The sequence below is a fragment of the Rhinolophus sinicus genome, chromosome 17 (genome assembly GCF_057876585.1).
Source record: "Rhinolophus sinicus isolate RSI-liver-muscle chromosome 17, RSI-T2T, whole genome shotgun sequence".
Lineage (NCBI taxonomy): Eukaryota > Metazoa > Chordata > Mammalia > Chiroptera > Rhinolophidae > Rhinolophus > Rhinolophus sinicus.
The window spans coordinates 160,106,102-160,386,194 of record NC_142517.1 but is presented as its reverse complement, the minus strand read 5'-3'; the positions used below and the strand labels follow the sequence as shown (position 1 = coordinate 160,386,194).

Sequence of the window (280,093 nt, the reverse complement as noted above, 5' to 3'; positions counted from 1 at the left end):
GTTGGCTTGGGTATTTTCCCCCACTTGTCAAAGTACACTGTAAATGCTAAAGCACTGAATACATGTAAGGTATTGTTATTAATAACAGCATTTACAGTTTACAGTCTACAAGGCAGCATACAGAGTACTCCAGCAACAGAAACGTTTTCAATGGTTTTATGAGATCTTGTGAGAAAGACAGTAAGATGCTTGGGAGAAGTATTGTCTCAGAGTCAGACAGGAAGCATGGGTCCTAGTTCCTATTGGACCACTTAGCTACCCTTAATTTAGCTCTGAGTTCCAAATTTTTTATATACTACACTTTTATTTACTTCATTATTACTTCATTTAATCCTCAAACTCCTATGAATTGGTTTTTATTACAACCATTTAACTCATGAGGAAAGGACGCTGAGACATTGGATAACTTGCGCAGGATATCAGCACTAGTCGGTGGTAGAACCACAATTTGGACCCAGAACTGTCTGATTCCAAAACCTTTATTCTCATTGGCACACTTTTAATTGATAGGATCAAATGCTGCTCAAAAAGCTGCTGGAGAAGAAAGAGGTTCTGAATTAAGTGGAGAAATACAGCAACGGATGGGAGTTTGCACCCAACAACCTTCAAGATTGTGGCTCATTCTAGATCCAGTCTGTGAGTCTATGATATAAGAAGGTTGCCCGTGTCCACAGTAACAAACTGGGGAGAGAAGAAAAGGAACCGAGAGGAATGACAAAGCAAAGGCTTCCAATCAGTTCCTTTCAGTATTCTGTTATGTTTAATTCTGCTCTTGCCCCACCCACTTCAGGCTCCAGGCTTCAACCTTCCGCTTGGCTGCCTTCCGGAAGTACAGCACCCAATACTTGCATACTCCTCACTTAAAGAAAAAAAATTAGTGTGTACTGCAAGCGGGGGAAAAAGTCCTTAAAATGTCAAAAGTATTCAACTCTAGTGTAATCTAAAATATGTGAATTCAGGAAGTGTCAATAATAAAATATGAGTGAAAACATCTTTATTTAAAACATTGTACATTAATGCCAATTCAAGCATGATATATTGAGCATTTCTTGGAATATGGTTTGGGATTTGAGAGGCACAAAGGTACCAGCAGGATGGCTTTGGTATAGTTATAAATATAAATAGGAGTAAAATAACAGTTGCATCTTCATTTATAATGAAATCGATATTATGTCCGCAAAGCTATGGAGGAGAATGGATGCCAAAATCTGTCTTTCGTTAACATATGCCTTAAGTGACAGGGAACAGTGTTGAAGACAAAATTTCTTTTTCCTCTGAGTATGAATCAGCAACATGCAGTAACTAGCAAGTAATAATAGTTCTGCTGTGAGTGCCTCCAGAGGGTAAGAAAAACAGCATCAAACTGAAAAAGCAAGTGCACCTGCAGGAGGGGCCCAGGAGGCTGCAGAGCACGGCTCCCTCGAGCACCGTCCTGAAATGTCTGAGCACAGTGACCCCGACCCTAGCAAGCCAGGTTGGCATGAAATGGATGGAGCACATTAAAGCCTCCAGATGGTCAAAGACAGCCAACCCTCAGCTGCCTCTGGAGCTCGTCAGAGGCAAGCTGCAAGGTACTGCTACTTGTCCAAAAGTCTAAAACAGCTGCTTGGATTCTACAGTGCGTGTGGTTTCACAATCACTTAACCTTTAGTATGGAACAGCGAGAAGCAAGTAATTAACATTTGCGGGGGAAGAAAAATATTTTTTTCCTCTACCCTTCTAGGTTCTTGGCTAAGATACTCCTGTAATAACAAGATAGATTAATGGAGAAAAACAAAAGCTTAATAACATATATACCTCCTGTATACAAAGAAAAGACCCCAGGAAAACTGAGTAACTGCAAAATGGCTGAAGCCATCACCTTACCTTCCATCTCCAGCTAACGATGAAAGAAGATGTTGGAGTTGGGGAACCAGTTGTGGGAGGTGACCCAGAAAACCACAGTAAACAAGGGTAAGGTTATGCAGACTGAAGTCCTTGCCTTCTTCATTGATGAGAGTTTCTAGAGATTTAGGCTCATCCTCCTCTTGGTACAGAGAGGGAGATACTTTACAAAGGGAGATTTCCCTTATATATGTAAATGTCTCTTAAGGGTAACTACTACTCAGTGTACAGAGCTTTCCCTATGTCTGCTGTTTCTTAAAAATAATCAGCCTAAAATAATCCTTATGCCAAAGAGGCATGTTTCCGGGGGACAAATTCTGCTCCCCTTCACATGACATAAGGAGAAAAACAATCAACACTTTAAGAGCATCAGGACTTCATATAGTTAACAAATAGCATCCACTGAGCTGGGTCCTTGGTGTCCTAATGATTTGCATCTTTTATCTTTGCGTTTCTCCAGCAGACAGGCACTACGTAGAGCCCGGGTCCCAGAAAATACATGCTTTTCTATTAGTTGTTACCTCCCAAGTTAGGTGAGCCATTGATTTCCTCCTAAGAAGCTCTAAGCATCATCTCTCCCACGTGGGCCGATGTTGTTTTGGTTTAGGAAAAGTATGAGTTGCGTTATGCTTATACAAAGTCTTGGGCAGCTTTCAACCCATTGATCCTTTCTGCGACACCACCTAGTTCATTGCAGAAAAGACAGAAGTTAATTTTGTTCTCAGTTAATCTTCATATATTGATTATTGGTTGTTTCCCCAAAAATGCTGGGGCACAGCAATGACCCTGTGGGTCTTAAAGACTTTTTCATTGGGTAAAAGTGCTAAAATTGTGATTCCTAAAATTAATGAGATACTGTTGAGTCAATTGTATTAGTTGTGTGTTTTTTTGTTGTTTTTTTTAAAAACCGTCATGTACTTAACATAAGCAACACTATTTAATTGCTGCCTCATTTCTCTCACCTCTGGCCTCCCAAGAGTAACTTGTCTTTCTCCTGAGGCTGTCCTGCTGAGCAGAATGTTTAGCGAAAAGAATGGAATAGCTCTCCATACATCTTTAGTTATGCTCCACGCCCTCAGGTGAGCTGAGACAGTGTCCCCTCAAGCAGCATTTGGAACTCAAATCACTTGAAAGAGAATGGCTGAAATTGCCAGCATCACATGCTGCATTGAAGCAAGGAAATTTCTGTCTCCAAGGATAATTGCTTTTCTCGTTGCTCATACTTCTTCCTTCATAGCCCTCATTTATTTTAAAGCATGTATTCCACTTTGACTCTCTAGAAGATATGTTTCAAGGTTTTTTAAAAACCCAAATGAAAGATGAAATGCAGGATCCAGAAAAGTATTTATTCTATTTCTCCTTTCCACGAATGTATTCTTAATCAACCAATCTTTCTGAGCATCACTCCATTTGCAGCTTTGTTTCCTAATAGAACACTTGGGCTCTGGAGATTAGTGAAACAAAGCTTCATTATAACCGTCCTTGTTTTACTCTCATTTCTTATGTGCTTCTCTTTCTAACTCACTCTCCAGGTGCTTCTTTCTGTTGCCAAATAGTGCAAGGAAATACTTTTGCAGATCTTTTGTTTACTTTAGAAAAAAAAAGCACTGATCTAGCCTTTCCCATTCAGGAGTGCTGCTCATTTCCTGACTGGCCTTTAAAATTTGGCTCAGTAGCAACTTGGGGATTTGTTTTCTATCCAGAGTGAAAGGAGCTGGGTGCCCAGCAGCCCCATGCTGGAATGAGAATTAAGTTCTGCTCATTGCCTGGATAAGCAAGCTGACGCTTTCCTCGTAAATCCCCCCCGCCCCCCATTCCTCAAAGTTTTAATGTATAGTCGTTTAGCTTTGACTTTTTAAAAGATATTTTAATAGGGTTGTTTCTCCTCCAAGTGAGCGCAGAAGCTGATCTTGTGCACAGGGAAACACGCAAGAATAATGAATTCCCTGTTTGCCATTTTTCACCTACAATACGACGTGCAGGGCTCACTCCTACTCCAATTCCATTGCCAGTCGCCTTGTCTGGTACAGGATGGGCTGGGACACCGAAGGAATGTGGCTTGGGCTACCTCACGTTGCAGGTCCCCAAGACTGCCGAGTTAATGAAGTCTGGGTTATTACTCAGTTGAGCATGTTCTTATTTCATGTAAGTTTTGTAAATCCTTGGTGCTTTCGTCCCTTTGGCACATTTACATTAAATTGTATTCTAGTTACGCAACGGTATCTATACTACAATTATGTTTATATATGAATATAAGCTACTCGTGGTTCATCCTACCTTGGGGAATTTATTCATAATTTGTTATGAGGTCAGTAAATTTCCAAAGAGACAGGCTTTCTAAACATAGAGCCTATAATTTTATGTATTACTGCATTTTTACATTAAAAGATGTTTGGACTAGGAAAATTGAATGATAAAAATAGAAAACACTAACTGACAAACAACCAAGTCAGGAGTGGGTGTTGTCTTTCTTTAAGGCCTTAATCTGTAATATAAAGTACTGTGGCGAATAAAATACCTTATTTGGGGGAGAGGAGGTGCAGACAAAGGCAAAGCTATTGGCACAGACAAGGCCCAAATGCAAAGTGTGCAATCGAGTGAAAGCTTGAACTGCTTGCCACACAACAGCCAATAATTTGAGTGACAAGGAGTTGGGGCAAGGAAAGCGACGTTATTCGGAAAGCCCGCAAGCTGAGAAGATGGCGGACGAGCGTCCTAAAAAGTCCATCTTGAGAAAGTACAGAATTCAGGCTTCTTTTACATCAAGGGAAGGGGCAACAGGAGAGGTTGAGATCAGGAGGTGACAGATGACCGCAGACACCTGGACGTCAACAAGGGTCCAAAGTGGATGGTGAAACTTCTTTTCTTTTGGTCAACAAACTCTGGTTGCTGTGGTCCCAGTCACGATGTCCGAATTAATCTTTTGATAAACAATCATTATTTTTGTACATACCTTCCTTATCACCTGGGAGGTAATTTCAAGTAGGGAGATTGTTTCAGTAATTAATAGGCTTCAGGTTAGATTCCTTTAATGATTAGCATATCTATGTGCAAAACTGAGTAGAAGTTAAGCGGACATGTTATGGAAACTGAGGCGGTTCAAGCAAGATGGAGTCAGAAAGACTGATTATTTTATTCTATTACAAGTGTACCATGTCAGTATGGTGACAAAGAATCCAGGGTCAATCATTCCTCTAAAGCTCAGATAGGCACAGACGGGCGCCACTAGGAAAGGCTACCAGCAGAAGCTAGCCACACTCTGGCTTAGAAAAACTAGGCAGTGTTCACGGGCAGATTAGCCAAACACTGCTCCAGTGACCCAAAGAAAAATGCAAGGTCAGAGAAGATTGTAGCAAGAGTGACTTGTAACTGAATCTCAGAGAACTGGACTGTAAGCTTAAATGCCCCTTGGCCTAGCTCAGGAAGAGCCAAAGTGCCCTCCCTAACTGAGCCTTTGGAACAGAAAGGCTGCACATGCCGAGAGCTTTCTTTTCTGCTCACCTGAGTTATACAACAGAAATGGCTAGTAAGACATTTTGTTCTTGATACTTCTTAGGAGAGCAAAGACTCACCTTTATATGATACTTCCTTTTGATTCCAGAGCCTTGTGTTTGTTTTCTACCGTGATATGTCACAAAGTATGAGTTTATTGCTCTTCAAAAACCTGAAAAGATGGGGCACAGCTTTAGGAGGGGTGCAGGTGGAAGGGGACACTGACCAAGCCAGAAGATCACCCTCATTCCCCAGTGTGAAAGAGGAAGGTCTAGCTCCTATTTTGCAAAACAGAACAGATTAAGTTATTGGTATAATGGAGTCACCAAGTCACTGAAGATCTGCTGCCCCTCTGCAAGGAAATAAATGGAGGGCAAGTGAAGAATATAGTCCAGAATAGCCTATGAGACAAGACCGCAATGTGCAATCACTGCCATCTGGTGAGGTGTGAGAGGCCTAGTAAATAACAGTCCTATGTTTCTTGCTCAAGTTTTAAACCAGCTGAGAGAAACTAAGGTGTCAACTGATGAAGATTAAAATGTGTGTTTACTGATAAAGCTGATACTGGAGAAAATGGCTCAGGGTATGTGGAAACAATTGCCATCCTGGTACCGAACCCAAGAATCAAGACCCATAGCTGAATAGGCCCATGACTCTACTCATAGGAGGCTGCCCCTGTACAGCTTTTTACAGAATAGCTGCATCCCAAAGAGACTGAAGGAGAACTAGGTTAAACATGCCTAATTCACCTCTCAAATTCACTTATTAGATAAGTCACTTCACCTCTCCCAGGAATGAGTAGGGCAGGTCTAAAGACCAGGTGCTGTCCCTCCACATGGCGGGAAACAGGAGTGGGAATTACCTAAATCTTTTATAAGTGCTGGGTAAAGCATACCCCACATATACTGAAGCTACAACAATGAGGAAAGGGACAAAATAATTTGTCCCTTTGTCACTTGCTGAATTGTCTGCTCTGAGAGATACACAGTCAGTGGTTCTTCAGCATTTACCTATGTGTGTGGCAGCTTCCCTGCTCTGTAAGCATCTGCCTCAGTGATGAATGGAACCTGCAGGGTATGTGTGGACACATGTACATGGTTAGAATACTGGGAACTGCAAACAAAATGAATTTTCAACGTTATAACCAGTGACTTATTCTGGGAACTGTACTACACTTCAATCTTTACTAGACTGCTAAATAAATGGCCAGGAAGCCTAGCAACTCTGCTAAACACCATTTCTACATTAACTCATGTGGGAGTCCCGAACAACTCACCCCAAGATGTGCCTCTGTGGTAGCAGATTGTTTTGAGCTAAAGGCAACTTGAGCTGCAGGCTCAGGAGAAACTCCTGCCCCCTCCCCTTAACTACCTAGGAGAATTTGAATTAGAGGCCTTGCCCATAAGAGATTATCAGAGATAACTTCTTTTGACCTATCTTTAGGGCAGGGCAAACTTCTGTTTACTAAAGTTCTGCTCTTCTTATCATCCTGCAATGACCTTTTGAAGCCCCCAAGGTGCATTACCTCATCCCTAGCTCGGAATGTCTTACATACCCATGTTCTCTTTCTGTTTCTGAAACTCTCTTTCATGTGGGGGTCTCTGACTCTCTCATGTATGTGGAGTTCCCATACAGATGTATGTATTAAATTTGGTTATTTTCTCTTGCTAATCTGTCTCATGTACTTTTGGTTATTAGACCAGCCAGAAGAACCTGGAGGGTAGAGGAAAGTTTGTTCCTCCCCCGCACTCGCAGAATGAATAGCTGACTCTAGACCAGTGCTTCTCAAACTATCTCTGAGGTGAAAGGAGAGTTGTTGCTTTTCGTTTTGTTTTGCCCATTTCCAACCTGTCACAGACCAATACTTTTGGAAAACACAATAAAGATTAATTTCTCTGGGGGAAAAAAAATGTACTCTAGTTCCTGGCATTGTGTTTCCTGGTCTCTGCCCCACAATCTCATTACCTCCCAGCCAGCCAGCGCATACCAGCTACACATCAGGCACTACTCTAGGTTTTGGGAAGGAAGAGATGAACAGGAAAAGGTAAGACAGACAATATACAAGTCCAAGGGTTTTATTAGATTCAACCAATATAAATGTACTCAGTGTCTTTACTTACCTATCAGACTGGGAATGAAACAGTCCATAGACCAGCACCTGCCCACAGCCCACACCTTGAGCTGCTCTACTCTCTAGACCATAGGGAGACTGAAAACACATAAAAATTCATAGCTTTTGTCCTGCTTTGCCTTTTGAACCCTGTGGTCTCTCTGCACTTCAGGATGTACAGTGCTAAGACCTGGGCTCTTGCACCTAGAAAAGATTTGGTCCAGTGCTCGGTGCTTCTCCCTGGTATCCTTTTCATGCAATTGGCTGCATTAAGCACATGAAACGCCTCACCACGGAGCTCTCACCAGGACTCCTGGTGGTTATTGTTCCCTTTATTTGTTCACTTTTAAAATTTTGACTTTTTGTGAATATGTGAATAAGTACAAAATAGTTTCTATGCTGACTTACAATGGAAAGGGACACGATTCTATTATTTTGGTAAGTCAAAACTTGTGATTTTCCCCCCACTGAGTGGTATTTTAAAGGTTGGGTAGATGCCAAATTCAAAGAACATGGAGAACTTGAGGAAAGGCCAGAGCCAGACAAACGATTATTAATAGTTTGTTTCTAAGGGCCATAATTAGAGGCTGCAGAAAATGGGTTCATTTACCTAGAAGAGCACACTAGAAGATGAGAATGATAGTTCCCAGGTAGAAAATGGTAAAAAAAAAAAAAAAATGGTTCTCAGAGAAGAAACGTGGGACCCATTTGGATATATGTCCTAGATTCACTAATGCTGATTGTGTGACCTTAAGCAAGACACTGAATATCTCTGAGCCTTAGCATCCTCAACTGTAAACTGGAAATGATATTCTTATCTGAAGATTGTCGCAAGGACTAAATATAATGCACACCAAGTGCAAGGCATGATGTGTGGAGGTGATTGGTGCTTAATAAGTGGTCACTAATATCATTACTAATAGATTTTTCTTTTTACAAAGCATGGTGATTAAGTCTTCATCTCTTTTGAAGAGAGGAGGAGAAATGGACTTTTCCTGCAATATTGACTATTTAAACTTACAATAAGTAACTGCTCCTAACTATGAAGACTTGAGTTTTCTTATTTCAGAAAGCTACTGCAGTTTCCTTGGCTTATGTTCAAGTCAGTTCAAACATTTATTAAGCATCTACTATGTACCAGAAAATGTGCTGGACATAGAATATTGGAATGAGTAAGACTTGGCCCTTGCTTTTTAGATGCCTGCAACTTAGAGTGGATGCCCATTTGGCATCCACTGAGATGTAGTATCTCCCACTGAAATCTATTGACTCCAGCTGTCTAGCAACATTTGACTACATAGTCAACCCAACCCCGTCACATCAATTGGCATCTTCATTGCTAGACCTTTTTCAAGGTCCTTCACGAATAAATCTGGTCATGTGCTACCTAGCAGAAGCCAAACAAAGCACGTGAAACAAGTCCTCAAGTTGTAGTCTTTGTACCACATACCCTCTGGTGTTCAAGGTCGCTTTTAAAAATGCTGCTCACACCTCTACACGTACCACCTCCTGTCACAGCATTTAGGGCTGCCACCCACAGTACCTCACAGCACCATTCAGCATAACCACAACCCATCCAAACAGTCACAGTTGAAATGAGATTTGGGCTGCCTTCAAGAAATGTGCAAGACTCCTCCTTATAATGCCACGAGGTCCCAGCCCATGCATCATCAGCCTATGTATGTTTTAAGGCTGAATCAGATTCAGCCTTAAAAAGGAAGGACATTATGACACATGCTACAACATGGATGAACCTTGAGGACATCACACTAAATGAAATAAGCCAATCACAAAAAAACAAGTATGAGTCCACTTATTTGAAGTACCTAGAACAGTCAAATTCATAGAGACAGAAAGTTGAATGGCGGTTGCCAGGGGCTGGAGGACAGGCAGAATGGGAAGTTATTGTTTAACAGGTACAGAGTTTTCATTTTGCAAGATGAAACACAGTTCTGTGAATGGATGGTGGTGATGGTAGCACCACAATGCGAATGAATGAATGTACTTAATGCCACTGAGCTATACACTAAAAATGGTCAAGATGGTAAATGTTATGTTAGGTGTATTTTACCATAATTAAAAGAAAAAACCTAGCCCTTATGTTCAACCTGACCTTCCAAAATCCTGAACTTGCTGCCTTGTATCTCTAGCTCTCTGCCCTTCCCGCCCACTTTCTATACACACTATGCTGTGTCCCTCCATTCCTCACTCCACCCAGCTAGCCCATTTGCACTCAGCGTACCACTTTGCATACTCTCATCTGCCAGCCCTAGGAGAGACAGCTTAAGTCCAAGAGCTCCCAGGCTCCTATCACACAGTACCGTCTTATAAACCCCCACCCCTGGGGTAAGTATGGATCATCAAAACCCTTTACCAAGCAAACCTGGAAATTTTCAACCCTTCCATCAACTCTTATGTTTGGGAGTGATGGGTAAGTGGAGAGGGCCTGAAGCGAAGGTATTACACTTGACTCTCCCACGCAGTGTGCTGGCAAAATAGAAAATAACCCTAGCATTTGTTGAGGGCCTTAGTTGGTTTGGAATGTTTGGAACCATATTTTTTTCCAGCTCTCCAGCCCCCTGCCTTGTGACCAAAGTATTCATTTACCTTTTTCTGATCTTGCATCTCCCTTCAGAGTTCATACTCATCTTACCTATTACCTCGGCTTCTGTGCTATTTCAATCCAAATGTCCCCTCCAATTGCTACCTTAAGCTTGGTCCTAGGGGGTGTCACTCCCAGCAGACTCTTCTGAACAAATATGACATAACGGGAAGTCACATAAAGCAAACCTGTGAGGTAGGAGGCAAGAAAGGTTCATGCTACCAATTCCAGTATTTCCTTAACTTTCAAAAATATTGAGATTAAGTAACCTAGTTAAAAGATTTGGCTGTATAAAAGAGGCTTACACATGCTTTCTGTTTTGCTCTTTTCTATAAAAAAAATTCATTGTTTTGTTAGTTGTTTATTCTATTCTGGAATTAACCACCTATCTTAATTTCCATAGATCCCTTCTGTTCTCGAAGGTGGTTTGCAGGCTAGAAGCATCAGCATCATCCAGGGAAGTTGTTAGAAATTCAGAATCACAGGTCCTACCCCAGACTTATCAAATCAGGATCTGCATTTTTAACAAGGTCCCCCTGTAACTCATATGCACATTAAAACTAGAACAGTTCTAGAAAGTTTTTAATTGCTCTCATTGGAGCAGTGGGTCTCTACCTGTGCTGTTCATTAGAAGCAGCTGGGAAGCTCTGACGGCATCCCAGGCCTACCACCAGATTCCGAGTTCATCCGCAGGAGCAGTGGGCATTGGTATGTGTTTGTTTTTTATTCTCGGAGATTTTGATGTGTAGCCAGGGTGGAGAACCACTGAGTAAGCGTGTGACTTAAAGGAAAATATCACAGAGAATTCCATGAATTTTGAACTGGTTTAGAGTTGCAAAAAGCAGAGTCAGATCGTTAAATTTAAATAGGCTTCTTAACCTAAATACATGAGTATTAACTGGAAACTGCAGATTTAATGTAATAAGCGATTCCTCCTTAAAAGTCGTCCTCTTTTATTCCTCATTTTTTCTCTTATTTTCTGTGTCCTCAGTTCTTAGAGTGTGTGCCAACAGCTCCCTTCTAGTAAATGGCATCCGGGGCTATGCACCCAGGCCGGTGAGAGGACCGTGTTCCTGTGCCAGGGCTGCTTCCTGCTGCCACCGACGGATCAGGTACAGGGTATGGGGGGAGCTGCCATCACGGTCACTTTGGCTGCTGGTGCGGTTTAGTTTGTGGGGGCTAAAAAATAGAATACTTTTCCTCCCACCTCCTAAATTCCTCTAGCTAGGCTGATGAATTAGCAGAGACAGATTAACAGGAGGAAATAAAATTTTACTATGCGTGCATGGGGAATTCACATAATCATGAAAATTCCAAAGACAGTGAGGTAAAATTGGGTATATTTGTCATTTTGGACGAAGGAGTAAAGAGGAGGTGGGCAGTGATGGGATTTCAAAGGAAGAAGGCAATTTACAGGCAATTGAGGAAGAGTGAATATACATGGCAGTCAGAGCCTTGCTTCAGTGGGACACAGCGGGTGATCTGGCTACCAGACCTCTGCTAGAGCCCTCCCACACGGCATACTCAATTAAAATTCCGCTAAGGAGCATATCCTAAGGTTTCCTTCCTGAAGCAGGCTTTTCCATCTGAATCTCTTAGGCAGGAAAGGGGGGAAGGGTCCAAGGTTCTTCTGTGTCTTTTGTTTCTTAATCACCAGCTTAAAATCAGTATCCCAAAAGGCACTTCACGGTGGCAAAACTTTGGTCCCCTTCAGGTTGACGCCCCCAGAGACTCACTGTGGTAAAGCCACTCTGCCCAGTAGTGGCCTCAAGTTGCCCTTTAACACACTCCTTGCAAATCAGCCTCGTGGGTGGGCTTGACGTAAGGCCGCCCCCCTCCCCACCCCCAAAAAGAAAAAAATTTGGGACAACTTTGGTCTCCTCACACCAATGTGCAAATTCCAAAAGTTCTTTAGCCTCTTCCCTTGTTTTCTGTTTTCATCTGTCCTTTCAGAGAGCCCAGCCAGAATCTATCAAAATCTAATGGGTTGAAGAGTTAGAATTTCACCTGCCAGGTAGATCTCACTTTTCCTGAAGACATGCTCTTCTTTTGTGGTCACAGTGAGTAGATGAGGGCCCTCTGCAAGGCTTATAGAAACATGTATTCATCCATAGTCTACATTTCTAGCCCAGAAACTAGTTTTTAAGAGGTATAAATAGACTTTTTTTAGTCAGTGTTAGAAAACATTGTTTTAAAATGCTTGCAAGTGAAATTCGATTTAATTGATTTATCAAATCTTAACTGAGTTCCTGCTGTTAACATCACAAGAAAACGGCTAACAGCTTTCTCATTGTTATTGAAATATACATCTTCTTTATATAAATATTTTGACATTTTTTGAAATGCCAAAAATATGCATGATGTGTACTATTCAGTTAAGAATTAGGGCTCTTGTTTTGGCATAAAGCTTATTTCAAATGGTGAAAGGAGGCAATTGCTAATGCAGATAAAAAAGTAGAATTGGGCTAACACAGTCGTTTTTATTGCTATGATATATTTCAAGATAGGGTTCTGACAACTTAATTTCTCTGCAACGAATATACCCTAAATGATTGTGAGTTGTTTTTGGGTCATGATTTCTGGCTCCTAATTAAATATGTGTCATTGAGCAAGTCAAACATTTTCTGCCTCAGAGTATCTATTTGTAAAATTAGGAAATCGTACCAAGAATCCAATAAGATCCCTTCCTGCTCTAAAAATCAATGATTCTATGAATTCACAGCTAAGTTATGTATTACCAAAAGGCAAAAACAGCATCAGCATATTCTTTTTTCTAACTCCTGGTTTTGCCACCATATGGAAGACAACAGAAATAAAGACAATTAAAAATAGAAAAACATGGTTGTCTACACCAGCAGCCACGCCTTCCAAGGGTCCTCGACACTCTGCAGATCTGAACGCAGGAGGATGGCATGGCCTTGGCACACTGCAAACCGGGCCACGGCCTCATCAAGGTCAGTGGACGGCCCCTGGAGATGATGGAGCAGCACTTGCTGCAGTACAAGCCACTGAAACCTGCTCTGCTTCTGGGCAAGGAGTGATTTGCCAGTGTGGACATCCACGTCCACGCGAAGGGTGGTAGTCATGTGGCTCAGATTTAGGCAACCTGTCAGTCCACATCCAAAGCCCTGGCGGCCTATTACCAGAAATTCGTGGATGAGGCTGCTAGGAAGGAGATCAAAGATCGTCCTTCAGTATGACCGGACCCTGCTGGTAGGTGAGCCTCATTCCTGCAAATCCAAAATGTGTGGGGGTCCTGGTCCAGAAATCCTACGGATAAACCTGTCAGGGTTCACCTTTATAATAAACAGTGGTCGTGGGACTTAAGATTAAAAAAAGAAAGAAAGAAAAAATGGACTTAAGATTGTGCCATCCTAATACCTCAAGTGTTTTCATTTTATGTTTCATTTTGATCCTTAATTATATGTACACATAATTTTACATAAGTGAACCATAAAACACATAAAATTTTATATTTGGCTCATTTCACTTGACTTCATTTAACATTTTAATATTACTGTTATCACTCATAATTATGGTTTAAATGGCTACGTAATATTTCATTGATGTACCATAGTTTAAGAATTTCCTATATTTGGAAATTTAGATTGCTTTCAATATTCGACAACATAAAGAATACTGCAGCAAACTTTTTATTCATGAAACTCTTATTTTGAATAACTTTCTTAAAATAAATTCTAGGGGTGTGATTACTGAGTTCAAGGGAGCCGCTCTATGGTTGTTGGTGAGTATTGATAAACAGCTTTCCTAAAAAGTTTACACTGATTTACCTTGTTGCCAGGATATCTGAGAATGACACTTTAACTACAGCCTCACTAAAGGTGTAGTATGAAATGCTACTTAATGTCTTAATGCCCATTTCTTTGATTACTGGCAATCTTGAACATTTTGTCTTTTATGAATGCATTTTCTCTTCTGTGAATTGTCTTGTTGTGCTCATTTCCGTCTATCTGGGTGGGCAACCATGGGTGAGTCGCGTAACCTCTCCATGACTCCTTTTTCTCCTCTGTAAACAGAATAATAATACCCATCTATAAAGTTATTGTAAGGATTAAATAGATTTCTAAATGTAGAGCATATAGACTAGTATCTGATACAGGGAGAACCTTCCAAAAAATGTTAAAATTAGAGTTAGTAGTAGCATTGGTATTAGTTACCTAATAGGATATTAGTGATTTTCTTTATGATTTATATGTTTTCTTCTAGTGCTTGTATAAATGCATACATATCTTTGATTAACTTATAAGAGCTCTTTATATAACATAGATGTGACTTTTTTGGTCTGCTGGATTTGGTATTTTACCCAGTTTGTTATTTTCATTTCTATATTAGTTTTGCATATGTATGTGTGTACCCACGCACACAGGAGCATATGCGTACGTATTTTCTCACAAGTCCAGAAACACGGTGTCTATGCCAAAGGGGGGGCAGCTCACAAAGATGTTGATTGCAGACAGTGCTCAGAATGGCGTGCCCAGCTCTGCTGAAGAAGTGTTCAACCAAGTCATTTAGAAAAACAACAAAAAAAAAACCAAAAGCAAAATCAAACTACACGCATACAGTCACTTACAAAAACAAAAACAAACCATGTACACACACACATGCACACGCACGCATTTCAAACAAAACTGTGGATGTTTTAAACCAGAGAGACGAAAGAAAGCCATGGAAATTTCTCTTTAAGAGTAATTGATTCTTTGTATGCAATCATTGCCTGATTCCTAGCATACAGAGGTCTAACTTTGACCATGCAGAGAAAGAACCAAAAGGTGGCATCAATAAATTGCCTATGGGAGTAAAAGAACCCATAGAGTTCACAACATCATGGACGGAAGAATCCTCAAGGAGGGAATGAAGCGCAGCTCAGAGGGCAATTAGCAGTGTTCAAGACCAAAGTTAATCATCATCCAGTGAATGAAAGGATAAAGAGCAATACAAAAAATAACAATATGTGTAATGAGAGGAACGGAAGAAGGCCGCGACCCAGATGAGGATTGGAAACTATTTAAACTGGATACTACAGTATGTGTTTTGGCTCTGAGAAAACAGAAATTGAACTTTTGAGTAGTAATCAAGGACTTGGTCTCAAAGTATTTGCAAATAGTGCTGGTATGGAGAACAGATGCTGACATAATTGCCAATGGGAATTGCAATGCGATAGTTGGAGTGAGAGACTGAAAGAAACCACAGGGAATTTTTGTGGAAAGCTTGGCATTGAAAATGATTTATGGTTGATTTAAGAAGGAGACAAGGAAAATAAGTGTATACAGTGTATACCATCTGACGTTGTAGACAAAGGATGTAAACAGCCATAGCTCTCCAACCTCTTGGAAATCAGAGCTGTGCTCATACAGAAAGGCGCCAGAATGTTTGCCTGAGTTAAGTGCATACTTCTTTTTTAGGATCTAAGAATAGTTATCCTCCTTTCCTCTCTCATCGCTGTTTGGGTATCCTTAAAAAGCCTCACCAGCTAGTAAGCACTATGGAGTCACTGAAAAGAAATCCGTAGGGTACTTTATTACTTTCTAAGGATCAGAGGAATCTTGCATGAGGCCGTCAGCTTGAAAGGTGGCTGTTCTGTTTTGTTATTGTTATATGTGTGAAACACTTTTATGCTAGAAAACAGAAGTTGGGGGATTCAGGAAAGTCAGGTGAGTCTTCCAAAAATCTCTAATGGAGTAGGTTGAGAAGTTGAGGCAAGAAAGATGTGCCCATTCCTTAATGTCACGTAAGTTATATCCTCCCTTCAGTGGGCAGAGAACCAGCAGTGCCTCTCAGACAGGAAATAAGACCTTCTTGAGTTGTCCTTTAGGGAGTCTTCATTTTGGAATGGGAAAAGACAGACATATTTGGCTAAAGGCCGCAGGATTTTCCTACGCGACACAGACTTGGGCGAATGTTGACGTTGGCCGTAAGTCCTCAGACCCACTAGAACAGTGAAGCTCATGTAATGACAAGAAATGAAAAGCAACAACAACAACAAAAGAAGCATCTCCAAAAGTTAGGAACAATGAGTTTTAATATCTGTCCAGTGACCATGCGTATTGAACAGCAAAAGAAACAGATGAGGTGAAGAAAATAAAACTGGCCTCTGTGCCCAGAAACTGAGCCAACTAAGCCAATCAGTGGCCAGATTTATGTTACCTTAGGAGAATGGATCCAGGTTCTCTCAACGTGTCCGTTTATAGGCGTTCTCCTCACACACGTATCTCACCAGCACCCTCCCGTTATTTCCTAGTTGAGTTTCATTTTAAAACTTGTCATCCCAGAGCCTGTGCTAAGACTGCAGAGATCTAGCCACACCTGGCCCAGAATAACTAGGGAGATCCAAGTGCACCCTAGATGGTCAGCATGTCCATCTTGGATATAGAATCAGAGAAGAGCGAATGTAGCCAGGCAAGATGGAAAGGTGAGGATTCCCTATCTGCATTGCCCTCTCCCCACTTGTGTTTTCTTGGCAGAATCCTAATCAGCATTCAGGAGCCACTCAAATGTTGCCTATTATCTCCTATCGCTAAATCCCAGGGGTAGAAAAAGCTCTAGTTCCATGGTATCTTGTACATAGCACTAATTATGCATTTACTAGGTATGTTGTTTTGTGATGGTCTGCTTGTCCAACTTTCTTACTGGACCATCAATTCCATGATGGTAGGGACAGTGTCTTTCATCTCTATCTCTCCAGCCCTAAAACAGTATCTAGAACTGCACAGTCCAGTAGAAAAGCCACCCGCTACATGTGGCCATTGAGCATTTGCAGTGTGGCTAGCTCAGACTGAGATGTGCTACAGTGTAAAATACATGTCATATTTTGATATGTGAATAAGAATGTAATATCTCATTAACACATTTTTATATTGATTGAACATTAAAATGATAATATTTTGGATGAGTTAAAAAATACTATTATAATTAATTTTATCTCTTTCTTTTTACCACTAGAAAGTTTTAAATTAGATATGTGACTCCCATTATATTTTTATCGGACAGAATTGGTCTGGAACATAACAGAGTCTTGTTCAAGTCAGGGTCTTCTTAGCAGGAAAAAGAAGATATACTTGATTTGGATTTTGAAGAGATGTTCATGAAGGGACAACTTACAGAAGTGTGAGCAGGATAAAGAAATCACAAAGGAGGCTGAAGCACCAAGAGACTAGCAACAGAAGGGAGCAGTTAACACTCCGCCAAAAATAAAGGGGAGGGAACAATGTTACGAGAGCTGGTGAGTGCTGGGGGTGCATTTATTGGATCTCCTAACTAGCAGGAGCTCAAGTTATAAAGGGACTCAGTCACAGCCAGAACCATGGAACTGAGCAGGGAGAGGACCCATCTTTGATCTGCTATGCTCCTACTGGCTGTAGGGAACCAAAAGCCTGAGGACAAGGGGTCCTGAATAATGCAGGCCTTAGGGGTCACCTCCCACTTCCCAGGGCACTAAGCGGGGAGAATAGATCAGAGCAGGAAGGGAGCAGGAGATGAATAAGCAGCACAGCGCTCAATTAATGTGTTAAATGAATAAATGAAATAAAACTGACCCATGACGAGAGAATGGAGGACAGTAATACATTTTTTCCCACGTGGGGTCTTTTAGCAGCAGTGCTTTTCAAAAACTGTTCTGGTATGACATTAAGAGTTTAGTGAAATTACTTTAGGGGTTCCACAGACACTTATTTCTTCCTGTGTTTTAAATAGATTATAGATATAGATACAGATATAGATATATAAATATGAAGGTCAGCCAATTAAGTTCATGAACTTTCCACAATGCACTTACATGGTGGAAAGTTTGTGAACTTAATTGTCTGACCTTTCATATAAATATATAGATAGATATAGATAGTTCTGTTTAAAGTACTCTGCTAAAACACAACATGCACACCCAAATGTGTTACATATCGAAATTTTGAACACGTTGGAAACAAGTCACCATCAACTTGTGCTGCCAGGTAAAACTGGTTTTGTGCAAGCCTAAAAATAAGAGTCCCTCTGCCTCTGCTGTACTTTTACTGAGTGTCTTAAATACATCATTAATTAGGGAGGTGTAGGTCTGCATTTGTCTTTTATAAAAAGTCAGGTCTACACATGTCCCCTTACATAAAATTGCACCCGTTAGTATACCACTGTATCACGTGTGCACAGCTCAGTGAAATGCCAGGCAAGGTTCAGGCACGTGTATTTGGCACATATTCCCATGTCTCCTCATGTTCTAGCACTTCTTCTCATATGTCTGTAAACATGATACGTCTCTGTTAAGGAATGTTACAGTTGCAGATATTGTTAGAACTTCAACCTGAATTGCACTCCTGGCCATTGCATCTTCTGCTCCGTACGCCTGGAAGTTTTTCCTTCAGTTCTTGGCAAGGTTGAGATTAGGACGTTCCTCGTCCTTCTTACCCTTTTCTCCTTTAGCGCTCAGCTCAAATGTTTATTCCTCAGGAAAGGTTTCCCTCACCACCTAGTTCCTTAATTAGGTTCTTCTCCCCATCCCCTTATTTTATTGTCATCATAGCACTTATCACAATTTGTAACTGTTTCGTCTAATTGTCTCTTCATTGCTTGTCTGTTCCTTAACAAAAATGTAAACTTTATCATTGCAGGGACTGGATTCCTGCTTAGCGTGGGTTAGAGCTTTACATATATTATCTACTCACGATAACCTTCTGACCCCCTGTTAAAGATAAGGACACGGAGACACAGGGCAGTTAAGTAATCTGGTAACGGTCACATAGCTATTCCATAAGAAAGTCAGGATTCAAACCCAGGAAGTACGGCTCCAGTTCTTTTACTCAATAGGGGCCCAGGCGGGCAGCAGCGTATTTGATGTTAAAGTCTTCACACTCCAGGCCCCAAGTGCCAACAGTACTGGCTAACAGTTATTGAAAGCTTCCTATGGTTCTGTGTTTTGTATGAATTATTATTATCACCACATATGGGATCGGTACTACTAGTATCCCCATTTTACAAATGAGGAAATTGACACCTAGAGAAATTAAGTACCTTTTCAAAGATCGTTACAGCCAAAACTATGGCAGAATAGGAATTTGAACGTAAGCTGCTACCCACGATGCTCTGTGGTCTGCCCAGAATCCTGATTCTGCTGTGCCACCCCTTTCTGTGTCTGCAAACGTGTGTGATGGGACATATATTTCTCACCTCTAATTTGGAAGAATATGGACTTGCTGAGCACATCTGGCCGGAGAGTTGGAGGGCAGGTTTCTGTACTAGATGAGTTCATCCTGAGCGGAAGTCACCCAGAAACCTTGCGTTTATTCTAATCTGTGTCCTTGTACTCTCTCCAAATGGTGTTTTTCTTGGGCCCCCTCCACTGAGGCAGTTTAACACCTTCATTTCCCTGTGGAAAATCTGGGAAGTTCACAGATATGTGGAATTTAAACACCACGTGCCTAAATAACCAGTGGGTCAAAGAAGAAATCAGAAGCTACTTTAAGATGGATGAAAATGAAGATACAACATACCCAAACTGATGGGTCGCAGCTAACGCCTCCTGTATACAGAACACATGTGCATGTTTATTTCTGTCCTCTCCTTCACTTGATTCACTTTCTTATCTGTTCAGTCAACACTCACCGAAGGCTCACTCAGGCCAGGCACTGTGCTGAGGTTTGGAGACACAGGTGACCGGTACACAGGCACAGCCCCCCAGGCATGAGCCAGGAAGACGGAGCACGCAAACTGATTGCAGCAAATGGTTAAGTGCTTACACCAGGATTCTGGTTGGCAGGGTTGGAAGAAGAGTGTTGCTATTTTGGTCTGTTAACACTATCTGATTTTGTCTTTCATTTTACTCTCTTCCAACTTTCTTTTTCTCTTGAGGACTTCCTTTTCTGGCTCTCTCATGTCCCTTTCTTTCTCTACATTTTATTGTTTATACAGCCAATTCCAGATGATCTCTTATGTGGACTTTATATGATTCACATTTGAATCTTGACTACTGGAATCTGGATATTTAATCTTCCCCATGAGGCCCCCACCCTCTGCTCATGAATGCTCAGGGAACTGGGATTAGTTGTAACGTTAGTCTGAGGAACGTGGAATTAGACAGTCACTAGTTCCTTACCACTCCCTAGTCTCTTGCTCTCCACAAAATTTAGGATCTCTTCCAAAGCCACATAGGAATGATTTTTTCTTTTTTTTAATTTTCTGAATTCTCTGCTCCACCTCCATTGGCACAGATATTACAAATAGATGTCTTCTGACTACTTTCCTGCTGTCTCTAGAATTGTGGAATGTTGTTTTGAAATTCTTCTTTGGATTTTTGTATCCAAATTTATATCCTCAATTCCTAGCATACTGTCTGGCACATAATAGATGTCCGATAAAGATATGTGAAAATAAATCCAAAGTAAAAAAAAGAAGGAAAAATCAGTAGATCGTTTTTTTCATGAACAATGTTGGTGTATTTAAACGTAGGGGTTTACGTGTTGGCTTCATCCCGAATTTGTGTGGTGCTCAAGAATAGAGACTAGTCTTTGTTCTCCTCTGTATCCTCCTCTCCCCTGCCTAACACAGGACAGAACAGAACCTTAACCACATTTGTTGAATAAGGAATGAATAGATCTCAGTAAATATCTGTAGTCGATGTGGATGGGGATTTATGTCAATAATGTCATCTTCAGTATTTTTCAGTACGAGGTATAAGCAAGTTCGGTAAATAAACTATAAATAGTATTAGAAGAAAGTGTATAGAGGAAAAGAGATGACACTGGTGTAAGCCCTGTCCTGGAACCCTTCCTTTAAAATGGGTGTGCCCACCTCTGTTTTATTCCCCTCCAGAGAAACTGGAGCCGGACTTTGGAAATGGCTTTGCACGTGAAGTGGGAGTACAAGCGTGTGAACATGTGGCTGTGGGATTTGTGTTAATGTAGTCATTTCCTTCCAAACACTTGAGAAATAGTTTTCTTTTATATTTCCTTTCTATTGCCACTGCCTCTGTGCTTTCTCCTTATTTTACATTTAAATTCTATAAACTGTCCAATTCATGTGGACCTCAATGCATAATAAATGGGCCCAGATCTTATTCTCAATGGAAGCCAGAGCCAGTGTCCCAGCCCTCGGACAGCATAATTACCCCCAAAAACATTGTGGTGTTTTCTGGAAGGGCTTTGATCAGTGTCTATGGAGCCCAGATGTATGTGTTTCACCATTAGACAAGGAAAAAGATTTATGAAACACCTATCTCCTCTTTCCTTGAGAAAAAAATCTCTTTTGCAAGGAGACTTAGGGTGTGAGTACACCCGAACCCTTAAGGGAAATGAAGAAAATTCTGTCAGAAATCTCTGCATGCTAAAATAATATTCACTCAAAATAGGGAAGATTGATTCTTTCCATATGTTCTTATCTTATTTCAATTTAAATTAATTTTGCAGGAGTCGTTAACTGTCTCCTCAAAATTTGCTGGGCTTGCTCTTAACGCTGGCTTTGGCACACCTGCAGCCGATGCATGTCTTTATGGTTAATCTGTGGGAACCAAAATTAATTTCAGTGAAACAGCTAAATGGTCCTCAGGAGTCCTTACTCACATGCCTGGTTAGCATTCACCAGGGGCAGAAAACACAGCCTGACAAGAGTGGTAGAAATGCTTCAAAGGATCTTTTCTAAGTCCTCTCACAATCTATTTTTTTTTCTTCTTCTTTTTTTTTAATTTGCAGGTGCAAAAATTCCATTTGTAATTCTTTAATTCCAAGGGCAATGGGTGTCTTGGGGTCTCAGAATTCAGGACGAGTGGCCAGCTGGGACACAAAATTATGCTTGCAAGTCATGGCAGGTGCAGAAGGAGGGCAAGCAGTTAAATGTTTGGCCTGCTCTCCTTTTCTCTCTTTTTTGTACTTCCTTTTGCTCTTCTAGACGGGTGTACAATTACACGAGCTGAATTTGTTATCTCCCAAAGCTGTGCTGTTGTACATCCAGGAAAAGGACTTGATTACTCAACCCATGTTTCCAGGAGCCTTATTTGGGTCCTTTTGTGCAGCAGAAGCAAAAGTGCTGAGTGCACCCTCTATTTGTTTTGCAGTTTGCCTACTGGGCACATTACTTGCTATCACTCTTGTTTCAATAGATGGTCTTTCCACTGAGGTTTTAGCACGTCTATATTTAGAAAACAATAAAAGATGTATAAGATGGAAAAATTAGTGGAAAGCAAAAGCACACTAAGGAGGAGCGAGAAGGGCAAGAGACAAACACAGATGCTTCTGATGACAGAAGCCACCTCTGGCATTCAGATTTGATTTCTTTCTTACTTTGCCAAGTATGTATTTCACTGTATGATGTGGAGTTATTACGAGTGGAAATGAGAAGAGGATCAATAGCCAAGGAAAACCTGACTCCAGTACTCCATGGCGTCTCAGGGTGAGCTTTGCCAGGGCATGCACCAGACACAGTGTGAGGATTCAGGGACCAGTATGTCACCTGCAAAAGGCATATATGTCTATGTGGCTGTTATGACCACATATGATAGCCTTTGTTGGGGCTTCTCAGCGCATGAGCTGCTGCTGAGGTTGATGACTTCTTTCCCTTCTAAGAGTGGTTTGTATGGCTTTTCTGCAAGCTACTGGCAGAAGCTTAGGTTTGGGGATTCCTGAAATGGATGTAACCAGAATAGGCTCTAGTTTGTCTCCACTCAAATATTGATGCTTTGAAAATATTAACAGGCAAAATACTCAGATTTAAATGGAAGGAAGGAAGGAAGGAAGGAAGGAAGGAAGGAAGGAAGGAAGGAAAGAAGAAGGATAGGAAGCCTGAAAGCAAGCAAGGAATGACGTTGAGATGGGCTGTATATACCTATATAGCTATAAATGCTTCATCGTCCAGTGTATCAGATAATCACAGGTTTATTTGATTGCCTGTGGGCTTGCTATATGTTTGTCTACTTTTACATGGCCTCTTAATGCTGTATAGAGTATTGTGAACATTTACTTATTTTTTTAACTCATTTTACACTATACCTAGCATAGGGCCATACCCAGTTGGGTACTTAACAAATAGATATGAGTCGCCATAGCTACCAACTTATATTAGCAGTAGGATATGCTTAGACATTTTCTTTGGTATGAAAAATAAAATGAATAAGGAGAAAGAAGAAAAAAGTCTATTTGGATGTGTGTGTGTGTGTGTGTGTGTGTGTGTATATTCTGTATTACCTTAAGATGTTTAATTGAACATGTATCCCTTCATCGAAAAGTTCAAGGCTCATAATCATCTGAAGTGATATGATTAGAAGAAAAGCAATTGTGTAAAGAAGTAGCTACTGTCCGGTTGCAGCTGACCAGTTAGACTTCGCCACATGAGTAGCCCTATCTCAAAACATTAGGTTCTGGTGTAATAAGAAGGTGACCCCAAAATGTGCACCCATATATTGGGGGAATATTACCTTTTTCGAGCGTCAGGTTGTCTTTTCATTTCTAGGCAAACATTTTTGGATGTAACTTTCTTAACTGACTCTTTCCAGGCCAGGCTCCCTGGACTTTGATGGGAAAAGAAGTGGGCCACCCCTTGTCTTGGCCTCCTGGCCTTCATGAAGACCAGCCAAGAGAAAGGATGGCTAGGAACCAACTCCTTGAGTTCTAGCCCTGCCTCGGCCAGTCTTATTAGCTGTAGGCAAATTAACTTCATTTTCCTGCACCCCTGTTCTTCATGGTATAAAGAAGTTTACTATTTTCTCTGGATGCCTTAAAAGATTACGTTACAGAGTAGCAGGTGACATTTATGGAAAGAGCAAAGGCTTTCAAGATTTGTTGTCAGGATTCAATACAGTGGCACTGAAATCACCTATTATACAGTAGGGCCTCAATGCTGTGTAAATGCTGTATAACAAATGGAGAAATTCTTTTTCAATGTGTAATGCTTGCTGTCTCAATATGTGAATTAGTACTTTCTCATCTCTCTTCTGTACTGTGGCTTGAAAGTCACATGCCATCACAGAATTATGCCGTTAGAGTTCATCACTTTCCTCCTCTTTACTTCCTTAAAAGGGACTTCATTTATTAAATAAATGCTTTTGGAGTACCTCAAATGCATTAAACACTAGGCTGGCCCTGGGGATATGAAAATACATGAGACTTTCCAGGCCTTACTTAGGATCATCTCAGTAAATACTGGGATTTCATCAGGGTTCTCACTTTCGGAGCTCTTATTCTTCTGGAGTTTATATGAGTTAACTTTATAGAAAGAAAGGAAAACAGCCCTCTCCTTGGCAAGTGGGTTAAGCTAAAGTTTTATTAGAGAGGCTGAAAGTTCCATCTATACGACCCCTGGCAATCTCTCTCTATTCAAGATGAAACAAATGCTAGGAGACCTGCTTCCTGTAACTGTCCCAGAGGTAAGCGTTCAATCGATCAATAGCTTTTGCAACAAGATAAAATCAATCAAGTTATTTATTTACTGTACCCAGTGATGTGACTAGTCTAGTTACAGATATTTCTGTATATAGGATACAAATAAAAGATAGAAGATATTCCAGGAGCTATAGATCAGTATAAGATGTGACACCTGCCCTTAAGGCGGGATGTGGAATATATGTATTAATTTACTCTTTCGTTTATTCAAGAAAAATCTGTTTAGTAACCATGACCTTGAAGCAATTGCACCGAGTACTGGGTCTACAAGTGGGAGAACCAACAAAGTGGGAGAACATTTATTGAGCACTTGCTGTGTACGAGATACTGTCTATCACTTTATTTATATCATCTCAGTTTATTCTCCCATCAACCCTAAAAGAAAAAGCTGTAAGCTTTGATCTCAAAGGGTTAACTGGGGTGTGACAAGACAGAGAACAAGAATACACAGTGTGAGAAGCAATGTGATGAAGGAACAGGCCCACAGCTGGTAAACTCAGTAGGGGAGAGAATGGTGAGCTATCCCCAGAGGGGAGGGGCAGGCTTCACAGAAGCGGTAGCGTTCTAGTTTTTAAGCAGGAATGAGACATGTGAAAGAGATCACTACTAGGTAGGCTAGGGTACAGAAGACCGACAGATAGATAGGGGTTGACAGCACAGATTAAGTGCTGCAGGAACTAGGGAAACTCCAGGCTCTCACAGCACCAAGTTACCCTTCCCTTCCCAAGCATTCACTTAGAGTCGTTGCCTCAACTGACAATATTGAGTTCTCTGAGATAATGACACTGGGACACAGATTTGTAGCCCAGTTGATGGTGCACATGGGGCCTCCTTTATAACTCATTCTGTTTTATGAAGAAAGTAGGTCCCTTCGTTCCAGGCTCTGTTTTAGAGTCGGGAGCTGATCTTTGCACGGATGTCATGCTGGATGGTGATGTGTTCTGTGTTGATGACGTTTAGGAATGAGGAGTGGGAAACAAACTGATTCTCTCCATGTCCCACTATTGGGTTTTGATGGTTTAAAAAAAAAAAGGCCTCCTCGAAGCTTTTCTTCTTTCAAATGGAAGGTATTATAAGATATGAGTTAAACCCTAAGTGGGAAGGCAGATTGACATTAAGTTCAAATCCCAGATCTGCCTCTTATTAGCTGGGTGATCTTGGGCATGAAATCTCTTCCCACAATTTTGGATCACAGGATTGAACCGAACTCTGAGAGGTGGAGATACAGCTCTAAATCTGGAGCTCTCCAAAGCAAAAGTCGGAGGATTCCTTGATCCTTTTAGTCCTTGAATAAACAGGTAAAACTCAGTGATTACATCTGCAGCATTAAAGCCATAAAGAAAGGAAAAGAAGACACAGGCTCGTCTCTGACTCATTTGCTCTCCATTGCTTAATTCAGCAAGCTAAACACCTAATCCTCAAGGAAATGGTTAGGGGTTTTTTCGGTTTGTTTGTTTGTTTGTTGTGTTTTTTTTACAATAAATATTGTATGCAGGCCCCACTGAGTCTTGGAGGTCTATGATTATATTCAGAAAACAGTTTTATTGAAATAGCTGAACTTATAAATATGTAGGAGGCTGGAACTTTAAATCTACAATATTAATAATAGTAATAATAGAATAATTTTGGGGGTGCTTATATGCCAGGTACTATGTTAAGCACTTTATTATAAATGAATACATTTAATCTTACAATCACCCTATGATGTGGGCACAATCATTATCTCTGTTTTAATATAAGGAAATTGAGGCACAGAGAGGGACTGGATTGCTGGGTGGGCAGAACCAGGATTTACCCTCAGGCTGTCTGCTTCAGAACCTGTGCTATGAACACTCTCCAGTTCTATCAGCCAACTTCTTTAAAAATAATTATAATAATAACATTGTATGTGTTCTAATTAGAAAAGTAAGTTATGGTAGGGATTTTTGAAAATAGGGAAAGTGGTAGAGAAGCCAAAAATATTCATATTTTTATCACTCAGGGATACTGTTTATTAATATTTGGGTTTATTAATAATTTCCTTTTGGATATTAAATTATATAATATTCTTTTCAAATAGCATAACACCACATATAACTTTTTAAATTTAATATTAAAATTTGAGCATTTTCCCCATGTTAGTAAATACTTTCATAATCCATAGATTTTAACGGCTGCAAATATTTCAGTTATCTGGAGATACCATAATTTACTTTTAAAGTCCCATAAAGTTGGACCATTAGGCTGTTTCTAGTGTTCCTGAGGCTTCTGTTGGTTTCTTGAGGATTCCTTAGCCTTGTTTTTTCAAGAACTGCCTGGGTTGTTAGAAGAGTGGTTTAATCTTCCATCGAAGGGAATGTGTCCACTACCTCTCTTAGGTAAGAACACTCCGGAGCCATTGAAGACAGGTAAAACTTTTGAAAAGTCTCTTGAATATTGAAATTCTCAATGAGAATCCAGAATTTCGTTCAACTTAAAAAATACTTGTATATTTTTTTTGCTAGTTTTATAAATAAAACTTGTATTTTGTAAAGAAAGCAGAACATACAAAAGAGCAAACAAGAAAAACAAAATCTAAAATCACACCACTGAGCTAGATGAACATCTTTCCACACATTACACTCTCTTGTTACCTGCTTGTTTTACTTAACAGTGTATTATATCCTTTCACAATGTGTACACTTATCAAATCATCATGATGTATACTTTAAATAGCTTATGATTTTGTTTGTCAATTATACTTCAATAAAGATGAAAAAAAAACCCAAAAAAAAAAAAAAAACCCAGACAGGTTCCAAGTGGTAACTGACTTCTTTCCAGCCCCTCTCCAACCTGGAGGCGTGATCCCTTCAGAAAATCACATCTAACTCATTTATTCTTACATAGATATAAAGCATTTTTCCTCCTTATTCATTTTGCCACACCTACCACGGACTAGTTGCTGTACTTTCAGAGAGGTACAAGTGGGCCCCTACCATCAAGGAGTCTGCCTTCTACTTGGGGAAACAAGACTCGTGTTCTTGGGGAAAAGACAAATAAGACAAGGCTATAAAAAAGTGACCCAAGGTGATACTTCCAGGAAAGGTATATGTGGGAATAAGGAAATATCCAGACCATTTTACAAACCCAAGCCCTCATCCCAGCCTATTGTGTCCATTTTTTGCCTCTGTCCCTCTAGCTCAAGTTGGGTGAGAAAGGGCATAGAGGTAGCTGTGTCCATAGATAATCCCCCTAATCAACTGTCTGCCTCTAACTTTTAAGGAAATATGTGTACCTCACCTTCCTAATTTATCCAAAAAGGTGAATCTTATCAAGTTGTATCAGAATCTAAACCTGAGTTTATTTTAAATGGCTGTTTTTGAAATCAGTAAAGACAGGACTTTGAGCTGCTCCAGTTTTCCCAGACAGACTTTATTATATAAAAATGTTATCTATTCCCAGAGGAATTATGAGCCTAGATATCACTATACTAAGGTTATAATAAGTGGTAACAAGAGCAGATGAAGCATAATCATATTGCTTTGTGATCAAAAGAATACTAAAAGAGTGAAAAATGGTTTATTTTGTAAGCTCTCCGAGGGAATAAGCAGTTTTAGTTAGAACTCTTGCAGCTCTCCCTATGCCACAGCTTCAGGTTGTTCCCATAGCATCCCTCTGAATTTACTTTTATTATAATTACTTATTATAGTCCCACAATATATTATTATTATTACTTTAAACAATCAATTATATTTTAAAGAAATTTTTAAAAATAACCCAAAAATGTCTTATCTACCCATATAGCTATAATTTCTGGTGCTCTTCTTTCCTTTGTGTAATCCAGATTTCCATTTGGTATCATTTTCCTTTTTCCCGAAGGACTTCCTTTAATAGTCGTTGTAGTGCAGACATGCTGGTGAAAATCTTTTCAGCTTTTGTATGGCTGAAGAAGTCTATTTGGCCTTTCGCTTTTAAAGATGTTTTCACTGGGTATAAAATTGTAGGACGACAGTTTTTTGTTTCTTGTTTTTTTTCTGTCAGTACTTTAAAGATGTTGCTTAGCTATCTTCTGGTTTGCATTTTTCTGATAAGAAGGTTACTGGCCTACTGTCATTCTTATATTTGTTTGTATGTAATACATCTTTTTTTTTTCTGTCTGCTTCTAACATTTTTCTCTTTTCACTGGTTTGGAACAATTTGATTATGATGTGCTTTGATGTAGTTCTCTTTTTGTTTCTCGTGCTTGAGTCTGTTGAGTTTCTTGGATCTATGGGTTTAAAGTGTTCATCAGATATGGAAATTTTTCAGCCATTATTCAAAAATGTTTTTGTCCTCCCATCTCTTCTCTTTTATGAACTGAGTTATGCTCCTCCCTGCCAAAAAACTGTTGAAGCTCTCACCCCCAATCTGACTGTACTTGGAGACAGAGCTTCTAGGAAGGTAATTAAGGTTAAACGAGTATATGAGGATGAGGTCCTAATCCAATAGCACAGTGTCCTTATAAGAAGAGGAAGAGACACCAGAAGTCAATCTCTCTCCACACGCATGCACAGAGGAAAGACCAAGTGAGGACACAGTGAGAAGACAGCTGTCTACAAACCAGGAAGAGAGAGCGCACTCACCAGAAACCAACCCTGAAGACACCTTGATCTTGGACTTCTCACCTCCAGAACTGTGAGAAGATACATGTCTGTGGTTTAAGCCACCCAGTCTGTAGTTTCTTTGTTCTGACAGCCCCAGATGACTAATACAATAGTACAGAGCGTTCCCATATAAGCCACCCCACTCATTCCCCTCCGTACATCCAGCTTCCCCTGGTACAAACATCCTGCATCAGTGTGGTATAATTGTTGCAATTAGTGAATCAATATTGATGCATTATTATTAGCTAAAGTCCATAGTTTATTCAGATTTCTTTAGTCCCCTACTAGCCTTTTTCTGTTTCAGGATGCCATTCAGTACACCACATTACATTTAGTTGTCATGTCTCCTTAGGTTCCTCTTGGCTGTGACAGTTTCTTGGAATTTCCTTATTTTTGATGACCTTGAAAGTTTTCAGGAGTGTAGTAGTCCCCCTTTATTCACAGGGATGCAATTCAAGACCTCCAGTGGATGCCTAACCCTAGTACCAAACTCTACATATACTATGTTTTTTGTTATACATAATACCTATGATAAAGTTAACTTGTAAATTAGGCACAGGAAGAGATAAACAACAATAACTAATAAAATAGAATAAAAGTTCTGTGAATGTTGTATCATTAAGTAAAATAAGGGTTACTTGAACACAGGTGCTGTGATACTTCAACAGTAAATTTGATAACTGAAATGGATACTAAGTGACTGACAGGTAGTGTATAACATGAGGTTATGCTGGACAAAGGGATGATTCATGTCCCAGGCGAACAAAGCAAGAGGGCTTGAGATTTCATCACACTACTCAGAATGACACACAATTTAAAACTTATGAATTGTTTATTTCTGGAATTTTACACTTAATATTTTCGGACTGCAGTTAACCACAGGTGACTGAAACCATGGAAAATGAAACAATGAATAAGAGGGTGCTACTGCTCTGGTTAGGTACATTGTAGGATGCCCCTCTATTGGATTTTATCTGATTTTTTGTTTCTTACAATTAGACTAGGGTTATGAGTTTGGCCATACCAAAATAATACCCTTCTGAGCACTGTTCTCGATGACACAAGGTTTTTCCTTTCTTGCTGCTGGGAACATGAATTATTCCTGGCCCTGTGTAATGTTTGAGGATTGACTGTCGGCTCCTTTCCAATGGATTTCCCCCTTATTTAGGTAGATTCTTCCTTCATCAGTTTGGTTCATGCTTTAGGCTGAAAAGGAACCCTAGTTTTCTGGAGTCCTTCCTCTCTCTGTGTGTCACTCTCTCCTTTCTGGCACTCTACCTTGTGAATTCAGTCTACCTCGGCCACTCGAAATTCTCATCTCTGGCTACTCAATTCAGGGAGATTGCTGGGCTCTGTTTGGGCTTTTCCTGTGCTATAGCCTGGAAACTCTAGGCACTAAAGTAGGGCAATCATGGGGCTCACCTCATTCATGACTTTTCTCTGAGGGATTATTGTCCGAGGTTTCATGGTCCAATGTCTAAAAACCATTACTTCATATTTTGCCTTGTTTCTCAATATAAAATAGGAGAGTAAATCCAATTTCTCAGTATCATGGCTACATACTGAAACTTAAGTTACTTTCTTGTTTTATTGTGATAAAATATATACAACATAAAACTTACATTTAGGGACGGCTGGTTAGTTCAGTTGGTTAGAGCACATTGCTCTTAATACCAAGGTTGCCTGTTCAATCCCCACATGGGACACTGTGAGCTATGCCCTCCACAACTAGACTGAAACAACTACTTGACTTGGAGCTGATGGGTCCTGTAAAAACACACTTAAAACACACACACACACACACACACACACACCTTACATCTAACCATTTTATTTATTTAGCATTGTATTTATTTATTTATCTTGACATTTAATATCATTTTATAGAAGTTTCAGGTGTACAGCATAGTGGTTGGATATTTATATAATTTAAATGATCCCCCTGACTAGTCTAGTACCCACCTGGCACTATGCATAGTTATTACCATATTATTGACTATATTCTCTATGCTTTGCTTTACATCCCCAAGACTATTTTGTAAGTACAAATTTGTACTTCTTAATCCCTTTCTCACTCCCCTCCAAATCCCTGCAATCTGGCAACCATCAAAATGTTCTCTGTATCTATGAGTTTGTTTCTGTTTTATTTGTTTGTTTATTTTGTTCTTTAGGTTCCACATATAATTAAGTGAAATCACACTGCATCTGTCTTTTTCTGTCTGATATACTCCCCACTCAGCACAATAACCTCCAGGTCCATCCATGCCGCTGTAAGAACCCAATCCCATCCATGGCCTAACAATATTCCATTGTATATATGTACCACCTCCTCTTTATCCATTCTTCCATCGTCAGACACCCAGGCTGCCTTCACATCTTGGCCATTGTGAACAATGCTGCAATGAACGTCCCCTTGAAGTAGCAGTTTTGATTTCTTTGGATAAATACCCAGAAGTGGTATTGTATCTTGTAACCTTTGTTTTAAAGTCTATTTTGTCTGCTATAAGTATTGCTACCTTAGATTTGTTGTTGTTGTTGTTGTTGTTCTTTGTTGGTTGGTTGGTTTTGATTTTCATGAAATATCTTTTTTCCCGTCCCTTTGCATTCAGTCTGTGTGTCTTTTAATCTGAAGTGAGTCTCTTGTAGTCAGAATACTAAGGGTGTTTCCTTATCCTCTATCTTTTGATTGGAGCATTTAATCCATTTACACTTAAAGTGATTAATGATAGATGTGTAGTTATTGCCATTTTATTATTCATATTTTTGATCTCCTCTGTTTTCTTCTTCCTCTTCTTTTTAAAGAAGTCCCTCTAACATTTCTTGTAATACTGGTTTGGTGATGATGAACTCCTTCAGCTTTTTCTTGTCTGGGAAACTTTTTATCTGTCCTACGATTCTAAATGATAGCTTTGCTGGATAGAGTAATCTTGGTTGCCCCTCTTCCTAGAGTACACTCTATTTCTCTAAGCATTAAAGTTGCCATAATTCAAATCCATCCCCACTGTGGGGAAGGGGAATTTACTCCACTCTGCAAAGAGTTTATATGGGAAATTTACCCATGGCTCCTTTAGAATTGATTTTGTAGGTATAGATAAACTGTTTCTAGGGCAAAGGATCAAAATCATCCTATTATAGAGGTCTTTTTACATTGTCCCTGAGGCCATATAAAAGTATCAGTGCATTAGTATCTAGAACTCTAATTTGACATCCCACACTTTGGGATTTATAAGCTTATTAGAAATCCTCTGATTTTTAGCTAAATCAAGTCATTCTTTTAGAAGTAAGCATTTTGAAAACATATGTCTGATAAAGGGCTTGTATCCAGAATAAAAAACAAACCTCAGTAATAGAAATTTTTTTTAAATAGGCAAAAGATTTGAATAGATGTCTCACCAAAGAAGAACATAGCAAATAAGTTCTTGAAAAGATGTTCAATACCATTAGGCATTTGGGAAATGCAAATTAAAATGGCAATGAAGTGCCACTACACAAGTGCTAAAATGGTTAAAGTAAAAAATGCTGGCAATACCAAGTGTTGGCAAGGATGTGGAACAACCACATTGTTTGTACATTGCTGGTGGGAATACAGCATGGTACATCCATTTTGGAAGACAGTTTGGCTGTTTCTTCTAAAAGTAAACATACACTTACCATCAGACTCAGAAATCCCACCCCTAGATAGTCACCCAAGAGAAATGAAAACATATTTCACCCAAGGTCTTATACTTGAATGTTCCTAACAGCTTTATTAATAATGGTCAAAAATGGGAATTACCCAAATGTTGTGTGAATGGATAGACAACATGAACTATATCCATACAATGGAATACTACTCAGCAATAAAAAGGGATGTACGATTGAAGCACACAACAACATGGGTGAATCGAAAAAGTCTTATGCTAAGTAAAAGAAGGCAGACGTGAAAGACCACACACTGTGTGATTGCATTTATGTAATATTCTAGAAAAGTCAAAACCAGAGTTACTGAAAGCAGATCAGTGGTTGCCTGGTGCCAAAGATAGGAAGAGAATGTATTATGGAAATGCATTGTGCCTTAATTGTGCAGGTAGTTAATAAATGTATATACTTATGAGAATTCATTGATTGTACACTTAAATTCTGAGAATTTTATTGTATGTCAGTTATACCTCAATAATAATTTTTTTAACTTTAAAAAAAATTTAATTAAATTTATTGGAGTTGTAGGGAGCGGGCTGTGAGCTGACAAGTGCCTTGCAGCCTGCAAAGTCATTCCCATGGGAAGCCTCACCTCAGCAATCTTCCCCGGAAGAACAAGATAACACTCATGCAGCCACAGACATACAAACTGGGCAATACGCAAAACAAAATGTTCTAATAATACCTGCTTGTTCTGATAATAATTGTTTGTGTAGACAATTATTCTAAGACTGTATGTAAACTGTGTGTGAAATAAAGACTGCCACTGCTCTGCCATCCGTGGACGGTGGACCTCCCGATCCCAGCTTTCCTGTCTCCGCGTCTTTTTTCAATCTCCTCGCCCTTCCCCTCAGGCCGAGCCCTCCTGGCTGCACGGGCCACGGCAGGAGTAACATTGATTAATTACATTATATAAATTTCAGGTGTACAACTTTATAATCCAACATTTGTATACTCTATTGTGTGCTCACAACACGAAGTCTAGTCTCCTTCTGTCACTATGTATTTGACCTCCTTTACCCTCTTTGTCCTCCCCTCAGCACCCTTCCCCTCTGGTCACCACCATTCTGTTGGCTATGTCTATGAGTTTATTTGTTTTGTTTGTTCATTTGTTGCTTTTGTTTTACATCTCACATATGAGTGAAATCATGTGGTTCTTGTGTTTTCCCATCTGACTTATTTCACTTAGCGTTGTACTCTCAAGATCCATCCATGTTGTCGCAAATGGCAATATTTCATCATTTTTATTGCTGAGTATTCCATTTTATATATGTACCATGTCTCCTTTATCTAATCATTGGTCAAAGGACACTTATGTTGTTTCCATGTCTTTGCTATTGTGAATAATGCTGCAGTGAACATAGGGATATATATATCTTTACAAATAAGTGTTCTCAATATTTTTGGGTAGATACCCGGAAGAGGGATTGCTGGGTCATATGGTGGCTCTATTCTTAATTTTTTGAGGAATCTCTGTACTGTTTTCCATAGTAGCTGTACCAATTTACATAGTCATCAGCAGCATACAAGGGTTTCCTTTTCTCTACATCCTCTCCAACATTTGTTATTTCTTGTTTATTGATAATAGCCATTGTAACAGGTATGAGGTGGTATTTCATTGTGGTTTTGATCTGCATTTCCTAATAGCTTGTGAAGTTGAGCACATTTTCTTATATCTGTTGGCAGTCTGTATGCCTTCCTTGGAAAACTATTCCACTTAAAAATTAAGTCTTTCTTTTTTATTGTCCCAATATTTTTATCCCAGTGTGTATCTGGTGTTAGGAACATAGTAACTCTTTTGGAAATTAATAATAAATAGCATCAGTTGATAAAGGTTTGACATGGGACCCTTAGAATGACCTAAATTGACTTTACTTTTTTCAGAATAAATTAAAAATAGAGAGAAGGTGGTTAACATAATGGAGTGGCTTGGAGAGAAGGCTGTGCTGTTTTATTTGATCTGAAATGGTGACAAATATGGGAATCGTCTTAGTTCAGATGTATCAAATCTCCTTATTATTCTAGAGCAAATATTAATGGGTTGAATGATTCTCAAGCTGTAGACATTTCTCAGGTCTATTTTTAAACTCAAACTGGCTCTTTCCCAGAAAGAAGAGAAACAAAAATTTGGCAATAAAGGCTTTACCTTTTTTCATTGAATTTTCTGAGGAGATTTTAAAAAAATAACTGAAAAATCAGAACAGATGGAACATTATGAAGAGCACTGCAAAACAGAATACTTTTCAGAATACTTAGGAAAAAATAAAGTGCTCAAAAAGACCTTGTCTTTTTAAAAAATCAATTGAGGAGAGACAAAGTATCAGATGTAGTAAATCTTTGCCTTTCTTTGAAGGAAGGAAAACAATAAAAGCGCAGTCACATTAAATTGTTCTCAAGGTTGGTTTGTAAGGCACCAGTCTAAAGGATTTCCATCTGAAAAGAGTTTGTAGATTTCTTCTTAGCAAACAAATAGTTGAGTGCTTTGGGTAAAGTTTGAGAGAATTGATTAACATGTTGCTTATTAACATTCACTCTCTCTTTTTCCTAACCAGAGAACTGTCCTTTAAATATCAGAAAAGTTCAATTGTAAACTGTCCAAGGGGAAAGGGATAGCAGAGAAAATTCCAGACATGGCAGCAATGTTTTACACTCACAAAGGTTTCACAGTCTCCACTTGTAGACAGATGAATAAGTTTTAGAGTAAGTTATCTGGCTTTTTATACCAGGTGAAAAATGTGAGATGGCCTGTACAAGGGTAGAGGGAGAGTGTGGAGGGCTCCAAGTGTCAACTCTAGATTCCAATTCACCATGACTCATTCATCGCAGGCGTCTTACCAAACCATTGGGAATGAGACAGTATGAGGGAACATGTTACAGCAGCCAGTGAAACAGACCAAAAAACTGTCAGTCCCAGGAAAAGTACTGGAGAGGGGGTTCACAAATGCAGCAGTATGTCTTTGCCAAAAAGATACAGTTGGTTTGTTGGTTTTTTTTTTTTTTAAACGTCACACTTGACAAATACTTCCTGAGTTTCAAAGGGAAGAGACAAATAAGCTTCCATTTTGCTAAAGGTAGCAGGTTGTAAAGGGCTTAAATACCATCTTAAGAATAAAATAGATAGAGGGAACATGGCAAGCTATCATAATAAGGTAAGAAAAAAAATAAGAAAAAGAAGTGCCGTGAAAACAATAAAAGCAAAATCTTCCTTGAAAGGAAGCTGTGAGTACATTTCCTTGGCTGAAGATCAGTGTGAATCAAAGAGAAAAGAAAAGAAAAGAAAAAAAAAACTTGATAAGGCCAAACGAAATGGTAACCAACCTTCAGTACTAATGAGATTGTCAAGAGGCTTTTAGATGAGTGACTTGTAGTGGTAAACACCTGATGCTGTTTACCAAGCTTAGAGAAATTGGCAAAAGTCTCAGAAATGCTTCCAAAATCACTTCATTGTGATTCTCTTTAGTTCAGGAAAATCAAATAGATGCCCATAGCTCTTAGGTGAATGTGACTAAAAAGCACAAATGTAGGGTTGTAACGAATCCAAAGTGTTTGGAAACCACTGTGTCTGTGTCTGTGTCTTTGAATGTTTGAATAGCAAGATGTTTGCAGAAATGATAACATAAAAATGGATGGTCAGTGTTGGTTGCAGATGGCTGCCTGAATGAAAATAGGATCCTGGGAAACCCATCACAGACCTCTCTGAGCTCCAGAAACCAGAGTGGCTTCATGACGTCACTTGCTTTAAGAGAGTGCAAGTGATAGATTGCTTTGATCATTTGACAAGCTTGCCTCCTCCAGGGACAGAGTGTGAGATCCATTCCAGATGTGCACCACGCCCTGCATTGAGATCAGGAATCTCAAGAAGGCTGGGAATTAGACCTGGGCTCTCCTGGGGGAGGATTTCTTAAGGGAATTATTTTTGTCTTGGCTAAAGAGACACACAGGAGGAAATATCTCTTCTTTTTCTGTATTGGATGAACAGATCATCTATTTATCATATTCAACAGAGATTTTCTCAGCACCTTCTATGTGCCAGACGCTGTGGTGGGTGCTGGGGATAAAGTAATGAGACCCTAATGGAGTTTTCATTCTAATGGAGGAGTCCCCACATAAACCAGTATACAAGTAACTTTTCTTATAGATTGTAAATGGGCTCCGAAGAAAATACATAGGGTGATGAGAGAGTGAATAAAAAGGTCACTAACGTGAATATAAGTCACTTTAGTTAGAGTGGTCCGGTCACATAGAGCCCAGTCTTTACGCATAAGAAACAGCCATATGGAAACCACAGCAATACGGAAGGAAAGAATGTTTCAAGCAAAGGGGAAAACAAGTGCAAAGGCCATAAAGTAGAAAAGAGGAGTATGCATCTAGTGTGGCATGATGGGTCAAGGGAGGTTGGAGAGAAATAAGGAATTAGGATTTCCTTCTGAGTGCTCTGGGAAGTGATTAATGGCTTTCAACCATGAGGAAAAAAAATGTGACATTTTGTGTAGATTGCTTTGGCTGTTATATGGGAGACATGTTGGAAAGGTACAGACATGGAAGCAGTGAGACCAGCAGGAGTTGCAAGGTGATGGGAACTTGTACCAAGGATGTCTATTCATCCCACTGAGAAATAGTACATACCCACATCCCTTCCCCCTGAGTCGGGGCAGGCTTGTCACTACTACTAGTAGCATAATGGTAGAAATGAACCCGGGACTTCTGAATTTAGACCATGAAAGGCCATGCAGCTTCTGCCTTGTCTGCTACAATCAACTCTGCTACAGATATTGCTCAATCAACCGTGTAAGCAGTCCACCTACCCCGAGGCTGCCCTGCTATGAAGGAACCTAGGTCACATGAAAGTACCATAAATACATGTTCCAGTCAACAGCCCCAGCTGAGGTCCCAGTTGACAGCCAGTTATCAACCATTAGATGCATGAATGAAGATGTCTCCAGATAACTCCAGCCTCCTATTGTTAAGTCAGCCCCAGTCTGTGAGTCATCCCAGGTGAGGCTCCAAGGAATCTCGGAGTACAGATAAGTCATTCCTGCTGTGCCCTGTCCGAATTCCTGACCTGTTACGATTTGAAGTGGTTTGTCACATAGCAATAGTAACTTAAACACTGGGAGAGGAACATCTTTGAAGGGATAAATTAAGAGATGGCAATGAAAATTGATGGCACGCCCATGAAACAATCAAGTAGAGATATCAAGTAGTTAGTTGGACACATGGATGTAAGCAGACAATTGGGCTGGAGATATGCAATTGGCCAGCAGAATATGGATCCTATTTACTATCCTAGGACTAGGCGAGTTCACCTAGGGCAGCAGGTAGGTGGGGGAAGAGGAGCTAGCTCAAGACCTCATTCTGAGGAAGCCCAGCACTTAGAGGTAGCAACGAGGAGGAAGGGCCAGAAGAGGGAACTGAGACCGAGTATCCAGGAAGGCAAGAAAAAAATGAGACAATGGTTTGTCACAAAAGCTGAGAGAGAAAATTATTTCTAGAACAAAAGGAGTGGTCAACTTTGTGGAAAGCTATTGAGAATCCAAAAAGGTAAGAGAAAAATGGTCATTACGTTTGGCAGGCAGCAAAGAGATCACTTGTGACCTTGGAAAAAAGTGAATGGGGCGGAAACATAATGGGGTTTTGATATCTGAGAGAATGAAGAGCGGTACTATTTCAGAAAAAATTGGATCAGCATGCCGTATGCAGCCAGCTTAAGTGCTACTGAAACTGCACAATTTACCTGCCTAGAGGAGCAGCGTAGTGTAGTAAACAGCACACATTTTTGGCATCAGAACCGGGTTGAAATAGCTATGGGCAAATTATTTAAACGCATCGAGCTTCAGTTTCTTCACTGTAAAATACAGATAATGGTCCTTGTTCATAGGGTTGTTATAGGCACAAAATGAGATAACTTTTTAGCACAGTGTTAGGCATAAAGACATTTGCTCAATGCTCATTCATTGAAAACACACTTATTGAGTGCCTACTGTGTGCCAAGCCCTGTGCTGGGGTGCCTGGGATACCAGGAGAAGTCTCGGTCTGTGATCTCCAGGCAGTTACAGTCTGGTGAGGACTTAAGTCTACAAACAGTTGCAGTAGAGTGAGATCATTCTGTCAATGGAACTGCGACAAAGGAGAAGAAAACCGGAAGTGTGTCTGAGGGAGTCCAAGAAAGCTTTACAGAGGGAATAGCATTTCATCTGTGGCTTGAGGGCACGGGGTGGGTTTGCCAGGTGGACAACCTGGGGAGAGTATTTCAAGCAGAGAGAACATCATGTGCAAAGGCTAAGGGATGGGACTCAGTATAGCATGTTCTGGAACTAGAGATAGCTGAGTGTTACGGGAGTATAAACTGTGAGAAATAGGAGGAGGTGGTGGAAGGAAGGTGGCGACAGATGAAGCCACGCTGATAAGAAGGAATCGGAGGATGAAGAGCCTCAGTTGTCACGTGGGAAGTTTAGATTTTATCCTGAAGGGATGAGGAGCCACTGCAGTACTTGGCATGAGGCAGTGACGGAACCATTCTCCCCTGTGGAAGATGGACTGAGAATCTCCTTTGCTTTGTAAACTGCCCTGACCCTTACATTGTAAAAAATGGTGCCTCTGACCAGTGCTGGGCAGGAGCAGGGCATGTGCTATCATTTGTTTTTCCATTTGTGACCGTGGACTGTTCTCATTCTCTTGTAGGCAAGAACCCATGGACCAGTGAGTCAGATGAGAGAATCCAGAAAGGGATTATGCTGGAGGAAAAGCACTTAGCTTTCTATTCTGTCTGTGGAGAAGGATGTCAATGCTATATGAAGTAGTGATCAAAGAGCACGTAGGAAAAAAGAGAAAAAAAAGTAGGGAAAAAAGTATTAAAGAGATGTAATCAATTTAATAGTGATATGATGAAATTATCTAGATTTTGTGACATCTGTGGTATTTGTAGTTTTATAAATGTGTGATTTGATATGCTTTCTTTCTCATTCTATATTCATTTTTGTACCTACTTTTGCGTCACCAATTTTGCATTCTTATTCTTAAAGAAGGTTTTAAAAATTGAATATGCTTTAGCCTCCACAAAACTTAGGTAAACCGTTGAGTACTGCATTATGCTGTATTGGTTTCCCTAAGCCTGCCTACAACTTTGTAAATAGTCATTTTCTTAAACTGTCCTCAGTTTTCCAGTTTAAGCACGGCATCCGTTTCCAGGACCATGACTCATACAGCAACAATCATGTTAGTCATCATCTTTGTCCATTATATTCTTTTGTCTGTATGAAGAAATCCACAATAACGAAAAAGAAATATGAGATATCTATATCTATCTGTCTTTTTATCTGCTGTGTGCATGTCCATATGTATACACGTATCTATAATGCTTATGTCAGTAACATGTATGGATTATTTATAGATTATGTCATAGTTAACCATGCTCCCTGGAGGAGAACAGAGGAACAAGGGACAGAGATTAGATGAAAAATTACTTTCATTTTACTCCCTTGTTTTATTGAATGCTTTTCATGTTTATATATTTATTTCTCAAATTTTGGGTTCATTTTTGTTCAAACTGATTTTCTAGATACTTTTCGAGGGGGTACAAAATGTAGAGTTGGGTTTCCCTCAAGGTTAATCTATATGTTTTTTTTTTTTTTAATATTTTATGTCCACCCAACATTTTCCTGTACTCAGAAAATTTCTGGGACTGGTGACTGAGGCCTAAAGAATAAAATAGCCTAATTCAGATCTTACCTTTGTTAGAAAATATTCTCTGAGATGTTTCCTATGAGGAGAGATTACATTACTAGAAAACCACTTTTATTTTTATTCACTTTTGAGGCTCTCCTTAGAGTTCCATAGTAATTTTCCGGCATAACTCAAAATGCCCACATTACTTTTCCCACATCTCCCCAGCCATACAACTGAGCCTTAGTTTCGCACTCTTATGAAGCAGGAACACATCTCTTGGGAACCTGGAAATGCAAAATCCATCCTGTCCCCATGCAGCTGACTGAGGCCAAAGCTTAATTCCCAGGCAGGAAAATTTGCTAGAAGTAGGGTCTGCAGTCCTAACTCATCAGCAAGAATTCCCTTCACAAACTCCACCTGAGTAGAAGACTAGAAAGCTATCTAGAATCATCCTGAGGAGAGGAAATTTGTTGGCTGGGAGCCTCTCATTGCAGAATAGACTGCCTCTTGGCCTGCTGGGGTAGAGGCCCTGGAGCCAGGGAGGCAGGGAGGTTTCAGAGATTCTGCTTGGGAAGGGAGGAGCGGGGTACCCCTTACTATGCAAACATACGCCCACAAACCCAGAAAAGAAAGAATGGAGAAATATGGCCTTCAAAGTTGAACCTGTTTATTGTTGTTGTTGTTGTTTTGGGGTTTTTATTTGTTTGTTTGTGTTGGTCCTTACTATCTTCTGCAAGCAATTTATCTGCTTCAGTCACTGAATGCCTCAGGAAGGGTAAGGATTTCTGGAATATGGTAGCTGAGAGTACTTTTGTTTCTTCCCTACACAAGTGATTTCATCATGGCCAGGGAAGTTTGTAAACTTCACTCTTCATCAATCAAAATACTTTAGATTTTTCACCTGCCTCCAATTCCTTTAATAAGACAAAGCCTTTTGTTCCACAATTAGAGACAACATGGACTTCCCTAGGAGGTGGAGCATATTGGCTTGAATACACAGGAAGGTTGTTATGGGATCCTCTTAGGAAAATCCCCTTCATGGATCCTGAAGACCCTCTGACACCTCATTGTAAAAATTCTTTCTTCTCATAGGAAGCAGATGGAATTTACAGGCCGCTATATTTGTCTATTGTTCTTAGGCAAGGCACATGTGAATCTCTTTGTCCTTGCTCCAAAGATAGGCTTTATATCTTGTCAAGGGACAAGAACATCTGCAGATACTCTACTTTGTTTAGGAATCATGCTGGCTCTTTATGTTTCTATAAAATGAAACAAAGAAATCTACCCACAGTGACTCAAATGAGATAAGAGAATAGTAATTGGAAGACCCAAAGGGTCTTTAAGTTCCTCCTTGAAAAAATAAAAAAGCTCAACACTATGGCCCCCACCCCTTCCTATCAACTTGGATGGCTTGCAAAACCTTGGCTGTAAGAGAACAGGCAAAACTCCACAAAGAACTACAATTTCTTGGCCTGAACCATTATGATGACTGAAAAATCAGCTTTAGCGTCAGGAGGCCAGACACAGTACGGGTAATGCCTAACACTGATTTTTAAAATAACTGGCATTTATTTTTTACACCTCAATTTTTTATTGAGGTATAATTGACATACAATAAATAACATGTGGTTGAAATCTATAATTTTGATAAGTTTTAACATATGTATATACCCATGAAATCATCACCACAATCAAGATAATTTAAATATATGTTACTCCCAAAAGTGTCCTCGTGCCCTTGTGTAATCCCTTCGTCTTGTACCTCCCCATTTCCTCATCCACCAGGAAACCACCAATCTGTTTTTTATCACAATACATTGGTTTGCATTTTCTAGGATGTTACATATATAAACTCAAAGAGTATATACTCTTTTTTTGTCTGGCTTTTTGGCTCAGTGTAATTATTTGGGAATTTATCCACGTTGTTAAATGTATCAATAGTTCACTCCTTTTTATTGCTGTGGAGTGTTCCATTGGGTACACATACCACAGTTTGTTCATCTAGTCACCTATAGATGGACATTTGGGTTGTTTCCAGTTTGGGGCTATTACAAATGGAGATGCTATGAACATTTTTATACAAGTCTATATAGATATGTGCTTTATTTTAGGGAAATTCTTATGGTGAATGTCTGGATCGTGTGGTAGATGTATGCTTAACTTTTTAAGAAATTGTCAAATTGTTTTACAAAGTGATTATACCATGTTGTATTCCCACCAAAAGCACATAAAGTTCACGTTGCTCTACTTCAAGTTTCTCTACTTCCTTGTCAGCACTTGGTATGATCAGTCATTTTAATTTTAGCCATTCAATAGGTGTATAATGGCATTTAAATGTGGTATTAATTTGCGTTTTCCTAATGACTAATGATGCTGACCATCTTTACATATGCTTCACATGCTTATTTGTCATCCATGTCTGCTCAAATCTCTTGCCCGTTTTTCTTATTGGGTTGCTTGTTTTCACATTATTGAGTTTTGAGAGTTATTTTGTGTATTCTGAATGCAAGTCCTTTATCAGACATAAGCAAATCCCATTTGCAAAAGACTCTATTTCCAAATAAAGATAATAAACCAGCTTTTGGTTCAATGATTTTCTCTATTGGTTTTCTATGTCCCAGTTCATTCATTTCCACTCTGGGTTTATTATTATTTTTTTTTTCTCCCTACTTTGAGTTTCAGTTGCTCATTTTCCCCCTAGTTTCTTAAGGTGGAAAACGAAGTCATTAATTTGGGTCCTTTCAGCATTTAGAGTCATAAATTAGCTTTTAAGCATTTCTTTAGCAGTATTGTGCAAATTTTGATATGTTGTTATATCAAGTCAAAATGCTTTCTAATTTCTCTTTTGACTCCTCTTTTCTGACCCATACTTAGAATGATGTTATTTAATTTCAAAATATTTGGGAACTTTTTTATTTCTAATATAATTCCATTGTGGTAGAGAAAATGTATTTAAATTATTAAGTTTATTGAGACTTGTTATATAGACCTTTATGCCAAGCTCTATCTTGGTAAATATTTTGTATGCAATTAAAAAGAAAGGGTATTTTGCTGATGTTTTTTGATACCAATTAGGTCTTTGTTGCTAATGTTGTACAAGTCATCTCTATTTGCTGTCAATTGTTCTATCAATTATTGAAAGAGTAGTATTGAACTCTCTCAATGTAATTGTCAGTTTCTCCTTGTAGCTCATCATCTTGTGCTATTGATGAATTGACACCTTTATCATTATGAAATTACCTTCTTTATCTTTGGTAATATTCTTTGATCTGAAATCTACTTTTTCTTTTATTTATATAGCCACTCCAGCTTTCTTTGACTAGTATTAACATGGTATATATTTTTCCATGCTTTTTCTTTTAACCTATTTGTGTCTATTATATGTAAAGTTGATTTCTTTTAAGCAGCATAATGTACAATCTTGCTTTTTTAGCCAACCTGACAATCTCTGCCTTTTAATTAGGGTGTTTAGTCCATTTACATTTAATGTGATTGTCATGGTTAGATTTAAATCTATCATCTTGCTATTTGTTTTCTATTTGACCCACATGTTCTTAATTACTTCTTTGTTTTGGTCTTCTTTTGGATTAAGTGAGTATATTTTAGAATTCCATTTTATCTTCTTTGATGACTTATTAACTATAACTCTTTGTTTTGTTGTTTTAGTAGCTGTTTTAGGATTGTTAGTATATATTTTTATTAAATGTATGTTATTACAGTCTACTTTCAAGTGACATTATATCATTTCAAGTACTATTAGTACACATTAAACTAATAAAAAAATTAATTAATTAATTTTAAAAAAGAATTTTATAGTGGTATACTTCCACTTCTGCCTCCCAACATGTGTGCTATTGTTTTCTTCATGCATGTTATAATGCCCACAATACATTGTTACTTTTGTTTAAACCATAAATTATCTTTTAAAGGTATTCAAATTATAAGAAAAACAAATCTTACATATTTCCCTATGTAGTTACCATTTTCGTTGCTCTTCATTCTTTGTATATCCATATTTCCATCTGGTGTTAGTTTTCTTCTGCCCGAAAGGTTTCCTTTAACATTTCTTACAGTGCAAGTCTATTATTGAATTCCTTCAGTTTTTGTAAATCTGAAAAAGTCTTTATACCACCTTCCTCTTTGAAATACATTTTCACTGGGTATAAATTTCTGGGTGACATTTTCCTTTCAGTAATTTAAAGAATGTGCTTCACTCTCTTATCCTTGCATTGTTTCCTTTGAGGAATTTTCTGTCATCCTTATCTTTGAATTTATGTACATAATGTCTTTTTTCTTTGGCTGCTTTTAAGATTTTCTCTTTATCGCTGCTTTTGAACAATTTGGTTCTGATGTACTTTAGTGTGCTATTTATCATGTTTCTTGTGCTTCAAATTCATTGAGTTTCTTGGATTTATAGGTTTCATCAAAATTGGGATATTTTCAGCTATCATTTCTTAAAATAGTTTTTCTGTCCTTCCCCCATTGGGGGACACCAATTACATGTTTATTAGGATGCTTGATGTTCCACAGCTCACAGATGTTCTTTCTGTCTTTTTAATATCCTCTTTTCTCTCTGTTTCATTTTTCGATCATTTCTATTGTTATATGAGGTCTGACAATTAAGTTCATAAACTTGTTGCAATGATATTGCTAACCTTTTTTATCACAGGGATTATTCATTATGAATTTCTACCAACTGGACAAACAGTTAACCAAGTTTACTATTTGGAAGTGCTGAAAAGTCTGCATGAAAAAGTCGACCTGAACTTTTTGCTAACAATTCATGGCTCTTGCAATCATGACAATGCACTAGCTCACATGACACTGTCTGTGAGGCATTTTGCAGTAAATAAATAACTGTATTGGAACATCCTCCCTACTCACCTGGTCTGGCCCCCAGTGACTTCTTTATTTACCCAAAGATAAAGAAAATATTGAAAGGAAGACATTTTGATGACATTCAGGACATCAAGGGTAATACGATGACAGATCTGATGGCCATTCCAGAAAAAAATTCCAAAATTGCTTTGAAGGGCGGTCAGTGCATAGCTTCCCATGGGGAGTACTTCGAAGGTGACCATAGTTATATTCAGCCATGAGGTTTGTAGCTCTTCCTAGGATGAGTTCGTGAACTTAATTGTCTGACCTCATATGTTCAAACTCATTTATCTTCTGCCATTATACCCATCAGTGTAATTTTTATCTCAGATATCGTTTTTAGCTATAGAAATTTGATTTTTTTCTCCACATGTCTCTGCTTGTTTTTTTTTTAACATCTTGAGTATAATAACTATTTTAATGTCTTTGTCACTAATTCCTCTATCTGTGTCAGTTTTATATCAGTTTCAATTGGTTAATTTTTCACCTTATTCTGGGTTGTGTTTTCCTGCTTCTTTGCATGCCTGGTAAGTATTTACTGGATGCAAATATCGTGAATTTTACTCTACTGAATGCTGGATATTTTTGTATTTTTATAAATAAATATTCTTGAGCTTTGTTCTGGGATGCAGTTAAATTACTTAGAAACAGATTGAGCATTTTACGTGTTGCTTTTAAAATTTGTCAGTTGATTCAATTCCCCACTAAGATCTTACCTAGTACTCTCCTAAATGCCCCGTGAATTTTGAGATTTATCAGTCTAGCTGGTGGGAAGAAGCAGTACTCCTGGTCCTGTGTTACCACTGGGCACCTTTCTTTCAAATCCTAAGACTTCTCTTTCTCCAGTTGGGGACAGTGTCCTTGCTTGCATGAGCTGATGAATACTCTGCTGAATGCTCACATGGGACTTTCTGCAGATTTCCAGAGTGCCCTCTCTCTGGAGTTCTCTCCTCCCTGGAACTCTACCATCTTCATTGCTCAGGGCTCTCAGCTTGCTCTCCTCAACACAGAGAATCTGCCATATTCCTCCCAGGTTCACCTCTTTTCACTGTTACCTAGAAACTCTCTCAAGGTAATAAGTTCGGCTAATCATAGGGCTCATCTTGTATCATTCAACGCCTGATGTCCAGTTTTTCTAAAGCCATTGTTTTCTATATTCCACAGGGGTGTTTTGTGTATTTGTTTGTTTGTTTTGCTGGAAGGGGGAAGATTTGGTAGTTCCGAGCCCAAAGGCAAACTGGTATCTGTTATACCATCTTGGCGAAAAGTGGAAGTTCCCCTGACATGCAATTTTAGAGAAGAAACAGAATGTGAAGAAACCCTTTGAAAATTTTCTTTCTAGCTGTCCCCAAATTTCCATGTTGTTGTGGTCAAAGGGAATCAAAGTAAATTCTGGCCCCAAGAAAGGAGGCAAATTCTAAATCCAAAGTGAGAAGACTGAAAGAAGCTGACCCCTGATGCAGGAAATTTAGCAAGGGAAGGAAGGAGAAACAGAGCATACCATGCCGCAGCAGAGAGGTTCCTAATCATTGAACCCCACTTGTCTCCATTTCCCTTTGTGTCAAAAACAATCTCTGGATACAGGAGGGCATGTCAAATATTGGAATGCCACCTGGGGATATTTCCCAAAGACAAAAAGAGTTCATTCAAGAGGTAACAATTCTCAGGGGAAATGGTAGAGGAGAAATGATGCAGGAACAAGTCATTTTAACACTGTGACTTGATATTAGATGTACCGTTATATATTTAAGGAATCCCCCACATTCTTGGTTCCACATCCCCATCACTGCAGAAACCAGACACTTGTCTCAGTCTCCCTTGTAGCTGTAGGTAACACGTACATGTGATTTGGGTTCTGCCAATCAGATTTACCCACACCAGACTTTGAATCAAAAGCATGTGTGCAAGTAGCAGGCACTGGCTGAATCAACTCTGTTGAGACACAAAGTACCACATTTCAGTTTACAGAGACAGCCGTACCAAGCAGTCTCATCCAATATCTGGTATTGCGAATATTAGCAGCTTCTTGGGGTAGTAGGAGTTGAGTCGCCCTGAAACAATTTATAATGTGATTTTGTGAATTTTCTGTGTGTAGCATGGTTCTCTAGCCTTCTTGGACAGTTGTGTGTTCTACCCTGTTTCCCCGAAAATAAGACCTAGCCAGACAATCGGCTCTAATGCGTCTTTTGGAGCAAAAATTAATATAAGACCCAGTCTTATATTATAGTAAAACAAGACCGGATCTTATATTAATTTTTGCTCCAAAAGATGCATTAGAACCGATTGTCTGGCTAAGTCTTATTTTCAGGGAAACACAGTAATATCCTTTACTACGAGGATTAGCAAAACTTTTCTGTAAAGAGATAGTTACTTTGGACTGAATTGTGTCCCCCTCAAAGTTCATATGTTGAAGCACTAACCCCCAGTGATGATGTTTAGAAATGGGGCTTTGGGTGTAATTAGATTTAGATGGAATCATGAGGGTAGGGCCTGAATTAAGGTCCTTATAATAAGAGATACCAGAGAGCTTGCTATTCCTTTGTTTCTGTCATGGAAGGGCATAGCAAGAATGCAACCATCTGCAACCCAAGGAAAAAGAGCACTCATCAGAACTGGCCGCAGTGGCACCTTGATCTTGGACTTCTATTCTCCAGAAGTGTGAAAAAATTAATCTCTGTTGTTTAAGCCACTCAGTCTCTGGTATTTTGTTATGGAGGCCCAAGATGACTAAGACATTGGTAAATATTTTAGGCTGTGTGGGCCATATAATCTTTGTCACAACTATTCATTTCTGCCACTGTACTATGAAAGCAGCTATAGACAATATGTAAACAAGTGAGTGTACTGTGCTCCAGTAACATTTTATTTATGGACACTGAAATTTGAATTTCATATAATTTTCATAGGTCATGAAATTATTTTTTTTTTCCAACTATTTTAAAATATAACAATTATTCTTAGCTTGCAGGACATACGAAAATAAGTGGCAGGTCACATTTGCTGACCTCTGCAAAAACATTCCTTTGTGCTTAAACAACCTACTGTTGGTTTCTGATTTGCAACTAAAAACCCTGACTAATACATTTAATCTGTGCCTGTTTCAAGAGAAGCTTATTCTTAAGCCTCTGAAATAGACAAATACCCATTCTGTTTTTCTTCAACTGCCAGAAAAGAATTTTCTACGTAAACCTCCCTGGGTCACCTGCTGCAATTTTTAACAACTTCTTGTACTGTCTGATATATTCCCATAGTCTCCTCATGAGGAGGAATTTTAAATATTTTTTTTTCTTTTCCTCTCCTATAGATTACCCTGACTCTGGAGAGCTGTTGCTCACCTGAGTGAGCTATTTGTTTTGTGGTCTTCTGAACCACTTGACTATGGATACACATAACTCAGCAACCATAGCCATAGCTCAGCTTTCCTATAGCTGACAGGAAAGATATGGGAAATAAGACACACAGAGATGGTAATAAAATAAATTAGGCTGCAAGATGAAAGCAGGTCATTCCATGGACTCATTTGTAGGTGGATTTAGGAAACTACCACACCATTCTGGAAGCTCAAACTGACCAAAGTCATTGTTGTTTAGAGTGTGTCCTTTTTTTTCCAGGCGCTTCACTACAAGACCCAGACTCTGTTTGTATTTTCAGATAGAGTAACTTGCCTAATAAAAATATGATGCTTAGCAACAGAAATGGATTACAACTATATTTAGCCAAACCAAAGCTGTATAAAAATATACTGGACAAAATGATTGACACAATTGGCAATTTCTCTTGTCCTTTCCTGACAGTATTACCTGGTTTATATTCTGATGTGAGAAGAGTCTCATCAGTCTGAGGTGATTTGATTTGTCAGGGGAACAATGAGAAAGCAGAGGCTTAGACAAGGCTCTCTCTGCAATCTCCTCGGTTGCAGGTCTGGAATTTATAGAATTGCTTCCTGCATTAGGAACTTGGTCTACCTTTGACTATTAGCTCGTCAATTTTACTTTTGAAATTATAACAATTAAATCATCAGAAGAGAAAGCAAGTCACTGTTACCCGGAAGAAGCTACCTAAAGTGAGAACAAAAGTGGACTTTGCAAACATCAACAGTGATAAATCATGTTAATAGTATGTAGCCTTAATATGATGTGATGACGATGGTACTTTACCTTAGTGGTCTTCCTCCCCCAAACCCATAACCCCAGTCAAATCATAAGAAAAACATCAGACAAATCCCATTTGAGGAACGTTCTACAAAATACCTGACATGTACTCCTCAAAAGGTCATCAAAACAAGGAAAGACTGAGGAACTATCAGAGCCAAGAGGAGACTAAGGAGACATGACAACTAAATATAAAGTAATATCCTGTATGGGATCATGAAACAGAGAAAGGACATTAGGGAAAAACTGAGGAAATCTGAATGAACTACAGACATTGATTTATAATAATACATCAATATTAGTTCGTTAATTGTAAAAAATGTACTAGTTAAGACGCCAACAAAAGGGAAACTGGTGTGGGGTACATGGGAACTCTCTGTACTATTCACAATAATTCTACAAATCTAAAACTGTTTTAAAATAAAAAGCTTATTAAAAAGAAAAGAGTACACCTTCCTTTTTACTAGACTTATTCCCCAGCCTTCCACAGACGACCAGAGAGACAGCCGTTGCTATCTGCACTGAGCTCAATCTGCAGTTCATTATTATCTGAGGCTGGGTAAATAAAGGATACAAATGATCAGCCAAACATTTTTTAACTGAATCTAGACAAAAACCGGAATTAAAGCTACGTACACAAAAGAATAACTTCCCAAAGCATTCCGTCATTTGTCAGTGTGAATAGAACATAATCTGTGTGAAACTCCAAGATGGAATCCAACCTTTTATTTTTAACACAACAGCTGAACTCGCAGCGGTTGCCTGCAATAACTACAATCATTGCCTATAGACAGCACCTCTTCCAAATTAAGGAACGTTCCTTGAAGTTCTCATTAAATGCACATTACTGTTTTGGGGTTGATATCCTGGGAGCTATGACTGTTCAAGTTACTGTTCACAGAGTTCAGTTCTTATATAAAGCAGAAGCATTATGTGGAAACTGAAATGTATTCTGCAGAGTAGGTTTGTTTTAAGTGTGTTATTCAGTACAAATATCTCCTTTGGGAATTGGACTAGAGAAAGCCTCTCTGATTACTACTCCATGACTGTGTTTTTAGTGGTAATTGCTCCCCTTAAGATAACCTTACAAGAGGTCACTTTTAAACAGAGAGAATTGATGATTGATTATCTTGTCACTGCCCTTCACAAAGGGTCACAGTCTAGGCTGGCCATAGAAAAAGGAGGACTCCCTTGATTTGCCTTTTCAGCCGGGGAAACAAGTGAGGGACTTGAAAGCCCCTTTCGGCTGCCTTCAGGTCCTATTTTCCAAGTGTCGGGGTGCCTTGACAAAAGCAGCTGCCTCAACTCATTTTAATGCTGGTCTTTACCTTTTTGCTCTTTCTATGAATTGAGTTCTGATTCTATGCCTTTCTCTCTGCTTTTCTTTGCTTTCCTAATATAGATGTGTTAAAGAAAGAAGGGAAAGATCTAGGACTGGATTTCAACCTTCTCAATTTTGTCATTAAATGGGCTTTGTTACTTGGACAGAGCACTTTGGCTCTCTGTACCTCAGTTTCCTAAGCTGTAAAATTAGATTCATAATATGCGCCCCAATTATTTCAGTGTTACTATGAGACTCAATGATCATAACAGATGTCAACACTTTTTTTAAAGTTTAAAATACGGGACAGAGTCCTATTTAAATGCTTAAAAAGAACTACTCAAAATTTCAAAGTGCCCTTCAAACCACCTAAAACAGCTATTTACTTGTGACCAAAGTGGCAGAGCTACAATTTGGTCACAAGTTTCACACAACAGAAACTAATTATGGCTGATTTAAGAAAGAAAAAAAAATTAAAGGGAGCATGCGAGAAAGAAATTTCTTGAAACCACATTGAGTAACTCCCACAATTGCCAATAACACAATAACAGGCTTGGGAAATGGTGAGAAGAAGGAGGGCAGAAAATAGCCAAGATCATGGCACTAACATCGCCCCCAACTTGATGTTGCTGCTGATGCCACCACCACTCCTGGGGGAAAAAAAGATTCTTTGCAACATACAGTTGACCCTGAAACAATGCAGGTGTTCGGGGCACCAATTCACCATGCAATGAAAAATCTGAGTATAACTTTTGACTCTTCCAAACTTAACTACTAATAGCCTGCTGTTGACCAGTAGCCTTACCGATGGCATAAACAGTTAACACATATTTTGTATGTCATATGTGTTATTTGCCCTCATAAGTCACAACTTGGGGCACAACCCAGAATGGGGGTTATAAGAAAAAATAATCCACATGGTATTATATACCTCCACCCTATTCCGTAATATTAACAAACAGCTCATTTTTGTGCCAGGATATAAGTGGCCCAAATTATTAGAATGGGGTGTGTTTTTAAATGAACTCTTATTCTCTCAGACTTTGGAAAAGTTGGTTATTTTCATGATCAGAAATGTTCCCTAAACAGTTTGTGAACGCATTCTCCTGATGGCGCCTCAGAGTGCCAATTAAGTTTTTAAGTTTCTTTTCACATTTTTATTTGATGAATGTAAAACTTAAGCCCTGATCTGAAGATGAGAAAGAACTTATCATATCAAAGTGTTAAAGAATGCCCCAAATTATGGAGATATTCACCAGGGTGGTAGCCTGACGGATGAGAGGGACACTTAAATCCAGGCAGCAGCGAGCTAGAAGGTCCTCTTTTCACCCAGTGGATTTGCCAGCCCTCTCTTTGCTTTTATGCAGCAAGAATCTATGAGGTGTGTGCCGCCAAGTTATTTCTAGAGCTGTTACAATTTAATCACTTCACTAGTTTTTTTGTTTGTTTGTTTTTTAAAATGTTTTCTTATTTTTAAATTTATTTTTCAATTACAGCTGACATACAATATTATATTAGCTGTAGGTGGACAGCACAGCGATTAGACACTTATATACCTTATGAATCACTTCACTGTTTTTAACCAGAGGAACTTTTTATTTATTTTACTACATTGAAACAAATGTTTAAATGGAAAGCTCAGGTAGTCCCTGACTTAGAATAATTAACTCAAACATTTCCTTACTCCTTCCTGCGCATGTTACCATTACCGCCCTTTGACAGGCTGCACACACACAGATGAACTCTCTCTTTCATGCACCCTTCAAGTTGTTGTTAGGTACCTATTTTGTGTCTGGCACTGTGCTAGGAAGAGGGGAATTTGATGTGAATCCAAAAAAAGCTTGATCTTCAGGGACTTACACTTTCATGGACTAACAAGTTCACGGACCTCTTTCAAGAGGTGCCTGGCAATATATTCACGTGGTCGTATGTTTTTGCAAAATTTGCAAAAGTAAAATATTTAAACCACAATTGTTTGACTTGTCTCTTTGCAATCTGACATGTCTTCTATCATATTTTCCCTGTCTCATTGCCTTGGAGAGTCCATGGTAATTTCAGATATTCATCTAAGGGAGGTTATGTTAGGAATATGTTTTATGTGGGTGTAGTGGGATAAGGTTATGGGGTTGGCAGTCATTTCTGGAAATAGTTAAGTTATTGCTGGCCATCTTATGCTTCAATGTGCCACCTTACCTGCTGCTATGAGGTGAAGATGCAGGACCACTCGTGATACCCTGGTTAATATAAGTATGGTCAATTCCAAGAATATTTAAGATTAGTCACTGCACAACATAACTTGAAATGCCATGAAATATTATAGCCCACATATTATGAAAGAAACTTGGTAGAGACTTTCTCGAATGAGACAACATGCTTAGAAATTTATGACATCAATAATGAGTTGGGAAACTGAAACTTCTCTAAATTATCAATAATATAAAATATGGTGATTAACTATGCCAGAAAAAAGAATGAGCTATCTTTCTAATCAGTACAGAAAATTATCTTATAAATTGTTGTCATAAGGAAAAAGGTAATCAAAGAGTATGAGTCAAAAAAGTAGGAAAAAATATATTATGGAGATGTATCAGGTAGTTAATAATTTAAAATATTTCACTTTTATAGATTTCATGGTATTTATCAGCTTTTTATATTTGTACTTTGTTGTGATTTCTTCATATCTAATTTTGTATACTTTTCAAGAATCCTCCCCTCCCTATAAGCTTCAGGCCCGTAAAACCTAAAGTTACAGCCTTTGGAAAGCAGATCATTTAGGGACCATTTTGATCTTCCAAGTGCTTACAGTCTAGTAGGTCAGACAGATAAGGAAACAGTTCAATGTAGTGTTAACAAATGCAATAATATGGAATCATCTTACCAATTAGTGGGAAATGGATCGTGTCTTACTGATTTCTATAACCAAGTAGCACACACTGAGTGGTTTATAAAAAACAGAAATTTATTTCTCACAGTCTGGAGGCTGGGGTCTGAGATCAGAGTACCAGCATGGTTAGGTTCTGGTAAGGACTGTCATCCAGTTTGCAGACTGCCGACTTCTCATAGCATCCTCACATGGTGAAAAGTAAAGAGGACGGGATCATCCTCTGGTCCCTTCATCCTCTTATAAGGGCACTAATCCCATTCATGAGGGCAGCACCCTCATGACATAATTACCTCCCAAAGACCCCACCTACTAATATCACACTCCAGGTTAGGATTTTAACCTATGAATTTTGGGGGGGGGGGGGGGACATTTAGTCCATATATGTTTTTTTCTGACACCAAATGTGTAGTTTCTTTCCCACAACAAATATATTGTTTCAACACCAATTCTCCAATTTTTCTACACCAACTGAATACCCAGCAATTCCATTCCATTCTGACACTAACTACCCAGAGTTAGTGCAGATCCCACAGGTTAAGAGCTCAGTCCCACAAAAGTGCCTCCACTTCCGATGCCATTTGCAAGCTCCAGGTCTCCAGGCTACTTGCACTTCTGTCTGACTTCCGGAGACTTTGCTAGAAATAAATGATAAAGATTTATTCAAGTATCTTAAGGTTCACAAACCATAAACAGAACCAGGCAATACCCACAGTGTTCTGAAGAAGAAAGAAAAGCTGAGGGTTTTATAGTAAAAAGTACATTTTTTGAGAAGAATCAGTCCTGCATTAGCCTCTGCGTTGGTCCAAGACAGCAATCCTCTAAATGACCAGTGGTCTGCACACTGGATGTCAGGTGGTCTGGATATGTGAATATTCTTTCCTTAGTCCTTCAGGGAGTAAGTAAAGTGTTATATGGAGGTTTGATATATATCCAGGCATTGCTGAAGGACTGGAAAATTCAAAAGTTTAAGTTCCCAGGCTAGTTAAAAGAATAGAATCATTTTCTCACTTCAATCTACTTGATTTTAGTAATTTAGCAGCTTGACTATAATGACTCCATTTTATTTTTTCACTCTGTCCCTCAGCTACAAATTCAGGGATTCCTATGACCCTCCTTCAGGTGTTATAGTTTGCTAGAACAATTCATAGAACTTAAAGAAACGCTTTACTTACGATTACCTGTTTATTACTGTTGAAGTCAATTTGTAGGCCCAAGATGACTCCACTCCTGCCTGGGGTGCCACATCAGCAAACCAAAACTTAGAGAACTTTTCTGCCCCTGTAAATGCTCCACTTGACAAAAAACGCAATATATGCAGTTAGCCAATCCCCAAATGCCACACCAACTCTAACCTCTATACTTACTTCCTTATTCCGTATTCATTTTCTATTTTTCTCTTTCTTGTTCCTTATTCTTTACCTTACAGTAGCTTCCCGGCTTTCCCCCTCCCCCAGTTTGTAATTCTCTGGACCCATGGGAACAGAGACTGCCTGCTTCATGAGGTGTTAAATGAAGTTTGTTTGTATTACCTAAATTGTCTTCGATCATTTTTAACATTATAAAGGATATAACTCAGGAACAGCGAATTGTAAGATGCATAGGAAAAGGTTTTGGAAGTAGGGGTGGGGGTTGGTGCAGAGCTGCCATGTCCTCTCCAGATACACCTCCTTCCCAGCACGTCAATGTCACTAACCCAGAAGCTTGCTGAATCTCGTTGTTCTAGAGTTTTTATTAAACTTTCATTACATAAGCATTGCTCCTAGTGACTGAAGTCAATCTCCAGTCCCCCTTCCCTCCCTGGAGGAGGGTGCTGGAAGTTGTCACCCTCTAATCACTTATTTGGTCTTTCTGGGGACCAGCTCCCATTCTGAAACTATGTAGGGTTCCCACCCTGAGTCACCTCAATAGCATAAACTCTCATATGTTTGAAAGGGGCTCCTTAGGAATAATAAAAGATGCTCCCATCACTCTGGAAATTCCAAGTGTTTTAGGAGCTCTATGCCAGAAACTGGGGGGAAAGATTGTGGAAGAAAAAGGAGCCACAGGCTAAACCTGAGGTCAGGGGAGGCCAGCCTGGCAGGCCCTACAAACTCAGAGACTGAAAGTAAGCACATAGGATGGGCTGCACATACAAATTCCTAACTACAAGTGAGTCTACTGCGTAGTCACATCCTGGGCCTGTACCTTCCTTGACAAAGGTCAATCTTTACCTTAAGTGAGCCTGTCTATTGTCGTTTTCCATCTAAGATAAAATACCTTTGAAATGTCAGAGCAATCTCCTTTTCCAGACCCCTTAGGGCACAACACACTGTACCAGAGTGCAAGACCACAGAACCCTTCACTGTTAGCTTGTTCCCTGCATACCATCTCTATGTGCTGCAAATGTTAATTATTAACTGTCCTGTACCCACCAATGTAAAAGAAATATGTCTCTCCATTTTACTTTTCATCCAATCCCAGATTTCCCGCTTTCCTTTTTCCCCGCCCCCTTAATCTACCACCAATGAATTTCATGTAACTCTTCTTACATCTCCTCCTTTAATTCTAATGTATAAAATAAGCTGCAAAACTGCCATCCTCTAGAGCATTTTCTCAAGCCATTGAGATTTTGCTTCCTGCAATTGTAGTCAGTTTGGCTCAAATAAATTCACAAAAGTTCTCGAGAGGTTTGAATGTTTCTTACGTCAACAAAACCAAATACGTATTTTTATTATACAACAATCCAACACCATTAATTTTATTTATAAAGCTAGGAAGTTAGAAAATGCAACAAAGTTTCCTGAGCCTGTACCCCAAAACTTTCCCCAAAATAGTCCCCAAAGTTACTTTCCTAAAAAGCTTTCCCAAAATTTCCTTTAAAAATTATTTTCAGTTCCTTGGCATAAGGTGTAATGATCCTTTAATTTTTGCTTTGCTGCAATAAATATAAGGAACAAAATATGAAGAATATTTAAAAATACTTTTTATAGTATGTTCATATGTTGTTATCATGAAAGTTGAAGTTGTATGTGATTAATTACTATTTGGATTACACATATTTTTGAAAACTATACACTATTCAGCATTAAATATATAATTTATTGACTGTGGAGTGTGAAGTTGCTGTTCCATATTTGTAAAATAGAAGAAATGGAGTCTCTAGATGATTTTTAAGGTTCTTTCCAGTTTCTCACTTCTTTCATTTTAATGAATTCCTAGCATTCATTAAATCATTGGCTTCAGGCCCTTAGTCAGATGCTTTATCTCCTTTCTATGATTTGCAAGGGGAAAATCAGTTTCAACTTATATCATGTTTATTAATATCACCATTTTTGAAAATATAAATCAAATGAGGTGCATAGACTATTTATACCTATAACTTTATCATGGTATAGCTTATTTTTAAATACCTCTGTTCTGGTAAGAAGTGTGTAAAGTGTTTTAATTAAACAAAAAGTTTCTTTGAAGATTCAGGTTGGCCAAAGCAAATTGTAAAACGTCAGCGTTTAGCAGAGAAGTCACAAAGCTAATTGAGAAGTAATGAAGGTGAAAGTTAATTGAGTGAATTAGTAACTTGGTTACTAGAGTAAATTTTTCCTGGTTGGTTGAAAGGAAACAAAGTGGTGAGACACAGACTTTGGACAGTGTGGTAGAGAAAAAAAAAAAAAGGAGGTGAATGAAGGCGTTCAAACATGCCACCCCAAAATATGACACTTTGGGATATGGGTTTTTTTTTAATTAAAGTTTATTGGGGTGACAATTGTTAGTAAAGTTACATAGATTTCAGGTGAACAATTCTGTATTACATCATCTATAAATCCCATTGTGTGCTCACCACCCAGAGTCAGTTCTCCTTCCATCACCATATATTTGATCCCCTTTACCCTCATCTACCACCTCTCCCCGCTTACCTTCTGGTAACCACTAAACTATTGTCTGTGTCTATGAGTTTTTGTTTCTCATTTGTTTGTCTTTTTCTTTTGTTGTTTTTGGTTTATATACCACATATCAGTGAAATCATATGGTTCTCTGCTTTTTCGTTCTGACTTATTCCACTTAGCATTATAATCTCAAGATCCATCCATGTTGTCACAAATGGTCCTATTTCATCTTTTCTTACCGCCGAATAGTATTCCATTGTGTATATATACAACTTCTTTATCCATTCATCTATCGAAGGACATTTTGGTTGTTTCCATGTCTTGGCCACCGTAAATAAAGCTGCAATGAACATTGGAGCGCATGTGTCTTTATGGATAAATGTTTTCAGATTTTTTTGGGTAGATACCCAGGAAAGGGATTGCTGGGTCATAGGGTAATTCTATTCGTAATTTTTTGAGGAACCTCCACACTGCCTTCCATAGCGGCTGCACCAGTCTGCATTCCCACCAACAGTGTATGAGGGTTCCTTTTTCTCCACAGCCTCTCCAGCATGTTACTATTTGTCTTGATAATAGCCATTCTAACTGGGGTGAGGTGATATCTCACTGTGGTTTTTATTTGCATCTCTCTGATGATTAGTGATGTTGAGCATTTTTTCATATGTCTATTGGCCATTTGTATGTCCTCTTTGGTGAAATGTCTCTTCAGGTCCTCTGCCCATTTTTCAGTTGGGTTGTTTGTTTTTTGTTGTTGTTGAATTGCATGAGTTCCTTATATATTTTGGATATTAACCCCTTATCGGAGGCACTGTTTGCAAAAATCTTCTCTGGGGATACAGATTATTTTGAGCTGAAGGCATCAAGTGCCAGCAGACTCAGGAAACGCTCTTTACCACCCCTTTAACTGCTTAAAAGAGAATATAAATTTCCCCATTTGTAGGGGAAATCTCCATTTTTAAAGGAAATTCCCATTAGAATGGGTGCCTGAACTAGGAAGAGAGTTACTACCAGAGATAACTTTTCTTCACCTAAAAGATTTATCTGCATAACAAGGCATCCTTTATTTACCATGCATTTCATCCTCTTATCTTCCCTTAACAACCCACCCCCCACCCGCACCATCTAGAAACTCAGAACCCCTATCTTTTTCCTTAGCTCGGGATGGTATAAATTTTAATTATCTAGCTGGTTTTTCAGTCTTATATCTTTGTGTGGCCCCTGTGCAAATGTACATAATTAAAATTGGTGTGATTTTTTTCCCTCCTGTTAATCTATTTTATGTCAGTTTAATTCTTAGACCAGCCACAGAACCTAGAAGGGTAGAAGGGAAATTTTTTCCTCCCCTACAAGAACATGATTTTTTTCTGAACAGAAAGAAGAAAGAGCAAGAAAACAAGCTAGCAGAGAAAGCATGATGATATTAAAGACATGGCAGGCATACAATTCAAAATTCTGAATTAACACACACAAAAGGAGAAACCCTGTGATGTTTGCGATGACTTTTAAAGAGTCATGTATTTATAGCATTCCACAGGCCTGGAAGCTTTAAAACTTGAGGGGAAAAAGCTTTTCCTGAAATGTAGAAGAGAAAAATCAAGATTTTGTTAAGGACTGGCTGTTAAATGACATAGTTAGGAACGAAAGTATCTCTCTAAGCCTGTTTGACTACATTTCAATTTGCTTGATGTTGCATGGCCTCTAAAATATGTTGATACGTTTGTAATCAGTGTTTCAGTTTAGTAAAATGGTTAAGAATATAGCCTTTGAAGATAGATAAGACTGTATTCTAAATAAGACTGGTAACTTAAACTCTCTGAACCTCAGTTTCTTACTTTGTAAAAGCAGAGTAGTAATTCATATTGACTGGCTGAGAGGATTGAATAATGGAAAGCCTTGACAATGTCTGGTGAGTCAGGATGCCCAAAGAAGAATTGGTTTATGCTTGAGCCTTTGAACAAGTTACCATTATCAAGTAGTTCTCTAAAGGACTGTCAGAGCAAAGCTGTCCCTTGGTTCCCTCAAGTGCTATGGAATCATAGGAAGTCTAGAGGTCGCCCCATCCATTCCCCACCAAGGCAACCACCCGGTCTCCAGGATACATTATGTGCACCTGAACATGTCTACTTTGGAGAAATCGCTGCTTATATGCTCGCCTATCTTGTTTTAGAATGACTGTATTGGAAATTTTACCTTATAGATAGTCAGCCAAAATTTGCCTCTCACGCCTACTCGCGGGTCTTTGTTCTGCCACCTGGAACTCACAGTCACTTCCTTATTTTAAGTCAGCAAATGGGCTCCTGACCCCACTGCCGTAGGCCTTCCCTTTCCCAGACTCTTTTCCCCTCAGTTCCAGTGGTGCATTTGGGGGTACATGAATAGAAGGAAAAGCTTCATGGGGAGGGTCCTTCTGAGCACAGTAATGAGAAGACTCTTTTGCAAATTTGTGTTCAGGCTCAGGATAGAGGGCATGATTTAAACTGACACAATGACTGTTCACATTATCAATCATCTGCTACATAATAAAATCAGAACCGAACTTCTCTCTCCTCTGAGAAAGTGTCAGTGGAAGAGGACAGAGTCCCCTCTTGCTGCTGACCTAGCCTTCACTATAGAAATCAAAGAATGTTGGGTTCTTCAATTAAGTAGAGCCCAATCAGGAGCATGGGAAAATAGAGCAGAAATTGGTCACTTGGTTCTCAGGGAGTGAGAAAGCACTGGATGAATGGGACCCATTCTCTGTCTCTCTCTGTCTCACTCTCTTTCTCTCTTTCTCTGTCTCCTTCTATCTTTATTCTCTACTCTGTCTTTATTTTACCCACTTAGAAGACATCTTTTGGTAGAGAAAAATATCAAGAATGGGCTCACAGGAGGGTTTGGATTTGCAAATAATTTAACCTTGTCTTCTTTTATAGCCCTCTGGTGGTTGTATTTTCCAGGGTCTGATTTTAATAACAATAGCTACCATTTATCAACCACTTACGATGAAACATGGAATTGTTCTAAGCAATTGAGCATATTAATTCACTCAATCCTCAAAACAACCTTTGGGAAGAGACTATTATTATCATGAGTTTATAGATGAAATAAATAGGGAAGGGAATGGTTAAGTATCCTGCATAAGGACACACAGCTAATAAGGAGTCAAATGGAGCTTCAAATTGGCTGTCCAACTCCAAAAACTGCACTTTTTCCATTATGTAGAATTCCTGTAAAGGAGAATGTTTTTTTCTAAGTCCTAGCCTAACAAAGTTACCAAATGATTGTGACAAACTATACAGCCAACATTTCAGGGCAGGAGATAGGATATCCAACATGAGCTTTGCTATGGCACAATCTTCTTTTGGAGTTCTGTTTGTTTATAAAACAACCATAAAGTAAGCTGACTGACCCTGGGTCTAGTTTTTGATTGGTGAAAGAAATTGCTTGAAGAACAGGTGTCCTGAAACACTCCTAAAGTTGTGTTTGGTCAAGTAAGGCAATCTTCCTCTTTCTTTTTCTTCTCTCTTTCTTTCTCTCTCCCCTTCCTTCCTTTATTTCCTTTTTTTTGACTAACAAATTCCTGTGACTTTTGCATGAAAAGGATTTCTTTCTTCCTTTTTTTTTAGGCCCCCCCTCAACCTCTACCTTTTGACAACCATCAGCTTATTCTCTATATCTATGGGTCTGTTTTGTTTATTCATTTGTTTTGTTTTTTTAGATTCGACATACAAGTGAAGTCATATGGTATTTGTCTTTTCCTGTCTGACTTGTTTCACTTACCATAATATCCTCTAGGTCTATTTAAGTTGTTGAAAATGGCAAGATTTTATTCTTTTTTATACCTTACTAAAATTCCATTAAATATATATATATATCACCGCTTCTGTATCCATTTATCTTTAGATGGACACCTAGGTAGCTTCCATATCTTGGCTATTGCAAATAATGCTGCAATGAACATAGGGGTGCATATAGCTTTTTGAATTACTCTTTTAGTTTTCTTTGGATAAATACCCAGAAGTGGAATTGCTGGGTTGTATAGCAGCTCTGTTTTTAATTTTTTGAGGAAATTCCATACTATTTTCCACAGTGGCTGTACCAGTTTGCAATCCCACTGACAGTGCACAAGGGTTCCCTTTTCTCCATTTCTTCAACAATATTTGTTGTTTGTTGATTTATTGATAATAGCTATTCTGACCGGTGTGAGGTGATATCTCATTGTGGTTTTAATTTGCATTTCTCTGAGGATGCTGAGCAGCTTTTCCGTGTCTGTTGGCTATCTTTATGTATTCTTTGGAGAAATGACTATTCAAGTCCTCTATTTTTGAATGGGATTTTTTGTTTTGGGGTGTGATTTTTTTTTGTGTGTGTTAAGTTGAATGAGTTCTTTATAAATTGTGGCTGTCACCCCCTTATCAGATGTATCATTTGCAAATATCTTCTCCCATTCAGTAGGTTTCGTTTCACTTCATTGATGGTTCCTTTGCGCAGCAAAAATATTTTAGTTTGATGTCGTCCCATTTGTTTATTTCTTCTTTTGTTGCCCTTGTGTAAGGAGACAGATCCAAAAAGATATTACTAAGACCAATATCAAAGATTTTACTGCCTACGTTTTATTCTAGCAGTTTTATGATTTCAGGTCTTAAATTTAAGTTTTTAATCCATTTTTACTTTATTTTTGTATATTGTGTAAGAAAGTGGTCCAATTTCATTTTTTTGCATGTTATCTGTACAGGTTTCCCAACACCACTTCTTGAAGTGAATGTATTTACCATTGTATATCCTTGCTTCCTTTGTCCTCGACTAATTGACCATATAAACCAAGATTTATTTCTGGACTCTCTATTCTATCCTGTTGAACTATACAAGCTCGGTCAATTAAGTTTGTGAACTCATTCTAGAAAAAGAGCTATATACCTCATTGCTGAATATCACTATGGTCACCTTCGAAGTACCCTGGGGAAGATATGCATCGACGCCCATGCCTAGTCCACCCTTCAAAGCAATTTTGGAACTCTTTTACTAGAATGTCCGTCAGAGCTGTCGTCATATTACCCTTAATGTCCTGAATGTCATCAAAATGTCTTCCTTTCAATATTTCTTTAACTTTGGACACAAGAAGAAGTCATTGGGGGCCAGATCATGTGAGTAGGGAGGGTGTTCCAATACAGTTATTTGTTTACTGGCTGAAAACTCTCTCACAGACAGTGCTGTGTGAGCTGGTGCATTGTCATGATGCAAGAGCTCCTTCAGGACCATTTTTGCACACACCTTTCTCATGCCAAGATTTTCAGTTAAGATTTTCCCAACTGTTTTTCTATCGATGTTTACTTGGTCTGCTATGCTTCTTGCAGTCAGACAAATGTTTGCAATGTTTTCATCAGCACTGCGTGTTACTGGCCTCCCTGACTGTCTCTTCATTAGTGACGCATTCTCTCAACTCAGAAAAATGTTTAATCCAGTTGTACACAGCCGTTTTCTTCATGGCATTATCCCCATAAACTCAGACTAACATGTTTCTGATTTCACTTACACTCTTGCCAAGTATAACAAGAAATTTAATTTTTGTTCATTGCTCTAATTCAAGCTCAGACATTCTTGCAACGGCACACAAAATCATGCAACAACAATAATGAACGCCACCAGCAAGACACTGCCACACGTTGACACGAGCATAGCTGTGAGACATTGGTACACCACGGTTATGGGACTTACTGAGCTCTTTGTACAGTTCTGCCAATGTACCATGTTTCCCAAAAAATAAGACCTAGCCGGACCATCAGCTCTAATGAGTCTTTTGGAGCAAAAATTAATATACGACCAGGTCAATATAATATAATATAATATAATATAATATAATATAATATAATATAATATAATATAATATAATACAATACAATACAATATAATATATAACATAACATAATATAATATAATAAATACTGTGTCTTATATTAATTTTTGCTCCAAAAAACACATTAGAGCTGATTGTCTGGCTAGGTCTTATTTTCAGGGAAACACAGTAAGCGCACGTAGAAAGTTCGCAAACTTAATTGTCAGACCTTTTGTATATCTGTTTTTATGTCAATACCATAGTGTTTTCTTTATTGTAGCTTTGTAGTATAGTTTGAAGTCGGGGAGCATGATGCCTCCAAATTTGTTCTTTCTCAAGGTTTCTTTGGCTAGTCAGAGTCTTTTGTGGTTCCACATAAATTTTAGAATTAGTTGTTCTAGCTGTGAGAAGAATGCCATTGACATTTTAATAGGATTTGCATTGAATCTGCATGTTGCTTTAGGTAGTAAGGATATTTAACAATATTAATCCTTCCAGCCCATGAGCATGGTATATCCTTCCATTTATTTGTATCATCTTCAATTTCTTTCTTCAATGTCTTATAGTTTTCAGAGTATAAGTCTTTCACTTTTCGTGTTAAATTTATTCCTAGGTATTTTATGCTTTTTGGTACAATTGTAAATGGGATTGTTTCCTTAATTTCTCATTTTGATTGCTCATTGTTGGTGTAGAAAAACACAACAAATTTCTATATATTGATTTTGTATCCTGCAACTTTACTGAATTCATTTATTAATTTTAATAGTTTTTTGTTGGACTCTTTAGGGTTTTCTCTGTATAGTATCATGTCATCTGGAAATAGTGAGAGTTTTACTTCTTCCTTTCTGATTTGGATGCCTTTTATTTCTTTTTCTTGTCTGATTGCTGTGGCTAGGACTTCCAATACTATCTTGAATAGAAATTTTGAGAGTGAGCATCCTTGTCTTGTTCCTGAACCTAGAGGAAAAGCTTTCAACTTTACCACTGAGTATGACGTTAGCTATGGATTTGTCATATCTAGCCTTTATTATGTTGAGATATATTCCTTCTATACCCACTTAGTTCGAAGGATGTTTAATTTTGCAAATGCTTTTTCTTCATATTGAGCTGATCATATGATTTTTATCCTTCATTTTTTTAATGTGGTGTATCACATTGATTAATTTACAGATGATGAAACCTCCTTGTATCCCTGGGCTGTATCCCACTTGGTCATGGTGTATAATCCTTTTAATGCATTGTTGAATCCAGTTTGCTAATATTTTGTTGAGAATTTTTGTATCTGTGTTCATCAAGGATATATCAAATAAGCCATCTTTATTCTTGGACCCCTGACTCAACACATTGTGAGATATCTAGACATTCCAGTAGGATACCTTTGCTAGTTCTCAACTTGTTGCCTCTCAGATCCAAATTCACTATTCATTGCCTGTGCTGCAAAAATAATGGGCCCTTTAAATATTTTTCCTTTGCCAATTTGACAAAACATTAGGCTTTTTCAGAAGGGGTTGCTGGAGAAAACTTATAGGAAGAATTTGCTTTCCTTCCTGGTTTCTTTGTGTTTTGCAGCAGGCTCCTGCAGTATAGATGGCTTCTCTGGCAACCAGTAATACATGAGTTTTCTCCAAAATTATGCTGTTGCAGTGCATTGCGGTCAGCAATACCCAGCAGCCAGCAGCTTCCCTTGGCATTCCACTTAGGCATATTTGTAGTAGAATACCTCCACGAAGACACCTACCCTTTAACAGCTTACCCCCCATCCACAAGGTGCATTTCTAGCATGTTCCCCTAGAGACTTTTGGAACCACAGAGACTTTTTTGACATTCAGTGACTCACATGCCACACCCACTTCAACCAGGGGTTCAGCTCTCAGCCTGGAAGAGCTTGGGGGACTGTTCCATGATTATTCTATCTCAGCCCCAGGATTATTGGCTGTTCCTTACAGCTGCTATTCCTAAAACTAAGACTTCTTTTTACTTCTAACTACCCATTCCATCATTACTCCAATCCTCTGTTATGGTTAATAATTCTTCATATTAAACTTCCTCTGTTCAAATTACTGTGTGATTTCTGCCTGCTGATTGGACCTTGACTGATACAATGCCTCTGTTGTACAATTTGAATGTTAATCCTGAACTAGATAGTTTAGATAATGAAAATACTCACTTTAGTTAAGACTCTTCTTGAAACAATTAAGAGTAATCTAACTCAAATGATGTTAAACAAAAAAAATGTATTGGTTCAAAACACAAAATCTCAAACAGAGCAGAAATGAGGGGTTCAGGGAATCAAATGAAATGTACCAAGTCTCTCTCTCTGTTCTTCTTTCTTTCTCTCGCCCTCCTTCCACTCTCTATCTTGCTTCTGTTTTTCTGCACATGGCCTCATTGTTTTAGGCCATCTATAAGTGTGCATCAAAAATCATGGCTGCATTTGTGTCCATGCTTTATAATTCTGTTTGAATCCTGTTCTATGCCTTAAAAAAATGTATTATTTTCTTTCACGTCCAGTTAGAAAAATCTTGAGAAAATTTTTTGACTTTGCTTGGGCCACGGGCCCATCATAGACAAATCACTGTGACCAGATAGAGGGACTGTAATTTGGCCCATCTTGGATCACATGCTCAGTTCTTTGGCCAGAGAAGTGGGTGCAGTGGTTAGCAGTGCCCAAAAGATTCACTTGTTTGGAGTGGTAAGAATTTTGATTTTCAAAAAAAAAAAAAAGGGGGGGATGCGGTTCTGAGCAAACAAAACTAGCATATTAAAGTATTGGCTCAAACTTCATGAACTAAAAAAGATAAAGTATTTCTGGTCCAAAATAGTGGCTAAATAATGATAATCCCCCTTCTTCGACTAATTGATTAAAGTAATAATTGTTAGCACATTTCCCCCGTCCAACAGGATTTAAGTGTAGCACATATGTTTGTTGCCTTTCAATAGACACAGTCACTCCCATATTGCTTACAAATGAAACCCTGATTTGGTTCACCCTTATCATGGACATGTCCTCAGAGGAGAACCCAGCCCCAGCCCTGAAGAGTAAGTCTGTTAGGAAACCCATTGTGGAAATTCCCACCCCCCTTTCCCCCCCAATAATTGTTTAGGAATGAGTGTGTGAGGCAAATGATACCTGAGAAAAACTTTTCTGGGGTGAGAGGCAGCTTCTAAGAGAGGTTGTCCTCTAATTGGGAGGGAAAACTGTACTTTTTAAAAGTCTCAACATTGCTGTATGAGGGGAAGATACCTGGAGAGGAGGACGCCACCTTGAAACCTTTATGAGACAAACAAGGAGACGAAAACCAAATCACTGGGGACAGAAGCAGAACACAAGAAAAGAGCCAGAATCTTTGATGATGCTATTGAGCTCCTAAATTAACCAACATGGAAATCACTCTATCTCTAGAATCGCTATAAGGAAAAAGAAATTCCTTACTGTTTAGGCCACTTTCAGTTGGATTTTCTGTTACGTCCAGCCAAAAGCATAGGATTAAAATCCAAAACCTCACTTCTCATCAGCGTTACATCAGGAAATAGCTTATTTCCTTGGAAAATCAGATCTTTTTATCTTATGAAGAAATAGCAATGGGAATATTAGGGCTAATAAAATCAGCTAAAGTATCACTAACCTTATAGTCACACGATATCATTGGGTCACTTACCACACACAATCTGATGTCTACACAGATTTAGATCTAATCCATGTAAGGCAGATGTGTCTCTCTTTACGAGTGAATATGCCCTTTGGGGGCACAAAAAGCCACCTTGTCAAAGCAATGTCGTGTGCCAGAGAGACAGACATAGATATTTGAAATCCATTACGCCCTTCACAGCCCATGTGGACATCTCTCATTTGGAATGCCGTCTGCTGAGCTCTTCCAAAACTGTACTCGACAGGTAATTTTAGCTGTAAGAAATGCATTCAACTGACATGCAGCTATTTGGTTTTTCTCAACAGGAATGAAGGGATATATAAACCTCACATTGATATCTTCTTTTTATAGTTTTTTCTGTACTACACAATATAGTCCTTAAATACGTGTATTCTGATTCTTCAGTTTTTACCTTTTAAAATGTCTCTTTTTGTTATAAAGATTACAATTTCCTAAGAGGCTACGTAGTAGGGATGCTCTTTAGTCTCAGAATCATACCGTGACATCTTGGTTCTCTCACTCACTGTTGTCATTGTAACTTTGGGCAAGTTACTTACTGCTGAGCCTCAGTTCCTCCCCTGTAAATATGAATAACGTGTCCTTTCACAATGGCATCACTCACTTTCATACAACATGTTTGTCTACAAGTTGTCACATTTTTCAGTTGTACTGATTTTAAGTCACATAGGGATTTGGCTGGAAGAGAATATTATTCTTTGACTTTTAATGCTGGGTTCTCAGTGGAAAGCAGTTGACTCTTCATTTCTTCTTCATGATCTCATAAGTATAGAGGATTCTGGACCCTTCCAATGCATCAGCATTGACAACAGAGTTCACAAAGTAGCTCTTCCCACTATAAACACATAGAAATGCCAGGTAACTATTATTAATTACTTTTTAATGGAAGAAGTAAATTAAAAAATAAGAGAAATAAAACAATTAATTCTGGAAATGAAGCAAAAACTCAAAGCCAGAGAAATAAGATCCAGAAATTGCTCATAGCACAGGGTAAGACTAAACCAGGATATTGGTCCTGGGGTATGAGTGCTGAGTAGCAGCATCTGTAGGACCCTGGGGCTCTATAAGATTTCTGAGTAGGGTAATCTACCTAGAAACATTGCAGCAGAATAGCAGAGTATTAAACACAAGGGGAAAAATCCTTTAAAAAACAAACAGAAAGGAAAGACTGATTGCCTACACTGGGCCATCTTTGGATAGGCAACAAAATAGAAGTCAGAGGCCAAAGGAATTAATGTCTTAAAAGTGCTAAGAGAAATTAACTGCCATCCTTGTATATGCCTTATAACCAAACCTCAAGCTATAAAAAACCAAAAATGAACAGGATTGCAAGAAAATGTATAAATCTAGAATCATGGTGGAAGATGATAATACAGATATCCAAAACTGATAGATCAGAGTAAAAAAAAATCAGTAAGCCTGTAGAAAATTTGAACCACACAATCATCACCTTTATATAAAAACAATATGTACTCTATTATCAAGATTATTCTTTTGAATTATTTTGAATTATTACCATCTTAATTCTTTTGAAGCACACATAAATGCTTTCAAAAATGAATTATATATTAGTCTATAAGAGAAATACCAAAAAATTGATGTTTTCTCTGAACAAAATTCAATAAAATGTATAATAAATTATTAAAAGATAGAAAATAAACGCTCATGAATTGTAGAAACTAAAACATACATTTTTGGTAATTTACTTTCCAAAGAAAAAATTAAGATAGAAATTTAAAATATGTAGACCCAAATGACAATGAAAATACCACTAATTAAAATGTGGATAAATCCAGGAGAGTATAGCCTTGAATATAATAGAAATAGTAAAGATCCATGAGCTCAATGTTCAGTTCAAGAAGATGGAAAAAGAGCAACAGGGTGAATTCAAAGGTAGCAAGATGGTAGCAAGAAGAAATAAAAACAAGAGTAGAAATTCATAAAATTAAAAGAATGAAAAATAGCTACTATCTTATGTTTTGAAAGACTAATAGAGAAATGTTTGCTGATAAACCAAATATATAAAGGAGATATAAATAACGATATTAGAAATGAAAGGGGCTCATAATTACAGATAAAGAAGGAAAATTTAAATCCACAAGAAATTATTATGTCAAGTCATATGAAATTGTCAATATTCAATTTTTTGACCTTACAAAACCACAATTTTATGTTATTCTAAACAACCATAAGCCCAAACATTTGAAAATATAATCAACCAGATAAATATAAATGACCAAAATTAACTAACAAGGGAATTTAAAAACTTTAATCTACTTATAATCATTAAAAAATTTGAATTTATCATGGAAAAAAAATAGTCTATCCCCCAAACAGAATAAGGCCCAGATAATTTATAGCCTAGTGTTAGCAAACCTTCAAGAAACTACAGTTTACACCTTATTCTCTTCCAGAGAATAGAAAAAAATATAGGAAACAAACAAAAAAAATAAATAAAGAAGAAAAGAAAAGAAAAATTATTGGCTCCATTTCAAGGTATCAACGCTAAAGAAATCTTCCCACATAAGGATAGGAAGCTACATCCTGGGGTGGTCACAAAGTTTATAATAGCCCAAATCATAAATGACTAAATTTCTTACAATGCAGATATTCAATAGAGCAATGGATAAATTATGGAGTATTCATACTGTAGTCAAAACAAATCAATCAGAACTACCTGTTTCAGCATAGATAAATCTTAAAATATTAATTTGCAGTGAAAAAATAAGCTGTAAAAGAAAATGTACAGGATGATATCCTTTATAGTAATCTTTTAAACTTATAGAGATAGTGTCTATAAACAACTGCACTTTCTTTATGGATACACAGGTAATAAAAGTATTAAAACATATGGCAGTGACACTTAGGACAGTCGTTACTTCTGAAGATGAAGTGAAATAGTTAGAATAGGATTGAGGAAGGAATTTCAATGATATCAGTGTCAAAATATTTGTAATGGTTAAAGTAAATCGCTGTAGTGGATTTAGTATGTTCAACCCCAAAGATATGTTCCACCAAAAGCCTATGAATATGACCCTATTTGGAAAAAGAATCTTTGTAGATGCAATTAAGGTAAGGATCTTGACATGAGAACATCTAAATTAGGGCAGGTCCTATATCCAATGATAAGTGTCTGGGGAAGAGAAGACAAAGGAAGAAGAAGACACACAGAGAAACTCCAAGGATTGCTAGCAGCCACCAGAGGTTATGATAGGGGAATGGAAAAGATTCTCCTTCAGAGTCTCCTCCAGAAAGAACTAACCCTCCTGACATCTTGATTTTGCACTTCTGGCATCCAGAACTTTGAGAGAATAATTTTTTATTGTTTTAAGGTATCAAGTTTGTGGTAGTTTCTAATGGCAGCCTATATTGGAAAAACCTACAGTTCTCCACCTGTGTGTCATTATTACTCACACAAAATACTTTACTTCTGACACTTCTGGTCATCATATGTGTGGGGGTTTTCACCCACCAAGCAATTTTCTGTGACACCAAGTGGGTACTCTACAATTTCACTCAATTCTGACGCTACATACGTACCTGGAGATACAGTGTCAGATCCCACAGGGTGAGGATCAGTCCCACCAGATTAGATAGATGATAGATAGATAGGTAGGTAGACAGACAGACAGACAGACAGACAGACAGACAGACAGATAGATCTAGATATATGAAGGGGAGGCCCATCAAGGCTATGATAAAATGTTCCTTCGTGTCTTCCAGCTGCTTTGGCTCCAGATGTACATGCCGACTTAATAGTGGAGAATAAAATTAGTTCTGTGTTTCATTTTCTCCTTTGTCTAACTCTGGCCACTAGACCAAAAATGTATTTTGTTTTTGTTTTGGCTTAAACAACAGGCATTTATTTCTCACAATTTTGGAGGCTGGGAAGTCTAAGATCAAGGTGCTAATTCTGTTCCCCAGTGAGGGAGGGCCTTCTTCCTGGTTTACAGACAGCCAACACCGAAAAGGTTTTGCAGTCCTTGCTTTTGGTGTTCTCCATGGCATGTTCAAAAAGTCTTGCATTAAACCCAGAATCAATGTTTTCAAGAATAATTACACAAAGTCTTGTATTTTTAAAAAATCATTTATGCAAAGCAATGAAGGGTTATTTAATGTGTTTTGTGGCAGTTAATGGATAAAGAGTTGGGTGGTGCACTTCTATGAATGTATATTAATTTTTTATATTAATCATTTTGAAAATAATTACCTTTTGTTAGTCTGTTTGTACTGTTAAGTTGCATTTTCCTGGAATATAAACTTGACCTGCAGCATAAACTTCTAAACAGAAGTGGCACCTTATTAACATGGGTAGAACCTAACAAAGGGAAGAAGATTCTCTGTAATCATTCAGCTTCCCCTCCTAATTAACTCATCATGCCTCTGACCCAACATGGCACAGAGTAGCTGGTGAGGTACAATTTTAGAAATTGTTTTCGAGGCATCTGTGTTCTTAGATGGAGACAATAACTAAACCAGGAACAGAGTTTCATTATTATGGAAGGAATTACACACACACACACACCCCAACCCCACTGACTTATGTAAATATAAGGACTATTAGTATGCTTTCTCATGAGAAAAGGATTTCTTGGGACAGAAGAACAAAGACACTACCCCTTTTCCCTTAGAATTGAAGTCCACTAACCTACCAGCATCATCCAAAATGGTCCTATCCTCTGGCAGAGCAGAGCACTACAGTTTTCAAAAGAGATGGCACCGAAACGGAAGGGTGAGTTCAAGGTGGTGACCTGAACTAAACACAGAATTCCGACAGCTGGATTCTCTGTGAGACCCAGCTCTCCTGGCATTGTGTTGAATGCACGGATGAAAGTGAAGACAGCTGATCTCAGGGGCTAAGCATGAGACCCCGGGCTAATGAAGACAGACAAGCATCCATCAGCCTGCACAAGACCGACACTGAACGGTGATACTGCGTGGCAGGGACCAGATTACATTGCTAGTGAACTAATCAGATTTCTAGTTCTCTCTTTTTGAGGTTTGACAGGGTGGATTCTTTTGCACCAAGAAAGCTCCTGAGAGTCTCCTCACAGGGGATGTCCTGGAAAAGAACATGTGAGAACTTGAGTAAATTATTGGAAAAATGAAAACTATAAGATCATATTGTTCTTTAAGCTGGAAATATGTGTCTTACAGGTAACATATATGGCTCTTCAGCTCAGGAATCTACCACTGAGTGAAATTTCCTCTGTGTCTCATATTTAAATTTCCAGGTAAGTGGGTCTAATTAGCTTGCCCAGGTCAGGTATCCATTTCTGGTCTTTGCAGCTAGGACACCAGGAAGAGGGGGGCCAATCGGCAGAAGTGAGCAGGCCAGCATCGACAGAAAGGTCAGTGTTGAAATAATATTGACACAAGAAGAGAGACAGGCAATGTTGCTTAGAAGAACACAGATTTTGAGCTAGAAAGACATGCGTTTAAAGGCTGAAGCTGTCACTTGTGCTCTGAATCACCTCAGGAAAAATTAATATATTTGAGCCTCAACTCCCCTGTCAGTAAAGTGGGAATAATACCAACCTAATAAAAGAGTTATGAATATAAAATAAGGTAAAGCTATAAAATGACTCATACAGTTCTTGGCGCATAGCTTATTCTCAGGAAAAGGTCAATGATATTTTTAACTCTACTAACAAAACTTAGATAGGTGTTCTTCCAAGGTGCCTTATAACCTCCAGAGTATTGTTCTCTGAAGTTTGTAAATGCGTTCAGATCTTTTGGGAAAATGTATTAGAATATTGGGAAGAAATTGTATTTGTGTTGTGTTTCTGGCTTCATAACTACTTCATAAAGATAAGACCAGGGAGTACTGTGATATTTTTCTGGCTGTTTGTCCTATAAGAACGAGTGCATTAGTCAGAATTTGTATGATTGCAAATGAAAGAAATCCAACTGGCTTAAACAACAAAAAAGGAAATGTACTGCCTCACGTAAATGAAAAAGCCCAGTGTATAGTGGCTTCAAGATTGTTTGGATCCAGGTACACAAAAGACGAAGCCAGGAATGTCTTAGTTCTGCTTTCCTCTGTATGGCTGCATTATCAGCCAGGCTCTCCTGAAGTGGTAGCAAAGATTTCAAAAGCAACTCCAGGCTTATAGTCTATTCATTGGAAAGAGAGTATCTCTTTCTTAATAGTTCCAATGCAAAACTGAAGGAAAACTCTCATAGGTCCAAGTTGGGTCACATGTCCACCTCTGAACCAATCATGAGGGCATGAGGTATAGTATTCTGATTGAACAGGTTTGGGTCATATATTCCTCACTAGAGACTGGGATGGCGGTGGTGGACAGCTCTTACCTGAAGCACATGGAGGGGTAGTGGTATTATTGGGACATATTTACTAAAAGAAGAGGATAAGGACGGTATGCTGGAGAGGAAAACAAACAGTTGTGAGAGGGAAAGTAAAACAAAATGACTACCCTCTTTTTTTGCTGCTCCAAAATAATTACATATCTACCTCATAGTGGGCACTGAAATATATTTGCTACTCTTATTTGAAAGAAATTATATAAACCTGGCCACTAATGTACTCTTGGATAAGAAAAATGAGGTCAACCACATGAAGATTAACTTATCAGAAGCTGCAGATAAATTACTTTATATAAGAGTAGTTTTGCTCTTATCTGGATGAGTTTTGTGTGTGTGACCACTACCCTAACCAGCTCATCCTATAACAAAGGAAATTGCCATCTGTCACTTTGCTTGTATGAAATATTTCTGGAGGTGGCTTGCCAACTTCAGCCAGAATTATAGAACTAATGAGTTTTTAGCTACCATATGCACAGAGTGTAATAATAGCAGGTTCTAGGCAAATGTTGTCTACTTGTACTGGGAGTGTTTCCCTCCATGATAGGAGCAGATGCCCAAGGCTCTATTAAGAATTCTGTTTTCTTCATAAATCTGTACAGTGACACAGAGACCTCATGTTCTAGTGAAGTGATTTTTATATGGAAAACATAGTCCTTGTCAACACATTTCTCCAGGGTTTTCAACCCTTATTATGTTAGACATGAGTACCAGATGCCTTTTAAGAAATTTGGCCACTTTGGAATTTCTGGAAGGTCTTCTGCTCTTTTGATGCCTTACTGATTTATGGGAAAGCAAACAAGATTTTAATTTCCTAATACTTCTTGCTACTTTATGTTAAAATGACTCTTTGTATCTAACCCAGTACTTTATGCATAATTACTGTAACTAACAGTCAAAATACATTAGATTATGTGGTTGTAAAAAATGACCCCAAATTTCAATGTCCTATAATAACAAAAGCTTATTTCTCATTCTCTGTACATGTTCCACCATTTTCCATAGGTTACCATGCAGTTTGTTTCCTTTGGGTTCTAGTATGTGGGATTCCACCGTAGGAAATTTATAAATATTCACAGGAGATTATAGGGGGTGGGTAGGTGAGTATCTTAAACATTTATAAGTTATGATACCTTTTAAAAAAACTAATACCAGAAACCCCAGCTCTCTCCACTGATAATGCTTCAAAGCAACTATAGCCCCGTAACAATGAACACCCCTGGTGCCCAGATCTTGGTTTCTAAATTCCATTCACCAGTGCTGAAAGAAATCAGGACTCTTCTGAGAAATGGCTGATTCTAGGTTTGGGTCAGGGAACGATCATTTCAGAAAACAATGAAGCATTAAGAACACATATGCACTCAACAATTGCTGGACACTTGGATTGTTTCAACTTTCTGGCTATTATAAATAAGAATGTATGAACATCCACATACAAGTTTTTTTGTAGATACGCGTATATGTTTTCAATTCTCTGGGGAATACAGCTAGGACTGGAAAGTTTAGGTCATAGTAACTCTATGTTTAACTTTTTAAAGAAGGGCCAGGCTGTTTTCTGAAGCAGCAGCAACATGCACATTCTCAGGGTCAATGTACAAATGTTCCAATTTCTCTACATCCTCTCTAACACTTGTTATTTTTGTTTTCTTTCTTATAGCCATCCTAGTGGGTAGAAAGTGGTATCACACTGTGGGTTTTATTTGCATTTCCCTAATGACTAATGATGTTAAGCATCTTTAATGTGCTTGTTGGCTATTTGTAGATCTTCTTTGGAGAAGTGTCTGTTCAGATCTCTTGCCCATTTTTAAATTGGGCTATTTTTCTTTTCATTGTTGAGTTGTAAGAGTTTTTTGTATATTCTGCATACAAGACCCTTATCAGATATATGATTTGCAAATATTTTCTCTCAATCTGTGGGTTGCTTCTCACTTCCTTGATGGTGTCCTTTAAAGCATGAAAAGTTTTCATTTTGATGATGTCCAATTTATCTATTTATTTCTTTTGCACTGTGTTTTTGGTGTCATGTTTAGTTCTTGCATTTAGACCTTTGATTCATTTTGAGCTGATTTTTGTATATAGTGTGAGTTAGGGGTCCAAATTCATTCTTTTGCATGTGAATACTTAGTTTTCCTAGAACCGTTTGTTGAAAAGATTATTCTTTATTTAATTATCTTGGAAACTTTGCTAAAAGTCAATTGACTGAAAATGATGTTTATTTCTGGATTCTCAATTCCGTTCCATTGATATATATGTTTATCCTTATGCGAGTACCACACTATCTTGATTATTGTAGCTTTGTACTAAGTTTTAAAATTGAAAAATGTGAATCTTCAAATTTTGTTCTCTTTTTCAAGGTTGTTTTGGCTATTCTGCATCACTTGCATTTTGATATAAATTTTAGGATTGGCTTGTCAAATCCTGCAAAAAAACCAGTGGGATATTATGGGGATTCTATTGCATCAGTACGTCAGTTTGGGTAACATTGTTGCTTAACAATATTAAGACTTCAGATTCATGAACATGGGATATCTTTCAATTTATTTAGTAGTTCACTATGGTCAAAGGATAAGGTTTAACAATTAGTCAGGAAATGCAAGGTTTGCTTCATTATGAATTTACTCTGAAATTTAGAAGGCTTAACATCACAAATATTTTTTTCTAATTCGTAATACATGTCCAGTGCAATTTGACTGGGGGTAGGGCTCCAAGATAGCCATTCAAGGATCCAGGCTAATGGAGGCTATGTCATCTTATAGCTGCATCATTTAGAATATATGTCTTCTAGGTCATGAAGAGAAAAAGAGAGAGAACTGAAGGGCCATGCACTGGCTTTTAAAAGTTTAGATCAGAAATGATACATGTATCTTTTGCTAACAACAGCAGTTTACAAGACTAGTCACCTGACCCTGGCTGACTGTAAGGGGTCTGGAAAATGTCAGGGAGCACATGAATGTTTAGTGAGTAGTAAATGTCTGTTGTGAACTGAATTGTGTCCCCTTCAAATTCATATGTTGATGCCCTAACTCCCAATATGACTATATCTAGAGATAGAACCTTTAAGGAGTTAATTAAGTCAGTCATAGTGGTGGGGCCCTAAACTGATAGGACTGGTTCCTTATGAGAAGCGGAAGAGGCACCAAAGAGCTCTCTTTCTCTCTCTCTCTATGTGTGTGTGTGTGTGTTGGGGGGGGGGGGGGGGTGCCAGAAAAGAGGCCATGTGAAGATACACTGAGACAGCTACAAGCCAGGAAGAGAGGCTTCACCAAACAACTGTATTGGGACCTTGATCTTGGAATTCCAGCCTCTAGAACCATAAGAAAATTATTTCTGCTGTTTAAGCCACTCAATCTATAGCATCTTGTTATAGTAGCCTAACCTGACAAATACAATGTCTCAGCCACACAGAGGGAGAGAAGAATGGAAAGATAGATTGGGCCATATTGCAGAATGTTTTAAATTAATCTATACCTAATTGTTAAGCAATAGAAAGCTTTGGGTTTTTTTTTTAACAGCTTAACAGCAACAGGTCATCTTTTTCCTCCACGGGATTTATGAGATTTAGGAGAGGAGTGGGTTGGCATCACACACACACACAACTAGGTACTGCTTTAAATGTTTGATTTATACAGATTATAGAAGTCATACGCAGAACACCCATGGGTTTTATTTATTTTTCCAGTCAGTTCTGCCTTCAAATCTGGCTCCTTTTGTTTGTTTGTTTGTTCTCTTATTCTTTTATGTTCTTCTCGTGCAGTTCCCTAGAGGAAAAATGAGGCACTATTACTACAGGACAATGAATACTGGGTAAGCAATAGCAACAGTATAAGAAGAGAGAGAGTAATTACAACAAAACTACACACTTTTTCCTTTGTGCGCCTGGGAATATAGAATGTTGTGTGCCACTCAAATCCATTTCTTATTGTCCAAAAATAACATCATTATAAGATTAATATTTTCTGTGGAATTTTAAAAAGCATATCATTTTATTCAAATGCATGAGTAGAAATAGGGTTTTTGTCAGTGAAGTGTCATTTGGGTGGGGCTTGGTTTCTTCTCCCGTATCACAATGTTACACATTACCCCACAATTTAATGACTTAAAACACCAATGGCACCAGCAGCATTTGAGAATTTAACAGAAATGCAAAATTTTAAGTCCTACCCCAGACCTCTTGAATCAGAGCTCTGGGGTGGGGTCTGGCAACCTGTGATTAATAAGCACCGGAGGCTATTCTCATGCTCACTCCAGTTTGATAACGACTGTGAAAATAACATTTGTTTAACTCACCTGGCATTCCGGAGTGCTTTGTTACGAGAGAGTGGAAGGGGTAAAGTTGTACACAACTGCTGCCCAGGTAATGGAGCGCAGACAGCTATGCAGGTGCACATGTCATTCTTGGGAGTTCCGTGTTAAATAAAAAGTAAATCATGGCTTCTTAAAAGAAAGACTTTATCCAAGGGGTCTACTGCAATGAGGTTTGTAATAGAGGAGAGAGATCCGACTCAACTCCGAATACAACAAGGACAAGTGGAGATTTATAGCCAAACAGCCGGGTGGGGATCAGTGTATGGAAATCTACTAGATGAAACTAATGGGATTCCTGCTAGACCTACTCAACAGGATTCTTGCTGAAGGCAGGCCAGGTGATAAGATTTTGAGGATAAGTGATGAAGAGTTTGATGTCAAGGGTTGGGGATTTTCTGCTAAACTGACCCAGCAGGATTCCTGCTAAAACTAAGATAATACTCAAGGACTTAGAGGAATGGGACAAGAGTTAGATCAAAGAGAGTTTTTGTCACCCATTAAGATAAAAGGTGAATGACTGATATCTCTTGATGCCTTTTTACTGATGAGGAACCTGAGGACAGAGGGATTACAGGACTTACCCACATGACGTGGACACTAAAAGGCAGTGCAGACACTAGGTCCCAGCTTGCCCAGAGACGACCAGCTCAGAACATTCTAAAACTACACACCACAGAGTCTGGAAGAGGACGATGGCCACTAGAGGTGGGACCCAAACTCCTCCTCAAGGGAGATATGACCCAGTGGAGAACTCCATAGTCTCATGAAGCTCAGACTTGGAATGCACCTACTAGTAGAACCTTTTGAAGATTAAACATTTTTAAAAAGCAAATTTTTATTTTTGTTTCGGTGAGGACAATGTTAGAAAGTAACATCTACTATGACCGTAATTTCATAAGAGAAACAATATTTTTACACCAAAAATAATTAGGTGTAATCTGAAGATACAGGACCAATTTTTAAAAATATTAAATACATTTGGCTTTAAAAACAAAAAAATTTTGACTGTGTATTTTCCTCTTATTTCCCCAAAGAGCAATAAAAGTTTGTGAGCAAATGCTCATATGGAGTTCGAATGAACAAAGCCACATAAGAGGCTCAAATGCTCTGCTTTTGACCCCTGACTGACTAACACGGGACCTGACTGCCGGCCTTCCCCCGCAATGTGCCATCATTTGATAAATGCCTACTTGCATTTGATAAATGTTCTTTGATGATAAAAATGATGAGAACAGAATGGATTTATAATATTTATTACAGTTGGGAAACAACATGCTAGAGGTACAGAGGACCTAAATTGCTTTTCCAAGGTCACATAACCAGTTATTAAAGGAGCTGGTGCTGGAATTTAAATCTTCTGTCTCCTCATTCAGAATCCTGCACTCTTAGACCACACAGATATTGATAAAGGAAATCTAATAAGATGTCTCTTATTTGCTTGGGGGAATATATTAACTTAACCAGGCAAGAAAGATATGATGAAATCAAACGTCAGGGACTTATTACAAGATATAAAATTAATATCAACCCAAGAGATCTTAGGAAATTTGGGGATGTTAGTTTCAAGTGGCAATAAGACAGCATAAGGAGGAGTAGAGTTTGGGGGTGGGAACAAGGAATGTTTTTCTATGATGAAACACAAATGCTAGAGTGGCCAGGTTGCACTTATGCAGATGCTAATCAATTTCTGGTGTTCTAAACTGGCCAGACTTGTTAGACAGGCTTTAAACTGAGAGGGAAAGCAGCAGGAGCATCCATCGTCAGATATATTTATCAATGGACTGAGGGTTGGTCAGTGGAAAAGAGCATTGAAAAATTAAACATTGGTGTACACAGCAATGAAGTAGCTTTGTGTATTATATTTCAGATGTATCAAAATATGGGGTAACCACACTGTGGCATCTTAGATGAGTTTAATTATGCAAGAAAAGGAAGAGGAAGTGGACTTACCATGACAGACAAGTGAAATGACTGTGGTAAAAATCAAAAGGCTTCCTACAACCAAAATCTGTTATGGAAAGTAAGCCAGGTAACTAATACTTGTTTAAATTACTAATACTTGTTAAAACAATACTTGTTTAAGTCTTTCTTGCATGGGAGGTTCTATAGCAATATCGTCTGTGTTACAGGACCTGACAACGATGTAAGATTCGAGTTCTCTGAACGGTTGAGCATCTCTCTTCAGAGTGCTTTTTAGTTTCTAAGAATGTAACGTGGGCAGGAAGTAGAGAAGTTAACCAGAAGTAAGGTTTTCATGTGCTCAAAGGAGGTCACGGCAAACATCATATGAGATAAAGGAGATGTGTTTTGAGAAGTGCCTTCTGGGCTGGCAGCTCATACTGCTCTCCCTGGTACACCCAGCTGTATATACTTGCTGGGTCGTTACTCTCAGCCCCTGGGATGTATTCAGGTTCAAATGCAGCTTCCTTTCTCCTACTGGTAACAGTCAGAGGAGGCTATTTCCTATTTCCTAGCTTTCCTCTTCACATTCATAGCATTCTCCATGGACTAACCTTGCCCTAATTTAATTAGCCAACAAGTTCTCCCTTCTAAAGGATCCTAGTTTAGTCACTAGACGGTTCAGACATAACAATATTGCCCTACAATGCAAAAAACGTCGGAGTTTAAGGTATCCCTGAACTTTAAGACTGGGTGCTTTTTGTTCATTTGTTTTGCTTTGTTTTCACACAGGGAAATTGTTTTTGTTCACTGTGCTTGTTCAGCTCATTAGATGTACTCGCTATGGTTATTTTTCTGATGATTTATGTGAAACACTTGCTTGTCCCACGTACTTGCCTAAGTGTGGTCTCCGGGAGAACTGGGGTTAAAGCTGGGAAAACAGCAGTGACGGTGAGACCTGAGAGGTAGCAAGGGGAGGTGGGAAGCAGCCCCAGCTAGGACTGTTACACACAAAGGAAGCAATACTGACCATGAAGGTGTGGGTGGCATTATAACATTATTTCTCCTTCAGAGGAGCACTATAAATACACACTTTAGTCACCACGCTCCAGCTCAGCTTTATTCATCTAAGAATAATCAGTTGGTTCGCTAATCATGGCAGTATAATGACATTCAAATTCAGAACAGTACTACATTTTAACATAAGGAAAATGTAAAGAAATGCAGATTGGGACATGATGCCGTAATTTGACTTAACCTAATTAGCTAGTAGACGGTATGAAACAGGTATTCTCATATATCACTGGTAGGTGCAAGCGCCTAAATTTTTTTAGAATGTGGATCAATAGTGTAATAGTTTCCTAGGGCTGTGTAACAAAGTATCACAGACTGGGAGGCTTGCACAACAGAAATGTGTTTTCTCACAATTTTAGAGGCTAGAAGTCTAAGATGAAGGTGTCAGCAGTGCTGATTTCTTCTGAAGCCTCTCTTTGGATTATAGATGACTATCTTCTTTCTGTGGTTTTACATGGTGTTCCCTTTATACAAATCTGTGTTCAAATTTCCTCTTCTTACAAGAGGACATCACTCAGATTGGATTGGAGCCCACTCTGATGACCCCATTTTAAAGTAATTACCTCTTTAAAAACACTACCTCCAATTACAGTAATATTTTGAGGTATTGGGGTTTAGGACTCCAATAATACACTTTAAAAAGGACACTTCACTGAGTTATTCTACTTTTAGGAAGCTATACTAAAGAAGTACATATAATTCCTTAAATCATAGGATCATACATTATTCATTTTCTTATTTATTATATGTTTTGAACAGTTCTCCATGTGTTTACACACCTACGACATCAGGTTTATTCATTATCTAGAATTCTATCATGCAGAACCATAATTTAACAATTCCCCTATTTTTAAGTTCATTTTTTTAATAAGAAATATATTCATATAGTTCAAAAATCAAAACAGTTTATCACCGCAAAACAGTTCTTCCCTACAGCCACAAAATGCACAATTGTGTGGATGAACCATAGTTTATTTAACCAGTGTCCTCAATGGAAGGTTATTTCTCATCTTTTTCTATAACAAACAGGGTAGGACGGGGCGAGAATAAACTTATACATATGTCGTCTCCTACAAGTCCAGGTGTATTGCTAAGATAAATTCCTAGGACCGAGATTGCTAAGTCAAAATGCATTTGTGATTTTGATAGACATACACTGCCAATCGCCCTGCATAGAGGCTGCAGCACTGCGCGTGCGAGAGCCAGCAGTGGATAGTCACTAACTCTTCACAGTGTCCGTCGTAGGATGAGTTGCAAATTTTTAGGTGCTTATCAATATCAAATGCCTCAATTTTGAACATTTAAGTTGTTTCTGCCTTTGCTACATTTAGCAACACTAAGATGAACATCCTCATAGCTGCACGATTTGCTCACATTTTAACGATTTCCTGAAAGTAAATTTCTCAAAGTTGATTATGTGATTCCAGGAGTACTACTTACATTTTTTAGGGCTTTTGATCTGTTCTGTCTATTTGGGGGGTTTATGAAGTCTCATGGGCTTTTAAGCAGGGAGAGGACCACTCTCCACGCCTGTAATGTAATTACTGCTCTACCTTAGCTAATAAACAAAACTTAGAAAATCAGTTTTCTTTAAGCATTTAAACAATGATTTTAACCTTGTTAATGAAAATCTCTTCGGTGATTTAAAATTTAATTACACATTTAATATAATATGAAGAATTATTTAGAATATTTAAATGATAATATGAAGAATTATTTAGAATATTTAAATGTAAACAGCAGTGGTAAAAACTTATACTTACTATTTTAAAATAGCCACATAATAAATTCGGTTTTTTAAAAATTTCTGTATACTTTTCCTTATACCTTCCTAAGTTTGCAATAATACTAATTTCTATACTTTCCCAGGATTATACTCTTCCGGTAATTTTACAAGAGCCAAAAGTGAAAAAAAAAAAGGGGCGGGGGAAGGAAGAAAGAAAGCAAAGAAGAAAAAAGACTGCCACAGACCAGGTTAGAGAGCCTGGGCTGTCAATTTAGTTGACCTGTAGTTGTGTCATCCAAGGTAATTTAAATCTAAATCATTGGTCATCAGAATACCTCTCCCACTTTCCCTTTTTAAAAATAGGATTTTTTTAGAGCAGTTTTAAGTTCACAGGAAAACTGAGCAGAAAGTACAGAAAATTTCCATATACTCTTTGTCCCCATGCTTGCACAACCTCCCACATTATCAATAATTCCTCCACCAGAGTGGTATGTTTGTTACAATTGATGAATCTACCTTGACACATGACAGTCACCCAAAGTCCATAGTTTACATCAAGGTTCATTCTTTGTGTTGTACATTCTTTGTGTGTGGACAAACGTATAATGACATGTATCTGCTGTTTTAGTGTCATACAGAGTCATTTCACTGCCCTAAAAATCCTTTGTGTTCTGCCTGTTTATCCCTCCCTCTCACCTGACCACTGGCAACCACTGATCTTTTTACTGTCTCCATGGTTTTGCTTTTTCCAGACTGTCATATTGTTGGAATCATACAGTATGTAGCCTTTTCAGACTGGATTCTCTCACATAATAATATGCATTTAAGGTTCTTCCATATCTTTTAATGAATTGATAGGTCATTTTTTTTTAGGGCTGAATAATATTCAATTGTCTGGATGTGCCACAGTTTCTTTATCTAGTCGTCTACTGAATGACATCTTGGTTGCTTTCAAGTTTTGGAAACTTTAAGTAAAGTTGCTTTTATGTGAACATACATTTTCAAGTCATTTGAATAAGTAAGCACCAAGGATCACACTTGCTGGATTGTATGGTAAGAGGATGTTTAATTTTGTAAGAAACCGCCACACTCTGTTCCCAAGTAGTTGTACCATTTTGCGTTTCCATCAGCAATGAATGGGAGTTCCTGTTGCTCCACATCCTCATCAGCATTTGGTGTTGTCAGTGTTCTGGATTTGGCCATTCTAATGGGTGTATAGTGATTTTAGGGATTTCCCAATTGAATGGTTGTATATATGGCCCAGTTGTCCTCTCAAATGCTCTAAAGTGAGGCCAGGCAGGGTTAGTGTTGATATTGTGGCTTTTACCAACCAAATAGTGGCTCTCCAGTAGTGATTTCAAAGAATGTTCAATAATGATTAATGATGAAATATCATGTGTATATCTGTAAACAATAAGATGGCAATTAAATAATAATTAATTAACAATCATTGGTGAAATGGATTTCAAATTAACTACAAACTTACTCTATGAATGCACAGGCTTTTGTGATGAAATAAGGGTAAGGAAGACAGATAGTATAAATGGGGTTGAGTGGGCTAGCCTAGAAAACTAACCTAAAAAATACACATGCATATCCCAATTATAACACTACTAAGAAATACTTCCAAGTAATACACAGCTTAGTTATAGATAACCTTTTGGGAAACAATCCTTTCATTCTTTTGAAAAATTAATTTTGGGTACATGGCTCTTTTACTAGAAACCTATTGGATGGATAGGACTTGATTTTTATTTTTTTAAAAATTCATATTACCAAAAAAGTTGATTCTGGTTATGTCAGAGCCATGCGTTGTTCGTTTTAATCTGTTAAATAAAGTACTTAAATGCAGAAATATACTATACATTTACTTTAAAATTTATCAACAGGTAAATACATAAGAAAGACCTTAAATTATAATCAGTAAAGAACTGAAACAATTAAACGTTTGCTTTTGTAGATGGGAGGATAAATTTATTAGGGTCAGATTTTTCTGATTACGCAGCGTTTTAAAGACCATTTTGTAATCATTCCTCACTTTCATCCTTCAGTTAATCAGACCTATATTCTGAGGCATTTTTGGATACTGATCTAACTTCCCATTCTCATCACTGCCAACCCAACCACCAACTTGACCCAACCCAGCTGCTCTCACAACCTGCTAATTGAATAGTTATAACAGCCCTTTTATATATCTTATCCAAACCCACTTCAGCCGTCTATACTGGCACATTCATTCTAAGATTTTTCCATTGTGGTTTTAAAAATGCTATTTTTTTAATGTTGAAAATTATTCTACTACCCCATAAGATGCAAATATTTTACATAATTTTTGCAATTGAGATTTTGGGGCTATGTTGATCCATTGCTATTGCTTAAATGGTGCTATTTCTTCTCTGAGAAGAAAAGTTTCATGCTTTAGTTAATTGGGCTGACACATTTATGGCACATTAATTGAGCTTATGCATTTATAGCACACATTAAATATACACATCAGCTACATTTATAATGTATTTCCACTTGGCCAGCCCATGTTCTTTGTCTTTTACTTTTTTCTCTGTACTTATTTTCCCTTGGTAACTATAGAACATAGATGAATACTTTCCTTAGGTAAACAACTGGACTTAAGCTGTGATTCAGGGCAGAAAGACCGTCTCCCCTATACGCATTGCTTACGTAAACATTTATTGAACATCTGCTCTGGGCCAGGCAGCATGTTAGGTTCTGAGGATACAAAAATGGGCACAAGTCTATTCTAGCCACAGGAAACTTTGTGTAGTGGTTCTCATGTCTTAGTCGTCTTGGAAGTCATGTGTGGGTGTTAGTTGAAATGCAGATTCTGGAGTTTTCATCTACCCCAATTTAAAAAGTTTGGGATGGGGCCCAGGAATCTGCATTTTAGCAAGTTCTCCCAGTAATTCTGATGCACGTTGTCCATTGATAACTTTAAAAACACTACATTAAATCTATTCAATGCTTTGTATTTGTGCCTGTCATTCTGTACTGTTATCACGAAGTCTAAAACACATGTTATTTAAAGGAAATGTTATTTAACCAGTTTCCTTTTCCATAAATGTTTTTTTCCTACAATTTTAAAATAAGAAATCTCCTCATCTTCAGAGATTACCAGTTAAGTATAAGAAGATCTAGAGTGTGAGTATTTTGCTAAAAACCTAGACATTTATCATATATCTTCTTAATTTTTTCTAACATTAAATCATAAAATTAAACACCTTATAACACTATTACAACAATATTATTACTTTGTAATAGTATAGATTTCAAAGTTTACTACTCTGAGTCTGTTTTTTCTTCCTAGATACTTTCCCTGCAAGTAGGGTCTCCTGCTTCCAGGAGAAAAGGAACATTTCGGCCAAAATGATGATTTACTTGAAATGCAGATTCTAGTCGTATGCCCACTACTTTGAAAGAGACTATGAAAATAAGTTCTCACAAAGCAAAATATTAAATGAATGTCAACTATAATTTAATATATATATATATGGTTACAGGATGTGGAATATAGCATAGGGAACAGAGTCAGTGGAACTGTAACACCTATATGCAATGTCTGAGGGGTAGTAGATTGGGGGAGGGAGTAATCACTTTGAGAAGTGTAAATGTCTATTACATTGTTTTGTACACCTGAAACTAATAAAAAAAAAATAAAATAGGAAAATAACCTCACCGAGTAAGTTTTCGGAGCTCTAATCATACAGGTAGAATTGGGTATTTTTCTCACTGATGTTTAAAAGTTTGATCAGACAGAATCCACCCCCACCCCCAATCCTGGTCTTAAACTTTCCTTTCCAGCTCATTGTGAAGTCTCTTTTACAACCAGGCTGATAAGGGCCTCAGGACTCCTTCCTTCATTTCATTTCAACTGCAAGCTTGCTTAGTCTTTTTTAAAGGATGCCCTAGCTTACCCTACAGAGAAGAAATCCATTCCCCTTTTTTTGCTCTACAACCTCTGTCAATGCAGCTGAGGGAGATACACACACACAAGTTCTCTCTCTCTCTCTCTCTCTCTCTCTCTCTCTCTCTCTCTCTCTCTCTCACACACACACACACACACACACACACACACACAAATTGACAGTTACTTGACTGCCATATGTGATATATGAACACACACACACGCACGCACACATATAATATTGGCATACATATATCAGTTTTTTGAGAGCATTAAAAAAAATCCCTGTGGATATGCTGTTTTCTAATAAGCAGGAGACAATTATCCACATTATAGTGAAATAAAATGAAATCGTCCCACCACATCTCTCTTACAGCAGCTATGCCTTTGAGCTAATTGGCATCTCAACAGAAAATCTTACGATAGCAATCATTTTTAGGTGTTTATCCACATACTCAGCCAAAAAGCGGTCTAAAAAAACAGCATCTTTCAAAGTGAACAATGTTGCTCATCCAGGGACAATATATAATCTCAGGAGCAAAAGATGAGGATATATTTAATTACACCCCCCTTAGAAAAAGGTATATATTTAACTAGATCTTGCTCAGGTACTGTTTTCTTCTTAGTGTCTGACATCTTGTTGAGAAAAGGTTGTTTGGGATTGTGAAGAATGTTTCATGTATTTAATGTTGAGAGCTAGAAGAATTTCACTACTGCAGTCCCTCTACTGACAGCAGATATATGAAAATGCATCTCAGGGAAATTTTGCTGCTGACTCCTACTTGCCAGATGCAGACATTCTGCATTTTGAACTGTTTGAGGAAAGGGATGTGTTAGAAAAGGAGCAGAGAATGAGCAGGATAATGATCATATGGTGGTTGCCAAGAACCTCACGTTTCAACCCCCCACCCCCAGCCTCTTATTTTCTAATATTAAAAAAATTGGTATTTTTCTCTTACTGGAAAATAATTACAATGGTTTTACTTCTAATTTTATTCAAACTTTATTTCACTGAATTTTTTTCTCAACCAGAAATATTTACTTTATTCCGTAATAAACAGTGTGTCACTTAAAGTTACATAATAAGTGATCAATTTTGTTTCATGTATGAAAAAAAAAATCACAAGATTTCTTCAGATTCCTTTATACAGCCTTCTTCAGTCCCAGCAGCCCTGTGCTGCAAGTATGGAAGATTGCAGCACAGGGCTGCTGGGTATATTTGTGCAGGTTGTACAGCCCACAACCTACACAACCATATGTGGTGACTCTGATGGCAAAGCCTTATTTTCCAACACTTCCTGAACATTGTGTTTGCAGATTAATATGAAGAGAAACTAGAGAAATACATTTCGTCAATGGAGAGATCTCTATGCATTGGCACGTGAGCCATTTGCTTTTAGCACAAGAGGGGAAAAAAGATCCAGATATACCAAGACCGGGGCAATTGCATTATTAAAGCAATACATAAATAATAAACCCAAACAAAAAATTAAAAGTCACCATTTCATGTCATGTAAGACTCAAGGGTGTTGGTCAGGTTTATGACGCCCTACTGGTAGTGGTCTACCCCTCCTAGAGTAGGTCTTTCATTCACTCCAGTACTGATATTTCTAAGCATGGCTACTGACTGGCCCCATGCGGTTGATTTCTTTTAACATCTGATGGTGCTTACCAATTTCCTTCTTTTAACAAATGTGTGGTTACCAATACTATACACATTTATACCTGAGCAGGATGTTTTAAAGAGCAAAGTTAAACAAGATTTCTTATAGCAGTTTAAACTGGATTTGTTATTCACCAAGGCTTTATACCTTAGTCATTCCACAGATTCTGTAACTGAAAACTAAAAAAGTGCATATGTTAAAGTGTTAATAATCTGTTAGGCAACTAATTCCAAATCTGAGAATAATAGCGCGGAAACATAATCAAGTAACAAATAATATCCTCCATTATAATCCTCTTTTTTGTAAACAGGCTCAAGACCTGCCTTATGAATGGTGAGGACAACAGTCATCAAGATGCTGGAGTTTGTTGTACAATGGTCCCCTCACATTGTCTTAAACTATCTTTAAACTTTTGATCACGACACCTTACATTCCCATGTTACAGATTGGTTTCTTTTGTTCCCAAGAGCTCTTTAAAATCCAAATGCCCTTTGAAGGCTTGTGCTGTATTATGAATACAATAATAATAACATGTTTGTACGTCTGTTTAGAGCAAAAATTCTCAAGATGCATTCTGAGGTAAAAGGATCCTATGGTCACATTAGACTGAGAAATGTGGCATCAAAGTCAACGCACTTGTATACTTCTCAAAGCTTTGAAGATGCTAGTGTGCACTGGGAATCTTCGGAGAAGATTCTAGTAAGCAGCATTACCCCAATTGATTATAGCAAAGAAGCCCAGATTTGTGAGATTGGTTTCATAGGACACCCTTAGGGAAGTGTGCTGGCCATGGTGGATAAACCTCTTACGTCCAGGTAGAAAGACTGCTAATATGGACCAATGACAAAAAGGTGTCTTTAAGGATACAATGGGACGAAGGGGGTTAGTTTTCAGTGGGAAAACTAAGAGAATTTAAAACTCATTTCCTCTTTTCTTCTTGCTGTGGCCCTGTAGTGGCTAGTGTGAATGGCTGACTATGATCTTTCTCCAGAAAAACTAAATGAACTCAGGGTATAGCTCACTGGAAAGGACACTTCAAGTGGGCATCTCTGGCCACCTCTAAGTATTATTTGAGAGGAGAACAGCACTCTCCTTACACTTTCTTCTCCCAGTGGATGTAGAGGTAAATCTGGATGGCTTCAGGCATTGCTTCTTGTTAGGAAACTCATTGGGTTTCTGAAGCCCAAGGGCCGATCCAGATTGTGTGGGGCTGGAAATTTACCCAATTTGGAGGTAGGGAGAAGTTGTTAATAGAACAAATATAAAATTCAGGACGAAAGTGACTATTTAAAATGAGAAAAGGAATCACAAAAAAATTAGATTGACAAATACCATGAATATCACAAAACCCAGAAAATAACATAAATCTGATTCACTGCCTGACATAACCTCTATTTTTTCAATTAGTTTTTGCTGCATGCTTGTTGTTTGCCTCTTCATACGGAGTTTTCAAAATTTGAAATAACATTTTACATAGAATTAAAAGACAATCCAGGCTTTCCTCTAAGAAGTTTGAATTTTTAAAAAATTATTTATAATTTAGAAAAGTTTATTGCAACATCTTAGCTTATTGGAGATGTCATGTAAAATTTTAGGATTATTGTCAAATGTTGGAAAATTTTTACCTAGTTTATTTCCTACATGAGATTTCAGAATATCTCAAGTTTTCTTGTCAGTGACTAACATAACTACTATGAGTTGAAGACACTCACTGAACAGGTGGTCACCAATGTGCTATTATAGCTTCTTATTAATGAGTGACATTTATATTGAGTACATTTATATTGTACCTTCACATCATGGTGCCAGATGAGTTAGGACAGTGAGAAGCAAGAGTATTTCAAAGTCTGGCAATAATTCAGCTGTGAACCTCCTTAATGTATGCTACTAAGTCCAATCTGAATGTATCTTCAACTTAGCTTCCACTTAGCTTGATCTCCCAAAACCTATGGCCAGACCAGCGACATTCACCTTGTGTCAGGAGAGGGGGAAAGTCAGAGTGGAAAAGAACAGTGGTATTAATTAATTGCAATTAAAATATTTTAGTTGTGCAAGTTTTACCAAAACATATGACCTTGTGAACATATTTCCAGGACATCTCCTAGGGCCTTGGAAGGGTCCTTGTAAGTAAGGGAAGCTGAAATTTCAGTTTCATTTGTGTCAGGATAAATTTGCCTCTGAGGCTCCTACCCTTTCACACCCGGTGCCTCCCAGTTGAATATTCAACACTACATCAACATGGCATGGTCTACTATGCATATATCCTACAGAAACTGAAAGTGTGGTAAAGTGCTGGCAAAACAGTACATTTCACAGCTCTCCTTGCAGCTTGGGGTGGCCATGTGAGGCAAGTTCTGGTCAATGAAATCTGAAGGAAAAGTCACTGAATGGAGGCTTCTAATAAATCTCTTACCAAGTTTTTGCTTTTTGCCCTTTGTCACTTTCTTCCTGCTCGGAACTCACATGCAATGCCAGAGGTGGAGCAGCCATCTTGTGACCACAAATGACATGAGGGCAAAAAACATATGCTAAGATGGAAGTATAAAAAGATAGAAGGCTCTTGGCCTGATGTCACTATCTCCCTTCAGATTTCTTGGTACATGAAAAAAATTGGTTATTTCTCTGTTATTTGCTACTGAATAATCACAAAATGAAAACACTTCCTATGATAATGATTTTGAATTATGGAGCTAGGAGATAGAATTTCTTTTGCAACCCTCCGTAGGACTTTGCAATGAAAAATGCAAGTTGTTTTCACAAGTTTTTCCTATACTTCTTACTGACATTTTAAAATAAGTGTATTTTTGAAGTCTTAAAACTATACTATCAATGTTTGAGTTGATTTTTCACATTTATTTAAAGTCCCTCACTAAAGTCTGGTTGCATGGAAATTTCACTTAGGATGTGGTATTGATTTAAGATGGTTTTCCTGATTGACTTACATTTCATATATCTGTATGTTGTCCTTTGTAAAATGGAAATAATTACTGATTCCAATTAAACACAAGTGATGCAAATGTAAGTTCTTTGTATGTCATTTGTATATCATTACTCCTATGAGATATTTTGCTTGCTTTTAATGGCATATTAGGATTCTGTAAAATAAGATTTTAAGTGTGCCTGGGATTATTGCTTAAGCTAATGGACTTTGGACTTTTTAAGGTAATACTATATAATTGATCTGATTTTTGCTGAGAGCCTACCAGATATTCTTCACTTATATCAGACATAAGGGATGAATGAGTTTCTCTTGACCTTTGCACCATTCTTAAGTGTTTCTTTTAATTCAGAGATATCTGTTTTTATATTTCATGTTACGCATGTGGGTTCCTGCTCCTTGCCCTCCATGACTTTGCAATTCAGTCCAGAGTTCACAATATGTCATCAGTCTCCCTTCAACATGAAATTTCCTTTTGTTGTGAATATATCATTCTATTATTTTACTGGTAAATGATTAGATCTTTTTATAGTAAGTTACTTATTATTCATTTATTCAACAAATATTTAATGAGCACCTCTATAGAGCAGGTAGAGTTCTGTGCACTGGGGATGCAGTACAATCAAAGCTGACATGGTTCTTGCTCTTATAAAGTTGACATTCAAGCAGATGCAGACAATAAACAATGTTGTTTTAAAACTAGTAATGGACCTAGGGAATGGTGGAGAGCTAGTTTCCTAAAAATCACGATTAGAGGAATCCAAAATCCAGCAGCTCAAAAAATATCGCCCACTTGTCTGAAATGGTCTTCCTAAAATTCTTTCTTGTACTTCAATTCATGGCAGTGATACAAACTGTAAACGCTCATTAATAGTTTAGAGTCATAAGTATATTTAGGAAGGACTTGTTAGAATATCATACTTTTAATGGCATTGAATCATAGAATGTTAAAACTGGAAGGAAATTTAGAGATAATGTAGAAACCATATTATCTGGGAGCCACCTGTTTTATCAGTTCAAACAATTACGATCTTGAATCCTGAAAGAATGGCATATCAAGTGTCCACATTCAAGGCCAGAATGTCTATTTCCTAGATGGTGCCAAACTTGAGAGTTTCCTGAAGAAAGATGCCAAAATATGAAAGAGAATCTTAGAGATAAGTGGATTGATGGAAGAAAGTACTGAAGGTAAACTGTTTTTTGTTTTTTGTTTTTTCCTTTTTTAAATTGGAATTAACCTTACCTGGACCAACCAAAAAAAAGGAAAAAAAAAAATCTGACTTGATGACTTCATTCCATTATTCATTTTTCATTATAGTATAAGAAAGAAATATAGAAGTAACTATGAAAGGTGATTACAAAGAAATGGACTGATTATTTAAGCCCACATAACCTACAAACCACAACGAGGTGTTCCTGCCTTTGCAGTTTCAGTTCAGAGTGGCTTTTAGTGCTAGGACTCTCCTAGCCAACTGGAAATTAAAGGTAAATAAAGTCAACTTCTTAATGGAGTCACAATGAACATTTAGGCAGGATAATTCTTTGTTATACAGGACTGTCCTACACACTGTAGGATATTTAGCATCTCTGCCTCCTAACCACTAAAGGAGAGGGGCACCTCTCCCCTTATCATTATGACAATTAAAAATTGTCCCAAACACTCCTACAGGGGAGGGAGCTATATTATCCCCTTGTTAAAAACCACTGATAATGGAAAAGAGATACTTAAATACGTCACTTCCATATGACATAATATGTGCTATGCTAGATGTCTGTTCATTGCTATGGGATCACAGAGGAGAGGCAGGCACCGAACTGCGCCTTGTGGTTCTCACAGGCATTCAAATAGGGGTTCTGCCTATCAAAATAATCAAATAATACCATTCCCAATCAAAATATTTTAGAAATTCTCTTCTAGATTACTTTTAGAGCCTGAGTCATGTCTTTTGAATTTATTCAACATAAAAAACTTTCTTCTTTTGGAAATATCCCAAAGTCACTTATAGCCAAGCCTCATGAATAAGATGAGTGAACAAGCTGGACAATATTATTTTTAGTCGAAAACAGTTTCACAGAACACAAAATTATGATCTGACACTTAGTAATTACTGAATTATGAAAAGCTGAATGATTTTATTATTTTTCTTATTCTTATTATTACAAGGTTGTTAGCACCCTGTTAAGTACTGTAGACACAGTAATGAAAGGCAGCTCCTGCCTTTAAGGATTTCATGCTCTAGTGAGGGATGGAGGCAAGTAAACCAACAACTGCAGTGAAAATATATAAGTGTGTGCTAGAAGAGGAAATTTTTTTGCTATTATGGTTGTGCAAAAGAAGGGTATTAGCTCAATCTAACAGTGAGGAATGGGCAAAGGGAAGCTACGAAGGGAAGTTGATGCTTCATCTGAGTTATAAGTGTATGGTGCTGATTGGCTTGGAGGAGGAATGGAAGGTATTATAGGCTGAAGAGCAACATACCCAAATATACAAAAGATTGAAAGTGTGGTGCTCTCTGTGAACTTCAGGTTCTTTGGGGTCTGGAGTTGACAGTAGCGGGAGAGGCAGGAGATGACACTGGTAGAATAGTTAGCATCATTTCATATCACTTTTTTGTGCCATACCAAGGAATTAGGACTTTGTATTGAAGATGAAGGACTTACATGGTAGATATCTGATTACACTTGCATTTTAAATCACTCCATCAATAAAGCCAAAATGAGCTGAAGGATTATGCTGTGGAGACAGAGAGTGTCTAAGATGCTAGGAAAGAGGAGAGAAATGATGAGGTTCTCAATAAAGAGGTAGGAATGGGGTTTAATAGGAGAGGAAGGATTCAAGACATTAAAAAAAACACCCAACTTTATAAAGTAACAGTAATTAAAATAATATGGTTATAGAAAATGGAAAAGAGATCCATTCTGATCAATGGATCAAAATAGAGATTTCAGAAAGCTGCATGTGCATGGGAATTATATATATAATAAAGATGGCATTTTACTTTAGTAGGAACAGGATGGAATACTTAATAAAAAAAAGTGCTGGTTAGAGGGGTATATTAGTTTTCTAATTAACAAAACACCGAAAACCTGGTGACTTAAACAATACAAAATTGTTATCTAACAGTTTGGTAGGTCATAAGTCTGACATGGGTCGCAGTGGGCTAAAACCAAGGTGTCAGCAGGACTGCATTTCTTCCTGGAAGCTGGAGATGAGAATCTATTTCTTTACCTTTTCCAGTTCTAGAAGCCACCCTCATTCCTCTTCCATCCCCAAAGCCAGCAACATTGCATTTCTCTAACCATCCTCCTATAGTCACATTTCCCTCTGACAACAGCCAAGAAGGGTTCAACACTTTTAAGGACTCATGTCATTAGATTGGGCCCACCCAGATCATCCAGAACAATCTTCTCATTTTAAATTTCATAATCTTATTCACATCTGCAAAATCTCTTTTGCCATGTAAAGTAACATAGATAGACTCTGGGAGTTTAAGGTGTGGACATCTCTGCCAGACCATTGTTCTGCCTATCATGGGTGGAAAATGTTGCTTTGGATTCCCATCTCACACTATCAACAAAGAATAAATTACTCTTGGATTAAAGCTCTCTGGACAAGAAAGTGATTCTATAGAAAGTAACCTCACAGGGTGATCTGATCATAAATTCCCAACTGGGCAGGTCATGGTGGGTAGTCAGGTCCCAGGACTATAATTTTTTTTTTAATGAAATGTGTTTAAACCAGCACTGTCCCTTGTTCTTGTGCATCTAGGTTAACACACCTTTGGAATGCCAGAAGTAATCCTCTTTTTCAGATCCCCTCAGAGGCGTAACCACCCTCAAGGGAGCACATAATCTTGTTAATCACCCTGTAATCCAATCCTTACTTTGCTTTCTCCCACCCTTAGGTAATCTTCCTTAGATGCCTCTTTAATTCCAAATGCGTAAAAGAAACTACAAACTGTCATTCTCCAGAGCATTCGAGATCTTGCTTCCTGGCATTTGTCATCAGTTTGGCTCAAATAAACTCTTATAAAAATTCTCCACAGGTTTGGACGTTTCTTATGTTGACAGATGGTATCTGCCAGGTTTCTCAACTGAAAAATTACTCTTCCATCTTTCTGTAGCTAATTAGTATTTTAAGGATGTACTTTGCGACTATGTAAAATTCTGTTCTTTATCCCACTTTCACCCTTTAGTATTTAGCATCCACTGATGCCTCTTCCCTGAATTATTACTATGCTTACTGCCAAAAGTGGTTTTCTAATTCCATCATTCTTCTACATGTATCAGTACAGAAAATGAAATTTCCCTTATAGCCCTATCCCCAGAGATATCCATTACTAACATTAATTTTAATAGTCTGGTAATTTTTTATTTTCTCTTCAGACATCCATGTGTAAGAGCTTTCAAAGGAGTAAGGAAGTTGATTGTCTTGGCAAGAGTGGGATTGAAGGGATGAATTGTGAGGTCTGGTGGGATAAATTAGAAAGTGAAGCCAGAGGCAGCTGACAGATTATGAAGAAATGGAGAGAGATGAGGACTTATAACCTTGATGATAACACTGTGTAGGATCAGCTCTGGAAACACACAAAGACGTTAGAGCACGTGGGTTTAATTGTTGGCTTGGTTTTTCACCTTGAATTTCTCAGATGCTCGCTAATGCTTCAGAGTCCTTATATGGACACCTCCTTGCTTAACCACGTGGAATAATTCATACTAATTGAAGTCAATAATCAACTCAACATTGCCTTCTCTCGAGAGTCTATAATTTTTGGGTCCTGGAAGTGAGAGTTTTATACCACCAACTTTGATGTTTTATTTCCCAGTCATAAAAGACACCATATTTTATTTGAGCCACAATTTTGTTTATGAGACATTAACTTTTTCAGTTTCTGTTGAAAGATCAGAACAAATGCAGACCTTTGTTGCTCTTGTTCATAATCTAAATAAAACTTTATTGTGCTCCAGTTTTCTTACAGAATGAATCCGTTTCTTGTCATAAATATAACTCCTCAGTCATCATTATCAGAGTTAATTATCTCTGAACTTTTCAACATTTTTTGTTAGGCCTATAGTTTTATATCTCATGAGGGGTATCTTCTAACCTAGAACTTTATGTTGAAGTCAAAAGTGCTTCCTCTTAGTATTGTTTTTATGCCCACATACTTCTAACATGTCAAGTGACTGACTCATTTGCAGAATTCACATGACGAAATTTGTTTCAAATCTTTGTCTAAATGACAGTTATTCATTTTTAAGCCAATATAGAAAAACCCTGTGTGCTACTGAAGCAACAAGTTAAAAAATGTTGCAATACTCTCAGCTCAGACAGTTCCTCCTCTGTTTCCAAGAATCATAGGAGAAAACAATTTGTCTTCTTAGTTTGCAGCACTATTATGTTGCCAATCTGTCGTTTCGATTATCCATACTCAAGAAGAAAGATATGGATAAAACAACTAATAATGTGCTGAGGTTTCCTTTCTCATCAGCTCGGCATCTGAATTTCTATGAGAAACACCATCTATTAAGACACTGAGACCTGAAAGGTGGATATGCTCTCCTGCCTTCTAAGATGACTGTTCTTTAATGACTCCTTTAACAATTCCTCATTTGTAAAATAATGAAATTGATGTATAGAACAAATATGGTCTGCTTGATTGTCAAACCAAAACTTGCTTCCTCTTCTCCTCCTTCTCTTCCTCCTTCTTTTTTCATAAAAGGAATGAAAGAGACTAGCTGCTTAAATGTTAGACTCATAGCAACAAAGAGCCTGGCCATGCTTCAAAGCCTCTGAAAGATGTCTAGAGGACAAGGTGAGGGCAGTGGTAGAATCCACACCTTCTCTAAGCTTCTCTTCCCTTATGCAGAATTCCAACTAGTACATCTGTCTGATTCTCTTAACTACTAGATTATAAAAAATTAAGTCTTTGAACTGAGAGTTAGAAAGAAAAAAATGTCATCATGTATGCTCATTTGTTTTGAGAATTAAAGGGTGCCCTATAATTTAGAATAAGAGACACGGATGACTCATTACAACTATGAAAGAAATGAATAAATCGGTCATACCACTACAACTGTACTTGTCATCACAGTAACATTGCCAATTTCCCTATACAGTTGGTAATTGCCATTCTAGATCTTCTTACACGGAATATGAGACCCATTCTGGTGTAACAATAAATATTAGAATAGTCTTCAAATCCATCATTAGATGAGGCTATAAAAAGCTGTAACTAGAGTAGGTACAAGCTACCTCAGAAACTTGGAGTCATTCAAAATTACAGCACTGAAAATGCATTGAATTATCCAATGCAATAAAAGGTATATATAAAATTTAATAGTCATCAGTGTAAAAGGCCATAATACTTGAAAATTAAAGTGTTTTGATAATGTTAAGTTAAATTGAGACCTCAAACCAAGGAAGTGGTACAAAGCCTAAACTCACATATATTTCTTCAGTTTAATAAATCTATAAAATATTTAACAAAAAGAATAAAGCAATATATATTACGGCAGTTCTGTTTGACTATTTAAACAAGTAAGATCTTAAGCTTCTCTATAGTTTTTTTTATAAAGCTCACTGAGTCTCAGTTCGTTTCAGCTGCTGCTTTGCTTAAACATGTCTCAGTTACTTTGATTGTCAGATTTGGAGTCGTCTTTCTACTTTGTTTTGTCTGTTCTATAATTTTTGTTGTCACAAGGTATGTGTGAACTCAAGTCTGTTTCCCTTAAATTGACAGTCAAGATGAAGAAAGTTGGTTAAGAAGTAGGAAAGGGTGAGAAACTGAGGAGCACACTTCCTTTTAGATCCAATCTGTAATCTGAAGCTCCATGACATGACATTCCATCCAGCAATTAAAAAGCATAGTCTGTGGAAATGGAAATACAGCTGTCCCTTGGTATCTGTAGGGGATTGGTTCCAGCACCCCCGTGGATACCAAAATCTATGGATGCTCAAGTCCCTTATATAAAATGGCATGGTATTTGCATATAACCTAGACACCTCCTCCCATATACTTTAAATCACATCCAGATTACTTATAATAACTAATACAATGTAAATGCTATGTAAACAGTTGTTAGCCTGTATTGTTTAGGGAATAATGAAAAGAAAAAAAAAGTGTGTACATGTTCAGTACAGACACAACCATTGTAGGCCTAACTCTACATAATATGTCAACAGTGTAACGTGTTTTTGTTGTTGTTTTTTTGTCTTTTCCACCTGAGTTTGGTTGAATCCTCAGATGCAGTATGCAGAGCAGTTGAAAGCATGGACTTTGGCGTCAAATAGACCTGGGTTCCAATTCTGGTTTCTTTCCTTAATGCCTACATGGCTTTGGACAAGCTCTCTAATCCTTCTAAGCCTCAGCTTTCTCATTTGTAAACTAAGGATAACAATAATGTCTATTGTCGTAGAGTTTATTGTTAGGATCAAATTAATGTAAACAGTCTACATGGTGCCTGGCAAATAGCAAGCATTAAAAAAATGCTTACTAATAAAACATTGGTACTATTAACATAAAAATGTTTTTGTTTGAAAAATACAGCATACCCTTGGTAGGAGATGCTCCTATAACCTTTGGGGGACTGAGCCTAAAAATGGTTGTATTTGCATCACTTTGGTAGTTGAGAAGAGACAGGTTCTGGACAAACCTTTGTCAGTATCTTGGATATTTCTTTGACGAACAGTTGTGTTTCAAATTTGGTTTCTTGTTTCAGTGACTCCCCTCTACACTGAAGACACATAGGGTTCTCCATGCCAAGGGCTCCCACAGAGGTGTTTGAGGTGCAACTCAGGGCTTTCTGCCCTCATCGCATCAATGAAAATCTCTTGTTTCTATGGTGTGTTTCCTCTATGTATATGGTAACCAGGATATACTTTTTTTGTCTCAGGTATATTAACATTTATTATTATTATTAATATGTTTATTCAGTGGCCCCAGCCCATTATGTTATTTACTGAGTGACCAATACCATATTTCATACAGTGTAAAATACATTGGCCATTGATGGGTGGGGGGCAGGGGTGAGGGTATTGGATGAAGGGAGTCTAAAGGTACATATTTTGGGTTATAAGATAAATAAGTACTGGGGATTAATGTATAGCATGATGACTATAGTTAACACGGCTGTACGGTATATATGAAAGTTGCTAAGAGAGTAGATCCTAAAAGTTCTCATCACAAAGAAAAACTCTTTTTTCTCTTTCTTTCCTTCTTGTAACTCTTTGAGGTGATGGATGTTAACTACACTTACTATGGTTATCTGCATGGAGATGGTATTTCAACCCACCCGATGTGATCCTCAACACCGGTCCCATGTTAGAATCCCTGAGCGTACTTTAAAACCTATGGAATCCTGGCTCTGGCTCCAGAGGCTCTGATACAAAAGGAGCCTATATTTGGTATTTCATTTGAAAAGCTTCTCAGGTGATTCTAATGTGTAGCCAGGGTTAAGAACCAGGGTGAAGGGAGTGAGGTAGCTGATTGTAGGAAGAGAGAAGCAGGGCATCAGGACTGCGCCTTGGTGGGCTCCAATACTTAGTGGATCAGAAGAGGAGCCAGAGGGTCCAGCAACAGACTGATCAAAAGAAGCCATAAAGGTAGGAGGGAAACCAAGATAGTGTCCCTGAGGTCAAATAAAGACAGAGGTTCAAGGAGGAGGGAGCAATCAGCTGAGTCAAGTACTGCTAGAAGGGCTAGTAAGATAAGGATGGAGAGTTAACTGTTAATGAGGCGTGGTGAAATGTGTTACAAACAGAATGGGAGATAAGTGCTCTTTCTGTCTTTCTTCATTGTATCTATAAACGTTAAGCAAGACTTGGAGTCGTAACACATTTGATAAATCAAAAATAATTTTAAATGGTAAAGGTAATGTAATATTACTAAAAATCGTATTCTAAATTGTTTTTGTTTTTTGTTAAGATGGTAAATCTAAATGAAAAAGCAGCCACAGAAAGTTTGGACAATTGAGCAAAGAAAAAATGTATTACCCATATTTTATTGCACTTACACAACTACTATTATTTAGTCATTCATTCACATTCATTGAGTGAATTCCTACTCTGCAGTTGACTCTGTACGGGGGATATAGAAACAAAAACAACAAAAATCTCTGCCCTCAAGTAATTCAGGGCCTAATTGGGGCGGTGAGCACTTAAAAAAATTTACAAAATAAAGTGATAAGTGATTAATAAAGGTTATATGCAGGATAGTGTGGGATCAGAGAAAATAGAGAACTTAATATTGCATGTTAAATGATGATTATGAAACAAACTAGGAAATTGCTCATGTTTTAATGTTAGTGATAAAAACAAGATGAAAAATTAGGTGTACCTCATGATCACAACTATGTAAAAATGTGATCCTCAAGGTTTCTCAGTCAAGGAAAGGCTTGAACTGAATCTTGGATCATGGGCCAGGGAAAGAAGGGAATTCTGAACTGGAAGAAAGCAAGGGAAGTGAAGCAGTGTATAACCTGTTTGGCCACTGTAATAACTTTGGTGTGGCTGGAGTGTGGGATTCCCATGAGGGAGTAACCAGATATAAAACTGGAAAGACAGGCAGGTGATAACAAGATTTAAAAAGATAAAAAAGAATCACATAGGCTGTGCTAGAGAGTTTGAACTTTATTCAGTCACTTCTGAGGAGCCACAGAAGAATTTTAAAGTGGAAAAGCATGCTCAGATTTGGTATTACAAATATCACCACAGCAGCTGAACTGAAGGGGCTGAAACTGAAGGCAGGAAAACTAGTTAGAAAGCTTTTGCAATAATCTAGGTGTGAAATGGTAAAGATAATGGCGATGGATGGATGGATGGATGGATGGATGGATGGATGGATGGATGGATGGATGGATATGAATTCAAAAGGTTCTTTAGGAGACAGTGTGGATTTAGGGAACTGTTAAGTGATGGGTCTATAGAGAATACAGAGTGGGGGAAAACAACAACGACTCTGAGATCTTTATTTTGGATAATGGAATTCCTATCCCTGTTCTTACTGTTTCCCCGAAAATAAGACCTAGCCGGACCATCAGCTCTAATGCGTTTTTTGGAGCAAAAATTAATATAAGACCCGGTATTGTATTGTATTGTATTATATTATATTATATATTATATTATGTAAGACCGGGTCTTATATTGTATTAAAATAAGACTGGGTCTTATGTTAATTTTTGCTCCAAAAATGCATTAGTGCTGATGGTCTGGCTAGGTCTTATTTTCGGGGAAACACAATAGTTAATGTGTCATACATGTATAATATCAAAATTAGTTTCCAAATTGGTTGTACCAGTTTATCTTTGATACCAACAATGTGTGGGAATGCAAGTTTAACTAGACAATTGCCATACTTTGGTTTTATGTATCTGTGGCATGTATATATTTTTATTATGTTCATTAAACATTTTATTGAAGTAAAATATACATGCACCAAAGTGTACAAATCTAAGCGTACAACTTGATGAATTTTCAGAATAAACACACTATGTAACCTGAACCTAAATCAAGAAACAACATTATCTGCATCTCAGAAGTCTCCCTCATACACCCCCAAGGGTAACCATTGTCCTAATTTTTAACACTATAGAATGGTTTTGCTTTTTTTTTTTTTTTTGAACCTTATATAAAAGGAATCATATAGTATGTTATCTTTCATAGCTATCTTCTTTTGTTCAACATTATGTTCGTACAATTCATCCGTGCCACTGTGGTAGGCTGTGATTCATTAATTCTCGTAGTCTGTTGCACAGTGTATTTATTAATGTTCCACAGTGTATTTATTCTGGCATTTGGGTAATTTCTGGTCTGGGGCTATTATGAAGAGTGCTGCTTTACGAACGTTCTTATACATGTCCTTTGATGAATGTATGTATGCATTTCTGTTGGGAATATACTTAAAAATGAAATTGATTGATCCTAAAACATGTGTGTTCAGCTTTCGTAGTTATTGTCCTCAGTTTTCCAAAGGTATTCCATACATTGGTGGGATATTGACATTTTGTCATTTTCATTTTAGCCTTTCTGGTGAGTGGTCTCTCATTTGGCTTTAGTTTGCATTTCTTTGTTAACTAAAGCTGTTTTATATCTTTTTCATATGTTTTTTGGCCATTTGGATAGTCTCTTTGAAGTAACTGTTCAAGTTTTTTGTCCACTTTTTTACTGCATTGTTTGTCATTTCATTATTGATTTGTAGGAGGTTTTTGTTATTGTTGTTTTACATATTCTGAATATGAGTCCTTTAACAGATATACGTATTGCAAATACCCTTCTGTTTGCTTTCACAAACTTAAATCAAGTCTTTTGGTGATCAGTTCTTAATCTTAATATAGTTCAGTCTGTCAAATTTGTTCTTTATGGCTAGCACATTTTATGTCTTGTTTAAGATACTTTTGTCTACATGTAGGTCACAGAGATATTCCCTATGTTTTCTTTTAATAGCTTTATTTCTTATATTTTCATATTTAAGATTTCTTGCCTTGAACTCTATTTTAACTTAACAATGCTATCTCTAATTTATTGCAAGCTTGCTTACTACAATTTTACCCATCCTTTTCCTTCTAGTCTTTTGTGTTGTTTTATTTTAATGTATTTTTATATGCAGAAAAATATTGGATTTTAATTTTTAACACAATCTGAGAGACTTTTTCTATTAATAGGGAATCTAAATTTAATAACTAAACTTACCATGCTTAGGCTACTGCCATGTTTTTGTGCCTTTGTTTTCAAATGTGAATGCTGTTTCTTTTCAATTTTGTCAGTTGCTCTGCAGACTTGGTTTTGTTTGCTCTTCTTTTCTACTGTGATATTTGAAGATAGACACTCCCTCTGGTTCTGCTAGGGGGTCTCTTAGAGTGTTCCACAAATACTTTTAAAACCTACATTTGTTTAATTTTACCAATAAAAAGCCAAACAATAACCTTTGGAAACCCTATGAAAAAGGAGGCACCAAACATTTTTTCTTTCCCTATCCCCTATTAATCTTCCTTTTGTTGGTCTTCATTAATAGAATCTGGGATAGTAAACCCAGTCATTTGAAAAAAAATACAGTTTTTTTCTGATAAAGTAGTTACTATTCCTATAAAACATTTGAACAACATCCAAAAGTACAAAGGCCAGCAACAACAAAAAAACCTGACATATTACTACACCAAGACAGCCACTGTTAATATTTTAATATATTTCTTTTCAATCTTTTTACTATACACGTTACATACATATATACTATAGTGTATACATAATTTTTATATGCTGCTTTATTCATTGAAATATCTTATGAGCAAACCAGTGTTTTTTGGTTATTAAAAAGTTTTCATAATCATTTTAATGACCTTATTATATTCTATAAAGTAGATGAGCCATAAGTTATTACCACATTTTTATTATTATACATTCAGTTTATTTTCAGTTTTTTATTATCATAAATAATGTTGAATAGAATTATCTTTGTGCAAAAGGAGAAAATACACTTTTTCCCCCCTAATTTAGGATTATTTCCTTAGGATAGAGTCCCATAATGAAATTAACAAGTCAAAAGAAATAAATTTTTTACTGGTCTCTTGATCCATGTTGCTAAATTGCTTTCCAAAAGAAATCACGTCATTATAAATAAAATGTCAATATGATTTTATTGTTACTATAGTTCTATTAGTATTTTAGACAGCCTCAATTCATCTCTCATTATTAGTGTTTATATCAACTTATATCTATAGCTAAAGTCTGTTTTAGATATCACCAACTCTCCCAAACCCCTATCTTTCAAATCACGAGCTCTTTTTCTGATTCAGTGATTCATGATTTTATGATTCATCAAATTGTGTCAAATCCATGGGAGACTGTTCCTGATATGCTTTTTGGTAGATCAATAAAGTTAATGCTTTCTTAAACTTAATTAGAAGGTTTCTTTTCTGCATGTTGTGTAGTCGGTGACTTAGTTTCACTAAGGAAAATTATTTTTTTGTTACTAGTGTCCCTGTCTTCCTCCATCCCATCCCAACCCATAGCGCAAGGAGAAGCCTATGGTAAATTAAAAGATGCTGTTCTAGGCGGGATTGCAAAGTCAGTTGAGGCCTCTAAACAAGGGGGTAAAGGGGGGGAAGTAAAAATTGAACTAGGAGCTCAAGACTCTGTGAAACTGAAATTATAATAAAAAATAGAATAGAGTCATTAGTTGGTGTATGGAATAGATCCAGACTCCGATGGATGTTTTGAATCTTGAAAAGGTAATAATAATTTAGATCACTTTGATGCACTTGAAGGCCCAGCTGAAATTGTTCCTCATTTAGGAAGCCTTAAATGTGATCTCTCTTGCCTCTACATTGTCCCATTTATCTATACTTCACTTCTGACGTGGATCATTTTCTTCTTTGATGGTGGTCATTTGCCTGACTGTTCTTTGCTCATCACCCCTAAGCTCCATGTCTGACTCACCTCTGCGCTCTCACAGCACCAGCAAATTGCTTTATCCAGATTAGGGCTCAACAAGTATTTCCTGAAATGAATGTCTATCAGTCCATAACTGTAATCAAAACTGAAGGATATACAGGTTGTAAAGCATTCCCAAACAACTTTCTTTACTAAGTGCCTGTAGTGACCAATAGTTAAGTAGATAAATATTTACTTAAGGACCTTCTCATAGTGTCAGTTATAGAAATATCATTGTATGTTTATTGATTTTAAGATACTGTTTTCTTCTCTTCTTCCCATAAGAAACCACCATTCATTTCCCCTTACATTAACATTTTCCTTAAAAAAAAATACTCCTTTTCATTTTCTCATTAAGCAGCAAATTTATTTTCCCTTAAATGTGTGTATAAATACTTAGAATCACAAATGTCAGTTTATTTTTCGTAAAAAAAAATTTTCTAACTTTTTATTCTAAGTATACAGTTTGATGAATTTTCACAAACTGAACACACACTTCTAACCAGCACCTGGATTAAAGAACAGAATATTCCTCGCATCTCAGAAAATTCCCTCTGGCTTCCTGGTGGCATTTTGACTTATTTGGGGTGTGGGGCGGGAAGGGGAAGGGGAAGAAATTCTCCTCGATATTTGACATTTCTGTATTGTTTCAAAGTTTCTAAATATGTATGAGGTTATATGTTATATATGTCTCTACTTATTTTTGCCATGTATCTAATTAAGAAAGATTTAGCATTTACTTTATATTTGCTGGGAAAGCATTAAGTGATTTTGAAAGTCTTTAAACTATGCACTTGGAAAGATTTTGTCAAAAATCAAGGATGTTTGGTATTAATTTTTATGAACAAGAAACAAATTCCTTTGCCTACAAAAAATTCCTATTCCAGAAACAAAGTCTAGCCTAAGGTTTTGGGAATCTTTGTTCTTATATTTTGGTTTAATCAGTAAAACTTAAAGTGAATGAAGTGTAACACTATATTACAACAGGTTTGATTTGTTTTCTTAGTCACTTTTCCAAGTAGACTGCTTTGTTAAAAGGTACATTGTTGATTTTAAATGTACTATATGAGCACTGTTTGCTTGTACTTTGTTTTTGTAAACATTTCATAATACGCATATCTTGGAGGACAGCTTCTAGGGCACTTTGGGGGAGGTAGTATTGTTCTAAAGTTAATTATAATTTTTTAACCTCAGGCAAAATGAATCAGTTTTGAGAATCCAATAATTCCAGTTTCTATGTATAGACCATGGCTTCCAGCCCTTTCCCCTACCTCCCCAAATGAGTTGACAACCATTTCCATTGCAGAGGAAGTATAGCTTATTGTGCACAAAACACTGGAACTATGTCTACAGGAATTTGGAAACCTAAATCTTCAAGCAGTGGCTTTGTGAATTGGGCAAGGCGGATAGAACAAACTCAGTGAAATGAGAATTCTTCATAATCTAATGCAATGGAGTCACTTGTCTAAGCATCTATCAAAAAGACTATTGAAGTGACATGTTGTGATGGTGGGTAGGCATCATTAGAGTGCCAACCTATGTGCATACATTTCAACAAAGAAGGAAATCAAATCTGGGGCATGAGTCCAGGCAGAAGAAATAGGGTAGCATCTCAGTTCACTCTCATTAAAAGACCCAGAACTCCTGATTTCCTAAACATATATAATGTAATATTTCATACATATAAGAGCAGATATAATGTATACATATAATTTAAAGAAAAAGAATAAGACAAACATACCTCCATATTCCCACCCAATGTAACAAATAGTGCATTTATTGATGCTTTTGAAGCCCCCGTGTGTCCTTCACGATCACATCCCTCATTCTTCCTGATGGAAGTAACTGCTCTGACTTTGGCTTCTCATTCCTTTTTTTTTTGTTGTTCTTTATCATTTTGCCACGTATATAGTCCTGAACAATATATTATTTAGGTTTTTAAAAATGTTTTTATTAAAAATATGGCTAACATACTTTATATCAGTTTCAGATGTACACTATAGTTATTCAACATAGTTTTGAATGGTTTTGAATATGTTATGAATGGAATCAAACTGACTTCATTCTTCTTTAATTTGTTTTTACATTAGTATTATGCTTGTGAGCATTTTGATTGTATAATATCCTATTGTGTGGATATACATAACTCTAGTTTATTTATCCACTCTCTTGTTGGTGGACATTTGGTTGGTTTTGTTTTGGGCTGCTATACCCAGTAGTGCTATGAACATACTTGTTCTTACCTTCTGGCACAGATAAGAATTCCTCTATTATATATATACTCATTCTTTGTAATTGAATTGCCAGGTTATAGTATCTTCAATTTTACTAGGTAATACCTCATTAATTATTTTTGGCTTAGTTCAAAAGGGCTAGGATTGCCAGATTTAGCAAATAAAAATATAGGACGCTCAGTGAAATTTGAATTTCACATAAACAACAGGTAATTTTTTTAGTATAAGTATGGCTCATGTAAAATTTATATTTCATCTGGCAACTCTAACAAGGATAATAAACTTTACCAAATCACAAACATTGGGCAATGAAGGGTAAGTGTGAGGGGTCGTAAATTATTTGGCCCTTTCTTCCTCTGCTAGAGTGGCCAACCCAATTGTTTACCAGCAGGTAAGTTCAGGGAACTCAAGTGCTTAGTTCAGGGAACTCCATTGCTTGCTAACTAGCTATGTGGGTAATTGATTGACTCAACAAATATATATTTGGCACCAACAGCATGCCATGCACGTGCTAGATGTTGGGAATATATGTAATAGACAGATAAGGTCCTTGCCCTCCCTAAGCTTTTAGCCAAGCTGTTTAGGAAACATTTGTTAGGAAACAAATGACAGTAAGGCAATGATCTATGTACTGTGAGAACAGTGGTATGCTGGTGAGGAAGCCCTTATTTGTAGTTTTTGCTGACTTTGGAGTTGTAAATACTCTTACCATGGCCAATTCAAGCTACGGATGTGACATCATTGAACTCTGAGTTACGAGAGATGTACATAATCTGCCCCTGCCCCCTGCCCCCAAGTCCTTAGAAAGGAGACCATCCAGTCTCTGGGCTCATTTCTGGTTGGTTTGGGGGAAAGGGGCTTGGGCATTATTTCATCAAATTAAGAAAGAATCAAATGTTAAGAGCTATAAAATGCATTTATTATTATCTATAATATTGGATGTTTTGTAAGTATTTTTACTATGGTATACAAATAGAAAAGAGTTTAATAAACATAGCTGTAAATTATGATCAGTCTACAGGACAGCATCCAGATTCTCCCTTTTGTATATGACCTTCTCTCAGGAGACCCTGGAAGACCTCTTCTGCATTGCGCCCTCACTTTTATCCCAGCTCATTGTTCCTCATCATTCATTCATTCCACATTGACAGAGCCCTTGATCTCTGCCACACACGGTACTAGGGGCTTAAATCCCTGTCCTCATGGAACACTCAATTCACAGAAAGAACATTCTCCCATCTCTTCCTAATTCTTTTTTTTTTTTTAATTTTTATTGGGGAATATTGGAGAACAGTGTGTTTTTCCAGGACCCATCAGCATCATGTCAAGTCATTGTTTTTAATCTAGTTGGGGGGGGGGGGGCGCAGCTCACGGCCCATATGGGAATTGAACCCGCGACCTTGGTGTTATTAGCACTGCACTCTAACCACTGAACCAACCGTCCACCCTCTTTCCGATTTTTTCTAGGTGGATTTACTGCACTCTCCTATCATTTACTCAGTTCACTCCTGTGTTTTCATGCTGGCTTCCCCCCGGGAATATTTCTCCAAGAAAGCTTGCCACAAACCCCTTTCTAATTATCTTCTCTTCCTTTTCTTGAGATTTCTGCTCCCTCACAGAGTGGCAGTTGCTCCTTTCTTCTCCGAATCAGGACTCGCCTGACTTTCGGTAACTTTTCCTATTGTGCAAGCTATCCCCCTAGCCATCCGCTCTACCTGTCTATCAAACGTTTTTTGAATGCTTATGTACTAACCGATGTGCAAGGTGTGGGGGAGCCTCTACTTACCACTTAAACGTTTTCATTAATCATAATCATTTTATAAAATTATGTATTTACACATTTGTATTCAGGCCCTTTTTAAACTTAAGTTACTTAATACATGACTCATAAAGTTTGAAAAAGCATAAAGGGGGAAAAGAGTAATGATGTAATTTCACAACCCTAGGCTAGCCTTTATTAACGTTTTTGGGTGTATCCTCTTAGTCATTTGTTATGTATACTTACAAATTGGGATCATACCCACTTTTTCACTTATTACTGTATGAAAATTTTATCTTTTTTCAGTGTTCTTTGAAGACATGATTTTAAATGATGTCATGACATTCCATTTTCAGGCTAAGCCACAGTTTATTTAATTAGTTCCCTGTTGCTGGCAGTAGCCTCTTTATAAGTAAGTCTGTTGACTATCTTCATCCTAAGCTGCAAGAAAGCAGGAATCAATCATTTAAATGTCCTTCCTTGGCAGCACTCATAACAAAAACATAGCTAAAGTAATTGAATTAAGTATATGCTGTGATCCTCTAGTTACCACTTAAAATAAAAGGAGTTAGTCTGCATAGTGTTACCCAGGTTGGTATAAAGGTAACAAGAAGCTCTGGAGAGAGTTGGGAGAAAGATAACCTCAATCTCTTTGGTTGGGTTTTTTATTTCTCTTGAGGGGAGCGGAGCTCTGTATAAAGTCTTGGAATTGGTTAAGAGCTTTAGAGATCACCTAGTGATTCTAACGTCTTTTTCAAAGATGAGGAGATTGAATCAAGGATTGTTACCTGCTGAGACTAAAACCCAGGTCTCTTGACTTTCCTTCTGTCTTATGCTTTTTTCACCACCATCAGCTAAGCTCTTTTAAAATACAGAAATAGCATACATTTACCTACATGTTGTTATAGGACGTTTCCTCATTGGAGTGTGCGCATACTTTGGTATATAAATCTAATGGTAAGGCCCTAGATATGTATCCATGAGAAAGGAAAGCATGTAATAAGCCAAAAAGTGGAAACAATGCAAATGTTCAACAGGTAAATGGATAAACAAAGTGTGGTATATTCATACACTGGAATACTCAGCAATCAAAAGAAATGAACTATTGATAAATATAGCAATGTAGATGAATCTCAAAATGATTATGTTGAGTAAAAGAAGCCAGACAAAAGAGTACAAACTGTATGATTCTATTTATCTAAAATTCTGGAAAAATGAAACTAATCTAAGTGATACAAACCAGACCTGTGGTTACTTGGGGGGTGGGGGGGGGGATGGAATGGAAGAACCACCTCAAAGGGGTAAAGGAAACTTTGGAGGCTGATGGATACACTCACTGTCTTGATTGTAGAAATGGTTTCAGGAGTACATATATGTCAAAATTTATCAAATTGTACATTTAAAATGTGCAATTTATTGTATGTCAATCATATCTCACTGAAGTGAGATCTACCTATTAAGTTTGAAAAGCAGAACAAGACTAGAAACTCACTGAAGAATCTGAAGCACAAGAAAACTAAAATTACTTCTGGAGATAACTGACAACCAAGTTTCTAGGCTAATATGATGGTTTATCTGAACAAAACATTACTGTGAGAAATGCAAAGTCATAAAAATAAAAAATAGAAATGACATTTTTGTCCCCCCGTTAATCATGCCATTTCCTCATGTCTGTACAGTTGCCCTGTATCATCATTTTAGTGTTCTATTCAACTTGGTTTTTTAGAGAGTAATAACTTTGTATTTTTCCTTATTAGACGGCTCTTTTATATACAAGACGTCCAATCACTTATGTGTCTGTACGTATGTGGGTGTATAGAAAACTACACTGTATCTATAAATTGTAGCAAATACTGTATTTTCCTTTGGAATTTTGTAGTCAGGACGCAGCAGCGGCACTGCAAAGAAATTGGAACTTTCTGGAAACCATACCCTCTTCTACAAGATGAACGCTGCATAGTTTCCCTAAATATGTGAAATCAGTAAGCAAAGTTTTCTATTTAGGTTTTCCACTCACTGTTTCAAAATAAAGAATTGCTATACCACACATACAGTGCACAACACCGTCGAAGATTCTTTTTAAAGGAAACATTCATAAAGTTTTATTTCCACACTCCACTTCCGACGTATTTTCTTAGCTTTTACTCTGTAATCACTCCCATTCTACAGACTGGGAGACGCACACAGGTTTTTTTTTGCATGGTACAGATGGCTAGGAAAGAAGCAACTCTCAACTTTTCAGTTCCATTTTGAGAAATGATCGCATCGAACTCGTGAGAAACGACCGCGCAGCGAGCAGCAGCAATCTCCCCAGGCTGGGTGTGGGGCAGGAGCCAGGCGCGCGCTTCCGCGGCAGAGGGGGAGTCAGGTGGCAGCGGAGCAGGAGCCCGAGCGGCGCGGCCAGGGTGCGTCTCCCTCTGGCCGGCGCGGGAGGCCACTCCCGCGCACGCGAGTCCGCCGGCCCGAAGCTCCCGCGCCGCGATCCGCGGGTGCACCAGGGGCGCCCGCGTCACCTCCCTCCCCACCCCCCGCCCCCAACCCCTGGCAGGTCCCTCCCCCATGCCTGCTCCCGCGGCCGCCGCCGCCGCCGCCTCTACCGGAGGCGCAGGAGCCTCGCGATAGTGTTTGCACAGGCGGCGCGTGACGCCGCCGCCGCCGCCTGTAACTGATGCAGAGGTTACCCCGCTGCCTCAGCCGCCACCCACCGCCTGCCGCCGCCGCTGCCACCCGGGCGACGCCGGGGGCCGACGCACTGCAGAGGTGCCGGCAGGTTCCGCCCGCGGAAGTCTCCTCGGCCGGCGCAGCCCGCGCTCCGCCCGCGCTCCGACCCCGGCACCGGCGGACGCCCCCTCGACGCCTCAGCCACCTCTCTCCTTCCCTCCGCCTCTTCCCCGGCGCGCCAGCCTGCTCCCTCGCTTCTCCCCCCTCTCCTCCTCCCCTCACCTCTTCCCTCCCCACCTCCCCCCTTCTCGGCTTCCTCCCCCATCCCCTTGACTCTCCCCTCCCTGCCCTCGCTCTCTTGCTCGCCCTCAGCGCGGCCCCCGCCATGACGGAGGCGGGTGCCGGTGCCGTTGCCGCCGCTGCCGTCGCAGGGGGGGAGTTGGGTTCCCAGAAAGTAGCTTGATGAGTGTCCAAAGTAGCAGTGGAAGTTTGGAGGGGCCGCCATCTTGGTCCCAGCTCTCCACGTCTCCAACCCCGGGCTCGGCGGCGGCGGCCAGGTCCCTGCTGAATCACACGCCGCCATCCGGGAGGCCCAGGGAAGGTAAGCGCCGTCGCGCCAGCGCCCGCTCGCGGGCCTCCCCTCGCGCGCTGGGGACCCCGCGACCCCTGGGTCTCTTCCCCGCGACCCCGGGGTGGGGGATGGTGGCGAGGTAGGCGCGAGGCCGCCCGTCTGCGGGGAGGTGGTGCGCTGGCTGTGGGTGGTGGTTCGCGGGTGGCGGAGGACACGGGAGACGGGGTGCGCGCTGGAGGGGACGGGGCGAGGCGAGGGCACAGACTCGCCTGGGGTTCTTAGGAGCCAGTCCTGCTAGGGTGGAGAAACTCCCCCCGGACGCGAGCCCCTTTCTGCTCCATTTGCTAGTACACTCAGTACTCTTAACCTCCTGGCCTCCGGTCTCTGGTGGGTTTTCCCTCCCGTTGAAGCATTCATCCTCGAGCCCCCTCCCCTTCCCTCGCGTACTCCTCCCATAGAGGCGGTCCCTGCTCTGCAAGCTTTGCTGCCCGGGACCTGAAGGATGCCCCTCGGTTGCAGGGTCTCTGCCCTTCGGGGAGAGCCGCTAAAATGATCAAAACCGACTTGGATCCCTTGCTTAGCTCCCTAGAGCAATTTAACGGATAGACTGATTCGCGTGCAGGCTTTTTAAACCACCTCTTCAGATGGTGGCAACTTTCCTTCGGCATCACCTCCTGTGTGTGTGTGTGTGCATTATCTCTCCTGCAAGTAGGCTGCTGTTCTCTGACAGGGTCGTGGGTTTTGTGGGAAATACCCGCTTAAAGGTTTACTGCAAACACGCACCAGATCGGTTACAATTGTTTTCTAAGTTTTCTGGTTTCTTGCATGTAAGTGTGCTGCCACCAGATGTAGCAGTTACACAGCTAGTAAGACACCAGAGTGCTTTTTACTAAAATTTCAACTTGCTGTATGTGTTTAACTTTAAGTATACCACATAAAACGATATTTCGGAGAACGCACATTTGGGGAAGAATAAATGTGCGTGGAATCGCGTTTAACGCTCTTTTGTCTGGAACACGTTGAGCGGCATTTATCAGCATTTGGGCTCACTCCCAGTTGTGTCACACGAGATTGTAGCCACCGTCTCAAAAAAAAAAAAAAAAGACGTCTGGAAGTCCTATAGTCTAGTAAATCATTTAAAGAAACCAGGAGCTTTGATTTATGTAGGAATCGTGGGATTAATTTAGTTTGAAAATATCTGTCAATTTTTACTACTTAGAGCCTTGACAATTGTTAATTAAGTGTTTTGTGCCCTCAATCCACTGGTTCCGGCATAGCATTCTTTGTCATTTTGTTCCTGTGAGCATGTGTGAAAGTGACAATAGGCTCAAAGATTGGCATGAATTTGCTCTAGAAAATTCATGGAAAGGTTTGATTTATGGCATCCATTAAACATGCTAAATACATTGACAGACATTTTCCCCTTTCCCATCTCACCCCCACACTGAGTTCTGATTATTAGAATATAAAAGTTTTATTTATTGATTAACTCAAATTTAGCCCATTTGGTGATTTTGTTTTTTGCACTGGAAAATTTGTAAATGAATGTTGTAAAATTTATTTTGTAAATAGAGCAGTTGGCGCTTTCAGCATGCTTTTACTTTTGTCTGTAGTTTCATTAAGATGCTTAATGATAGTGTTATGAATGATAGTGTAACGAGTGATAGTAAGTGATGGTTTTGGCAAAGACTCCTGTTTTTTAAGGCTGTACCTTTCTTCCATCCATCCATCCATCCATCCATCCATCCATCCATCCATCCATCCCTCCATTTATTTTTTTTTCAAATGCATTTATTGAGCCATTTCTGTGAGACAGGTGCCATGCTGCACACCGAGGATGTAGTATTTAATTGTTCATCTGTAACATCTAATCCGTATTAGTAATTTGGGGGCTGCAAAACTTAGATTGTAAGTTTTGGAGTTTACTTCAACTTCAGTTTAAAAAACTTCTATTTTGCACTTTTCCTGATGTTTGAAATTTTTGAGGGGTTGGAATAATTTAGCTTCAACTTCCAAATAACCAGAATTTTTCCAGCAGTTTAGATTACAATTGATTTTTATGAAACCTAAACTAGTGAGTCTCTCTGTTAATTAATGAAATAACAGTACATGCTTTTGTGAAAGTAATTCTTCACCCCAAGTACCTGTAAGGCCACAGTCTTTTTGACCAACCAGCATGTAAGTTAAAATTACGTTAATTGTCCCTAGGGTTATATATTTATCTTGAAGCTATAGTCTCAGATTTCACTAATAGCCACAGGTATCAAGATGGAGACATTTTCTTTTGAGTGCGATCTCAGTTTTTATTTTAACAAGTGTTTAGCATATTTTCCAGGTATACATTTAGTATGTTATGTAAATTGATGTTAATTGAGAGAGTGTTCGACTTCTGGTGACTGCTAGTAAGAACTATTAATATAAATGGAACTTGACTGTATGTATCAAGAAAGAGAACAAACCTTGTTCCTTGAAAAATTGGGCCAATTTACTATATAATAGGAAATTTTAAATTTAAAAGAGACACACGTATGTTTCCACATATAATGGTTATATGTGATGAACTTTTAAGAAAACTTAACTTTGAAAATGGGCTATTTTTAAAGATGTGCTGTAAGTATCTGAAAAAATTAATTATTTTGAAGTTTTGATATATTTGAAACCGAAACTCTAAGATTATGAGCTAATTATTTTTAATGCTCCATACTTTGACTTTCTTCCTCCCTTTCTCATCCTATTCTCATTATCATATGAATATAATTTTGCTTAATTACAAATAAAATACAATTAAATATTATAAGATTTAGGAATTTATTAGAATTTAGGGATTTGTATTATATAGTATTGACGACTATTTATCTTGGGAGTCCCAAAACTTTTTCTTTATCAGTCTTGAACTTCTCTGAGAGTTTCTCACAATGTAGCTATAGATTTCATGTTGGATCTTACCTGTGGTCCCTGTCCCATTTTTATCTTCTAATAATCAAGCAATTAAGGAGGTGGGAAGTTAAAAAATTAAGTACATTTTCAAATAAAGGTCAGTTTTGCTTTGTTAAGCCTAAAAAACAGTGTCATATTGCTTAGGTGAGCAGATTCTCCCCCCCCCCCGCCCCCCCCCATGGTACATGGGTACTTTCAAATGGGTTATAGGTGAATTAAATTAATGATTATACAAAAGACTTGTATTTTCTGTGGTTTTATCTTACCAGATATAAATTGCTTTATTTTTATGTAAATAGTAAAAATAGTTTGGTTAAAAAGAGTATCACAGTGTAATTAAAGTGTTGCTTTCTCTATTTCCATGTTTACAGACTGCAACCCTTAGATAGAAGAATTAGAGTATTTGACTCCAGATGATTTAGTAACACCGGTAGGGAGATGTTTAAAAATAAAAGAGTACCAGATGGCCATTTAATTTCTTGAAGTCACTAGCTATAAGAGGATAGCATTGTATGTTTAAGGATTCTAGTTCATGAATATATATATGTGCAGTAGGCAGGTATATTTCTTTTTGACCAATTAGCATGTAAGTTAAAACTGTGTTAATCCTGGGGAAAAAAAAAGAAAAAGGAAAAAAAAAAAAAACTGTGTTAATTTTCTTTAGGGCTATGTATTTATCCTGAAGCTATAGTCTCAGATTTCACTAATGCTAACAGGAATTACATATATGAAGCCCCAGGTATCAAGATAGAAATGATTTCAGAGGCACATTTACATATTAGAGGGGAGAGAGAAAGGGAGAGAAAGGGAAAGAAAGAAACCCAGGATAAGAGGTCTGGGAATCTGCCCCTGAGAAATAGGCTTGTTTTAGGATTTTGGTCTCAGGACCCCTTTACTCTCTTAAAAATTATTGAAGACTCTGAAGAGATTTTATATGGGTTATGTCTATTGATATTTACTATCTTGGAATGAAATAATTTCAAATATATTTATCTAAAAATAATAATAGACTGGTTACATGTTAACAAATTTTTAGATGAAGACTATTCTAAAACAAAAACTTTAGTGAGACTAGTGGGTTTTGTATTATATTTTACAAAATCACTTTAACTCTGGCTACTAGAAGACAGTTGGATTTTTGCTTCTGCTTTCAGTCTTGTGATTGTTTTGATTGAGGTATGTGAAGAAAATCCAGTTTCATGTAGATAGGTACTTGGAAAAGAATAAGTATTTTAATAGCTTTTTGAGAAGGATATATTTTTTGATATTACACCAAAATTTGACAAGTGGCAGGTTTTTTTAAAAGTTACTTGCAATATGGAAATACATTATATTCTAGAATTGTCTCCAGGGCCCACGAGAAATCTGTGGACCATACAGTTAGCCTAAAGAAAACACTACTTAAAGGGTGGGAAACATGATAGCTGTCTTCAGGTACTTAAAAAACATAAATAGAAGAAAGAATAAATTCTGCTATTTTAGAAGGTAGAGCAGCAGATGGAAGTTAGAAGGCATAAATTGAATTCGGTATAATTTTTTGACAAGACTGCAAGAACTGTATAGCAACTAGACTTACCCCACAATGGAAGGAATTGCCTCTTGAAGTATTACTATTTAGCTATAAGAATTTAAAGCAGGTGACAGACATTTTGGGGGGAGGCAGAGATAAATTGTGTAGATTCTTATTTGGGGTGCTCTTGGATTAAGTTACTTATGGTCCCATACAATTTAAAAATGTATACGTTCTGTGATTTTTTTTTTTTTTGAAAAATCGCTAAACTGTACTTATATATATATTCATGAAGGTTTTTGAAGATTCTCTTGTCAGTAATATGAAGCTATTGTTGACTTTGTTACTATTTTGCATTTTTATTGTGCTCTTTCTCTGAGGATTTTCTTGTATTTTTTGGAATCAACACTATCAGTCTTCCCGAAATCTTGCTAAATTCCCAGTGAAATATAATAAGCTTTGAAGGTATTTTAGGGAATCAAATGCTGCCTATGATACAGTTTAGTAGAGTTGTAATATATTTGGACACAATTTTAGAATACTGTGGGGGGCTAATTTTCAATTTTGAAAGAGAAACTATCAACACTCTGTAGTCTTTTATTTGTAATTGTTTATGTGATTCCAGAAGTAATATGCTTAATCTGTTCTAATGGTTTTAAAGCTAGGGAGTCTGGAAAGAGGGCACATGAAGGAAAAGTATTTAAATTGATCTCTCCTGAATTTAAAAATGCACATTACGTATATATAATCTGGACAGAAAATAAAATGACAAATTTTGATTCTCATCTTATTCAGAGAATTATACATGTAATATTTATCATTACCTATAACAATTCATATTTTAATTTTATATGGAACATAATCTCCTGTGAATTGGATTGAAAGGTTAGATTTTAGCTGGTGGAAAGTTAAGCATAAATTCCCATAACTTTCTTGAGGTCAACTTACTAAGTGCAGTAAGTGACACACAGCTTGAGACTTCATGTACTTGTTCCACTTGGATTTAAAGCTCATTTTCTATAGAAGAGCCATAGGAATAAGTCACTTAGTGTTACAAAATCCTTAATACAGCGTACTTATTAATAATTTCCAAAAATCTTAGACTAATTTAGGGAATAGTATAACAAAGTAGGAGAAACAGTATGGTACAAATGAGAAAGTGCGTTGATTGTATGTAATTGGAAGCCTTACTTTGCCATTAACTAGCTGTGTGACCTTGGGCAAGTTTCTTATCTCTGTTTCCATTTCATAAAATGGGAATTACAGAGCTGAAAGGGACCCTGGAAGCGGTTGAGTCCAAACTTCTCATTTTACAGATGAGGAAACTTAGATAATTTGCCTAGGCTTTTACTGTAAGGGAGTTGGGACTACAATTCAGTTTTCTCACTCTCGACTTAGTGCTTTTCCTGTTATACTTTGTAGCTTCTTTTCATCTGTAAAATGAGGGGGTTGGATTTGAGGCTCTCAGAGGTCTCTACCAGCTCAAAAATACTATTCTTTTGACATTAGTCCTAACAGAATTAACTGGAGGAGAGTTTGTAGCTTTTTATTTATTGGTGAAAGAAATGTTTTTGAAGAAGCAGTGTGACCTTTTCAAGGTTATGATTTGGTTTTTTAAGAGAAGATAGTCATCTTCATTATTAACAAAAGATTTTTAAATTTATGAGCATGGTAAGTAGTGTGGTGGGTGACCTTGTTTTTTTAATCATCTACATTCTAAGACACTTATGAATATATTAAAAACTATGTAAGTTACATAACAGTGTGGTTCTCTTAAGTGAAATAACTAGGGGATTGCTTCTCAAATTATTTCTGGAATGTTTGCCCCTGAGTTAGGTGCCTGTATATTAGTGTCCTATAGGATTGTCTGTTTCATAGCACCTCCATCTTGCTAGCTTTTACTATAGTTTTATTTATGTTGCCTACTAGACACAAAGGTCTTGAATTCAGAGACTGTGTTTTATTCATTTCTGCATTCTCAGTGCATAGTAGGTAGGATGCCATCTATCGATTTGGCACACAAAAAAAGTTTTGTTGAAGGATAGTTAAGTTTTCTTTAAAGGATAGTTAAGTTTCTTTCAAGTTTTCTTTAAAATATGTGCATATGTTAATATGCACATATTTCAGACCCAGGAAGATGCTTATTTTAGTAATTCTTAGACACGTTATGTTTTAGAGAGTGATATAGATAGCAGTAACAATATTAGCTGAAGCTTATTGTTTGCACATGTTAATTCATTTAGTTTTCATAGGTCTCTGAAGTATATGCAATGATTCTCATTTTACAGATGAGGAAACTGAAAGAGCCTTAAAGAAGCTTGCCCAGTGTGATACAGAGTAGTAAAGGTTAGTGCTGAGATTGGTACCAAGTCTGCACTTTTAACTACTAGGATATATTGCCTAAAATATGGAAATTTGGTTTTGGGTAATTTTTCAGTTGGTTTTCCTTAGCAAATTTTAATTTACTAATCGGTCTTTTAGGCTCATTCAGTTTACCTTTAAACTTTTGTTAATTTTTTTTACATGAGTTTTATACATGTATGAAGATAAGATGTTTAAAAAACCACAGAAAACCTGAAACCAAACAACCCAATTTGGAAAGTTGTACCAGCTGTTCAAACCTTACTTACATTTCATTTTCTCAGATGTGTTTAGTGCTTTCATGGTAATGTTAGAGGTACACTAATGAAAAATCTTATTTTCATGTTTAATAATCTAAATCGGAATGTCATTTATCTTAATATTTTGGCCTCATAAGCCCACTGTAGCCATAACAAATAACATTAGAATTTGAACAAAGAATTTTCCAGTGTTGCTATAGGAGGAGCCCACTTATTTGTGGAGCTTTATAACCTGGTGCATGAGGCTCTGAACAAAAGGGAGATGCCTTAGTGGCAGATCTTTGACTCTTACTAGTATTTAATGTGGGCAGGGAAAGGAGGCTTGAAGCTCAATCTTTAAGCTCATGTAAGAAGTATTTTTAAAAAGCAATTTTAGTTACTCTTGCATATAAAACAAATCCCTTGGTATAATGTATTATTTAGTAAATCTAATGAGAATCAGAGAATTTGAATGGGTTGATAGGAATTCAAAGCATGGTGTGGAAAGATATGCAGTGCTGAACCAGATACTAGGATGTGAAATAAATCATCGCCCCGGTTCCAATGGTTGGTTTAAGAATTAACAATTAGAATACAGCAGCATCAACCCAGAACTGACATGTGGATTTCAGAAAAGAGAAGTTGTCTTTCTAGTGTAATTGCTGAGCTAAAGGTTACGTGTCTGGGGCTCTAGAGCCATTAAATGGTCTCAGTGTGGCTTTATTGTTAGGTCTGAAATTTTGTGGATCTCAAGAAGACAAGTTATGTCTGTATGTAATTGTGAAAATGCTATATTCTACAAAGATACATTACAAAGCCAACTATGAGTGGTTTGAGGGGATAACTTGTAATATTTGTTCTTCATTTATGTGGATTAAGAATTGGTTGTACTTACAAATTTGTGCCTTTCCTTGGAAACTAATTTATCTGGAGAAAGTGACAACTTCTAGGTTTAAATTCTAGAGCTTTAACCTGGTAAATTCTGGTTAAGTGTGATGCCTTGTGTGAGTTCATGAGTCCACATTTGACACTATGTTTGTGCTTCCTGAGATGAATATACTGCAACTGGGGAAGGTCATAGGGGTTTGTGTGAAGCCAGTCAGATACATTCTGTCTGTGGTGAGGCAGCTCGTGTTTCATTTTTTTTCTTTCTGATGAAATGTGTGTGCTTGCTTCTTAAAAAATATACTTTCTCCTTTTTCTGTGTACAGATTATTAAAAACATCACTGTAATTATATGGTGTAGTCAACTTTGTATGTTGCTTTTTTAACTTATTTAAAAAACACATGCATGTATTAATGTATTAATGTTAGGCCCTGTTCAAGGCACTTTGTAAATAATAACTCTTTTACTTTTTTTTTTTTTTTTAATTTTATTGGGAAAGGGGAACAGGACTTTATTGGGGAACAGTGTGTACTTCCAGGACTTTTTTTCAAGTCAAGTTGTTATCCTTTCAATCTTAGTTGTGGAGGGCGTAGCTCGCTCCAGGTCCAGGTCCAGTTGCCGTTGCTAGTTGCAGGGGGTGCAGCCCACCATCCTTTGTGGGAGTCCAACCGGCAACCTTGTGGTTGAGAGTCCGCTGGCCCATGTGGGAATCCAACCGGCAGCCTTCGGAGTTAGGAGCACGGAGCTCTAACTGCCTGAGCCACCGGGCCGGCCCAACTCATTTACTTTTAACAATCATGAAATAAGTACTACTATATCTCTATTTTACAGACATGGAAATTGAGGCACAGAGAGGTTAAGTAATTTACCTGAGGACACGTAGAGAATGTGTAGCAAAGTCAGGATTCAGACTAGGCTCCTTAGTACATGCTCTTAACACTGTTCTGTCAACGTTATTCTATTGAATGGATGTACTATCATTTGCTTAGCTGTTCTTCTAGTGTGTTAGTCCTGATTCTTTTACTTACCTGTGATAAAAACTTAATATAAGTTTTGGTAATTAAAAAGGTACTTTATTGGTTCACATAACTGGGAATTGTATGTATGGAAGACGATGGAATGGTTTTGGAAACATCTTAAATCCAAGATCTCAACTAATGTCATTGAGCCTCTTTGTCTCCATCTCTGGGCTCTTCTGGCCTCTTGCTTCTAGAGCCCCACGCACATAGCTTTTAGCTCAGCAATTACACTTGAAAGACAGCTTCTCCTTTCTGATGTACACATGTCAGCTCTGGGTTTATGTTGCTGTATTCCAATTGTTAATTCCTAAACCAACCATTGGGACCTGGGTGATGAAGTGTGGCAAGGTAGCCACGATGGCTGTGGGGAGGGTGAGGTGGGGTACCAACAGAAAGCCACGACTGACAATCCCTTTAAGATCGCACAGATTAGGTGAGTGGTCGTTTCCTAAGGTAGGGATCACGTGGAACAAAAAAACTACTACAATAGGTAGTTATTTAGGTTATATCTTTTTATTTTTAATTTAATTTTTGTCTATTATAGGTAATGACATAATGAATATCTTTGAGTAAAAGCTTTTTTCACTTTTTTTTTTAAAGGTGATTTCCAATGATGGAATTATCAGGGCAAAAAATATAAAGCAATTTTAGGGCTTTTGATAAATGCTGCCAAATTATTTGAAAGACTGTACTCAGCTCATATACCAGCAATGCATGACACAGGCACGTATTTTTGACCTAGGCAGGGTTCAACTCATCCTAGGAATTACTGGGCTTAAATATTAACATAGTGCTTTCCACTTAACCAAAGAGTTCAAACCTAACGCTGAACATGTAACTGATCCAAAAACCCAATCCTTTATTATATTTCCTCTGGGCAATTCTTTCACTATTAAAAAAAATTATTTTATAGTGTTAAACAACAGCAAAACTAAAAGGCTAATGATAAGTGGCAGCATCCTGCAAGCTGCTGGCTCCTATTCTCTTGCCTCTCAGTGTTTCCCTACTTTTCTGAGCTAATTGACAGCATTTGGATATTGATACCATATGTTAAAAGCATTATTATATAGAAAGTTAGTGTAACATAACTTAATGTAATTAACAGTTAGAAGCACGTTTCTTAGACCTGGGTTCCAGTTTGGGTTTCGCCACTTACTGTAGTAACTTACCCTCAATGCCTCATCCATAGTTTGTCTTGATTGTAGGAAGGGATAGTAATCCTACACTGCTTCACAAGGTTGTGAGAATTAAATGAGAAATTTGTGACCCATTAGCCAGTCAGTATGTGTTAATGATTACTATTATGTGTAGATATAATGATGCTTTACAATTTAAGTTTTTTCTTTGTTTAGATGGCAAGAGTAGGGAACTCGTACTATCTGGATAAAGGTCCCTTGCAGAGCATGGATTGTCTCCCTGGCCTGTTGAAGAAGTCTAGCAGAGTTATGTTTGACAGGAGCAGATTTCAAATGATGTTCTAAATTGCTACTTTCGTCATTTTAGTTCTTGTAATTTTTTATGGCTTGAGAATTGATCAAGTTTATGAGACGTGCTTATAACATTTAAGCAAGCACCAATCACTAGATTTGGATTAGCAGTGTTTATGCTTTATCTTTGTTATGCAAAAATATACTTTAAAGCATTTAAAATTGTAAAAGGGGCCTGCGTTGTGTTTGTGTGTGTTCTTATTTGTACCACGGAGAATGCTTCGTGCGCACTTACTAGTGGGTATGTAGGCAGTGGGGATGGACCTCATCTCCATTTGTATTCTTTCTCCATCACTTCTGAGTTATGCGACCTTGGGCAAGTTACTTGCTGTTGTGTGTGTGTGTGTGTGTGTGTGTGTGTGCGCATTTGTGAACTTTAGAAGAAAAGCAGGGACAGAAAAACCAGCTCATATTAGAGAGTCATTGAAAAGTAACATTTAGGTTTTATTCCCTCACTTGTACATGTTTCCACATAGCACATTATTCACAATTATCTTTTAAATGAATGTATACTAATTCATTTAGTTGATATCTATACCAAAATTTAATCATAATTTTAGTCTCATTTCTTTTCACTGTATAATATTATGGCATTTATTATACATATAATTATTTTTCCTTTGAATTACTTTTTTTTTCTTCTAAATTTTTATTGGGGAATACTGGGGAACAGTGTGTTTTTCCAGGACCCATTAGCTCCATGTCAAGTCATCATTTTCAATCTAGTTGCAGAGGGCGGAGCTCAGTTCCAGGTTAAGTTGTTTCTCACCGGCCCGTGTGGGTTGAGAGTACACTGGCCCATGTGGGAGTCGAACTGGCAGCCTTCGGAGTTAGGAGCATGGAGCTCTAACCACCTGAGCCACCGGGCCAGCCCCTATATTTTCTCTTTTAATATAGGCATTTACAGCTATAAATTTCCCTCTGAGAACTAAACTAGTTTAGCACGTAAGTTTTGATATGTTGTTTTAGTTTTATTGATCTCAAGAGTTTTCTAATTTTCCTTTTGATTTCGTCTTTTGATCTATTGGTGATTTAGGAGTTTGCTAATTTACAAATTTCCCAAATTTCTTTTTCCGTAATTGATTTCTAATTTAATTCTGTTGTGATCAGAGAACATACTTTGTATGTTTTCGATTTGTTGGTGCTTGTTTTGTGTCCTTGCACATAGTCTGTCCTGGAGAATGTTCCATTTGTGCTTTAGAAGAATATCCTGTTGGATAGAGTATTCTCTAGATGTCTGTTAGGTCTAATTGGTTTATAGTGCTTAAGTTTTTCTATTTCCTTGTTAATCTGCCTAGTTCTGTTCGTTATTGAAAATGGAGTATTGCAGTCTTCCAACTGTTGTTGGACTATTTCTCCCTTTGATTCAGTCTATTTTGCTTTATATATTTTGAGGCTCTGTTATAAGGTGCATATGTATTTATAATTTTTATAACTTACAGATGGATTGGCCCATTAATTGTTATAAAATGTTCCTTAAACATTTTAGAGATTGTCTTAGTATATCTACTCCAGTTCTTTTATGATTGCTGTTGGCATGGTGTCTTTTTCCATCCATTTACTTTCATCTTATTTGTGTCTTTGAATCTAAAGTATGTCTTCTGTAGACAGTATTTATTGGATCTTGTTCTTTTTTAATCCAGTCATACAGTCTGGGCCTCTTGATTGTATTGTTTAATCCATTCACATTTAATGTTACTGATATGGTTGGATTTATGTCTGCCATTTTACTTTTGTTTTCTATATGTCATATCTTTTTGTCCTCCTGTAGTACCTCTTTTACTGCTTTCTTTGCATTGAATATTTTCTAGTGTAACATTTTAATTAGTGTGGGGACAGAGCCCCAGAGAGCAGTTTCCAGGCTCTCGGCCTCACGTGGAGGGGTGCTGGCTCAGGTAGTAGATGGTCATCAGCTGTTGCTAGTTGGCTGTTAGCTGTAACCAGTAGCCATTGGCCATTAATATAACTGCCATGGCTTTGCTAGCAGAAAATGGGGGCTAGCAAGAAGATAGATGGTGGCTGAGCTGGTAAGCGCGGATTGCAGTTAGGATGGCGGGTTGCAGACAGTGTGGATCCAGTCTCCAGTGAGACTGTAGTGCCGCCAGCGAGAATATAGTGGTATGACTCCCCCATCTATGGCTCCGTGGGTGTTCCTTTTTGGCCTCACCATATCCTGTGTTCTTGTGTGGGGAGCGTGAGCTGAGTTCCTGCCAGACGCCCCGCACGACAATTCCTTTAGTGACTTTTAAACTATTTTTTAAGTTATTTTCTTAGTGATTGCTCTAGGGTTTACATTATACATCTTATCAGAATCTACTTCAGATTTATACTAATTTAATTACAGCGATATATAGAAACTTTACTCCTGTATGGCTCTACTCCATTCTCCCCTTTTTTGTTATACATATACATATACATATTGTTATATGTTACAAATCCCAAAATACATTGTTATAATTATAATTATTACTGTATCTAACTTTGTGTCTTTTAAAGAAATTGAGATAAAAAAGGAAAATATACATATCTATAATTTTCGTACTAACCTTATTTATCATTTTTGGTTCTCTTCATTTCCTCCTATAGACTTGATTTACCATCTGATATCATTTCCTTATTCCAATAAAGTTGGTCTCCACCTGCCTTCTTTGTGCTGTTATTGTCAAATATACGTATTACATTTCTATATGTTATAGGCTCAACTATACAATTGCATACAATTGCTTCTCAAATCAGTTAAGAGAAGAAGGAAGAAATATGCAATTATGCTCTGTTTCCGTAAACTCATGTTTTCTTATGTAGATTCAGATTACTCTGGTGTAGACAGAAGGACTGCTTCTGACCCTTCTGACAGCTCCAGTCACTGTTCAGCCCCTGTAGTGAATTTTTCATTTCAGTGATTGTACATTTCAACTACAGAATTTTCATTTGATTATTTTGTATAATTCTTCTTTTTAAAATAAATTTTATTGGGGAATGTTGGGGGACAGTGTGTTTCTCCAGGGCCCCTCAGCTCCAAGTCGTTGTCCTTCCATCTATTTGTGGAGGATGCAGCTCAGCTCCAAGTCCAGTCGCCATTTTCAATCTTTAGTTGCAGGGGGCGCAGCCCACCATCCCATGTGGGAATTGAACTGGCAACCTTGTTAAGAGCTTGCGCTCTAACCAACTGAGCCATCTGGCTGCCCCTCTGGAAGCTCAGCAGCCGCTCGTTGTCTTCAGTCTACTAGATGTGGAGGGCGCAGCTCACTGGCCCACGTGGGAATCGAACCGGCAACCCTGTTGCTCAGAGCTCATACTCTAACCAACTGAGCCATCCGGCCGCCCCTATTTTGTATAATTCTTATCTTTTCATTGATATTCTCTATTTGATGAGATATTGTCACAATACGTTTAATTCTTTAAACGGTTTTCTTTAGTTATTTGAGCATATTTATAATAGCTGATTTGAACTCTGTCTGCTAACTCCCACATCTGGGCCCTCTCAAAGCTATGTGCTCAGTCTCCCTGACCACCAGAGAGGACTTTGGTTTTGGCCCTGTTCTCTTTGTTTCTTTCCCAGTCTCTGGTATCCCAGCTTTTGCTTGTGTGTCTTGCTGTTACACCCACTGTCAGCCTCCACGAATTGCTAGCTGATTGCTCTGTTGTTTTCATCAACATCCTGGGGCATAAATTGCTCCACACTCTGGTTGTATTGAGTCAGGTCTCTGCAGAAGCTAAGTGTTGCCAGTCTTTGAGACTGTGCTTAAAGGGTGTTCTTAATTGCCTTTTTCTGTTAAACTTCTACAGGGTCTGTGCCTTTGCTTGTTGCTACTACTATCTGGAACTGTGAGACCCTTTTTAGCACACCCCCAAAGTCTCCGTAGTTTTGGACAGTGCCCTTAGGAATGAACTTCCTATTCCAAATAAAGTCAGTTCCCTTAGGTGGAGAACAGAGCTTTCTGTTCTAAAAGCCTGCCTTTTCCCCTGAGAAGACCATCTGCCTTGCTTCAGTGGAGTTAGGGACAGAGGCAGGAGATCAGATCACTTCTCTTGAAGTGATACCTCCCTCTTAGGAGCACTGGGTGAGGACCGTAGCCCCGTTCTCAGCTTGCCCCTTCTGGTAAAGAACTCTGCCTTCAGAGCTGGGACCCAGTATTTCTGGTCTGTACCTGGAGTAGAGCTTCTGCCTTATAAGCAGGGCCTCCTGGTCTTCTCATCCATGCCTGCCCAGCATAGAGTTTCTGCAGAATGGAGCTCGGGGCTGGGACACGTGGGGAGTGGAGCCAGCAGCCTTCCCATCCCAGGGTGAAACTGTGCTGCTAGACCTGGGTAGGGGACCTCCTGCAGCACCCATCGGGGGCAGCATTTCTGTCACCCTGAGTTGTGGGATGTGAATGGGAGTGGCTCATGGCTCAAATGTCATAGATGCTTGTTGTTCATACCTCAGTTTAGTATGTTTTCTTGAATAAATGTTTCTCCTATTACTGTATGTCCTTAAGACAGTTTCTAGAGACATTAAATGGTTTAAAAAAAATTTTTTTTTACCAGTTAAATGATTGTTTCATTGGAGAGATAGTCCACTGAGCTCTTCATGTCACTATTTCTGAAGTCCCACTCTCCTGTATTATTTTTCAGAAACTTTGTTATGCTTTTTATATTTAGATTTTTAATCCTCTTAAAGTTGATATTTTTCTATATTGTGAGATGGCAGTGAGTTTCATTTCCATCAGGTTATTCTGATGTCCCAGTACCATTTACTGAAAAGAATTGTTCTTTCCCACTGTTTTGCAGTGCTACCTTTTTTTTTTTTGCCAATCAAGTATCTGTACCCAGAAACAAGTCTGTTTCTAGGCGCTGTGTTCTATATCATTCGTTTGTCTATTCTTAGGCCAGTACCATACTGTCTTAATTACTGTAGCTTTTTTGGTAGGTGGCCTTCTAAAGATGTTCTTGCAAGATTTCTGTCCCCTGATTATTCAATTGAATACTAATCTAGGTAGTGCTGTGAAGGGATTTTGCATATGTAATTAGCAGACTTCAAAACAGTGAGAATATCGTGGATTATTTAGGCCTAGTGTAATTATACAAACCCTTTAAACAAAGAGACAGAAGAGAAAGAAGGCAGAGAAGGAAGCAGAAGAGAGATGGGGCAGAAGGAGAGGTCAGAGGGATTTGACTCAAGAATGGAAAGGACTTGACCTGTTGTTGCTGTCTTCGAAAGGGGGCCATGAGCCGGGGCGTGTTGGTGCCCTCTGGAAGCTGAGACCAAACCCCCCTTGCTGGACAGTAAGGAAATGGGGACAGTCCTACAACTGCTTGGAACTGAATTTTGCCAATATCCTAAATGAACCTGGAAACAGATTCTCTCCTAGAGTGTCTAGACAGGAACATAGCCTGGCTGATACCTTGATTTCATCCTTGGGAGACTCTAAGCAGAGAACCAGCTGAGCCATGCTAGGTATGCTGAGATTTCTGTCCCACAGAAGCTGGAAATAACAAATGGGTGTTTTAAACTGCCAAGTTTGTGGTAACTTGTTAGGACAGCAATAGAAAATTAATACACACTTTATTGATTTTCTTCAAGATTGCCTTGGCTATGTTTGGCTAAGTTCTACAAACAAAATACCAAAAACCAACAAACCAATTAATCTATTGGGGTTTGATTAAGATTGCACTGAATCTGTTGATCATATTTTTACAATAATGAGTCTTGCAATCCACATAAACAGTTTTATCCCTTTATGATTTCAGTATTTTATAGTTTTCTCCAGTAATCTTTCACAGTTGTTAACACTTCTAGATGTTTTATTATTTTTTGTTATTGTAAATGGTGTCTTTTTACCTTTTATTTTCTATTTATTGCTGATATGTAGAAATTCAGTTTATTTTTGCATTGACTTGGTAATCAGCAGCCTTGCTTGTAATTCTGATAATTCAGCTCAGCTACATTCATTTTCTATAAATATATGGCCTGTGAATGATAATTTCATTTCATCTTTTCTAATTCTTACACTTTTAATTTGTTTTTCTAGCCTTATTGCAGTGATTACGACCTCCAGAACCATGTTGAATAGATTGGTTATACATAGGAGAAATTCTTGTGTCATTATTAATTTTAGAAGTGGAGGAGAATTTTTCAGTATTTCACAGTTTAGTGTACAGGCATTTTGGATCTATCCTTTCTCAGATCAAGGAAATTCCTTTCTATTACTAGTTATCTATTTTTTGTTCACATCATGAATGAATATTGAATTTTATCAAATGCTTTTTCTTCATCTACTTAGGTAATCATTTAACTTTTCTTCTGATTGTTTTTTAAAGTGGTGAATTATTTTATTGCTCTTTGAGTATTAAGCCAACCTATGTTCCTGGACTAAACCCAATTTAATTGTGAGCTGCTATTCTTTTTATACAAATTACTTGAGATGATCTCTCATTTAGTATTTTTGCACCTACATTCATGAATGAGGTAGGTCTGTAACTTTCTCATAATGTTTTTGTCAGGTTTTATATCAAGGTAACACTGACTTCAGAAAAATGAGTTGGGAAGTGCTTTTTCTTTTACCATCATCTGAAAGAATTTAGGTAAGAAGAGTGTTAGAGCTTCTTTAAATATTTGGTAGAATTCACTGAGGAAGCTTTCTAGGCCTGGAGTTTTCGCTATGAAGAAGTTTTTAAGTAATGGCTTCAATTTCTATGATGTCATAGTACTCTTTAGAGTTTCAGTTTTCAGTTTTGGTAAATTGCGTTTTCTGGGAATTCTCCATTTTATCTAAAATTTCAAATGTGTCTGCATAAAATTGTAAATAATATTCCCTTGTAATTTTTCTGTGTCTAGGATCTTTAGTGATGTTCTCTTTCATTCCAGCTAATCATTATCGATGTCTTTTTTTTTTTTGGATCTATCTTACCAGTTTATTAGTCTTTTCATGGAACCAACTTTTGGCTTTGCTCATTCATTCTATTTCATGTTTGTTTTCTATTTGACTAATTTTTGTTCAGATTTTTATTATTTCCTTTTTTGATTTTCTTTGGGTTTCATTTGCAGTTGTTTTTTTCCCTAGATTTTTGTGACAAATACTTAGCTCTGGATTTTCAGCCTCCACCCACCCAATATGTATTCAAGGTTATAAAGTTCCCTAAGCATGGATTTGGCTTCTTTTCTCAATTGTTTTTCTTTTTCTTTTTTAAATGAGGTGAAATTTATATAACATACAATTAACCATTTTTAAAGTGTATAATTTTGTTTCCCCCTTGCAGGTTTTGGTATGTGAGTGTATGTCCGTGTATATATTTGTGTGTGTGTGCATATTTCATTCAGCTCAAACATTCTTTAATTTCCATGATTTCTCTTTGATCCATGGATTATTTAGAAATATACTGCTTAATTTTTTTTTTTTTTTAAGATTTTATTGGGGACGGGGAACAGGACTTTATTGGGGAACAGTGTGTACTTCCAGGTCTTTTTCCAAGTCAAGTTGTTGTCCTTTCAGTCTTAGTTGTGGAGGGCGCAGCTCAGCTTCAGGTCCAGTTACCTTTGTTAGTTGCAGGGGGCGCTGCCCACCATCCCTTGCAGGAGTCGAGGACTCGAAGGGAATCGAACCGGCAGCCTTAGGAGTTAGGAGCATGGAGCTCCAACTGCCTGAGCCACTGGGCTAGCCCTATACTGCTTAATTTTTAAACATGAAGTATTTCTAAAGGGCTTTTTGTTACTTATTTCTAACTTAACTCCACTGTAATAAGAACTAAATATGTAAGATTTTAGTTTCTTAAAATTTGAGAGTTGCTTTATGACCCAACATATGGTCTTTCTTGGTAAATATTCCTTGTATACTACAAAAAAAAATTTGTCGGCTACAGTTAGTTAGATGTGGTATGTTATGTATATCAGTTATGTCAAGTTTGTTTCTTTGTACAATTGTTATCATTTTTGTTTGTTGTTATTCAGTGAAAGATTGTTAAGATGTCCCAAAATGATTGTAGATTTGTCTGTTTCTCTGTGTAGGTTCTATCATTTTGTGTTTTATTATATAGTTTGAATATGTTATAGGTGCTTACAAATTAAGAATTTTTGTTTCTACCTGGTAAATCAAGCCTTTTATCATCATGAAATGTCCCTCTTTACCTCTAGTAATGCATTTCGCCTAGTGGTGTACTTTAGCGTTAAGACAGACAACATTAATTCTCAGTTGCTAAGTGTTTGCATGGTGTATCTTTTACTTTTAACTATTTTTTATAGGTTGCCTGTCTCTTGTAAGTAGCAGATATTCTTTAAAAAAAACTAGTTTGACCACGTTTGTGTTTTTATTGGAACATTTAGTAAATTTACATTTAATATACTTATGATGTATTTGAGTTTAAATTGATGTTCCTGATAAATGATTCCTATTTACCCAGTTTATTTGAACTTTCTTTTATCTTCTTTTAGATTTTTTTTTTAAAGTAGTCATTCTAGAAATTAAAGTATGTCTCCTTGACTTGTTGAAGTGTAAAATAAGTCAGGACTTTTTTCTCTGCCTGGTCAGTGCAACAACTTTAGAAAACGTTAACTGTACATTTCCCTCTACTGAATTATATGCTGTTACTGCATAGTTTAGTTATATACAATATTTTAACCATTCACAAGCTATTATTAGTGTTTTGTAATGTTACATTTATACTTATATATTTACCTTTTTTAAAAGCTCAGCTGATTTTCTGTCTGCCTGAAGAGTACCCCTTTATTTTTATTAGGTACTGTTTTAATTAAATTACTATTTTAATTAAATACTATTTAATCGGGGCCTGTCTGGCGAGGAATTTCCTGTTAATGCTTGTCAGAATTTTTTTTTCTTCCATTTTTATTCTGGAAACTTTTTTTTTTGGTCTGGACATTGGAATCTAAATAGACAGTTATTTTCATTCAGCATATTGCATGTTATCACACTGAAACCTAATTTGCATTGCTTCTGTTCGGAAGTCACCTGTTGGTCTTATTATTATTGTTCCTTTGGTAATCTAGCTTGTAACAGCCTTTGGTTGCTTTTTAGGTTTTGGGGGTTTATTTTTGGTTTTCAAGCAGGTTTACTATGCAGTGTCTAAGTGTGCTTTTCTTTTGTTCTACTTGGTGTTTGTAGGACTTCTTGGATCTGTGACTTGGGTCTGCATTATTCAATGCCACTAGCTATATGTGTCTATTTAATTATCATTTAAAAAGTTAAAAATTCAGTTTCTCACATTTCAAGTTATCAGTAGCCACATGTAGTTATTGGCTTCCTTAGTCAGATGGAGAACATTTTCATCATTGTAGGAAGTTTTGTTGGACAGCAATGTTGAGGACGTTCATAAGTTTTGGGAAATTCTCAGCCCCTATCAGTTCAAATAGTGTTCCTATTTTGTCGCCTTGTCTCCTTCTGGGACTCCAGTTATACACACACTAGACCTTCTTACCTATGTTTCTTACTCCCTTTTCTGTATTTTCATCTTTTTATTGTGTACATTTTTAAAGATGTAATTTTCTGAATTATCTCCTAGTTCATTAATTCTCTTAAGCTGTGTCTAATATGCATCAAACTCATCTACTGAGTTCTTAGTTTAGGTTCTTTTACTTTTTAGTTTCAGATTCTCCGTCAAAGTTCTCAGTCTTAATATTTGGCATAGTTGCAAAAAAAAATATTTTAAAAAATTACAGTAATCATCAAGGCATGAAAGGCAAAGGTATTTCTGCTTCAGTTTAAACCTGCAATTCCAGATGGCTAACTGCTCCACAAATTGGCCCTATTTACTCTGTACATAACCAACTGACAATTTAAACAAAAGAAAGAAACTGAGGGAGAGGAGGAAAAAGAGACTTGGGAGAAGAGGAAAAAAGTTTGTGTCTGATGACTTTATTATCTAGACCCCTTTGGGTCTTGTTCCATGTTTTGTTTTATTTTCAGTTGTGTTATTTTCTTGTTTCTTTTCTTTTTTAAATTGTGTTTGGGGTATTTCTTTTTAAATGAAAAACTATAGAATAACTTGAGGCCTAGAATGGTGTTAATCTTCCATGATAGAACTTTTATTAATAAATTACTGGCTAAAACAGAGGCATGGTTAGTTACGTTTGAAAGCTAACACGAGAAATTACAATCCTAACCCCTAACTCGGTGAGCTTGCTTTTAGCAAGAAAATGATAACAGTAATGTAGACTTTACATTAATTATCATGAGTTCTCAACAAGTTTGTTGCATATTTTAACTTTTATTTAGGATACCTTTCTAAATTTGTGTTAAGTAAAAATGACTTTAGCCCAGTTATTTGAGAAGACAAAGTTGTGTGATTAAGTAGTTGTATAAATCTTACATTTATTAAAGGTACCCAAAAAGCTTAATAACTAATGAAAGTTCACCCTAAGATTGAGGCTTACTCCAGGTAGTTCAGGTATTAAAAATAAAGCATGTGTGTATGTGCTGGTGCCCGTATGTAGATGTCTTGGTAGAAATAAAATAAAATAAAATAAAATATGAAAGACTGGTTTTTTTATGTTTAAAAAAAAATCACTGAATCACATTTTTAAATTTATGCTTATTTGCTTTATTTTATTTCTGCTTTGCACCTATTCCTTATTTTGGAATTAGGTGTAGAGCATGAGTTGGCAAACTCTTCTTTAAAGGTCATGCTAGTAAATATTTTAGGCTTTGTGGGCCATATGGTCTCTGTTGCAATTGATCTCTGCCCTTGTGTAGTGCAAGTGCCGCCGTAGACAATATGGAAATGAACCGGTGACCTTGATGCTATGAGCATTGCGCTCTAACCAGCTGAACCAGGCGGCCGCCAGCTCATGGCAGCTCACGCTGGCCACTGGCCATTCATGGCAACTCACGGCAGCTCACCTCTTGGTCAAGCCGTTGTTCTCAGTCTAGTTGTAGAGGGCACAGCTCACTGAACCATGTGGGAATTGAACCGGTGATCTCAGTGTTATGAGCATAGCGCTCCAACCACCTGAGCCACCTGGCCGCCCTCCCTTACTTTTCAAATTCAGTCTGGCATCAAGTCCTGTTATTTTTTTGTCCTCTAGATACCTTTCTGATCTGCTAGTGCTCTAGTCCAAGCTATTGTTTTCTCTTACCTGGATAACTGTAGTGACCACTAACTGGTCTCCATGAATCCACTTTGGAATCTATAATTAGGCAGAAATACAGAAGTTACGGTATTTCAAGTAACTAAAGTAGCTCAGTTTGTATTAAAAAGTTTTTATCATTATGTAGGTTTACAGATTGAGCTATAGGAAATTATAATTCTTTGGTTTTTCTAAATAAGGTCTGTCATGTTATTGGGTATTTACCAGGAGGAGTTTACCATACATAGTATTGTATTCATGTTCACACCAGTAAGTTAGACGGTTGTTTTATTTTACGAATGAGGAAACTGAGGTTGACAGTTCCGAAGTGGTAGAGCTGAAATATAAATTTCTTTATGTTTTTTACTTATGTTTTTCTTTAATTCGAGAATTTGGGGATGCCTGAAAATAACCGTTTATTCTGTCAGCAAATATTTCTTGAGAGTCTTCTATGTGTTTAGCATTCTTTTAGGCACCTTGCTATCTCAGTGAACAAATAAATGCCCCAAAATTCCAGTTCTTTTGGAGCTTATGTTCTAGCGACAGGAGACGTGCTGGCTCATTCATCCAGTTGCAGACTCAGAATGACCACGTCTGCCAGGGAGTTTCATAACTAAGAAGCAATTGCCTGTCTTGGCAGAAGAAGGAGCTAATGTGAAATGAACTTACCTGGGGTCCTCCATAACCTTGAATAGCAGGGTAAATGCTATTTCCTGCCTAAGACTATGAACATGGCGCCTCACTAGTGACCAGGTGTTCTGTCAGCCTGTCTTAGAGTGGTCTAGTAGGTACTGTGTCAGGTGTCCCCAAGGCCACCCCATATTCAGAGATCTGATAGAAAGACTAATAGGCTCAGCATATAGTTGTATTCTTGGCTGAGATACATTACAGTGAAATAGTGAAGATACACAGCCAGAAGGACAAAGGCATAGGAAGAGCCTGTGTAGGCTTCCTTATGTTCTCTCCCTCAACGGAGGGGATACATGGAGCACACAAATCCGCTAGAGACTCTGCACTCAAGGTGTTTATTGGGGTACCATATACCACATTGTTTGCACAAACAGTATAGGCGCTGTGAGCCACCCGTACAGTTCGGGCAAGGTGGGGATTTCTTCGCTGGCAGGCCTGCTGTGTTCAAGTTTTCCGCACAGTTACCTATTGACCCTGGATGGAGATGGCTGGGGTGGTCTGCGGAGACATAAATAAATATTTACCTGTCGTTTTCTTACCATGCTTTGGGAGTCATTTTTGTAAGGAAATAATCCTAAATTCAAATACGGCATTTTAGGTAGAAAAATGTTTGTTACAGCTCTGTGTTTAATAGCAAGAAATTAGAAACCACTTAAATTACCAATGGTAGGAGAATAAGTATATTACCGTACATTCATGTAAGGGAATGTTAGGTAGCCATGAAAATAATGTTCATGAAAACACATCATAATGTGGAAAATTGCTATTGTATAATTGGAAGAATATAGGATACGAAATAGTCATTAGTGTAGAATGTTGACAGTAGTGATGGCTGCCGGACAGCTTTCTTAGTTCTGAAATTTATGAATGCTCTTAAAACACAAATTTCCTTACAGAAATATAAGAAAATATAAAATGTTAACTATTACAGAGAAAATTAAATTTATTGGAGTGAATATTTCAGTGAACCCTAAGGTACCCATCACACAACTTCAATAATCATCAGTTTTAACACAAAAGTTGTTTATAAGGAAGTTTAAATACATTTCACTAAAATGTACATTGTAGTGTTATTAGGGTAGCAACATAGAACATGCAGTGAATGAACTTACTATATAAAAACATGAATATCTGAAGCTTGTTTTTTTATGATACAGAACTGTACTGTCATTCTTATCATTTGATATTATTAATTGGGTTTATTTTGGGGGAATATTTTTAAATAGTTTTTTTGGTGGGGGGTTAGGTTAAAAAGTAATTATATGAGTTTCTGGATATATGACTACAGAGAAGGAAAAACAAACCCAAACTGAGAATTGGATGGAGTATAAGTTTCTCTAATTTAGCAGCACTGCAACAAATGATAATTTTATTTTGTCATCAACTTTCAGGGTCTTTGCAAATGATTGAAATTGTAAACATGGAAACATCTTTGAATGCCAGGAACTACTAGCATTCAAAGATATTGAATAAGAAGTATACAGAAAAAAGATGGGAAGAAAATAAACCTGAATTTTTGACATTGGTTATCTTTGAGTAGTGGGACTGTATATATGGGTGGGATTTTTTAGGCTCTAATCTATAGCATTTTTGCATTTTTCTTAACTTCGTAATTTTGGATTCATGACCAAGGATAACGGGGGAAAGAAGTGAATTTGCTTCTTTCTTGTTACTATTTTGTAAAAGCACATGCCCTTTAAAAAATATATAATTAAATAAATTGGCATTGGGAAAGAAATGTTAAGTCAGAAAAATAGCTATAATCAAAAGAAAACTCGGTGTAAGTCAGACTTTTTAAATCATTGTATAGGTTTGCTGGAATACTATGGTGTAAATTTGAGGGCCAACCTTATAAGGTATGTACTTAATAAAACTTTGCAGCTGTCACTCTGTTTTTGGCAACTTTGAGATTAACACACAAATAAAAAACGTATGAAAATGATGTGACCCACAATTTCTTTGAATCACTGAACACTGTAACACTGTAAAAAATGACAGTCATAATCATTTGTAAAGGTTTGGGGATTGATTATACCATAGGCTATTCTGGTCATTGACTGTTAGGTTAAACCATAGGAACCAATTTATTGGATTAACAATGGTTGAACATATTTCATGAAGTCCAATCAGGTAAAAAGTCGTAATTTTTCATCCTTGTTCAAGTTGATTTACCTAACTTGTATTATATATTTATCTAGTTACAGATTGGCTTGTCTATTAAGGTTGCAGGTAATAGAAATTATTACTAAAATTAAAAAATTTGGGGTTATTTTTTGGGGGATGATTTGGTCGTTGAAATGTGTCTTTCTAGAGGAACATTATAATCTTTATGGGCTTATGCACTAATTTATATGTCTGGAACCTAAACTTTTGGTATTCTCTGGAATTTTTTTTCTCCCATCTTCCGCCTCCTCCCCCCACTCCAGTTCAAGCCGTTGTTTCTCAGTCTTGTGTAGGACACAGCTCCCTGGCCCATGCTGGTATTGAGCCTTGCGCTTCCCCAGCTGAGGCAGTTGGTCACCGGTCAGCCACTCACAGCAGCTCTCACCGGCCACTCATGATGGCTGCCAGCCACTCACCCTCACGGCAGCCCCCCTCCAGGGAGAGCTGTTGTTCACAATCTTAGCTGTAGAGGGCACAGCTCGCTGGCCCATGTGGGAATCGAATGGTGACCTCGGCGTTAGGAGCACAGCGCTCCAACTAGGGTTTCCAGGCGGGAATTCCCACCCATTCTCAGGAATTTTTTTCCCTTTCCCTTTCCCGAATTCCAGGATTTAAACTGTTTTCTGTTCTCCATGATGAATCATTTCCACAAAGTGACGGCCAATACTACCAACCACCTGGGTTCAAGGAGTCAGTTTTCCCAATTTCCTGACCAACTTTTCTTAGGATATGAAAATGGAAAAGCGAAAAAATTCCCAAGAACGGGCGGGAATTACCCCCTGGAAATCCTAGCGATAAAGAGAAAAATGTCTAAGAGACACTGTGAGTGGTACGTTTATTTCCCATTGTGGGTATTACTGGATTCAAGGAGCCGATTTTCCCAATTTCCCGACCAACTTTTCTCGGGATTTGGGAATGGGAAAGCGGAAAAAATTCCTGAGAGCAGGTGGGAAATCCCGCCTGGAAACCCTAGCTCCAACCACCTGAGCCACCGGGGCTGGCACTATTCTCTGGACTTTTACAGCAATGTAGAGTTGGGAGGAATGGTTAAAGATTGTTCTTACTTTTACCAAACAGGTTAATTTGTGCTAAACACGTGGGTGTTCACAGCAGGTAGGATTCCTAAGCAGAGTAGTCTGTTCTGTTGGAAATCTTGTGGATTTATTAATTTAAAAACTTTATTTTTTTCTTCCTATTTGAAGGTTTAGGTTAAAGAAATCTAAAGTGAGTAAATTAGAATGCTCTGTCTGCTAGTAACCTTTTGTTGCTTTCTCTTATATCTCTTATTTGGCATGTGATTTGGGGCAACTTGCTTATTTTTCTGGGACTCAATAATAGTAAGTAAAAATTATTGATGCTATATATTCCAGGATTGCTATGGGCTTACAAGTATTTTCTCATTTAATTCACGTAACAATCCTGTTAGGTAGACTGTTATTACCAGGATTTTATGGATGAGAGGTCATTAAGTGGCACAGCTGGGATTTGAACTCAGTCTGGCATCAGAGCTCATGCTCTTAGCCCTAAAGTGATATTGCTACAGTAAATGTCCACAGAAATCCATTTTAGGTGTCTCACTGAGGATAGCATAGAGTAGATGCTGGTAAAATAATACTTAAGTTGAAATCACTGTATAAACATTTAGACTATTTTTATTTATTATAATACATTGTTTTAGATAGTATATCATTAATAGGTGCATAATGCTCAACTTGGACTTCTTACATACAGTACATGCAGCTTCCTTTCTGGTCAGAGATTTACTTCCCTGCTGTAGATGGACTGTAACAGAAACTGTTCTGTAGCCCTCCTTTCACCCTGTACTATTGATAGAAGAACAGACCAAGAAGGACAACTGTGGGGCAGTAAATCATCACCGTCCTTTTTAATGTTTATCCAATGGTTACCTCTGAGGAGTGGGATTCGGGGAGATGGGTGTATTAAGACTTTTAACTTTTGTATTTCTATCCTGTTTATTTCAGCAAGCATGTATTACATTAATAATGGGAAAGGTCATGAAACTAAAAAAGATTCTTAAGTAATTAGTACTTAGGTGTTAGGGACAGGATACCAGTTGACTCTCTGTTAGTGAGCAGGAGGTAATTACTAGGTCAGGTTTTACCAAATTCATATTTTGGAGCTTTCCTGGAGAACATTTCTTCGTATATGTTAAAGGACTCACTCTCTCTGTGTGTGTTCTTGCATTCTCCCCTTTCTTTTGAACTGTTCTTTTGGGACAAAGATACTAGTTGAGTGGATATAAATTCTAATAAAAGACAGTATAACTTAACCTCTCAGTCTTAACTTCCTTGTCTTAAAAATGAGAACTATATGTTAAAATAGAAAAATAGCCTAGTGTAAAAATACATGTATGTGTGTATCTGTATATGAGGTGTGATCAAACAATATGGTGACTGTTTAAATAAAAAAAATTTTTATTACAGTAAAAGACACATTGCCATTAATCCCCCTCAAAACACTCTCCCTCACTTCGAACACACTTATCCCATCGTTCTTGCCACTTTCTGAAGCAGTTCTGGAAGTCCTCTTGTGAGTGTCTTCAGTTGCGTTGTTGTAGCTGCCTCGATGTCCTGAATCTATTCAAAATGTTTACCTTTCATGGTCATTTTGACTTTGGGGAAGAGCCAGAAGTCACACGGTGCCAGATCCGGTAAATAAGGTAGATGAGGACACACCGTAATGTTTTTATTTGACAGAAATTGCCGTATACCAGAAGTGATGTGTGACACGGAACCTTGTCATGATGGAGGATGGTTTACGGCACACTTGAAAACACACCTTCTCTCAACCGTAGCTCACACCTGACTAACTGCACTGAACAAATTAAAACTTGTCACACACTGTTACTAAGGTTTGATGCACCACTTCCTGTATTGAGGATCCCTGCCTTTTTAGATGGCACTCGGCAGCAGCATTCACTGTATTTTGTGATCACAATGGAAAGGCTCTGTGTCACACATCACTTCTGGTATACGGCAATTTCTGTCAAATAAAAACATTGCAGTGTGTCCTCATCCACCTTACTCACCAGATCAGGTACCATGTGACTTCTGGCTCTTCCCCAGAGTCGAATGATTCAGAACATTGAGGCAGCCATGACAGTGCAACTAAAGACATTCACGAAAGAGGACTTCCAGAACTGCTTCAGAACGTGGCAAGAATGATGGGATAAGTGTGTTTGAAGCAGGGGGGGAGTATTCTGAGGGGGATTAATGGCAATGTGTGTTACTGTCATAAATTTTTTAAAATTTAAACATTCACTATATTTTATGATCATACCTTGTACATACAAAGGGTGCCAAAAAATGGATACACATTTTAAGAAAGGAAAAATCTATTAAAATTGTAATACATACCGATAACAAAAGGTGACTACAAGTCACATTTGATTTCTGCAATTACAAGAGGTGCTCAAAGTGGTTACCATCAGCGTCCAGACACTTCTGGCGAACTATTGCTTGAGCAACGTTGACCAAAGTGTCCACTTGTATACATTTTTTTGGCACTCCCGGTATATACACGTGAATTTGTGTATATATATACCGGGGGTGCCAAAAACATGTACACATTTTAAGATATGCTATCTATTACTTTTTGAAGTTGAATTGTAGCAATGTGTAGTATGAGGTTCGCTCAAAAGAAGGTGTTAATCAAATGAATGCTAGCATCATTCATTGTATTACAATTTTAATACAGTTTTTTCCTTTCCTAGAATGTGTATACATTTTTTTGGCACCCTCTGTATATATAGAGAGATTGATTGATTTTAAAAAAGCAAATTACTATAAGCCTGAAGTTAGAGGAAGAGGATTTATGTTACTACTACATTAATATAAAGAAATTAGGCATTGAAGTAGGCGCTGTTCTACTAACCTCAGGGAGAAAGCTGAAAGGAAGCTCATATTACGTATATTATATATGCTAGTGTTTGTTGAGCACTTGCATTTTAGCATACATATGTGCTTATAGTTATCGAATCCCTACTAAGTGACAGATTTAGTTCAAAACTTCAAATAAACTTATTTTATGCTAACTCTAAGGTATGTACTTTTATTATCTCCTTTTTATATACTATGAGGAAACTGAAACATGAAGAGGTTAGAACTTGGCCATACTTACATGACTTAACCTATCTGTGTGTATGTTTATTTTTGATGATAGAAAAATTAGCTGTTAGACACTTTTTATTTATATGAAGAAAATTAAACTACTTTTATTTTCTAAGAAAGAAGCAATAACCAGAGTCTCCATGCTTTACCTCTTGTGCAAGCTGTATTTCTTTTATGGATACTTTGGTCTCAATGTGTCGAATCCTTTGCTGTAAGGGCTGCAGCAAAAGTATTTAAAATGACTAAATAATAAGTTGAGGTATTAATCTGACTTGGAGGGATTCTTGGTCAGACCTATTTTCTCTTTACCACGGGCTTATGTTACTGAACGTGTAGGCTAGATTCAGGGACCTGGCTTTCTATGCTTACTCCTGTCAGTCATTCTAGGTGAAATATTTGGTGTGTGTGTGTATGTACAATACATATATATTTGTATGTGTACATGAATGGATTCTCTCTCTCTGTCTGTCTGGAATAGGTAGTTGAGTGAAGCAGAACAAAGCACAGAAAGAGCCCCATGTTTATATGGGAATGTGATAGATGACAGGAGAGGGTATTTAACATCAGTGGGGAAAGGTTGCATTTGTAAGAAATTGTATGGCATGTTCCTTTGGAAAATAGTCTAGATATATTCAATTGAATTCTAAATGGATTAAATTTACAAATGTTAATATCCACCAAGTCATTAGGAAAAAAATGTAGGAGATGTTTTAATTAGTTTCATGGGGGAGAAAAGTTATTGGAAAATCACGATATTGGGCTGTTTTTGTGATAGCTCATTTAACATGTTCGTTTACCTACCAAAAAATGAGAATATTTGGTTTTAAATAGGAAATCAAACTGTGGAATAAATGTTGGAATATAATGTAGTCAACAAAAGTGATTCTGTGTTCACTAAATACATGGTAGAAAATGATGTATCTGAAAATAGATATGTTCTGTTTATTAACCATGTAAAACTGGATGTTTAAAGGCAACAGTCAGAAATAATTCTAGAGTATTGAACAGTGTAGACCTCTTATTCTTTTCATTTTGTGTATTTTTAAATGCACTAAAAAACTAATGAAGAGGAATGATTTTAATGGAATATTTTACCTTGTTGAAATAATTTCTAACTTGATTATGGTATTTCTGTTTTTAATCATAGTTCTCTGCCTTATCAGGTATAATGTGAAAAGTATTAATAGAACAGAAACCTTAACTGTTTTGTATAAATCAGCTTATCAGATGTAATATGAAAAGTACAATTAAAATCTGGAATGAGTTAAGATATTTTCAGACTTCAGGAAGTTTTAAATTTAAAAATGTGAGGTGATTGCTTAGCAGCAGTTAATCTGCTGTTAGAAAGGTCTTAGTGAACAAACGTATTTCTTTTACTTTTTGGTAACTGGTGATATCTTTTTGAAAGCATATGTTCTAGTTATTTTGATACTTCTTTTTTTTTTTTTTACTGTCTGCCAAGGAAGATGAAGACTTAACGGTAATTAAAAAATGATATAATGAAAAACTGATTCATATCATAAAAAAGTAACATTGACTAACCTACATTATATAAGTTATATATAACTAGGAAACATATATAACTAGGTTATAGGTTATATATAATATAAAGTAGTGGTGACTAACCAGAACTAATAATATGTCCAAATACATGCATCCTTTTTTAGGTTGCCCACCTTGGGAGGCCATGCTTTCATAATTAACATTTATTGAGTGAGTTTTTGAGTGAGTGTCTGTGTGTGTGAAAGAGGGAGAGAGAAAATGTTTATTAGAAGGGGCCATGACAAACTGCTCTCATGAGTCAAATTGTGGTCTTCATTTATGTTTCCCTAGAAATTTTCTTCATAGGATAGGATGTGACTGATGAAGTTTTGGGTTTACAGTAGATTTTGGGGAATAGTTATGTAAGAGTAGTAGTGTGGTAGTATAATTAGGAGACAGATGGTTGTATTTTGAGATGGGGTATTACCCTTGAAGGATGGTATGTATGGTCTTTATAGTGGCTTTTCTAATTTCTTTTTCAAAGTGTACACACATATTGTATAATAAAGAATTTAAAGGATTATGGTGAAATTACATATTCTTTAGGAAATCTCACCTCCTGTAATTGGTGTCAGAAATGACAGTTTGATTCCATAAAAGAGTAAAATCTTTGAAATGTGTTAACTACAGTAGGAGTCAGCAAACTACCTATTTTTGCATGGGGAAAAAAAAAAACTGAAAGAAGAATAATACTTTGTGAGATAGGAAATTCAAATTTTAGTGCCCAGAAATAAAGTTTTATTGGAATACAGCTGCTTTTGCATTATAATGGCAGAGCTGAGTAGTTGTGACCATTCTCATCATTTCGTACTGCCTTTGGTTCACTATAAATTTCAGAGCTGCAGTTATAACTTCATAGTGTTTGAGTGTCATGTGTATTGCCAGTCTGCAATAATTATTTTGTTTTTTTATACCAGTGCATATCCATCATGTCAAAACAAGAAAAGAGAAAAATGGACTCTGAGTGGCATGCTTTTAAGGCTTAGTGCAGTATTGTTTTCTTATTGAATTACATAAGCAAAACATTGTTCTTATTATGCAGTGATACTGTGATAGAATACTTTATATGTTGACATTACTAGACTAAACATACACCACAGTATTCCAAACTCTCAATTTTCTTAAAGCAACAGTCAATTTAAAATGGCATATCTCATCACCAAAATTTCTTTGTAAAACTACAAATTTAAAATGAGGCTGCCACTAAAATAAGTTTTGAGAGGCTCCTTTGTTAGCCAGGTGAGGAAAGCCATATACTGATTGTGAGTTAATTAAATTATGTTTGATTGCATCAGTTAAAGAAATGTGTCCAGCAATAATAAACTTGCTTTAGACTATTTTTGACAAAAACAGTTGATTTAAGAGTTGAGGGCATTTGAAGTCAATTACAAAACAAGGCAAGTGATACAGAGTGGTTATCGGTGGCTCTTGAGTTGACAGGTGTTATTGATACTACTCAGTTATTGTTTGTTCAAGGTGTCAATTCCAAGTTTGAAGTGGCAAAAAAATTAGCCTCTGTGAATAGTCTGTGTAGAACACCTATAGGCAAGAATATTTTCAAAGTTGAGAAAACACGAAGTACAATCTGAAGTGGAATCTGCTAAGATGTGCTACAACTGATGGTGGTAAAAATATGTGTAGAACAGAAAGAGGCTTATTTGGACAGATTCACAAAGCTTATAAAAATGAGGTGTTCAAAACCTATGGTAATTCATGGTATTATTCATCAGCATGCATTTTGCAGAAAATATTTGAATTTATTATGTTATTGAATCAGTGTTGTCAGTGGTGAACTTTATTTGCTCTCATGGGCTTAACTAGCATCAACTCCATACATTTTTTTAGGAATAGAAGCTGAATATCCTGACTGGCCTAGCAGTGGTAATATTTTATTGCAAATTTTTCAGCTCAGGACTGAGATTGAAATTTTTCTGAACCAAGAAGATGGCCATCAAACTATTATTATAAAGTACAAATTGACTTTTCTGCAGACTTGGAGATGTTTTTAAATGAATTTAACCTAAAATTACAAGGCAAAATAGTGCTTACATAGCTACAGTAAAGTCAGTGGCAACTGTTGTTTGAATCACAAATAACATCAAGCTGCTTTACACACATCTCATGCTGTCAAAGTGAGATCTTCATTCCCACATGAACTTGCATGAATATATTTTCCAACCTCAAACTATACAGTTCCAGCAGTATTTTTCCAGATATTGATGCAATTGCAAAAAGTTTCCATATTTCAAAATCCATTTAATTGTGCACTTGAGGAACTTCTATCTAACCTTCAATTGGAAGTGATAAATCTGCAATATAATGACAGACTGAAAGGCAAATATCAGAAGAATCTAATAGACTTTTATAACTGCCTTTGAAGTAATGAATATGCTCAATTAAAATCATGTGCTTGTGGATTGATGTCAGTATTTGTCAGTATCTGTGTCAGAAAAGGTATTTTCAAATATAAACACATAAAATTTGATCAGCATTATCAGCTAGGCAACTTGAATTAAGTTACCCCCCAAATTTCATTCTTTTTATTTTAATTTTATTGGGGACCTTTGGGGGACAGTGTTTCTCCAGGGCCGCTCAGCTCCAAGTCCAGTCGCCGTTTTCAATCTTTAGTTGCAGGGGGCACAGCCCACCATCCCATGTGGGAATCGAACCTGCAACCTTGTTGAGAGGTTGCGCTCTAAGCAACTGATCGATCCGGCCACCCCTCCAACAGCTCAGCGGCAGCTTGTTGTCTTCAGTCTACTTGTGGAGGGTGCAGCTCATTGGCCCATGTGGGAATCAGACTTACATATTATAAAATATTATACTGTCATTGTATCTTGAACTTTTTCAGTAAAAAGTTTTTCTCTCATATAAGCATCTACATTTTCTTTTGGCGTATTGGCCTGCAAAGGCTAAACTACTTATGATTTAACCCTTTACAGAATAATTTTGTGGACTTTTCTATAGCAGTGCTTTACAAATATGAATGCATGTAGGAATTGGCTGAGGATGTGGTTAAAATGCAGATTCTGGTTCAGTAGGGCTGGAATGGGACTGAAGGTTGTGCGTTTCTTCTAAGCAGCTGAGGTGATAACAGGTGCTGCTGGTCAATGAACTGCATTTCGCGAAGTAAGGTTCAAGGTTAGGTTCTTAGACAGGAACACTAATATTTGGTAAGCATCCATTATGTTCCGGGAGTTATACCAGGGACTGTTTCATGTATTGCATCTTAAAATATCACAAAAACTTTTTAGAAGGTATTAAGCACTGCAGTGAGCTTGGCAACCCTAGTAAGGATTTTCAGTTAGAAACGAATTGTTTTGTGAGTGTTTTTGTCTGTCTGTTTTTTGCTTTGAGTATATTGCTTCCTTTAGGACCTCATGGGAGAGAGCTGAAGTCCTAGAGGAAGCTATCCATCTAAGAAACAAAACAATGAGAAACAAAGTACCATAGCATTAGTCAGTCCAGGTCAGAGTAGGGACCGGTGTCCTCATCTTCTTGCTAAATTCCAGTGGGCAGTCAACTGGTTACCAAGCCAAAGCGGGGACATCCAGCACATACCTGGCATGCAAACATTTTCTCCCAGTCTGTTGTTTGCCTTTTCATTTTTATAACCAGGTATTTTGAACTAGCAAAGTTAAAATTTGGTGAAGTCCAATTTATTTTTCATTTTTAAAAACTAGTTTTATAAATTGTGGTAAAATGCACATCATATAAAATTTACCATTTTAACTATTTTTAGGTGTATGGTTCAGTAGTATTAAGTATATTCACATTGTTGTACTGCCATCACCACCACCCATCGCAGAATTTTTCTGTCTTCCCCACCTGAAACTCTATGCATTAAACACAAACTCTCCATTCCACCACGCCCTTCAACTCCTGGCAACCACCACTCTACCTTCTGTCTCTGAATTTGACTACTCTAGAAACCTCATATTAGTGGAATCATACAGTATGTATTTGTCTTTTTGTGTCTGGTTTGTTTCACTTAGCAGAATACAGCGTCTTCAAAGTTCATCTGTGTTGCAGCCTATGTCAAAATTTTCTTCATTTTCAACACTGAATAATATTCTATTTTATGTATTTACCATATTTTGCTTATCCAGTTATTTGTTGGTTGACAGTTAAGTTGCTTGCAGCTTTTTTGGCTTTTGTGAATAATGCTGCTATCAGTATGGATGTACAAATATCTGTTTGAAAATGAGAAACAGAAACTCATAGACACAGACAATAGTCTAGTGGTTACCAGAGAGTAAGGGTGGTGGTGGGAGATGAGGGTAAAGGGGATCAAATATATGGTGATGGAAGGAGAACTGACTCTGGGTGGTGAACACACAATGGGATTTATAGATGATGTAATACAGAATTGTACACCTGAAATCTATGTAATTTTACAAACAATTGTCACCCCAATAAATTTAAAAAAGAAAAAAAAAACTGCAAATATCTGTTTGAGTCCTTGCTTTCACTTCTATTGGGTATGTACTCAGAGGTGGACCTTCTAGAACATACGGGTAATTCTGTTTAATTTTTTTGAGGAACTGCCATACCATTTTTTTACTGTAGCACTACCAGTTCACATTCCAGCATTAAAAAGGTTCCAGTGTCTCCACATCCTAGCCAACACTTGTTATTTTCTATTCGTTTAGTTAATAACCATCCTAATGGGTATGAAGTGGTATCTCATTGTAGTTTTGATTTATATTTTCCTAATGATTAATGATACTGACTCTTTCCATGTGCTTTTTGGCCAGTTGTCTGTCTTCTTTGGGGAAATGTTTATTCTAATGCCCTTTGCCTATTTTAAAATTTTTGTTGTTGGTGGTGGTGGTGTTGTAGGATTTCTTTTTTCTTTTTTCTTTTTTTAAGGAGGGCGCAGCTCACAGTGGCCCATGTGGGGATCGAACCAGCATCCTTGGTGTTATCAGCACCACACTCTAACCAACTGAGCTAACCGGCCACCCCCAGCATTTCTTTATACATCTGGATATCAATCCCTTATGAGATACATGATTTGCAGATATTTTCTCCCATCCTGTGGCCTATCCTTTTGCTTTCTTGATAGTGTCCTTTGATGCGTAGAAGTTTTTAATTGCGATGAACTCCAGTTTATCTATTTTTTCTTTTATTGCCTGTGCCTTTGGTTTCAAAATCCAAGAAATCATTGCCAAATCCAGTGACCTGGAACTTTTCCCCTGTGTTTTCTAATTAGGATTTTTATAGTTTTGGGTTTTATGTTTAGATATTTGATCCATTTTGAGTTAATTTTTATATGTGGCATTAAGGTAAGGGTCTAATTTAATATTTTTGGATGTGGATATTTAGTTTTCCCAGTATCCAGTTTTCCCAACACCATTGTTGAAAAGACTGTCCTTTCCTCGTTGAATGGTCTTGACATTCTTGTTGAAGATCATTTGACCATGTACGTGAAGATTTATTTCTGGGCTCTCTTTTATTCCATTGGTATATGTATCTGTCTTTATACCAGTAATCATATACTTATTATTATTTTTTACTTTGACAAAGTCACCAAGACTTGGTGAAACAGAATTTTGCTTTTTTATTTTGTAATGAATGATGGTAATAAAATAGGAAAAATACATGGGAAATAAAATCCTTGACCTCATACCACACACAAATATTAATTTAGGATGAATCATGGACCTCAACTGAGAAACATAAAACTTATAAAGATAATATATTTATTTTTTTACTTTGAGGCATGCAAACTTTTCTTAGAATAGAAAAATAATACCCATAAATAGAAAAATTAGGTAATTTTCACTTCACCAAAATTAAACGCTTCTTCTTGTCAAAACACCATAAAGAAAATGGGGGGAAATGTAAAGACTTAGAGAAATGTTGTTATCTATTTATCATCTATCTATTATCTGACATAAATAATCAACACATAAATAATTAGTACATATCAGTAACAAGCTAATAAAATATTGGGCAGCAGACTTGAAAATATTCTTAACAACATTGTCCATTTAAGAAATGTTCAAACCCGTAGAGAATTGTAATGAGTTTATTTGAGCCAAACTGACAATTGCTGCGAAGCAAAATCTCAGTGTATTAAGAAAATGCTCCTAAGAATGGCAGTTTTACAGCTTATTTTATACTTTAGAATCAAAGTAGGAGACATAAGGAGGGTTCCATGAAATCTATTGGTGGTAGATTAACGGGGCGGGAGAAAGCAAAGCAGGAAATCTCTGGGGTTGGATGAAAAATAAAACAGATACGTACTTGTTTTACATTGGTGGGTACAGGATAGTTAACGTTTGCAGCACATAGAGATGGTATTTGGAGAACAAGATATCAATGAAGGGTTCTGTGGTCTCCTGTTCTGGTGCAGCTGTTGTGCCCTGAGGGGTCTGGAAAAGATTACTGTGACATTACACAGGTATGTTATCTTGGATGCAAAAAGACAATAGACAGGCTCACTTAAGGTAAAGATTGACCTTTGTCAAGAAAACTACAGGCCCAGGATGTGACTACCCAGTATGACCCAATTTTAGTTAGGAATTTGTATGTGCAGACCATCCTATGTGTTTAATTTCAGTCTCTGAGTTTGTAGGTCCTGCCATGTGGGTCTCCCCTGAGCTTGTGAGGTTTAGTATGTGGCCCCTTCCCACAGCATCAACAATAGAGATGCACAAATTGCCAGTAAGCTCATGAAAAGGTGCTGACATCACTAGTAATCTAGAACGTGCAAAGCAAAATCAAAGCTGGATAGCACTTCACACTGCTGTAAGAAAGATTTAAAAAAGTCAGCATCAAGTATTGGTAAGCACATAGGAGTGTAAAATAGTACAACTACTTTGGAGGCTTTTAGCAGTTTTTTAAATAGTTTATATGCAATATCCCTATGACCCATCAATTCCACTTGTAGGTATTTACTTAAACGAAACATTTCTTTACAAAATAATGTACAAGAATATTTAAAGCACCTATATACTATTTTTAAAGTGTGATTTAATATTTTCAAAATAATCCTGTGCCAGGGTAGAATTGGGAGTTTTTATACAGCAGAATCTCTGAGTTGTAAGCTCTTTGAGGCCAGCCTATCTTACTGCTTCTTTATTTACAGTGCCGAGCTGAAGACTTCACTGACTTGACATATACTAGGTTTCGTTTGCGAAGCATCAGTTGAAAGCCAGAGGGAGTAGGAAAAGAGAACAGAAGGCTATATGGATTGACTCTTGGGAGTATTCATATTTAACAGAGAAGAAGAGAAACAGAAAAGACATGGTTGAATTCTGAAAACTAGAACTATATTTTAAAAACCAAGAAGTGATAGTGGGTCTTTGGGGGGGTGGGGGGTAGAGGGGTGATTCCCAAGAAAGGAACACTACACAATTTCTGATCTAATAGCAGCATCAGAAAAAAGTTAGAAGCAATGGTGATACTTGAAAGTACATTGTCAGGATTGTACTTATAATAGAAACCAGATTCCAGGGACCTAAGAAGAATATACCTATAAATCTCCAGTTTAAGGAAGGACTTAAATGATGATATTAATAGCATGGAATTCAATCTAAAGTGGTTTTTAAAAAACATGTATAAATGAAGGCAAAAGGAGGAAAGGAAGAGAAAAATGCAAGAGATGGGATTCAGGCAAATGCAAAATCCCTTGGATATCAAGAAGGAATGGGTTCAAAATCAAGAATCAAAAGCTTCAGCTTTTTAAAGGTGGTTACCTCTTTGAGATGAAAGGGAAGATACAGTACAGGAAGCTGTAGTCAGGTTCAGGGATGCAAGTAAACACGGAAGGAAGAATGGCCATTATCCTTCCAGTCCTCTGTCCAGATGAAGATTAAAGGTAATGAAGGAAACTTGAAATGAGGTCTGCAGGAATAGTTCTTAGCCTTTGCAAGAGGAATGTCGGTGCGTGGAAGGGGTCTACTGCTGTTTGAAAATGTTCCACATGTGATTCTAGATTTTGATCATACCATCCTTGTTCCCCTTGAGAATCATTCATTTATGTCAGCAGAGAATTAGCAGACATGGATAAAATAATTTTGTTTTTAAATTAAAATTTATTGGGGTGACAATGGTTAGTATAAACACATAGGTTTTAAGTGTACAATTCTGTATTACATCATCTGTATATCACGTTGTGTGTTCACCACCCAGAGTCAGTTCTCTTTCCATCACCATATATTTGACCCCGGGATAAAAGAATTTTTAAAAGTTTAATTGAAGTTTAGCTAAAATTTGTGGTGCTTTAGTTTGCATAGTAGCAATTATATAAGGGTGCTAATTTTTCTCCCTTAATTCTCAAGGTGATTTTTAAATAACGGAGGTTACCTCAATGCTCTGTTTAATGTATTTGTGTGTGTTTTTCATCGCTCTCATAGAAACTGAAAACTACCAAAGCTGTAAGTTGTACAAAAAAATCTTTGGGAATGTGACAGTGATAAAATAATCCTTCCTAGTATAAAATGGAGTCAGATAAAGTGTATATATAAACAAAATAATTAAGTAGTAATGTCAGTGCCAAAGTGTACAAGGTTAAAATAAGGAAATTATACTTTTAGAGTGGCATTTTTCAAACTGTGGACCCATGGTCCATTAATGTCTCATGAAATCAATTTAATAGTTTAACAACCAATGTTTTTTAATGGATTATAATAGACTAGAAAATATTGGTGTGCACTGCATGCAGTAAGAAGTATTTATACACATAAAATATGTATGTATCTGTGTACTGAGTTGGGTGGAAAATATATTTCTTAGTATGGATTGCTGTCAAAAGTGGTGGAAATCCACTGTAAGTCATTTCTGGTAATTGAGTGTGGACATTATAAATACCATGAAGTCTCTTACTTTCATCTGTTTGTGGAATTTATTCATTAAGTTTATATTGACATCTCAACTAAACACATGTATTTTGTGTTTGTATATAAAGACATATATGTGTGTGTGTGTGTGTTTTCTTAATAGGTGCAATGGATGAGCTTCATAGTCTGGATCCAAGAAGACAAGAGTTACTGGAAGCTAGATTTACAGGAGTCGCGAGCGGGAGCACTGGGAGCACTGGCAGTTGCAGTGTTGGAGCGAAAGTGAGTAACATTCTAACAGTTATTTGACAGTTTTTCCTTGTATGAAGTGTTCTAAAGTATAGTTTGTAAAGGAACCCTACATACGTGCTCAACAGTAAAATACTACTATAATTTTTATAATGTATAGGAAAAAATTCAGTGCTTGTAAACCTGATTAGGTTCAGGGGTAAAAAGGAATGTGGTAGATGGTGCTGCCTTTCTCCCTTTACATAATTTTTACCTTTCCTGTCCTCTGTGTTTTCCTTGTCCCATCACCCGTGTTCCTGTCTGTGTATGTTCCTACCTACCGGTAGCCACTGCTTCATAACACTCAATGGTGCAGCTGTTAGGCTTTTCAGTGGTAGACATCACGCTGTCTTCAGTTCCCTACTACCTCACACTGCAGTGAATTTCCTGTGCTTGTTCTCTTACGGACCTTTGTGAGCAGTTATTTAGGATACTTTTCCAAGAGCAGAATTACTAGGTCATAGGATATGTTTAGACTTAAGCTGAATAAATAGTGCAAGATTGCTACTCAGAACAGTTGTACAAAGCTAATTTGCACTTTGAGCAGAGTGCAGAGTATGTCTGTATCCCCACATCCTAGAAACACTTGGCGTTACTCAGATTTTTTATTCTTGAGAGTCTTTTAGTTATAAAATAATATCTCATTGTTTTATTTGTACCACCAGTTATTTTGAGCACTTCTTCGTATGCTTGTTAGCTTTTGGAGAGTCTTATAAATTGTTCTAATTCTTTGCCTGTATTTTGATCAAGATTCTTTTTTTTTTTCAAACTGATTTTTCCATGTTCTCTGTATATTCCACATGTTAATTCCATGTCGGTTGTATACAGTGCAAATAACGTCTCCCATTTCTTATGTCTATTAACTTTGTTCGTGGTGTCCATCATTGTACAGGATTCTTTAATTTTGTTGTAATCATACTCACCTGTTTTTTGCCTGATTGTCTACTTCTGAAGTTTTGACTAACGCTTGGTATGCTAAAAAAAATACATCGTCATTAACCATCTGGGTCAAATAGACCTTTTTGCTATTTTTAAGTTAATTTACCACTGATTTATAGCAGTAGGAATAAAGGTATAATGAAAATCAGCTTTATTAGAAATTTTAATAATTTAAACATACTGAAAGAAACCTCTTCATATCAAGTAAATCTTTGTACATAAAGATAAAGGATATTGTCATGAATCCTTTGAGCACAATAAGATGGTCCAGATTCTTGTTGCAGAATATTCTATGACGAAGTCCTTCAGTTGAATGACTAACTGATAAGAATACCATGTTTCCCCTTTTTCCTTGTAAATATATTGTCCAATTTATTGATTTTTGACTTTGAGAAAATGTGTCTAGGATAATGTCATTTGATGACTATGTTTGACTAATAGTGTCACCATCAGTTTTATAGTCTAGAGGTGCTGAAATGTCTCTTTGTATTTATTTTCTGATAATTATAAAATGTCTTCCTCCGTCATTTTCTTCTCTTTACCATCTTGGTTGGACGATGGATATTTCTTAATTCTCAGTTGGAGTCAGTGAAAGCTTAAAATCATACTACAAAGCAGGTATCTCTAGTTTTTTATACATTCTTGAAAGATGGTACAGTACTTTGGCAAGGCAAGAAGATAATTGAAAGGTGATAATTTATTTCACTATTGCATCATCTATTTAGGTCGTTAAATCTGGATTGTTTTTATATTTCTACCGTAATAAATGACCACAAAGTTGCTTAAAAGAACACAAATTTATTATAGTTCTGTAGGGTCAGAAGTCTTACTCTGGTCTCATTGTGTTAAAATCAAGGTGTCTGCTGCAGGGCTGTATTCCTTACTGGACACTCTAGAAGAGCACCTTTTTCCTTGCCTTTTCCAGCTTCTAGAGGCTGCCTGCATTCTTTAGCTGGTGGTCCTCCGTCTTCAAAACCAGCAGTATTGCATCTTTCTTACTCTTCTCTGGTGGAAGTTAATCTCCCTCTAACCACAGCCAAGAAAGGTTCTTCACTTTTATATACTCATGTAAGTAGATTGGGCCTGCACCAATCTGGATAATCTGGTGTAATTTCTACAATTCAAGTACTTAACCTTTAATCCATCTGCAAAGACCCTTTTGCCATAAAAGGTTATAGTCACAGATTCTGGGGATTAGGCTCAGGCATCATTGTGAGCCATTCTGCTGCCTGTCATACCATCACACTTCCATTTTCTTTTTATTTTAGTGGTTTTTGTTTGTTCATTTTAACATAGTTGGGAATAATTATAAGTAATGATGAAGTAATTTCTGGATGATTTAGTAACAAAATATAGGAAAAATGAGATCAATAAGATCCCATAATGTATTAAAGGTTTACAGAAGGATCCTGTGGACATCTGGTAATTAATTGCACGACAGAACGCATCTTATTTTTTTAAGGTAAATTTTATTTTTACTCTTTGGATGATCTCTAAGAAAGAATAAGTCCTAAAATGTCAGTCTTTACAAATAGAACTGCTTGAAAAAGAAGCTCAAAAACTAAAATTGGGTCCAGTGGACCCTGATGGAGTTCTAAGAGTTAAAACTTCTTGCCCAAACCAAGTCCACAAAATATTCTGCAGTTTCTTCTATTAATTTTATGGTTTCACTGTCATAGTTGCTCTTTAGTTCAGCTAGGCCTCACCTTTTATATAATACTGATAGGGATCCAGTTTTGTTTTTCTCCACCTACTGAGCCAGTTTTCTCAATGATGCTTCTTACATCATTTATGTTTTTCTACTGATTTGTGGTGCCATCGTTATCATATATTAAGTTGCCATGTATATGTACGGATCTGTCTGTGAAATTTCTCTTAATGTTCCAGTGGTCTGTGTTCTTGTGCTAGTATCACATAGAAAAAAAAATACTGTTGTATTTTGGTATGTCTTTTTTATATGGTAGAGCAAGTCTCTTCTTTAATCCTTTGTAAGGGTGACTTAGTTATTTATGGGTCTTTATTCTCTCATAACATTTGAGCATCTCTTCATTTGCTTGTTAGTGTTTGGGGATTCTTTTTTCTGTAATAGCTTATTTGTATCTTTTTTCCTCATATGATTCAAATGGAATTTTTATACTGAATGCATTGAATTTATAGATTAATCTATGGAGTACCGAATCTTTACAAGATTAGGTTGTCCCGCCCAGGTACATGAAATGTCTCTCCATTTTGTTCAATTTTTACAGAGTTCTTAAGAATTTTTGGCTAGTTTTTATTTTTTTATTTTTGGCTAATTCCTGGATACTTTAAAATGTTGCCAAAGGATTTTTATGATATTTTCTAATTGGTTATTGCTAACCTAGGAGGTTTTTTTGTTTTGTTTTGTTTTTAAAGGTTTTATTGGGGAAGGGGAATAGGACTTTATTGGGGAACAGTGTGTACTTCCAGGACTTTTTTCCAAGTCAAGTTGTTGTCCTTTCAATCTTAGTTGTGAAGGGTGCTGTTCAGCTTCAAGTTGTTGTCCTTTTAGTCTTATTTGCAGGGGGCGCAGCCCATCATCCCTTGCGGGAGTCGAACTGGCAGCCTTGTGGTTGAGAGCCCATTGGCCCTTGTGGGAATCGAACCGGCAGCCTTAGGAGTTAGGAGCATGAGCTCTAACTGCCTGGGCCACTGGGCCGGCCCAACCTAGGAGGTTTTTGATTTTTATAGGTTGGTTCTGTCTTGTATGCAACAGTCTTGCTGTTGGTCTCTTTTATTGGTTGTAGTAGTTTGTTGATTCTCTCCTAAGTTTCTCCAAAAGAAATAATTGTCTTCCAAAAATGATAGTTTTATTTCCTACACCTCATGTATATATATACTTTTCCCTTATATTGGTCATGACCTTCAGTACTATGTCTTGTTCAACAGGAATCATCTAAAGTTTCTCCATTAAGTGTAACGTTTGCTATATACTAGGTTTTGTATATATAACCATGACTAAATTAAAGAAGAGCTTTTCTATTCCTGGTTAGTTAAGAACTGTTTGTTTGTAAGTTTGTTTGTTTAAAAATTATAAGTGTTGAACTATGTGAAAGTCATTTTTTGTTCTTGGTTAAAAAGAATCATAAAATTTTTCTCCTTTGGATTACTAATGTGAATTATATTAATAATTTTAAATGTTGAACCTTATATGCATTTCTGGGATAAACCCTACTTGGTTATGATATACTGTTGTTGTTGTTTTAAGATATTATCGGGAAAGGGGAACAGGACTTTATTGGGGAACTGTGTATTTCCAGGACTTTCTTTTATTGGGGAACAGTAGTGTGTTTTTTCCAGGACCCATCAGCTCCATCCAAGTCAAGTTGTTGTCCTTTCAATCTTAGTTGGGGGGGGGGGGGGAATGGTGCAGCCCACCATCCCTTGCGGGAGTCAAACCAGAAACCCTGTGGTTGGGTGGAACCTCACGCTCCAACCACCTGAGGCATCCGGCTGCCCTGGAGATCAGCGGCAACTCAGCTGCAGCTCGTTGTCGTTATTCTAGTTGTGGAGGGCGCGGCTCGTTGACCTATGTGGGAATCGAACCCGCAGCCCTGTTACCCAGAGCTCACACTCAAACCAACTGAACCACCTGTCCGCCCGATATACTATTTTTAAAAATACATTTACTGGATATAATGTATAACTATTTTATTTAGGATTTATACATAAATGCTTATAGAAGAAATAGATGTACAGACCTGAAGAGTAGCAGTTTAGTGAGTTTTGACAAGTGTGTATACTCGTAGTAATCCATACCCATCTCAAGATACAGAACACTTTCATCACCCTACCTTACCTGTTTTATAAGTATGAATCAGTATCATGAGCCCCATAAAGTGAACTGCTTCCCCTTTCACTGTATTATCAACATCCTGTATATAATAGGAAATGTTCATGGGAAGATGGTTAGGCATTTACCCTTAAAACTATCTTGGCCTGGGGTTTGTTGGGAAGGGAGGTGTTTTACTACCATTTGATTTCTTTAATATTACTTAGTTTGTTAATCCATTTCATTTAGGCTTTTCAAACTTAAGTGTATAGTTATAATACTTTTAAAAACCGCCTTTGTTATTTCCTTTCTTTTCATTCTTTCATATTTTCCTTTTCTGTACATTCTTGCCAGAGCTCCAACTAACCACTATTTCAAAGAAATAGATTTTGGTTTTAATCTATCTCACTGTTTTCTTTCCCATTCATTTTTGTCTTCATAATTTACTTGTTACTTTGGGTTTGCTCTGTGGCTCTCCTTCCAGCTATTGAGTTGAATAATTACTTTATTTAAATAGAGACATAATTAATACACAATAAAATGTATAGATTTTAAGTGTTCAGTTATGTGATCTCCCCATGGTTTTTACTAAGGTATAATTTACATATAATGAAATTAGCGCTGTTTATTACATAATTCTGCTATAAGTTTTGACAAATATATATAATTGTGTAACCTCCACCACAAATTAAGATATAAAATAGTCCCCAAAGTATTACCCATGCCCTTTTGTAGTCAACTCCTCTAGGTTGCCCCTGGCAACCACTGATCTGTTTTCTGTTCTTGTAGATTTGCCAAAGAATGTCATATAAATGGAATAAGTATTGTAACATGCAGCCTTTTGAGTGTGACTTCTTTTAACTTAACATAATGCATTCATTTGAGATTTTTCTATGTTGTATGTTATCAATAGTTTGTCACTTTTTATTGCTAAATAATATTTCATTGTATAAATATACCACACTTTTTGTTTTTCAATTACAGTTGACATTCAGTATTATTTTATATTAGTTTCAGGTGTATAGCATAGTGGTTAGACATTTATATAATTTACAAGTGGTTCCCCTAATTAGTTTAACACCCACCTGGCACTATATATGTAGTTATTATAATATTATTGACTATATTCCCTATGTTGTACTTTACATCCCCGTGACTATTTTGTAACTACCAATTTGTACTTCTTAATCCCTTCATCTTTTTCACTCAGCCCCCCAACCCCCCTCCTATCTGGCAGCTATCAGTTTGTTCTCTGTATCTATGAGTCTGTTTCTGTGTTGTTTGTTTATTCTGTTCTTTTGATTCCACATATAACCATACTTCTTTTTAATACTTAGGAACCAAGCTAGGTTATGCTTGTTATGTGGTAGTCTCTTAGAAGAATGTTAGTCAACTGATGTAGAGGAATGTAGAATCAGAAAATTAGCATTTCATATTCCTCAGTATGATTATTGATTAAGGCCGGGATCGTCAATGGATGCTAGAACCATTTAGTAAAATGTTGTGGAGAACAAGGTCTCAAAGTTTTACCTTATAGATTGGTTATTAATTACAAAAGAGAATATGGGCCTTTCAAATGGAGAGATTCGTTGGTGTCCACCATTTCTCCTAAATGAGAAACTTTTGGGTTGTTTCTAATATTTTGAGAATTACAAACAAAGCTACTGTAAACTTTGTATATTCCTTATCTTAGATTTGGGAATTGTTTATGTGGTGTAAATACCACACAAGACAAAGAATAGAACAATTTTCATCCCTCCGAAGTTTTCTTCTGCCCCTTTCCAGTCATTGCCCACTTCTCAAACCCCTTTCCTGAACCCCTGTCTGATTTCGGTCACTACAGATTAGTTTTGCCTGTGTTTGAATTCATTTAAATGGAATCATGCAGTGTACTCTTTTGTATCTGGCTTCTTTCATTTAACATAATATTTTTGAGAGATATCCATGTTGTTGCTGTTCAGCAGTTCATTCTTTTTTGTGGTATGGATATGCCACAATTTGTTATCTATTTGTAGAGTGATATTTGGATGTTTTCAGTTTTTGCCTGTTACAAATAAAGGTGCCATAGATATTTTTGTACAAATCTTTTTGTGGATAAATGTTTTCATTTCTCTTGGGAAAATACTTAGGAGTGGAATAGGGAGGGTAGGTGTATGTTTTAACTTCATTAGAAACTGATAGTTTTCCAAAGTGTTTGTACCATTTCCTACTGTAACCAGCAATGGATGTAAGAATTTTAATTGTTCCACATCCTTACCACATTCAGTGTTATGATTCTTTCTTATTTTAGTGAGTGTGAATTAATCAGCTCAAGGGGTTTCCTTTTCTCTATGTCCTTGTCAACTCTTGTTATTTATGTCTTTTTGATAATAGCCATTCTGATGGGTAATGAGGTGATATCTCATGGTAGTAAGATTTTTTTCTCTTTATCAATGGTTGATGTTACCTAAGTATGATTTTCTTTATACTTATTCTGTTTGGAGGAATTAGTGAACTTCTTTAATCTGTAAATTTACGTCTTCCACCAAATTTGGGGACTTTCTGACTAGTAATTCTTCAGATTTTTTTTCTGTTCCTTTTTCTCTCCTGTGACTCCCAATACATGTGTATTAGAATGCTTAACAGTGTCTGGCAACTAATTTTTCTCTCTATTTAATTTAATTTCTTTTTTCCCTGTGTTCACCGTTTATTGGTAACACAGGGCAATATTAGAGATTTGGGTCATTAAATGAACAAACATGGTGATACAGTATTGACATCATGACCTGGATTATGGGAATAAGTGGTTTTCCAGGTCAGGAGTAGGAGAGAGAGCAGGTGTAAGATCCTCAAAGAGGAGAACCACATTACTCAGTCGCCAAAGGATTTTGGCTTCGGCTCATTAATGGCTGGGAGGAGAGCCAGTCCTGCCCACCATCCATGATCTTTGTCACAACAAATTGGAATCTCCACAGTTTTTCCAACTAATTGTAGGTACAAGAGAGAATAACTCCAGACTGACTTATATAAATAGACCTGGATGACTATTAAAGTACAGTCTATTCACAAGTTGGCAAAATCGTCTGAGTGACTGGCTCAGGGAGCCTTTCATGGACTCTCACTGTATAGGGCAGAGAAGCTAGTGTTGATCCCGTGCCCGTCATGGTTCCAGCTTCTGCTGTATTGAGGTCATCTTTGGCACCTCGTGTTTTCTCAGTGATACCAAATGCACTATGGAGCAAAGTCTGAGGACCTAGTATATTAACCCAAAATGCCCCTTGCCTCGTCACCATGTTCAAAATCTGTATGTTTCTTTGTTTGGACCAGTCCATGTTCTGGGTTTACTTCAATCCTAGCCTTAGACTATTCATTGCCCCAGTCTATTCATTGCCCCACATGCAGCCCCTGTCATACAACATCCTCCAGTGGTAAAGAAGACCAAGTCAGATCTGCCCCAGGTTTTATTAGCTCCACTTGGTAAAATAAACTCATCTGTGTCCTGCACGAGATGTCAGGGATCCATATTTCAATAAGGAAACAGGGTTCATACTAGTCAGCAGGATGCCGGCCAAATCCACATGTGAGTAACCAGCTCCATGGCTCCATAAAAGCTGTCCGACTCGCCTGTGGTTTTGTTGCCACTTCCCCTGCCGCGCTCCGTGGTGTTGCAGCAACCCTCCCATCTGCTGCTCAGGCCGGGCTCGTCTGTGTGGCCTCTGCTCCTCAGTAACAGCGGGGAGACCCAGGTTACCATGCACTCCTTCACGTGCTGACCTTCTGGGCGCCCGGGCCCTGAATAATTTCTTTCGATCTTTAGTACTTTTGTCCATTCTGATGTTATGCCTGTCCAGTGGATTTTATTTTAGAGAGCGAATTTTTCAGTTTTGGAATTTTCACCTGGCTTTTTTATATTTTTATTTTTCTGCTGAAATTTCCAATTCATGCATTTATTACAAGTATATTTTCCATTGTCGTCGTGAGCGTACTTAACAGTAGCTGCGTTAAAATCGTTGCTAATTCTAATATCTGTGTTATCTTGTGGTTGGTCTCTATTGACTGTCTTTTCTCTTGAGTATGGGTCACATTTTCTTGTTTCTTCATAAGTTTAGAAATTTTGTTTATATCCTGCACACTGTGAATGATACAGTATGGTGTAGTGTTTTTCTGGAGAGTGTTGATCTTTTTTGGTTATGTGTATTAGCAAAGAATTAACTTGGCTAGACTGAAATGTAAACTATGTCTCCCTACTGCGGACATCTCTTTACAGTTGTTTTAGCCTTGTCTGGACTACTTAGAGTCTGTTCCACTCTTGGAACAGATCAGTGACCGGCCAGAGACATGGGTAGAGGAAATAGGCAGAATTTGCAACTGTCTTTGTGGTGCTTTATTTTCTACCATAAGCCTTCTTACTTTCCAGCTGTTGTGGTAGTTCCAAACTCTGGGTTTTCAAGCCAGTAAGACTGCATGTTTTGATCCAAGTTTCAGCTACTCTGTGCAACTCACACTAGCATACTTCCCTCAGTCAAAAGCTGTAAAAACAGGAAACCCACCCAGTTCTATTCCTTTCTTCCAAATGTTATCTCTTACCATAATCTGCTGACTTTTGGTTGCTCATATACTTTCAGGTAGTTGTTCTTTATATTTTTTTCTAGAATTTTTAGTTATCTATGGGAACATTGGTCTGATAAGAGGTATTCTGTTATTACTCGTAGCAGAATTTGTATTTTTTAAAATTGTTTTAAAAGGTAAAAATATCCAATGAATTTATATTGATACTACCAATTCAAATCAGAACTATAAGGTTTTTATTTATGTCTGTATCTTCTTTCTTCTATACCAAGAATTGTGATTCTCAAGTACGTAAAGCAGATGATAGAATTAGAATATCACAATTATCTATTTCTTTCTATATCCCCCACCCACAGTTATTTTATTTCAAAATAACAATAGTTGTGCTATCACAATGACCAAAGTGATGACTGAAAAGTTAAAAAAATGTTTGCTTATGTTTTCTATTAAACCATCCCCCCAGTTTTTAAAACATTGTATTATTAACAACTTTAGCTATTAAACTTCATACTTTCTTCCTTTTATTTCTCATTTAACCTTTATCAACAAGTAATATTATTGCTTGCCATCAGTTCTTAGGTTGAAACTCTATTCATTTTGATTATCTACAGCTTGTTCTCTGTATTCTTTGGGAAGGGCTCATGTGAGCACTATTTCTTGATTTCTGGAATTTTGATAACAGTTTATCTAAGCCTTCTATATGTTAAAAATCAGTTTTATTGAATATAAAACACTTTATTCATATTTTCTGGAATATCTTAAACACATTACTGCATTTTCTTCTTGCATAAAGTGTTGCCTTTGAAAAATTGGATGTTGGCCTTCTGGGTGACATTCTTAGGTGTATGTTGTGCTCTTTCAGGCAGTGGTTTCAATTTTTAAACAATTTCTAGGAAGATTTCTTGAATTATAGTTTCTACTGTTTGTTTTCTCATGGCAGTACTCTTTAAAGGCTTCTATTACCTAAGTGTTGGATCTTTCTTCCTTCCATAGTCGTTGCTTTCCCTCAAATCCTTTTCATCCTTTCATTTCTTTTGATTTCAAAAGTGTTCCTCCTTTTTACCTTCTAGTTCTCTTAACACTTTATCTGTTTGATGTGTTTTCTCTTATCATTCAGGCTTAATCTTTATTTTTGAAACTTTTTTTCAATTTCTAATGCTTTCCTGAGTTCTGTTACCTTATTTTTGAGTTTTTTGAAATCTGATTTATGTTCTTTCATGTCTTGAGTCATTTTTGTAATGTCTTTTAGCTTAGTTCCAAATAGTAGGTTACAATTTTCACCTATTTTGTGAAATGTGTATGTGTTTCTGGTATGCTTTTATTATCAGGATATTATGTATGCTTTTATTATCAGGATCTTATTCTGTAGCTTGCTCTATTTTTTCTTATAATAACTTCATGGGATTTACCTACATCATTATCTGTTGCCTTTTTTTTTTTTTTTTTGGTTTGTTTAGGGTGGCTTTTCTTATAGTGCTCCCTCTGCTGTTGTTTTTGGGTACTCTTCAAAAGTGTGGTATTTGTTTTCTGAGATTTCTAGGCTTTGCTGCCTTCCTCACTTTTATTTTGATATTCTCTTTACTTTTTCTTTATTATACTTATTGTGCTCGATTTTGATTCCACACCCAGTAGTTTATCCTTATTGTAACACCCTTAGTGAAGGATCAGTTTCAAGAGTTCACGGGCGCTCGATGGCACCAACTTCCTCAGACTTCACCATGGACCCCTGCACTTAGTCACTGTTGGAAATGGCAGAAACCCTTCCAGATGTAGTTTCTGTACTCAAATGGACCTTCCGGTCAATTTGCATTTGCTGTTTTGGGAGTCTCTGTTCTCATATCTGTCTGACACCCTATTTCCTATTGCGCCCTCTCATGCCATGAAGGTTCTGTGGTTGTTGGTGATCTGTTCCCACCTCCTACTTGGTGGGGGGGTGGGGTTCTTTGTCACCTATTTTTGTTGTAAATGTTGTCTGTGGATTTGGGGTTTATGTTTTTATGTGGTGATTTAGGGATGCTCAAAAGCATTGCCATTGCCTCAGTTGTCCCTGAATCTTTCTAGTTTACCACTGCTTAATTGCTGTTTATAGTGTTCTTTGTTTCAAGTTTGATCATCTTGCCCTAATTAGATTATAACATCCTCTAAATAGTGATTGAATCTAATCAGTCCAAGTGCTATTTGTGTTGAAAACAACCTTTACAGTATCAGGCATAGGACTGGACATGTATGCAATAGCTCAGAGTCATCAGTTTGGAAATTGGTCTAAGGGTAATTATATCCCAACTTTTTGGGTAATTATATGCAACCTTTTAATAGTAGGATCAGCAGCTACTCTTACAAATTGAAGGGAAACAGGAATATCAGCTGGGCCTGCCTGAACATGAAGTTCATTCGTCTGTCATATATACCATACCCTGTCATCCTCTGGTCTAAACATTCCTGGAAGTCGTTGATCAGATGTCTTCTGATCCCAAAAAGTCCCATACCGATTATCCCAAAAAGTCCACAAAAATAGTAAGCATCATAGAAACATATTAGAAACAGCAAATGTCATCCTGAAGAATAACACCTTATTTCTGTTTGTCACAGTTGAAAACATTGTAAAAGAATTGTAGAAACTCTTGAGCAGAGCAATTAAAATAGTCAAAATGGTAAAAAAATTTTCTTAAAAGATTAAGGCAAAACAAACAAAAAAACAAAGATTGTCCAGTTTATTAAGATGAAGAGAGGCAAATGGGTGTGTGGGTGGGATATGATGGAATTTGATAAGATTGTGAAGGGAATTAAGGAACACAATACTTTCAGTTAAAGGAAACATTAGTTTGTATGCATTAGGTGGTAGTTTTAGGGATATTCTTATTCTAACCATAGCCCGATTCCTTTGCTTCTGAATTTAGTATTCTAAAATCAGCTAACACAAATCAGTTCCTGAAATACAGCAGAACTTTACTGAGTTGATAAAACTTTCCAATATTTATAGTGTTAATAAGTTGGTATTTCTTATTTTTACTTTGTTTGACTTTCTTGCTTAAAAGAAATCATACTTTATTTTCATTTCTGAAGATAGATTATTTACATTGTAATATGCTTCATTTAAAATTACTTCTAATTTTTCCCTTTTAAAAATCTTTAACAGGCTTCAACAAATAATGAAAGTTCTAATCACAGTTTTGGAAGTTTGGGATCTTTAAGTGACAAAGAATCAGAGGTAAGTAACTTTATTTTAAATATGGTGCTATTAAAGTAAAAGATGGAATTAACTTTTTTTTTTAAACTAAATAGGTTTTTGTCTTCATCAATCCTTGTGCCAAGGTTACTACTTTTTAAGTTTCTTGTAGGAGCATTTTATTCTGCCTTATGAAGCACAGCATTCAAATTGAAGACTGTATTTGGCGTTAGAAAGAAAATATATATTTTCTTTGGTTATGTAGCTGAACTTGTACATTAGTGGTATAGATGTTTTCAATGGAAGACAGTTACTAGCCATTCATAATTCTAGGAGATGAAGGTGGTTTTTGTAATGTGTTTCACAGTTTTCTACTATTTCTTGTTATACTTACCAGTTTGGTCCTAAGTAAGGGTATGTTTACTTTCTGAGGTACAGATATAATTTTTTTTCTCTTTTTGAAATTTCTTGTGGAATTTCATGCTGTTGGTTTTCACTTTTCATATTTAGAAATATCTGAAAAACCCCTCCTCTCCCACCCACTTATCCTACTAAGAAAACACATAGGATTTTGTAAGTAGGCATTTGGATCCATTGTATAGTTCACACTGAGCATGATGTACTTGATGGCATCGTTTTAAAATGTACAGACAGGAATTTCTTTGGGTTTTAGCATTCACTTGTTGATGCTGCAACTTTACTTTTTGTGGATGTAGCTTTTAATATCGTCTCTTCTTGAATTACAGAGTTCTGTCGTGTGTGTGTGTGTGTGTGTGTGTGTGTGTGTGTGTGTGTGTGTTTTCTCCCTGTCAAAGTGAACTTATTTCTACCTGATCCATTTTAGTCTTTTTTCTATTTGGGTTAGTGTAGATATATCACCTTGGTAAATACCAGTAGGTTGTTAGCACTCAGTAGCTCTTAGCCATTTAGTTTTGGTGTTCAGTGGAAAGGGAATATCAAAAGGGGCATCTTTGTAAAGCCCCGTGTTACTGAAAGTATCTAGGAATCTGTAGGGTAGACAGTTTGTGCAGTTCTGTGCAGGCTCCCTGACACTCCAGAGGAGTGTGGCATAGGGCTTTCACTCATCAGGCTTTCCCTTCCACAGAGACAACTGGCAGGCAGCTGAAAGGACTGTGCAAGTGCCGGGACTTTATCTGCAGTAGGTTCCCGTGAGGTAAGCGTTAGTAGCCCCTGTAGCACCAGATGATCACAGTTTAGTTTTTTATTAAATTCACACACTTGTACTGAGTCCTTCAAAATTGTAGGTTTAGATCTAGTCAAAGTACAGTTTTTCAAAAACTACATCAAGAATTTTCACTTTATGTTTCCTGGACTTTCAAATATATCTTGATATTTCCAGATTTGGGTCTATGTAGTAATTTCACATGCCTCCTCTTTCATAGGCTTTTATGTTACGAAGAGCAATAAAGTAATTTTAGGTATTTCTCTTTTCTGTTCACCACATCTGGTGTTTTTGATAGATTTTTTTAAAAATAGTAAAACATAGTAGAAGTTAGATCAGCTATTACATATATTTCTATGTTCTTTATAGATGCAGTCTTTGGCTTCTTTTCAAAAGAATCAATCTATAAGAAAATACCACTTCCCTGTAAAGAATTCAGAGGATCACTTTGGGCTATATTTTTAGTTAAAAATGTTTTGTTTTTTCTTTTAAGACCATAGTGGCATTTGCAGTGAAATACAATTTGGTTCACCATTGATTGTACTTAGCTTTATTTGTATAGAAATTTTGACGTTTGGGGCAGTAATAGAAAACCTTAAAAATCTTTTGTCTTTTGCTATTCTGAGTTCTATATCTGGAAGTTTAATAAATGAGTGACACAGTATTTTGGAAATGACTACATATTATCCATTTCCTCAAGATTTAAAAAAGCGGTATTTATTTATTTATTTATTTATTTTTGTCTTTCCATTTTAAGAAGCTAAGTATCTGGAAAATGATTCCCAGGTTTTATTTCTAAACTAGATACTTTAATTAATGAATTCCCTTGGGGTGAAATTTCATACACATCAAGATACAGGTATTCATAGCTCATTAAGTCAAGTTGTTGGGAGTAAACAATAAATTGCAAGATAGTAGTACTTCTTTTTTCCCCAGTACCCCTAGAAGTAAAGTTTATGTAGTATTCCATTGTTTTCTGATGTCATTTTATTCTTTTGGTAACCCATTTCCTGATCATTACTTTTTAAAAGAACAATAGCTTTTTTTTGTTGTTTTTATGAACAAATAGTAATAACAGGTTTAGTTAAAAAAAAAAAAAAAAAAGGAAAAAGAAAGAAAGCAGTTCTCTACCACCCACCCTTATGACAGCCTACTTTCTATTCTTTTAGCTGTTCTTCCTGGTATTTATTTCCACATTTTAATATAAGTAATGTGCGTATCTTGCTATTTTGTTTCATCAATTGGACATTATCTGTTGAGACCCTCTTAGTATTTATAAAGATTAGATTACTAATACCCCTTTCCTCTACTCTATCCTCCTACCCAATAATCTTTGCAGATACCCAGAACCCTCCTGTTTTCGTCTGTCTTTTACTACTAAAACTGAAAAGCACCTGATATTTTCTGTTGGGCTCATTGAATCTACTTCAACTGAAAGTTTTTATTTCAGTTTATATATGAAATATATAAACCTTTTATTTGTGAATGTAAATTTGTAGAACAAAATGTTTTTTCCTTTTGTTAATGCAATTGCCTAGTAGGTAAGAAGGTGCTGGTATTGTTTTTGCTTTATTTCACAACACTCTAGGTTTATTCAACAGGCTCCAGAAATTCACTGTGTTTTCATTAAGCATTTATTACTTATCTATTATTTTCTAACCTCTGTGCCCAAGCACAGAGAATATAAAGATGAATAGGAAACTATCCCTGCCTTCGTATAAGATCAGTGTCTAGTAGGACAGACTGTTTCATAAACTGTGTGGGCTATGCTAGCATAGATGGAAGCACAAGGTACTATGGGATCAAAGAACATGGATCCCTAATTTTATCTGCCTGCAGTGGGGAAGTGGGGAGGGAAACAAAGAGGTCTTTCTTCAAAGAAGAAATGATAGTTGTTAAGAAAAGCCATGAATTCATCCCAGAGGACAAGGGCAAAGTGTGAGCAGGCAGGCAGGCAGGCAGAGGGACTGCGATATGCTTTGCTCTCACATAGAAGCGTGGCAGGTAGTTTTGTTCAAGACGTAGGGCAGTGATTCTCATGCTCAGTTGGACTTTAGATCACCTGAGGAGCTTAAGGAAAATGCCATGCTGCCTACCTAGGTGATTCAGCTGGTTTGCAAACTTGCAGTGTAATACGGGAGGATATGCAGGAATGGTAAAAGGTAAGCAGGGCTCAGGGTTTAACAGCACCTGTATTTCATAGTAAGGAATTTGGACTTGTATGTAGGTTGTGGAGAGCCACTGAAGCAGGGGAAACAAAAGACGAAGTAGAGGATGAAGGCGCCTCCCAGGTGGCAGTGTAGAGGACAGGATTGGAGGGAAACCTAGATTGGGAAGATTATTGATTTCAGGATTACTGTGCCTTTGCAAACTCCAGCCCTCCAAAGTTTAATATTAGGAAGAAAAGCTTCAAGTGGGAGGGGTTCTAATTATAGTGTTCTCAAGTTTGCTGTTTGGGCTCTGCCTCCTCCTACAGATTCTTTAACTTTGGGTATTGATGCTGTCACCACCCAGACCCAAGCTTCTCATAACCATGTGCAGGTGAATTACCGTGGGTTCGTATGTCTGTAGGTCTCCAGTGGGGGTTTGCATTTCTCCAACAAGCTCTCAACTTCCACTAGATATAAAAAGTAGGATCAGTAGGGTTTGATGACTGAATGTGGGGAAAAGAAGGAAAGGGAAGTGCTAGGATCACTGTGAGGTATCTAACTTTAGGTGATAACTCAGGAAAGAAGGGGTCAGGCTAGAGATGAAGACTTAGGAGTGTCTGGCATTAGGTGTGAAAGGACTGGGTGATCTGAGGATTCCTGAGAGTTCCTGAGACTCTTTCAGGGGGTCCACAAATTCAAAACAATTTTTATAATAGTGCTGAGACATTATTTGCCTTTTTTGCCATAATGCTAAGACATATTTGGCTTTCAAAATTTTTCATTTTCTCATGAGCTTACCATGAAGATACCCAGAGGCTCTATGACACATGATATCATCACTGATGATTTATGGATTATGTACTTGTGTATTCTGGTGTTTAAAAGTTGTTTAGTTTTAAATTCTAAAATGGTAAATACCAAAAGTTATATCCCACATAAATAACAGCTCTTTGGGGCCCTGAGTAGTTTGTAGAAGGGTTCTAAGACCCACAAGTTTAAAAACTGCACAGTTTAAAAACTGAACTCATCCTGATAGTTTGTGTAACACTAAGAAATGTTAGTAGGCAGGGTGGGTGTGCTGGAGAAAGGAAGTGGATAGATAGTAGGAAGAAAAACAAAGTGAAGGAGAAGAATAATGAATAGAATTAAATGTCACAGAAGTCATTTAAGATAATGACTGTAAAAAGTGACTAAGAATTTGTCACTTAGGCTTCGTTTTAGCAGATTAATGGGAGCAAGATGCCAGATTATAGTAAGTTAAGGAACCATTGGAAAGTGAGGAAATAGTGACAGCAAGTATTGACTACTCTTGGCAGAATCTTGACTCTGAATGAAACGGTTTCTAGAGTCTAACAGGCTTGACATATTACGTGTTAATAAAGAAGAAAGGGTCATAGCAGAGCTATGATGGAACAAAGAAAGTGCTGAAGAGTGAGGAGAAAATAGAACTGAAACTCAGCACGTTTTCCTGGAGGCTGTATGCATAGTGAGATCCAGACCCTGCTGGGCAGGGTTAGCTGTGGGCATAACTGACCAGGAGCGTCCTTTCTCCTGAGGGGTGAACTTCCACACCTAACAAGCTTTCTCCTACTTCACAGTGAAAATAGAGGTTATTAGCTGACGGAAAGAATCATGAATAGGTTGTGGGTGTGAAGAGAAGGATAACAAATTTTATGGGAGGATCAGGAAAAGGAGTGGGGGAGGGGGTCACTCATCCTTTATTTAAATGTTTTAGAGTACCTGAAGGAGTTAGAAACATGGTCTGTATGCCTTATCTGCTGGCTAAATGTCCAGATTATTTTGTGATGACAAAAGAAGGAATCCATGCCTTGATCCACCCATTTGTAGTTCTTGCAGGACCCTTCCCATGTCTAAACACAAAGACCTTCTCTACTTTCTCTAAGTTCTGTAATTGCTGTCCCCATCCTACCTTACCCCAGCCTGCTAAGATAAATTAGGTAGGTATCTTGTAGCTCATTTGGGATTTATAGTGAATATTAATACTATAAACGTTCCTCCTCCCTGCCTCTCCTTTTGGAGACCCTAGAATATATTTCTCTGCTTTCTTTTATTTCTCACTGAAGTGGAGTATTTGTGTCTGATTATAAGACTGGATATAAACATCGTTGAATTATATCATCTTTAATGTTGGAGAAACACATTTAAGTATATTTATACATATGTGCTTACTACATAATAATGTTTGTAAAGCAGACGCATACACGTGTCAGATTATTGTTTTTTGCCTCCATTTAATCTTTAATATTCATCTTCTATGTAACCTGAATTAGAATTGAGCAATTTAAAATATATTCTATCTCTTTCACGAACCAAAGTATTTGTTTCCCTTCCTCCTGGGTAATTATCAATTCTTTAGCTCTCTGTGACCCTCTCCTTAGCACATTAGCATTAAATTAGTTTATTTTTGATCCAAGTGCATTGGGGGATTTTTGGGCTATTTAAGATTAAGGATTTTAAGTTCAGATGTGGAAGCTGGGACAATTGTTGCATCTAGACATTTAAACTTAGTCCAACTTTCAGAATTGTAACGATTGTAATGAAAGAAGAATGTAATATAGATATGATGGCTTGATTGTCTTAATTTACCTCTAACGATGAGTAATGAAGGCCCTTTTATGAAAGAAGATCTATGATTAGCTTTCTCATTTGAATTAAGTTTCTAGAAGTAGTCTGGGAACTTAGTTTTTTCTTTTTCCCCTCAGTTAAGTTGAAGTTACAGTATTGCAGACACTTTGAAGCATTAATGCTTTTGTTCTGTTCTTTTTTTAAAGGGCCACATTGTGTTTGCTTTTTTATTTTCATATTTTGGAAGAAGTAGAAATTAAAAGTAGTAGGCAATTAGACCTAAACCTAACTTGGACCTGGCTTCAGGGAGGCATTATTTCTATTTCTAGAACTTCATACTGTTTATAGTTATTTAATAGGTTTTTTAAATGTAGAATCTTATTTTTTGAATAAGGTATTTTAAAATTGCTTGTAAACATGCATAAATTGATTAAATGGGTTGTCTTCTATTCTTAGTAAATCAGCTGGATTAGGAGAGTGATGGGTATTTCCTGTTTTTACCTTGTTTTTATATACATACCCATCTCTACTTTTTCCTGTTTCCTTTTTGCCCTATTAATAATTGTGTTCAGTTTGAATGTTTCCTCAATGAACACTTAGGTACCCAGGATTGATTGGAAGTTATGATTTTATTTGAAAATAGAAGTATTAACTGGCCATAAATTTTAGGTTTTAGATTGATTTTTAAAAATTCATTGAAGTTTTACTTGTCTGTATATATTTGTTAAATCCCGTACAGATCTTTTCTTTAATGTCTTAATTTGAGTTCCCACTAAGAAAGAAAAAACTTGAAAACCGAATTTAATGATATATAGTTTAAGAATCATCAAAAATTACATTTTTATGCCTATTCCCCTCCGAATGAATTACCTTGTTTTTGACTTTGTTCTGTTTGTATCTGTTCAGCTTTTCAAGATTGTTAGACACCTAGTCATTTTTAAGAAATATCCTTTGTATCCTGCTGCCTGCATTATTTTCTAAAATGTTTTAGCTTGATAAATGGTCTTTGTGGTGTTCTATTTGATGGGTTCCTGTGTCGTCTTCTTTACTTATCTTCCAGCCGGTAGTATTTTCTCACTTCTTGCTGTTAGGTGGGCCAAACCATAATCTTAGTAAGTACTATTACGTCATTGGTTTTGCTGAGACACTGTATGTAACAGTATTGCTATATACAGTGTACAGTATGTACAGTAACATTGTCTTGAAGGTGGGTACTGTGGGTGTGCATGCAGAATTGTGTATTTTGTAACACTAATAAAGACATTGTCTCAGTAGGAGAATAAATTTGTGGGGTTTTTTCTCTCTCCCTTATTAAAACTAATAATCAAATTTATAAATTACAGGATTTAAAAGTTCCTGTGAAAAACCTGGAATTACTTTGTAAATTTTTCTTTGATTTCAAAGAGAAAACTATTTAATGCTAACACCATACATTAAAGGACATGCTCTTACAGGAACTACATTCAGCTATAAGTTAGTGTGTCTTACTCCAAAGCCATATGATAGGGTTCACAGCAAAGAAAGTGGCTCTATTCTGGCTGAATATACTCATATATGTCCTTAGTCTCCCGGAAGGAAAAGTGAACTTGAAACCAAATGTGGGTCTGATATTGACTCTGTGCCTCTGTTTTTATAAAGATGGAGGACTGTGTGTCAGAACCATCTGGGAAGCTTTATCAAAGTAAAAGTACGCAGACTTTCTGCTGGGAAATTCTCATACATTCTGCCTAGATAATCTTGCAATTTCTTATAAATCATGAAATCTTGAAATAATTCACTAAGCCATTTATTTATCAAGCAAACATACAGCTGTTAAATGTTTCCCTTTATAAAAGTGCATTTAGTATGGGTGGTTGGTTGTTTTTAGAGCAGGAAAGTTCTAAGCTGATTGATGAAAAGATAGGAAGAGGAAAATGCCACGTCATTTTTAGAATGAAGACATACTTTAAAGTGAAACTTGGTATACTGCTTGACCATAGTAGGGGGGTCAGTAAATATTTGTTGAATAAATATATTTAACTTCACTTAAGTTGTAGCTTGGTAGTTTTTGTGTCAGTACAAATGATTCTGATGTATTCATCAAAGCAAGGTTTCTAAACCTTAACAGCATTGATATTTGGGGCCAGATAATTTTTGGGGGTGAGGGAGGTTGTCCTGAGCAATGTAGGATGTGTGGTAGCCTCCCTGTCTAACACATCAGATGTCTGAAGCCCACAGTTGTGGCAACCACCAGTGTTCTCCAGAGATTGCCAGATACTCTGGGGGCAGGGGCAGATCTCCTCGGCTTGACAACCACTCCATTAATGAAGGAGGGAAAATAGTTTTAACACATTATCTGGGGAGCTAGATTACAGCTATGTAAGTTTCACATCTCTAAGTATGGAAACAAGCCCAAGAAGATTAATTTTCCCACAGATAATAAGTTAACAAGAGTCAAAAGTCTAATTCCAAAGTCTTTTATTTCAAAGCAATGCTCCTTAACTCCTGTGTAATGCTCTCTCTGTGTAACTAAGACGGTGTATAACTTAATTAGTTAGACAAATGACCCTAGTAGTCTTTTTAAAACAATGGTATTCTGTTTTGGAAATATTTAGATGTAAGGTGATTTATAGTAATCATCAAATTTGCCAATCCAAGCTATGCCTGGACTTATAGCACTTCACAAATGTTTTGTCTGATAAGTATTGCTTTTAGACTGAATTTTAAGGGCATTCAGCACAAGCTGACATTTCTGAGAGATTTGGTTTCAATGTCTTATGGTAGAGTTTTTAAAATATTAGATGTATCCTTATGTCAGCAGAACATAGTGATTATTTTACGAGTTTTCTTTAAGATTCTCATTTTCTAGGATAACCGAGTAACCATGACAACCAATTACACTTCTTATATCCTAATGAGATATATGTCTGCTACATGTCACAATTTTGGTCTTTAATTCTTAATGGAAGATTACATAAAGAATAACTTCCTAAATTTAGACATTCTCTAAAGGGGAATATGCAGGAAACACATGACTTATTATTATCTTATATGTAGATTGACCATTGCTAATCCTGATGGTACATCAGCATCATTTTTCAAAAATAAGAACTTTTCAAAAATAAGAATTTCTTTGGTGTCTTTCCAGAGATGGTTAAACTTGGAAAGGGGATTTCATCATGAACTTTAAATAAATTTTTGAAAGTGATTTTGATATATAGTCAACATTGAGAATCTGTGCTATTAGATAAATGATAGAACAATTTCTTTTGAAAAATAAAACCCCTTTTTCTGGTTATAAATGTAGTATTGCTATAGCGAAAACAACAATGAAATACCTTTTTTTTAAAACACATCACATAGAGCTTAGATTGGTGGGTATTCTTATACAATGTCAGTGTATGTATAGATTGATATTGCCTTTGAAAGTGCAATTTGACAATATCTTTAAATGTTTAAACGTGCCTTTTGTGATACAGCATTTACACTTAAAAGTGTCTCTCCCAAAGCAATAATTGTATGAGGACCTCTAGGGATTCACGTTCAAGGAAATGTCTATAGGGATATTGTACAGGAGCATGTTACTGTATCATGAGTGTCATAATGGAAGAAAAGTTACGAAATCACTGTTCTAAATTGTACTATTATTAGTACTTTCAAAATGCCATAATTTCTAGAATAAGTTATCTTCAAAATTTGTTTTTTCCTCCAACAGCGGTTGCTCTGTGTGGCTCTTTTATTCTGGTTGTATGATTTGAAAACAACTTACCAGATTATATGAATAAAGGAGAAAGTCCAACTTTTTAAATTTTATGGTTTATGCTATTTAACAAATAAAACCTTAAAGGGAAAGCCAGAGAAGAGAAAATGCTGAGAAATAGTTATGTTACATAAACAATAAGAAAATGGCAAACAGTACTGCATTTTATCAATATTGAAGACTTAGTACATATGTTCCTTTTAAATATATGTGAATGCAAATTAAAATGTGTCCAGGTGATAGGAGCTTAAGAAGTCAGACTGTAAGGGTGGCAAGGAAAGTAGTTTTAAAAATTGAGAGTAAGATTTTTTTTAGTATTGTATTTACGTACTGATAGGTTGTGGGAGCTGCATATTTGTGAAGGGAGTAAAAATCTTCCAGGCTTTTAAAAATAGGAGCTGGCACGCTTTAAGTTACCTCTAAGACAGCATGCATTTTAGTTGGGTGGTTGCCCAGTTTTGTCTTATTGGCTCTTTACCATCTTTGATATTACATATTATTAAATAATAAAGGCAATATAGCAGAAATTAGGCTACACTCAGATTTGCTGGTATTGATTGGATTTACTTTGAACAGCAAGGAAATGCTCTTACTCAGAGATAGGATCCCAAAATGTTGCATACATAAACATTTTTTTACACTAAATATTGAAATCAGCAATATAACCGTGATCTTCTTTTAGGTGTTAAAGATTCAAGCAAACATTTCCAGATAATAGTTCTCAAATTAAAGTTTTGACTCTTGGGCAGAGACAGGCTCTGTGAATTTCACGTCTTCCCAGCTCAAAATCATCCTTGAATTAGGACGTACATATTTCATGATAGTTTTTATCTAAATATAAATTGGATACAGAACAGCAAGGAAATTATCACAATTTCAGTGTTCTTATAGTGCATAATTCTAACCTAGTTTTTATAGCAAAAGGTTGGAAGAAGCAGTACATTTGATATTCTTGAACAGAACATCTATTTTACATTGACTATTCTTATAAGGCTCCAGATTTTCCGTTCTCATTCCAGGCTGTTTTGATACGTGCCATTGAAGTAAAGATTTTTCCAGCATTTTCCTGTCTCACATCTAGTTCAATAAATTGTGCCTAGAAGTGTGGATAAAAATTGAATATTGTTCTTTCCAGCTGCAAGCAAAAAGATTTGTCATGCCATTTGTTCACCTTGAATTTGATACCTGAGTAACTATATGCATCATTGGAATAGCCAATGAGTTGTATTTTTGAAGCTAACCTTTAGCTAAATGAATTGATCAGAAAAAATCAGTCTGACAAGTTTGAGGGTTGAATATTTTGTTAGGGATATTGTTTAATATTAAAGTAACTTTCTGTCTATTTTAAAGCATTTTCTCATTTAACAGAAATAAACTATATCTGTGTCTACTAAGTATAATGATTTTATTAGAGATCATGATACTGGACTTTTTGTTGTCTGTTCAGTCAGGGCTGAAGAACTCTACTTAAAGAAGAGGTGAAGAATAAATTTTAATATACACTCCTTTTTCTTTTCTTGATGTTATAGTATCTTTTCACATACTGTTACAATTTTCAATAATGAATTTATGCCAACAGTTTAGTCTGTCTAGTTGGAGGCTTGTGGAGGTAATTAATCTATTTTCATGAAACAATCCATATTGATTTATCTCCCTCATTCTGTAACCATGTTCAGATTTCTGTTTTGTTTTCTTATTTTTGGTCTTATTTGCATTGAAGAAAGACACGTTTGTTTTTATTTTAAGATAAACCAAGGCACATGATTAAATATGAAAAGTTTGTTTAATAATCACTGGGCTTACATGCCAAATGAAATTGGAACATTAGTTTAATTATGTCATGTCACTGTTATCTCTTGAGTCCTTTAGACTTGTCTTTGGTTTTTGAATGTACTTTCAACGGCTAGAAAATACTGTGTAAATTCACAGTAATATCTTGGAACATTTAAATGCCAGAGTAATCGTTCAGGTTTTGGTATGATTACAAATTAGCATTTATAAAGCTAAATTGATTTTAAAGAGTACCAGTCTCTCATCATTTTCTCCTAACCACTGTTCAACTTGTATGTCGGAATTCTTTGACTTTTAATCATTTCTGTAGTCTTTCCATCTTTACTTTAAAGCCAAATCATATTATTTTGCCTTCCATATTAATCCTTCCTATTGTGGTCAATTATAGTGCAATAGTTGAGAAAATATGTAGAGAAGAAAAAAAAGAAGTGACATCATTAGTGAGAGCAGTAATAAGGTATAAAATGTTCTGTATAAAGTGCTCAGTGTATGCAAATTTTACATCTTCTGCAAACACAAAAGCAGCCTGGTTGATGTCGTTTGGGTTTTGTAGGAAATCGGTGGTCAAGATCAGGGGATTTTCAAATGTTTTTTAAGCCATCAAACTTTCTTCAGAGTAAGTCTAATATAGAATCTCAATATGAAAATGATAGGAAATCCTGTGTTTGCAGGTACGGGGGGTGGAGGTGGGAGAGGATGTGTCTCTGGTAGGCTAGAGCCATAACTCAGCCACCTGCTCCTTCTTTCCCTTGTCCCCCACCTTTAATAACTTGAGGCACAACCTTCTCTCCCCCAAGGTATCTCTGGAGTATGGTTTTGAAAATCTCAGGTAGTATTCTGAACTTTTCCTCAGTGATGATCCATTTTAGAAATTAAATATTTGGTGAGTTTCTGCATATCCTAAATCGCCAAGGTTCTAAATCTCCAAATAGGTCCATTTACAAATGAATGAGTCAGGAGAATTGGCAGCAGTAGGCTTCATTGAGAGTTTTTTGTTGTTTAATAAAGGTGTTGCTCGGATATTTAAATCAAAACCAAAAAACTGTTTACTGCACATTTGCCTGAGGGTTACTTATGTAATACTTAGGGCCTAGACTACAGACAGGTTCTACGGCTTGTAGTCGAGAATAGAGTTAAATGAGGCCTCAAAGAGGAAGTGTGCTTATTTTACAAGCCCTACACGTTATTTGTAAATTATTAGGGTAGGCGCTCCTAACCATTTAACACGTGACACATGATTGAAGTTTTGAAACATAAAGGTACCCGGATATTTAGAGTAATAGGATAAGAGAATTTATTGGGTGCTCGCTGACATTTATAGAGTACATACATACTCGGTTCCAGATGCTGTACTGGGTATGTTTGTGGTATGCTTCTCATTTCATACCTACAGTCCCCCTATGCCTGGATTACCACATTTAAAATTGATGAGAAAATTGAGTCTTGGGTTAAATAAAATGCTGAGAGGTATATACAGTAAATAAGGGACCCAGAGTTTGATTCCTAGTCTGCATTTCTTCAGAAACCTGTGATACTTGATTTTTTAAGGAAATTACAGTCCGTTTGGTCTGACAGAACAACCCTGTAATCTATGAGTTGAGAATGAAATTAAAGATCAGGTTGTCATACTAGGACATAGGTGAAAACGATTAAGGTCACGAGAAAGGACGAAATGGTGTGTTTGTTTATAATGGAGACTTTTATTTATAGGCTAATCTAGTCATACTTTTTTCCCTTCTTCCTCAAAGTATTCTCTGGTTTAAAGGAGGTAAACCTGTTGCCTTTTTTTCTTTACTATAATCATTATGCATTTGATGTTTTTTTGTTTGTTTTCAAGCAAAATGGCATTTCCCCCAAAGAACTGTGCCACTTCTCCATTCCAGAAAAATTTTAAATTTAGGGAAATTTTGCCTCAGGAAAAAAAACCTTTTTGCCAAGTAGTCTTTTTTATTATTATTATTAATTTTAAATTGCAATTGGCATACAATGTTACATTAGTTTCAGGTACAACATAGTGATTAGACGTTCACATACCTTACAAAGTGATCCCTACAATAAACTAGTAATCATCTGTCACTGTGCATAGTTATTATGATATTATTGATTATATTTCCTGTGCTGTACATTACATCCCTGTGACTTCAAAAATATGGAATGCTTCCTGAATTTGTGGGTTATCCTTGTGCAGGGGCCATGCTAATCTTCTCTGTATCGTTCCAATTTTAGTATATGGGCTTCCGAAGTAAGCACTGTCTAGGTCTTTAAAAAACACACACACAGAAAAAAAAACCTTAAATATCTTGAAGGGTATATTCAGTCAAGTATTTAATGAGTGTTATTCCAAATAAGTTTGAGAATTTTTAAATATATCCTTACATCTCACTCCGTTTTTGGAGATAGCCAGTGAATATTAGCATTTCAGTGGCTCTGTGAAACTCTGCAGTAAATAAATTTAACTTTGTTCACCCCAGGTGCACCACCTCACTGTCCCCTCCATTTAAAATGTAGCCTCTCAGTCAATCACGATCCAGTGTTCCTTATAATGTGCTTTAGAAATAATTTGTAACTACTAACAAGATTATCTTTTCCTTAGTTTTCTAGGTAGAAAATGTTTCCAGTATACCTTTCAGAATTACATTATTTCGTGTTTTTGTTTGTTTATTCAAAAGTAGCTAGTCAAGATTTAAGATGGAGTTCATATGGGAGCCTGCCGTGCTTAAAATTGAGTCTAGCATAAAACTTCTGAAAAGTCATACCTTCTTGACCTTAAATTATTTTTTTTTACATAGATTAAGTTGGGAAAGATAGGAATAAATTATAATTTGGGAATCCTCGTTTGTTTTAAGATAGATTTTAGGGTTCTTTATAAAAATGTTAACTTAGACTTTTTAATTTAGTGATATTTTTATTCTGAGGAAAATAGAAGATTGCTTATTGTTTCTTTGAATTTGGTAATTTTGACAATGAAACTAAACTAATGAACTATTTACCCTAAATTGCTGGTACATTGTCGGTTAAAGTGGATTTCTTTTAAGATCTCTGGTTTGTGATGTGAAAACACATAGGCAAATTATTGGACATAATGAATTTTATGAACTTAACAAAACTTGGAAATATTTTTGTATAGTTGATTCATTCAGTTATTGATGTAGGGCATATAGCAGGTCAGAGAAAAAAAAGCATTTAGGCCTTGGAAATATACAGAATTGGTTTTGAATCCTGATTACCTTGAGTAAATTATTTAATAATGATGTGTTTATCAAGTAATAACTATGTGCTAAGCGTGGGGGGCGGGAGGGTGAGGTGGGGAGAAGGTATAACTCCTGTCTTTAAAGAATTCAGAGACTGGTAGCATTGATTTTAATCTCTGTGAATCTGTTACCTTGTTGGCAGAATGGAGGTGAGAGAACTTAAAATCTCCAAAATCATACTTAGAGGAACCACAGATGCTCAATGTGAGTTAGGTTATCTATTGTCATTCATAGTATTTCATCATAGAAATACTCAGGGACATAAAAATATGGATCAAGTCCCTTCCTTGTTTGGGGACTTCATTGCCTTTACAGATTTATTTAAATTGTCTTGGTTTCATTCATTCAAATATTCTTTGTTCTGGCACCAGACATACTCGCCAAGCTTCTAGAGTTTGCCATTGCCTTGTGTTGGTTTTAATTTTGTCTAAGCACAGTAGCAGTTTGTCAGACTCTACAAAAATTACTTGTTATTTTAGCCTGATAAAAATACTGGCTATCAGTTAAAAGAACAGACCTTTAATTTTAAAATAAGCCATCATGTAGGTCCAGGGGTCTGCTCACTTTTTCTGTAAAGGGCAGACTAGATATTTTAGGCTTTGTGGGCCATGTGGTCTCTGTTGGAACAACTCAACTCTGCTGTTATAATATGAAAGCAACCACAGACAATACATAAATGAATGAGTGTGACTGTGTCCAATAAAACTTTATTTATGGACACTGAAATTTGAATTTCTTATAATTTTCATACCTCAAAATATTTTTGTTTTGATTTTTAAAATTTTCAATCATTTAAGAATGTAAAGGTCATACTTAGATTATGGACTCTACGAACACAGGTGTCCAACCAGATTGGTCAGTGGGCTATAGTTTGGTGATGCTTAATCTAGGGCATAATCTATGAATTTATTATAATTGTTATTGGATAATAATTGTTAAGCATTTAGATGAATAGTCCTGTCAGTAGGGATTATATATATCAGGGTTTGTGTTCTGCTTTTTTTTTCCTATCCATGTTTGCTTTTATAGACTACATATGTGTGAATAGTAGAAAATTAATAGGAAAAACATAAGTTTCTTTGTTGTTTTGCCCTATCCAGGAAGTTGATTTAAAGTGCATCTTTTAAAGGCTAGTTACTCTCAGATTTTTCATTTATTGCAAATCACATTCTGTGTGAATTTCAACTAATGTGTACAAGGTCTGTACTTCAAACTTTTAAAATTTATAGAGTAGGAAATTTTATTTTTAAAATGTATGTAAGTAACTACACATTTATATTGCATGAGCACTATTGAACAAAACAGTATTTATTTTACTTTGAAAGTAAAAATGATTTTATACTGACTATAATAATTTTGTATGTTAAAACTGTAATTTAAAATTCTGTTAACTTTACTTTCTGTAGACACCGGAGAAGAAACAATCGGAATCATCTAGAGGAAGAAAGAGAAAAGCAGAAAACCAGAATGAAAGTAGTCAGGGTAAGCGAAACAAAAATCTTCCTCAGACCCACATAGGCATTTACAATTAATTATTCTGATTTTTAGTCAGTTAATAGTTTAATTATAAGTAATTGCATGTTTTTGTGATTTCTATAGCTATTATGTAATTTCTGCATTTAATAATAGTTTAGGAATGTGCTGTGCATAAGAAATAGTATGAAATTGGAATCTTTTTTTTATCACAGGTAGTGTGTAGTTAACTGTTGGTAGGCTTTTTGACATTTTATTTATCTATTTATTTATTTATTTATTTATATTTGAGAATTAGACAAACCTGGCAAGCATTACCTTATGTCTTTCATTTTTCTCTCTTTGTATGCATTACAGTATTAAGAACTTTAGATCTCACTTTAAAACAAGTACCCACGTTTACTCATCCCTTTTATTATATTTTTAAAAAGACTATATAAAAATAATTGAGAGACTTCTATTAAAGCACCATCTTTCTCTTTTCATACCTGTTTTTCATCCTTTTTTGCATACCTACCTTTTGTCATATGATCTAAGAAAATTATTTTTATTAGACTATAAAACTTCTTATAATGGACAACAAAATAGTGTTGTCATTTAATTTGGCCACTCAAAGTTAAATATAATAAATGGGGATCTTAAATCATATATAATGATGATTTTATACATGTATTACATGTTTTGGGGCCAGTCTTTAAGATCTAGGGCCACGAACCCATGACTTTTACTAGTATTTACATGTGGCACTGGCATTAAGGAATGTATTTGCAGCAATTGTCTTTCTGGAAGGAAGGAAGAAGTCATTCTAGCACCTTTCCTTAAGTGTGTGGTATTTTGTATCTCATTCTGCTCTGAGCTCCTTTTTGGTCTTAGTGTATTTCCCCTAAGTTTTGGTGAGTCGTCTTGGAGCTTTACTTAATGCACGATACATTAATTATGATAGTTTCAACTTTAGATTTAAAAACTCACTTAAAAGCAGGTCCCAAAATACGGTGGGACTTCTGGGTTGGTTGATCCAATCTATTTCTTTACATTTTTTTTCTTTTTTGGGGGTGGTCTGCAATCTACAGAATTATCTGATTTTCTTATGGTTTTAGGCTGATTCTTCAGTTTTAATTGGATTTACTCATTTCAGCTTCCTCTCTTGTACTAGGTTGGAGCAGAAGTAATGTGTTTCCCCCAAAATAAGACCTAGTTGGACAATCAGCTCTAATACGTCTTTTGGAGCAAAAATTAATATAAGACCGGTATTATATCATACCCGATCTTGTAGTAAAATAAGACCGGGTATTATATTATATTATATCATATCATACCACATCATATATCATATATCATAACATATTATATAAGACCTGGTCTTATATTATAGTAAAATAAAACTGGGTCTTATATTAATTTTTGCTCCAAAAGACACATTAGAGCTGATTGTCCGGCTAGGTCTTATTTTCGGGGAAACATAGTGATTGCGGTTTAAAAGGTTAAAAATAATTGCAAAAACCTCAGTTATTTTTGCACCAACCTAATATTTGCTTCCAGAGAGGGACTAGCTTTCTGTGTTTTTTTTTCCCCCTCTGTCTTTGAAGTAAGCGTCTTCAAGTACAGAGCAAACCTCTCCTGTCATCCTGTTGGCCAAAATTGGGTCACGTGTCCATTCTAAAACCACTTATGTCCAACAAAGATATTATTACCCTTACAAAAATCAGGCCCATCTCTGAAATTGAAAATTTGTTCAAGTTGCCTTTAGAAATACAGGCTTTGTGGAAAAGGGATGATACCTGAACAAAATTGGACTTCTTATCAGAAGGGGAACTAGTTAGTAATGGATGTGGGATAGGAGTCAACTTCCCCCAAAGTTACGGGAGGGGATGGTAGCAGAACAAAATTTCGGTTCAGTTGGGGAAATAGCTTCTGGATAGGCAAAAACATCTCTATGTTCATTTAAAAATAGCACCTCTTCAGAATCTGCAAGAAAGTTGTTATAGGCAGAAGGGAAATTCCTTTGGTATAAAACCTTTACAGTCTTCTCTAACCTCTGAACAAACCTGTACAGAATTGTTTAAAATTTCTAGGTAGCGTTTATAGTCCTGAGTACTTATTTAGTTTTTTTAAAAAATCTCCCTACCTTGTTCCAAGAAGGAATTTAAAGTTGTTGAACTTTTAAATATATTGTTTGTTCATTTCAGTAATGCCTGGCACATAGTAACCACTCAAGAAATATTTATTGAATAAAATGAATGGATGAATACGTCAGTACTGAACTGATAAATGTATATCTTTTTATTATCCAAAACTTTTGACTCATTGTATCGTTAGTTTTTCTTTTGAAACTTGAAGAAATCGTGTATCCTGTAGAGTTGAATACACCCAATGAAGGATGGATAACTCTCATCCAAGAAAGTATCCCTAAACACTATATTTCTTAGTAGCAACTTCTTAATTCAGTATTTAAAAAACTGGTGAAGAGTCTGTTTCAAGGCAAAACTTTTTAAATTAAAGAACGGTGATCTGTAATGATTTGGATCACTTTATCAATATGGTCATATATGAACAATATATAAAATCTAGTTTATTAAAAAAATAGCTTGTTAATTTGGAAATACTTTTTTAGAAAATGAAAACATTTTTAAAAAATAGCATTCATGTTAAAGCATGTTAATGTCAGTTTGTTATTGTTTGTGTTAACCAAAGTTTTTTTATTATTATTTATAGGTATGAATTGGTTTATCAATTATGCTGCTTCCTCTTGTCTTTTCTTTTTTTGTTCATTGGTTTGCTTTAATGAAATAGGAGACATTAAGCAATATGAATAGTTTTTAAAATGGGAGATCCTTTAATGTAATTTATTTGATTTTTAAATAATTGAGACTTTAAAAAAATTGATGTTGAAAGTCATGACTGATTTTAAATCTCTAAAATTTGTTTTTTTAACCTATAAAATTTTTTAATTTTATATTTCAGGAAAAAGTATTGGGGGACGTGGCCACAAAATTAGTGACTATTTTGAAGTAAGTTCATTGAGGCATGTCTCCAGTTCTTGATATAATTCTGCTATGGGATGAAATAATTTCTTTGGAGCACAAGGTCAACTTTTGATTAGAGCAGAGCTTCAGTATTATGTGATGTCTTATTTTCTTAGAAACATTAAAATTTACTTTTACATTGGTATGGCACACCATACTTTTCAAAGTACTTTCTCACATAATAGCATGTAACTACCTGGGATATAAGCAAAGTAGGTATTTACAGAATTGGAAACTAAGGACCAGAAATATAAAGTAGCCTACCTAAAGACAAATTCTAAATGGAAGAACAAAGAGTAGAACTTGAAGTCTAACATCTTCTAGTTCAGAATTCTTTCTACTGTCAACACAGGCTTTACTGCACCACAGCAACATCTGAGCCCTTTGGATGGAGATTAAATAATGATAGAGATGTCAATCTAAGAGTCCCTCAAAAGAATAAGCAGTGGTAAATTTACCCAATCCTGAAATGTTTCCTTGCTTCTACACAGAAATACTTTTGGCTACCAATTCCACATTATAAAACATTAATATGATTATTAAACCAACAAACATGATCTACTCAGTTGAAAAATATTTATATTTACTTGAGAGTGAGCATAGAATTTGCTGATTAAGGGAAGAGCTGCATTTAAAAAAGATTTTTTTTTTCTATCCTCCATTGTGTTTTGGGTTTATAGAATCTAAGGTAAAACTGTTGCTGATCACAAGGTACCTAGTGGTCTTTAATGGAGGTGAGTCCCTTAGTGTTAATACTATGAATCTTTGCTAAAGATAGGATCAATTCAAATCAATAAATCTCAAATCTCTTGAATTCATACTACGTGCCAGGTGTTATGCTGGGCACTATAGTGTAAAAAAAAATTAGACAAAGTTCCTAAGGTTGCACAAGTTGTTTAATGAACACACTGGGAAGTCCCCGTCCCTGCCGTTCATGCCTAATACCCTGAGAGGAAGCCAGTCACAGCATATTGTGTTCTCCTCCTGTTCTTGATACAGAAACATGAGAAATGAGACAGGTGGCTATGGAACAGCTTAGGTGGCTTCCCTTCATATGAAGCTAAGTCATGCACTGTAATGCATGTCACGCATATAAGAAATGCTCAATTTTTATTAGATTTTGTGATATTAAAGGGGAGGGACTTAGTCTGTAGAATTCTTTTACATAGTGCTATGAACATTTAGATATTTAACATATCTTGAAAATGATGATTCTGTTTTAAGATGGTGGATTAGGTTCACTAACATCTGCATGTAAACATGTTAAAGTTCTTAGGTTCAACAAACAATGTTATATAATATTGTATCAATGCTATAACTACAACTCTTAAAGTTATTGTTGAGTCTTAGACTTTAATTTATGCTAAAATGTGAAGGAAAAATAAGGTATGTTCATTGCTTTTGGGAAATTTATTTGTCTTTGAGTCTGCCACAATAACAAATTATATATAGTCAGAAGGTTCGAGAAACCAGGGTCTGTGCAAGACATAGTCTTGTCATGTTCTTGTGATCAGTATTCTGTCTTAAGTCATTTTGGACTTAGCTGTGACTGGCCTTAGTTTTGCTTTTTCTTGGCCCATTTAAATGACGACTGAATTTCATTTAAAACAAGATATATTTAAATTAATTCTTTAAAAAAAATTTTTTTTATTGGGGAACAGTGTGTTTCTCCAGGGCCCATCAGCTCCAAGTCATTGTCCTTCAATCTAGTTGTAGAGGACGCAGCTCAGCTCCAAGTCCAGTTGCCATTTTTCAGTCTTTAGCTGCAGGGGGCACAGCCCACCATCCCATGTGGGAATTGAACCGGCAACTTTGTTATTCAGAGCTTGTGCCCTAACCAACTGAGCCATCCGGCCGTCCCTCCGGCAGCTCAATGGCAGCTCATTGTCTTCAATCTAGTTGTGGAGGGTGCAGCCAACTGGCCCATGTGGGAATCAAACTAGCAAAACACTGTTAAGAGCGCTCACGCTCTAACCAACTGAGCCATCCGGCTGCCCCTAAATTCTTAATGCCATGTCTGAAATAACATTTACCGAAACCTGTTTTAATAGTGATGTTGTCTTTTTTCCCTCAGTACCAAGGTGGAAATGGCTCAAGTCCAGTAAGAGGCATACCTCCTGTGATCCGTTCTCCTCAGAATTCACATTCACATTCCACTCCTTCCTCATCGGTAAGTTTCTTTGTACATAGTCTTATGTCTGGGAAGTTATGTTTACTGAATAACTTTTATAATATGTTGTCTTTATTGAGAAGATATATATATATATATACATATATATATATATGTATATATGTATATATGTATATATGTATGTATGTGTATGTGTGTGTGTTTATTTTTTTTAAAAATTGTGTGAGGTAAGTTGAATTCTTTTTAATGATCTGTTGCTGTTAGAACTTTATTTCTGAAAGTGAGATTCTTAAGTTAAAGTTTTCCTGAATTATATCCAGAAGTACTATTTCTGTAAAAGAATAGTGTGAAGCCTGTGGGACTAATATGAATATTCGTGTATCATTCTGTATTCAGTTACTGATTTCTAATTTCTTACTTTATTATGAATTAACCACTAAAATGATAGCATAATTCCAGTCTGTGAATCCTTAAGGAAAAGATAAGCAGCCATCAGCCTTGGATTATTTAGTTCAGTATAGGAGAAGGATCTTGGATCTGAAAATTATCTTACAACTTTTCGGTTTGTCTCTAATGTTTTAAGACCTAGTTCTTTTATATGCATTGTTTTGTATATTGAATTTTATTTTTTTCTTTACTTTCGTTATGTGAAAGTTCAGTGGCTAACCAGAAAAACAATATTGGCTTTCAGTAATTTAAAGATGAATTAAAGATTTTTAAAAGTCAGAGTATCTTTTATTTATTCAAGTATCCTGTTTTTGCTTGCAGTGTACCTTTCTGGTCCTTGTCTGTAGACATATAATTAGTTAGTTTTTTAATTCATTTTGTACCTTGGGGCGCATCATATTGCTATATACAAAGTAAAGCGTAATAGGCAACAATAACTGAGTTGTAGTGATAACATTGATATAGTGATGTAATCTATTACTGTCATTGAATGTATTTTAAAATTAATGTCTAGATAAACCATGCAACTCATCAGTAAATTGATATTATACTACAGATGGGCATGCTTTATTTTCCCCAGTACTAAGGGTTCTATAGTAAGATCTTTTCAGTTTTACTTTTTGAACCATAATAATCTATTTTTAATTTGTTTTAAAATAATTTGTTGGCCTTGCTTTTATTTAACAGATTGAAAGCATTAAAATTTCTTTTATGGCATTAGAATGGAAGCTTCTTGAGGGCAAGGAATATATGGTTGTCTCTCACTGGGCCTTATTTAGGGAGATACTCAGTGAATGCTTATTGAATACATGGTAATTAACAGTTTTAAAGTCAGTTATATTTTAATTCAGTTTATAATTCTAATAAAAACTTAAGAAATGTTAAATAGTTGTTGCTAAGCAGAAGCCTATTTTTTTTCTTGCTAATGTAAACATTGTGATTTTTTTTTTTTTTTTAAAGGTTCGACCTAATAGCCCTTCTCCTACTGCGTTAGCTTTTGGGGACCACCCTATTATACAACCAAAGCAGTTATCCTTTAAAATTTCTCAGGTAAACAGCAATTAAAATTTCTTTGTAGGACTTCTAAGAAACCAGTGACCAACTTTGTACAAAAACTAAACAACTAAGATGTCTTCTCTTTGTTTTAGATATAGTCATAAATTAAATTATACATCAAGAAAGCTAATTACTAAACAACAACAAAATTTGTAGGGGGTGAGACATTGCAACACCCAATTTACTATCATCTAGTTCTTTATTACACACTGGTTAAATATATAGATGTTTTAAGCAAATTAAATAAGCAAAATAACCGTAACATGTCAGCTCTGTTTACTGATTCTTTTTTAACTTAACATCCAAGTACATATAATCAATGTCTTCATGAAGCTGTTATATTTTTATAAGTGGACATTAAAGCAGTTCGTTTTGGGTGTCTATATTTTTGTATATTCACATATGGTATACACTTAGAAAAATTATTTGAAAATTGAATTAATCAGATACCTTGTTACATTTGTTTAATTTTATTAATTTTGAGTACTGAATTCTTCATTTTAACTTTTTACATGTGGCTGTTTTTTTGTGTGGCTTTTTTGATGGGTACATATGAGTTTTTATCATACTATTTTCATGTGGCTCAAAAATTGCATAAGAAAAGTTTTAAAAAATATACAGATAATTAAGGAAACACACAGATAAATTTTAGCACATATAAGGGCTTAAGGCTATTTTGTGTAATTACTCTATTGTCTGGCGCAGAGGAGGTGGTCAAAGTTTGATAAAATAAAAATTAAAAAGAAAAGAAAACAAAAAAATTACTCTGAAGCCCCTCTTACTGGTCCAGGCACTATTTCCACCCTTGCTTCTTGCCCAATCATCCAGCTCTTTTAAATATACATGGTCTTAGACTTTTCCCAACAAGTATTACTAGGTACGCCATGATTCAGGATCCCAGGGTGGGATGTACCCAGATCCCTCTTCACTTCCTTGGGAGAAGGATGGAGGACAGAGGAGAAGCGGGATGGAGCCAGATTAGATTTTCTCAGGAAACGTGCTTTCTGCCCAATGGTCGTTCCAGACCGACACCCAGGATATGGGGCAGAGGGACTTGTACACAAGCCGGTACCATTCGCACATAGAGACATTACCCCCTTTAGAGGCCATTGCCTTCTCACAGCGATGGAAGTCCAGGTTCTGCCAGCAGTTCCTGGTCTGGTTCTGGCTGGGGAAGCGGCTGTCACAAGGGGCAGTCTGGTTGTTCTTGATTTTGGTCTTGATGTCTTCTGCCATATTGCTGACTCCTGAAGCAGCTCCCAGCTCAGTGTATATGTGACATTTTTTGGATGACACTGTCTCAGACTGGGGAGTGGGAGAGTAGATGTTTTTGCTTGGCCACCTCAGTTACGTGATTTATTGCCATGAGACTTTTTCTGTTAGGTCATGTTTAAGCTATTCTACATGCATCAAAACTTCGTTCTTTGGATGATCTTTAGGTTAGGATTATAAGTACATTGCTTTCAGTCTGAATAGCTCATAAAAGTTTTTGCCATGTCCAAAAATCAGATAGGGTTGATAGCAAAAAGCAGTGGGTATATTGAATTTTAATGACAAACATATCAATATTCTAAAATTTTAAATAATTGATATGTAAATGTTTCTTTGTAAGTTTGTAGCACTTACACTTCTGATTAAAACTTAAAACTGCACTGAGACTTCTTGGGATACCCTTTACATATATATACAAACTCAAATATTTTCTTTGCTTTTTAGAATCAGAGCAAAATCTAATTTTATGTTTGCATGCAATGATATATACGTGTGTGTGTGTGTATGATAATAAAATAGCTTTCTTTCATTTAGACTGATCTCACAATGCTGAAATTAGCAGCATTAGAAAGTAATAAAAACCAGGACCTGGAGAAGAAGGAAGGTCGTATAGATGACTTGCTCAGGGTAAGTAGTAAGTCATGGAGGGGAAAAAGGTTGACTAACTTGGCAATAGTAAAATTTTGTTAAGAAAGTACTTAGTTAGCATTGTAAAAAATTCCATACCTGAAAGAAAAGTAAGCCTTTCCTGGTTGTATAAGTACATGATTGAAAATACCAACTTTAAAGTAAAAATTATTTTACTAGCTCTTTAAAATGTGAACTGAGGAACAGTTGGAGAAATAGAGGGAAGTTAAATTTATTTTTATTTGATCAACTATTATATGACAGATCCATTTCACATGAGTTTTAAAGTTAATTGATTTTGTTATAAACCTAATTGACATTTGATATTATACAAGGTGAAGTAACTGCTGCAATCCTGTGAGATTTTTAATGAAAACTTTATAAAAAGACACATCCAAAAATATACTTGTAATGTGAGTAAAGTATAAAACAGTGGTTTTCACTCCTTTGCTGCTCATTAGAATCACTGGATGATGGAAAGGGTAGGAGACACATTATTAAAAGTACTGATGCCAAAACTCCACCTTGAGAAGTTCTGATTAAATTGATGTGATGTAGGGCTTGGGCATTGGTAGTTTTACTTGTAAAAGCTTTTCAAGATGATTCTAATTTAAGCCAGCATTGAGAACTATTGGTATAGAAACTCTGTAAAACCAACATCCATGATCCTACCACAATGACTCATACATACCTTTGAAGCATCAAGTGTGCCTTTCCTGATTCCATCACATTCTGTCTCTCCCATCCCTTTAATTGGCCACTATTCTAAGTTTTGTATTTATTATGTCTTCGTGTTTCTTTTTTATTACATATATCTATACATTCTTAACATATTTGAGTTTGGTTTTGGACATTATATAAGCAAAATTATACTGGATGTGCCCTTTTGCCCTGCTCATTTTCACTAAACATATGTGGGATTGTCATGTTTGTTCATTTCACTGCTATATAGCAAGACATTATATGGATTTACCATAAGTTATCTTTTCTGCTTTTGGTAGACGTTTAGCTTCTACTCTTTGCTAATATGCACAGTTCTGCTGTGATCATTCTCGTACATGTTTTCTAGGGCAAAAGATTTCTCTATGGTATATGCTTAGGAGTACAGGGTGTGCCCATCCTCAACTGTACTTTATAACGTCAGATTTTTCCCAAAATAGTTGCATTGGTTTATATGCCCAACAGCAGTGGGCAGGAAATAATCTCATTGCTCGTTACCTTTGCCAAGTCTTATAAGCAGATTTAAATATTTTTTTGGCCAATTTGATAGATGTAACAAAAAGTATCTTTAATTATTCATTCCCTAGTTATTTTTTGAACATCTTTTAAAATATTTGTTAACTATTTGTGTTTCTTCTGTGAAATAACCGATCGTGTTTTTTGCTCATTTTCTTATTAAATTTAAAAATTTTTAAATTGATGTCAGGTTTTTGCTCTGATAATCAATATATATTGATTTTTCCCAATGTGTGAATTGTCTTTTCATTTCTTCATGCTGTCTTTTGATGCTTAGATGCATTTAAAATTTTTATATGATTAAATATATCTTTTTATAGTTTATGTTTTATTTGTACCAAATTATTATCAAAGGTATACCAAAAGAATTCTTTTTATCTCTAAGATCATAAAGATGTTCTTCTGTATTTTCTTTCAGAAGTTTTATAGTCTTGTTTTTCAATATTAGTTGTTATCTGTAATCTTCGTTTTGGCGTATGGTGTGAAGTAGGCTTTCGTTTTAATTTTTCTATAAAGATAACCAGTTGTCCAGCCCATTTAATTTCAAGTCCACTCTTTACTGCCAATTCCATCATATCATCTAGTTTCCATATACAAGTGTGGATCTAGTTCTGTGTTCTCTGTTATGCTCTGTGTTCTCTGCTATGCTCTGTGTTCTATTTGTATATTCGAATCTGCTGGTTTCACAGCATTTTTTTTTTTTTTTTTTTTTTATAATTTAGTAGTTGTCTTTGGCTGTTCGTAACAGAGAACATAAACAACAATATTTTAAATGAAATGCAATGTTATTTTTTGAGAGAAGAACGGAAGCCAGGTGTGATGGCTCCTCCGTGTCATTTGGGATCTTGTCTCCTTTCATTTTCTTACTCTGTCATCCTTAGTGTATGGTTTCCATCTTGAAGGTCATATCAAGATACAAAATATTTATTAGAGTCACAGTTATAGCTATGTTCCTAAGCAGAAAACAGGAAGAGTAAGGGAATAACAAAAAAAGCACAACAATTCTGTATGCAGTCTTCTTGGGAATCCCATTGAACAACTTCTGCTTATATCTCACTGACGATCCTTCGCTACAAATGAAGCTGGGAAATGTATCTTTAAGCTAGGCACTTACCAATCCAAAATGAAATACTGGTTTTTCATTTTTAAGGAAGAAGGAGAAAATAGATTTGGGTGGTCATAATTACTGTAGCTTTGTATTAAATCTTGATATGTGGTTGAATAAATATCCATTTCTTTTTGGCTATATTTGGCCCTTTGCAGTAAGAGAGAAACGTTAGAATCAGTTTTTCAAGTTACACACACACACACACACACACACACACACACACACACACACACTTGGAGTTTTGTTTGAATTGTACCTACTGATGAGGATCTGTCGGTGCTAAATTCCATTTGTATTCCTCTGAAAGTGTCTTTGTTTCACCCTTTTTCTTGAAGAACAACTTTATTACGTGTATAAATTTTAGGTTGGCAGTTATTTTCTCCTAGCATTTTTTATTATGCCACTGTCTTTTGGCTTTGACCATGACTGGCCTAGACCTGTGGTTCTCAAAGTAGGATCTCCAGACCAGAAGCATCAGTGTTACTGGGGAAATTACAAGAAATACATTTTAAGACTGACTCTACCTCAGATCTACTGACTCAGACCCTGCGGGTGGGTCCCAGCTAACTGTGTTCCAACAAGCCCTCCAGGTTATTCTCGTTATACTTAAGAAATCAGACTCATCTCCTGAGCTTAGAGAGAGGCCTCTTCCCGGAGCATATGGCAGCCTACAAAGTCAGCAAAGTTGTATATTGTGCCGAAAAGATGGTGGGAATGATTAGCTATTGGATAGACATCTACAGTGTCATCCTCTAGTTGAACAGAGAATATTAGTTACAAAAGATGGGAAAGATTCACATTCATTTTTAAATGTCAGATACTTTATATACTATATTTCAGTTATTTTTAAGTGAGGAAGATGGCATTGGCCCTATTTTAGAAATAAGAAAGCTGAACTAGATAACTTAGAGTGTGGATTTGAATCCATGGAGTATGGATACAAATTCTATGTACTTTCCACTGCACATTTAAGCAGCATTTACCCTATTTCCCCGAAAATAAGACTGAGCCGGACAATCAGCTCTAATGCATCTTTTGGAGCAAAAATTAACATAAGACTTGGTCTTATTTTACTATAATATAAGACCCGGTATAATATAATATATAATATAATATAATATAAAACAATACAATATAATACAATACAATGATACTACCTGGTTTTAGTTTACTATAATATAAGACCCAGTCTTATATTAATTTTTGCTCCAAAAGACGCATTAGAGCTGATTGTACGGCTAGGTCTTATTTACAGGGAAACACAGTAGCAGTATTATCCCCTGGTAAGTAGATGTTTAAAAAATTTTTTTTAGTATCATACTCAAATACTAAATCTTATTAATCCTTTTTCTTTATGTAAGTTATTCAAAATGTTAAAAAATATTTCTAAGTGTTTCATATACACAAATTCTCGACTTTTGCATTTTCTACTTACTGTTATAGGCTAACTGTGATCTCAGACGGCAAATAGATGAACAACAAAAATTACTTGAAAAATACAAAGAACGATTAAATAAGTGCATATCAATGAGCAAGAAACTGCTTATTGAAAAGGTAAGTTAAAAATTTGATAAATTTTACTTTCCCTTTTACTAGCCCCCTTTACCTTGTATGCTTTTAAAATGTAAATAACTATAATCGAGTGACAATTTTTCCTCCTTTTTTCAGAGTACTCAAGAAAAACTGTCAAGCCGAGAGAAGAGTATGCAAGACAGATTACGCCTTGGGCACTTCACAACAGTTAGACATGGTGCTTCATTTACTGAACAATGGACAGATGGTTTTGCATTTCAGAATCTTGTGAAGTTAGTCATTCTTATATTTTAAAAAGTGTAGTATTCCTTTGGGTTTTCATTACTTCCAATGATTATAGATTTAAAATTATGTTCTGCATCTATTCCTTATTACTCTTTGAGATCACAGAACTTAGTACATTTGAAAGGAACATAAAACAAAAATAATTTTAGCTTTAGCAGACTTCTTGACTAGTTGAGATTCATCTATACAGTATGTTGTATTATTCTAAATATGACTTTCCAAAATATAAACTGACCTAGCTTTATGGATGATTTAGGAGGAAAATTGTTGAAAATTTAATTTTCATTGGATGAGATAGATAGATACCGATATAGATATATATGGTGGAATTTTTCTACTTAGTTTATCTTATTACCTAGTTCTTACTGAAGTGTTAATATTCAGCACTTGCCTGCTCTTTTCCTATGGAAAAAAACAGGCTTTTTTTTTTCTTCTGCCAGAGATACAATAACTTATAAATCACTTAAACAGAACATGTGGCTTTAGCATTGCTGAGGTAAACTTTTAAACAAAGAAATCGTTGTTACTGAATTTTCCTTGAGACCTGGTGGTGGTAGGTAAGGATAGGTTGACTGTTTGTGTTAAGGAGCCAGGATTGGTGCTGCTCCTTTTTTCAGATCTGTGCTGCTTCTTTTTTTGCAGGAAAAAAAAAATTTTTAAACCTGAAAAGCAAGTGTCAGCATCTACGTTAACTTTCTAGAGTTAATCCAGTTAAATGGAAAATAGAGACAAAGCATTGTTTCACACAGTAGCACATAAACTGCTGTTTCAAACACTGCTGCCCAGGACTTGTCACAGAATGGCCTTCTCAGTATCTCTGTTGATTTATTCAGCTTTTGTTCCCCACAGTTGTTCTGGGTGTTAGGTACACCATCGTGAAAGATAGTGTCCTTTGATGCTAGGGAGTCTGGGTTTTAATTCTGTGGATAATGGGGAGCTATTAAAGGCTTGGATGTAATGTGTATGGTTACAATTTTTAGAACGATAATGCTGATGGTAATGGTGGAATAATATTGGAAAGAGGATAAATTGTTGACGGTTCAGATGGAGAGGTGTCCAAAAGAAAGGCGATTAGTTTTGAGCTAAAATATTGACAGTAAAAGTGGAGAGTAGGAGGATACATTTGAGATAGAAACCATAATTTTTGAGTGTTTTATGAGGAAGAACCTCTGCTACTAAACCCAGACCTACAGTTGTCCTGGTAAACAATAAGAGAAGGCTATATTACATAACGTAACCTTAGATGTAAATTAAACATAAATCTAAACTCCGCCAGTAGTTAAAATTTCCCCTTGGAACTGTTAAAAAAGAGCCAAATTGGGACTTCTAGGTTGTTAGAACATGTGGAGATTCAGGGAGAGTGGAACACTTACAGAACATGGAAGCTCGGAGATCTTTCCCCATGCCTTACCCTGTGAATCTCTGCCATCTGGCTGTTCCTGAGTTACATCCTTTTATAATAAACTGGTAATCTAGTTTAAAAAAATAATTCTTGCATTTCTTATCACTAATAAGAATTTATTGAGGGTCTACTGTATCTTGTTACATATATGTATTTTATGTCAAGCTGTATATCAGTGACAAAACCAAAGTAGTTGGAGGATGAGAAGAGAAATTAAAAAAAATTAGTAATATTAAGTCAATAGGCTCTAAATTCTGTGGTCATTCCTGAATAACCAAGTATTAGCTATACATTCATTCTAGTATTTCTTTACTTTCCATTAGGATTTTAATCATAGGGGTTATTGCTGTTTTTTATTTATATTAACATCTTGGTTGTACTCTAAACTAGCTTTAAAAATTAACTTTTTAATAAATCGAAAGTATTTATTTCCACTTCCAAATGTAAACTGGATTAAAGTCTTGTTCTTGCTTTGCTATTCTTGAGATTTTTCTTGACCTTTTTACTCTTCTACCTAGGTGGTTCTTGATTCTTTTACTCCTACCGTATTGTACTCCTACCTGGCTAGAACCATAGGAAGAGGAATTATATTTGTAAAGGCAATTCTGCATCAGCAGAGTAGAAGTTCTGTAGTTCTGGTTTGAATAGGGGTGGGGGAGCAAGGAATTGAAACATTTGATTTGTTCTAAATACTAGTATAATCATGTAGAGTTTAAAAATTTTTTTCTTAGCATGCGAGGTGAATATGGTTACTGTTAGAATAAGTTTAAGGTGTATGATGGGATGGTTTTAAAAAGTTTGACTGTTACCTACTTAATGTTCTGGTCTAATTGCTGATATCTCCAGACTATATCTTATAATAGACATCGAGACATCGTATCTATTAGTTTCTAGAATTAATAAGCTTTAGGTTCTTGAATGGGTAGCAGTAATATTTTTATTTTTATTAATTGCCCATTTTTTCAAAGCAATTTCAAATGCTAATTTTCTTGTTTCCTTTCTTTAAATTGTCAAAATTTCTTTGTTCCTAAATTTTTAATATTTAGATCAATTTTTGTTTCATTTCAAAACATCACTTGCCCATTCCCCAAATTTCTTTTTAACAGATGAATTTAGAAAATAATACTTTATTGAATTCATATTTGTCTTTTGTAAGTTTTTCTGCAAGCGCTAAGTGATGAGTGAGATGCATATATAAAATCTGCCCCATACTTAATTTCTGCTAGTTCTTTTTTTTTTAAATAACACATTTACTTCAACAAATATTTATTGAATACAATAGGATATAAAAATGGATGTAGTCTCTGTTCTCATGGAGTGATGTAGTCCAACCAGACACATTCTGATCGAGTATCTACAGGAATATTTGTTAGAAAGAAGGAGGTGGGGAGCTGTAAGGTACCATGAGAATATATATATATGGTAACACATTTTTTCCTACTGTGCGGGTTAATACCTCATTTAGAAATAAATGTTTCAAATGAGACCTGGACAGTAAGTATGAGTTGGTTCCCAAGGATGGGACCAAAAGGTTACAAATTTATATTATATGACGTTTCATGTTTATTAATGTATTTTCATGTTTTAACTGAAAAGTAATGGAGAGTTAATATGGTTTTTCATGTTTATCTTTATATAGGCAACAAGAATGGGTGAATCAGCAAAGGGAAGAAATTGAAAGGCAAAGGAAACTTCTAGCCAAACGCAAACCTCCCACAGCTAATAATTCTCAGGCACCCTCTACCAATTCTGAACCAAAACAAAGGAAAAACAAAGCAGTCAATGGAGCAGAAAATGATCCCTTTCTTAGACCAAATTTACCACAACTGTAAGCCTACATTTTTAATTTTTCTTTTTTTAAAATTATTGCCAGTGAACATGAATGTTAGTAATGGATATTATTTATAATTAAACTAATACTTAGGTAATAGAAATAGTTATGGCCAGGAAGGAAGGCAGTATTGAAAATTTACCTCTAAATTAATAATAAGCCCCAAATGTTTGATTTTTACTGTTTTAAGTGGAGGTTTATTCATCTTCTTTTAAAACAGAGACTTAGGTAACTAAGAGGAGACTGAACTCCACTCTTTCTTCCATGTCTGAATGATAGAGTCAATTATTAATGTTCCTTTTTCTAAAAGAATGTTAAGTAATGTAACTGCCACATATTTTCTCAACCTATGAAAGCAATACATTGGTAGATTTTAGGTATTGTTTTTCCCCTTTCAGGTTTTGTTTTCTAAATTTTCTGCTTTAAGATGTATTACTCTTTATAATTCGAGGGACAAAGACATTTTAAAAAATAGTTACATGCTTATCATAGAAAATATGGAAGAACATAATAAAACAATACAGATCACGATCCGATACCACAGAGAACACCGTTGTTAAAATTTCGGTGTGCAGTAGTCCCGCCATATCCGCATTTTGCTTTTCGAGACTTCAGTTACCCATGGTCAACCATAGTCCAAATACATTAAATGGAAAATTCCAGAAATAAGCAATTTATAAGTTTTAAATTGCATGCCATTCTGAGTAGCGTGAGAAGTCTCAAACCGTCCCACTCCGTCCTGCCCAGGACGTGCATCATCCCTTTGTTGGTGCATCCACTCTATATGCTGCTGCCCGTTAGTCACATACTAGCTGTCTTGGTTATTCAGGTTGACTATTGGGGTGTCACAGTGCTTGTGTTCAACTAACCCTTATTTTACTTAATAATGGCCCCAAACCTAAGAGTGGTGATATTGGCAATTCAGATATGCCAAAGAGAAGCCAGAAATGCTTCCTTTAAGTGAAAAGGTGAGTACATTCTAATAAGGTATTTTGAGAGAGAGAGAGAGGGACCTCATTCACATAACTTTTATTACAGTATATTGTTATAATTGTTCTATTTTATTATTAGTTATTGTTGTTAATCTCTCACTGTGCCTAATTTATAAATTAAACTTTATCATAAGTATGTATGTATAGGAAAAAGCATAGTAGATATAGGTATCTATATAGGGTCTAGTATTTTATCTGTGGTTTCAGGCATCCACTGGGAATCTTGGAATGTATCCCCCTGGATAAGGGGACTTCCATACAGATGTATCCAAGCTTATTTTTTCTCTTCTACAACTTACATAAGTTTATGTGAGTAGAAAATACACATACATCCTCTGTTTTATATGGGTCTATTCTTTTTCTCCTTTCTTGAAAGATAATGTTTCATCTATGCTTTGAATCCCATCCCCGGCTATATCAGGGACCTCTTCTGTTGATCCCTTCTTTATCTTCTGTCTTCAACTTTTTACTCTCTGCTCGTTCCTTCCTTTTAGAAAACAAAACAAACAAACTCTCCCTGAGTTATAAATTTCTCTAGTCTCCATGTTCTGTCCTCTCCATATGACATCTTCTGCCTTGCCTTCCACTCTCTCCTTTCTTAACTGAAAATTAACTATCTCCTTGATGTTAAATTCCATAGACATTCGAGTCTTTATCTTGGCAGCATTGAATGTTGTTGACTTCTTATTTTTCCCCAAAAGACTCATTCTTGCCTTAATTTTTGAAATACCTTGTTCTCCTCATTTTCATTTTAACTTACGTGCCCACATCTTCTTGGTCTCTTCTTTGGGCATCATTTACTCTACCATTAGTAAAATGTAGGTATCATTTAAGGATCTGTCCTAGACCGTCATGTTTCTTACATTCTACATCTTCTCCTTGAGTATTAACTAGTTTCAGGGTTTCAGTTAACTTGTATATGCTGCTGACTTCCAAACTTCTATTTCCAGTCCACTTTTCTCTTTTGAGTGTCAAATATTTATATCTGAGTCGTGACTGTCATGTCCTTGCTTAGTTGATATTGGTTCTTAAATACCTCACAGGAACCTGTGCAGCCTGTTCAAAACTGTATTTACTAAAAACACAACACAAAATAAAAACTGTATTTACTGTTATCTTTCCCATTTCAGTCTCTCTCCCCCTCCTTTCATCCTCCTTCCTGACCCCTTACCATCTCCCCTCCACACCCCTCGTTTTCTCATGTCCTCTCTATTAGTAAATGGTAGTACTAGTCTTTCAGTTCCACATGCCAGAATTCTGGTTGTCATCGTTAACATTTTAGAGCAAGCTTCCATTTATTTTTCATAATTCATTTTTATTATTTTCCATTAATAAATAGAGATAATCTCATCTCTCAAAATCCATCTACAGTCTACTTCTTCAAGCCTTTCCTAAGTTTGGGGGGCTAATATAAATTGGAATTAAAGCATTTGACCATTGATATTTTTTAAAAATTTAGTAAATTTGTTTCTTAAGGGTCAGTGGGTAGGTGAATGCAGTAGATCCCCAATTCTTTTATATATCAAATGTACCCACGTGTGTAGGTCCCCACTGATACCATTCTAACTCACATTACTACCATCTCCTACTTGGGTTATTTTTACACATACACCCACCCCTTTCAACTTTGTCTTTTCCTCCAGTCCAGTTCACATTGCAGTCAGTCATTTTCTCCAAAATAAAATTATGATCTTTTCATTCTCTTAGAACCCTACCATAGTTCTCTGTTTGAATGATAGAATCCTAAAGTCTTAAAATGGCTTATAAAGCACGTTGGGTCTAGCATCTTCCGACCTCTCTAGCCATCATTTGCCATTGATTAGTGCCTACTCCTCATCATCAACTTTCAAACTCCAACCCACTGTCTTAATTTCTGTCCATCTTTCAAATCCCATACTAGATAGTTCCTCCTCTTGAAAACTTGTTCTTGACCCGTGAAGGATAGGACTTACTCAGCACTTTGCAGTGTTGCCATAGTGCCATCTGTCTCTTCATCACACAGCGTTACCATTCACTCAGTTAATGACACAGTTAATGAAACATCTTAGATGTTTCCCTTTCTCTGTATAACCTAGATGACTGTTTTCTTATGTGTTTCATCATGTAAGTTTCATGTTTCCTTCACTGGCCTTCAAGATAAAATTCTTCTCTCAGGAAGATTCTTTAAAGGCATACTTCCCTCTTTAGCCTCATTCCCCACCATTTGCCCTGTGTCCACTGTGGTAAACTCTTCCAGTTCTCTAAATAGACTATTTCTGGGCCTTTGTGAATCTGGTTCCTTGCCTTTCTTCACCTCATTTCCTATTCATCTCTTAACACTTGGCTGAAATGCCAATTTTAATAAGAAGCACTCTCTAACATTTTTTCTTCCTGGCGGCTTCCTCCCGCCCCCTCAGGTGCCCACAGCCTTTTGTACATTCTCATCTATATTGTAGCATTTATCTCACTATTTTATATGTATACATATTCTCAATATTTGGAACAGTTGCCCGCACATGGGAAGTAGTCAGCAAATACTAAATTACAATACATAAGTATTTGATTGATTTCATTTTCTCCTCAACACACCATTTTTCCGTTTGTTACAGGTGTTTTGCTTCCTATTTGTCTTCCAAGATGCTAACAGCTAGAACTGTAGTTTAATAATCATAGACTTGTCTCATTTCTATCCCATTTTATTGCATATGTTGACTTAGAACTAACTCTGAAGTTATACTGCCATGTGTTCTTGGAGTGGCAAATGAATTGATACTATATAGTAATTTGATTGCATTCTTATACAGATGCAGATTTAAATAGGGGGAAAAGCCACAAAAAGCACTTTGATTCATATATTGTGTGTACCCGAAAATAAGACCTAGCTAGACCATCAGCTCTAATGTGACTTTTGGAGCAAAAATTCATATAAGACCCAGTATTTTATATTGTTCTGTTCCTGTTCCTGTTCTGTTCGTCCCGGTCTTATATTAAAATAAGACCAGGTCTCATATTAATTTTTGCTACAAAAGACACATTAGAGCTGATGGTTCGGCTAGGTCTTATTTTCGGGGAAACACGGTATATTATAGTTTGATTTTAGCAGCCATACTCTGCAACTATCTTCTAAAAACTCCTTTTGAATCACTGTTTAGTGGAAATTAGGCTTTGCCTTGTGTGCAGAATATCTAGTATAATTATAATAGGGCTCACGAATCCTTAGTTATTTTCTATCAATAAATTAACATAGAAAATGAAGTTACTACTATAGTGATTAGAACTTGAAGCTCTGTAGTCAGATGTGGAGTCTAAGCTTGATTCTTTCAGGTTGTTATTAAGCTATTTTACCTCTTTGAGCCTTGGTTTCTTCACTTAATGAAAGTATGTACATCATGATTTTGAAAGAATGATGTGAGGTAACACATATAAAGTACTTGCATGGTTCCTGGCTCTTAACTAATTTTTTAACTACTAGAAGCACTAGTAGTTAAATATATAGCTAATAATAATAATGCATAGCTAATATTATCTACAGATAATGTCTTAAGTCATCCTTGCATTAACTGTACATTAATACATTTTAATCAAGATTTTGACATCATGTTAAATATATTTTAAATTGTTTGGATTTTATCTATATATTTATAAGAAATAGAGTGGTTATTGCATAACTAACTACAAAAGGTTTAAATCACCAGGAACATATAATAATAATTCTAAATTTGTATGCACATAATAACATGTCCTCAAGATAAATTAAAAATTGACAGTACTTTAAGGAGATATAAACAGATCCACAAATCATAATAGGAGATTTCAGCGCGTACATTTCTTAGTAATAGAACATGTAGATAAAAATGAAACAATACAAAACAGAACACACAGTATGAATATAGAAAATTCCAGTGAACTTGACAAACTTGACCTAATGGAACATCCGCTAATATCTGCAGAATATATGTTTTTTAGAGCATGGACTTATAAAAAATTGACCATGTTAGGTCATAAAACAAGTTCCAACAAATTTCAAAGGATTGAAAGAGTTTGCATAAGACTGGGATTGTTTCATCCTTAAATGTTTGGTAGAACTCAGGGTGAAACTTAAAGGATTGGAATCATATAGAGTATGTTCTGTGATCACAGTGAAATTAAATTAGAAATCAGTAACAAAAAAGATAGTGGAAAAGTCTAGATGGAAATGAAAAATATTTTTAGACGAATGATAGTGCAAGTGCTACATAGCAAAATTTGTGAGATAAATCTGAAACGTATCTAGAGGGAAATTTATAGCCTGTATACTACTATCTAGGAAAAGAAGAAAAACGAAAACTTTATAAACTAAGCATCTATGTCAGTGAGTTAGGAGATTAGCAGCAGAACTAACCCAAGAAGGAAGAGGGGAAAGATAAGAATAGTAATTAATGATACAGCAAGCAAACATACAATACAGAGAATTAACCAATCCTAAAAAAGGCATGTGTGTTCAAAAATAAATAAATAAACTAGTAAACTGAAAAAAGAGAAGGCAGCCATTATCAGGAATGAAAAAAATATTACTTACAAGTCTACAGTTATTTAAAGGAAAACAAAATATTATAAATGGCTTAAATTTTAAATTTTTGTGAAATGAATAAATTTCTAGAAAAATACAACTTAACAAAATTAACATGAGAAGAAATAAAATTCAAATAGTTCTATAGCTATTAAGGAAATTGAATCTGTAATTAAAATCTTTGATCAAAGAAAACTCCAGGTACAGATGACTTCATCTATGAATTCTACCAACCAATTAAGGAAGAAGTAGTACCAGTCTTTTAAAAACTTTTTTGAAGAATGCTAAGGCAGAAATATTTCCAGCTTATTTTATGAGGCCAACAAAATCTTGGTGTCAAAATTAAGAAAGATCGTACAAGGAAGGAAAGTTATTGGCTAATTTCACTTATAAAAGTAAATGTAACCCACAATATAATATATAAAATGATAACCTATCAAACCCAAGTTGGATTTATTTTAGGTATGGAAGGTTGGTTTAACATTAGAAATATCAATGTAATTTTCCACATAAAGAGAAAGACATGATCATCCTAACAGATGTCAAAATAAGAAACAGATAAAATTCAGCATTGACCTGTGATTAAACCTCTTAGCAAACAGTAGTAGATAACTTCCTTAATTTATACTATGCATTCAGTTTTCTTTATGCTTGCGTCTCTACATGCTATGCTCTTGAGTTACCATGCCCCCATATGTGCCATTTCTTCTTCCTGGCTTCCTTCTGTTTCTCCTCTTTAACCAAACTCAAATGTTACTGCTTCTGTACTTTTTTCCAGTTTCCTTCAGGTAAAAATGTTTTTCTTTGTTCTGTGTGCTTATTTAAGCTGTATTATCCAGGATAACCACCTTATTTTAAGGTCAGCTAACTAGGAACCTTTACTCTCATTTAATACTTTGCAATGTAAGGTAAGATATTCGCATAGTCTGAGGATTGAGATGTGGCATCTTTGAGAAGCCATTATTCTGCCTATCACAGTCTGCCTTCTGACCCAAAATTCACATCCTTCCCAAATTCAAAATATATTTAATCCTACCCCACCATCCCCAAAAGTCTCAACCCCATTACAGTGTCAGCTCAACGTCCAAAATCTCATCTAAATCTCACAGCTCAAACGTTCTAAATCTCACTGCACCCTGAGACAATTTCTCTTAATCTGTGAACCTCAAGAAAGAAGGTAATCTCTTTCCAAAATACAATTGTGGGGACAGACCAAAAAAAAAAGTATGGCAAATAACAGTTACAGACATTCCTATTCAAACAGAAAAAATTGAAAGAGTCAGTGATCCCTAGCAGTTTTGAAATCCATCCAGGCAAGCTCCATTTGGTTTCAAGATCTGGTAATAATTATTTGTGGCTCGGGGCTCTACCTCCTGGGCTCAACATTTTGTCAACAACTCTGAGTCTTTTTGATGAAGGTTAATTTGCATTTGTAGCTGAGTAGCTTTTATCAGCCCGTTTCTTGTTTGCATTATTTTGGGGATCTGATGGCCTTTCATTTAATACTCTCTCTGTCCTTTTAAATCCAAACTGGCAGTGTTTCTGCTGGTATAACATTGTCAAGAATCACGTGGATCTCCCATATATAAAACAAGGATTCAATTCATTAGACAAGAGGATCCTCCACAATCATTTCTAGATAATCCCATTGCTATGTTTAAGCTTCTGCTGAGAAGGCTGAGGGGGATCCATTGAGTCACACACTTCTTCTTTTCAAAGACCATTTATGTGACTGAATATTCTGATCTTTCTGGGGTATTAGCAAAAAGTTGTCCAGCTGCTCCCTCTTCCTCTCGCCCCCTCACCCCGTTTTTTTTAAGAATAGCTTTTCTGACAGTGAATCTCATTTTTAGTGTATTTTGCACTCTGGCTAGGATGAGAATTTCTTAAACTATTAAGTCGTCCTGGTTTCTTTTTGTTGAATATTTCTTCCCTTAATTTATCTCTCTCTTCTCATATTTTAATATAAACAGCAAGAAGAAAACAGTCTATGCTTTTAACAACACGTTGTTTGGAAAATCCCCTAAGCTAAATATTTAAATTCATTTCTCATAAGTTTGGCTTTCTGCATAACGGCAGGATGCAGTTCTGCTAAAACTATCTTCCATAATGACAAAGATACCCATTCCTTCAATTTTCTTTTTTTTTTCTTTTTTTTAAATTAAAGTTTATTGGGGTGACAATTATTAGTAAAGTTACATAGGTTTCAGGTGTACAATTCTGTAACACATCATCTATATATCACATTGTGTGTTCACCACCCAGAGTCAGTTCCTTTCCATCACCATATAGTTGAGCCCCTTTAACCTCATCTACCACCCCCTCCCCCCTTACCCTCTGGTAACCAGTGAATTATTGTCTGTGTCTATGAGTTTTTGTTTCTTCATTTGTTGTCTTGTTCTCTTGTTGTTTTCAGTTTTATATACCACATATCAGTGAAATTGTATGGTTCTCTGCTTTTTCTGTCTGACTTATTTGACTTAGCATTATAATCTCAAGATCCATCCATGTTGTCACAAATGGTACTATTTCATCTTTTCTTATGGCCGAATAGCATTCCATTGTGTATATATACCACAACTTCTTTATCCATTCATCCATCGAAGGACCACTTTGGTTGTTTCCATGTCTTGGCCACCGTAAATAAAGCTGCAATGAACATCGGAGCTTATATATCTTTATGGATAAATGTTTTCAGATTTTTTGGGTAGATACCCAGGAGAGGAATTGCTGGGTCATATGGTAATTCTATTCGTAGTTTTTTGAGGAACCTCTACACTGCCTTCCATAGCGGCTGCACCAGTCTGCATTCCCACCATCAGTGTGTGAGGATTCCTTTTTCTCCACAGCCTCTCCAACACTTGTTATTTTTCTTGTTGATGATTGCCATTCTAACTGGGGTGAGGTGATATCTCATTGTGGTTTTCATCTGCATTTCTCTGATGATTAGTGATGTTGAGCATTTTTTCATATGTCTATTGGCCATTTGATGTCCTCTTTGGAGAAATGTCTCTTCAGGTCCTCTGCCCATTTTTTAATTGGATTGTTTGGTTTTTTGTTGTTGAGTTGTATGAGTTCCTTATATATTTTGGATATTAGCCCCTTATCGGAGGTGCTGTTTACAAAAATCTTCTCCCGTTCAGTTGGTTGCCTCTTTATTTTGTTGATGGTTTCTTTTGCTGTGCAGAAGCTTTTAAGTTAGATATAGTCCCATTCATTTATTTTAGCTTTTACTTCCCTTGCCTTTGGAGTCAAATTCATAAAATGCTCTTTGAACCCAAGGTCCATAAGTTTAGTACCTATGTTTTCTTCTATGCAGTATATTGTTTTAGGTCTTATATTTAGGTCTTTGATCCATTTTGAATTAATTTTGGTACATGGTGACAGATAGCAGTCCAGTTTCATTCTTTCGCTTTCCAATTCTCCCAGCACCATTTATTCAAGAGGCTTTTTTCCATTGTATGTTCTTGGCTTCTTTGTCAAAAATTATCTGTTCATATTTATGGGGATTTATTTCTGTGTTCTCAATTCTATTCCATTGGTCTCTGTGTGTCTGTTTTTCTGCCAATACCATACTGTTTTGATTATTGTTGCCCTGTAGTACAAGCTGAAGTCGGGGAGTGTATACCTCCAGCATTGCTCTTTTTCCTTAGGAATAACATGTTTCTTATTTCCTTCTGAGTCTCACCCACAGCGCCTATGCTGTCTATATTTCTGTCAACAGTCCTTGACAACTTAAGTCTTCTCTAAAGGGGTATGTTTTTTGCTGTACTTTGGAATTCCTTGAGTCCTCAGTAGCAGAGTTGTTAACATCCACATTTCTGCTAACAATCTGTTCAAGGAGTCTAAGCTTTGTTAAATTTAAAATCATGCTCCTCAAAATTCTCCTAGCCTCTTATCCACCACTCAATACCAATGCCATTTCCACATTTTTAGGTTGTTTATTGCAGGAACCACTTCCAGGTACTAAGATCTGTTGTAGTTTTCTATTGTACTGCTGTAACAGATTACCACAAATTCAGTAGCTTAAAATAGCACAAATTGTTTATCTTACAGTTTTGGAGATTACAAATCTGAAGTGGGTTCATTGAGCTGTCATCTCATTGAGGTGTCATCAAGGCTGTTTTACTTCTTATGGCTTTAGAGGAGAACCCATTTCCTTGCCTTTCTAGAAGCTGCCCACATTCCTTGGTTAACGATCCCTTCTGTCTGCAAGCCAGCAGCAGCCAGTCGACCTTTCTCGTGTCATATCACTCTGATTCTGACTTGTCTGCTCTTCTCTTCATTTAAGGACTCTTGTGATTACGTTGGGCCCACAAGGATACTTCAGAATAACTCCCTACTTTAAGATCAGCTGATTGGCTACCTTACTCTATCTGTTACCTTAAGTCGCCTTTGCTGTAAAACTTAACATATTCACATGTCCCAGGGATTAGGATGTGGACATCCTACAACTAATTGATGTGGTGATTAAAAGCCATTAAAATTAACATTATCCTAGCTTAGCTCTTTTTAGTTTGCAGGAAAATCACGTTTTTTTTAAAAGAAGATTGTCCCCAATTCATATCATCTAAATATTGTACATCTTATCCAAAAACGTTTTTTATTAATGGAAATAGAAAACAGAGATATCTAAAAAGCTAACACATGTCAAGTATTTCCTGATAGGGAAATGGAGAGAAATGTGAAAAATGTCTCTTTTGCTATTTTGGGGTTTGCCTTCTATTTGATGAAAGAAGACCCTGGAATAAAAATTCTTAAACTGAGATCTGTGAACCCCAAAATTATTTATATGTGAAATTTTCTGGATAGAGTGTTTATAAATGCCTTTAAATTGTTTTTAGAGAGCCATGATCTTAAAAGTGTAAGAATTATTGCCTGGTATATAGTACTATCTGCTACTTTGCTTATTAATGCTTGAAAACCAAATGGAGAAGTTAACAAAAATGTGTGTATGTGCGTGTGTGTATTAATTAATTGTTCTATTTACAAGTATAAGTATTAGATGTATTCTGAAGAGTATCTTAAAGGATTTTTGGGCTGAAAGCTGTCAACATTTTAGTATTTCCATTTGATTAATTTTATCTTATTTTACATAGCTGTTAATAAGAAATATTAATCTTAATATCTAGAATTACAATTTTATTTTTGACAGGTTGACTTTGGCAGAATATCATGAACAAGAAGAAATTTTCAAACTTAGACTAGGATATCTCAAAAAGGTATGTGAAGCATCTGTTGGATTCTCTTTGTTTCCAGAGGTTGTGGAGAGTTGTGTTATAAGTCTCTTATTGAAGAAATCAGAATTTAAGAGGGAAAGCACCTAAATTAAAAACTTTAGACAAAACAAACGAGGTGCATTAAATTTGCCTTTTTATGTTGAGTATATTAAATAATATTCCTTTACCTGGGGCAACTTACAAACATTGAGATGCCATCCCTGTAGTAGAGGAGGGATTCCTGGCAAGATCTCCAGGGTCTTAACTACCTTTTTGTAAAAAATGCTTCACTTTTAAGATGAAATGTAAAATTCCATATTGTTTCTGTCCATTTCATAATAAATTGAAATAATTATAAATTAATAACAAATTTTCTTTGGCTTAACTTTTAAGCTGTTGAATGCTTGATTAAATGTTTCAGTTAAAATATGTACATTGTTAAAGTTAGAAGAGCCTATTCATCAGTAATAGTGTAAAGTGATATAACTTAGAAAAATGTTGCTATGTGTTATTATAGTAAAATTTTATAATGTATGGCTTTGTACTTGTTTGTAAACTCTGAAATTCTAATCAGTTCATTGTTTCTATAGTCCATATTTTTCAAATCATTTCAAAGAAATAATAGATTTGTCCCCTCAATTTTACTGACTGATATAAAATTCATTTTCTTTTATCCAGTATTTTATTATGGTCTGCTTGTCGGATTACTTAATTTTTTAAATAGGCTGAATAATAATTAAAATTGAGTTAGTGAACTAATTGAAGATAATATCTCTGAAGTGGTCTCCTGGGATAGGAAGAGGTAGGACAGAGAAACGCATTCTGGTAGCCCCTGCTATCACACTGTACACTGTTTTGTTTTTGCAATGCTATCAACATGCTTCAGACTCCTGCCATTTAATTACAGGGAACAGAAAAAAGTTATAAATAGTGTATATGTATGTGTATATACATAATTTGCATTAGTGTTCTCTACTGTGCCATATCTGTCTGTGCCCCTGCTCAGAAAAGTTTCAACCTAAGCTATTTGAACAGTAAATTTATTCTCTTTTCTTTTTTTCAGTTCTTCTACTCTGTTCTGTTGTAGTTATTGACTTTCCCCTGTTCTTTGAGATACAGTAGACAGTTTCAGTCTATTCTCTGTAACACATGGAATTGTAATGGGACTACAGAAGGAAGAGGGGATTTTGTAGTACAGACTGAGTACAAGTATTTGAGTGCCCACCTGAAGCTATTTTGATAATCAATTCATACATAGAGACCTATGCTTGATGTCCCATATAAAGATTTATAAATTATTTTTCTAATCAACCTTTCATGATAATGGGACACTAAGTATATACTTAGATCTTAGAGTATATACTTAGAGCTTCAACTTGGAGGGTTATTATTTTCACATATAATAATAAATTTTTAATTACTCTTTCTAATGATGAGAGTTGACATGTCTTATTTTGTAAAAACCTGTTATATAAAATCTGAAACTATAAAGCAGTTAAATTAGGAATAGCTATTTGTATTAGAAAAAAATACTTCACTTTTTAAAAGTCTTCTGAGGAGGGTTTGTTTTTGTTTTTAGTTGGTTGGTGGTCTTCTCTTGGTTTATTTTAAAGTGTTCCTGGTACTTTGAATATATTCCATTTCTCTGAAACACTTCTGTTTTCTAAAATAAGGTATATGTAAATGTCTAGGTATTATATAAATAGGTGTAAACTGTTCTAGAATGCTGCACCTTCTTTTCTTACCTCCATATTATCCTCTTTCCCAGTGTTTGCTTCTCCATTTTTTGTATTTACTCATTCTTTCTAATAATTGTCCCCTCCATAATCTTTTTCCTGTTTTAATTTTTTCTTCCAGCTTAAATCAGATTTACTTACTGAGCAGTTTTAGATTTCTAACTTTATCTTCTTCTTAACCAATTTACAACAGTTCTTTGACCTCCATCATGGAATATTTTGGGAGATTGGATGAACTAATAATGCTGAAACATACTCTTTATGTTTTGAATTCTCACATTTTCTTCTGAGAGACTATTTTGGGTGAGAAGAATTGAATGCATTATAAAGAAAGTTGCTAGTAGTACATATAAGAACAAAATTGAGTAAGTAGTGTCACCTTAGAACACAAATAAAAGCAGTTGCCTGCTTACCACTGGGTTTTAGTTTTTGAATTGTACAGTTAAAAAATAAGCATTGTTACATGTTTTAAAAATAAGTTATTTGGCATTCTAAAGCACAGTTGAAAAACAGGTCCTTAAAATAGGTCTGTTTTCTAAAAAAGAGGTAGATTGGACATTTTAAACACAGAACAGTTTTGAGGTAAGAGAAAAGATGTTATCACTTCTGTCTTATGAGCTCCATACACTCCTGGGTTTATTAAGCGGACATGAACTGTACCCCAATTTGTAACTATATAGCTTCTGCCATAGGCAGGATCTGATCTGTGAATATTTGATGTCCATGTAACCTGCACAGGAATTAACCTGTGGCGTGTCAGCTTAGGGTTTAGCTTTGGAGCCCCCCACATACAGGTGCATTGGCCAGGGCAACTCTTGCTTCCATTCTCCCTTTACCAAAAACTCTTCAAAGTAAACAGAATTATTAGATTAAATTTGTTGGCACAGAGGAGAAAACTTCCTTCCTTGAAGAAGCCCAGGCCATTTGGACATACGGAACTAGAAGGACTATTTACTTTTGATTTGAAATCAATAATTTATGTCATGTGTTTTATTTCATAAAGATAATACTTACTAGGTAAACTGAAATATGAAATGTGTATTTACTAAAGTTTAGTTCGCATTCTGTGCTATTCTGTAGGCTTAGAAATATAAATTCAAAACTGTTAATGTGATAGAGTAGCAAATGAGAGTTAAGTAGAAACTTCCAAAAGTAAGGCTGTGGCTAAAATAAATAGATATTTCTGGTTACCACCAAATAGTAAATTTAAACTTACCTAAGGCTTATTAGTTTTGTCTTCTGAGATTATGAAAATCACCGTGTAGTATCACTTTTTAAATGTATCAAGAATTCTTTAGTATTTATGGTTATCAGTTTATGAAATCATTGCTTACTCATTCACTAAGTGATTTATTTCTACACTCTGCCTTATACAAGCATAATTCAAGCCCCCATTTCAAGAGAATTATATAATATTACATTTTATGAACTTTGAAATTTTAACTATTCTAGAGTGACCATAATGTTAACTTTAAATGCTAAGATCTGTATATGCTTTGTCTAAATTAATAACAGCTAGTAACCAGCAAAGCCAACCTTTTCTCTTGAACTTTTTCTTCTATTTCAGTGGCAATGCCCATGCGCTTTATTCCTACATTCTTTTGTTGTAGATGGACAGCAAGTTGATTCTTAGTATTCAGAAGAATTAATTCTTTTAGAGTAGTGGGGATGTTTGCTTTTTTCCCCCCCCAGACTCATGCTATTTCATTTTCATTGCAGATAAAGCAGTTAAGTTTTTCACACACATACTCTCTTTCTCTCACATATTACTTTCCTTGGGTATTCTGTAGTAACTGTTGTGTCAGCTTGAATATTTCATTTTTAGCTGGTATATTGTTTTTCACTCTTAATTTATTTTTAGAGGTCAACAGAAAACACATTTTTTTGTAAAAAGTGTAAATATTCTAAAATAATTTTGCCTTTTATGTATATCTTAAGAATTTAACAGACTAAAACAGAAAAAAAATGATAATAATAAAATATATGGAGACTATACAAAGTGACTCCTAAAACTTTTGCTACTTGTAATTATGTACACCCTTCCCAGTTATCAGTTATTAAAAGCTTATATTTGCAATGGGAGTAATTTCCTGCCTTTAAAACACTATTCCTTTGAGGCAAACTGCTCTATCCTATTTATGTACCTGTGCCACATGTGGAATCTGTGGATTTAAGGAAAGTAACAAACCATATACCAGTTAGCTTTTATGGTTGATCCTTTTTAATTCCAGTCTTTGATAAATTACAGTTATGGGAAAGCAGTTTATCTTTGATTTGAGGAGTTCTGCTAGGTTGTTATTTATATATTTCAGATCATTATTCTGGAATTCAAGACTATGTGGGTGTGCCTTCCACGGATTGTTACTGAATTAACACAAATAAGTTTTTTAATCCCTGAAAAACCATTTTTCTTGTAATAAATTCTCTTTGTAGTCATAATATTATTTTAAAGGTACAAGTTACCAAAAATACCCCAAATGAAGAAGAAATAAAAAATTTTAAAGTTATTAGGACTAATAACTATGTCTTGCCACTGCTGTTTACTCAAGTTTGTGATGTGAACAGCATGTGGATATGTGTTGCTCTTTAGTTTCTAATTAAGTTTGTCATCTTCTAGATTTTAAATATTTGATTAATTGGAGAAAATGCATGTAGAAGATTTGACATCTCAGTTTGGGATATTAAGTAGTGTAGTAGAGATTGGCTCCAGTGTATGTGTTTTGGGGTGTTGGGTGTGTGTGTGAGAGAGAGAAACAGAGAGCGAGAGAGAGAGATTTATAAGCCCTAAATATAAGTGCTAGAAGGTGTAGGTTTGGTTTTTTTTTTTGAAAAACATAACCAATTTGTAATTGAAACAGGATTAGTCAAGAATCATCAGCACCAACACAAATGTGTCTTTGCAGACCGAAGGAATCAGCTAAACAATTTGCAGTCATCTCAGTCTCTACTAAAACAAAAATCGCATCCAACATGCCACCTGACACCATTTCTTTCTCTCTCTCTCCTTTGCTCCTTGCGATGTGGCATTCATCTCTCCTTGTGCCTCCGTTCTGAAGAGATAACAGTATAGCAACAACTCAGCCACAGAAATCCTGTTCTCTGACCGATATTGGCACCTGCAAAGAGAAACAACCAGTAACAGGCAGCAGCAGCATCAGTATTAATCTTCCATGATGAAATCTTTACAGGTCAAGAACAAGCACACAGCTCTTTTCTCACTCCTTCACAGTGGACCATGCAACTAGTTGAAATGGAAGACAATGGATTGTCTACAAGCCTTTTGAACAGTGGAGAATACAGGGCATTGGTTTTAGGTGAATTGACCCCCAAGTATTCTTGAAGTTTAATACCTCCTTTAGTCTTTCTTTCTAGAATACCATTGTCATCTGATTTATCAAAACCTTAGTATGACCACAAAGAATAAGTTTGCGTATGTGACATTTCTTGTCACTTTTTAGGTTTGAATAAAAATACAAAAATAGTGAACAATGTAATGCTAGAGGGCTTAATCTTTAAATCTGTGTGTACACTTTTATATTCACGGCTATGACTAGAAGAAATCTTTGGGGAATTCTTCTGTCAGTTAAAGCCAACCGTATTGTACATTATGTTTCTCTAGAACATAACACAAGATGCTACTTGTGTAGGCAGTAGTTTTCAGGGGAAGTGTGGTAAAAATGCACTGTACTAGGAAAAGGCACGATTAAGCCCGTGAAGAACGTTAGAGGTTCCTGACGTGGCACGTGTGGGCAAGAACAGTGCTAAGAAGAGTGTTGGAATTCTGAACTTGACATTTTGTCCTTACTACTACTTCCCATTTAAAGATGAATAGTGTTCTATACAAGATGACTGTGCTGAGAGAACATGGAACTAACTAGATAGAAAAACTCCCCATGTTTATATTTTACCTCCTACTCTCATTATGGACCTGTAAACATACTCCTGGCTCTGTGTTTCCTTATTTATAATCATACATCTTAACTCGGTAGTAGATGATGTTCACTTACCAAAAGGAAAATTTAAAGGTGAAATGTGTTTTATTTGCGTGGTGTTTAATAGTAATCCAGTTGTTGTATAGGCAATGGAAATTTGGAAAGAATCTCAGGAGTCATATTAGCCATTAGTTAGAGCAGGGTTTTATTTAGGTTTGTGAGTTCAGTCTGGAGATCACTGTTTTCCCAAAAAAGGAGAAAACCGTTGCTTGGCCACCAGCCCTTCCCAATCAGAACTGTAACTCCATTTATGTGCGTATGTTTTAAGGGAGTCGAGAAAACTAGGCTTTTTCCATTATTGTGTTGAAAATTAAATCTTTTCATACTTAAAAAAAAAAAAAAATCCTTGGAATCTACCAAAATCCTGAAACAGGTTAAAGGGAAGCAGAAAGCCGGGAGAAGGGCTACTATACACTGTAGTCAGGCATTGGACCTGTACTGTATTTCCCCAAAAATAAGACCGGGTCTTATATTAATTTTTGCTCCAAAAGACGCATTAGGGCATATTTTCAGGGGATGTCGTATTTTTTCATATACAACAATTGACATTTATTCAGATACAGTCATGCCATGTTCTTCTGGAACATTGTCATAACGTACTAAATGCGTCCATCTGGCTGAGATCTTAACTGGGGCTTATTTTCGGGGTAGGTCTTATTTTCGGGGAAACATGGTATTTGATCAGGCAGGTGTCAGCACCTTGGGTAGTGTTAATGTCAAGGAATTTCACATTCCCTCACCCCATACAGCTGCTGTAATTGCTGTTTCAAGAAGTGCTAAATAGTTAAATTTTACCAGTCAGTTGAACTGTTATATTTATTTGCTGCTGGTAAGGTAAGGTTTTATTTTAATACAGTGGGGGATCTGAGAATCAAAACCTGCCCATTTTAACAGTTATTCTCCATTAGGGGTTTTAATGTATGTACGAGTATTTATGCATTTGAAGAGAGAATAAAACACCACCTCCATCACTACAACCCTCCTGCCCCCCGAAAAGGAAATGAAGTGCAGAGAGGGGAGAACATTAAGGTTCTAAAATAATTATCTGAGCCAGTTAAACACACCTGAGGGAGCTAAAGTAGCTCCTGCCAATAATAACCAGCTCAGTGGTTGGGAATGGGAGTGGAGGGAGCATTTATATAGTTAGGAAAGAAACCACCCAGGAATTTCGTAATTTTAGTCCCTTCTCCTCCTCTTACCCCAGTCTTCAATCTACACGATCATGCTCAAGCAAAAACAGAAGATTGTGGGCACGTAGTTTCAAAACTAATTTCTACAAAGTTAGACCTGCTCTCTAGGTGTTTTTTGGTTGGTTGGTTGGTTCATACTTCTAATGGTTCATATCCCATATTTAAGATATGTGAAAGCGTATCATAGAAATAATCTGGGGACATATAATAAAGATAAATTTGAAGTAAATTGTTTATAATTTTCTCCTTTTCTGAACTGACGTTTCCATTAGTTTTTAGTAGTGGCTTTTGTTAATTTCAGCTTTCACTTTCCTGGTGATGAACTTTTAAGAATGACATTATAAATAGTTCATGAAATTAAAACTTAATTTGAAATTAAAACCTAGAGATGCTAACTTTTGAGGGATTGCTGTTGATCGTTACTAAAATGAATTTGGTGTTAAACTTTTCAAAACCTCATTCTGAACTACTTTTCCTAGACCAAATAATGTTGTTATGGAGTTGAATAGACTATTCAAAATGATAGGCGTTTCTCTGCTTCCACCGTCTTCCTAATATACCACATAGAATTTCTTTTATCAATCCTCATCGATTACAGGCAAGCTGAGAATGTCGTATCAAAGTTCTTCTTATCTTATCTTGGCTTTATATAAAGGCAGCTCTTGGAAATAAGAGTTTATTTTTGTGGGGATAACATGTAACGTACATTCAAGATTTGCTAAAGAAGTTTAAACTACTATGTTTAATTTTTACAGGAAATGTATCAGTTTTACATGTGAAAATGCATTTTATAACTCTCTGAAAGCTGTATAGCTTAATGCCTACAACACCCACCTGTTTTTTAAAAATTGTCATTATGGGAAATGCTCAGAAATACCCCATATCTGCCTCGCAGTTTTAATCTGGCATTTTACAGAAATTATACATTGCTGTAACTAACTTTTGCCTTAGAATGTTGAGCCAAAGGGATATTAAGTTTCCAGAAGAGACTTTAATTACAAATAGAAAGCATTTCTATGCTAAACTCTGGTGGACAAACTGTTCTGGTTAAATTGCTGTGAAATTTACCTCTCATACAAATTTTAAGTTAAAAATTTTGGAAGGTGGTGTGCTTTGCAGGTTGTTTAAACAATGAGGCAATACCAAGATCTGTTGTTGTATACTGGTGTGACTTGGTTTTTAAAATATAATGGAGACAATTGGAGCTTATTTAAAAATACTGTTAAAATAGCTACAGTGTGTGCTGTTAAATTGTTTAAACAGAAAGGAGCCATGTCCTTTTATTGTGCGTGATCACCCAACCTACCTTTCTTGAATACCATCTGTTCTTACTCATGTGCCTTCTACACCGTAATTTCCAGTTCCAGTTCCTTTCCAGAGATTGTTTCTTCATTTCTTCTAGACCTTCTGTGTGTCAGCTGCTCAGCTAGTGGGTGACTAGAGGATTGAAACTTGGTGTTCTTACTAAGCAAGATCTAGCGGGTTGGATTCTCTCTTTGATTTTTAGTGATCTGGTCTAGTTTTGCCTTGCATTTGAGAATTCCATTCTTGAATGAATTTAGGTCAGTTGAACCTAAATTTAGAACCAAGTCATCTTTGCTTCTCCCTAACTCTCTGAAAACTATTCTGAGGATGGCCCATAAGTTAATGTCAATCTCAGGCAAGGAGGTGTAGCCTACAGGATAGATGTTTGGAAATGATCTGCACTAAAGATAAATTAGTTACTGAGACAACTGTATCCAGACTATTGTACCCTGAAGCCAGACCAAAACTGAGCCGTGCCCTTTTCTGTAAGGAGAGGGTTCTAGGCAGTGTTGCCCTAGCATTTGCACCTAAAAGTATATGTATTGATCTGCTCTGCTCGGGCTATCATAACAAAATGCTATAGAATGGGTGGCTTAAACAACGCCAATTTATTTTTCTGGAGGCTAGAAGATCAAGATCAAGGTCTGGCAGGGTTCAGTTTCTGGTGAGACTCTTCCTGGTTTGTAGATTGCCTTCTCAGCTCCTCACCATGGCCTTTTCCCCTGTGCTCCTCCACAGAGAAAGTGGGTGTAGGGGGAGGGAGCTTTCTCTTGTCCTTCTTACAGAGCCACTAACCCCATCACGAGGGCCCCACCTTCATGACCTACCAAATGCCCCATCTCCATATCCCATCTCGTTGGGGTTTAGGGCTTAAACATGAATTTGGGGCGAATACATACCTACAGTCCATAACAGTATGTATACTTTTTCTTGGTGGGCTTTGAGAGAGATTTTACGAGTTGCAGAATTATCTTTCCCCCAGGGTGTGTCACTTTGTTTTAAGGTCGAAGATATTGTGGAATAAATACTAAATTACAATATGGAGTTTGTAAATATATTTCACTAACGATGGAGGATTTTTGTCTGTATGTAAGATTTGGTTATAGTTATTTCCCTTGACATTTCTTCTTAAGTAACTAGGATCCAGCTTTTTTTTCCCGTAGTGCTTCTGACATTTTGTTTTTTTTCCTGTAAACTTTACAGTTCAAACTGAAATGCAGCTTGTCTGTGCTTTTGTCTTGTAAGATTTTATAGGGCATATTTGTCATGTTTTGTGGAGGGAAAAAGAATGCTTGCTTTAACTGATGCAGATATACATTTTACTTTTTTAAATAAGTATTTCTTTTGTGATATTGGTTACTACCATTATATAAACATCTAAAGATTACCAACAATTATAAAACAAATATAATTATGTATATCAACAATCTAGTTGAATCTCATAATTATAAATTTATGACTCAATAAAATTTAATTTCTATAAATTCACTTTTGAAATAGGACCCATACCACAATTTTACATAAAGTTAAAACAAGTATTTTGGCTGGTATTCTAATAGGCATTTCATAATTTCATCAGATTATTTAAAATTCCACCAGCCTATCAAATGTTTAGTAGCTTCCTACATGTGTAAGAATTACATTTTGAGACCTGAAAATATTTATCAAAATTTTTATATTAAATGAATGTTAAATTTCTTTAGGATTTGCCTAGATCTGCTCTGATACCTAAGGATCTGTCACAGCTGTCCATAAAAGTTTTAGAGTCTCTTTAAGATTATAGTGGGATTTATCCAGTGAGTGGTCATATTATAAGTGTGTGTGTGTGTGTGTTTATGTGTGTGTGTGTGTGTGTTTATGTGTGTGTGTGTGTGTGTGTGTGTGTGTGTGTTTTCCAGATGTTGCAAGGTCTAGGAATAATCAGTTTTGTCTTCCTCCTTCCTTCTTCTTTTAGCTATTCTAAAATATCTTCATTTCATTTGTTCCAAAGTAGTAAATTATTTCCGCTTAGAATTAAAATTTATGCCAGAAATAAAACTTTCAGCTCATTTTGTGTTTTAAGTCAGTTTCAGACTACCTTGCAGTCATTTTCAGTTTAGACATTATAAAAATAGATTTCTTATAGTACAGAATAAAATTCAGCATCTCATTACATATAGATTTTTATGTGGAGGATGGTTTCTTGAAATAGGCTTTTTCCTGATCTTTTTCTATCTTTCAGGCATTGAAAAGAAGAACACTTTGGTCTTTTAACTCAGTGGTACTTTATAATACACTATTCTTCTTGTCACTGTAAAAAATTGATACATGGGTAAAAATATCTTTTTTATATCACAAATAAATTGAGCTTGTTATAGTCCCCTCTCTTCACTTTCAGGAAGAGGCAGAAATCCAGGCAGAACTTGAACGTTTGGAAAGAGTCAGAAATCTTCACATTCGAGAGCTCAAAAGAATAAATAATGAAGATAATTCACAGTAAGTCATTATTTGTATTTCAGTTTTACATGATAAAAGTCTTTCTCCTCTGTGCAGAGCATAAACAAAAGATTCCCTGTTGAGGGGCTTCTTGTCACACTTAGAAAAAGATCCAGAGAGTCCTTGCACGGCTCAGAAGGTGTTTCCTGGTCTTGTCTGGCCAGCTCACCACCCCATCTCTCTCATTCTCCCGTCACTTATATGTCATAGACATGCTGGCCCCCTTGAACTTGTCTAGCACAGTCCCATCTCAGAAATTTTGTGCTGGCCAGTGCCTCTGCCTGAAATGTTCCTCTAAGTACCTGAGTGGCTTACTCCTTATTTCCCCCCAAGTGGTCATTAGAGAGAGCATCCCTCAGCGACCCTACCTAAAGTAGCAGTCCTTACCTCACACCGTTCCCTCTCAGTGTCCTTACCTTGCTTTATTTCGTAGCATTTATCATTATCTGATTATAAGTTTATATTTCAGTTACTTACCTGTGTCTTCCCACTAGAATATAAGCTACATGAGAAGAGGGACTAGTTACATTTTTGCTGCATCCCCAGAGCCTAGACCAGTGCCTGGCATGCCATTAACAGTTGTTGACAGAATACCAAGGTTAATGTGACAATAGTGAAGGAGAAATTATTTCAACTAAAGGGATTTCAGTAAGCCATGTATTCAGCATTATGCAAAACGACAAGAATTGGAAAAGTTGAAGTTACAGTCTCTGTCCTTAATCCCTGGTTATAAAAACGAGTGCTATAGATATTAAATGTTAAAGAAATTCAAAGAAGGGAAAATATTTGTGGGCTGGTGGGAGCTTTATGAAAAGATAGAAATTAAGCAAGGCACTGCTTGGGTTTAATCGATGTAGAAGAGAGAAAGCGTGTCTTTTTACACTTTATCTTTAATGTAATTTACAGCTTTGTGACCTAATGAGAATATCAGAATTGAAAGTGGCCACCTTCAGCTGTGAAATATTAATATCTTACTTAAAAGGCCTATTTGTGATAATCTGGGTCTGTATAATTCGTACATATACAGATCATTCCAGTGTATAAGGTGATAAAATAATGTAGTTATGGAATAACCTAAATTGTACCAGATGAAAATTCTAGTAGAACAGAACAGAACTAATTAATTTGTTATTCTGAAAATTATGTTCAAACATTTTTTTGGATATGTAATAGTATTGTCTGTGAGTGGTGTTTTTTTTTTAGTTTTTTTTTTTTAATTAGGAATTAAATTTTATTTGTAGAAGTCAAAAACAGTAAAATTTAATCGTGGTTGAAGGCCAATTTATAAATATAATTATTTTTAATCATGTCAATACTGTAAAGTTTTGATTAACCATAACTCCTAATATAAAAGTACAGTTTTGCAAGGGAAATCACTCCTGCTGAGTAGATAGGGGTTTTCATAAAGCTCTTGGCAACACAGTAGTTGTTAGGTCTATATCACAGTGCTATAATTGGTCAGAAGTATGGGACAGAATTCGAAATTAGCAGTTGAGTAAGAAATAGCTAGGAGTAGACATAAGAGAGTAGAATTTTATTGTGGAGGGAACCTTTTTGTGTGTGTTTTCATGTGCCTGAGTGTTTTTTTCCCCACCCTTAAGGTTCAAAGATCACCCAACGTTAAATGAAAGATATTTATTACTTCATCTGCTTGGTAGAGGTGGCTTTAGTGAAGTGTATAAGGTAATGTAAATCTTTTTCTGTTCTTCACATGAAATGTGTATAGCAAAGATACAGGAGTGCAGGTTTCCCCTGCTATCCAAAAGAAAGCTTTCCTGTGAAAGCTTTCATGAGCCCAAGTAGCATAAAGCTAAGAAGCAGTTACCATTAATTTATATGGAAATTTTTTCAACTGTTCCCAGCCCCAAAAATTAACCTACCAAATCACACCAAATACGCTTAATTACATCCAGTTTTATGTTAAGTGTAACACCCTTACGAACTCTCTTAGGCTTTTCTGATACCTTAGGACATATCTTGCTAACAGATGCACAAAGTAAATCAAAGTAAAGCACAGCTGCTCCCAGGCACAGTTCACAGCTATGGCGGCTGGAGGCTGAGATGCTGAGTGTGGTGCCGGGGCCGGAGCTTGGTGGGGCCCTTCTTGCTGCGCGGGATGTGCGCTGCCTCTGTAATACCTTGCTGCAGAGCAAACACTGAGTGCTGTGTACGCTTTTTGCCTTTTTTCGTAGAAGCGAAAATCCTCTTTAGATTTCTTTCAGTTAGCGAAAACAGTACAAATGTAGGTCTTTTGTAAAAGCAAAGGGGCGTAACACAAACTATCAAAAGTGGGGGGTACCTGTGTTTGGTTAAGAAGTACTTGTCTTTTGTTTATTGATTTTATGATTGTTTTGACGGATTTTCTGTCCTGACTCTCATTACAAAAGAGTCTCTGGTGGCTTATGTTGTCTTATCTCTAGAATCTAAGGACTGTCCTTGGCATCTGCCCAGCCCTGCTGGCATTTGGTACCTAGTTACCATTAGCCAGTTCGATCCAAATAATAACAGCCATTGGAATCAAGATAGGCAGAGAGTCACTTAATATCACACATTTGTGGGAAGACTGTACACTGTATATGTCAGAAGTGTTACATGTCCTGAATTTACTCAAATTTCTACCCATTTTAAGGCCAGTGTTTCTCAAATGTGTATGTGTAAGTGTAGACATTTTTACTCACTGTCATGCAGGGTGTCAGGCGGGGTCTCTAGTCCTGCTCCCCACACAAGAACGCAGGATATGGTGAGGCCAAACAGGAACATCTATGGAGCCATGGATAGGGGAGTCACACCACTATGGTTGCACTGGCAGCTGGGTTGGAGACACAGGCAGCAGGAGCCACACGATCTGCAACCTGTCGTCCGCTTCTCTGCCAACCAACCAACCCCACTTGCTAACTGCAATCTGCTGTGCTAACTGCAATCGCTCTTGCAGGCTCAGCCACCATCTTCTTGCTAGCCCCCATTTTCTGCTAGCGAAGCCACAGCAGTTATGTTAGTGGCCCATGGCTCACTGGTTACAGCTGACGGCCAACTAGACACAGCTGATGGCCATCCAATCACAGTTGATGGCCATTTACTACCTGAGCCAACACCTTTCCACGTGAGGCCGAGAGCCTGGAAACTGCACTCCTAGCTCTGTTCCCACACTCACCATGTTCAATGTTTTATACTTTACTTTTTTTCCACTTTACATTGTATCTTTCTGCCCAACCTTTAATAATATTGTAGTTCCTAAGGTCTCTTATTCTGTATTCTCCTTTTCAAATATATGCCCTCCCATTCCCGGAGTTATCATCTATTTGATTTCACCCTCAGATGTGTGTGGGTCGCATACTTTCCTTCTGAGCTCCATGCCTGTTGATGTACATGACTTAGTCTGTTCACCTTAAGTGGGTGCTTCATAGGCCCTGCAAACCTATATCTGAATTAGAAGTTATTTTCCTCTTCTCCAAAACAAAACCCCTTCTTCTCACACTGCTCCCTACTTCAGTACATAGCATCGCTATTCACCTGCCCAGTCCCTCAAGTGAAAAACATAAAAGCCATCCTTCACCTGACCTTTCCCTTAATTCCCTTCCCCCAGCACATCACCATGGTGCCCGCTGTTATTAATGTCGTTAAACTCTCCTAAATCCCACAATGACCCTTCCTGTTAGGGCCTCCTTGTCTCATTTGCATCGCTGCCCGAGCCTCCTAGCTGATCACCTTCCTTTGGGCACTAAGTTTCCCCAGGTCACTTAATGTATGCTGCAGCGGTAGGAGCCTTTTTGTAATGTGCAATCTGATCATCTCATGCCCCTGCTTATAAGCCCAGCCACTTCCTATTTGCTCTTAGTTAGGATTAAGGTCAGACTCTCCCTTAAACTTCAGTTCCTAAAGAAGCCTTCCCTGTTGGTCTGCCTTTTATAAGCCCCTTGTGATACTTTGTGCTTCGTTATATATTAGTGTAGTTGGCGGTTAAGAGGTTGGGTTCTGAAGCCAAATTGGCTGGGTTTGAATCCTGACTAATTCTGACTGCTGTTAACTAACTGTATAAACTTGGGCTTATTACTTACTATCCTCTGCCTCACTGTCTTCATCTGGGACTAGTAACAGTACCTGCATCATAGGATACTGGTAATGATTAAATGAGCTGTCACCAGTAAATCACGTAGAACATTGGTGCTTCGTAAATGTAAGCTCATCAGATTATTATTAGAAGTTCTCTCTGTTCAGTCAGACAAGGACTGTGCCTTTGGGGTTTACTAAAGACATCCTGGATTATTCTGACTGGGAAAAATTAAAAATTACGGAATTCCAATTCAGAGAACATCAATTCTGATTCTGGTTCAACCATGAACTATGTTTTGTTTTTGTTTGAACTTGGATAAGCAATCAGCATCATGGGCCTCACCCATCAGGAGTGATGAGTGAACGCTCTTCCAGTTTCTGTATCTCTGATTCTAATCGTAGATCATCTCATGCACTGTAATGGTTGAAGTAGGCTTACCCAGATCACAAGGTAAAAAAGACCCTAATAGCTCAGCCGGAGAGTTGCCCAGTTTCCGAGCCCACTAATCACAACAACCCTTTGCCACTACCCAATAGTACTTCCACTGTTTTTAGCCCCACAGATAGGGGCTAAAAGCAGCTTTTTCTTTTTGAAGAAAGGCTTATAGAAATTAGAAAATGCAGATTGGGGCCAAATGACTTGGACCTTCAGTACTGACCTAAATACTAACGACTCACTCCAACCCTCATAAAGCCCTTTCCTGGTTCCCAGGTCCATTGAGAAACAAAGCAACAGGTTGTAAGCCAAAATGTATAGACTTTTATTTATATCAAGGTGGAAAATACTGAATCAGTTGCTTAGTGAGTACCGTGTTAGCTTTATTGAAAGGTATTCTTTCAATTCTCCCAATCTTGGGAGAAAGATATGTCAATTTATAATTATTATAATCAATATCATTGATAATAACTTTTTATTAGTATACTTGAATTTTTATTTTCATCTGTTATCCTTTATTATGATTGCCTTTGAATTTTATATTTTATGCTCTTTTTCTTTCTCTCACATGAACTTTTAAAATTATTTTCTATTTCTTTAAACCCAATGCTTAATAATAGAATGTTTATTGGATATTTACTATGAGTCATGTGTTATTCTAAACACTGTGTATGTTTCACCCCATTTAATCCTCTAGTGTAGAATATACACGACAATTTTTGGTGATCATCTCTGCTAAAATTACATATAGTTCAATCACAACCCAAGCTTTATAAATGAGACTGAGGCTGAGACAGAATATCAGCACAAAGTCATGCAGCTGATAAGTTTATCTGACTCCAAAATTAATATTCTTCATTACTCCATCCTATATTATTTCTGATCTCATGCTTTTATAATTTTGTGACCAGCAGTTTATACCTACTGCTTATTTTTTAGGTTAAATTGGTGGGGAGAATGGAGACTGGGGACCTTCTTTCTAATAAATGTATAAGCGTTTAAGTTTTCTTAAAGGGGCACTTTGTATATAAATCACAGTAGAACCTAAATTATTAAATCTCTTTTTAATGACTTCCTTTTTTTTTTTTAAAGGTTAAAAATCACTTGAAGCCTTAAAAGAATCCTGTTCATTCTTTATTTTGTTATTTAAGAAATAGGCTGGTGATTTAAATGAACCGGTATAAAACACTGTTTTTGAGACAATCAAGGAAAATCGAAGGCAGGTTGTATATTAGATGAGGTTAGGAATTATTGATGTCATTAGGTGTGATAATGATACATGGTTAATGGTTATGTTCTGTTTGAACAGTCTCACAGTCAAAACTTAGAATTTTTTAAAACAGTTGGGAAATTGTTAGGAACTTGTTAATTTTCAACGAAGTGGGGAATTGCTAGGAAAAGCTAGAGAAAAAAGGTTTGCTTAAACCAACCCACAAAAAAAGCATTAGAGCCATCTGTTTTCCTGGTTACTTACTGCTACTGCCAGAATAGAGGGGCAAGTTTATATTAAAAACAAAAAATAACTTTATTATTTTATCTTGATTTCAGTATATTAGCATTTATAAAATTTGAATGTGAAATTGACTTTAAAGTTTTCTCTGACTTAGCACCATGGAATTTGTATCTTGTTTCTGATAATGTGTCATTGAACTATATACAACTTTAGCAGAGATGGTCACTGAAAATTGTAGTATATATTCTAATTCCCTATTGCAAAAATTATCACCAAAATTTTTGTTTAGATCTCTTTAGCTGTTCAGTGGTCTTTGGTCCTAATTCTTCTATGACTTAATCCTAGGCTTTTGACCTTTATGAACAAAGATATGCTGCTGTGAAGATCCATCAGCTTAATAAAACCTGGAGGGATGAAAAAAAGGAAAACTACCACAAGTAAATATTAATACTTCATGGTTTTTATCAATTGAAAATACATTTAAGGGTCATGGGGAATTAATATACTCTCTCTTCCCGCAGACATGCTTGCAGAGAGTATAGAATACATAAAGAACTGGATCACCCCAGAATAGTTAAACTCTATGATTATTTCTCCTTGGATACAGATACGTAAGTAAATATAAGGATTTAGTTTTTAAATAAAGATATGTTTGCTTTTGCTTTTCCTATTCTGTTGTGATAGTATAAGTATCTTCATTTTTCCATTGTGATTCTGAATTATTGGACAGTATTTTATGTCTAATTTTTTTCTTTTCTCCATTCTAGGTTTTGTACAGTGTTAGAATATTGTGAAGGCAATGACTTGGATTTCTATCTGAAGCAACATAAATTAATGACAGAGAAAGAAGCTAGGTCTATTGTAATGCAAATTGTAAATGCACTAAGATATCTCAATGAAATCAAACCCCCTATTATACATTATGATCTTAAGCCAGGTAATTAGCAAAATGTGTCTAAATAATTCTTACACTCTAAAGAGTACAGTTTTTAAAAGTCGTATTTATTAAGTTACCTAAGAATATGCTTTTTGGTTTAGTTTTTTAAAGTTAATGGAATACTAGTAGATTTTAAAGTGTTTTTGTAATAATCACCTTTTAAAATTACATTTTAATTATATTTAAAAATTTAAATATATATTGACTTCCCAAAAGTTAGCTTAGGTAGTAAAGATAATGTTTTTCACCTATGTACCACTAAAAGAACCTTATATTTTGTTTTTAGGAAACATCCTTCTGGTAGATGGAACAGCATGTGGAGAAATCAAGATCACTGATTTTGGTCTGTCCAAGATTATGGATGATGATAGCTATGGTGTAGATGGAATGGACCTAACTTCCCAAGGGGCAGGCACTTACTGGTAAATGTATTATGAAATATATGAAAATTGTCTAAATTAGTGACAAGGCTTTTTTGAGAGTTTAGTTTTTCTTTCACATACCTTTGAAATTGTCGTGGTGAGGGATTAATATGAAGTCTACTCTCGCCAGTCCTCTTTTCTCCTCTGGTCTTAACTAGAGGGAAACAGGGCATTAGCAAGTAACTTCAGTACCTACCCAGAAACGCCCAACATGGAGAATTTGAGGATTTTCTTCTATGATGTTAGAGTGACGTTTATCATGCAAATAATACTTATATCAATATAGCATCTTAATTATTACAAGCAATAAGCACAAAGTCCTCTCTGTAGAGATTTTGTGGAGATGGATGTTTTGTTGATCATGGGTGGGAGAGGTACTTGGCATATTCTTGGCCTTTAGACTTGCCTCTCAAAAATACCTTTTATTGGCTTCATACATATAGATACAACTCTAGATAGAAATATAGATTCACAGACGTAAGTCTAAATGAATGTTATTGCCTTCAGAGTTACCTAGGTGTGGACAAGAACTACTTCAGTGTAAATTGTCACACTTCTTGTCAAATTCACCAAAGTGGAGAACATAGACTATAAAATTTCAAAACAATCTTAGTGTTCAGAATAAAGTAGCTGAGCAAAAGGAATGAAATTTTATTTGGAAGAGAAGTAACTGTACTTAACTTCATTGAACAGGATGGTGACTACAAACATAAATGTGACGTTAGGGATTCCAGAACAGTCTTCACACAGTTAGGCCAGTTCCATAAGATACCACAGGTCTGTGTGGACTGTACTTTTCATAAACAGGGATTGGTCATGTTCATGTATTCTTTTAAAACCATTATAAAGTTTCAAATTCTGCTTGTGGCATTTTCTAGGAGTATACATAAGATAATGTCATGAATTTCTTTTTCATTTTTAAAGAAAATTGTCATTCAGACTAATAGCCCCCTAAAAGTCAGTATCTTCAATCAGTAGTGTTTAGACTTTTTTTTTTTAACAACAAGCCTCCTTTTTTCACAACAAAGTCTTAGAATTTTAATAAATAAAACCAATAAGAACAAGGCTTCTTGGTAGATCCCTGGACTCTGGAAGACAGCTTAAAAACCGTGTTCTAAATAATACATCATTCTTCCCCTGCAGAGACTCCCACTATATTGTTTCCCTCTCACTCTGGCTTCAATAGGGCAGGGCAGGGCGAGGGGATCTACCTCTGTCAGGTGAGCAGGAGACAGGGAAGCTTATCCTTAGGGAGCTGAGCTGTGCAGGAAAGAGATACAGTCGTGGCATTTCCCTGTAGGAACCTGGAATATATTTCCCATAGAAACCATTCCAAAAATGGTTCGTTTTCTACAGTCATACTAGTTTTTTGGTTATGTATTTGGTAAACTGGGATATCCTGTACAAACTTATAGAATACCTGTCTATGGTGCTTTTATAAATTACTTTGCATCCCCGGAAGCTTAAACTGTTTGTCAGTATCACTTAGAAGAAAATCAGTTTTGTCCCTCCCAGGTCTCAAATGTAATTGTCTACTAAATAAATACTGATCGACATTTTTCTTCCCAAATACCTTTGGTATTGGGCGGCCAGTTACCTCAGTAGGTTAGAGCGCGGTGCTCTTAACAACAAGTTGCCAGTTTGATCCCCACATGGGCCACTGTGAGCTGCACCCTCCACAACTAGATTGAGACAGCTACTTGTCTTGGAGCTGGTGGGTCCTGGAAAAACAAACTTAAATAAAAGTTTTTTTTTTGTTTTGTTTTGTTTTTTTTTTAAAGATTTTATTGGGGAAGGGGAACAGGACTTTATTGGGGAACAGTGTGTACTTCCAGGACCCTTTATTTTCCAAGTCAAGTTGTTGTCCCCTCAGTCCCAGTTGTGGAGGGCGCAGCTCAGCTCCAGGTCCAGTTGCCGCTGCCAGTTGCAGGGGGCACAGCCCACCATCCCCTGCAGGAGTCGAACCCGCAACCTTGTGGTTGAGAGGACCCGCTCCAACCAACTGAGCCATCCAGGAGCTCAGCGGCAGCTCAGCTCAAGGTGCTGTGCTCAACCCTAGTTGCAGGGGGCAGAGCCCACCATCCCCTGCGGGACTCGAGGAACTGAACTGGCAGCCTTGTGGTTGAGAGCCCACTGGCCCATGTGGGAATCGAACCGGCAGCCTTCGGAGTTAGGAGCATGGAGCTCCAACAGCCTGAGCCACCGGGCTGGCCCCCAATAAAAGTTTTTTTTTAAATTATAAATAAATAAATACATTTTTAAAAAATACCTTTGGTATCTGTTCCTTTTGGTATATCCTTTTGCCTCAAGAGATGGTATAGCATAGTGTTTAAGAGGTATTCTTGTTTCAGTTACATAGACATTAAGCTACACAAAATACACTTTTATTTGTAAAACAAATCTGGCATTTTACTTGAGTTGGGCTGTAGGAAAGGGTTAACATCACAAATAATTTAAGAGATCTGTCAGCATCCTAGTGATACAAATGATTTCAGCATAGTGAGTATGAAACTAAAGGAAAAAAAAAAAAAAAAAAAGAGTAGATGCCCAGTTAGCTGTATTACTCCTTTTCAGGATTTTCAGTTTATCTAAATGTTTGAGGTATAAGGTACTTGCATTCCTGGTGTATCTTTTTCCTTATAGCCTAAGGTGACAAATTTATTTCTACCTTTACTTTATCTAAAATTATGAACTTATAAATAGCACTTACAAATAAAAAACAGTAGTTTTAAATACTGACTAATTGCAGATGCTGCTATTATTTGAACTCTGCACAGTGACTAAGAGCTCCTTGAGCTACTCCTAGTCTAGTATGATTTTATCTTAATGCTGTAATAGAGGTACCATAACATCTGGTGGTAGGTTACAAGGGGAAGAAGCAACGCTCTGCCTAGAGGGAAGCGGAGAAGGCTAATAGAGGTTGGGTGGGTTGTAAAGAAGAAAAGGTGCTTTCTAAGTGAGCTGGAGTGGGTAGGGCGGTACTAGAGATTGTCATATTCAAAAGCATTGGGGACAAAAGAGCAGTGTGGGGAACCAGGTGAATTGGCTTTGCCTAGCCAGTTTGAGGGGGTGGGGGAGAAGAGTGAGTGCAAATGTTGGATATTTAAATTGGAACTAGATTAGGATGGGTCTTGTGTTACAAACAAGAGATAGGGGGTCTTAACCTTGGCAGTGAGTTATGGTGAGGTTCCTTAAGCAAAAGAACCACCTAAGCAGACATGTGTTTTAGGAAAAGACCTGCCTACAGTTTGAATGCTGGTGAGGGGGTGGGGATGAGAGAGCATTTCTTCTGTTATTAGTACTCAAATTAGAACATTGTAATTTCTAAGGATAATTTTTTATTTCTGTAGACAATATACATATATAGTACAGTTTAGATATACAGAGGGTGCCAAAAAATGTATACACGTTTTAAGAAAGGAAAAAACTGTATTACAGTTGTAATACTCAATATATATCTATAACAAAAGATGAATACAAGTCATGTGTATACATTTGTTTTGCCGCCCCCCCCCCCCCCCGTGTGTCTGTGTATGTGTGTGTGTTGCATACTTTATCACAAAGTTGTATCTTTTGGCTCTAGAGTCAAATGATACCAGATGTAAATGCTTCACAGTTTGATTGGTGATTTTCATTGATGAAATCCTAAGGTTTATGTATGCATAAAATTGGGGTTCTGAGATTTTACATTTAGAAGGTTTTAAATTATAGATTGTTAATAGTATCCTATGAACAATTTTTTCTCCCCAAAAAACTATAGGTATTTACCTCCTGAGTGTTTTGTAGTTGGAAAAGAACCACCAAAGATTTCCAACAAGGTTGACGTGTGGTCAGTTGGAGTCATCTTCTTTCAGTGTCTTTACGGTAGAAAGGTAAGTTCAAGTACACCAGATTCAGGTGTATATAGATAAGTTGAAATTTCCCCTCTTAAATACAAAGTTTCATTAACTTGAAGTTAAAGGTCAATTCAGATTCTTGCAAGACAATCCAGGTTTCTTTCTAAAATTTCCATGGATCAGAATTGTTTTAATGTCATAACAATTTATTTGACCTGCTTTTTGCCTTTTTTTTTTTAACTTAAGGAAAAGAAGTAACTATCTGTCAACAGTGCTGACATTCTCTACTGTTAAGAACACTGGAGTCAAAACTCTTTTCATTATCCTCCTTTCTCTCCAATTCCTCACATTCTCTACCCCACCACACACACAGTTTGGCCTGGGCATAGTTTCCCCCTGTACTTCCTCAGGGAAATTCCACTAAACTTAGTCTTCATTTTCCCCAAGCCTCTCTTTATACTAAAGTCAGAACTACAAACTACCATAGATATTATCTACTCCCCATCCCATCAAGTCCCTTCATCAGTGTGGAAAGAGAACTTAAGGGACTTCTCTGGGAATACACTGCCAGTTAGGACGAAACCCGGAGCTGTTTCATTTAAGTTAGCGTATTGTGCTCCAAGTAGTTTATTCTTCGGTCTTTTCACATTTCCACTTCTTCATCTCTTCTCTAAATCAAACTTCATTTTTTTAAATATTCAGAATAAATTTTTAAATTTCTTATGTTTTTATTTTATTTTATCTTAATTACGTATATTGTAACAACGTTGTTTCTACTGCTCATTCACAATGTTTCAGCTACTCCAAGGATTGAGTAGAAAGGCTTTCTGGCCTGCTACCAATTATTACCTTGTTGCTATGATAATGTATCCAAACTTCCATACAACTGAGGACTAGATTTTTTAGAACACAAATCATTTATATCTTGGAAATTCACTGATAATATCTCTGTTTAAAGTTTTTGTGAGATAAATTTCTCAACATTTTATTCATTTTTTTTTAAAGCCATTTGGTCACAATCAATCGCAACAAGACATTCTTCAAGAAAATACAATATTGAAAGCCACAGAAGTCCAGTTCCCTGTAAAACCGGTTGTAAGCAGTGAAGCAAAGGTATTAAATTTATATAAATAAGTTTTGTGAAATTTTATGTTATAAATTGTGCTTAAACAAAGTAATTACTTATTAGTCAGTAAAATAAAAGGGATTGCTGCTGCAGGAAAATCTGTCCAGTGGGGACTGGTAATTGTCTCTGGAAAAAAGAGTTGCTTAGGCCTTTCTTTGGTTGTGATAGTTTTCATCTTTTAAGGACCCAAATATAATCTCTGATTCTTTGTTCACTCCAGCTTGCTTTGAAAATTAGGGGGAAAATCACAGGATTTGGGCCCATCATTACCTTTGTTTTATATATCAGTTTACCAGTTAATATTTAAATATATAGTTGACCCTTGAACAACATGGGTTTGAACTGCACGGGTCTACTTACACATGGATTTTTTTTCAATATGTTAGAAAATATTTTGGAGATTTACAACAATTTGAAAAAACTTGCAGAGGAACCCCAAGCCTCTCTTTATACTGAAGTCAGAACTACAAACTACCACAGATATTATCTGCTTCCCATCCCATCCTGTCCCTTCATCAGTGTGGAAAGAGAACTTAAGGGACTTCTCTGGGAATACATTGTCAGTTAGTCCCAAACATGTAGCCTAGAAATATTGAAAAAATTTAAGAGAAAGGTATGTCATGAATACATAAAATGTATGTACGTATTTCTCTTCCATATGATTTTCTTAACATTTTCTCTAGCTTTATTCTAAGACTACAATATATAACACACAAATGTGTCTTAATTGGCTTTGCACAGAAGTTGGATTTTCAACTGCAGGGGGGGATGGTGCCCCTAACCCCCCAAATTGTTCAAGGGTCAGCTGTGTAAGAAATAAAAGCATTGTATTGATACTTGATATACATTATCTTTTAACATCCTTATGAGGGTGTAGGTATTTCTGTTATTCCCATTTTATAAAACAGGAAACCAGCCAAGCCATAGCAAAAGTATCTTGTCCAGAGTCGTACCAGCTAGTAAGTAGCAGCGCTGCTTGATGTTATGCTGCCCTACAGTAGTTTTTGAGAAAGCCTGACCTCTTCTTCAGCTCTGCGTGCATGTAGGAGTCTGTGACTCCGTAACAAATGGCTTCCTATAGTTGTAATCCATGTCTACATGATAACATGAAATAGCTATTTCTAATTAGTAGCAGAACTTTTATGGTGCTTGTTATCTTCCCTCTTCCTGTTGGCCTTTCACATTTGTATTTTCACTCCTGCTTTGTTATGCTCTCATCACAAAATTTATTTCTTTGTGACCTCCCTGTGGGAGTGTTCTTTTTAAACCCGGTGAAATTCCTAAGACAAACCCCATGAAATTCGCATTTCATTTTCCTGATAGGAATAGTCTAGGCCTTAATAATAATTCATAAATAAGCATTATGTAGTTTTCCATATTCTTAGAGTACAGAGAAGCACTGCTACATGGCCCTGGCTGAGGTCAGAACGGCCTTCAGAATTGAAAATGTTCTGCTTTTAGGATAATCTCAGTAAGTATGTTGTTTATTGGAACTGTTCCATATTTCATTTTATCCATTACATCTTTATTGGCTTTTTGCAAATTATTTGAATGACTTTGAGAAGATTTTGACAATTGAAAAGATAACTGGCATTCTTATTTTAAAGCATAATGAGTTATTTTCATAAGGTAATTATGGCTCCTTTAAAAAGATCTTGACAGTGCTAATATCTAAATTTGTCTTCTGTTTCTACATACAGCATCAGTGGGAATAGGAACTAAATAAATTTAGTCAGCGGAAGATCCATTTATGTTTTAATACTGACAAAAGTGGCCAGGAGTGAATGCAGTGTGCCAAAAGACAGTCGCATCTACCATCTATCTGGTTCTGTCCTTCGGCCCTTTATAGGAGCCACAGTCACCATTTTGGAACGTGGAGAGGAGGAGGTCACATTATTGCTTGTTTGGTTTCTAACCTCTTGTCCCTGTAGAACGCCGGGTGCCTCTGCAGCTCGGTGCGGCCATCGGAAGCACACTTACTCCTTGTGTGCTTCTGAATCTTGCTGGTGATGGCTTTTCCTTTCAATCTCCGCCTTCAACATGTCAATCACTCCTGATTTTTTTTCTGTATCTTAAATCATATTTAGAGTGGTCTCTGAAATTTTTATTTGTTAAAGATTTAAAAAGATAAGACCTAAGGGATCAGAAAGACTTGATAAATACTAGTAAGCTAACCGTGGTACAATGATAAGAGCTAGATTCGTTTTTAGAGAAAAAATTACTTCCAATGAATTTCAAAGCAGAATGCGCAACAGCTAACTTTAAATTGAAGTTTAATCACATTATAAAGTATGTATCTTAGTTATAATTTTCCTGCAAATGGTTTAATTCATGAATTTATGTGGCAGTTATGAATCTCAAGACAAGCTGAAGTTACTTCTAGTGTCAGCAGTAAGAAATGGAAAGAATTATGAATTACCCCTTGAGAATGTTTTATTTTACAAAAAGTGGATGAATTTCTCAAATATAATATTGAGTGAAAGAAGCTAGATAAAGGGGTATATTTACATAAAGGTCAAAACAAGCAAAATTGAACTCGGGTGTTAAAAGTTAAGATACAGGTGGGTTGTAGGCAGAGCCCATGTCTGGAAGGGGTGTGAAGAGACTTAGGAGTTTCTGGTAAAGTTTTTTTTCTTGATCTGGTCGCCAGTTACATAGATATATTCACTTTTTTACTGTACACTTAGGATTTATATATTTTGTAAATGTTGTAATTCAGTAGATTTTTTTATAAGAAGCTATTCTCAAGAAGAAGATACATAATACCAGTTTGAGAAGGAAAAATGATAGTGATTATATTCCATTATTTAGCTTTTTCGAAAGTGTACTGATGCACAGTCTTAACCTAAGAAACAAAAACCCCAATAGAAGTGTTCTTCAGTGTTCCCTTCATCTAAAATTCCTTATGCTCAATAAGAAAAAAAATATTATGGCTAAAAATGGCATTCCCTTTAGCCAAACTAAACTGATAGAGGGTGAGAGGATTATTTTAGCAGAAGAAAAATTCTAGAAAAAAGGGATCCAGAATTTTCTAAGTATAAATGCAGCTCCCATATTCAACATAATGTCAGAAATCCTAGCCAGAGTAATTAGGCAAAAAAGAAATAAAAGGCATCCAAATCAGAAAGGAAGAAATAAAACTCTCAGTATTTAGAGATGAAATGATATTATACAGTTGACCCTTGAGCAACTCAGGTTCAAACTTCTCCAGTCCACTTAGACACAGAATTTTTCTTTGACCCACGTACTTCAAACCCGTGTTATTCAAGGGTCAAGTGGCCAGGGGCAATCACATATGTGGAAGGCCGATTTAAGTTGTATGTGGATTTTGACTGCACTGGTGGTCAGCTCCCCAACCCGTGCACTGTTCAAGGGTCAACTGTATATAGAAACCCCAAAGACACCACCAAAACTGTTAGAACTAATCAGTGAATTCAGTAAATAACAAACTATCAGAAAGAGAAATTAACAAAATAGTCCCATTTATAGTTGCATCAAAAAGAATAAAATACTGGGAATAATTTAACCAAGGAAGTGAAAGACCTGTATACTGAAAACTTACAAGACTTTAATAAAAGGAAGTAAAGAAATGTGGAAAGAGAGTCATGCTCACGGATTGGAAGAATTAATATTAAAATGTCTATACTACCCAAAGCAGCCTACAGATTCAATATAATCCCTACCAAAATTCCAAAGGCATTTTTTTTCAAAGAACTAGAACAAACAATCCTAAATTTTGTACAGAACCACAAAAGACCCCAAATATCCACAGCAATCTTGAGAAAGAACAAAGTTGGAGGCATCATGCTCCCTGATTTCAAACTATATTACAAACCATAGCAATCAAAATAGTATTGGCATAAAAACAAGACGCATAGATCAATGGAACAGAATCAAGAGGCCAGGAATAAACCCACGCTTAAATGGTCAATTATTTTATGAACAAAGGAGCCAAGAAAATACAATGGGGTAAAGACAGTCTTTTTTATTTATTTATTTATTGGGGTGACAATTGTTAGTAAAATTACATAGATTTCAGGTGTACAATTCTGTAATACATCATCTATAAATCCCATTGTGTGTTCACCACCCAGAGTCAGTTCTCCTTCCATCACCATATATTTGATCCCCTTTACCCTCATCTCCCACCCAAGACAGTCTTTTCAATAAATAGTGTTAGGAAAACAGGACAGATAGATGCAAAATAATGAAACTGGACCACACACAAACATTAATTCAAAATGGATGGAAGACTTGAAGGTGTAAAGACCTGAAACCATAAAACTCCTAGAAGAAAACCTAGGCAGTAAGCTCTTGACATTGGTCTTGGCGAGTATTTTTTGGATTTGACACCTAAAACAAAGGCAACAAAAACTAACAAGTGGCACTATGTCAAATGAAAAAGCTGCACAGCAACAGAATCCATTGGCAATGAAAAGAGACTCCAACAAATATGTATACACCAGTGTTCATAACAGCATTGTTCACAATAGCAAAAAGGTGAAAACCAAGTGTCAGTCTATCAGCAGATGAATGGATAAGATGTGGTATATACATGCAGTTGAATATTATTCAGCCTTAAAAAGGAATGAAATTGATGCATGCTGCAACGTGGGTGACTCTTAAACATTATTCTAAGTGAAATAAGCCAGATACCAAAAGACAAATATTATATGATTCCACTTATTTTATATTCTAGGTATCTTATATAGGTACCTAGACTAGCCAAATCATAACAAATATAGAATAGTGGTTACCAAAGGCTGGGGAGGGAGCAATGGGAAGTTATTGTTTAATGGGTACAGAGTTTCAGTCTGGGAAGACGAAAAGGTTCTGGAGACGGATGTGACGTTGCGGGACAGAGTGGATGTACTTAATGTCGCTGAATTGTATACTCAAAGGGTTAACATGTTCATTTGTTACAGATATTTTACCTCAATACATTTTTTTGAAAAAGTATAGCTTTCCTGTAACAAGTTTAAATGGTAGCAATAATAATTTAGACTGTACAGTGAACCACTAGGGGCTGTGAGTTGGGAGTGGAATTTGGGGTGAGAATTTTATTGCTACAGAAAAAAATTTGTTTGTAAGATTTGAACTTCCAGTAAAAAGAAATCTATTGTCTTTGATGTGTCCATCCTTCTATGGTATTAAGTTGATTGATATTTAGAAGGGGAAAAGATTTTAATTGCTGCCTTGTTTGTTTTTTTAAGGCCTTTATAAGACGCTGTTTGGCATACCGGAAAGAAGATCGATTTGATGTGCACCAACTGGCAAATGACCCATACCTTCTCCCACACATGAGAAGATCCAATTCTTCAGGGAACTTACACATGGCTGGGCTGACAGCATCCCCGACACCCCCTTCTTCCAGCATAATTACTTACTGACTTTCCTCCCAAATGGGCATGATACCTTTGATTGCTTCCAGATGCACACTTGAGTTTGAAAGAATTTGAGTGTTTTCATTTTCTTTTTTACACAGGACATGGTTGAGAACTGTTTGTAAACTGAAGTTCTTCGTAGCGTCATTTGTATGAGAGTGGATCATGGACAAGAATAAGTGTTCACTTCTGACCATAATGTTGAGCAGTGAAGGATGACTGCCTGTTGCACAGAGACAGGAATACCACGTTAAGATAGAAAAATAATTTGTTGTTTGTTTGGGGGAACACTGTACATAACGTTTATAATACTTAAATACGTTTGGTTGTTACTAGAGAGTTCTAATATGAAGGGTAGTTTTTCATTATTTAAAAACACTTGGAAAAAATGAGACATATTTCTAACACAAGAACTATAGTGCCTGGATACATTCTTCAGCATTCGGCAGTCAGTCTGCTGAAACCAAAGTAAGAACTGAATGGCAGTGCCAGTTGTGTTTGTATAGTAATAGAATGTGCGAGTTAGGAGCTTTGGACAAAGTTAGACTTTGTCATTTGCCTGTTCTGGCTTTTACCATATTGTACCTCGAAATCACATGTCCTCTTTTTCACTGGTTACGTTAAAGGGAGAGCCTTTATTCCTAGTTACTTTACACCTTTGACAAAATGAGCTGCTTATTTTGAAATCAGTTGAATTCACTAAATCGTAATATCTCCAGTGTTTTCAACATGTTAGAATTGTTAACAAATATTTTCATTTTGTTACCAGGCCTTGTTCATTAAAACAAGTGACAGTATGTAACCAAATGCAGACCAGTTCTATGCAGGATAATGATAAATTCCCTTCTAGCTCTGTTGTAAATTGTTGTACATATGTCGTATTTCAATTACCAGGTTTTCAGCAGCTTATTCTTGTACAAATGTTTAAAAATATGGCTTTTCTAATTGGATATTGTATTTTTTTTAAGTCTTGAAGGCGCTTTAATTGCTGCTAAATGTTGCTTCTTTGCTAAAAAAAAAAAAAAAATCAAATGACCTCCTTAAAGGTGCAAATTGACTGTACATCACAGAGACATATTAAAAGCAGGCATTCATTAACAATCAAGGCATGTAAAAATGACCCATGTTGGACATACAGCATTCTCTAAATCAGTTTCTTGGGTTCTAGGGCTGTGGAGCACATAGAGACTAGATTTATAAATTGTTCATGGTTATTCTACATTTCTAGAAGGTTCTTATCAGCAAGGTGGGATGATGGTCCCATAAACAAGTTTCTTGTGGTTTGTATAGATTTGTTAAAATGTGAACATTTTCTAACTGCCTTGTATGGTAGAAACCATTATTTTTCAGGATGCTGTATTTTACTTCTGTAAGAATTATTTCTTTATTGTTACATTCATAATGCTGATACTTACATGTAAGTTGTCCACTTTGCCGAAAAAGGAGGCTATACATACCACAGATTCTCCTTAATATTGTACAGTTAAACTGTGGCTCTTACTTCTGATGTTGCAAAACGTTTTGTTTTTTCATTGTACATACACACATTGTCTCTTTAAGATGCTGCTGAAATTGTAGAGGATATAGCCAAAACAGTAATAAACAATTACAGTTAAAATTTAAAGACTGAAAATTATATTCGAAGGAAGCTTTTAAGATTTAGGATATCGCCTCTGACTTGGTTCCTTAAGAATCAGCTAAATAAATTCTTTAAGTATACTTCAAGACAAGTATAAAGTGTTTCAAGCTGTTAAAGTAAACCTAATAACCATCATCAAGGTTAATCCTGGGTACCACTTAGCACTATCAGGAGTGGCTTAAGGGCTGTGCCTGCTTCCCCTGGAGATTAAGATGGAAACACTATAAAAAATACTGACATGGTAATGAAATGTTCGCATTGCCCGAGTGCTTTAGGTGCTACCCGCAAATCTTTCTATTTTGTTGTTTTCATGTCCCTGAATCAAAGTACTATGTTCATGTAATAACTCTTATTTGAAGACCTGCATTAAAAGAAAATGCCCAGCTTTATTTAAAATTTTGGTGAGATATTAAGTGGACATATAAATCTGAGATTGCTTTGAATAAATAGTGCAGACTGAGACTACTGCTCTACCCTATTCTTTTCAAATGAATGAAAGTGACTGCTAGCGTCAAAAAGCAAAAAAGTAAAGAAAATAAGCCATAAAAGTGAAACTGCTTCTCTGACCTGGGTGTAGGTAATCATTTAGAATCAAAGAGGTGTAGGAAAGGAGTAAACTCACAGGCCTTCTCTTCCTCAAGTTTTTCCAAACAAATGCTATAGATTTTGGACAATATGCCAGTAACCCAGCAGGTAGAAGATGGCTAATTGAGCCAAATTGAATAATTTACTGTTGTCCTCACATGGGAAATTGGTATCTATCACTGCATAATATCAGTCACTCTGGTAAGCCTTGGCGCTAATACCTTTTGAAGCTTAAATTGTTTCTGGTTTCCTGAATTCACTCCGAATTAAAGCATGTCTTATATCCATAAGACAATAATAGCTGAGGTCTTCTTTGGCTCTCTTGCCGGTCTGACTCCTTATAATAGTCAGCACTGATGAGGCCCAGTAAACGGCAGTTTTTGCATATAATTTTAAAATCTTTCTCTAATGTAAAATAGCTTTAGTGTGTGCATGTTGAGAGGAAGTAAGTGTAGAAAGCACCCTAATAATTTGTAAGTCAGGAATTGGGTAGATATTTGGTGGTCTTTCAAAAATAACCTGTTTTTTTCCTTACTGGCCACCATCCTCTTCTCCTAAAAAAAGAACTCTTTCAGTTTAAATGGTACATGAAATATAAACAAATACTTCTACAAATATCTCATTACATGAAGCCAAAATGGTGGAAAGGTTCACTGAAACATTTGAAGAGTATATTTGTGTTTTGCTGTTCAATGTTACTTATTAAATGCAATAGTATTATCATCAGATGTTACCACCTATGTTTTAGTGGTAATGCAGACTGTCCATTTAGAGTGTCAGTTTTCTCTTAGAATTTAATAACATAGCTGTTTGATTTGTGTGTGAAAAAGACAGCTTTATACCTTTAAAGTCACATATACCAGTCTTTCTCTAATCCCACTTTAGATTTTAAATTTCCTCCCAAATATACTAAAATTTAATGTTCTGAAGGCATTTCAAAAAGTGCTTTATCAGCTAGATTTTAAATTATTAGAATTTTTGTTCCTGGGTTTCAGGAACTCTACAATAGCTCTAGAATTTATATAATTTGTCGATTTGAATTAGCTTTATTTCCCAGCACATATATATCTCTACCTTCCCCTACTTTCCCTTTCCTCCCCCTTTTTTGAAGACCCTACCCCCCCACCCCACCCCTGGGGGAATTCTTTACTTTTTGAGTGGAAAAGATTTGAGTAAATGTGTGTAAACCAACTTCAAAAATTTACATAGAACCAGAGAACTTAATAGAATTATTTTTAGGAAATGCATAGTTTTCACCTAGAAATCCTCAAAATATTAGGCATGTAGATTACCTGCATACGTATGACTGTATTAAGAAAGGCAGTACAATATACTGGTTAAAAACTCATATTTTGGAAGCAGATTCTTTGGCTTCAAATGTCAACTGCCATTTATTACCTGTGTTTCAGGTTCCTCGTCTGAAAATGAGAATAATAGTACCATACAGAGTGGTTGTGAGGAATAAATGATTCACGTATATAAAGCACTTAGAACTATTCCGAGCGCATTGTGTTGCCACATTTAATCAGCTGCTCTTACCGTTCTTTACGACTCAGTGATTATTCCATTGCTTTTAACCTCATACATGATGCAGTATGCTTTGCTTCCTGTGATAATTAAATTTCTTTTAAGAAATAGCAGTTTTATGAGAACATTGCCAGACTCAAATTTCAAACAATGATTAGATTACCTGAAAATGGAAAGTAAGGTGCAACAATTTGAAAACAAAAAATGGTAACTCTTCGTGTCAACGGTCGTCACCACAAGGATCACACCCTGACGGTTTATGCTATTTCATCAGAGACAAGTCTGCCGTATTGTTTTCTTGCTAGTAACAGCCATTTGGGGTAGAATAGGCAGTATTATAGTTTTACAGAAAAAAAGAAATATTTGGAGAAGAGAAGAAACTGGATAAAGCCACATAATGAGTAAGTGGTGGCATCAGAACTAAGGTGCAGGGTTCTCAACATGCTGACGTCTTGCCTCTTTAGTATAAACCTTGTTTATAGTGTGTTAAATCATTTTTCAAAGGGGACACAAAACTGAGTAGATGTAAACATAATTGCTACCATTAAAGAGCAAATCTAAAGAACGATGAGGAGTGTCTGAGCCATGCCTTGGCTGTGAGACCCTGTCAAAGGTCCCACACTCATTCTAGGTCAGGGAGAGTGGGTCACAAACCTTTTCCCATTTTCACATTGGTTTTTCATTGCGTTTTGTGAGTCAAAGATCAGATCCGGTTCTGCCTGACAGAGATCTGTTCACCATCCTGATTCTTGGCCCACTTTCGCGAGCACAGGCGGTATGATGTACATCCTGTCTTCCTGCAGTGGTACCAGTAGGTAGCTAATAAAAATGTGTAAAACTGACTATTAAGTCCATAACTTTCTCAAAAGAGGCCCTGGATCTTTAGGGAAACTTCAGTAGTTGTCCCTATGGCCCCCTGAACTTGATCTCTAAAAGTCTTCCACATCTGCTGAGACTACCCATGTGTGGCGCCTCGGCACCGGGTCACAAATGAGTAATCCTGACTTCAAGGGACTGTTCGTTGGTTTAAAAAATCTCCCAAATAATTAAGTTTACATTTTTATTTAAGTATGTGCCCCATGTCCATCTGAAGGACCTTAGGCTGTTTCCATGAGCCAAACAACAGATGTTACGAGCAACACCCCACTGTCAGTGGAGTATGTGGTATATTTGGATTAAATACCATTGATGTGATCAGAGGTATTATCTCTAGAATATAACAGATGAACTTAGATACTAAAATGACTTGATCCAAAGAATGAGTAGGGCTAATTTAGTATTCGTCATGTTGGTTATTTCAAACCATGCCATTCATACAGCATCCTAGAACATCTCTACGAGGACCAAATTCATCACTTCCTTTTAGGGAGGTATTCAGAGGAAGGATTAAAAGGGGAAAGCATGGGTTTTGAAGTTACACCTGTCTTCATTTTCCAGTTTTGTTACTTAATAATTTTCTGACCTTAGAGAAAAGTCACTAACCTCTTGGCTTACCGCCCACATCTATAAACTCTATTAATAGTACCTGCCTTTCAGGCACCCAGCACCAGGAGTGCGTTCAGAAGTTTCTCCAACTGATGGCATGGGATCTGATCAGTCAGGACAAATGCTGGCCGTCCTGCAGAAGAGAGGGTCAAGACACCCCGATTTTGACCCAAGATAGGGGGTCACTGTGGGACACCGCTGATGAAGGGGTAGGAGTAGTTGGGATGAGGTGCTCGTGATTTGGGGCAGCAGCCATCTATCAACCACTGAAGAGACTATTTTAACTCATATTCATTACTTAATATGAGCTGTGCCGGTCACCAACCACGTGATAAGCTCCATAAATGTCTCCACTCTCCAGTACATGCACTTTCAATGACAAGGCAGCTAACCATTGTGGACTGCAGACTGAGCAACAGTCTACCCTTTTTTCTTCATTTTAGGGATGCTATTTGGATCCCAAGAATATGTTCAAGCCATGAATATTAACACCATGGTGGTCTATGGGCTAATGTAACAATTTATGATAAAATGTTACCTTATGATTTTAACTTCAGGAATATTTTAAAATTTTATTCCTTGAGCTTCCTTCCCAGACATATAGAATACATACGTACATGTTAGTAAAAAGCTTTATAAGAAATTGAGCTTCCCTCATGGTAACCACAGAGAAAAACCTATAGTAGATATACAAAGAGAAAGAGAAAGGAATCTAAGCACAAGACATCAAATCATCAAATCACAATGGAAGCGAGCAAGGGAAGAACTACAAAATGGAAAATAAAACGGTTAGTACATACCTATCAGTAATTAAGTGTAAATGTACTAAATTCTCCAAAAGACTGGCTGGAGCATTTTTTTAATGACAAATGTTAACTAGGCTTACTGGGGTGATTATTTTGCAATGTATACAAACATCAAATCGTTATGCTGTATACCTGAAACTAATGTAATATGATATGTCAATTATATCTCAAAATTACTTCACCCTAATTTCCTTCACCTTAATCTGCAAATATAGACAAAAGTGTCTAATATATATTATGTTATTTTCTTCAAGTAAAAGTTTGGTGGGAAAATCGGACAAGAGGTCAACATATCTAAGTGGTTTTACTTACGAATAAATTCAAGTAAATCAAGAAGGATTTTCAAAATGGGAAAAGGTTATTTAAAATCTATAGGCTGCTAAATAAAAAGTCCATCCTTTATATGTTTTTTGAGCATTTAGATAACACAGCCAGGGATACTGTAAGATGGGTTATCTAGTATAAAAATCCCTCAATGTCCCTTTTATTCAGCCAACAAAAATTTACAGAGCATGTATTCTATGCCAGACACTCTTCTAGGTTCCACAGATACAGAAGGAAGCAGGAAAGTGTCCTTTGGGAGCACAGAGTCCAATAGAGGAGACAGACAACAGTTAGAGAATCACACAGATAAATGAAATTACGTTGTGGTAAGACACTGTGATACGTGCTACTGAAAAATAAAAAGAGCTAGAGAACGTCAAAGGTCTATGCTGTTCAAGAAAAAACTAAAATCATTCTATAAAAACTCCTCACTTTGGAGATGAAATAATACGACATAGTCATTATTATCACCCCCCCACCCCACCCCCCATTATCAGACGCACAAACGTAACCCGGAGACGCACTGAGAACATTGGCAATAATAGTTGGAAACCCTCCAGGTATTTAGGGAATTCCGATCCGAAGACGCTCATCGACTTTAACCCTGTCCGTTCTCCTTGACTCTTCAAAAGAGAAACTTGGACAAATGCTAGCCCTGAAAAATAGGAGAGCACTTAAGCTAAAAATCCTTCCTTGGTAATTCTCTAACGAGGTTCTGAAATAATTCTTGCCATTTTTATTACATGTATGAACTTCTTAAACCCCTAGATGATTATATTATTGATACTACCATACTTTATGAATACTTTTGCCAATGTTTTATCACATGCAGTTCTCCCCAGATACCGTTCTGTTTTCCTAAGACAAAGCAAAGAGTTGCTAGTTTCTGACATGCTCAGGTATTTCAAGTATTTCATTTTTTCTCAGTGTTGAGAACTGTTAGTTGTCCCAATCTGTAAGTTCAGGACTGAGTCTCTGAACAGGACTTCTGAACGCGAGATCCTACCAAATAAGACTCTCTTTAGACTCAATTCCTCCCCCTAACTTACTAATCATTTACTCTTGAGCAAGAGAGGTAGGCCCCCTAATCCCAAACCCTATTGTTTTTAACACCCCCCCCACCCCCCCACCCCCCGCCACCGCCTAGACCAGGAACCGTGAACAAGAGAACACAGGGCCTTTGACTGGGTATCAGAGGCAGGTGTGAGCAGCCTTTGCCCTTTAGTCACCCTAGGGCACGCGCTCTTGTCCCCACCTACAGCTGTTGCTCTGGGGGGAGGAGGAATGAGGTCCTTTCTCCACTCCTCCCCTCCCCCATTCTGTCCCTCCAGCCTCAAATCCCTGTAGAGGGCCGTGGGCTAGAGAGGGACGTGGAGGGATGGGACCCACCACCGCAAGGAGCACATCCACCACACTGACACACTCTCATCTGGGTCCCATGGCTAGACTGCAACCCAACGAGGACAGGTCCTGATGGTCACTCATTCAGCAGATGTTAAGTGCCTGCTGTGAGCTAAGCATGTGCTATGTGCCGCAGACACAGTAAAACCATGGTCCCTGCCACCAAGGCGCAAAGACAAATGGGTATAACCCCCGGGGGGCGGGGCTCCCCTCCTCAAATGTCACATTGCAGCCCTTTCTCACCTGAGCCATCCACTCCACGGGGTTCACAGGAGCCAAACTACTCCAGCGCCAGGAGAGCTGCAGCCCAGGCGCACGGGTCCCCTCCAACCAAAGAAACTCCTCCAGGAGCCTGCCATTAAATGGCCACCATTAGATTATGGTTCAAGTTGGGTTCTTATTACAACTAAGAGACCTGCACTGATGACTGCACTGTCTTATTGTTGGCAAAAAGGAAACTCAGACATTTTAAATTCTAATATAAGCAGGGGTGCTCTTAGCTTTGGTGCGTATTAAGGGGATCCCTTCCCAGCGCTCACAGGCCCTGGCACTGACCTCTGCCCGCCCTCCAGCTGCCTCACCGGTCTGGCTGTGAGCTGCTCCACCCACCCCAGCCCACGTGGCATAGGTTGTGGCCCCGTTGAAAGAACGATGAACGGTTCCTAATTCATAGAACTGGGTACTGGGTTCCGTTCTACCACTCCCTTAGCTATGGGCCTGAGGGAGAGTCACTTAATGGATTTCACTTTCTTCACTTTGAGGGACATGATCTCCAAGGCCCCCCAAGCTGCTTTCCCTGATCCATAGGAATCAGTATTTTTTAAAAAGCAACCAGGGTTGAATAGCACTGGTGCATGAGTTGCTTTACCAAGCCCCAGGCGGAAAGGGCTGCCTTGGCTGGAGAGGGAAGAGGCAGAGGTCACACCGCATCCGGCGCTGGGTTCTTCCCAGACCCCTAAAGACCGGGAGGACCTGAAGGGGCTCCACTGTCCCGTCAAGAGCAGGGTCTTGTGTGGGTGATGAGGTGGGTTGGGCGGTGGGAGACCTGGGGCATCACATCCTTTGTCTGGATTTAGGGTTCTTGGGGGATGAGGTCTGTCAGCTCTGAGGTAACCGGATGGCCTTCCTCGGGGATGCCGCGCCTTCCCTCCTGGTCAGAGGGCAGCTGCCAGCCGCTCCACCTGGATCTGGTTTTTTAAGTCTGTGTTTCATATATTGTATTTTCAAAAAGCTGTCTCCTTGCTAAAAGGGAGGATTTTCAAATCACTGATCTTTTACAAAGGGCAAGCTCTTTACTCCCCTGCCCCCAAAAAAACAAAAACCCCTTTATCAACTCCCCATGATGGTCTGAGACTCCGTGGCGTGGCCTCCAAGACCTTTCATGATCTGGCCTTTTCCCCTTCAGCTGCAACTCCCACCGCTCCATATTCACCCTCCATATTCGAGACTCCCAGAGCATTTCGTACTTTCAGGACACATTGTGTGCGCCATACTTTCATGTCATTGTAGCTGTTCCTTCTGTCTACAGTGTCCTTCCACTTTGACAGCCTGAGGGAGTCTCTATCCATCCTTCAAAGCAGAGCCTTCCCTGACCTCCTCAGTGGGAAAGCGTCCTGCTTCTGCGCTCTTCTGTTCCTTATACGCCTCACACTGGTTACTAAATTGCTAATTTACAAGCAGTGTGGTGGAATGCCTTTGGGTTCAGAGGCACCTGGGGCCAAACCCAGGTGCCCCACTTAGTTGCGCTTGGTTGTGTCTGTGAAGCAGCTGAGGGGAGGATGCAGAGAGAAGGGAGGGCCCAGCCCAGGGCCAGGCCCGGAGTCTGGTCCGCCCACCGAGCGGTTGTTGGGCGGTAGGAGACGTGACATCACAGCTAGGCTCCAACTTCGGGGGGGAAGCCTTGGGGAGCCAAGGGAGGGGGTGCAAGGAGGGTTGGGGCTGGGAGCGGTGGGAAGCAAGACCCCTGAACCTTCCTCACCAGGTACTTATACTCATGATGTTTCCTGAAGTATCTGAAGGATTCACCTGAAGGGCTTTTCATCTTTATCTTAACAATCCTCAGATTGATATGTTTACTTTAAAATTGTGTTGAAAAGGTACTCCTTCTGGTTGATGAACCCAGGCTTTTCTACATCCCCACTCAGCTACACGCCTGCGGTGCAAGGGAAGCAGGGGACTAAGTCCCAAAGCCCTTTTCCAAAGAACAAAAAGCGTCCCCATCCTTGGGGCCGCCCCAACGACGCCCCAGCCCCGCCCAGGGGCCCTGCGAGGCCGGCCCGGAGACCCCGCGGCCTCCGATGGGCTCAGCTTTCCCGGGCTCGCGGTGCCACCTGGTGGCCGCAGCACGCACTGCGGGCCCCGCTCGGGAGCCCTACCTGCCCCGGTTCCCTTCCTTCTCCTGGTGGAGAGAACAGGAGTCCCGGGGTGACAGTCAGCGTTGGGCACTGCAGCCGCCCGTCATATGGGTACAGAACTGAGGCTTGGGACCCGACAGATGTGCCTGGAGTCAGCCTCTGGCCCAAAGCTCTCCTGCTGCGTGAACTGCAGGTGGTTTCTTATCTGTTAATTGGAGATATCGGTGTAACCTATTGCGATGCCAGGGAGAATTAACAGAAAAACTCGCCCACCTCGGTGCTTGGCACCTGCTGTCAACTAATACTTCTCTTTAAATTGATTCCTTTTTCTCACTGAAGTTTATTTGCAAAGGAAGCAACTTTAGCCTCGTTGAGGCAACTCTATTTTTCCCCCAATGCATGTTAAAATAAATACATAGGTATTAAAATTAGAAAACAAATTTTCCTCCGAGTACCATATTCGGGAACATGAGATCATGGCATCTAGTCCAGAACCTGCACACGCCCAGGGGCCCCTCCTCTTTCTCTCTCTGCCTCTTTCCACGTTCCAACCACAGTCCCTCCTCACCTGTCGCCTCTGAAACACCTGTCGCCTCTGAAACACAGCAACATCAGGATGCAAAGACCCCAATGGGGTTTTCCCCCCCTCAGGTTACACTATTTGCTTAGTAGAGATCTGAATTTGGAAAAATGAATTTCATTGTCTCTAAGATTTCATGCCCTTTTCATTGCTGATCATTCCAAGAAAAGAAAAACAAAAACTTGGCAGAGACCGAGGTGGGTAAATGCCTTGTTTATTAAAATGAAAATGAGCTCTGTCTGAGCCCCTGGACTCATGCAACAGAAGCCGATTTCTTCTTGCTGTTATTCAGCTCCCTATCAAGACAGATGGAGTTTGCTCTCACACTCATGCTCCCCATTGCCCAAAAGAGCACAGGTTGTTCAGCTGCTGATCTTAAAATGAAATAATGTTAGAGCTGTGTGTACTTCATGTACCTGACAGCTAACATTATTTTTGGAGATCCGAATGCCAAAGCAATGCCTTCAGACTGTGTGGACTCTTGCCATCATGTCTCCAGGCCTCTCCGCTCAGCAGAGCTGTCTGAAACACACAGCACACTTCAGGCCGAACTGATTTACAAACACAACGTGGACTTGTATTGTGACTGATCCGCAGTTTATTGAGGCAAACAGCACTGATAATTCTAAGCTATGGCCATGATTAGGGATTTCTTAGTAGAGAGCCTCCTGTGTATATGACCAGTCATACGCTGTTTTTAAGTGTTGCTGGAGACCGCCAGCACCTCCTCCCGCCCCCTCCAGGCTAAGTAGTCCTGACCCTGTAAGTCTCCCATTTTCCCCCGACATGGAAATAATTCTATTGGTTTTATTGAGTAAAAAATAATTCAAATATGTTTTTAAAAATTCTGGCAATACACAATCATGTGTAAGAGATGAAACCAGAAGTTCCCATCCCCAACCACCCTAACTCAAGTGCTTCTCAAAGAAGCACAACTTCCGGCAGACTGACTAGTTCCAGTGTCAAACCAGCCCAGCCTGGCCAGAGCTGGGCAAATATGAGTTGGTTCCCTCTTACCAGGGTTTGAGGCCATATAGAGTGGAGGGTGTGGGGACAGAGTCCCAGAGAGCAGTTTCCAGTCTCTCGGCCTCACATGGAAAGGTGCTGGCTCGGGTAGTAGATGGCCATCAGCTGTGATCAAATGGCCATCAGCTGTAACCAGTTAGCCACTGGCCACTGATATAACTGCGTTGGTTGGTTGGCAGAGAAGCAGGCAGTGGATTGCAGTTAGCAAATGGTTGGGTTGGTTGGTGGGTGGGTGGGTTGGTTGGCAGAGAAGCAGACGGTGGATTGTGGATAGTGTGGCTCCTGCTTCCTGTGTCTCCAACCCAGCTGCCAGCGAGAAAATAGTGGCTCCCTATCCATGGCTCTGTGGGTGCTCCATTTTGGCCTCACCATATCCTGCGTTCATATGCGGGTAGTGGAACCAGAGACGCTGAATGACAGGACAAGAAAGTCCTTCAGGGATTCAGGACTTCTTATTACGTACTCCTTGGTCCCTAAGACAGATAACTGATGATAAATTTCAATAGAGTTGGTTGTTAAGGTAAATAACTAATGGGTTTGGGGTCACAGCAATGACTTGAGGAGGAGGCTGGTGAAACCCAAACCCTGTCGCCATCCCAGTCATTGTCCAGAGACCCATTTGTTCACCAGGTTTATAGTCAGGGACTGCTTCAAATTTATCAACCTCAGTGCCCATCTCACCATGATTTATGGATCCCAAATAAGGAAATCCATGACGGATCTTGTTTTCTGATCCTGGATCTCCTGGGCTCTCGATGCTCCAACTTTTTGAAGACCCAGTTTCCCAAGCATCCCTATCAGGATAATACTCGAGACACTGCAAATTCAGATGCCTGTGTGCCAGGCAGGTGGTTAAAACCAGTGGGCCAGGTGGGGACTGTGGCAAACTGGAGGGTGTAGGCTCAAGGGGGCACTTGTTTCCCTGTGGGACTGAGGATCCAGTGTTGCCAGATCTTGAGACTCAAGAGAAACCATAAATCTGGATTTATGGGAGACATTCTGCTTTTCAAACGTCGGCAATGAATTCAGTTTAATATACACAGGGCAGATCAAAGGAACCACGTCTGCTGGGAAGCCAACTCGGTACATCTTGTTGACGGGGCAGATTGTTCTGCAAAGGGCTTTGCACAGAGTAGGTCACTCCTTGCTTCATTATTCACCCCAAGACCAGTGAGCACTTACTAACCCTGGCCAGTTATTATCTCAAGGCCCAGTGGTCTTTGAGCAGGGAGGGGCCTGTTTCTATCAGTTGCCAGGAAACTCAACTCTGGTAACACTGAAAGTCCCTGGGGGCCACTTCCACCAGTGGATGAAGTAAGTGTGTTTTCTCTAGTTTTATTTGAACTAGAGTGGCCAGAGGGCACCTATGAGGGGTAGCTTTGCTGCACTTCTCAGTCCTCAGCTGCTCTTTTAATAGGTATAAACTCTGTCCCAGCCTTCCGCAGCTGCCGGCACACCTCTGTCACTGGTCACGTCCATATATATGTATTTTATAGTTGACATTCAATATATTAGTTTCAGGTGTATGCCTGTATAATTCTTGCTGTCAAATGTCATCTCTCAGAAACTTCCCTGTCCCCCCCCCCCCCCCCCCAGTGCCCTGGCCCCATTAGAGCTTGGGGAAATGGTGGGCCACACTAGGTATTGCTCTTCTTCCTTCTAATGGCTGGGCACGTGGTGGGTTCATTTCTTAGCCTTTCAGCTAGAAGTGGCCACGTGACTCCACTGGCCAGAGGATGTAAACCAAAGTGCTGTGTGCCACTTCTCTGAATTGTCCCCAAAGGGGGCATGCCTTCCACTTCTGGCTGGAACGATAATGGTATGACTGTGACTCCAATTGCCATCTGGGTCCACGTGGTGACCCTGGAAATGAAAACCACACCTAGAACTACAAGATGGGAGCCGAGGTCTCTGACATTGCAGTGCCAGGGCTGCCTCAGCCGGGCTACTTCTAAGTACCTGAACGTGGGAGATAAATATTCTTATTTAAGCCACTATTGAGAATTTTTGTGATAACTGAGCCTATTCCAAACTAATGACCTCCCCCATCATTGCCTCATACCTATCTTGTGTGAACTTGAGCCCACGCCGAGTGATAAGAGGGTTTAAAGGTAATTCTGTTTGTATGTGACCCTCAACTCACGGGCTGGCAGCGCAGCTCTTCTTCATGGTTAGAGCACTTATCCTGGAGTGACCTGAGGCCGGACCCCCTGGCTGTTCCCCCTACGAGGCCACAGTGAGTGGCATCTTGGTAGGAACACTCTTTTACATTACATTTCTGGGCCCTGGTACAGGATCTACTTCTGTCTATAAACTCCAAGGTGGTTGTTCTGAAAGAAGCAGAGAATATCTAAAAGAAGTGTTTTCCATCTCAGGAAGACCCAGTGATCCAAGCTAGGCTGAGTCCATGTCCATCTGTCCATCTTGTGAGTGCTAAGAATCCCTCTCTCCTCAGAGCTTAGTGTTTTATTAGGTTGGTGCAAACATAATTGTGATTTTTGCAATTTTTAACTTTTTAAACCACAGTGAGTTTTGCACCCACCTAATACATGTGCGTATGGCCATAATCCTGGGAAGACGATGGCCCAAGGCTGTCATCATTTTCAAATGAGAACTGTCATCTCAGAAGAGTAAGACTCATTGCTTTGGCTGTTATAAAAAATCGTTTTTTAAATCTTATTACTTGCTTTCCACTAAGGTTATCTAGCTCCTACACACACACACACACACACACACACACACACGAGCATCTTTTCGAAAGTAGTAACAACTTGCTCAACTGTTCCTGTCCTGGAAAAATTACATTTAAATATATTTGTGAATATTTTCCCTACCTGTTATAAGCTCCTTTTCAAAAAATAGGATTTTTAACTGAGAGAATTATTTGAGAAATATTTACAATGCAAACAGAAGAAACTATGTTTGTTTAGATCTGGAGCCTTCTTGTGTCATTTCGCTTTAAGTATAAACCTGGCCCAGAAATGGTTATGATCTAAAATCAGCTGGCGCGGGGCCTCCTACTGGAGGCTCTGGGTCCTTGCTGGTCACTCGTTTCCAGCTGAGCGCTGGTGGCCAGTCACGTGTGCTGCTCTCTTAGCGATGCTCATGCCGGCACCAGGTCAGCAACGGATGAGCCTCTTTCGTCTTAGTTACAAAACAGAGATATAATACGCATTTAATTTCATTCAATAGATCAATTTCACTTATCTCGTAGAAAAGTTAGGAGAAAGCAAACATTAAGACACAAAAAATTACATTAGAGATATGCCACATCCGGGAGAGTAAAAAGTGCACACACGGCAATTAGGAGTTGCAATTTAAATGGATCACAAGAAGAAAAGTCAAATGACTGTCGTTTATTGCTGTATCTACTCTTTCCCAGTAGAGCTATCATAATTTAAGTAGCCACAAAGTGCCACCTTCTGGTTTAAAACCGCAGCGTCTCCTTTATTTCTTTTTAAATGCCATTTGATGGTGGACGTATAAAGCAACAGCAGCAGTTACAAAATGTTGTCTGAGTCATTTGGAGAGCTCGAAACAAGGATCTATATATAGGCTGAATAAAAAGATGTTCAATTAATAGTGCACATTGTGTAACTTTAACAAACATCTTTAGTTGGAAATTTCGTGTAAACCTTAATAGAGAGGTGACTCATAGAGACCAAAAGAAAATATCTTTTCCTTTCAGGGGTTAGGGAGGTGGTCCGCATTATCTCAAACAATTTACAAAATACAAGAAATGTGGTGTATGAGTACTAGGCATAAAACATGTCGCTTTCTTACAGAGGAGCAGCAGGGGGACAGGGAGACTGCAGACGCCCTGTCGCCACCCTTCCCAAAGAGGCACACTCCCAAGAACGGCAGTGGACACCTGGCAGCCAGCCACCCGGACAGTTCTTTTTGGTTGTTTTAAAATACAAGCACTTTGCGACATCTTCCTCCTCGGCCTACGAGCCTGCCCTGACTTAGCAGGATACAGGCCCGGTCCTCTTGCTTCGTTTTCCCCTTAAAATTATTTACAGGATGCCTACAGATACAGTACAAACTAGGATGAAATTAATGCTAGTTTTCATTTCCAGATTGGCTCCTGTGGTGAAATCGGCACACCACGCCAACTGCAACGGTGGTTCCCAGTTAAGGTGACTCCGAGGCCTTTGCCGCTGTTACCGCAGACACAGGCTTCTCGCCGGCTGGGGCAGATTCGCTGGCTCTGTCCTCAGCGGCGGTGGGCGCCTTGGAAGGTGGGAGCATCATATCCACAGTGAGTGCGGAGGCGGTGTCGGCTCTTGCAGTGGTCGTGACAGAGTCGGAGGGTAGGCTGCCGGTGGGGGGGAGGGAGGGCAGCAGCTCCCCGGTACCTGCTGCAGAGGACACCTCTGGGACCAAAGGGAATGATGGGAGGAACTCGGACGGCATGGGGAGAGGTGCGATGCCGGGTAAGTTTCGGGGAGGCAAGGAAGGAAGAGGTGGCAAACCTAGGACAAAAATGGCATAGATCACATATCCTCCCAGCACTAAAAGAGAAGTAGTCATTGTCACATGTCTATTTTTATTTGTATTTCATTAAGGAAACTGAAGCCAAGGAGAGAAAACACATCACCACCTCTGCTTATCCTCAGTTGGAGGCCAGGACAGAATTAAATGGTCACTGTAAGACCAGCTGGCCCAAAGGAAAGGTTCCAGCTTCCAGGCTCCTAGGTGCACAGGCCGTGCCTCAGGCACTGATTCTCCCAGTGGGGATGGTCTGCACCTCACCTGGCAGGCAGCGCTGGGAAGCACTGAGTCTCCCAATGGGGATGGACAGTGCAGCTCCACTGAGTGTCGGACAGGAGCCTTCCTGCTCACCCAGGGAAGCTGCAAGCTGGGCTAGGGCTGCCCTCGGGACAGACAGCAAGAGACACAGAAGTCAGCCCTCCTGGGAAAGCTGTGGGAGGGAGGGGCTTGTCACGTAGTCCGGCGTCAGCCTCCCATAAGTACCCGGCCTCTGCTCAAGCCCTGTGATTGATAACTATTTATATTATACTTGGTGGGTTTATTGTGATGATCTTAAAATGTAGAATAAAGGGAAAGAGTTTTACTTTTTTAAGAAACAAAGGAAAGGCAGATTGTATAACAGGTTCAGGGCAAGCACTGGGCTGGTGAAACCCTCAATCTGGGCAAAGGATAAAGAAGTCAAGAATACAGGGCACAAAAGACAAAGGGAGCGCTGAGACAGTGAACGTTAATTTGAGTTCACAGCAGCAATTAAAAGTCAGCCCTGACATGTGGCCATCTCAGAGTCAAAGGGACCTGTGTAATCATTAACTCGAAGAGCAGACTCTGCTGCCTCATTTGCATCAGTGCCTGAAATCTGAGTGTAAACACTTTGAACATCTGCTAACTTAACTATTTCCGCTAAAATCTCCCTAGTTTTCATTATAATAATATTTGCTAATAATGGAGAATATCTATTAAATAACAAGCCCAGACAGATGAGCAACGGTAGTAGTTTCACAGCTTAAGTTTCTGGGCCTGGGCTACGTAAGATGGACACCATGGGTGGCAGAGCCTCAAACAAGGAGAATCACAGGAGCTCATTCACCTGCACTGGGGGAGCCGTACACTTTCCATTCAATTTAGCTACAGCAGTGCCACGCGACACAATGGGTCTTTATTCCTACAACTGGCCTTTATGGTGTTTGAGCTGTGAGGATGCAGGGAGAAGAGAAAGGGGGAGGAGAGGCGGCCAGGTAGAGGAGAATCGCAAAGGTATACTTCGTCCTCTTCCTTTTTAAGTTTTTTAAAGAAAAAAGATTAATATTTATTTGAAGCAGCTGAAATTTATTAAACTGATCTGCCTTTTCCAGAAAAAAACTGAGATAGAGGATTGGCTTTCCTGGATAAAGCTTTCATTAGACAGATCCTAGGAAGGCACGATGGGCAACATACCCGCATTCACGAGTTCCGGAAGGCTGACACTGGGCAAGACGTGCGGCGCAGTGAGGTTGAGGTTGGGGAGAGCGGGCAGGTTAGGGAGTCCTGCTGGTAAAGGCATCAGACCTGAAGAGAAGGCAAAAATGGAGGTAAACCATTTCCCCTGCGGAACACATTCAATCTTCGTGGAATGACAAAAATACTACCCGCTGCCAAGTGAGAAAACTGGAAGTCCACTTACTGTGTGGCAGGTAACACAGTAGCAACATTAACAACAACAAAATCTCACTTCAGCACAATGTCTTTCTATATCTAAGTGATCAGATGTCTAAGTGGGTAAGGGTTGAAACAAATACTTCTAAACCCGAGAGTAGGAATGATCGGGCCTGAGTGTTTCAGAGAAGGCTGATTTAGCTCAGCAAGTATGATAGTGAAAGGAAATGAGTATTTCTTTGATGGTTGAGGTTTATAGTCTCTCTGGTTTTTATTTTTTAATTCTGAAATAATTTCAGACTTAGAGTTACAAAAAGCAGTTGGTATAAAGAATCCCCATATATACCATATTTCCCCCCAAAATAAGACCTAGATGGACAATCAGTTCTAATGCGTCTTTTGGGGCAAAAATTAATATAAGATCTGATATATTATATTACATTACATTACATTATATATTATATTATATTGACCAGGTCTTATAGTATAGTAAAATAAGACCTGGTCTTATATTAATTTTTGCTCCAAAAGATGCATTAGAGCTGATTGTCCGGCTAGGTCTATTTTCGGGGAACAGTACCTTCACTCAAATTCCCAAAATGTTGACATTTTATAATACTTGCGTTATCATTCTGTGTGTTTGGTTAATGGGTTAACGGCTTATCGTTTGTGTAATGACATCTTTAGCCATATAATTAAAGGCTCTCACAATGCAAATATATTCGATCACTGACATAATATTTGATCGTTATCTACTGGATAAAGGGCCTTGGTCTTCCCTGAGAACAGTAAGAGAAATAAACTAAAATCTAACTTAAAGTTAGAGCTACTGAAAACTCCAATCAGGACTACTCTCTTCCAGGACACTATGTATTCACATAAACAACTTAGAAAGCCCCAAAGAAAAGAAGCTGTTCTTCTACATATTCCTTATTCCTGCCTCATGCTGCACGAGGGTGGGGGTGAGCGCAGGGTGTGGGTGCGCTGGCTGGGGGTAGGTAGGGAGCCCAAGGCTCAGCAGCTAACTAGATGGTGACTAACAGCTTGTTGACATTTGCTCTCATTTATCACAAAGTTGCAGCAGAGATAAAATTAGATTAAAAGGCAAAAGTTACCACACAGATGTCAGACTTTCGTCGTAGTTTTTTTAAGATGCAAAATATCAGTAACGCTATCATTATAACGAACATCTCTAGTCTTCTGCTGCTCACCTGGTAATGTAGTCGCTGGATTCATTGATGGCACAGAAGTGAAGGACTGGTTTACTTGTGGCGGCAATAACGGTATTGTCGGTACACCTAGAATAAAAGCACAGTCTTTAAAAAATGTCTCACAAATTCAGTTGACAAAGAATGAACAGATGATACTAAAACAGTGTTCAGTCCCCTTCCCTCCCCCATGGTCAGGTCTTCATTCAGTGGGACTTCATGTGGTCTGGTTCCTGGCCACGCCACTGTGCGTCCGAGCTGGTCCAGCTACTCTGCCCAGGGCACTTAATGGACTGGTTAGCAGGGTCTGGGCCGAGGGTGGGAGGCTCGGCAAAGCCACCCAGCTAAGGCCCCTGGAAGAGAGTTTATACTTGACCTAAGTAGGGCTAGATTAGCAAACTGTTTTAGATATTGGGAAACGGGACAGAAGAATTCTAGTCAATGACTATTGGGCTCATGAACTAAGAACAAAAATTAACTGAGGTGTGGATTACACAACTCTGCAAATATATTAAAAAGAAAAACAACGAATTGTGTATTGTAAATGGGTGAATTTCATGGTATGTGAATTAGATCTTGATAAAGCTATTAAAAAAAAAGAAAAAGGACTATGTATATTACGTAGAACAAGGAATAAAAAAAGGAAGGAAATAGACGCACGTCCCCAGAGCAAGACTGAGCCCCTAGGAAAGGAATGGCATCCTGCTCACTTTTGTACTCCAGTGTCTACTACCTAAGGGATATGCACACATGGGTTGAGTAAACAGAGCAAGTAAACAGCATTTAAAGGTCGAGTCCTGACTCTACAACTTGTACAATATTAAGAGAAGCCCCAAGGTCTAAAGTGCATTGGGAAGAGGTTTGAATGCTGGCTGTGTGTAATTTAGTACTAACTTTCACAGACACGGCCTGCCAGTGCAGAGCAAATTAGTTCTCAAAGTATACTGGCATTAATTTTTAAAATTCTACAGCTTGAGATAGAAAAGAATATCATTTAAAACAAATAGACTCAGAATATATTTTTCTATATACCTGTACTGAGAACATTACTGACAGCTGGCGGAGCTGTGCTAATAGAAAGTCCAGACAGACCCTGTTCAATTTCTGTAGTTCCTGGTGGTGACAAAGACGGGGGATTAACTGAGGACAGCTGGACCTTCCAAAAAAAGAAAGGAAAAAAAAATTACTCAAGTTTACTTACAAGAAAATATAAATACAGACTCTCAACAGTCCTGCAGATACTTTTCTTGATCATATACCAGCTGTCAAAGTTTTCACTTGGCACTTCTGCCTTCAGACACACTCCTTCCTAATGTTGATACATGCCAAGGACCAGGTAGCACTGTAAACAATTTCCCCATCCTGCCACTTCCAGTCTCTCGACACATGGCATCTACCCTGTTTCACACTGTTCTAGCTACTTCCACCCTAGGAGGAGATTCTACTCCCTCCTCCTCCTCCTCCTTCCTGGCCATCCCCAAATCATTTTAGTCAACTCATAAGACCACCGCTTTCCTCTTCTCTGAATTCTCATCTCTGAATTCTCAGCGAGTTTTTGTTTTTAACTTTCACTGCTCATGGAAGAAATTACATGGAAGTCTTAATACCATGTAAATCCCTTAGAAGTTTCTCAAGATATCTGACCTCCTAAGTCCATCTTATCCTTTCTCATCAATGAATGAATATGGCAGCCAGACCTTTACCTTCCAATGAGGGAAAATCAATGAGTCTATGTGGATTTTACAGATGGGTGGTGGATGGGTGGTTTCACCTCTGAATACTCCAACTTCTGCCAACTCCAGTGCCCTCTGGCACATTCCAACATAATTTGCATTCTGGCCCTTTTCTCTCGCTGCCATTTCACCTGCTGGTCTTCTCAGACTGCCCAGAGAGGCTCATCCGGTTAGGGGCCGCAGATACGGTCATAGGAGTCTGAACATATAACTACGCTGCCTCTGGCCATGAGCCAAAGGTGGCGACGGGGAGGGAGCAGAGGTTACATTTCTCCATAGTTCCTCTAGAATCAGGGATGGCCAAACTGTGTACCATAAAATGAGAGTGGTAGCAGCCCTTTCTTTACAACTGTATCTTTTTCTTTTTGCATGTTTGGTTTTTATTTAGTCATGCAGACAAGCGTTAACTGTCCTGTGAGGCCTGCACAGAAAACATGTTAAAAGCCTATAATCCTGTGCATAAATATCTTATTCCTTAAAAAGCTTTACTTTGATCCTGTTAATAGTCCCCACACACCTAGCATTCTTTGCTTTTCCAGTCAAGTTTCTTGAAATAGTAAGCACCAGCTATGATCACCTTATCAGTCACCATTCACCCTAACCTCCTGTAAGTCTGCGTCCTGTCAAGTCTCTGAAATTGCTCTAGCACAGGACAGGTTTGTTTCACTCCTCTCACTGACTCTCTGCAGTACCTCCCATAGCTGACTATGCCCTTTTTCTTGAAGCTTTGTTCTCCCCGTGGACTTCTGAGCTTCCTTTGCTGGATCCCCTTTTTCTGCCCATCTATTTAAATACAAGGAATGTTCACGGTTCCGACCTCAGTCCTCCGACCCAGCCAGGTCCGATTCCTTGACAACTGTTACAGTACTCACTGGTTAAATGATCCTCTCTGCTGATCATCTGGATCTCTAGCCGTGTTTTCTGTCCTGAAATCTAGACCCACAGGATATCCAGCTGGATATCCTATAGGAACTTCACATTCAACACGGTCAACATTTACCTCATCATCTGCCCTACCTCAATCAGTGCTACTACCACACACAACAACACTTGACTCATTTTGGTCAAAACCTTGTGATATAATCAGGTCACCATCTTACCTCCGTAAACCCATCTTTAAGAGGAGTAATAGGTGTGCCAGTCATCTGTCCGGGAAGAGAGATTTTCTTTCCTTCTTCAAAGGGGCGTGTAGGTATTCGATGCAAATAACCATATCCAATGCCACATCCTAGGCTATGAAAATATATATATATTTAAAGTTACTGTCATCAATCACAGCTTGCATTTTGTTGAGGTTTTGAAATATAAAAACAAATTTCCATTCTTTAAATAATGTCATCTTATCAGGGGTCTCCTCTGACCACTGTTTTATGAAACAGCATCCTTCCCTCCACCATAGACACAACCCTTACTTGTCTTAATTTTTTCTTCAAGCATTTATCACCATCCAACACACTGCATGTTTATTTGCTTATTTTCTGTCTCCCCCAATAAAATGTTAAGGTCCTTAAGGGCAGAGGCCTTGTTTTATTTACTGCCTTGACAGTTCCTGTCACATGGTAGCCACTTAATATTAACTATTTGCGGAACGAATGACATACAGTGTTTCCATTGAAGAGCTCCCAACACTTTGTTATAGTGAAGTCATTTATACATCCCGTAGTTCTATTTGAGAACCTGACACAAATCAATCCAAATTAATCCAGATTCTTCCTAATTCATCCTCCTACTGCCACCAGAGTCCATCTTTTTAATAAGACCTGATCACATTGCTTCTTTCCATAGCCTGTTGGCCTCCCAATCTTCACGTTTCCTTCTTTCCTTTGGAGAATTACTTCTATAACAGTGTGTGCAGTGCTAGTGAGACTGTCAATCAGGGGCCTGTCTCCACCAAACCAAGGAGCAGCTAATGAGCTAAGCCAGGCCAATCCACCTTTCTTGCCCATGGCTACAAATCTTGGGAGTGACAGAAAAAACAAAAACGACACATCCCTTCAGTAGAATACTGATGAAATTGCCAATTAGTCCTTCTTCTCTAAATCCCTAGAGGTAGGTGTTCGGAGTCCTGTCCTTTCCAAGTCTGATTCTTTAGCTGTTTCTTTGATTGTATGAAAGATTCCACAGCAATCAATTCATGTCTGCTTATGACAGTGAGTTGGTTTTTACCATTTGTAAGCAAACAACCGCCATGATACAGTTTCACAGTCCCACTGCGCAAAGCAGATCCAAATTCCTGACCACAGTATTTAAGGCCCTGCACAATCAGGTTCTAAGTGTGTTTCTACCATGATCGTTATTTCCCAAAGGACTTGACACTTTCTGAGCAGGCCATGCACAGATGTCTCTGTGCCTCTCCCCTGCTAAGGCACTTATTATTTCCATCGGTACTACTACCACCCAAAGCTGGGAGACCAGGCAGTGGCCAAATTCAGCTCTTCCTTATCCAATTCTGATTTCACAATGATGCTTCACTTTACAAAATTACTTGTTTCTTCTTCTCTCATGTTTCCTCCCTTCTATTGACAAAATTGCAATTCTCATGGAACTGGATCTCATAAATTTGGAGAAAGTCAGTTAAGATTAAATAATTTATAGTGATCAATGTTAGCCTTTCAGAGGTAGCTGCATTTTAAAATGAGGTGCTTATTCATCAAAATAACTAAGTGGTGGAAGAGACAACACTGAGGCAACAGCAAGACCCTCTGCAAACTTAAAGCTAGCCAAAGAATGAAACTAAGAGAAATGTGCTGTAATGAATGAAATGTGGTCAGCCTCTGAGGAACCAATGAAAACCCGAGGCAGACATATGCCAAGTGAGGGTAGACTCAGGAATATGGTCAGGATGGGCCTGTCTAATGCAATGACTGATCAACGGTACTAAACCATGTCAAAAGGAAAAATGTCTTCCAAAGAAAAGAAGTAATTACGAGAGTCTAGAAAAGAAGGGCTCCAAGAACAATGCAGCGGTATTTCGTCAGTGTAATTAAAACTGAAAGAATTAGTGATGACTTCACCATCCACAGAATCTCTTCCTCGCACTTTGATTCCATGTTCACCAAGCACTCTTGTGCTACTAATCTGACCTCAGCGTTCTACCTGGAGAAGGGGTATTTTCTTCTGTAAACTGAAAATTTGTCATTCTAATGAATACAACAGCTTCTTTGCAAATTTAGTTTGCATGAGACAGTCCCTCTGAAATGCCTCGAGAGGATCGTATTTCTGTGTGATTATAAACCTGGACAGTGATAACTAGATCAAGTACTGCCCCAGACAGGGCAGATTTTTAAGATGACACCTCTATCTCATTTTCTCAAATTGCAACAACTTAGCATTCTGGTGGTAACATATGTTCAGCTGTAGAATCTCAGGCAGTGTGGGTAAAGACACTGTGAGCAAACTAAGTCATCCTTTCCCCAGCAAATGCTGGAACTTTTTCAGATCACTTGGAAGTTTCCAAACCCTAGGCTTTCCTATAATTATGCCTTATGTTCAATAATTCCTTAAATTAAAAAAGGCTGCTGTTAGAACTTTCAAAAATAGTGAAAAATTTGTACAATCTAAACAACAGCTGAAAGACCTAAAGAAGCAATGTAAATAAGCATGCTTTGCTATGGTCTGGCTTTTTGAAATTAGAGAACTGACATAATGAACAGTCCCAAAAATCTGATTTTATAAAGTCTGCTTATCTGCTTGGCTTGATCCTCTTTCGAAATGCTTTTTTATTGTTGCAATTTTGTCTAACTTTTGGTTGAAATCAGTCTATTTCTGAAAGCCAACGGTTTCCACAAAGTGCTAAGAAATTTTCCCAGTAGCTACATAAAGTTACACTGTACTGTCCCACTGCTAGGCAGGGGAATTGGGAAAATAAAAAACTGAAAACTATTTTATTAAACTAGAAAAACAAAACCAAAAAAGGCTGTTTATCTCTTATATCAATAAAGAAAAGGACTATAGTATATGAGGTCAGACAATTAAAATTGTTCACGAACTTGTTGCAACGATGTTGCTAACCTTTTTTTGATATCAGAGGGATTATTCATTATGAATTTGTACCAAGACAAACAGTTAACCAAGTTTACTATTTGGAAATGCTGAAAAGGCTGCATGAAAAAGTCAGACGAAAATGACCTGAACTTTTCGCCAACAATTCATGGCTCTTGCATCATGACAATGCACCAGCTCACACACAGCACTGTGTGTGAGGGAGTTTTTAGCCAGTAAACAAATAACTGTACTGGAACATCCTCCCTACTCACCTGATCTGGCCCCCAAAGAAAATAAAGGAAATATTGAAAGGAAGACATTTTGATGACATCCAGGACATCAAGGGTAATATGATGGCCATTCCAGATAAAGAGTTCCAAAATTGCTTTGAAGGGTGGACTAGGTGCTGCTATGGGTACATAGCTTCCCAAGGGTACTTTCAAGGTGACCATAGTGATATTGAGCAATGAGGTATGTAGCACTTTTTCTAGGATGAGTTCCCGAACTCAATTGTTAGACATTATATATACCACGCTCCCTAAATGTGTGCTTTAAAAAGTGAATTACTAGGTTCAATATTCTAGGTCAGCTATTTTCTATTCTCAAGAAAAGTCTTATAATAAACCATTAACTTGTTTTGAAATAAAAACAGTCAACATTTACAACAAAACTAAGTTTAAGTAGTTGTAACAGTCTAAAAAATGACCTTACCTGCCTTCTCCACCCCATGCAGAATTTGGTGTAATAATCACTTCTCGACAGTTATCAGTGTCTGTATTATACACATAAAGTTTCAATGGTTTTGCTTCATGTGTTTCAATAAGGCTGAACAGATCCTCAGACTGCAAGCATCACAGGAGAAAAGTATTTTCACATTACTGAACTTTAAAACAGTGGGTCTCAAACATGGCTAACATCATAATCACTCAAAAAAAAAAAAAAACTTAAAAAAACAAACAAAAACACACACACAGATTCTGGTCCCTGCCCCAGAAAGAAAAACTACTGTTAAAACCAATACTCCAAACAAGGTTTAATTTAATATGCTACCTATCTACTATGTGCAAGGGCTTATATCCGGTTCCATTGAGACCTAGTCCTCAATTTTAGCAAAACTTTTCTCACCCAAATTCTACATATTCTGCTTTTGCTTTCCATTATTAAGAGGTGGTTATCTGAGCACCCTATTTTTTCCTCTCATTTTTGATTAGCAATATACATTTCTACTAATTAACAGGCAAGGAAAAGGATGTGACTAGCATAGCTGAGCCAATGTTGTTACCTTAAAAAGGGAAGAGAAAATGAAATCAATAACCAAAATGAGGATTTGATTTAGTCCTGAGGTACACAGAGATTGATATTAACCACACACAAACTCTGTAGAACTGTTACCTGGTATGTGTTCTTCCTCACAGCTGTACCTAATAAGACACCTCCCAGATGTTTAACATCCCGAGGCATAAGCTATCTTGAACAGCAAAGACCTAAATTTCAACTCTAAATGTAAAGTATGCAAACATACTTTTACTTGAAACATTGATTTAAAAATGTTATGTAATTTTCATTATTAATAAACACACAAATTACCTCATTCATGACAGTATCTGCTCCAATGATATAATCACTGTGAGGTCTAAGACCTGCCAGTGCCGCAGGAGAATTTGATTCCACTTCCTAAGGACACAAAAACACCCCAAAATTAATGTATAGAAAATAGTCTTCCAAATTTTATAGTTCATAGTCCTTAATTATAGTGGATAAAAACTCCTATATTTCTGTCTTTTTAGAGATGTCAGGAACTACAGAATATAAATTTTTAAATTTCCCAAGCATAAAAATTATGTAACATTTAATAAATATTTAAAATATTTCTGTAGCTATCTGCTTTAACATATCTCCTTCTAATGGATAAATCATTAGAAAAATAGTTCTTAGGCATCTGTATTTGCTCCTCTTCCTCATGTTTTTTAAAAAATTAATCCTTATTTTAAAAGCAATGAATTCTGATTTTCAGGAACTAAAAATATTACTACCCCTACAATCTCACCAAACTGGAAGCAATCAATCACTGTTAAAACACCTTTCCACACGGTTTCTTAAACTCCAAGTAACAGCTACCAGTTGATACCTACCAACACATGCCAAACGTTTTCATTGGCCCCATCAAAGCTGCAGAAACGAATGCTCACTCCCAACAAGCCCTGGCCACCCCACATGTTACTTGGTGTGACCGAGGTCTCGCGCAGCTCCAGTGTTTTACTACTGTAGATAAGCATTTTTACAGGCTTTTCAACATTTGCTTTCAGTAGATCCTTAAGGGTATCATTGTCTTTATTCTGTGAACACAAAATTATTTTTTCTTAATAAATAAAAATTTAATGTTAACTGTCTTAGCTTACGCATCCTATGGCCCTGTTGGAGTAACATTAATAATCAACACAAAACATTCAACAGGCAAAGGTTTCATTAACATTCAAATGTTCCTCCCAGCAAAAGAGTGTTGAGAAATTAAGAACAACTCTTACGTTAACAACAACTTTGGACTTTTTGCTGATAGCCAATTACAGACTGTGGAATTTGCAACCCAACATAAATTGATCTTGGGCTTCCGTGAAAAACCCAAAATACTCCGTAAATCATATTACTAACAGAGTTGGAATGACATGGATTTTAAAATCTAAAACATTTGCTGGTGTTGAAGTTTCATTTTGGATTCTACTCCTAAATATACATTTTATTTATTTATTAGGAACTGACAGGAAAAGAAAATGGAAGCTGTTTGTTAAATATTTCATTACAGAAGTGAATAAAGGCCAAAATGTAGGAGATTGTTGATAAGTCATAAACAAAAACTTAAGATTGTTGTGAAAAAAATAAGTCAACCAAATAGCCATTGTTGTAACAATTTCCTTTGCTGAAATTATATAATTTCCTTCCTACAGGACCTTACTATAGGTAAACCGAAAGCAACTTATAAAAAGTGGTTTTAATTCTGCACTTTGGGAACACATCTCTCTGTATGGTTCTGATAACATTATTTGTATATCATGGAACTTAGCTCCAAGAAAACTGACAAATTATTTGAGAAGCTTTACTAATCCATTTGTCAATAACCTACAAAAGTCTAGGCAAACTTTTTCATCTTAATTATTTATTTCTGCTTAAAAAACTTAAATATTTAACCTATAAAGTAAGTCTCCAGTGATTTTATTCCCATAAAATAACCAATGGAGAGGGAGGTATAGTATTCTGTATTTGACATTTTCGTATGTTTACTAACACGATTATTTTTATAAACTGTTATCATATTGTATGTGGCTAATGAGTAAACACCCATCCCAGATAATCTGAAAAATTCCATTTTCAAAAGATGACAAAACACTATAGCCAAAGCTACAAATAGCTGAACTTACCAATCTTGAACCATTAATAGAAACAATAAAATCAAAGAACGGCTCCAGTCCAGCTCTATGTCCTGGGGAATTTTCTTGTACCTGTAAAAACAAAAATGCCAAAATAAAAAATGTAAAGCTTAATTAAAAATTATAAGTAAAATTTTAATACCTATCTCTTTTCTGTAAAAATAGATTAATTTCATTGATAAAGAAATAGATACAGACTCATTCTCTCATTTCTCTTCATCTCTCCCAGATAGTACCCTTGCAGCTTCCTAAATTCTACTCATTCAAGTTCATCTTATTTATTTACATTTTTTATTGTTTTTTTAAAAACTTTTTCTTAACCTTTATTATTTTTTAAAGATTTGTATTAAAACATAGCTAACATAAATTATATTAGTTTCAGGTGTACATCATAGTTATTCAACAGTACTATAGTTATCACCATATTACTAATTACATTCCCTGTGATAAAGAAGTGATCACCATGATAAATCCAGCAACCATCTGACACCATACTACGCTACCACATATTATTCACTATATTTCTTATGTTGTATATTATATCCCCAAGACTTGTTTTAAACCTGGAACTTTGAACCTCTTATTGCCCTTTATCCTTCCTCCACTTTTTAAAATTTTCAATTACAATTAACATTCAATATTATTTTATATTAATTTCAGGTGTACAGGATAGTGGTTATTTACATAATTTATGAAGTGATCCCCCCCTGACTAGTACCCACTTGGCGTTATACTTAGTTATTCCCATATTATTGATTATATTCCCTATGTTTTTCTTTATATCCCCATGACTATAACTATCAATTTGTATTTCTTAATCCCTTCATCTTTTTCACCCTGCCCCCAACCCCTCTCCCATCTATCACCCTGATAAATCTAGTACCCATCTGACACCATACCTCGTTATTACCATATTATTGACTATGTTCCTTATGCTATACCCTACATCCCCAAGACAACTGTGTAACAACCTATTTGTACTTCTTAATCCTGACCCCTTTTTCACCCATCCCCAAAACCCCCTCCCATCTGGCAACCATCAAAGTGTTCTCTGTATCTATGAGTTTGTTTCTGTTTCATTTATTTTGCTTAGAGTCCACTTGTAAGTGAAATTATATGACATCTGTCTTTCGCTAACTTACTACACTCAGCACAATACCCTCTCGGTCCATCCATGTTGTCACACATGGCAAGATTTCATTTTTTACGGCTGAGTAATATTCCATGGTATAAATGTACCACCACTTCTTTACCCATTTATCCATTCAGGGACACCCAGGTTGCCTTCATATCTTGGCCACTGTCAACAATGTTGCAATGAATATACGGATGAGCATGTCCCCTTGAAGTAGCATTTTAGGTTTCTTCAGATAAATACCCAGAAGTGGGATCACTAGGTCCTTCTTTGTTTCATTATAGGCTTTGTTTCAAAGTCTATTTTGTCTGGTATAAGTAGTGCTACCCCAGCTTTTTTGTTTGTTTCTATTTTCATAAAATATCTTTTCCCAACCCTTTACTTTCAGTCTGTGTCTTTCAATCTGAAGTCTCTTATAGGCAGCATATGTAAGGGTCTTGTTTTCTTATCCATTCAGCCCCTCTCTTTTGATCAGATCATTTAATCCATTTACATTGAAAGTAACTGTTGATAGGTATGTAGTTATTGCCATTTTATTATTCATATATTTTATATTTTTCATCTTAAGAGTCGCTCTAGCATTCCCTGTAATACTGGTTTGGTGGTGATGAACTCCTTTAGCTTTTTCTCGTCTGGCAAGCTCTTTATCTGTCCTTCGATTCTAAACGATAGCTTTGCTGGGTAGGGTAATCTGGGTTGTAGGTCCTTGCTCTTCATCACTTTGAATATTTCGTGCCACTCTCTTCTGGCCTGCAAAGTTTCTGTTAAAAAATCAGCTGATAGCCTTATGGGATTTCCACTGTAGGTAACTAACTACCTTTCTCTTGCTGCTTTTAAGAGTATGTCTTTGTCTTCAACCTTTGGCATTTTAATTATGTGTCTTGGTGTGGGCTTCTTTGGGTTCATCTTGTTTGGGACTTGGCACTTCCTGGGCTTGTATATCTATTTCCTTCACCAGGTTAGGGAGGTTTTCCATCATTATTTCTTCAAACAGGTTTTCAATTCCTTGCTTTCTCTCTTCTCCTTCTGGCACCCCTATAATGCAGAAGTTGGTATGCTTGATGTTGTCCCGGAGGCCTCTTAAACTCTCATTTTTTTGGATTCTTTTGTCTTTAAGTTCATCTTCTATGTGAAGTTTTTCCTCGATGGTTTTATTTCACACCACTTTTCACTTTTTGGAGGTAGGAAGTGGGGCAATCCTCCCAGCATTTAGCACATGACATAGCAGTTAATTATTACTACTGAGCGACAAATTAAAATTAGCATTTATTCCATAAATACTACTAGCAAGACACAATTCAATTATAAAAGTAATAATATCGGAACATAGCTGTTGATGTCAAAATATTTACAATCTGTTGAGGAACAGGAAAGAAGAGAAAGGGGAGCCAGAGGGTATACAGTCCTCTAACATTAGGTTGGTGCAGAAGTAATTGCGGTTTAAAAGGTTAAAAAATTGCAAAAACCGCAGTTACTTTTGCACCAACCTAATAAGTGTAACACAAGACCAAACAGGTAAGGACTAAATGGAGGTACAAAGTTCTAAGGGAAAGATTCTGATTGTCGAAGCTTCATACACACACACACACACACACACACACACACACACACACACACACACAAACTTGCAAAGATGAAGATGGACGAGGAGATAAAGAAGGATACCTGAAAGCTGAAATGAGTAAAAACTCAAAAGGAGGAGTCTGAAAAATGAGGCTCATAATATAATACAGCTAGACAACACGGTGCTGGGGAATAGAAATACAAAATTATAGATTTTCAAAATCAGAAATCCTCTAATCCAAGAGGTCAGTCGGTGGCTTCAGGGAACACTGCAGCTCCTGAAATTATATGTAACATTTTGTATGAATCAGCAGTTTTCAGCATGTATCCGATGGACACTTGTCTCGTTAGAGAGACCACCTCAGGGAAGATGTAGATGCCTGATCACTGCACTGTACACCTGAAGCTGAAGCTGAACAATAATGAATGTCAACTACAATTATATATATATGTATATACAGTTACAAGAAGCGGAGCACAGAGTTAAGAATACAGACAGTGGAAATGTGATGGCTGTGTGTGATGTCAGAGGGGTAGTGGGTGGGGGGAGGGGGGTTACCACTGTGTGAGGGATATAAATGATAAACGTCTATTACATTGTCTTGTACACCTGAAACTAATTTTAAAAATGTTAATTAAAAAAAAACTGTTTGATCTTGCTTTATGAAAAATTTCCTGCAAATTTGTAAATTAATTTTTGTAAATTAAAGTTAAATATCAAAGGAACTTAAAAGTGTTAAATCTAATAAAAAATAATCAGTACACGCTTGTTTAGTTTCTGTTTTCTTAAATGGCAGATATTACATATATCATCAAGTAAAATGTCTAGAACCTAAAATAGCAGGTAAGATTTCTTCTCAAGTGGCAGCTCTGGAAGGAAAAAGGTGGCTGCCTGGAGCTATTATGAGAAGAAAAGTGAGGACAAGTCACAGTCAGTTGAAAAAGAGTCAGAATCTACTACCACGTTTCCCCGAAAACAAGACCTAGCCGGACCATCAGCTCTAATGTGTCTTTTGGAGCAAAAGTTAATATAAGACCCGGTATTATATTACATTACATTACATTACATTACATTATATTATACCGGGTATTACATTATGTTATAAAGACCTGCCTTATATTAAAATAAGACCGGGTCTTATATTAATTTTTGCTCCAAAAGACGTATTAGAGCTGAAGGTCCGGCTAGGTCTTATTTTCGGGGAAACATGGTAGGTGTGAAATGCCTATTAGTTGTCTATCAATTAGGTGTAAAGTGCCTCAGGTGTGAAAAGAGGACAATTAACATAGACCCGAGGAGCTCCCTCAGAGTGAAATTTCTTATTTAATAGTGTCCTTGTCTAATCTCTGAATCTGTTTCCAAACGACCATTTTATTTAGAAACCAGTTAGTCCATTGATCAATTTCAGAATTCTCCAGTGAGGCTGCCAAAAGGTTACCTTTTAGTTAAAAAAGGACTAAAGACAGTGCTTTTGTAATGTCATCACCAACTTAGTTGATCTCACATGCCAATCCTCATCATGCCACCCTCCGAGTATAAAGTTTTTACCACCATCTGTTTGAAATGTAAAGTTTCTAATACCATTAGATATATTCTTCCCAGTAACTCAAAAAAGATTCAATAACAAACTTTGAGTTCTAAAGTAAACTTAAATAATCTTTCTCTAATCCTATTTTTCCATTGTCATTTGCTACAAACATCAATCTCCTGTTTCTAATGGACCTTGAAATTAATTTCTTTCCTAAATGTATTTATATCGTTAGTACCAGCACAATTCTAGCAACTAGGTCTCTTCATTAGGAAGAGAAGTTAGGAAGCCAGTAGAGGGAGCCCTAGGGAAATGCTTCCTTTGACCCTAATACATTTAAAAGGAAATTTTCTACATTTCATAGTATGGAAAATAAGATCTACAACACAGCAAATTAAACATCCACACAGGTAAGTTTCTCGAGCAATATAATCCACTGACAAGAATCTCTCAGGCACCTAATCTCTCAAGCATCAGATTACCACTTCAATATTTTCTGTCCCCTATGAGATCTCTGGATTGTTGCTTCATCATTTGCTTCCTTTAAACCATCTTAAAACACACACACACACACACACACACACACACACACACACACACACATACACACACGCACGCGCGGCGTGCACCTGGCTACATAGGCTACTTAACATTTATTATTGGGCCAAATAGTAGAGCAATTTAAGATGAACAGGTTAAGACAGAAAGTTTAATAATTAAGACATTACAAGATTTTGAAAAAATGTACAGTGAAAAGATAGAATTTTAGAGAAAGAGTTACTTGGTTTTGCGTCATGGTTTTGCCTACTTAATAGTAGTGTGAGCTTGGGAAAGTTTACTTACCTTTCTGGGTTTCAGTTTTTCATCTGTAAGCGATAATGTTATCTATTTGACAAGAATATTGTAGAGACTGAATGAGTTTAAGTTTATGAAATGCTTAGCTAAATCTCTGACATATGATAAGAGTCCTACAAATCTTAAGCTCATCATCCTAACTCTGCAATCACCACCTGAGGGCAAATCGTTATAACCATCTAATTCCTGAACACTGCATTATTTTTCCAACTATGTATTAACTATCTCTTACTCCTGAAAAAAAAAGGACCTAAAATGTCAGCCAGCTAGGAGGTGAGAAATCATTGTTTTAAGTGTTGTCTCTCAAAAATCAATTCTAGATCGATTGCAGGTCTAAATATCAAAGGCAAATTAAAACTTACAGAGGAAAACACAGAATATCTTTGAGGTCTTCAAGTACGAAAAGACTTCTTAAACAGGACATAAAAAGTACTAACCATAAACTTAAAAAATGATAAGATAAACTATACTAAAACTACAAACTTCTGCTCATCAAAAGACAAGAGAGTGAAAAAGTACAATACCTATTCAACAAAGGAATTGTATTCAGAACAAATTTAGAATACTGCAAATCATTAAGATAGACAGTAAAACCACAATGAGATGCCACTTCGTATCTACAAGAACAGCTAACACAAAAAAGACAGTAACGGGCGGACGGGTAGCTCAGTTGGTTAGAGCGTGAGCTCTGGGCAATGGGGCAGCCAGTTCGATTCCCACATGGGCCAGCGAGCTGCGCCCTCCGCAACTAGACTGAAGTCAACGAGCTGCCGCTCAGCTCCCAGGTCGCCAGATGGCTCAGTTGGTTGGAGGGCGGGCTCTCAACCACAAGGTTGCCGGTTGGACAACTCGACTCCCGCAAGGGATGGTGGGCTGCGCCCCCTATAACTAACAACGGCAACTGGACCTGGAGCTGAGCTGTGCCCTCCACAACTAAGACTGAAAGGACAACAACTTGACTTGGAAAAAAGGCCTGGAAGTACACACTGTTCCCCAATAAAGTCCTGTTCCCCTTCCCCAATAAAATCTTAAAAAAAAAAAAAAAAGATAGTAACAGGGTGGCAAGAATGTGGAGAAACTGGAACCCTCATACATTGATGGTGGGAATGTAAAATGTTGGAGCTGCTGTGGAAAAGTTTGGCAGATTCTCAAAATGTTAAACACAGTTATCATATGACCCAGCAATTCCATTCCTAGGTATATAACCAAGAGAAATAAAAACACGTCCACATAAAAACTTGTATACACAGATTTCACAGCTGCATTACTCGTAATAGCCAGAAAATGGAAACTCGGCTGATGTTCCTCAGATGATGGATAAACAAATCGTGGTACACCCACAGAACAGAATATTATTTGGCAATAAAATAAATGAAGTACTGAAACGTGTTACAACATGCATGAACCTTGAAAAACATTTTAATAAGTGAAAGAAGCCAGTCACAAAGACCACATATTGTATGATTCCATTTTAAATGTTCAGAAAAGGCAAATCAATAGAAACAGAAAGATTCGTAGTTGCCAGGGTCTGGGCTGGGGGAATGGGGAGTAGCTGCTAATGAGTACTGAGTTTCTTTCTGGGATGAAAAAAAGGTTCTGGAATTAGACACTGGTGAAGGATGCACAACTCTGTTAATAATATACTAACAAGTCATTGAACTGTATACTTTAAAAAGTTAGATTTAATGGTATGTAAATTAAATCTCAATAAAACTGCTAAAAAAGGATAACTTAATAAAGAAATGTGGAAAAGATTTAAGCAGACACTAAACAAAAGGGGATACTGAAGTGGCCAATAAATATGAAAATGTGCTCAACTTCAATAATTATCAAAGAAATGCAAATTGAAACCACACTGCAATACCACTACACACCTATCAGAATGGCCAAAATGAAAAAGATGGAAAATACTGTTAATGAGGATACGAAACAATCAGAAACCTGCTGGTGGGAATGTAAATTAGTAAACTTTTTGGTAATATCTATTAATGTTGAAATATGCACGCCTTTGACCAAATATTCTGTTCGTTAGTATACCAAATAGAAATGGGTATACATGTTCTCTACGATGTATACAGTGTAATGTTTAGTGGCACTATTTGTAATAGCCCCAAACTAAAAACTACATAATGTTCATCAACATAATAAATTTTCATATATGCTCTCAATGACATAACATATATTAATGAAAGATCTACAGCAATACACAACATGGGTAAGTCTCACAAGCAATAAAAATCTCACAAGCAAAAGAAGCCAAACACAAATGAGTGTATCTCATGCTTCCATGTACATAAAGTGTAAGAACAGGCCAAACTAATCTATGCCATTAGAAATCAGATAGTATTTACTCGGGGGGGGGGGGGGGGCTGGGGAGTTTCTGGGGTGTGAATGGAAGGAGATGGGATGCTGGTTACACAAGTGTGTTGTTTGTGAAAATGCATTAAGCTGTACACTTATGTGCATTTTAATGTAAAACGTTTTAAGACATGCTCCCTCTATCCAAAAAATAGAAATGAAATTACTACAATCTAAGAACATACCCAACACCTCACCTATAAGGAACACAATTTGAAAACAATTAAGTCTAAAAGGACTCCGAGCAGGCAATGTAAAAGTCACAAAGTAACTTACTTGCTCATTCTTTTTTTATATTTTTCAATTACAGTTGACATACATTATATTAGTATCAGGTATATGACATAATGATTAGATATTTATATACCTTACAATCATTCTTCTTCACAAGAAAACTTGAAGATCACTCTTAGATTCTATTCACATTTATTTTACATAGTTTGACTATTTGATTTTCAAGCCACCAAGAGGCAGGGTAATAGCCAAAAGAACTGAAAGAGGAAATAGATGCTACTGCCACTTAATTATAAGAAAAACAGAAAAGAAAAAAAAAAAAAGATAGCTAGCAGAAAAGAAAAAATAAAAGTGTCAAAAATCAAAAGAAAAAAGCAATAGTCTTGAGCCACTTACCAAATTCCACCTAGTGAGTATTTACTGTGTACTTATATAAAAAGTGTAATTGTGACTGTCTTGTTGTATGGAATACAAAAATTGGAAAAAGTCTTTGCCATTATTTACGGAACTTTTTGTGATGATGGAAATCTGCATGTGTGCTGTCCAAAACAGTAATCACTAGCCACACGTCACTATGATGCATTTGAAATGTGGCTTGTGTGACTGAGGAACAGAATTTTTAATTTCATTTAAATTTTAATAATTGACATCTAAGTTTAAATAGCCATATGTGGCTAGAGGCTACCATGCTGGATAGCACAGGTCTAGGTGATAACTATGTGACTTGTATTCCAATATGGCACATTAATTGACAGTCATCATAACAATTAAGACATGAAGAGGTTAAAAATATATTCAGAACTTACCTATGATGCTGGAGAAGCACACAATACATTTTAAAAATGGATTTTCATATAACACAGTTTTGATATTTAAAGCAGTAAACACTCCATTAAAACATTTTTTTGATTCTTTGCAAACCCTTTCCCTGAGAGTTCTAACAAGCATGTTGAAATTGCACTTTTTCCAATTTTCCTCAGGCCACATGATTTACTTTGAACAATTAGGAAACATAATGAAACAGCTGAAAATACTAAGAGCAATGATGCTTACAAAAAGAAATGATAATTACAAAAAGAAATGTTACCAAATCATGAGTAGGTGGATGAAATTTTGAACACAGTTACTGACACAAGAGTTCAAATTTTACATTTTGAAGTTATCTTACCAAAATAAAAATCACAACATGAAAGAAATACTTCTTTCAAAAGCATTCTTGAAAAAACAGCAAGATGAAACTTGCTAGACATTTTTTACTCCTCAAGAAGCAAAAAATGAATTTATGATAGAAACTGCACAGTGAAAGGGCATGCACCCCCATTACGTAAATTAGCACCAATGATTAGAAGCTGGATTTTTGAATCACTAACTATACATAAATTAATCCCCAAAGTGGAGTCATTCAACTACTCTGGGAAGTTTCAGTGGGTTCTGAAATAATCAATTTAGTAGATTATGATAGAATAGACCAATGTCAAAATAGAAAAAAATCAGAATAGACAAATATAAAAAATTCATGTCTTAATAAGGGTCAGTATTTTTCATGAAATGTAGTAGTACATACCAGTTGCAATGCAAATATATGTTTACTTTGAGCTGTAACAAAGTTTGAAAAAAATACCCTATAAGATACCATTAACTGTTTTGTCCATTCAAATTCCAGGTAATAAGAGTAATTAAACTCTTGACTTTTCCCTCACCTGATTCTGGATCATTAAAAAGTTTTACCAGATTTAGCCTGAAATTTTCTTTGTGCACAGACCTAATAGTTCTATATTGGTTGTTTTCGAAACAGTGAAGCATCCATTTCTTCTTCTGGAATTAAAATTATAGTAGCACTTTATACTAGGTTTGGGTCATTTCCCATGAAGCCCTCTCTCTCTTTTATATCTTGACTTAGGGGAGAGAGGGACAGCAGGGCGGAAGGAAAGAAGTTTCGGTGGAGTGGGGGGAGGCAGGGAAGAAGGCATTTTCCCAATTGCATTGGTCCATTTACTTGTGTACTTCCAGCTGAGGAATGAATACAGAACTGCTACCTTGAAGTAACAAAAAAGGAGACCACAAGCTTTCTTTCAGAACACAGGATATCGCCAGACTAGGTATTTTATAAGGTGATATACAAAGATAAACTTATCCAAGTTTCTGGCTGGTATGTGAATTATGTTCCTTAAGTTTTCTGACCATGGAGATGTTTCCATAAAATTGACTCAATGGAATTCTCTCCTCTCTATTACTGCACCACCAATTCATTCTTCACCCGTAAAAGACAGATAATGTCCCTTTGACTTTCTGTCTACACCATCATCTCCTCTAGCTCTCAGTTTAATATTAACACTCTCACTTTTGTAATGCTTTTAAAACAGTAGAGATCTTAAATAAGACTACAAAATTCAATACAAGTAACACCTAAAGGACTCACTTTAAATATACACATAAAGCCTCGTGTTATATGAGTGTGTTTAGGTGACTGAAACAATGGGAAAAGATTTGGGAATGTGAGGTAATAAAATAAATTCTAAATCCTTCAAAGATAAGAAACACACTTTTAGAGTGTGGGAGCTCTTCTACATCTAAAAAGGTCCAGTTTCCTACCTGGGACTTGACCACAAATATGTGGTAAATAATTATGCAGTAGACTAGAAGAATTCAAGCCTCACCTGCTAAAACATTCTCCTCACATGTTCTACCAAAATAACTCAAAAGAGCATGTTCTCTTGACACTGAACATATGATGTAACTTGTAACATATGAAGCAATTTGAAATGAAATTCTAATGGTAACTAAAAGGAAATAAAAACCCATCATTACATAGTAGCTTCCTAGAAAAAGATTTGTATATTAGTAAATCAATGTTGAAAGAAACTGAAGTCTGCTCCAAAAGAAGCAAAGACTTTGACAACCTGTCACCTCATTTTATACTCTTCAAATACCAACTTAGGTATTTGTTTCTCAGGGAAAGAAAACTTGCTGGGTAACCTTGGGCAATAATCTCTGTGCTCCCTTTCGTTAGCTGTAAAGTGAGGAGGCTGACTAGATAGTCCCTAAGATTTAACGACTCACCATGAAATAAGTCTAACTGTTGCTATCTATAGATTCTATGGTGTAGATCAAACCCAACAAGACCATTTTAATAACACAGACTCTTGTATTAGTCATTTTAATTTAGGTGTTTAGTCACACCGTGGCAAAGCAATGAAAAAAAGAACACTGGTACTCACTTTTTAAAAAACACATAAGATTTCCTTAAAAATGAGGATCCTTAAAAATTAGCAGGCACATTTATAAAATGAATGGGTCAGAGCTGATCCAAAACTTGTTTTAAACAGCAGCAAAGTACAGGGTTAAGCACGTGGACAAAAAGTAGCTACTGAATGATGGATTAAATGGAAATATTCTTAAAATGTTTACAAGTATATTTTAACTAGTATTGCCACTATGATAGTGGTTTTTAATGGATGACACAATAGTACAAATACTAATAATAAAGGTATCAGCTAACATTTATTGAATTTTTATCACATTCCAGAGCCTATGCTAAGTGCTTTACATGCAATATCTCATTTATTCCTCAGGATAAGCAATGAGGTGGGCAGCAGTTTCAATCAAGAAAGTTAATGTGCTCAACTTTTTCCAAAATATTTGATATGTAGTATCTAATATGGGTTTTAGTAAAAAAGGTGGAGGCGGCACTATTATTAGCCCCCCTTTTCGATAAAAAGAATGAAGTTCAAAGGTTTGTCCAAGGAAACACAATGAAGGGATGGAGCTGAGACTAGAATCCAGTGGTCCCAAAGTGGTCTCTGGTGGTCTGATCGTCTCTCAATACATTCATGCCCGCAAGCTGACAAAGCTCCTTATTGCTGATAACGTGCCTGAATGATCTCTCACTGGTGCTTTAAAGAAACAAACAAAAAACCCCAGCATCATTCTCTTCATGCTGCCGTCAGTTATTTGCAGTGCCAAGAGGGATGTGTACAGTCTCTCAAAGTAACTACTTTGGTTTTGCATACTATGTTGTTCGGGGTGGGGGTGGGGATAAAAAAACCATATTACTTGATAATCAATCCCACCTCCCAAAGCAATCTATAATCAGATTCCAAGGACATATCAAACCTTTATGAATGTTTTCTCGTTTAGGTTAACTAATATTTTATTAGTGAATCAAAATAATATAATCCTTTTAGTAGAATATTAAAACCAGCAAAATCAATGTACTGATATTAGTGGTTATTTGAAGTTCAATTCCTATGAAAATTTCAGGGGAATTATTTTTAAAACCCTGTCACCATCTGACCCAGGAGGCACTTGCGCCAGTGCTGCGCACACTAGGGGACCAGCGACAGAAACCATACCGCCAGCTGGTCCCCCCAAATAAGGAGACTGAAGACGACACTCCATACAGTAAAACACACTTCGTCACAAAAATATGGAAGTTTGTATTTGTTCAAGGCCTATTTATAACATATCAGGAAACGTTTATTTCTGATGGTACTTACAATACCTAAAAGTGTCCTAAGGTTCACATACTTTGTATTCTATGGTGTTAATAAACTGAAATATTCTGACTCCTACATTTAAAAGCAATTTCAAGGATGTTTCTTAAACTCCACAGCCTTTTATTAGAAGAGATTAATTTTGGGAGCAGGTCAGAATCTTTAGGTGGTATTTATAAAGCTTTGTCAATTATAAGTTTTTATTTGGAAAAACACATAAAAAAAAGTTTTCTTTTCACCCATTGTTTTCAAAATGAGTGAGAAGAGAAGGGGGTAGTAGTGAAATTTTTGTGTTTTTCAAATGGAAGCATGAGTTTTAAAAGTTTGAGAAACACTGTGTTAGTAGGATAAAAAATATGACTGTCAAGTATTGGGAATTCACTTTCTCAAAATAAATACTAAGTTGAAATCCTACAGGATTTCATGTAGATTAGTGAAGCATTATTTTAAAAGAGCAGATATACATAATAAGAGATATGGTCTAGGTATTCTGTTTTCTATGGAAATAATTTCACTTACTGTCACTTTCTCCTGTAAGGAGAGTAACTAACACTGCCCAGTCTGCAGCAAATGGCTCAGGAGATAAAAGCCTGTTATCACACTGGAGACACATTTCATCTCAATGTCCTTTCCCACAAAAATCTATCACCTCAAAATCTCTGTTGGAGGAAATTATAAGAAATAGTGAACATGACATTTTCCACGTCTCCAGATTGGTATGAACACTGGTTTCAGAATATCCTCAGACAGCCTAATCTCAAAAAGTATTAAGTGTACAATGGAATTAATTTGAATACTTTAATTTAGATTAGAAATAGATCTCATAGTGGGCATCCATGAGAAACTCCAAAAATATAATTTTGAAAATGGCCCTGTTGGATTCACTTGATAATCAGTGGAAAATCTAGGCAAGAATTCTGTATTTGATATACTTGAATTGTAGCAACTCACAGTAGCTGCTAACAAAACTAGAAGCCTTGAATAACATTTTTCCTGTCTATGTTAGAATTACAGAACGGGAATAAAAGTGGTATTCATGGTAAACATGGACTTGGACCCACTGCAAAAGGGAATCTAAAATACGTTATTTTTAAAAGACTTAACAAACTAAAAAATCTTCCATTAGGAGTCCACTTTTTAGAAATAACTTTTTATAACTATATTTTTGTGAATATATAAATGTTCATGATCACTGTAGAAATATTAGAAAATACATTCAAGTTTAAAAGGAATATAAATATGCCACCACCCACCAATAATCTTTCTAATATCCTGGCTTATTACCTTTCCATTTTATTTTCCTGGGCACTCAAACATACATGGACATACACGGAGAGGCATAATTATGTCCACAGAGTGTTTTGAAACACAATTTTCACTGAATGCAGAGTATTCGAATCTGTAGTTAGGCCTGGATTTATTTAACAATTCCTCAGCTAGTACATATTTAGGTCATAAAGCTAACATCTTATGGTAACTTTTGACCATACTGTACTTGAATATGTCATATCATTCAAATTCTTTTGTGAAACATGGCTAAGGGGCAATGTTAGGCACAGGAAAAACACCAGGGAAAATACTTCAACAGTAATACCTTTACTTGGTAGGATTACAGGTAATTTTGATTCTTTGTTATACTTTTTGAATTTATCCAAATGATCTCTAATGAACACGTGCTGATAATCAGAAAACAATGTATTAATTTACTAAAGATCAATGTTTATATAAATAGACAAAATTGAAATTCAGTAATTTGGGAAAAAATGTGTATTTTAAGTGAAAACAAAAGGTGGGATGTAAGGTTGTAGAAATGTACTTGTAACAGCAAGATTAGAAAAATTAAATGTCCAACGCCAGGAGGTGCTGCTTAACCAAACTATGGCACAACAGACTATTGGAAGCAAAGTGAAACAAGAGGCAGAGCGCTATGTGCTGCTATGGAAAGACTGCCAGGATGGGTTATCAAAGGAGAAGACCAAGGTGTGTAACAGTATGTATCATCTGATCTCAATAGTTAAAAAAGGAAACAAACAAACAAGAGAGAAGAGAGTGAAAGACGGGGGTAGATTATTTTATCTGCATAAAACATTTTTGAAAGGATACATAAGAAACTACCTATGGTGGTTATTTCCTGAGTGGGGAATTGGGTATAGAAAATGATCACAAAATTAAAAATGTGCATTAATACACAAACACATAAAACACAAAGGGGAAAGCACACTGCTCATAGCAGAAAATCTGGAACCATTTCAAGGTTGTCCCTAAAGATTTTTTTTTAAGCAGACTCTAACAATGGATATGGAAAAATGGAAAAAAATGTAAAGTGCAACCTATCTGAATTGTAGGGACTTTGAAATAACAATAATAAAACAGCAGTGAATATGGTTGTCACTATACTTGGTATTTCAAAACCCAGTCATACAAGTTTTCATTACAGACAAGGAAATGGCCAGGGAATTATAAAAGAAAATAAACTTCTAATGAAATCATTCTAGAATGGTTAAACATGGGTGATTTTATTCCAATGTTATCCTGTCATATTAACTCTGGTTTACAAGCTCAGTAAGCCAGCAGTAGAAGACACCGCTGTACGTTTAGGTAATAATAAATGAAAGGAAGATATTTTTATCTATTGAGATTTAATATGTACTTCCTTCTTTAAGAACAAAGACAAAACCAATTACAGAATGGGGGCAGAGTGGGTTAGAAACTCAGATACATTTTAAAAATCCTCCTAAACTAGATGATCATTACTATTTTAAAGCTCTATCTAATAAAAGTCAAACAAAAGAATTACTTCATCTTTTGCTATATTTATGCTCCAGACGCAGACTGGAAAGTAAGGCTGTCCCTAGTGCTTCTAAAAATCAGATTATGTATTAATATAAGCGCTGATTTACTGAGGTGCACCTATGGAAAGAAAATACACTTTAGCTTGTTGCCTAACTGCAAAAGTAGTCATTAACAGAAGTCACTGAATTGGAATCCTTTTGATGTGTACAGCTTTCTAGAAGACTTCTTAAACTCATTAACACTGTTTCACTGAGTGCATGTATTACAAAAATATCATGAATCCCCAAAGATTTATGGCCAAAATCAGTCCCTATAAGAATCAACTGGTAATCCTGGGTAACATACCCCAGAGCAGAGAACTCAAAAATCAAGCCAGATACCGTATTTCCCCAAAAATAAGACCTAGCCAGACAATCAGCTCCAATGAGTCTTTTGGAGCAAAAATTAATATAAGACCCGGTCTTATTTTACTATAAAATAAGTAAAATAAGACCGGGTCTTATACAACATAACATAACATAACACTGGCTCTTACACTAATTTTTGCTCCAAAAGACGCATTAGAGCTGACTGTCCGGCTAGGTCTTATTTTCAGGGAAACACGGTAATAGAGAGAAAAGTACTGCCGCTTTCACTTCACATCTGGGATCTGACACTTTTTCCATTTCCCCCATCAGTGTGGTACCTGGGGGCTGGCTTAGCTGAAGGAAACAGGAAGGTAATATGATTTATAGATTCCCTTTATTTTCCCGGAGAGTCATCCTTTCCAGCCAAGAGTGTGGCTTCAAGAGGGATTTTTAGTAGAGAGGCAACCAGACATGATAATCCTGAAGATCCAAAAGGTGATCGATCACAGCCCTATTGCACAGCTATCTGGGTAATTTAGTTTAAGAGCTTGTCTCTCCTAAAACATGGGACCTAAGGCAGAAAATGATTGTAGCAGCACGAAGTGCACTTTCTCCCTTTCAGTGAAAATGCTCTGGCCTGTGAGAAGCTAATATCTAGTGACACTCTATTACGTTCTGAAATGGCACTCAAGATTGGGGCCACTCTGTTGACAGTCAACCATGTTACCACACACGTAGGTGTCACAGCACACAACCATCAATGCTACTTTTAAAGACTCCTAGTTCCATGAGGAAAGGACCACATGTTTTGTTCAACCCAGGCTGTCCATACGCAGGGACTTAGCTAACGCCTTTTGAAATACTGTTTCTCTGCCTCCTGATGCCTGAGGTTTTTTTCCCCTTTATTTATCTGGATATTTTTAAACATTCTTCTCCATCACCACTTTTTATCACTGCGGCTCTAGACCTTAATCCCCACCACACCCTGAATACTTTTAGAACAGAACGGAAGTTCCCCCCCACCAGGAAATGTTGAAGAGGAGGATTTGAAAGGTTAGGAGCTACACGAGAGGAAAAACTGTCCCATTCCAGTAAATGTTAAGTCCGTCAAACCTACTTTAAGGCCATTTTGTTTTGTTTGCCTAATTGGCCTTTCCGGACATTCAGACAGCGCCCAGGTGAGTGAACACCTGCCGTGGCACCCCCACCCCCCACCCCCCGGCCTCTTGTCTGCAGGTTCCAGGCTTCCTCTTCTCGGAAAAACTCAAAGGATACCTTCACCATCACTTCTTTGCAGACTTTGTCCCCAAACCTTTCCTAACTTTGGAAGCTAAGAATTAAGGGAACCGGGCGGAGAACATCGCGAGGGAAAAAAAGCAGCCAAGGATGTCCCTCTCTTGCCTGGGCAGCCCCCCGGCGAAGTCGCGGGATGCCGTCTCCGGCTCCAGCCCGTCCTCCCAAAGCCGGGAACCCCGGGCCCCGAGGCCACCCTGGGAGCGGGGATCCAAGCGGCCTCCCGAGCCGGCCTCGGCCAAAGCAGCGCCCACGGTCGCCGCTCCTTCGCGGGGTCAGGCCTGGCAGCCTCGGGAAAGGGCCCGTCGGGGGCCTCCGGCGGCCTCCCGGCGGCCAGGCCCCGCCTCCATCCGACCGTTCTCGGGTCGCCGTCGGAGCTCTTACCCGCAGGACGTGGTAGCCTTCCGTGCCCCCGCCTGGGATCTCGACGCTCTGCGAAGAGCCCATGGCGGCGGGCGATCAGTGTGGTCGAACCGGGCTCCGCGCAGCTCCCCGCCCCCCGCGTACCGCCCGCTCCGCTCCTCCGCGTAGCACTTGGGACGTGGCACTCGCTGCCGCCGGAGAGCCGGGCCGCACTGCCCGCCGGGAGATCGTCTCCGCCGCTGCCAGAGCCGCTGCGACGCCGCAGACAGCGCCACCTGCCGCGAACCACGGGGAGGGGCCTGAGCATGCGCGGGTGGGGTGGAAAGGGCGGAGGAGGATAGCGGGGAGGGGCCCACTCTTGCTCGCGAGAGAGCAGAGATACGGTTCATCCGGCTTCGGCACCTTGCTACGGGGTCCTAGGTTGGACAAGATTCATCTAGATTCGTTCCCGCTCGCCCGAAAGAACGGTTGCTTGGTTGTAGCGCCCCCTGGTGGCCAGAGGCAAGAAAAGAGCTGCTGTTGAAAAGAGTGGAGGCGGACGCAAACACACTGAACTTATCCCCAATTCTCGGGGTCTTGTCCCAGGTTGTACAGAGGAGTGTGACAGTGGCTCTCCGTAGATTGGAGACGCGTCTGCTCAGCTCAGTTTTATAAAGTGGAATTTCTCTTTATAAAACAGCTTCCCCAAAGAGTCATGGAGGACCCACGGAGGGGGC

General features: G+C 37.2%; 2 protein-coding genes, 1 non-coding gene and 2 pseudogenes across 4 annotated transcripts; 1 reads left to right on the top strand and 4 right to left on the bottom strand.

Moving 5' to 3' along the window:
- The first annotated feature begins 111,275 nt into the window (after window positions 1-111,275).
- TLK1 (tousled like kinase 1) lies at window positions 111,276-235,838 on the top strand. Of its 2 annotated transcripts, XM_088794489.1 has the most exons (22): window positions 111,382-111,499; window positions 118,205-118,262; window positions 150,442-150,560; window positions 162,980-163,051; window positions 179,116-179,191; window positions 182,144-182,190; window positions 184,280-184,375; window positions 185,744-185,833; window positions 187,646-187,738; window positions 191,526-191,636; window positions 191,751-191,887; window positions 194,942-195,130; window positions 205,809-205,875; window positions 216,473-216,570; window positions 218,172-218,253; window positions 222,855-222,946; window positions 223,031-223,120; window positions 223,277-223,446; window positions 223,733-223,868; window positions 227,629-227,740; window positions 228,710-228,817; window positions 234,044-235,838. In XM_088794489.1, the coding sequence occupies exons 3-22, from the start codon at window positions 150,447-150,449 to the stop codon at window positions 234,218-234,220; spliced, it is 2,157 nt and encodes a 718-aa protein (XP_088650615.1). In that variant the 5' UTR covers window positions 111,382-111,499; window positions 118,205-118,262; window positions 150,442-150,446; the 3' UTR covers window positions 234,221-235,838. The 2 variants fall into 2 exon arrangements, with proteins under 2 accessions (XP_019582969.1, XP_088650615.1); XM_019727410.3 differs by lacking the exon at window positions 118,205-118,262 and having other exon boundaries at window positions 111,276-111,499.
- Window positions 158,334-159,028, bottom strand: LOC109445247 (mitochondrial import inner membrane translocase subunit Tim23B pseudogene; annotated as a pseudogene).
- Window positions 176,602-176,708, bottom strand: LOC141568167 (U6 spliceosomal RNA). The gene has a single exon (XR_012491208.1). It is a non-coding gene; the product is annotated as a U6 spliceosomal RNA (small nuclear RNA).
- On the bottom strand, window positions 186,707-187,075 carry LOC109445214 (cytochrome c oxidase subunit 6B1 pseudogene; annotated as a pseudogene).
- A 13,444-nt stretch (window positions 235,839-249,282) lies between the features above and the next one.
- GORASP2 (golgi reassembly stacking protein 2) lies at window positions 249,283-279,644 on the bottom strand. The gene is made up of 10 exons (XM_019727409.3): window positions 279,399-279,644; window positions 262,406-262,486; window positions 261,125-261,328; window positions 260,580-260,666; window positions 259,704-259,834; window positions 256,109-256,241; window positions 254,308-254,431; window positions 253,279-253,365; window positions 251,870-251,980; window positions 249,283-250,416 (listed from the first exon to the last, which is right to left on the bottom strand). The coding sequence occupies exons 1-10, from the start codon at window positions 279,459-279,461 to the stop codon at window positions 250,076-250,078; spliced, it is 1,362 nt and encodes a 453-aa protein (XP_019582968.2). The 5' UTR covers window positions 279,462-279,644; the 3' UTR covers window positions 249,283-250,075.
- Window positions 279,645-280,093: the final 449 nt, after the last annotated feature.

Excerpts from the sequence above, each read along its gene's own strand:
- TLK1 (XM_019727410.3), top strand. The coding sequence starts at position 111,361 with ATGAGTGTCCAAAGTAGCAGTGGAAGTTTGGAGGGGCCGCCATCTTGG. Across the intron at positions 216,571-218,171 it reads AATAATGAAGATAATTCACA|GTTCAAAGATCACCCAACGT; the intron begins GTAAGTCATTAT and ends CCCACCCTTAAG. Across the intron at positions 223,121-223,276 it reads TTCTCCTTGGATACAGATAC|GTTTTGTACAGTGTTAGAAT; the intron begins GTAAGTAAATAT and ends TCTCCATTCTAG.
- GORASP2 (XM_019727409.3), bottom strand. The coding sequence starts at position 279,461 with ATGGGCTCTTCGCAGAGCGTCGAGATCCCAGGCGGGGGCACGGAAGGC. Across the intron at positions 262,487-279,398 it reads AAGGCTACCACGTCCTGCGG|GTACAAGAAAATTCCCCAGG; the intron begins GTAAGAGCTCCG and ends TTGTTTTTACAG. Across the intron at positions 250,417-251,869 it reads TCCGGAACTCGTGAATGCGG|GTTTGCCACCTCTTCCTTCC; the intron begins GTATGTTGCCCA and ends TTTTTGTCCTAG.